Below are 288,358 nucleotides of genomic sequence, written 5' to 3'. Positions count from 1 at the left end.
ATTTCCACTGAGATAGTAATCTCACAACAATGCAAAGCTTCTAAAGTAGATACTATGGATGGGTTCAGGCTCCCTGCTCTTGCTAGAGTGATTTCCTCTGGCAGTCTCTATTATAAGCTTGAGAGCACATTAGCACTAGGTTTAGCCACCTGACTAAAAATGCTATCTTTCAGTTGCATAGTATGTAACAGATTGGTTCTTGGATGCAGCCTATGCAACCGTGCCTTGAAGCCAGACTGATCTCACCCTATGTTTACAGCTGGATTTGAGTCCAGAGGCACCTGAGAGACCAACACGATTTTCACACTAATCAAAGCTCCCTTTTTCAGATATGGTCTCTCAGGTGCCACTTAAATCCTGCTGTTGTACTGCAGGCCAACACGGCTACTTACCTGACACTGTGTGAAGCTGCCCTGAAAGATAACTTGGGATGTATGCCTTACTCCACACACTCTTAAGTGCCTTTCTCTTAATAAACCTCTCCCCTTCAGGCTGTAATCCTCTGCATCCCCTCCCCAGGTTGCCATCTCCGGGTTAGGAAATTCCTGGATATTTGGGGATGGAGCCTGGAGAGGGTAGGGAGGGGAGAGCCCACCTTTTAAGGCAGCCATTTCCTCCAAAGGAACTGATCTCTAGGGCCTGCAGATCACTTGTAATTCTGGGAGATCTCCAGCCACTACTTGGAAGTTGGCAACGATAATACCCGCAATTGTCCCCAGGCTTCTCCGTCGGCGAGGAGAACTGCAAGTCTAGCCTCGTGAAAACCGCCCCTACGCACATTAGAGCGGAAGCCCAATTTCAAGATCAGACCGGAAGCGCCTAAGAGCCGGGGGAGCCGCTTGGGATCTCACTGAGACGCGCGTTTCTGCGTAGCGAGCGTAGATACAGGCGCGGGCACGTGGCGGGGGGGGGGGGGGTCGCCTATCGCTTCCGAGGACTCGGCGCTTCCGGTCCTAGCCCAACTCCCAATACGCTCTCGCCATAGAGGCCCGGCGCGCTAGAGCGGCGCCGCGTTTCTCCTGCCCCGGAAGAGGGGATTATCGTGTAGCCCCGCCCTCCTGAGGGCGAGGGCGGAAGAGCTGGCCTTGTGCGTGCCCGCGAGGCGAGCCGCCTTCTTGACGTCCGCTCCGAACTTCGAAGGGGCGATGGCGGCTGCGGAGGACTCCGAGCTGCGAGAGCGCGCAGCAGTGGAGCGGGACGCGGCTGCGGCGACAACGACTACGGCGATGGGCGTCGGAGGCCCCGGGCCGGCTCTCAGCGGGCAGTCGTACTGGCTGGACGTGTGGCTCATGCTCCTCATCGACTTGGTGCTCTTCGTCTTCGTCTATCTCTTGCCCTGACGGTGAGCACCCCGGGGGGCCTGCACGACTCTGAAAAAGGGGTCTTAAAAGCCTGGCAGTGAAAATCAAATAGAATACAACGGGCGAGAAAACTGTCGCTGGGACCGGCCCAAACTGCTCTAAGTAAGGCCTATCAAATTGTGTAGATTTGCATGTATATACCCTATTACATTGTTTCTTCAGATGTCTGAAATGGATTATGCTGACTCACACACTGTCTTGAATCTCGCTGAGAAAGGCGGACTATAAATAATGTAAATAATATAAATCATTTCTGAGGGGCTGATGGAATAGTGAGGTGAGTAGGAGAGCTGATGGAATTTCTCTCCCCAGATAATTTCAGGTGCGTAGCCATGTTCTGCAGTAGAAGAGCAAGATTTGAATCCAGAATGGAACATTGATTATCACGTTTTATTGCCCTTTGAGAGGAAGACAATATCTGTTTCGTTTTAACAACTTTTTAAATTAATTGTTCTGTTATATAGTTCGTTCTCTGTGTGTTTATTTATAGTTCACTTTTTTAAACAAGCTTTTAATTCACTTTTTTATTATGTGAGTGATTGAAAAGTATTGGGTGTGTGTGATGGCCAGTTAGTTAAGAAGGGTGAGTTGTTGTTTTACAACAGAATCTCTAACTTACATTCTAGGGAAAACATTTTTTTTTTGCTTGCAATTTTTTGCAATTCACAACCACGTTGTGTTGGAAACATCATTCACAATCTTTACTTCCCTGGAAAGCATTGTGAATGATGTTTCCAACACAAAGTGGTTGTGATTTGGGTTGACTAATAAGAAAAAGACATAATGTTATGGAAACACTCATTCTGGGTGTTTTGTATAGAAATAATGTTTGCTAGCACTGGGCGCAGAGAAAAGTAGATACAAACTGCATAACTGGAAGATAAAATCTAGTTTGCGCAGAGGAGACATAAACAGTAGAAAATAATACCTGCCCATTTGCATCTCTGTGAAGACAGAAAAGGGCATAGTTTAATTACTTCATATAAAGGAATTATTTCAATCAGTTAAAAGAGGCAGCTTAAGGATGATGCCAAACCATAAGCATACAACAGCACATCTACATCTGAAATGAAACAAAAATTTAGGGAAGGCTGAAGCAGGGTTCCTCAATCAAGAATCCCAAATGAACCAAAATACGTATTCTCTGTGTATTATCTGTTTTGAAACAGATCCCTTGTGTGTTTAAGTGATCACACTTCAGCTAAGCCATCATTCAGAGGTGTTTTAAGAGTCTCTTTCAAAAATTCATTAACAGTTTCTTAGCAGTCAGTACTGAGCCAGTCTAGGTACTGAGCCAATCCAAACCTGTGTATCTTTGACTAAATTGCTGTTTTCTGCGCCTACCATATTCTTGGAGTAGAATAACATTGTTTTGCAAATATACGGAATGCGCTTTTATGTTTGTGGATGTATTTGCCATAAAATTGCAAAGTCTTTTGATGTAAGTTCTCCTGATGCTTTTAGCTACACGCTTGAGCTGTAATTGCAGCCAGTAATGACAGCTGATTTAGTGTTTGGTTATTTGAGAACACACAAGGAACAAATAGGCTTGGGGACAAAGTTTAATACTTTTTAAAATTTGAACTTTTGATCCAAGCAACCAGTTTCAAATTTTAAAGCACAGTTGGAAAGCTAATAAATTCCCCTACAAGTAACTCATACTAATTGTGCCTTTATCTATCACTGTTTTTGTAGTATAAGTCATAAATCAAATAGAAAGTTATTTTTTTCCGCATTTATATAAGGTTTACATTATATGGTGTTTTACCAAATCCTGATAGTCTCCTAAAGTATATTAGACAATTGAAGCTTATTCTTTTGCCTTTCCAATGAGCCTGAGCAAGAAATTTGGTGTAGAGGTGTAGTGGTTAAGAGCAGCAGGACTCTAATCTGGAGAACCAGGTTTGATTCCCTACTCCTCTGCTTCAAGCCAGCTGGGTGACGTCTCTCAGCCCCACTCATCTCACAGGGTGATTGTTGTGAGGATTATAACAGCACACTGAGTTGTTGGTACCCAGTTGTCCTGAAGGGCAGTGTATAAAGCAAATGTTGTTGTTGTTCTTTTGATATGCTATGGTTAGGTACATGAGAATGGCTCCTCGTTATGTGCTTTTTATCAAATGTAACTAAATAATAGGTAACTTTGTGTTACTGAAAGAAAAGTTCAGCCAGTGTTCAATATGCATATGTTTCTATTTTCAGTTCTTACACAACTCCAAAATCTAATTTTTTCACACTATTTATCATGTTTTATCATCACAGAGATCCTCTTCTGAGCTCTAAAGGTCACCTGCAAAGTCCACTTCTGTTTTTTTTCCCTTCTGGTTGCTACATGCCTGTAATTTACACATAACAGTAAATCTATAGGACAGACATGAGCAGTTTGGCAGTTGACAGGAATACACACATTTGCATAACATCTCAAAAATTGTAATTGGTATGTATGGTTTACGTGTCCATTTGATGACAAGATTGCCGTTCAACCCTAATCTTTTGGGCTCTGTACATTTAGCTGACTTTGCAAACTGCATCTGCAAATTCCCACCTGGAAGTGGACCCTAAGGATGTGCATGAATAAGCAAGTAATCTTTGCATGGTGGAACCTGGTTGGCACATAAAAAGTTCATAGCATAATTCATTTACAGAAATAGTGCAAGTATTTGAAATATACATTTGACAGGTGAATTGCTGTACCTTCTCAAACAGCTTTGTAGATACATCCCATGTCTTCCATGGTTGGTTGAATGTTTTCCTGGTGGTTCTTGACTTTTCTCAGTAATTTTAAGGGCGTTACCTTAACCTGCAAAAGCTCTCAATGTTAAGGCCAGTGAAGGCATGTAGTCCAGTCATGGCAATGAACACATACTGTCCAAAAGAACTTTAGAGTTTGCTTATATTAATAAATGTGTACTCTTTGTCCCACATTTCACAAACATGGGTCTTGGTGTTTCACTTGGAAATCCATTTAGCATACTAATTTGAACATTTGTGTCTCTGGTTCTTCTGGAACAACAATAGATTTTCTCTCACCTTTGCTGCATGTAAATTGTGCTGCAGCCTCCTCCTGTCCAGTGCTTCATGAGTAGACCTCAGCTGACATATTTCTTCCCAAGAGGATTTTGAAACAGGCCTCATGAATTGTATAAAGTATTTTCTCTTCCAGCCTCTTCATGTACTTAGCATTCTCCAGTGTTGCTCCAAGAACCTGATGAGCTCTGATTTGTTAGATGAGCTACACAGACATCTTTTTAACTGTGGATTTTGTGAGCTGATGCAATATTCTTGCAGGCAAACACTTGTTCCTTGCTTGCATCTTTCAGTATTTTTTACTGAAGGTATGCAAGTTTCAAGGTATGCACCAAAAACACCTGTCTTTTCACTCTGGTTATGTTTGTGAAGTATAACACAGAATATGGATTCTGCTAGCCGTTCAAGTGTCTTTTCATTGCCCTTCATCTTCTGTACTAAATTCATTCCATCAGTGATGCAAATAGATTGGACTGGTATGGTTTCCTCTGAATATACATTTTTCTCTAACAGTCTGGCAAGCACAGCCTTATTAGTCTTCTGGTCTAATCACTATTTGCAAGTGCCCAAGGCAGAGGTCTAGAGGATGAGCTAAGACATTTCTGCCATCAGACAGCAGTGCTGACAGTGCTTTGTTCTCGTGGCCTTCTTACATGCCCAGGGTAATGCCAATCGCCACCATGGGGTCACGTAGCAATTTTCCACAGGCCAGTTTGGCTAGGGATCCTGGAGGTGTTTTGCCATCTTCTGGGCATGGAGCAGGGGTCGCTGGGGCAGTTGTGTGTGTGTGTTGTGAATTTCCTGCATTGTGCAGGAGGTTGGACTAGATGACCCTTGAGGTCCCTTCCAACCCTATGATTCTGTGATTTCTCATATGCATCTACTTAGGCAACGAGGATAGTACGCTTGAAGAGGTTTCAGACTGCTTTCATTTCAACTTTCTTGGTTTTACCATAACTGCATTTTGTCCTTTTATTGATATTGGAAAACGTTCTCAGGTTCTACTTGATAGCCTATCATGAACATTGGTAGTGGTACATCTTACTTGCTAATACATCTTCTTGAATTCCAAATATGCTCCTCTCCAATTTCATGAGATGTGAGACCCCTGGCAGTATCAGTGGGGGGTTACTACACCAGTGAGCAAGCCAGCCAAACCTGCCCGATCATGGCTTATTGGATTCAACCATTTGTTTATCATTAGGTCAACTAAAGCTTGGACATTTGCCTCTTTTTTATCATAGTCAGATGGAAATCTGAGTATCATCTTTCTGCTGCATTTAACCAATCCTGCCTCTTCTTCAGAAACATGCTCTGGTATTCTGGTGTCATATAGTACTTACTGACAGCTCCTGGTGTTTAAGCATCTTAGTTCATTGTTTCTTCTGTTGTCTAGTCTACAGGAATTTGCCCCAATGGGCTTCTCAATCCTAGTTGCACTGAAAATCCACCTTGCATGAAATATTCATGTATGTCTGGATGATCAACTGGAAGAGTGATCATCTGGACATAATAGTATGGAAGATGGGAGGCGTATTGCAGTCTGTCATAGGCAAAGAACCATGGAATTGTTGCCTATTTGCATGTCAAATGAAATACCCAATCACTTAAGTCCAGAAGAATTCTGCTGTGTCCAAGTAGGATACCCAGAATGCTGACAGACTTCCATTTTCATCCCTAAGGTCATTATGGTAGTCTTCAAAGAGCTCCATAATCCTTGAACATGATGGATTAGCAAGGATTTCCTGTGCATACATCTTGTCAAAGATTGCTTATGCTGTTCACCATTTCATCTAGATACACAATGTCTTCTCCATTAATGTCCTTCACCCATGACTTGAAACCCTGCCATACTCGCTGCATAAGTGATTCAGTAACAAGTTTGTTATGTCTGACTGTGGTTATACCTGTGACTATTATCCTGGCCACTGAACCTGACTGAATGCACAAATCCTGAGCCCAACATTTTGAAACCGCTTAAGGAAGATGGCAAAAAAGTGCACATCGTGAGAAATAAGCTATTCTAATCATGATGGTATGCTTATTTTTCCTTGATGCTTCCATATGATTGCTACAGCTTTTGCATACAGTGCCTGATCAGACTTACACACAATTAGAGGTGGGCATGAACCGAACTATGAACCAAAGTTCATGATGAACTGGGCCAGTTCGTGGGAGCGCATTTCTGATGAACCGTGACCAACTTTTAGAGTAGTTTATTTGATTCGTGGTTTGTCACTTAGAATGTGCCCTTTGACAGTCAGAGATGCCAAACTCACAGGGAGTCTTCAACAGGCTCTCCTCCAGCCACCCTCCAAGTTTGGCGAAGATTCGAATTCAGATGTCCAAGTTATACAACCCCAAAGTGGCAGACCCCCAGGAAAGTTCCATTGCCAATTGACTTGCATTGGCTCCATTGAAGTACATTGCCGCACCAAAAAGTCGCCATGAAAACGTGGGATGGAGTTACAGAATCTTCCTCTGAAGAGGAAGTTACAGAATCTTCCTTTTCATCCCATGTTTTCATGGCAACTTCTTGGTGCTGCAATGTATTTCAATGAAAGTCAATTGGCAATGGAACTTTCCTGGGGGCAGCCGCTTTGGGGGTGTACAACTCGGACATCCAAAATATAATCTTCACCATTCTTGGACGGTGGATGGAGGAGAGCCTGCTGAAGACTCCCTGTGAGTTTGGTATCTCTGACTGTCAAGGGGACCATTGTACAGCCCCCTGAAGTGACAAACCATGAACCAAACAATCCGGTTTGCAAACTGGGGCAAGTTTGTGAAAGTTCGTGGTTCGTGAAACGCGACGAACCACAAACTATGGTTCTTGGCATTTTCCGATGTCATGCCCATCTCTATACACAATCTTTAACAATTGTTGAGTCTCCATGTTTTTAGGCTGGTTTAGAACCTTACAAACAGTTGACATTTCAGTTGCAGAAACGTTTATTGTTTTGCTAGAGTTGTGTAATTGATTCTTCTTTCAGGTGTCAGCCCATTCATATCAAACAGGTGGTGGCTTGCTTTGGCAACTAGGAAAATACAAGCAAAAGTTTCATCTAAAGGGTGCCATATTTTAAGAATTATTCGACTTGATTATTTTAGCAGTAACGTTCATGATTTATGTCTCTTAATTCTCTGTGGAGGCAGCAGCTATGGAAGAGCAGATTTCCAAGTTTAACTGTGATGCTGTGTATTCAGGGAACATGTAGTTAGAACTGTTACATTTTGTTTATTTAGGAACTGTTGAGAAACTCCGTCTTTGTGTGTTTACTTTTATTTACTTTGTGTGTTTACTTTTATCTTCGGATTAGCTAAGCACCACATTTGCATTGTTGCCCTTAATTCCAGTAAAGCTGGTTGCACTGGAGCTGTGAATGCCTTTGAATGGCTTGCAGAGAGTCAGAGCTAGACCTGCTTATATGATGCTAACAAGACTCCTTGTTTGGCTCACCGAAACTCAAGATGGATTACACAGTGCAAGTCAGGGCTAGCAATAGCATGAGGCGTGTAATAAGCAATGCAGTGGGACTAGGGTTACTGACGTTTTACACAAACCAGAGACATATGTCAAACAGTGCATAAAATAGTACTACAGAAGTGGAAGACAATGCAATAACAGCAGGACAATATATACTACTAACAGATAATAGTGTGTGTAAAGTGCCGTCAAGTATGGAATACATACCATACACAATGGCATTGTCTACAGTCGAGAGTCTTGTTTCTTTTATAAAAGTGCCTTTGTGAACCATTCCATTATAATATAGTCCTGTTCTCTGTTCTATAGTTTCCAGAATATCAGAAGCATTTAATTACTTCATGCACTACTTAGGACTGCTAAGGACTCTTCTGAAACTTCAAGATGTGGATTTGTTAGGAAGCACTTAGAAGCTGGCTGTAGATTACCAGCTGCTTGCTGAAGCAAGCGGCGAGGTTTGATGGTTTTAATTCTGCGGAGTGACCATCTCACAGCCATCCCAGTCAGTGGCTCCAAGCTCTTGTTCAGTGCCTCCGAGTCAAAACAACATGACTAGCAGTAAGAGACTCATGTCTTCCTACCCATTGGGCTTCTATTCTCCTTCCTCCCCCCCCCCCCTTACAAAGAAGCAACAAAGAGGATTTTCAGTTTAAGGGTTGTGTACTGGGAAGAGCAGTATCATAGCTCCTTCTTGAGGCAAAGAGCTGACACACACACACACACACACACACGGTTTAGGGCACTCCACTTCCTGCCTGTGAAGATAGTTGTGGAGATTCTAAGTAGCCAACTTCCAGAAAGAGTAGTCATAATTTGTAAACCAGCCATGAGGAACTGCCTGTGCTGGATGTGGGACAGTCCATTTGGAACGTTAAAATGGTGTGTCTTTTCCCACTTGGCTTTGGAGATGCACAGGAACCCACTTGTTAGCACTTCTCCAAGACAAGACTAAACAGCAGATAGCTTACTGTCTCCCACATTACCCAAACATACTATGAACAGGGGCCATGAATGAGAACCCCCTTCCCTCCCAAGTCCTCAATGACTTTGCAACCTTAAGTACTATACAGCTTTATAGTTATAGCTAAACAATCCCAGGGCTAATGTAATGTATTGCTCCATAGGAACTTTGTCTCAGATAATAGCTATCTCCGGGCTACTGCAACTGGGTGCTGTCTTTGGAGTCAGCTGATGTCCTCTGGGGCACAGAACATCTGGTCTTGACAAAGTCCCAGAAGGTAATACTGCTGTTCAAATTACACTGGTTTTATATGATGCACTGACAGGTCTAATTCTGTCTTCTAGGACAAATGGGTTACTACCATCAGCGGCACTTTGATCCAGAACAGAACTGACCAGCACTGGAACTTTTATGTACAGACCAAGGGGTGATGCCTTCCACTATATCTGAAGTGTTGGTGCCTGGGTTCTACTCCTTGGATGTAATTTCCTGAAGAGAGTTGGAGAGATGGGATTTCATCTTTGGTTTTCAAACTAAAAGAATGGAAGATATGCCTTATTTTGAATGTTACGCTTATTATAAAGATAATTGAAAGTTTTAAGCTGTTTTGAAGTAATTTCCTTTCAGTAGTTTTGTTTTATAAAGCATTACAAAAATGGATTAGAAGACTTACGTTTCAGAGCAGTTCCAGGACCTGCTCTTCAGTCGAAATAAAAATAATTCTCGATATGAGAAAAGGCCAGCCCCGTGATCTGGTCTTCTGGAAGGCAAATCATTACCAGTGCTAACTGGTCTTCTAAGTTCCCATCTAAAAAGGTGAATAAGGATTCAAATCGGAGCGAGTTTGAAAAAGCAGAAAATGGCCGTTCGGAGAGGGAAGCGACAAGGAAGCGAGACAGAGGGAGACTGCTGGGGCCCTGAGCGCGCCCTCCCCCTGCTCCCATCGCCCGACCCGGGCCCGTTGGCGTCAGGGGTCCTCCTCTCGGCTCCAACGGGTGACTCAGCTGCTCTCTCCGCTTCTCTTTCAGCCGCTTTGCCCGGTGTGGCTGACCCCTCCCCGGAATCCGACTCTGTCGCTGTGACTGTAGCTTTAGAGCCGCTGCCTGTGGCTCCCACGGCAGGCGGCGCCTTCTCGGTGTCCGTGGCTTTCCCTGGCTCGGTAACTCGGGAAAGTTGTTTTCATTTCGCTTGCGAGCTCCTGAAGCATGTCCTGTACCAGAGGCAGCAACTACCGTTGCCTTACGAACAGCTCGTCTGCTTCTCGCGGAGGCAACTTCCGAGGCCCCCGCACCAGGGTGAAAATGTGATCAGAAATGTCTACTCTAGAGATCTAGAAAACAGTAAGAAATGCCAGCAAGCATTAGGCGACCTGGAAAGAGTGTTTCAGCACTTAGAAACCATGTTCAGCTTGACATTGGTTCCACGGGTTCTTATTCTGCTTGGGGGTACTGCTGTCAACCCTAAAGAACTCTACGAGATCAACCTGCAGGGCATCTCTCTAGGTGGCACCGAGGAGAGCCTGCAGACAGCAGCCTGTGTTCGCAAGCTATTCCATTCACTCTTCTTGGCAGACATCTTCAGTGATCTTCAAGCTGTCCCCACCGTGGGTGTCATTGTTATGGTCCAAGGGCACCGCAACTGTGGTATTGACTGGTTCAGACCCAAACTGAACTACAGAGTGCCAGCTCGAGGAAGGAAGCTGACTGTCAACTTATTCTGCAGTGACTGTGACAATGCAAAATTCTCTTCTTATTCAGAAGTTAACTCTGGCTTGAATGATTATATATGGTTTCAAGCTCCAGTGACAGTGAAGGGTTTCCGTTACTTTTCTTAACAAAAGTTTTGAAAGGTACATACTTAACCTATTATTGATTTTGTGCCAAGTCTTTGATCATTTGCAACTACAAGTTCCTCTCTTGAATTTCTGTTCCAGAAATGCTTTAAAAATTACACTGAGCTGTACTCTCTAGAGCAGCCTCTCCAAACGATGGACCTTGGAAACAGTTCCACTGTGATTACGAGCGCCTTTGGAGAACTGATTCAGAGGGCAGAACAGTGTTGTGGGACCCATTAACTTATTTTTCTCTGCTGTTTAGTTATTAAACAATACTTGAAATTAATGCATAAGATAGATGAAGGACCAACCTCCTATAGGCTATGTTACATTGTGACACTGAGCTGCTTTATATTCAGTGTTTGTATTAAGATAGAGGGTAGGAAGCTCCTGTAGGATGAGCATTAACGAAGACGAACATCTAGTCCAAAATAGATAAACTGTTCATGATTTGAGCAAAGCCACTATCAGGGGCTGTATTGCTTTAAGGTCCTGTGAAAATTATTGTCTGTCAGTTTGGGAAGATGTGGCTTTCTTGTGGGCACAATGGTCAGACTGCTGTTCTATCAAATGGTTCTATGGCAGGGGAAGTATAAAGGAAGCTAGATGTGGGACAGCTTGATAGGGTAGATAACTTCCTGCCCTGAAAGCAAGATTCTCAGTCACGAGGCTAAAATGGAGGAATGTAGAGCTGCAGATTGGATTGTTTTACTACCATGTTTGACATTGAAGTAGAGGCCTAGCAGTGCCTGTTATATAAAGGTTTATACGCACACATTACATGTATGGCATCTGACTACTATTGGGACCGCAAGTGTACACTCTGACAGAACAGCTGCCAAAAAAATGGTTGTTAAAGATTTCCAGTTTCAGAGCTTTATAAGTTGTCTGAGATGTGGTACTTTCTGTTGAATTAACTTTCTGGGAGAGGTTGAACAAATATGCCGATTCAAAGAAAATAAAAATATTGCAGATATTCAGGTATTTGTACACATGCTCTGTTCCAAAATATGGGAGAGAAGCTGAAAATTTCTAGAAGCATGCCTATAAAAGTAGAGCTCAGTCCTTAAAAGGTGCTTCAAGCTCCTGCTGCAATCAGTTCTCTCTTTTTAAAAACCCACAACATTGTGTAAAGTATTGCTCTTTTATACTTTGTGGAGGTGCTACAATCAAATGTAAAAATAATCTATCTGTTACATGTCTGCAAAATGAAGTAAATAAGAACAAGAATGATCTTTAAATAAAAGATGGGATATGATTCACAAAAAAAATAAAAAAGGTGAATAAGTGTACTTATTGCATGTAATGTTTAAAGGCATGAAGAGAGCTGAGTTGATCCTTGTTGTTCTGCATTCACTGTTTACCTGGAGCACTTTTCTCCCAACCCTGCTCTGAGCTGTTGAAGCAAATGAAACATAATAAAATGAAGACAAAGGAAGGTTCATAATCTTCTACGTGCACGAGGCAGACATGAGCAAGGCTTGGTTAGCTTCTGAGGATGGACTGTTATAAAATTACGTGGAGAACATTAAATACTCATTCTTATGTACAGGCTAAAGAGCAAACATCTCTGGCGCCAAGGGTAACTTAGGCAGCACTGAAATACTGCCAGAATGCCGTTTTTGCCTTGGCCTTGCTGGTATAAATGCATTTGCTTTTTCCTTCTGTGCTACCTGCAGGAGCTTACCTTCAGCAGGGAAGCAGCATCCTGAGCAGAACTAGTAGGCAGGAATATTAGGCGGAATTAAACTGCACACAGGAAGTAGTGGTGGAGAGCGCCCTCAAGTCATAGCTGACTTATGGCAACCCCAGCGGGGTTTTCATGGCAAGAGACTACCAGAGGTGGTTTGCCATTGCCAGCCTGGTATTTGTTGGGAGGTCTCCCATTCAATTACTAACCAAGGCCCACCCTGCTTAGCTTCTGAGATCTGACTCACCTGGACTATCCCGGTCAAGGCGCATACAGGAAGAAAGGGTTCAAAGACATTCCTCAGTACCACTTTATTGACCAAATTAACAAATTAAAATCCAGACCACAGATATGTATGCACTTAAGCCTTGAGTCTTTGGTAAAGGCCAGTTCATGTTTTCAGATTCTCTAACTTGTAGAAAAATGAAGTCTAGTTTGTAGAATTAGTCTGTGTTCTGAGAACATGTTGTGCAAAAAAAAAAAAACCCACTGGACAGCCAGTTTGGTGTAGCTGTTAAGAGTGCGGGACTCTAATCTGGAGTGCCGGGTTTGATTCCCCATAGGTAAACAATCCCTCAGGCATGAAGCTATTCCAGTCCTTTGATTTACATAGAAAGAACAGCCCTTCCTGTTGAGATAAGTTCTGGAAGCCAGGATTCCAGTAGGGCCGTCAACAGCTATGATGTATAGCCACTTAATTTCTAAAAAGAATTTTACTGTCTTTTCAAACTACAGCATCCTATGCTGCATGGCACTAAGGAAGTTTTGTAAGTAACTTGTGCAAATCAGAGGATCAGCTTTTAAAAAATTGCGCTAGCAGCAGCCTATGGCCTCCAAATGGTTCCTTCCATTTGTGTTTCAGAGAATTTAGTAAGATTTAATAGTTCTATTTGCACAAAACTGACAGGGCCAATTGACCTGATAATTGTACATGAGACTTGAGCTATAGAATAGGAAGGACAAGTTTTAACATCCTGTGTCTAGTTTTAGGCAGGTAGCTCTGGTGTTCTGCAGTAGAACAGTGAGATTTGAGTCCAGTGGCACCTTAAAGACCAAGATTTTCAGGATATAAATTCTTGAAAACTTACACCCTTAAAATCTTGTTGGTCTTTTAAGGTACCACTGGACTCAAATCCTGTTGATCATCTTGTGTCAAAGCCATTGTAATTACAAAACTTATGTGCACTAGCAGTGCTAGTTTAGGCTAGGGTCCATAAAACTTCAACTAATGCATGGCTTAAGGTTATTATTTCTCTTCCATATGCTCACTTTCCAAAAGAAGGTTGTAACTGGGTCTACAGTAGGACTTTTATTCAAAGAAAAAGTTTTGCAGTGTGTATGACTGAAGTGGTTCTTTGGATTCTAGCTTGTCTTTGCCATAGCCAAACACACCAGGATTTCACAATTAAAATGGACAAGCAAAGGATTTGCAAAGATTCACAGGGACATATTTTCACTCCACCCCCCAAAAAACTTGCCCCAGTATCTCCCTCCCCCCACTTTCTACCCACCCACCAATCAACCTTTTACCTACCCCATCTTCTGCTACATTTTTATTTACCTGAATCTGGAGCTTCCAGATCCTAGTGTGAAACTAACCACTACATCACACTGTATGTACTGGGGTGGCTGAGCCTGGATGATCATAAAAGTAACGGTGGCAAATTGCCTGGTGGTTGCTTTTAGGCTTGGCCCCAATGAATCCCATCATAGGTCAAAATGGCCCTGGAAATGACCCTGGTCTTTGTCTTTTACTGGCAGAAACCAAAGTTATGCAATACTATGGTTGTCTAGCAACCCCCACTATGGCCACTGCAAAGGGCATCTGTTTCTTCTATCACTGGAGGGCTTACCCTCCTGTTTTTCTTTCAAAAGTTTCAGGCTGGGTTTGGGGGGGGGGGCTTTAAGTATCCACAGATTTGGCCATGTTAAGAATTAGATACATTGATGAGAATGCAATTCAATTATCACTCTCCCCACTACGTTATGCAGAGTCAGACTATTGGTCTACCACAGGTAGCTGTCTAACATTAGTTACATTGCCTCCAGATTAGCCATTTAATATACCAGGGAAAATCAGAGTTTGATGGTCCATCTGGTATGCAGGAGCATTGACCTGCCTGCACAGGTGTGGTGAAGCCACCAAAGAGGAACATGGCCTTACTCATACTTCTGACCCTACCATGGCCAGGCTTCACCCTGTGAAAACAGGAATGGTTTATCTTTCTTTTCTGTTACTATTCCTTTGACCCAGTGGTCTTGAACAGCTGCTGAAAGCTTATGTTTAGGCAATTAATAAAAGCTACCCACACAATATTAACATTTATGTAGATGCTTTAGGATGTTTCTGTATTTCTACAACAGCAGCCAAAAATCTAGCAACTTTATATGTAACCTATCTGTCATGGCACTATCTGAACAGAAGCACAGCAATGCCCGCCTTTCCTCTGCTGGCTCATGCAAGGTACAGCTGGCAAGAAGGGCCATGGTGGCACCTCCTTCCTTTCCAGATGGCTCCGCGGTACTTTGCCAAGTCTCTCACTCTGCCCAACAAGTAGGATTGCATTGCACCTTGCAGAAGCTACTGCACCATTAACAAGCAGTTTCTAGAAGAATCTTCCACACCAAGGCCTTGTAGCAGAACAGCCGCTTGATATGTTTTTATTAGCCCATGAGCAATTAGCAGCAGGCAAACCATCAGGCAGCATTTCCTGCCTCTGAAAGTATTTTATTTAGTCACCATATTTTTTTCAACAGCCCTCACTTTAATATTGAAACACTTATATTTATGCTCTTCAGTTGTTACAAGCACATTTTCTCTTGTCTTTTATTTTCTAAAGGGCAACATTTCTTCCTCTCTCGGGGATAATCCATTCTAACTCTCACTTCAGTTGCCCTTTTCTCACCACGTTTGGCTCTCTTGTATCTTTTTCAAGATAGTAACCAAAATGTGCAGTACCTTAGATGGCATTCTTAGGAGGCTGACTGGTGTCCAAGAAAGTAGTTGTGCTCCATAATAGCATGAGGAATTTTGTTTGTTTTTTGAGAGGGGAACACTCAACTCGCACTGTTCTTAAGAGCGTATGGCCTTGATAATCCAAAGTAGTATCTTAAAGCACTACTAGCAAAAACAATTTGTATTCAACAGCCCAAGGTTTCTCAGAACACTTTTCATCTATCCTTTCCCTCTCTTTCTCCATAGCAGTAGAGAAGACATTGATAGCTACAGCAAAAGGAGACTGAGAAGTACCATGATCATAATGTGCAAACCCACTCAGTTTGCTTTTAGCTGTCCTTAAAAGTTCATACCAGCTTTTTTTCATAAACATTCAGCAACTTACACAAAACCATAATAATTCAAAGATTTGTTAACATTGTGTTTCATGGCATGTTTCAACACGGCCAGTTGCTAAAGAATTCATCAGCTGCTCTTGTCATTGGATGATAGCCAATTAGCATTACTGGTGAAAAAGGACACGCACACATACCTCTAAAAAAAAAAAAGGCTAGGCTGGGACTTAAAGGATCTGCATACACATCTTCAATGCAGGATAGAAGCTATAATGGGGAGAGAAACTGGGTAAGACTTAGTAAAAAAAAAAAAAAAGCGACTGGGCCCAACCCCAACTTTTTGCTATTAAAAGGTCTCAATTTTTAACTTTAGTGCTCTACAGAACCATGACCAGGAATACCAAGCTTTCCTTGAAAAGACCAGGAGTTAAGCAAATCATACTAGGATATGCATAAGGAAACCATACTGTATGGGTTAACTGTTTTTATCCAATAACAAGCAGAAAAATGTAACTTCGGATTCAGATTTTCTAGATAAAATATCCTTTACACAATGTGATATGCATTTAACCTTTAAAAAGTTATACAAATCTATAATTTTAATTCAACAATTATAAAAATAGGCACCCTGGAGAAGTAAAAAAAAAGTTTCTGCTAGTAAATATTCATCTATATAAGGACAGATATAAAAGCTAACCGTCAGTATTTGACTAAATGTTGTCAGGAAGCCACAAATCTGTACAAAACGTTAAACGTTGAGCCCCTTTAAACAACATTAACATTTCAGAATGCATGATGCTACTGCACTACTATTAAGTAGAACACGTTTACCAATTGTGCTTGTTAGCACTTTAGATACACATTTACAAATTAAACATTTGCTATGCACATTTTTAAAATGTAGTAATGCTCTTACATTAGGTCATTCACATGTTAGTTTAAATACTGCAAATTCAAATACACAATTTTAGTAAGAGCTTTAAACGGTACATGATAAATTCCAGTATTTACTATTTGATCTCTAGATAATCAAGGCTTTGTATTATCTATTTTACATTACCTGTGTATCAGAAACTAGAAAAAGTTGAAATAAAAAAACAAGCATTAGAAACTGTCAATAACTGTACACAGTTGCTTTTAGGTTAAGTTCCTTTTGTCCTATTTTGAAAGTGAGAATCACTTTCATTTGCATCCATACACACATTTTACATGTACATGCTTTAATAAAGCAACACTACTTGCAGAAGCACTCTGAAGCACTACTGCTAGGGAGGCTGACTACAAGATTTAAAGTAACTTGAGATATTTGGTCTGCTGCATATTATTAAGTAACATCTTAGGTTACATTTATGATTAAGACACTGTCAATGTAAACATAATGGGCCTTATTCAGACATTACTGGGTTTCCATAAGTACACTGGGTAAAGTGTGGAAAGGTTAGTAAGATCCACATTCAAACAAATGTGGTATCTTCCAATGCAGACATTACCCTATCCCCAGGGTGAAGGAAATTGGGGGAGGCTGCACCCGAGACCGAGGCCTGGTCTGTCTCAAGCCAAGCAGAATCCTGGAGACCAAGTAATGTCTTAAGTGCAAAGTCTTTCTAACTAACCTTGGTAACTATGCTATGTTGCTCAGCATTTGGTTAAAAGCACAAACTTGCAATCTGTATGGATCAGGCTACAGAGCAAGCATTTGATAGTGTTTTAATTATCAGGTATCAATATACTTAAAAATTAAAAAGGCATTTACATTATAATCAACTGTCTTTTCTGCAGAACAACCATCTTCGTAGGTCTTCATTTTAGTCGAACTGCTTATCAAAATTTAAAAGACTTAATCTTCCACAGAAGTAATTTTTATCCTACTGAATCTAAATAGGAAGGTTGGAGTTAAAGCTTCTTCAAATGAATTAATACAAGACTGGCTGGCTTATCTCTCGACAGGAGCTCGTGCGGAGTACATTTTAAATAAGAAATAAAGTATTTTCTTTACATGCAGCAAATTATAAGCATTATTTTCCAGAGCAGGTTTTAATATAAAAATATATCATTTATATACTTTTCGATATGAAAATCTTTCCAGTAGTGCAAAGATAGCCTCTACTGCATGTAATTGCTATGCACAACTTGCAATATTTAAAATATGCTGTGTGAAATACAAACTATTGCTATTTGAAATTGTAGCCACTATTTCATATACTGAAGCAAATTCTAAGTCTCTCATTAAGGCATCATTTCAAATGCTAAAAAAAAATGCTGAATAGATGTGTTAAAAATTTTCAGGGATAATGAAAGTGGCTGGCTGGCTGACTCACAGAAGTCAGGTAAATAACTTATAGTGATTTATGAGTACTAGGATACATATTTCCATAATATGGACCATTCTGTGCATAGATCCAATATCAACGTATGTCTCCAGCATTTTTCCAATTTAGTTATACAGAAATTCTAATGTGAGCCCACAACAACATTAAAAGCCTCCATCTTCTACCAGTGCAACAATACAAAATAGTATTCTTTTAGAACGGCTGTAACTTAACTAAAAGTACCTGAACGTAAGTGCAAGTCAGAACTCCCAAATGCACTTTCACTTTTTCACAATCTTACATGATGTTCTAGGTAAGATTCCTATGCAGGTTCAGTAACAATCTACAGTGCCTTTCAAAGCATTTCTCAGATTGCTCTCACATTCTTAGCAAAAGCCCACCCATGAGAACTGTGCAAAAACATGTTTGCAGCCCCCCCTCTCCCTGGAAATGACCAGCTGACAGTTAAGCAGCTACACAAAGCTATGCTGGCCAGGAGAAAAGCCTCACAAAATCAGGTTCAGCATGCTGTCAGTTCATTGCCCATAGGGCAGATTCCTGCATGCTTGGTTGAGGTAATGCAGTCATTTGAAATTACCTCCCAAGGTTTTTTTGGGGGAAAGTGCCCCCATGCAAAAGTCATGTCATATAAAACATACATATTTTAAGAAAATGCATTCTAATGTGGTAAGTTTACATAATGAGCAAAACTATAAGTACAACAATTCCAAGTGAAATCTAGGGTGGTCCAAGCCCCTGTGATGGGTTTATCAACAATTACTGCATGCTTCCTTTGGCTCTAAATTTGCAAGTTTTCACAAAATCAACACAGAATTCTTACAATCAGCCATGGATTTTCCCCATTATTCCCAAACTGGAAGGTAGGTCCACACTAGAAATAATTAATATTAAACCATTCTGCAAATAAATTTCCTGACTCTATAAATAAAATGATAGTTGAAGATTAAAAGAAGCATGATTTGTTACATTAGTTACAGAAAGTGCTCAAGTAGATTAGAAATTAATCCATACAAACAATTGCGAACAGAACCTAAAACTGGTATTGCAAATCAACGGCTTGGATCCAGACTAGACAAAGTATTTCTGCCCCCCCAAAACAATATTCCGACTTCCCCTCCAACAGCAGCCCAAAATCCTTTTTTGGAGGAATGGGGATCCCCAGGAACAGAATTTTGAAAAGCATTCGGGCTCCTGGCCTGAGGAAGATGGCAGAAAATCCTTGCACCACAGATACCTTAGTTTGGATCCAAACCAGTTCTAAATTAAAAAGAGTTAAAGGATCAGTTTTTAATTACTTGCAAAAGCAGACTATTCCTAGTTATTAAATAAACACCCATTTAAATAGGATTGCTCTGAAATTCAAATTTCAAAGTGTAACAGGCTAAGCAGCTGGTTCCATATTTGTTTACAATAGGTGCAAATCTTGTTAAACAAAGCAGCCGCAAATCCATAAACATAGGACCAGAAGTCTTTGCATCTTTTTTGACCATGCATGTGCAAACACACAGAAAATAGCAGTAACTTCTTAATGAAGTATAGGTGAGGTAAGAAAAACCTTAACATTGCATCATGTTAGGAGTGCCAAGGATTTATGCTCATTTATTAAAGCCTCTATCGATTGCAATGCACATTTTCAGTGCTAGGTTTGTGTCTCTGCTCAGTTGTGGGATAATTTGAATCAGAAGTGTTATGGTATGAAGTACTTAGCGGAATTCCAGTTGATGGTAGAGATGTTTCTTTGTTCAACACATCAGTTTCTGAAAAATACAGTTTGGGTCTCTGGTGGTATTTCATCCTGTATGTGTCAGTCATACAATTATCAACTGAAAAATAAGTAGTAAGAGATATAACATTATTTGCATTTGCATCCAGGGAGCTATCACTTAGTCCTGTGTGGCACACGCCCTTATTTGTTGGATTATTGGATACAGTCCACAAATCATTGACTGATAAGCTTGATGGAAAGTTGGTCTTGGAGGACTCATTCCCTTGAAATATTGCTCTAACTCTTTCTTCATCTGTAAATGGATCTACTTCACATGTAGCTTTTGAAGTAACGTTTACAGCATGCCTTTCAATGCTAGAAGGATTAGTGCACAGTACTTCTGTTGGTTTTAAATCTACAGTAGATTCATGTTCTAATCCATGCAAACTAGTCAAAGCATATTTCTTTGGAGGTAAAGGAGGAGGAAGGTTTTGGTAAATTGCTTCTGGTGTGGTATCAGCCTTACCATCATACAAATGCATTTTATGTTCAGCAGGTGGCATTGATTCAGTATAGGAAGGTTTCGATATATTCTGTTGCAAGAAAAATGCAAGTGCAGGTCTGGATCTACTTGTCTTTGTAGGAGGTAAATGGGAAGATAGACTGCTGCTCTGACCCTTTTCAGATACAGCTAAGTTGCCATCATTGTAAGAGCAAGCTGAACTGTCAGATGTACGTACATTAGTTTCATCAAGCATATCTTGATTAAGCCACTGTGAACTTTGTTCACTCAATGCACAGTTCTTCAGCTCTCTCTCAGTGTAGTCTTTTAAAGTGGTCCGTAGTGTTAATGAGGGGGGAAACTTACTACAATCAGGTACATCAATCCTAGAGGGAAAAAAATACCAAAACACTCCATTAGTCTAGAAAAACACAAATTTGTGATAAACAGTTTCATATAATCCAGCAGTCCTGGTTGAGTTGTGTATTTTTATTTATTTAATTATATTTATAATCCGCTGTCCCCCACAATGGGCTCAGAGCGGAACACAACATAAAACATGGCAGCATAAAACAAGATAAAATACCTACAATACAGATAAATCAAGTCCTCCAACATTCTGTCAGATTCTTAATGTGTCCAAGAACATAAAAGGATGGGCTGTGCAGAGGCACAGAGGGTATCATTCAAAAGCAAGTAAGACTGAATCTAAATGTATGAGGGGCAGCAGGAAAAAGAAGTAAATTTAGCATCCACACTAGTGTAGTCCCACATGTACCACCTTTTCTCACATAAATATGTTAAGTCAGACCCCTCCTCACGCTGAGAAGGCGGGTTTATAGATGAAATATCAGAAACCCCCTTCCTCATATTCCATAAGCACAAGACACTGCCTGGTCCAAGGCAGAACAGATGCCAACCGGACAGGAGCCTGGAAAATTACCAGTAGGTGAGTCAGAGTGAATGGCTGACCAACAGCCCCCTCCTTGCCCCAAAGAGATGCATATCTTAGAACAATGAGGCTCCCAGGAAGCTCTTGACTCATCCTGTCAACAGCCAATCTTACTTTCCCTCACTTATCCACCCCAATCAAGTAACACTCAAGCTATTCAACAAACCTGGAAGCTTTTTCCACTTGGCGCTAAAAAAGTCATCAAGCACCTTTCACACCTATAGTCCACTTTAGGAAACCTCTCCAACTCCATTGTCCACCTCTGGAAACAGCCATCAAGCCATTATTTTGGGGACAAAGACATCAGCTTGCCCCAGGAAGCATTTCACTCTATAACTGGGCTCCCCGGCCATGTACTGTGTCTGTGTTCTAGATCCATCCACATGCCCCCAAATCCGTTTGGGAATCTCCTCTTATCCATGTAACACCTCCAAGGACCCCTCTTCTCTTTGAGACTGGTAACTACTGCCCTCCCTGAAACGATTTTCTCCCATTTTCCTCCCTGATTTTCTTGTTAGCCCAGTGTGTGTGCTGCGTGTGATTTCTGTACATTTGCTCTTGTAATAAAGAAAAACCTTTCCAGCTGAACATCTGCATGCTTTATTTTGAGAGTTCTCCAAGGGAATAATCTCCATAAACATAGCTTGCCCTCCTAATGCTAATCTCCCCAACTAATTAAGGAGACCGCCTATTTGAGTAACAAGTAGGTGCTATTCAGACCTATGGGGAGTGGGGGAGACAACAGAATACTAGATTAGATCCTACCATTTTGTTCAATCAGCATCAACTTATTCTTACAGTACAAGGACTCTTCCATTGACTCAAGATTTGTTGCATTAATGCAAGTGTCTTGGGCCACAAGAATGTGTGAACGGTGATCAAACTGAAAGGCAGGATCCAACAAGCTCAGAATGGTTGTCCCAGTTAATAACCTGGGCATTGCATTCTGAGCCAATTGCAGTTTCAAGGTATTTCCAAAACTAGTTTTCATGCAGATCATATGTATTGTAATCTGGAAATTACAACATCCAGAAATATGGAACAAGATTCCCTTTAAATTTTATAGTCTAAATAAAATAGTTTCAGGGGCAACATTCACTGTTTAGCTTTAAACCCATTAGATCCGTCATTACCTCCCAGACCTGCACAGCCACTTGGTCAAGTCCAAGGCGAATCTCTGATATACTGGCAGCACTGCTGGGAGTTGGCTTGGTCCAAGAATGTCCCATCAGGAACAATTCTAGTCTTTCCGCCTTTCCCTTTTATTTGCTGGCACACCAGTACCTTCAGAATACCCACTTTGCATTTGGGGGGCCATAAAGGTTGCCCCTCTCTGCTGTAGACTCTGTCACTGCATAGTTAAAAGTCTTACCTTTTCAGTGGTGGACAGTGCATCTGCAAATGGGATGCTGACTGGGGGTTATGCGTTCTGTAATTAAACTGAGTATTAACCTGGTCTTTCTTCAAGGCTGCAAAACAGTGTTTACATTTAATTAAGCAATTACAACACATCAACTCAGATTATTTACACAGGCACAGTCTGAACCTTGTTAATTATTTATATGCAAGGGAGTGTCAGCAATACCAGCGATCTTTAAAAGAAATTGGCATAATCTTCCATTATTTGTTTTATATATGTTAAAATGCCCTTCTTAATATCCTGTGACCAAACAATATTCAAGGTGTTTTTAATGGTTTTTTTTTAAGACAAGAGCATGAGCCAGCCAAAGTGAAGCACATTAAGGGAGAAATTTAAGCTTGTGCTTGGACTTGATGTGGCCCATTTTTCCACTATTTTAAAATTGTCATTTTCTATAGCAAAATATCACACTTATAAATTTACAACACAAGGTGTATAAAGCAAGCATCAGGAAACAGGAGCCATACTGATGGTCTGGTCCTAAGATTTTCTGTATCTACAAAGAAGAGTTTGCAATGCAACATACTGACAAAGAAGTTAGCAGTAAGTCATACTGTTATATTGGCACTAAAGGCAGATATACCTAGGATGACATAATTAAGGATTAACATAATTAAGTTAGACTGCAAGACATGTTTTCAAAACACTTTCTTCTTAGGTATTTGTGAAAAATATTCAATAGCAAATTACATATAAGTGGGAGATTGTACAAATGGATGTGTTCCTCGTACAAAGTATGCTAAGAGGTTTTGGAGTCAAGTTACTTTGCTAGATTTCTGTATACTGCCGTACATTTACTGAACAGGAGGGGGCAGCAAAAGGTTCTGATATGAAATTTCTCCAAGGTATCATTAGGGCAAGCACTGAATAAAGGCTGTTCACTGACACCAGGAGGCTTGTGCCTTCAGAATTCCAGCTAATTTAAAAATAGATGTGTTATTTTTCTCTTCTGCTGACATGAAGATCTATGCATGGTTAAAACCAGAGACTGTCCAGTAAGAATTTTGTCTCCAGATTATGAGTCATAATTAAATATGGCAAATAATTATCTTGCACTGCAAAGGTTTTACCATTACTAAACAGAATTCAATGCTTTAACAGTAAAACAATGAATTTTGGTTTCTGTTATACTTAGAATATGTGCACAATAATACAGGAACTCTCAAAGTTTTTCTGTATTGGCCAAAATAGCTGCTTTGCTATCCAAAGTGGTGACCTGTCTTCTTTTCAGAAGACATAGACTTATAGTACTACAGACATAGAAGTATTCATTTCGCAAAATAGCTTTATAGAATATTTTCTCTGTACAAAATGAGTGTCACAGACTCTCTCTAGCTGCATAAGTACAAAAATTCCAATCCACCCTCATTCCCATCATATTCATACACCCAGACAATTCACAATCTGGGGAAGAGGAATAAAACAAGTTGCCTTACTTCTGCTCCTCTCCAATGTTACTTATTGTGGTTTTATACTGCATTGTGCAGAGATTCCTATATCTAATTATAGGCTTTTTTGGTAGTGTCTCACCAATGAAGGCTACTTCTTTCCTCTGCAAATATGTACTTCAAAGTTAAACTGCTTTGAGTACTGCCTATCTATTCCCATTCAGAGAGTTACCATCCTACTACATCAATCAAAGATGACTTGCCTACTCTGCAAGTTCCTTTATGCCAGTGATCCAACAAGTTTTTAGTGTGTTCATTGACTCAATCAGTCAGAGTCTATGAACACACTAAAAGCAAGCTAAATCCCCTATATTCATCACTTACAAAACTGTATGTCACTTGGAAACATGTTATAGTTAATTATGCCATCTGGTGTTCTAATTAAAGACTTCAAGAATACCATTCTAAAATTTAAGAAGTGCTAAAGGTAAAGGTAGTCCCCTGTGCAAGCACCAAGTCATTACTGACCCATGGGGGGACATCGCATCACAACGTTTTCTTGGCAGACTTTTTACGGGGTGGTTTGCCATTGCCTTCCCCAGTCATCTACACTTTACCCCCAGGAAACTTGGTAGTCATTTTACCGACCTTGGAAGGATGGAAGGCCAAGTCAACCTTGAGCCTGGCTACCTGAACCTGGCTTCTGCCAGGATCGAACTCTGGTCACGAGCAGAGCTTGGGCTGCAGTACTGCAGCTTACCACTATGCGCCACGGGGCTCTGTGCTAGTGGAAGTGCTAGACATGTGGTTATGTCCTAGCTAAGCATTATTTGTGCAGCAATGGATGTCTCAAGAGACCAGTTAGATCTCTGAGGTGGAGGGGGGGGAATAAAAGTGGTAATATAAACGAGAATGAAAGCAACTTTCTGAAGTATCATATACTTTATCAATTGTCAAGTATTTTATTTAGTCAATTTTATTTTATTTATTTCAGTGTCTTTTAGGCAAAGATGAAATTCTTACCATCCAAAAAGTTTTTGTTCTGCTGAGAGGTAGATTGCAAGACATACGCAGGGTATCTGGCAGATAGATTCTGGTCACTATGAAACAAGGAGTAGTAGTAAAAGATTTGGAAAAGATACCCAGTAAGCACGAACAGAATTCAGCAAACTCAAAAGAATCTTTCACTTAATGATTTACTTGCTTCAACCATATGGAAAGCCTCATTATTCAAAGCCACTGTACTTCAGGACCACCCCTAAACACACAGTACTTGCAAAGTTGTCACAGTTTGGTTTACCTTTAACAAGAATACATAAAGCCAACAATGAACCACCAAAAATATGTCTGGAAAAATTAAAAAATGGATTGGAATAGGCAAGCAAAAAAAGGTTTTTAAATTAGAGTCCTTCCCACCCTCTCACAAATACATCTTTCTTAATCCTTCTAAGCCTCGATTGGTCTTATTTTGCTTTGAGAATTCTCACACACTGAAGAGCAGTAGAAACTGCAGAATTAAAGTCAAAGCTTCCCCTCCCACATGCATCTGTGTGCTGTAACCTTTCCTAGAAACACTGTAAACTGTAACTTTCACAGCCAAATGTGTTTATCCAGTTTCCAGTATTGCACTGTTAGGATTCTTGCTGTCACAAGTGCTATTTCAATAAGCTATGTAGATTTAAGTTATCTGGTGAATTAACCTTGTAGAGTGATCACAAGAGCACATGAAATTCTCTCTTTGGTTATCTCTTCCAAAACTTTATTGCTGAGTCTCACTTTTGCAGCAGGTCTTTGAAGATGTTAGGGTGGCTTAGTGTGAAATGGATATACGCGTTTTATTCTGAAAATGGGAGCACTGTGTACTCCCTTACAAAGTCCAAACTCATATACCTTGCCCTAATTAAGGGCTTATTCTTTTGCATTGCTTTCTCAAATTCTAAATTCTGGATTATGGGCACACACAGGGATGAATGGAGCCTGAGTTGTTCTCCACATTAGTTTAATACTTAACATGAGGCTGCTCGTATGGCATTCCTTCCAGAATCTTGATGCTGCTGCTTTCTTTTCTAGACCTGCCTGGAAAGTGGCATACCTATGCTTTTTTGCTTCAACGCCCAAGCAATTTGTGACTCATCAATCCAGAACCAGCAAGTCATCATGTTCAGTTTTTACATTCAATCTATTTACACTTACTGCAATTACCTGCAAGGAACTGTTTCCTTCATAGTTGTGGTGTCTACAGGGCTGGTTCCTTCAATGACAGGTGAATCCAGACTGGCAGAAGCATTGCTGATATGATCACTGCTTTCATAACCAGACTCAGTCCTTTGTATCTGCCATCCATCAGCGTGAATTTTTCTCTCGGTAAAGCCTTTGCCTTTTTCTATATTTCCTTTGCCTTCTGAATCCAAGGAATTCCGGCTGCCTGTCTGTTTTGTATCATCTTCATAAATTGTCATTAAACCTTTTTGATTTAGATTTTCTTTTGGCCAGTTGTTTGAACTTGGCTCCTTTTCATGTTTAGATTTGCTGCTTGCATTTAGTTTGGGCTTTGAACTATGCTCCTTTTTCTCAGTATCATTAAAGATACTGTCTACGTTGAGTGTTTCACGCATGGGTTTCCAGCCTCTGCTTCGACTTTTGCAGCTACTGATACTTCCTTTGTCCTTGGAGTCTTGGCTACTGTCTGTATCATAACCAGCAGTGCTATCAGCCTTCACACGGCTCATTTTCTCTCCATCAGGAAAGCCATCAGTTTTATTTGTTCCCAGTGCCCGCATGCCAGGCCTTATTTGGTTGTGTATCTTGTCATGTCTGTAAGGCCCTCTCCCTTGGCTATTATATATGCGTTCATTAGAATGTGACCTAAATTCACTTCCAGAAGGTGGTGAACCTGCCTTAAAATTACAGCTGATTTCTCCAGGCAGCTCTAAAAACATAGACAAAGACAATCCTGGTAAGGTAGGAATTGAGGAGCTTCCTAGTCAAATATTTAAGACTAAAAATAACATTAAAAGATTTGCACAATATTATGATTTCTGATTGCAGAAGTGAAACAAGCAGTCAGGGAATAGACTCAACTTAATCTCATGCATGGACAGAATAATCCTCCCCGCAAAACGCCCATTCTGTGCTGGCCCACCCAAGGCTAAGGAATGGCATGAATGATTCTGAAAGTCACATGGTTAAGCACTTTGGAAATACAAAACAAAGAGTGATCACACTCACAAGAAGGAAAGTTTAGGGATTTCAAATATTTTCTCAGGTCTTAAACTGACATATCATCTTCATTTATATATGAAAGATCTGAAAGCTTAACTCCAACCAAGCAATCTTGACAAATAAATAAAAACTAAAACCAGTAAGACCGATGGAACTTTTAATTTAATGACCATCAATTATCATCAGGGACTGAAAATCGTATCCTAATATTTTGCCATTAGTCTTTTTGTAGTCTAACCAGAAAACAGGGTGTTTGGAAAGATAAAGAGAAATTTTGAACTACAAGTTCTGGTGAAATCAAAACATAATAAAAAATTCTATATTAATTCTGAGGAAGGGTTAAACAAACAGAAGGCTTAGAGTACAATCCTAAGGACAATGTTTTGAGCCCACTGAATTCAAGGGACTTAAAAGGGTGTAACTCTGCCTAAGATTGTTCTGTTACTCCTGTAATTTCTGGTTTCAGAAAAAAAACTGCACTGCAAACTTTTGGAAAGACCAAACAATACGTTTATTAGTCTTTGCTACTTAGATGGATTTGGCTATAACATGAAAAAACAAAACCTTACATTAGATTAAAATCAGAATTAAATCTTACATTTTTCTAAGGAAATTGCACACCATTATTGCCTTCTGGAGAATTTGTGGACAATGCTGTGACTGACAGAGAACTTTTTGTTGTAAAACTGAATTTTACTTTAGTGTGTTAAGCTTACTACATTAATAACAGAACTATTACAACAAAATTGTTGAACCTCACACGTACATCTTTGTTCCCTATAGTGTTAATAAATTCTTGTGAATATGTGAATTGCTGTACAGCTCAATTCTATGTTAGTTTATTTGGAAGTAATTTCTATGGAGTTCAGGGGGACCCACTCACTAGGGTTGAGTTTTGCAGCTTTAATTATTCCTATTACATCAAAACAATTCTTTTTATATCAACATTTCAAAGCAAGCATTAAAAAAAACTTTTAAACCACAAAAAAACTTTCATAAGGTGAAGGAGACTAATCATATGTTGCTTTGCTTTCTCAAATAAATAAATACCAAGTTACCTCTCTGCTTCCCAGACTCTCTTTTGGATCCTCTGTCTGTGTCTTTTCTTAGTGAGGATGAGAAATTTTTCATCTCAGCTGCTTTTTGAGCACACTCTCTGGAAATATCCTTTGCCTTTTCCTTATGTTCATTATGCGCCAACTTGCCTGCAAACACAGATATCAGTATTCACTGCAGCCTCAACTACAAATGCCATTCATTCATTAAAATTTAATTTATTATAAGGCAGGGCCACCTATCCTAGAAACCCTAGACCAACATGGTGGCGATTTCAGCATTCAACTAGCAGAAAGCAGAGACACAGAAGTTTGCCTGCTATGCGTGTCTAGCATGAGTTATAAAAATGCTGCATTGAAGGTCCAATTCCCCAGACTTCAGCAGGAAAGCTTCAAGTGTCAAACAGCTAAACCAAGATTATCTGACACATATTGTGGATGCTAATTAGCTAGAACCTTCAATAATGAAAGTATTAAGTATTACACAAATTATATAATCATTTGCAACTCTATGCTCGATAATAGAATCTGCTATATATGTTATACACACACACCTACCTGGCCTACTGATCATACTTGCTTGGATATGGTTTCTACTGAATGCTGAGCTTTCTGGCTGATATTTTTTGCTGATCTTCTGAGTAATGGGTTCTCCAAACCCATTCTCTTTCATGTGATCTGATTTAGGAAAAACTGATTTTTCAGATCCTATAAAAAGGAGTATCAAACATATGAGACACACCTTACCCAATTCTAGAATTAAAATTAACTTCTGCTTACCAGTAATACTCAAGTAAGAGTAAAATATTGACAAAATAAAGAATAAACTTGCTGATACAACAGTGCTATACAAGGTTTTAAGCTATAGAAAACCAAAAGATTAGAATCTGTAGCATAAACATTTTAATATCAATGCCATTTGCCATATAACCTAAAATTCTAGTCATCAAGACCCTTTTCCAGCAGGAAATAGTCTGCTAATCTTATGCCACCCTGAACACTTCTATTATATTGCCCCACCTGAAACATTAGCCTCCAGGCAGTTTTCTATCCCTCCTCCTCCAGCTTTCTCCATCCTCTTCAGCTTAACATAGAATATATGTTCTTTTCACTACAGGATTGCTGATCCTATGATGAGTTCACTACTTCCTGGTTGTTCATACTATTGGTGTGGGGAGAACAGTCTGAAGAATTACTGGTTCCCATTTTCTAGCACAGATTTGGCAAAACACTAGTAGGCTATGTACTGATTGAAAACATTGCTTATTACTAAATGACTAGTTTATAAACCTTTTTGAATTACCAAGTTCTTCTCCATTTCCTGCTTTGTAGTGTGACCAGTGTATTATCTGCCTGGGTGCATCTTCCGCTGATACAGGTGTACCATCTGGGTTTGCATAAAATAGCAGCAATGGTTGAAAATGACACCGAATACATTTGGACACCACATCCTTCCATTTTGTTCCAACCTAAATTTTTTTTTGTACCAAATAGTTGTTAATTTCATTGTAAAACAGTACATTATAAACACAATGATTGATACACATTTTATGAATCTGAATATACTATTAATATAAACAATACAGTCAAAAATGAGAGAAGTAAAGATAATTTATATAGTGTATTTGTACTTTGATTTTACGGTTAAGTGAAGTAGCAAATTTCTTCTGCATTATATAAAGGTAGCAAACACCCTTTTCATCTAACAACTACCTTGACAGAAAGTATCTGCATTTATAAAGCTTCAAATTAATTTGTTTCAAAGTTTGAAGTTTTAAAAAAAGGAATCTTTACCAAGCAGCCTAGCCACACGTACCTCTTTCACATTAGCATCATCAAACAGCACCCATTTGCAACTCTTGGTATGAAAAGCAAAGGCACAGTAATGTTTGCTTGAGTAGCAAATCATCCCCACAAGGTAAAGCTCACTATTTTTGGCATGTTCATCAGTAACTCTATAGAACAACTAGAAAAAAAATGATTGTTAAGTATAGCAAAGGATAAAAAGCTTAAGTTCCATATAAACAAGTCTGAAGATCTGAGTTTCTGCAACTGGAGAAATTAACCATGAGCAACACAACTGCAAGTTAGAACTTACTTCTGTGCTTAAATTCAATGGCAAGCTTTCCATGGAAGCAAACTAAAGCAGGACTACTCTGAAGTACATTTTATTCAGCTGGGTTTACTCCCAGAAAAGTGTTCTTAGGATTGCAGCCCATGTATTTTAAGAGTAACTTTGAGTACAGTATTTTTATGACAACACATTTGAAGTGCCTTTTCAATTACCACAAAATGCATGATAAGGATTATGTATTGAAGGAATCAGCAGAGTACCACTACAGTGCTTTATGACAAATGGATCTCTATCCAGTAGCTGAAGAACTAACTAACAACAACCAATCAGTAGAGCTTTTTACCAGGCATACAAAGTTCTTAAATAGACATGGGCACAAATCGAAATACAAAGCAAATTTCATCACGGAACAGGGCGTTTCGTGTGTCACGAAACAGCATTTTGTGGGGCCGCGGTTATCACGAAATTTACAACTTTCTGGCCTGTTTTGTTAGCTTTGTGAACGATTCGTAATTGCAGAAAGGCTGGCGCCGATCCATTGATTCCCTAGGCAACAATGGGCCCAGACCTTTCATTGCCACTGGAAACCCCAATCATAGCCCACTTACCCTTGATTGGCAGCTCTCCTAGCCATCTGGAGAGCTTCCATTCTGCCCTATACAGCCACAAGATGGGGGTCAATCCCCTAGACAACCAAGAAGGTGGACCTTCTGTAGCCACGGGCACACCAATCTTACCCCTCCAAACCCTGTTAGGCATGTCTGTTAGCCAACCACAGACCTCCTGTTCTGATCTATGTCAGTGTTTTGCTGAGTGGGAGAGTGTGTGGAAGGATTTGGGATTGTGCTTTTGGCTGCTGCTGCTTTGAAGAGACTGAAAGAAGCCTCTTATTTCCAGCTCTTGGCCTTGCTGTGGGGTCTTTGGGTGAGGATGCCTTTTTTCCTCCACCCCACTCCACCCCTCACTGTCTTCCCACCCCAGCTCCACCACGGCCAGTCCTTTGTCCTCCTCTGATCCAGTGGTACCTGTTTCAGTCATGCACTCTGGCAGCACTTCTCTTCCCACCCTTCCTGATCAATGTATTGCAAACTGGGAGGGTGGGTAGGGGAGAGTCTGCTGAAGTCTCCCTGCGAGTTTGGCATCTCCGGGTATGAAGGGGGCTGCTGAAACGCCCCGGGTTCTAACAAATCTAACAAACTAACAAATCATTTTGGCGAACATGTCAATTTTGTGAAGTTTCATGATTCGCGTTTCATGGATTGCGACAAAACATGAAACTCTCGTTTCTGGCTTTTCCCATTTCGTGCCCATGTCTATTCTTAAAGTTTTAGAAATTCTTTTAAAATTGTGAAAGTACAGATGAATGCTTTTATTAAACATTACCCCTGGAAGATATAGTTGCGTTGTCAGATTCCGGATTACATCTTCTGTTAAATCAGAGTGTTCTGAATCCCACACTAAACCAATTGTGACAATTTCAGGACAGTTCATTAGAACACGACGTATTTTTATTTTTTGGCCACAGTTACTCTATAAAGAGAAGACAAAATGGTATATATTTTGAAGATTTTTTAAATTACAAATTTATTCAACATAGGAAGCTAGAAAACACAAAAGTCTCCAGTTCACCATTTATTTTAGCTTCTTCCCATTTAGGACAGAAATAAATGCTAAACTATCATTAATTATTCCCTAATGCAGTGGTTTTTCCTGCTGCTACTCTGTACAGTTGATTTCTGGAGAGAGAGAGAGAGATTTATATTACTGTTATTTAGCACTCTGATTTGACAGTCACTTTGATGTCCCTGCATCCCAGCCAGGCATTGACAGAATGAGTAGGGACAGTCATTGAAGAAAAGGGTAATTTTTGATTCAACAAATTAAAAGGTGATCCAAATTAAAGCTGACAAATATGTACATCAATGTTTTGTAAGACTAAATCAAATTTCATTTAATCAGTATACATCATCATATGGCTTATTATTAAATACTATGTCAATACTTAGTGGAACAAAATTCATGCAAAAGTGACCAATTCTTTACTTGCCTGTTTGCATATACTCGGAATATATATAGTTGTGTCTTCTGTACACAGCTATACGTATTCTGCACACAAAACCAATCAAGTTACAATAGGGATCCCTAATGTACTGAGTCTGCAGACATTTCTGGAATTTTGAGATAGTGGGCATCACCACAAAATGATTACAAACATGAAGGGGCTAATCACAAAGTGACTGCAAAAGGGGCAGGGCAAATTAAAAAAAAAACAGTAGGAGGTTCCAAGTCAAGCAACTGCTTCTGAATGGGTACAGAGTATAAATGCTTCCTGGGTTCTAGCACCTCCTGCACTGAAGACACAGAGGAAAAACTGCTCTGCGCTTTGCTTTGGGAAAGAGATGTTGTTCAGTTTCAGTTTCCAAAGGAAAGAGGAAGGTTTGTTCCCTGAATAGCCAAGCCCAGAGACGGAAGTCTGTGCCTGTGACCAGCTGCAACACTAACACCAGGATTAGGTAAGCACTTCACTGATTAGTCAACTGGTCAGGATGGAGCACTTCAAAACTGCCTAGGTTTTTTTTAATGTTCCATTCAAGACTCCCTTGGGTACCATGTTGGAATCAACAGGTTACACTAAGGCTGAAGCTACTCAGAGATGGGAGAGAGAAAAACGATGTTCCTCATTTACTCTTCCAAAAGGCAAACCCCTCTCTCTCCAAGTGCCTTCTGCTGGTTCTGCACTGAGTGCACTAATCTAAGGCAGCTATATATTTAAAAGATTTAAAAATAGATTGTATTAAGTCATACATATCTGTAAAGTTAAGTCAATTCAAAACAAACTACCCAGATCCCTTTTCACAACTACCCAGATCCTCTTTTCCCAACAAATAAGTGCTATGCATCCCAGTCAGAGGAAATTTCAAGACTTGCCCTAACAGAAAGATTCTCTCTCAGTTTACTCACAGGGCAGTTTCTGAAGTCATCAGTAGTATTTGCTGCCTGAAGCAATTCTGCAAACATTTCAGGCTTAAGTCGCTCATGTCTTTCTAACATCCTGTCAACTTCATTGCTGTAAGAAAAATAAGCAATTTTTTAAAATAGCAAACACTACTACTATTGCAATAGGGTTTAAATCTATTTTGACCATGTGCTTTCTATTATTTCTAAAATTTTAAATATGACAAGAAACACTAAACCAACACTGAAGCATTTGTCAAATTTAGGTATCTCTAGAGCCCTAAAATGGTATGTTAATATGATAGTGTTCCCAGCTCCAGCTTGGAATATTCCTGGAGATTTGGGGGGCAGATCCTGGGGCAGCGAGGGACCATCCGAAACAGCCATTTTTCCAGGGGAACAGATGTCTGAGACCTGGAAATCCATTGTAATTTGGGGTCATCTCCAGCCACCATCTGGAAGTTGGCTGCCCTACAATTATTATAAAATAAAGAAAACTGGGTTTTGCAAACAGTAATGTGATAGTCAATTAAATCTAGATTGAACGTTTGTATTATGTGAGATCTGGAAGTAATCTAGTGTTTACCCTCTGGAGCCAAGTGAGGGACTACAGTATCTACCCAGTACATTTTTATCCCCCCCTTTCTCCAAGGAGCCCAGCATACACGGCCCTTCCTTTCTCTTGTTATCTGCACAACCACCATGTGAAGTTTCAGGGGAGTAGCCATGTTGTCTGCAGTAGAACAGCAAGATTAGAGCCCAGCAGCATCTTTCAGTACCCTGAAAATATGTATGCATTTATTTTCAATTTTTAAAATTATTTTTTGTTTACTGTCTTTCATCTGAGCATTTCAGGACCCAGGGTAGGCCCTTTTCTGAAGAATTTTAAAATAAACCAATTCCTGGATAAATTCCAGTCATGTGCACCACTAATAAATGATGAATGAATGTATTTCATAATACAGACATTACTGTAACTTTAGTTTAAATTAATATATTATACAGTCAATAGATTATCTACTTGTAAGACAGCTATTTTGTTTCTAGAAGAGGCTACTATGGGCAGATCACCTAAATAGTTGAGATTCTGATGGCTGATGGAATGCCATTTACAAGTTTATTTCAATAAATGCTCAATGCTATACAAATACTGATTTATTTGCTTGTTATCCATAAGGCATTATATTCAGAAGCAAGATGAAAATCTGGATTGTTCTCAGCTAAAATGTGGCGACTAAAATAAGCTCTGTTCTTTCTTCCTTCATCTGTCACAGCAACCTGCAGATTAATGCATACTGTTTGGATACATAAATAAGTTTCTTCCACTATGGATCATGGTAAGGTAAATCTATCTGTTCCTTCTTTTCTAAGTAGTAGAAATATTCCTACTTATTTATTATTTTCATTTATAGTCTGCCTTTCTCACTAGGACCCAAGGCAGATTACAAATGTGATAAAAAAAAATCAGGCAATCAATCAGTAAGAAGATTCCAAAATATAACATCTTAAAATAACAGCAAAGATTTCTAGTAAAGCAAAATAATGCAGATGGACTGAAACTGTAGAACAGGAGAAAGAGAAGAAAAAACAGAAATTATGCAAAGTCCCCTGTATAAAGCAATGAGACAATCAATGCAGGAAAGACTATCACTGATAAAAGTCGCTTCCTGAGTTGAACCACCCATTTTGTTCTTACCGATTTAAGACAGATCAGTATTTGCAATCATCAAGATTCTCTTGAGTTCGCGTCACCATGGTGGTCACTCAACCACCAATCCAGTGACTCATGTACCTGGAGAGTACTGGCAAGTTGATCTTCAGTTTGATTTTTATGCTGAAGCCTTACAATATAGAACACAGTCTTGCCTACAGCACCATTTCTCTGCCATGCACAGGATCACTGTGTCCATTGGCTTTGCTAGTTCCTGCAAATGCAACAGGTTTTGTGACTTGCAAGAGGGCAAGTGATCCACAGGTGGTACTCCATGGAGCTTTATACCCTTCTAAAAGGCAAACCTCAATTTCATATGAGTAAACTACTGCCTTGGATATAGTTGGCTGTTTGCCTCAATTCCAAGTCTTTGATCTATAAACGCTGTCTGATAGACATCCCTCAGGTCTTACTCCAGGAATTAGTTCTCAAACAACTGCCAAGGGACAGGTAAACATATACCAATTTGGACCTACCAAGGATCTTGGCAGAGAGCTTTCAAAAAGCCTTGCCTCCAAGCTTCACAAATAATGCACAGTCATTTTTAAGGAGAGCCCCACTGCATCTAACCAAAGTCCCAGATGAAATACTGTCCTATTCCCACAGTGGCAAACTAGATCAATTTGGAAGCTCACAGGAGGGAAAATGCATCTTTGACGCTGTCTTCCAGAACTGGCATTCAGCAGCATATTAACTATGAACATGGAAGTCCCAACTGGCCATTTTTTATAAGCCAAAAACTTCTAAACATCGAAGCCAAAATTCTTCCTTGTTATTACACTGGATGCTAAGCTTCCAAATGGACTGCATCCAAAATGGAAGCTACCATAGAGACTATTATCAATGCCAAATTACATAGCTCCTCCAGCAAGCCTTGCTCCAGGCCCAAGTTGGGTAGCCTATACATTGACAACTCTGGCAAAGATATGAGGTGACCATAAAAAAAGGTACTGGAGTGGTGTAACAGCACTACTTCTCTACAAGCTCCTTCTGTCTACCATTGAGACTCATCATCTAGTTACACAGATAACCGCAAAAACACCACTGGGGCATAAAACTTAGGAACAGATAAACTAACCCCTCATGTGCTTAGAATTGGCATGTTAAATCAGTTTTTGGAGTAAGAGGGGTAAGATAATTCTGTATTACAACTTGTTTGTATGCAAGGAAGGTAATTTTGAATGAGGGAAAGACTGTGGGGGGAAAAGACAGGAATTCCTCATTTGTCACCTACAAAAACAAACTGTTAAGAAAAACTTTGACTAATAATTCCTCAAAGTTGAGGGGGGAGACGGGTTGACATTGCTGCTGTTTAGCTCCCTTTTCATCAGATCAAGAAAATTCTCTGGCCTCCTTGACCAGGAAGCCTCAGCCTTAGCTACTTCTGTTTCTTTCCTCTGACTATTACTACTGTAACATCGGAGGGAAGATACATGTAAAGAAAAAGCTTTCATTCGCCAGCCAATAGCTGTGCAGAACTGAAAGCTGCTGGAAGTGCCTACCCCATAAGAAGCGTACAGAATAGAAGGCGGACTCCCAGCCGTGACAAAAGCCACTTGGCTGGGGACCGGGATTTGCCTCCTCGAAGAGGGGGAGGCAGTGGAGGTTTCCCCAGGCATCTGGGGAATGCTGGAGAGGCAGACACAGAGGCCTTATAAGGCCACTCTGCCCCTCCCCCCTAGCACTCCACTCAAGCCCATGGAAAAAATTGATATAAAGGGGTACTTATAGCACAACTATCTTCTGCCCTTCTTTTGGATACAAAGACAAGTTCTCTGGAGAGTTCAATGCACAAAGTAACACAAATGGCCACTAGCTCAGTTGTTGTCTGAATGGCAAGTGCTAACTGCTCATGATGAGAGCAATCAATGGTAGACACTGATAACCTGATCTTCTGGGGAAGCACACTGCTTTCAAAGCACAGCATTCTTCATCCTGGAAGAACATCTATTGAACTGATTGTTAAGGAGTTGCTTCGTTTTTTTTCTTGCCCATTTGCCAGAAATTGCCCATTTGCCTCCCCTATGTCACTTCAATCAGTCAGGACTAGAATAGTGTGAGAAAAAGGTAGAAGTTGAGCCAGTCGCTATCATTTTTTAGGACAAAGGGGTGGGTGGGAAGGAATGGGGAAAGAAATAGTATTGTTAATATGCAACACTATTGGAGATAATTCCACTGTTAGCTATGAAATAATTCTTTCTCCAGTTACCACTTCCCTTGAATTCTTGTCCAACCAGAAAGCTTGCAACTTAGTGACAGATCAAACAAATGATAAAAGTCAGTACAACATAGGAAAAATATGAATGAGCATTTAAATGAACATAATTTATTCTTTTCATCGGGTACTCCAAGAATGACACTTCAGTAGAGAGGATATCCTGACAGAGCCACAACATACAGAAGAGCCTGTTCCTCAGTTTTGAGTTTTCCATTGGTAAGCAACAAAATAATAAACTTATATAAAAAGAGTCTCTTACCACAAGGCTGTTGTTGAAATATAACGAACAAATTCTGTGAAAGGTAAAGGATCTGAAGATGCTCCACAACTGCGACACACACACTATACAAAAGCAATAAAGTGCAAGTTTTAACCTTTAGTTTTAGAAGCATGGAAATAAAGTAATAGAGGTTTTTTAAAAGCCTAACCTGTTCATATAGAGTCATAGCAAACTTCTGATGAGTAATGCAGGATTTAGAAGTGCACATATCTGTTTCACTGCTTGGCACAATGTGATAGTGAATCCTCTCAAGTATATTTTCCTAAACAAAACAATGATATAACACACACAGTTTGCTATCACTCAACTGGAGGTAAGAATCAGTAAGTAATTCAGCTCACACAAGTTTACATGTTATATTGGACAACACGCCTCCCCCCCACCCCCGGCAAACCTGTGAAAAGCCACATTGGTCCACAGATAAACAAAATAACCCCAAAATAAACAAACAGAAGTATTACACGACTTTTGTTTTTGGACATTTTATAGGTGCTCCTTTTGACAAACTATTTAAAAAAACAAAATAGCGACAGAATTTTAAGAGTTCAGAATATGACTTTCCAATACTTATCTATCCTTCTTCATAACTTCATAATAGCCTTGTGAAGTAGGTTAAAATATTTCACTGCCATAATCTGAACGTGGCTATTTCCAACACAAACATTGGCACTGAACACAAAATAAGCCAAACTTCTTAAATAAAATGTTTACTAGGATTAAGTGAACTTACAAAACATTCTGCTGCATCATCCATGAGCCCAAGCTGAAAACGCTGTTCATCTTTAAAGCTTTCAGCCAAGGCATGTCTCATATTATTTGATGGCAATGCTTTCTCTCGACTGTGCTGGAATTGTGAAAATATTGTCTGGAAATAAAAAATATACAAATATTTACTAACATGTTCACTGTTCAGTAGGAGGGAGTGAAAAGAATGTAGAGATGCTCACAAAGACTAGCATGGCAGTTTGGGGAGGACATGAAATCAGCTCCACCCACATCTGTGGATTGAACTTGCCTGCAGACAGCTAAATTTGTAGAAATTTAAAGGCATTTCCGGTAATGCAAAGCAAGATGTATGGTGCACTACAATCTATACAAGTTTTGACAGCATCAGGTTGATTGTATACTTCAGTAGATTTATATTTTAAGAATATGCAGTTCATTTTGGAGTTAGTCATGTTAGTCTGTAGTAGCAAAATAGAAGAGAGTTTTAAGAATTTTAGAAATAGATAGAAAAGAATTTTAAGACTAGCCAACTTTACTGTAGCATAAGCTTTCGAGAACCACAGTTCTTGCATCTGACAAAGAGAACTGTGGTTCTCGAAAGCTTATGCTACAGTAAAGTTGGTTAGTCTTAAAGGTGCTACTGGACTCTTTTCTATTTTGCAGTTCATTTTGAATCTCTACTCAGTTTGCTCATTTTTGTTATGCAGCATGACATGGGTTTTAAAAACAGGATTAAGTTGTAAGTTGTTCACAGCTTACATACATGCATATATACTCAGTTACAGAAACACACAAATCATAATAGTACCGATGCACTGTGGTTTTCCAGAACAAGCACTACACTACTATACCCAGAAAAAGCAGAAACATTCTATCAAGAAATGGAGAGAGGAGCAGATTGAATTTGGATTTATCTGCAAGGCTATGTACAAGTTTTAATTCCTGAACTATAGGGAACTTTTACATATCAGCCTAAACATACCAACCTCAAATAATTCAACTATTTCCCCAATGACAATCTGGATTCCAATTCTGTTAAAGTTGTTACAAATCTTGAATTAAAAAGCAAAAAAGGCAACGAATTGTATTTTATAAAGCAAAGATTTGCACAGAATCCAAGGTGCACATGTATAAGACTTCTGTCAAATTAAGATTTCTTATAAATGTATTTATTGCTGCATTTGCACTTTTTGTCATAAAAAGGTTCTTCAAAAAACCCAAGACATTTTCATCTATCTGTGGCATAAATTTAAGACAAAATTAATTCTCCGCCAATAGATTCATACAACTAAATTATATTATATACTTGATATAGTTTGAAGTGAAGAACTGTATGTCTACCTTTAAAGCACAAAATATGCAAGCATCTCCTTGACAAACATGTCCAGTGAGACCTCTCAAGCTTCTTCGGAATATATCAAGCTGCCACAAAACCTGCAAGGATAAAAGGTTCAAATTTTTACCAAAAGCTTTTTCCATTTTAACAACTTGACACTGGCATACAATGAAAACACTGAGTACGAGAAGATTTTCAAGTTTGGCAATGGACTAGAGAACAGATGTTTCACTTAAATGAAATTTGGAAAGTTTCATAAAACATAGTTTATGAGCAAAGTCGCCATAAATTTGGTGGATTCTGACCATGTTTTCCATTGAAAGAATATACTGCTGTCAGAGAAAGATGGGTAGATTTGCTGATTTCCTGTCATTTCTAGATCAGCATAACTTTAGAGTATACAGCAAAGGTGGCAGGAGTGCACTCTCATGCTGCCCAGGCCTTCCTGCTTCCCAGCTGGCTGGCGCAGCAAAGACAGGGGCAGCGTATCCTCCCGCCACCCAGCTGGGTATCCCTCCCATCCCAGTGAGATAAGTGGGGTAGAGGGTGGGGAGTAAGTGGGGTGGGGGGGCTGGGGTAAAGCTTCCCCACTCACTTCGGTATGCTCTGAACCTTTACTGAGTATACTAAAGCGATTTAAAGACCCGAACCGCGAAGCGGCTTGCTGCTTCAGGATTCGGGTTATTCCAGATCAGTTTCCCACTTCGGGTAAACCCGAAGTGGGAAACCCGAATTTTTCCCCGGTGCACACACATAATCAGCTGTTTGTTGCAATTAGCTGGAAACAATTAGTTACATTTATTAAAGCAGCTGTATAGTTTCTTTCCAATTGGGCAGTCTTCAATTTTGCCTCTCTATGCAGGGAGAGAATAGGGATCATACAAACCTGAGGACAACTTTGCCCATTATAATGAAAAAAACCTGGAATTAGCTATTGACAACTGTACAACCCTTCATAAATTTTTTGGAAAAATGTTATGCCACCTCTCCAGGGAACTTGTCTGAGGCAGCTTACAAAATAAGTAATTCAACTTGTAAATTAAAACCTGTATTAGAAACTCAGCCAGTGCAACAAATAAATGATTAAGCTACACTTAAAAGGATTTTCAAAGAACAGAATTTTGGACATTCTGTATCATAAAATGCCATATCCACTAGGTGAGTCATTAGTAAGTTTAACATCTAATTTTAACATACTGTGCTTTACCATTTGTAGCAAAAGTATGAAATAAAACACATGTATAGGTATCATTTAAAACTGCTACCCATCCCAACAAAGCTGTTAGAAATATTTTAGGCATTGTTTTTTAACATCTACATGAAACCACTGGGTGATGTCATCCAGAAATTTGGGCTGGGTAGTCACCAATATGCAGATGACACTCCGCTTTAACTTGTGCTTCCAGCTGATCCCCGGGAACCTGTATAAACTCTGAATTGGTGCCTGGAGGAAGTTTGAAGCTTAATCTTGACAAGACAAACGTACTGGTAAGCAGAAGTTCTGGCCCAGGATTTAAGGTGTCACCTGTTTTTTATGGTTGCACTCCCCATGAAGGAATAGGTTCATAGTTTGTGGGTGTTCTTGGACCTGAAAATATTACTGGATAAGCAAGTCGCAGCTGTGGTCAGGGATGATTTTTACCACCTTCAAATGGTCAGCCAGCTGCAGCCTTTCTTGGGCAGTAAAGATCTGGCCACTGTGGTACATACTCTGGTTATATCTAGATCAGATTACTGCAATACACTCTATGTGGGGCTGCCCTTGAAGTGCTCAGAAACGTCAATTGGTGCAGAATGCTGCAGTCAGAATATTGATATAAAGGAACATATCACTCCAGTCTTAGCTCATATAACAACAACAGTGCTTATATACCGCTCTTCTAGACAGATTAGTGTGTCACCCAGAGCGATGAACAAGTTAGTGTTATTATCCCCACAATACAGCTGGGGAGCTGGGGCTGAGAGGCTTACCCAAGGCCACCTGAGCTAATGGCAGTAGTGGGATTTGAACCAGTAGAATGCCGACTCACAGTAGAACCACTTAACCACTGTGCTACAGCAGCTCTCTACACTGTTCCCCAATCTATTTTCAGGCACAATTTAAAATGTTGTTGCTGACATTTAAAGCCCTAAATATCTGAAGGACCATTTACTCCCTTATGAACCTACCTGACCACTGCAGTCATCTTCAGAGGCCCTACTCCAGGTCCCTCCACTTCCAGAGATTAGGTGGGTGGCAACCCAGGAGATAGCCTTCTCAGTAGTGGCACCAAAACTCTGGAAATTTTTCCCCAGGGAGATTTGTCTGTCCCGTTCTATTGATGTATTCTGCCAGGGGTAAAAACTTCCTTGTTTCTCTTGGCATTCCTTCAGTGATCGCAAATTTTTAAATTTTTATCTTTTGTTATTTAATTTCTGGCTTTAAATTGTTTTAATTATGTGTCCATGCATTGGTTTAAATGGCTTTTAAGATAAGATTTTATTTTGTATATTTTTTTTTTTGAAAAATTTTTTATTGGGTTAGAATCCATTATTTTTTACATTACATTCAATTTTCCCCAAATTTTTCACTTCTAACCCCCTCCCTTTCCCCCCCTTTTGTTGACTTCCAACAGCTTTCCCACCCTTTGTCCCTTTTCCCTTACTTCTGTTAAATTCCTCTATCTAAAACAAATATACATTCTCTATTATACTAAGCAGTACATCCTTAACTACTTTTTTTTGTTATATACCCAAACTGTAAATCTTTGTTTCCATCTTGGATAAACAATTTATCCCGTTTCCAGTTTTAAATATTTCTATATATCATAAACCATAAAAATCTTACATTTAAATCAAACAATTTGACTTATTCTCTATATATTACTCATTGTATCTTTTTATGGTAATTCTATATAACTCATCACATAGTCAATCAATTTAACTCTTCTGTACATTCAGTTTGGTGCATTATACAAATCTTATCAAAGAAAGAAAATATCGTTGGTTACTCAATACTTATATTTAAACCTTATCATTAATTAATTTCCATCAATATTCTGTCTATTAACCTATATATATCTATATATATATCAATCTGTTAATCTAACTGCTTATAAATTCACATTTATCTCTTCCCCCCCCGGTAAAGTCACCCCCCCTCTACATTCTATTATACTTCAGTAGTTCTCAAACTGCCACAGTTTCCCTCCAACCTCCCATTTCTTCTCCAGATATTGTTTCAGCTTCTCCCAATCTGTGTTAAACTGCCCTGAGTCCAGATTTCTCAGTTTTCTTGTCATCTTGTCCATTTCTGCCATGTACAGCAATTTGTAAATCCAATCTTCAATAGTTGGCACTTCTTGTACTTTCCATTTTTGCGCATACAAAAGTCTGGCTGCTGCTGTCATATAAAATATCAACGTCCTATGATGGGCTGGAATTCCCTCCATTCCCAAGTTTAGTAGCAGGAGTTCTGGGTTCTTATTTATTTGAAATTGTAAAATTTCACTCATTTCTCTTATTATTTCCCCCCAGTACTGCCTAGCTACATCACACGACCACCACATGTGATAGAGGGAGCCCTCATGCTTCCTACATTTCCAGCATTTATTAGAAGTGTTCAAGTTCCCTAGCGCAATCTTCTTTGGTGTCATGTACCAACGATAGATCATTTTGTAAATATTCTCTTTAATATTTGTACATGTCGTTGTCTTCATTGTAGTCTTCCACAAGTATTCCCATGCCTCCATTGTTATCTCTTTATTAAAATTTATAGCCCATTTCACCATTTGTGTTTTAACTGTCTCATCCTCAGTATACCATTTCAACAGTACTTGGTATACCTTGGATATTCTTTTCTTGTCCTCTTTAAAAAGGGTCTGCTCTAGTTCCGAATTCTCTATTCGTATACCTCCCTTTACAGAGTCCGAGTTATACAAATCTCTGATCTGTCTATACTGGAACCAATCGTAGTTCGGTGATAGTTCCTCTTGCGTCTTTATTCTAAGTTTAGATGCTTCTATTTTAGTTATTTCTTTGTATATCAGACATTGTCGTTCATTGTCAACAGCTCTCGGGTCTATCACCTCATATGGAACCACCCACCAAGGAGTTCCTTCTTGTAGGTAAATTCTGTACTTCTTCCAGATTGTGTATAGACTTCTCCGTACAAAATGGTGCAGGAACATCGAGTTGACCTTTACTTTGTCATGCCATAGGTATGCATGCCATCCAAATATTTTTTTATATCCCTCTAGGGCTAATAGTTTCTTGTTCTTTAATATCATCCACTCTTTCAGCCAAACTAGGCAGATTGCATCGTGATAAAGTCTCAGATTGGGCAGTTGCATTCCGCCTCTTTCTTTTGCATCTTGTAAAACTTTCATTTTCACTCGAGGCTTCTTGCCTGCCCATACAAAATCTGATATTTTCCTCTGCCATTTTTCAAATTGTTTAGAGTCTCTGATGATTGGTATTGTCTGTAGCAAAAACATCACTCTTGGTAACACATTCATCTTAACCGCTGCAATCCTACCCAACCATGACAGATTGAGCCTATTCCATTTAATCAAGTCTCTCTCAATCTGAATCCACAATTTTTCGTAATTATTCTTGAACAAATCTATATTCTTTGCAGTCAGTTCAATTCCCAAATATTTCACCTTACTTGTTACTTCACAATCCGTTGTTTCCATTAACAATTGTTGTTTCTGCTTAGTCATATTTTTGCATAGTATCTTTGACTTCTTTTTGTTAATGAAGAAACCTGCCAAATCTCCAAACTCCTTGATCTTATCTATCACTTTTGGCATGTTCTCCAGTGGGTCCTCTACAATTAACATTATGTCATCCGCAAATGCTCTGACCTTATATGAATAGTCCTTTATTTTTATTCCTCGAATTTCCTCGTCTTGTCGTATTTGTATCATCAGAATCTCCAATACTAAAATGAACAACAGTGGAGACAACGGGCAACCTTGTCTTGTTCCCTTGCTTATAGTCAATTTCTTGGTCAATTCATCATTTACCACAATTGCTGCAGTCTGGTCTCTATAAATTTCCTTAATTGCTTTGATGAATCTTTCTCCTAATTGTAGCTTTTCCATAGTGGCAAACATAAAGTCCCAGTTTAAGTTGTCAAATGCCTTTTCAGCGTCAACAAAGAAGAAACCAACCTCTTTATCACAACGCTTATCATAATATTCAATAGCATCAATCACTGTCCTTAAATTGTCTCTTATTTGTCTGTCTGGCAGAAAGCCTGCTTGCTCCTCCTCTATAACTTCCGAAAGCCACCCCTTCAGTCTCCGCCAGTATCTTCGCAAAGATTTTATAGTCATTGTTGAGTAACGATATAGGTCTGTAATTTTTCACACTAGTCAAGTCTTGGCCCTCTTTTGGGATCAATGATATGTTCGCTTCAGACCAAGTGTCTGGAATCCTTTGATCCCTTAAAACTCCATTGATCACCTCCTTTAGGAATGGTGCCAGCTCATTGGCCATAGTCTTATAAAATTTAGCTGTAAGTCCGTCTGGCCCTGGCGCCTTTCCTAGATTTGCAGATTGTATTGCCTTACTTATTTCCTCGTCCGTTACTTCACTATTCAGTTTATTTCTCCAAGCGTCCGAGATTTCTGGAAGTATCATTTTCTCCAAATATGACGCTATTGAGTCTTTATTTACTTCTTTCTTATTATACAGTTTAGCGTAGAATTTATAAAAGGCTCTACTAATGGTATTCTGTTCCAAATACATTTTGTCATCTTCACAAATTTTATTTATTGTTTTCTTTTCCCTTCTTTTCTTCAGTTGCCATGCCAGGTACTTCCCAGGTTTATTTGCACCCTCAAACACTTTCTGATTCAGCCTTTTAAGATTCCACTCCAATTCCTTATTACTCATTGCTGTTAGCTGTTCTTGCAATATTTTAATTTCCTGGTATAATTTCTTTTTCCCTGGTCTCTTTTTTAACTGTATTTCCTTAGTTTTTATTTTCTCCTCAATCTCGTGTCTCTTCTCCTCTTTCTTCTTTCTTGCTCTACCATTTAAGTCCATTAGTATGCCCCTTATAACCGCCTTGTAAGCATCCCAAACTTTATCAGTTGGTACTTCTTTGTTCACGTTATATTGAATGAAAAACTTTGTCTCTCTTCTCAATATTTCCATATTCTCTTTTTCCTGTAACAAATCCTCATTTATTCTCCATGCTTTCCTTTTCCTCCTTTTCCCCAGTTTCCACATAATTGGGTTGTGGTCTGAGCCTACCATCGGCATTATTTCTACATCTTTAGTCCATAATACCAAATCTTTTGAGGCCCAGATCATGTCAATTCTTGATAACGTGGAATGCCTTGCAGAATAAAAAGTAAACTGCCTACTTTTAGGATGTTCTCTCCTCCATACATCTTCAAGAGTCTCTTGTTGAATCAACTCAAAAAAGAGCTTTGGTAATAGTCCTCTTTTCTTTTGTGTCATAGTAGTCTTTTTATCCAGTTCCAAGTCTGTCACTCCATTGAAGTCTCCAGCAAGAATTATTTGGTCATATGAAAGATCATCTAAATGCTTCCTCAAATCCTCAAAGAAGCTCTCTTTTGCACCGTTAGGTGCATAGATTCCGACTACCAACACTCTCTTTAAATTCCAAGTACATTCCACTGCTACAAATCTGGCTTCCACGTCTTTCATTATAAATTTTGGTTGTAGCTCCTCTTTTACATACAACACCACTCCTCTTTTTTTTTTACTTGAGGCCGCTACAAAGTCCTTGCCCAATTTTCCCAGTTTTAGATATTTTACATCCTGTTTTCGAATATGAGTCTCTTGCAAACAAACGATATCACATTTTTGTTTTAATAGCCAGTGAAAAATATTTTTTCTCTTATTCGGTGAATTTAGTCCATTTACATTCCAAGATAATACTTTACACTCCATATTCATAATCTTGTTGGTAAGTCTTTTTCATTGTCCCTTATAAATCGCTCCATCTCCCGCTCAGATCTGATACACTTTTTAGCGCCTCCAAATTCGAAGGACAAACCCTCTGGAAGCTCCCATCTGTACCTAATTTTCATGTCCTTCAGCATCTGGATTAGCCCTTTATATTTTTTCCGATCTAGTAACACTGATCTGGGTAGTTCCTTCATTATGATAATTGTCTTGCCATCGATCTCCAATGGATCTTGAAACTGTTTAGTCACAATCTTCTCTTTCATGTTTCTTGTTGTAAATTGTACAATCACGTCTCTTGGTAGTTTCCTCTGGGTTGCAATTCTCGAATTCACACGATATGCCACATCTAGGATAGCCACAACATCCTCCTCCTCCTTCCCCAGGTATTCAGCTAACACCTCCGTCATCTGTTCTTGCGCTGTCTTTCCTTCCACTTCCGGCAGGCCGCGAAATCTGAGCTGCTTCTCCATATGTCTGCTTTCCGCAACCGCCATCCTTCCCCTCATCAGCCTCATCTCTGTTTGTTGCGTATCTGCTAGGTTCTCCATCGCTCCTTCTACTGTTTTAACTCTCTGCTGCGTCCCTTGTAATTCACTTTGTATTGTTTCCATACCTTTCTTCACTTCTGACAGCTCCGATTTTACTTCTGACAGCTCCGATTTTACCGTCTGTTTAACCTCTTTAATCAGCTCCAATTTCATGTCTTTAAATTCTTTAATCACCTCCAAAAGTTTTTTATCCAGGTTTTCTATTGCCGATTGCCACTCTTTCTTCGACATCGTGGGGCTTGCTTTAGCTCGCTCCCACGAGTCCGCTCTCTTCCTTAACTCCGTGGCGTTAAATTTAGTACCTTTTTTATTTCAAATGTCCCGGTCTTCTTGCATAAATTAATTTTAAAGGGTCCAAAATGTCGGGCGTCTTTTCTCTATGGTCTCTCTATGATTTTGTAATCCAATATGGCCTACTTCCTTTTCCGCTGAGGCCGCGGCCCTTCCCCTCTCAAAGATGGCGATTCCCTTCTTCCTGCCCTCCAGCCAGGGCCGCTTCTCTCCAGCCTCTCTATTGTTGTTACGCACTTCCTGTCTCCCGTCTTCCCACAGCAGATCTCGCGATGGTGTCTTTTTCTCACAGCTCCAAAGCCACAGGTATTCAAAACAATAGTCCAATTTCTTTAATAACTTCTTTAAACTTAGTCTCTTTTCTAATACAACTCCTGCCGAAGCTTCCCCTCCTTTTCACTAGTCTGTTGCAGTTTAAAAGTCTACTTTTTTTTCCTCTCTGTTTTTATCAATCTGTCCCGTATCGGAAGATAGTGATCTTTACCTTCCCTTCACTTTTCTCGGGTTGTAATCGCTGTTTCGATTTCAAATTCTCCTTTCCACTTCTTCCCCCAATCGAAGCTTGGGTATGTAGGTCTTATGCCAGCCGAATTGGCCCCAAAACTGCCGCAGAGGTTGTAGCCGACCCGTCTCAGGGTGGGACCTCAAGGATCGGGAGGGGACCCGTTGTGTAGAGCCCCCCCTCGTCCGAGATCAACGCGCCCTAGGGTCTCGAGCGTTCTTTGCCTGCTCTCCGCCTGAGAGCAGTCGGCCGCGGGCTATTTTCACCCCGCCGGCCGCTTAAAACGGCAGTCCGGTCAGCTCCGCAAATGGAGCTGCGTTAGACCTCCATAAATCCCAAACCGGAAGTCCTTTATTTTGTATATTTTAATTCATTAACCCTCCCCTCAAGTCTGAGGCCTGTCAAGGCTTCCACAAGTAGGCTCTGGAGGGCATGTTGGCCCCACCCAGCACTGACAGTGGACACTCACATATTATTTCACAAGTAGGAGCTGTGAGAGAAAAAGAGTCATATTTGGCCGGGGGGGGGGGGGGTTGGGTTGATAATTTGTTCTTTTCTCCTTTTCCATTGAGAAAGGCCTCTAAATTGCTTTATGTCTTATATTGGTTTCCAGTTATGTATAGGTTAAACCTCTTCCTCTTGTTTTTGTATGGATATGGTAACATCAATATATTTATGTAATAAAGACTAAAAGTAGTAATGCTTAGTACTGTTCCACTGGATTTAACAACTGAACATAAATACTTCTTAAAGTGGATACATACGATTAAAACAACTGTTAGGTCTTTCAATATGGCTTCCAGGGCCTTTTAGTTTATTTTATTAGAAAAGCAATGTATGTGCTGCAGTGTTAACCACATTTATTCTTTAAAAGGTTTTGTGAGTAGAAGTTTTTTTCCAAAAATATTTTCAGACTAAACACAAAGGGGGGGGGGGCAGTTCTTCACTGATATTGGGAAAATATTATGGTATTTAACAGAATTATAGAATCATAGAATGAAATGGTTGGAAGGGAACTCTAGGGTCATCTAGTCTAACTTCCTGCACAAAGCAAGAAATCCACACACACACACACACACACACACACACACACACACACACACACACACACACACACACACCAGTGACTCTTGCTCCAGGCACAGAAGATGGCAAAACACCGTCAGGATCCCTTAACCAAACTGGCCTGGGGGAAATTGCTACCTGACCCCAAGGTGGCGAGCAGCATTACCCTGGGCTTGTAAGAAGGGGCCACGAGAACTAAGCACTGATGTAACCCTTCCTGCCCTCTTTCTCATGATCTGCCTAGGTTCACAGAATCAGCATTGCTGAAAAACATTAATAGGTAATAAGCTACTTATTCCTGATGTAATAGCATTAAAGTAGTTTTCAACATATATTTCTCATAGTTTTCGGCTTATAAATAAAATATGAAAAATTTTCATCTCCCTTTCTTACCTGTACAGCACTGTTAAGAAAACAACTATTTTGTCCTGGTTCATTTAACAAGCCTTTTGTAGGAGCCAAAGACATCACACTTCCCGGTTGATACACTTTTCCAAGATTCCCTCCAGGTTTTCTCAAGAACTTTACCCACGCCATTATTTAGAAACAAGTATATGGTTATAAAAATTAAGGATTCTGAGCAGAACGAGGCAAATACAAGAGTCTGACAATTGCCTTAAAATTAGGGCATTCTATTTAGACAGTGTTGCAGCTCTTCATATAGCACTATGTCAATACTGCGTCTCCTGTTTGAGAATAGTTTTTCTAATCTTCAATATAAAAATACAACCTCACAGTTCAAGTGAATTAAATTAAAATATACTTTGGGAACCAGAATTCTTGTTGACAGTCTTCAAAGCATTTCACCTTTTCTTCTATTTAGTGCAAATCATTCTTTAGAAGAATATTTTAAATAAGATAGCAGATATATTGAAAAAATAGACATTCTTGGCGAATATTACAGTCACTCTTTCATGCCAATGTTTTCTTTTTCAGTTTTGAAAATAAACCGCATTTCTTTGTGTAGCTTGCAAAAGTAAATTCCACCATGTAAGCTTCTTTTGAAGTCTGTAAAAAAAGGAAACCAACAAAATTAATGAGAATTCCAAAGTGATACTGGTGTTAACTGTACAACTTAAATTCAAAAGTAAATATAGAACACAGGTGAGTATACACACAGCTTTCACCCTAACTGCTTGGGGAGTGGCCTGAAGATTCTTATCTCTAGAGATTATTTTAATTTGCTAATGCCATTTTATGATTTGACCATTTGGAATTACTGATCCCAGGTCCCTTTTTACAAATACAATATGACTATTACCAATATACAATATCCCTGCTACCAACATTTGGTCACTGAACCCCAATAAATTAACAACCATTAACTGAATTAAAAACATGTCTAAAGAATTTTCAAAAAAACTGCAAACAACAGCCTTCAGTAGCAGGTCCTACGACTCGCAGGAATGCCCAATAGTTTCAGTGATCATCGTTACCAAGCAAGCCAATCCTACTCTAAGTGGCTCAGAAGCATTAAAGGGAGAATTTATCCCTGACCATGTCCAGCCAAAAGGAAAGACGCCGTTCAGGTAGCATCGCACCCCTACATTATCTAGCGGGGAGATGGAATTCATCATCTGATTATAAACTATGGGGTGATTAGCAGGTTCGGGTTCAATTTAGTACAAGTAATGCTTTTAAAGTTATAAACAAATGACTAGCTGTATGTTGACTGTTGCCCATTAAGCCTCACAATTCTATTTTTTAACAAAAATTGTAATACGTCCAGGAGACAAAACAGAAACATAAGAAATTGCAGAATGGCCTCCAAAGACCAAACACTTCTTTGCTGTTGATTTATATTTATAGTCCACCTTTCTTACTGCAACTCAAGGAGAAATGTACAGAGAAGCCAATGTAATAAATAAATAGGATGGACATCTGAAGCAATATAATATGACTAGGATTTACAGTAATCTGAAACAAACCAAATAATATTATATATGCTGAACAATGCAGAAAATTGTTACACAAGTATAAAAATCTATTCAGTGGGAGTAGGATAATGCATACAGAAAACAGATAATACAGACAATACACACTGATAGAGAGCCTCTCTACCCAAGACTCTTACATGGGGACACTCAAGTGACTTACTTTCTGTGTGGTCTTATATTCGAGTGTCCTCTGTCTCCCTAGTGGTGTGTATGTATTCACAATGGGAGAACAAGTGTCAGATCTGATGATGAACTGACTATTTCCTACAACTTGATTATATTACAATAGATATTATACATTAAGCTTACCCTGTTATGTGTTCTGAACAACTTCATATTTTTGTACTTATGATCAGATTAAGACAAGACTACTGATTTACTCTGTGTGTGGTTGTTGTTATCTCAGAAACATCTTATTTCATTTGACTAAATGCCACAGAAATTAAAGTATTAATTTTAGTGTTTGTAGGCATTTCCTGGGTGGTCTAGAAATAAAAACATTGCATGTATTTAGTGAACCAATAATTACAGAAATGTTTATAAGTATGTGCAAGCTTAATGTCTTACAAGACCTTAACAATTTCACTGTGTGAGCTCTGACAATAAACTAGCAGTATTAAAATACACATACTAACTTTTAAAACATTTTAGACAGACAGATGAACAAAGTGATGTCATAATAAATACAATTCTCAAACATCAACAAGAATTAACCAAAAATCAGCACAGAAACACCAAAAGACAGCCAGAAAAAACAAACCAACAATTCAGGAATACTAAACTATAACAATAAAGATTCAAAACCAGTAGCACCTCAATGTCTAACAAGATTTCCAAGGTATAAGCTTTCAACTTGCAAGTTCCTGTGGTCAGATACTAGTAGAAATAGAGATCCCTGAGCCCTTGTATTCCAGTTAGGTGGGAAGAGTAGTGTAAAGTTGGGAGCACAATGCAAAATGTACATTGAAAAATGTAATCAGTTTGATTAAGTAGGGGAGGAAATGCAGAAAATTAGCATTGTAGCGAGATAAGAATCTTATGTCCCTATTCAGCCCTGGGGAGATCCATTGTTCTGAACTTATAAATGAACTCGTGTTCAGCAATCTCACATTGTAATCTCCATGTGAAGCTTCTGTTTGACGACTGCCATTCTTAGATCAGAAATTGAATGTCCAGGAAGATTAAGATGTTCTCCCAATGGTTTTTGACTGCTGTAATTTTTAATGTCAGATTTATGTTCATTTATCTTTTTGCTTAGATACTGAGCTGTTTTTCAGATGTAGAGTGGAAGAGGTGACTCTTGATGGCATATGTAACATAGGAAGATGAACAAGTGAATGAACCGGAGATAGTATGGCTGACATTGTCAGGTCTGGTGACTGTTGTTTGGAAGAATAGAGGGACAGAGTTGGCATCTGGCAGGCTCTGGTCCAAGAGTCCATGCCCATGTTACCAAGTGCATGCATTATTTTGAGTGAAAAGTTGTTTAAGGTCAGGGGACTATCTGTGGTCAAGAAAAGTCTCGTCTCCCAGAGCCTGAGAGAGGAGTATCATTATCCAGCATAGACTGCAGGTCATTCATGAGGCATTGAACCAGTTTGAGATGAGAGCTGTATGTGACCACTTGAGGTGTTCTATTACTGTTTCATTTAGGCCTATCTTGTAGCAGGTTATCCCTTGGAATCATTCTGGCTTTGTTGATCTGTTTCCTTTTTACATCAGGAAAGATATAGCAACTTGTTTTCTCCTTTCCACCTACCCACCAAAGTATCTGCCTCTCCCCTTCAGCTATACTTATTTACTTCATTTATATCCTGCCTTTCTGCACAAGTAGGATCAAAATCATCTTACATCACTCTTCTACTCCAGATTATCTCACAACACTATGACAGTGTGTGACTGACTCAGGGTCATTCAGTGAACACAACTGATTCAAACTAGATCCCAATATGAAACTAACTACTACACCACAATGGCTTTCGTGGGGTGGCTACTGTTGAATGGCAGCAGGTAGCCAGACCTGAGTGAATTATGCAAATCAAGTGGCATTAAGTAATCTGGTGGCTGCTGGAGGGCCCGGACCTTGTAAGTCCTCCCTCAAAGGCAAACAGCCCTGCCACCTCCCCCTCTTTGCCTTTCAGTGAAAGAAACCAAGGATTGAAGGCTGGCAATGCTAGGCTTGTGTTTGCCTACCAATAGTCACAACAGCCACTGAGAGAGCATGTCTTAAAGCTAAAACCAATGTTTTATTTTTTTATTTCATTTTTTTCTGCAAACCTGAGGTTTTTCTCAGGTTTATAGAAACATTTGTCTTGTCTGTTCATGCCCTAGTTCTGGATTAAGTATCCACAGATGGAGTCATATTGAGAATGAGATATTGATATACTGATGTCCTAGTTCTGGATTAAGCATCCACAGATGGAGTCATATTGAGAATGAGATATTGATATAAGGGAGAAGTATAGTTTTAGATCTATTCTGAATGGGTACTCAGTTCAGCAGAAATGCAAATAAATTGGAACTATGCTACAAAGCAGGAAATGCAATCATACACCATCATATGAAGTGGGTTGATTAAAGACACTCTCAATGTTCTAGTTACACTTTTTTTTTTACAGTGCTTTGATAATGAGAATTTTTATATTTTTATAGACGACATAAGATCTTAATTCAAATAGGGCATGAGACAATCCAAAAAACTTATGGCCAATTGACAAATTAAATATTGGACTTATAAGTGATAAATAATAGTGATGCATTTTAAAGTGTTAACTTAATTAGGACTACAAAAGTTACCCAAACATCAACAGATCTGACACAAACAAATCACATGGTGGTGCTGATGATGATCGTTCATGTTCCCAGCAAGTGGCTAATAGAAGAAGCTTTGCCTCTGACTCTAAAGGCAAGCAGTTCACACTCTTCCACTTGCTAATAAATCTCACCATCATGAAATAAAGACTAACTACATCCTACACAGTGGCTCCATAGGTTATTTGAACATCGTCAGCTAAAATACTTCCCACTGTCTAGTCAACTGACCTGAATGCCAATGCTAATTTAAACAAACAATTTAAGAAAATATAGTGTTGGGACTTCAATGAATCATTAGTTGCCAGTAGGTATAGTTTGGTAAAATGTTTGTCATGGAAATAACCGTAGTACGTTGCTACTAAACCTCCATATTGTTGGCCTCTCTCCTTCTCCTCCATCTTAACTTTTTGTCCAGTTTATTTCTGCCACTCACATGGAACCCAGAACATGAAATTTTGGGTCTGACAGCCACAGTAGAGAGGGGGCAGGATCAAACATGCACTAATCCTTATCTCACTGTAGCTCACTGGAAAGACAAAGACACAGAAATGTAGATGCATCCCAGCCATGGGTAGCGAAACCAGTGATGATGATTCCCTGGTAATTAATTTAGATACTTTGGACACAAGGTACTTCTACTGCATTAACATTACTTTTAATGAAAGACTCCACTTTACATCAGCATCTCTAGCTAATAAGATTTTCTTGTCATATGATGTGAGACTGGGCAACTGAATTCTACTCCTGGTATTCCCTATTTGACCAAGACTACCTCCTCACCCCAGGACTCTCTCTTTTCAGGAGGTGGGATGATGTTTAAAGGGCCCTGCCACTGCAAGCAGTGGCAGGGCCCTTTAAACTCAGCCCCGAAGCTTTCCGAAAGCTTTGATTCGGGATTTCCAAATTGGGGCCAGCATCCAGAATCTTTCCAATCAGCTCCACTTTGGGTATTTTTACCTGAAGTGAATACTGAAGCGCACAGCCCTAATCCTAAATAGAAAAGAGTCCAGTAGCACCTTTAAGACTAACCAACTTTACTGTAGCATAAGCTTTCGAGAATCACAGTTCTCTTTGTCAGATACATGGAGGGTAAGAAGAAACTGGTCAGATATATAGGTGGAGAGGGGAGTAGATGTAATCAGTAGCTTCTGATAATGGGATCAGTGTTCTCCCACTGGTTTCTGGATGTTGCCATTTTTAATGTCAGATTTGTGTCCCAATGGCGTCAACTACACTACCTCTGGCTCTTACAAGCTGCTCATCCTCCAACGTGATATATGCCCTCATGTGCCAACAATGTCCATCTGCTCTGTATATTGGACAAACCAGCCAACCCCTACGCAAAAGAATAAATGGACACAAATATGACATTAGAAATGGCAACATCCAGAAACCAGTGGGAGAACACTTCAATCTATCAGGACATTCCATCAAGGACTTAAAGGTCACTGTAGTTCAACAGAAACCTTTCAAAAACAGAATCCAACAGAAAGCTGCTAAATTGGAATTCATATGTAAATTTGACTCAGTCAGGCTTGGATTGAATAGGGACTACCAATGGTTATCTCATTATCAGAAGTAACTGATTTCATTATCAGAAGCAAACTAATCCCATTATCAGAAACTACTGATTACACCTACTCCCCTCTCCCCCTATATACCTGACCAGTTTCTTCTTACCCTCCATGCATCTGACAAAGAGAACTGTGATCTCGAAAGCTTATGCTACAGTAAAGTTGGTTAGTCTTAAAGGTGCTACTGGACTCTTTTCTATTTTGCTACTATAGACTAACACGGCTAACTCCTCTGGATCTCATCCTAACCTATCTCACAGGATTGCTGTGAGGATAAAATGGAGCAGAGAAGAATGATGTAAGCCTCTCTGGGTTCCCATTAGGGAGAAAGGCATAATAAATAAATAGATCAGTGCTTGACTCTTTGGTCCTGGCAAACATTTTGCTGGCTGGTTCCAAATTGTCCTGTTTTGTATAGCTGTGAAGGTTCCTCCAAATTACTGGCTGCCCAGACATTTGGGATCCTTACCTGAGGAATCTCAACTCAGCATTTACGTGATAGATAACAGGATTTGTACTCTAGTCTCCATTTTGTCCAAGCAATTCGGCCCCTACCTCTCAAATCTTGAGTGACAAACATTGCACGTTGTGTTTGGAAGACTCATATTTCATTGTGGGCATTCAAGTACAGCATTGTGTGCTATTTTTGCATGCCTGACATTGTGACTACTTACATGTATATCTCAGGTCTCAGTGCTCTTTTCAAACTTAGTTAGGAGCATCATTTGTGGTGGAGAGTGCCATCAAGTCATAGTCAACGATCATTACTTTGTCAGAAATGATCCTACAGTTATTTGAGATATTCTTAAAGCCAGGGAAAAACCTAAGCCTTCATGTCCTTTAACATAGGAATAAGAGGTGACAGGAAGCTTTTCTCCTTATGATTTCCCTATGAGGTAAAGCTAAAGTTGGCAGCCTTTTAATTTTGAAAAAAAGACAATTGAGAGATAACTCAATAAAAATTTAGAAATTGTGCAGGGGGAAATGGAGAATTTTTTTCCCTCTCCTCAAATAATGTCGGTTTAGTATTACACAATGAAACTAACTGTCAATAAAATCAGGCCCAGCAAAACTTAAGTACTACTTCATACAAAAGCCACAAGATATATTGATGGCCAGGGCTTTTTTTCCTGGGAAAAGAGGTGGTGGAACTCAGTGGGTTGCCCTCAGAGAAAATGGTCACATGGCTGCTGGCCCCGCCCCCTGATCTCCAGACAGAGGGGAGTTTAGATTGCCCTACACACCGCTGGAGCGGTGCCGAGGGCAATCTAAACTCCCCTCTGTCTGGAGATCAGGGGGCAGGGCCACTGACCATGTGACCATTTTCAAGAGGTTCCGGAAATCCGTTCCACCGCATTCCCGCTGAAAAAAAGCCCTGTTGATGGCCATTAGTGTAAATGAAGATTAGATATGTACGTGAAGGCTATATCTATCAGCAAATATTAGCTATGTCAGCCTAAACATTCAGAGGCCATCTACCTCTGAGTAATAACAACCACCACCACTACCTTGTGCTTTATATACTGCTCTTCAGGACACTCAGAGCAGTTAACAAGTCATTGTTTGTCTGCGATCAACTGGGTGAGTACTATTGCTTTCATGCTGTTTGTGGGCTTTCCCAAATCATCTGCCAACCATTTTATAAAACAGGATGCCCGACTAAATCAGTCCTTGTACCGTCACACAGGGTACTTTTTATGTTCTTTATTAATGGTAACAAGACATCTTTACTATTTGTTAATTAGACCGAGTTACTAGTATCTTCTCCACTATATCTACCACCTGCACAGCTACTTCTCTGCAATGATAAAGAACTGGATTATGAACATCCGCCCCGGAAGAGCAATCAAGCAAAACTTAAGTCTAGTCACCATCTTGCCCTGCAACTTCCATTTCAAAATTAAAACATAACTAAATTCAACCTGTATATTTACTACCATCATGTATTTTTGAATTTGAAGTAATGTTACTTGTCTCCCTTAACATCTCCAATATAGTCTAAAACAATAAACCTTAGAATTAATTCTGATCCCAAAGTATTTCATTACTTTAAAGACAAGGTGCTTAATCAAGCTCTGATTTTTGAATTCATTAAGAACATGTTAGAATGTTACTTATCCAAGTTTCTTTAAACCAAATAAAGTTTTTGTATTTATACAACATATAGCGCGAGAAATAGTTCAAATTCCCTGTACAAATTGCAAATACATTAGGCTCCTGCAGTATTTTCCTGTCTCTAATAATATTTTAATCTTTAAATCAAGCTAAATGTTTGAAAATATTAACTATTCTTTTTAAAAAATAAAGCCACACTTATTTTTAAACATGCTCAAATTAACTGTTCACAATAAAGCACTACATTCAGTAAAAGAGCAGTAGGCTGGATCCAACGAGTTTCCTTCTACCTTCTACCGGCGAAAGAGAGAGAACAGGATCCACTTCACCTACCAAAAGTGCTGCAACGGGGATCATGGGACCTGAACAAACAAAAGCCATGTGGGAAAAGGACTATAGTAAGGATAGGAATTGAGTAAGATTGCACAAAGAAGCCCAGTGGATCTAACTGACAAGTATCCATAAGACCCATGGTTTTCCACTCCTGAACAGAAACTTGTATATGCAGTGTGGGTAATAAACATCACGAACAAGCAAGCAACAGAAAATCATGAACAGAGCACGCAGAGAAAGAGACCATGACTCAGTAGAAGGATATTTCACAATTAAGTCAACAATAACCCAATCTGTGCTTTCAAGAAGAGAATGATGTGTTAATTGTACATGTGATCGATATGGATGCACAATTCGGATTTGGCAATGCAGTAAAAATGCGATACCAGAGTCAAGAAATGTGAAAATATCCATGAAAACAAACATTTTAGACATCCCTAGTACCTATGAATAGTTTCACTCCTCACACTGTCAAGTAGTTTACAGACTACCAGAAAGACTGACTGAATCCAATGATTGTACTTTTGAAATGCTTCCAAGTTTTAAAAAGCAAACGAAGCATTACTGACAAATAATTTGTTCCTGCTTCATTCAGTACAAAGCATCAACTATTTTTTCTCAACACAATGGCTCTGGTATATTTATTACTTTCACAGGTGTTTTCATAAGTGACACTAAGAATGTTATTTGTCAGGCTGCATTGATCAGTACAGATATATCTTTAAAGGGCTTTCTTCCACTTTATCACATTAACATAGAAGAATGACACAATTATGAATACACTCAAATGGAATATTCCATTGAATTCAATGGGACTTACTTCTGGTTAAACATGTTAGGTTCAGGCTGCATGGCTACCCTCCTAGGCATATTTATTAGAAAACAGTGAACCCAGCAGGGCTTGCTTCCAAACACATGAGTTTAGTATGGTACAGTGAAAAGCATATGCAGTATCATTTCCAAACATTCCCTCAGGCCTTCATTTAAACTAGACAAAGCACTTTCTAATGTATATATACCAATTTCTCCCTGTTCCAAAAAATAAAGCATCACGTTAAACTTAAGTATGGAACATGTCAGTAGAGCGCAGAGTTTCACAAATATGAAGAGAAAAACACAGAAGAACAGATCTTGTAACAGAAAGGAGTAAGCATACTGTTTATTCCTTTATCTATTAACTTGTGTAACATTTTGGAACATGATGAAGTAAAAAGTCCTTTAAAATTCATCCTCTTACCCATATTAATGTGAGCAAAAGCAGATTAAAATAAACTGGTCAATCAAGAAAACAAACAGAACTTTTCCAACAGGAAAGTAACCTTTCAGTTAACAATAATAGGAACAAAAGACACAAGAAACCGGACAGCCTGTTCTTTATGTAAAGTGTCGAATACTTAACCTTATGCCCTGAACAACTCCTTTTTACTTAAAAGTTAAGCACTTCCATCCAAGATGACAGTTCACAGACACATACACAAATAAAACATATTTCTTAAGCCAATCCAGAACTGAATTTTCCTAAAGCTTCTTAGACATATAAGAATAAGGAAGGTTGCTCACTGTTAACCCTTTGTTCCCAAAGTATTAGCAGTTCTTATACTACTTAAGCTTTTTTTAAAAAAAAAAAACTCTAAATCTTACATCATCTAACAGTTCAAGAAATCCATTCTTCTCCACATATGCACACACCTGCAAACACTTCCTGTTCTCTAAGAAAGTTCAGAACCAGTCTTGTACACCTCCCCTGAACACAAGCATGATAACCAGTTTAAAAATTAACTTTATAGATTAGCACTTATGAAACTCTCAGAATATAAAAATGAACTTTTGTTAGTTTAACATTACAAGAACATAAATATGAATAATAATGAAAAGTGGCCTATCCCAAATACTACATTTTTTTAAAAAACATTTAAAAATGCTCTTCATTGGGATGCTTTTTGTTCAGGAACAGAACTATAAATATATCTGAAGAGGCAGTGCTAGTTCCCATGCTCTGCACACTAAAGACCTTATTTACGCACAAGAACGACACAAGATTTGGGTCCAGTAGCACCATAAAGACCAACTAGATTTCCAGGTATGCACTTTCGAAAGTCAAAACTCCCTTCATCAGACACATGGAGCGGGAAAAGGTGACAGCTGGCTATTTCTCACAACTCCGGGAATCTTGAATCCCTCAAGTTTTGTACAACCTGCACATAAAAGACCACCGCAATGGCAAGATGAGTAGACAAGGCTCTTCAAGCCTGATCCTTCAAAGGCATTCTTTTCTGCTCTCTTCCCTATTAAATATCTTTACAGTGCACTCCTATCGTGAATAGCTTCAGGTGGGTAGCCCTGTTGGTTTGCAGCAGAAAGGCAAGATTTGGGTCCAGTAGCACCCTACAGACCAACTAAATTCCCCTAAGGAGCTTTGACTTGCGAAAGTTCATGCCCTGGAAATCTACTTGATCTTTGAGGTGGTACAGGACCCGAATCTTGGTATCTATCCTATGGTGAGTTACTCCAGTCTAAGCCCATCGAAGTCAGCGGACTTAGAGTAACTCTCCCCAGGATTGCCCTGTTAATATCTCCTGATCCAGCCACTTTTCCAGTAACCACGGCTGGAGACATACACCCACACAACATAAAGAATAGCGTGCCTTGCGGTGCCTGCAACATGGGCCACAAGCACCACTCGACACGAAGGCTCCAGATTAGTCAGGGATAAGCGGCGGGGGGGGGGGGTGTCTCTAGCCAATCCGTTGCAAGAGCCAATAAACCGACAAAGAAGGGGCGATTGGCGGCGGAGGAGGCGTGAAGAAGTAAACAAGGCTCAGCAACTACGAGAAAGAGCGCAAGCCCCGAAACGGGGGAGGAGGGGGGAAAGCGGGGCTTCTCCGCATGCCTCCCTGCCGTTCCCCATCCCGCCCTCAGAGGGACAAGCGGGGCCGCGCCTCGGAGAGGGGGGCGCGTCAAGAAGCGGCTTTTTGCTCGCCTTGACCGCCGCCAGGCTGCGCCAGACGAAGCCGCCGGCCGCGAGAAGCAGCCAGTGCCTGCGGGACGCTCTCCCTCGCCGCCATCCCTACCAGCCACTCCGCCTCAGGCACCTGCCGCCCCAAGGAGGAAAACTTTCCGCGCCCGGAGACTCCTCGAGGAAGGGCGGCGAGGGAGTGCGCCCGCGAGTCAAAAGAGTCCCTCATCTTTCTCCAGCCGACAGGCTTTGCGAAGCGCCCGGCGCTGTATGCTTCCCTCCTCCCCTCTCATTCGGCCGCCTCGCTTCGCACCTCCCTGACGCTCACCTCCGCCACGCCAGCCGCTTCTCCCCATCCCGACCGCGACTCCGTCTGTCAGTCACCCGGGCAAGGCTGCGCCTCAGGCGGGCTCGCTTCTTCCTTCCTTCCTCCTCCCCCGCCCCCTGCGCTAGCCCCGCCCCCTCCCCCGTCGAGTAACTTTTCTTCCTCGCGCCCTCGCTTGTCCGGGGGAAGCAGGAAGACAACAAAGCAGCGCTCGCGCTCCTGCCGCTGGGTCGGTGCGCGCAGCCGCGAACCTCAGGGGGAGGGGCTTGTTAATCGGCAGACTTCGGGCAATTTCGGCTCATACCCGATGACTTCAAACGCCACGGAGGACGGCTTCTGTTTGTATGAGGAGGGAGGGAACATGCTGGCAGCGATTGGAAGTGTGGGGCTGTGACGTTGACGCTAGAGGAAGCAATCACAAAGCGATCTTTAGGTTTCGGCGTCTTGGCCTGGCTTTGGATGTGTGGGAGATGTTCACCGGTGATTGCATGCAATCAGTTCTACTTCAAATACGCTGTTAGTTACTCCAGTCTAAACCCAATAGAATCAATGGACATAGACTGGAGTAACTCTGTTTAGGATTACGCTAGCAACTATATTAGAATTAAGGGGTTCTAAACTCGAGTGACTGCTTAGGTTTGCGCTGGCAACTGTATTGGATTTGGAATTCAGTGGGCTTAGACTGGAGTAGCTCCTTTGGATTGTGCTGGCAATGTATTGGAATTCGAATTCATTAGGTTTAGACTGGAGTAGGATTAGACTCTGTGTGTCTCTGACACTACCAGATGCTAAGTGGGGGTTGCTGAGGAGGGACACAGGAGGCCCTGAGCAAGGCTTAACAAAAAAGTTTTCCACTAGAAGATGTGGTGAGTCATAGAGCTAGCTTCATCGGAGAGATTGCGTTGGAGATGAAGTGAGCGGTGACTTGGGAATGGATGCGCGTTCCCCAGCCATCCCATTGCCTTCCAATCTCTTAAGAAATTCTCAAGCCTATCTCTAGAAGAGATGCTGCATGGAAAGAAATTGCAGGAGGTACCAAAGACAAATACCATAGAAACAGGAATATGATCAGAGATAGAATGTATGAAAGAGGTACACAGAACCACCATAGGTCCCTCAGCAGTGTTTTAGACTGTGGACCATCTTGCTGAAGTGACTGGAAGTAAAAGTAAGAATTACGGGTTCTGCACTGGATTAGTTTAATCGTTCTTTATGGCGAGGACCCAGAGGGGTTGCTGTTGGAGATCAACAGTGGGACTTGTTTTGTGGGATTCCTCAGGGTTTAGTCCTTTTTTTAAAGGTAAATTTTTATTTAAGGGAAAAAATTACAATGTCAAGTCACCTTTTTTGTTTTGAAATACCTCATCCTCAACAACAAAAAATTAAAATATTACATGTGCATCTTTAAAGCATGTTAATATAACAGATAACAAGCTAGCACTCTTACTCATTTCCACTATCCTAGTTAATGTGACGCATAGTTGTATAAGTCAAAAGTCATATTTAAATCCTTCCTCTAAAATTCAAATAAGGATTTCTAGCTGTCATAAAATATTATTAATGTGACTATCTCCTACTTGAACTAGTTTTGATAATTTTTATAGTTTTGCAATACCTCAGAATTATAGAATCCAAAATTTCACAATTAGTTGTTTGCTAGTTTTTCAATTATTTTCTGTTGGTAAGTATCATGTTAATGTAATCATGTTAATGATTATCCTTATACAGATGTTTGGAATATATGCATTAACTAGTCTCAATACTACTGCCTTGGTATCTAAAGTAACCCACGTAATTTTGATTTGTTTATACATAAACACACCCCATGCATACTTTTTTCTCTGTCTTCAAAAATGTCAAATAATATAAATCTCTACTGTAGTTCAGAATATAGTTTTTTCAGAGTATAAGTTTTAGAAAATGTCATTCTCCTTAATAAGAAACCTTTCTGAACCAAACAGTGTGCTTTTTATCACCATAGCTACTTAAGTCCTCTTCTTGAAGTGATTTGATTTGATGCAGAAGGTTATTAATTATCTACTTTTCATCAGAAGCAACGGTTCAGTATTATTTCATTATTTTACTCAACTTGTGTTTTCTTCCTAAGAATATAAACATTTTGTACAGTACTATATCTTGCTTGCTGTTTGCTCTTTGTTATGGTAAATAATAAATAAATTCACTGTGCAATATGCAATGTTTGGTGTCCTGATTCAGCTGGATTAGGCAGAATGACATCTGTACCAAGAAGTGAACTCTCCAGGGTAACACATTCTGGGCTCTTTCCCCCTTATTCAGTATTTTAGACTTCATAGCCAACATCCTAAGAGAAATAACTGGACCATGTCAGCAAATTTGTAAGGATGAATGCCAGGAATGAAAAGATCAGTTATTTAAGATCTAATAAAACAAGTTTTGTTTTAGCAACGCACTATAAAAATGCTGTGCCCAGCTGTTGCGTTGCTTTTTGAGTATTTCACTTGGCATAATAAAGGTTATTAATAACTTAATAAACAATTATCTCGACATTGTAAGAGCTGTATGATAGTACTATGTTGAGTTACAAATGACTATTGAGGAAATAAGCCATGTGCTTGCAAGATATATGCGGATCCCACCCTTTCTCTTGTTTGTATTAATTCAGGCATGCATGCATAGCTCTTGTCTAAGTCCATGATTATTAGTGGCTTAGCATAAAGAAAGCCTTCTCTTTTCATTATGCCATGTTAGCTGACTTAAATGTGAGTTGCCTTTGGTATATTTATGTTCAAGATTTCCAGAGAATGTATAAAAGGCAATAAGCTATATGTGACTTAAAGCTGATGTCAGAGTGAGTTGAAATAAAGGGGACCAATGTGTCTGTGGCTGCTCTGACTGCTTAGAAATGCATGGAAAGGAGGAAAAAACCAAGAACATTTGAAGTATGTACAAGATGCCTGCAGCTGAACAAGATGATACAGGGTGGGAACTGTTCTGAAGAAATGTACAGAATAAGCTAGGAGGCAAAATTCAGTGCAAAATGATAGCAAGGACTAGAGAAGAATAAATCAAGAAGAGGTGCAAAGCAGAAATGATTAAGCAGGCAGGGAATTGAGCGTGTTTTCAAGAACTCTTTATCAAACTCAGCAGAGAATTAGGATCTTACTCAAAAATACATCTGTTGTAAGAGATTCTCTTTGCTGCTTCCTGTTACTTAAGGCTTTAGAGAAGTCATTTGTAGGCTTGGTAACTTCCAGGGACTATTCTAAGACATCTACAACCTATGAAGAGCAATCCTATATGTGTGTACTCAGGCACAAGTCCCATTCAGTTCCATGGGACTTAACAGCCTTCAGCAGAGTAATAAGGACATGCTCCCATCAGGCCTCAGGAGTATGGATTCATCACGTTGGCTCAGGCTCTCAAGTCTGTGCAGGGCTCAATTCTGGCCTGCTCTGGGGAAAAATGTGTTGGCTTGGTAATCAGCCACACCTGCAAGCCTCTGCCATTCTCAGGAAAAGTGGTCTTGGGAAGCCTGGTGGGTTGCAGCTTTAATCAGTACGCCTTAATTTTCTCATGCTAGCACTGATAATTAAGTATCTGAGCCTTGATTGGCTCCTGGTTCATGGGTTGATGCAGCTCGCCTGAAAAATTTCTGTCTGCTGGACTGTGGAACCTCTCTAGTCAGTACCTTTCCGCATGTGTGAGAGGCTTTTGCTTCTGTGCCTATACCTACAAGATGCCAAGGACTGCCTGGCATGGAAATGGCCTCCTTTCTTAAAGCCTGTGGGTAAGAACTGCCAACCAAGAAGCTATGTCAGAGAAGCAAGTTAGCCAATTTATAGTATTTTCGCTAGTTAGTGTGTAGCCAGCAATAGCCAGTTTTTATTATTTTCTACTTTCCTATTGCCTGTTAGAGTGGTTCCTACTTAGCAAACACTCTCTGTAACCTGAATCTAATAAACTTACATATATTTTACCAGCCTATGTCAGGAGTTGCTTGCTGTATATGTGCACACCCTCAGAGCAAACCCAGAGACTGAAAAGCCTCAAACAAAAGGAACAGAGCCCTTGAGAAGCACCTGGAGGTCTTTGAGTGGCTGTGATTCAGCGCACAAGGATGGAAACAGGTGGGAGGGTCTCTGGTTCTGACACCCCCTTCTAAGCTCATTGACTTCAAAACACTTAGATGTTTGTAACTCTGTTTTAGATTGCACTGTTAGTCCTTACTAAATTTATTTAGGATTGCCACTAGAAATAGGCACGAAATGGAGAAAAAACGACCCCTGAGTTTTGTGGTTCGTCATGTTCCATGAACCACAAACTTTCATGAAATTGTCCCATTTCATGAAATGATTCATTAGGTTCATGATTCATCAGATCCTGGGCACGTACAATGGCCTGATGCCAAACTCGCAGGGAGACTTCAGCAGGCTCTCCTCCAGCCACCCTCCAAGTTTGGTGAAGATTGCAATACATTGACTGGGAGACCGCCTCCCTTCTGTCCCCCTGGGTGCCACGGGCTCAGGGGGTGGCCTCTGTCAAGCTAGGCCCCAGAGCCAGGCAATGCCTGGAGACTGGGGTGGGGTGAAAGAAAAAAGGAACCCTCACTCAACAACCCAGCACGGACAAGAGCAGAAAATAAGAGGCTTTTTAGTCTCTTTTGAAGCAGCAGCAAATCCAGCCCAAAGCTCCCAATTCCACTCTCACACTCCAAATCCCAGCAACAGCTCCTCCCTCGCCCTCGCCCAAAAATCATAAATCCGATATCAGGTAAATATCTTTATTCCAAATCCTTTTCCACCTGCAGCACCCCCAATGTTGTTTACCTCCTTACATGTGATTGCAATCAGTTCTATGTTGGCTGCACCACACGTCCAGTACGATCTCGTATCCAGGAACATATCTCTAGATGTAGAAATCCAAATTTGGATCTTCCCCTTTACGAACATCTCAGAGCCCGACACCCCATAGACAGACCCTTCCAATTTACTGTTTTGGAAGTTGTTCCGAGATTACGTTTTCGAAATCGCTTTCTCCTCCAGGCTGAGACTAGGTGGATTTTTAGACTTCACTCTATGATTCCACATGGCCTCAATAACCACCTGGATCTCTCCTCCTTCCTATGAAATTCCAGTCCCGGATCTTTCCCGGTTGGCTAGCATCCCTCTTAAATGGAATATTTTCTCTTTATTAAGATCAAGGATGTTTTAACTGAGTATTATTGAGCAGATAGTTATAAATGTCAGGGCATATGTTAGTGCCTGTCCTTTGATCTTTTTAATCAATGGTACAGATTTGTATTGTACCTTTAAATTAATTGCGTTCATGTTGCTATTGACCCACCTCTATGTATTTAAGCGCTTGAATTGTTCCATCCCCCTCACTCCGGAAATTATGGATATGTTCCTGGGAGAATAAACTTGTGATTTGTAATGTGAGTACTACCTTAATGATCGGGGGACGGTTATGCATGCATTGTTGGATATTACTGTTTTATGTTACTCTTTAGATATTGTGGCCTGACGAAAGATTTACTCAAGTCTGAAACGAGAAAAAGAGAACGATCTGGCCGGCTCACGCTCGTTGCCTCAGTTGCTTTATTTCCGCTCACCTCACAGCGGCTTCCACAAGCGCCGTATTGGGACGGCTTGCCTTTCAGCAGCTCTTACGAGTGCCTGCCTGGGCTCCCGCCCGCCCCGCGGCGGGTTTGCAAGTGCCTATAATTTCTCGTTATATAATTGGGAACTATATTGGCTACAGCTGACTAATGGTCATACCAGCAGCAATATTTTGGCGTCCGCTGGACTTTGAAATTGCTGATATATAATGATTATACTTGCATGTAACTTTGTATCATATGTTACCCTTGCTGAAACTTTGTAATTTCGTCTTCAATTAATTCCGCCTTGGACGTGCTTCCTTTTGTTGTGTTGTGTTGTTGGAATTCCTGTGAAGCGTACTACCCTTCTTTCAGTTAATTATCAAGGTTATATGGGCTAAGATTGGGGTTTCCACAGAAACAAAAGGTCTGCAGACATTCTGGGCCTTTGTTGCCTGGGGAATCAATGGATTGGCGCCAGCCTGTCTGGCATCACGAAGCATTCACGAATCGAATGAATTGGCCCCCGAAGTCATGGATTTTGTGACAAATGCGTTTTCGCAATACACAAATCGACCCAATTCGTCACGAAATTTGACTTGTATTTCAATTAGTGCCCATGTCTAATTACCACCTAAACCTCTGTCTTTCCTCTTTCGTTATTTTTCAATTTGGATTAGGTGCAATAAGCACATCTTCAAGTACTAGTGTGGTCTGTCCTTGGCTTATAGTGGTATCAAAATATTCATATAGACTGATATTTTTTATTTGCTAAAATTTTAAAAAATCTGAGGCTCCATACAAAGTCCTGTTCTGAGTTTTGCTGAAACTATAAACTTATGTCGAGTGAAACAAAACAACACAATATACAGAAAACAATTTTGATTTATTTTCATAATCACAAATCACTAACAGAAAAGTTAATGAACATAATTGGGGCATCAGAAAATTGCATCTATAGGTGGAAAACCTACAGTAACACTCTGGACTGTATATCTGGAAAGCTGCATGTAATATTAACATACTACAATTACAGTACAATCCTAAGCAGAGTTACTCCAGTCTAAGCTCATTGAAATCAATGTTATAGTGCAACCTAAACAGTTACACCCTTCTAAATCCATTGAAGTCAATAGGCTTGTCATAGCCTAATGTATGCTATAAACCAGCCTCTTTATCCACCTGTTGAGAAAATATTATCCTTTAGGAAGGCTTATCACTGTCCTGCTTTTCATACTCTTTAGAGAAGATACATTTTAGAAAAACAGCATATCCTCAAGATCTTATTACATCCATGTTCAGGGCCTTTGTTAACATATGCAAAGGCACATTAAGATATGTAAGATTCTCCACAAATGTGTGCGTGATGCAGGAAAATATGCATACAACATTACCCTGATAAAGAGAATCTTTTAAACCTATAGAACATTCCTTGCAATATATCTTCTACGTGTTGTAAATGTGCTTTCATCTTCACAAATTTCTTGTCTTTTTTCTTTAAGGAGGCTTATTAAGTATTATCATGAATACTGCCGTGTCTCTGACAGTCCAATTCTATGCATGCAAACTCCAGAAATAGTCTCAATGAGGTAGGTATGCACAGGAACGCAGCCTCAGTTTTCTTTAGTACTACAGTCTTCTTCATACATATTTGGGAGTAACTTCCAGGTAAATATGACTAGGATCAGGCTGCACACCGTAGCTTATATCCTGTCATTCCACTCAGCAAAGTTTGAACCCTCCCTCCAACGTAAGGAGTATTCCTTCAGACTTAAGCTACTCCAACATAAGAAGAGCCACATCAAGTTGGTTGGAGGAACTTTGCTAAAAGCAGAGCTTTTTTTCTGGGAAAAGATGTGGTGGAACTCAGTAGGTTGCCCTCAGAGAAAATGGTCACATGGCTGGTGTCCCCGCCCCCTGATCTCCAGACAGAGGGGAGTTTAGATTGCCCTCCATGCCGCAACCTAAACTCTCCTCTGCCTGGAGATCAGGGGGCGGGGGGCACCAGCCATGTGACCATTTTCAAGAGGTTCTGGAACTCCGTTCCCCCACGTTCCCCTTGAAAAAAAGCCCTGGCTAAAAGGAGTGATAGGATGCAGACCATTAATTGTTCTAATAATATTAGTAAACATAACAATATGAAGACAGGCCCTCTTTAATATTGTTTGTTACAAAATAATTTTGATTATAAACCATAACAATCCTAAAACCAAATCATGAATGGATGAGATAAATCATTAAAATGAGTAACAGCCAGAGTTTTCCCCACCTAGAACTACAATCCCATGCAAATTCCTTTGAGCTTGATGAGATTTTATTTTGAGTAAACATTTACAGGACTGGGCAATACTGCTATGATGACTGCAGTGAATAAAGTTTTCTATTGAAAATGTTGACTTTGTATTTTTATTATGCATGACACGGAGTCACTCACTGGTAGCAATTACAGAATGAAGAGCAAAATTAAGATGGCACAAGATAAAAGTGGGATTTAGGAGGATGACTGTGGAACAAAACAGAAAGAAACAATGGTTGTATTTCTGACCAAGAAAAGAACTATGGTCAAAGTCCATGCCAGATGTTGAAGAGTCAGGAAATCAGCCCCTAATAGCCAAAGGATTAGATCAAGTGCAGAAATGGAAAGAGTCGCTAACATGTAACCTTGAACAGAAGTCAACACAGGAATCCAATGGGAGAAAAGTTCAAGGCAGGCAGGCTTAAAAGAGTAGGGCAGACCTTGGGTACCTAACTTTAAGGAGGCAGAAGTAAGGTAAAAATATGACTAAAGGAAACACAGGAGGCATATATGGCAATCAGAGCTAGTGGCATTTGCATGGAGAAGGAACCAAAGAGTACACTGGAAATCAGTGATGTAGGTCCACTCATCCCCTTCCAGTCAAGAGTAGTTGATCATGAGTGAATAGATAAGTTCTTCGAAATAAAGCCGAGTTAAATGGCATAACTGACAACTGCTCAGGATGGCTAACCTCTGCACCAAGTGTTTCCCCCAGATCCGCTTTTGATGGCACTGGTGTCACTTCACGTTCTTTAAGTCTGCAAGACCTAATCCCTTCTGTCTGGTTATAATTCTCTCCCCACCCCCAAAACCAAGTTGGCTAAGGGCTACAGAAAGCGAGAACCTACCATATTGATGTATTGTCGAAGGCTTTCACGGCCGGAGAACGATGGTTGTTGTGGGTTTTCCGGGCTGTATTGCCGTGGTGTCTGTGACACTGAGAGATCTCTGTCTTTTGGTGCTACACCTCTGAAGATGCCAGCCACAGCTGCTGGCGAAACGTCAGGAACTACAATGCCAAGACCACGGCAATACAGCCCGGAAAACCCACAACAACCAACCTACCATATTCCTTAGAAATAATCAGGATTTGGTGCCTGATGCTCCTTGATAAGAAACCAAGGTGAATTTTGAGAAAGCCTCTAATGCCATGTCCATACCAGCATGGAGATTCGAACAAGGCCATTTTTAACAATATAAAAGAAAGGACTAGGTCTAGCTTTATGATGCTAGACCTAGTCCTTTCTTCCACCAATTTTACATTCTTTCTCTTTCACAGTTTTTCTATCACATTCTCTGTATCATACATCATAATAATTGCCTAAGAGCCAACTTTATGACCACCTTGCATCTGATGAAGTGAGCTCTAGCGATTAAAAGCTTGTGCCAAAAATACATAGGTTAGTCTCGAAGGTGTCGTCACACTTTGTTGTTACCGTTCTACTTATGTCAGCTGTGTCGTATCAGGGCCTTGCTGACTCATATGTTGACACAACATACTACAACGTCTGTTGAAGATACGTTAGTCCCAACATAGCAAAACTTGTTTTGGAGATGTGGGTCATAGCAGCTTTTGCTTAATCACTGCCACATTATGTATGATGTAATGTTTTACAACATTTTTAAAGTGCTTGCCAGCATGGGAGTCACTGGCGGAAGATGTGGTGGATCTCAGCCTTATGCAGATCTGCTCACCAATGGATACAACTCTGTATGCAGCACTGTTCTTAGGACATGTGACTTTCAGTATTTGCAAAGGCCTTCACTGTGTGAATCAGTCAGGATTAATGAGATTTGTGTGCTAAAACACCTTTTCAGAATTGGTTCTATGGGCACAGAAAAGTAATTCCACCTGCTAGCATTCAGAATTTGTATAATAAAATATAACCACTTCAATTAAATTGCAAACATTCTAAACCATATAAGAAAACACAGCATGCAAAGGTTTTATGGTTTCCAGCTCAATATAAAACTTTAAAAAATTCAGTTACAGGATGCCCATGTAAAGAATGCTGCAGTCTGAACAGGAAATAAGCATGTCTCTTTGCCTTTTTGAGTCATATTATCTTGCTTTCTTGCAGTAGTTGGATCCAATTTTTGTACCATACACCACATTTTCTTTCAGTTCTGTGTTGCCAGGCAAAAAATCATTTTTTTTCTTCTTGGGGGAGACTGTCTTGGGAGAGTTTCTCAAACAAAATGCTTTGTTCTATTTGTTTTCACTTGTTATATTCTTGTTTATAGGTGGCCCTCTCTCTGTACAGAATAACTCCCGCCCCCCCAAAAATTGGTTTTTAAATCAAAAACTGCATAGGACATCACTCTTCTTTCACTAGAATTAACAATCAAAGCTTTAATTACTTTCACATTTCAGACAGAGCTAGGATAGAGAGTCTGCCTAAACCAGAATTAAATGTACAGTAATGCTAGCATAATTTTTATCATCTCCTCTGTTCTTAATATTAAAACACAATAATGAAAAATCAAGTCAAAACTTGATTAATAAACAAAATCAATGAGGACAATAAACAAATTAGTTAGGAGAAGTTAGACAGCACGTAAGCAAAAGAATCAAAACTAACTTTTAGAGTAATGGCCAGATTATTTTATTTATGATAAATGTGTAAAGAAATTAAACTTCAGAAAAGTTACAACATCAGATATTATTAGAGAAGGTGTTGGAAATAGCATATGTTCTAAAAAATCAGAATGCCACTATGCAGATATAGAATGTACACTCCACTTTCCTTTCACAGATCTTCTGTTTCTGGAACTCCATTGGCCTCTGTAGGTTGGATAGTTATCATTATGGGAATATTCTCAGAGGTCCATCCTTTTGGAGTCCTATTAAAGGACCGCCTGGTAGAAAGAGGATTGGCAAGTACCATGAATCGCGGATCATTTAACAACAGGAAGTTGTAATCTGGTACTCTGAACTTCACCAGCTTTGATGCTCTCTCAAAGCCTCCAAAAGGTGTGGCAACTCTATAGACATTGGGAGAGCAAGAATAAATGAAAAGTAAATCAAAACAAATACTCCCACCAACAATTGGAGAGGAAAGTTTCTACATTTTTTCCTGGAATTGAAACACTTATTAATAATCTCTGTAGCACTTTTATCTCTATCTCATTGTTCCTCACAATAACCTTGTGACATGGATCATTTATACTTCTCATTTTACTGCTGTGCAGAAACCGAAGGAGAGAAAATAGCTTTGCCAAGGTCACGCACGTTCCCCATTAATACTGAAGCAAAACTGGATCAAACTGGATCACAAGGGAATAACCTCGAATCACTTCACACCTAGACCTGTAAGGGATTTAATGCCTAGCTATTTACTAATATTAATGGTTGAATGGAAATCAGGAGGCACCTTTAAAAGAACCAATAATAATAATTTAACTGATCTGGTTTACATTACTGAAACAGCTAAAACTCATTGGTGTATTTGGATGGGGTAGAAATACTATCCTATCAGCAACTGCATTTCAAGGTCCTTTGTACTAGAAATCCTGCATTTCAAGGTCCTTTGTACTAGAAATCCAGCTAGAATCCCGTGGGATTCATTAATGTTAACATTATTTGAAAGTTAACTATTACTTGGTCCTTTAGACACTAGATCTGGGAAATAAATTAAGCTGCTCAGGGTGCATGCACATTATAAAATGTTTATAATTATAAAAACTTCAGTGTTTGCTGCTTTTTCTTTTTGCTGAACTTTCAGTGTAATCCTAAATGAATGGGATTAGAAGTGTGTAGTTCTGTGTCAGATTTAGTGTTGTACACGCTGTGGAAAGACCATTCTTCATACTGAAGCTGCAATTCTAAGCCTGTTTACTAGACAGTAAACCCCAAAATGCTTAATTTGATTTTCTTCTGAGTAGGTGCAGTTACACTACACAGCTGTAACCCTACACACACTTTCTCTAGAGTAAGCCCTAATGATCTCAGTGGGGCTTGTCTTCGAAGTAATGTACGTAGGATCAGCCAACACATACATGAAATGCCATGCTCTGGATAGTGTACATATTTGCTGTAAAATGGAATTTGAGGATTCAGATTTGGATGGCTGGAAAATGTAGCTCAATGGTACACTTTACATGCTGAATGTCCTAACTTCAATCCTGATAGCCAGTGTGGTACAGTGGACAGCGTGTTAGGCTAGGATATAGAAGACCCAGGTTTGAATCCCTCCTGTGTCATGGAAGCTTGTTGGCACTTTCATCCTAACCTACCTTGGAGGGTTGTTGTGGGGATAAACTGGTGAAGAGGAGAATAATATAAGGCACCTTGAGGAGAAAGGCAGGGTATAAATGAAGCAACTAAATAAGTAAATAAATAAATTCCTGGCACCTCTAGTTAAAAGGATCTGTTAGCCAGGCTGAAAAAGCTCTGAGAGCTGCTGTGGGTCAGACAATACTGATCTAGATGGATCAGTTACTTGTTTTCCTGGACAACCACTTCATATACAAATTTTATTTTATAATATATTGTTACAGTTTTCCCATGACATTGCTAAAAATACACATATCTGCTGTCTGGCTTTAGCAACTTTCTAATAGGCATGGCTGAACTAGTTTCTGGTATTAAAGGCAGATCTGGCAGGTTACTGGAAAGAGAATACACTGCTTTTCTAACAGAGTTACACCTTCTAATTGAAATATGGTGCAATTAGATCAAATGTTAACAACACATGTCTGGACGCTGGGTAGAAATACACAGGGACCAAGAATAAAGAGTACAGTAATTAGCTAGTAAAGCTAGCTTGTGTGTGGCAAGAGTAAAATTTCCTGAAGCAATCATGTGGATGATGTCAGGGAGTTGTAATGCCCTATATTTCATGAAACCTAAACATATAATTTGACGTCTGACTCATTGTGTGCAAACAAAACCCAATGATAAAAAAAAATATATCCCTGATGCTCCTTGAATGTAGTAGGGAAGTACAGGTTATATTATGCAGTGGAAAATAAGCCCCACCTTGATTTCTTTTGCCAGGTTTGTGATTTGTGAAAGCAGCTGACTTTCCACATGCAGGGTGGTTACATGGTTAAGAATTTGGGTTGCCAGCCTCCAGGTGGCAGCTGGAGATATCCCAGAATTACAGCTGATTTCCAGCCGACTGACATCAGTTCCCTTGGAGAAAATGGCTGTTTTGGAGGGTGAACTCTATGGCATTATACTCTGCTGAGCTCCCTCCCCCTCCCTAAACCCCACCCTCTCCAGGCTCCACCCCCAAAATCTCTAGGAATTTCCTAACCTGGATCTTGCAACCCTATCAAGAATGGGTAAGCAGCACAGACAATTGGTTGTTGGGGGTTTTCCGGGCTGTATTGCCGTGGTCTTGGCGTGCCAAGACCACGGCAATACAGCCCGGAAAACCCCCAACAACCATCGTTCTCCGGCCGTGAAAGCCTTCGACAATACATAGCACAGACAATTGTAGGCTGGATTGCGACCAGTGTAGTTCCATTTCTTCATGAAATACAGACACCCCAGGTTTTGGCAATCTTTGTAAAATGATAAAGCAACTAAAGTGCTGGTTCCAAACAAGACCCTAGCATATTTAGGAGGTGCTATTCAACCTGCTTATTTACACAATATAACATAAAAAGCACTGAGCCCTGTCATCCATTACATTTGCATCCTAGAGAGAGAATGCCCTCTACAACAGCTCGCTTTGTGGTTCTCCATCTATCCCAGCAGTCACCCTCTTATTTACTGCAATGAACACTGGCTATCCAGAACTATTATGGGGGGATAAGCTTTGACTTGTAAGGAAGGAAAAGATTCTTTAGGAGTGGGTCTGGAGCACTGAAAGAAGAAAGAAGCAGAAGAAGAGAACCTACTTATGAACCAGGACAGAAGTTTCCAGTAGGGATGGGAGATTCCCCCACCCCTAACTCTCTCTTGGAGCTGCAGAAGAAGAAAAATTAAAATATCATTGTCAGGCCAATGGCATGATATCACTTCTGAGGAAATCCCAGAAGTGACATCAATCAAATCTAGAAATCACTACAGAGGTTCTAGTGATTCCTAGAGAGGCATGACATCATTTCCTGGTTTTCCCAGAAGCGACATCATGCCACTGCTGATGGCTGCCTTACCTGGAAACTCTATTGAGGAGGTGTGTGTATATAAAAATCAATTGTTTGAGTTTATAAAACCAATTTTTTATGAATTAATTTTATTTACAGTCCTATAAGTATTTTCGACCTCCAAATTAGGGTTTAGGCCTAGCAACACTGTAGTAACTACAACTATTCGCCTACATACTAAATTTTTAATTTTGAAGATTGATGATTTTAAAGTAAACAAAGGTTTGACTTGATAGAGTGCCAAGATTAAAATAACAAGCAAACAGATTAAACTCAGTCAACTTTGTTACTACTTGTTCTATTTAAAAGGTCTGTTCAGAGCACAAAGTTCCAACAGGCCGGGATAAAAAAAAGTCCTATTACTTTATCAGGAGTTTATTGTGTGAAAATAGGCTGCTTAGGTTTTTCATGGCATGGAGGTAAATAACATTGCATAGTAAATAACATCCCATTCAGCCTCTGTTAAAGGAACTGGACATTTTTCTTGAGTCAGCTGAGAACCCTACATAAGGGGTTTAGGTTGCTAAGAAGTTGAGGCTGTTATAGAAGAAGAATAACTGTGAGCACAAGGTTGTGGTACAGATGCAGTACTTGGAAAGTTGCAGAAGATGTTTTGCAATTAGCAGGATTGGGCTTTTAGTATGTTGATCAGTAATATAGAACACCATCCAGATTGTCTGGATTCCTTTAGTGCTTTGAAAATAATCCATTTCAAAAAGGGAGCCTTGCTTCTCCAAGAAGGCAGGGAAGCAAAACCAGTCAAGCCTGCTTAATTTTACATTCAGGCATGCTGCACTGCCTCACTTCTCACCCAGTGTTCTATTTTGAACATTTTTCCTGTTCAAAAAAAAAGTGTGGAGGAAAATATTTTACAGTTATTTCTATAATAAAAACAATGAGTAAAATAGTTTTAAGGTGTCTTAATGTAATAAGAATATTTCTAGATTATTCAAAAATAAAACAAAAACATGGGTTTTTATATCCTATGCAGATATATTCCTCTTGCTTCTTAAAGAGATTCGCCTTCAGGGAGGGGCAGGAGGGAGGAAGGAAGGATATTGCTGTCTCTGGAGACTTTATGATAAAATTCTATGGGAGTTCTAGAAATCAGCGGAGATTACATAAAACCTAGAGCTACCCATTGTCACTTGTGTGTTGTACCCAGAAATGACATATGACTGCAGATGCCTCCTGCCACCACTCAGAGTGGCAGCAGGCAACCGAGGCATTCAGCAGGAGGCCTCCCGCTGTAGCAGTAGTCCTGGAGCCTAGCTACAGGTTGTTTCTTGTTCACATTAGTTCTATTTTGCAATTATTTGGATCTGGTGATTTGTTTATTGGTTCATAAATGGGTTTTAAATAGGTGTTTGTTAGGCTTCTGATTGTAATGAGGATATGTTATAAATAATTATTTATAGTTTTAAACTGCATATGGAAGCATTAATAGCACTGCTGTAAGGCAGGATATAAAGTTTTACACAGATAGATATCATCATGTATTTATTTTAGTTGGAGAAGATCTGTTACAAAGATACATGCTCTGCACACAGAAGGTTCCAGGTTCAACCTCCGGTTGATCAGGCAGTAGGCAAAGTGCGACACCTCTGTTTGAGATCCTAGAAAGCTGTTTCCAGAGTATAACCAGAGTATATTCCAGACAGAGTATAGACCAGTTGTCTGAGTCAATACAAAGCAGCTACATTTGCTCAAAATTACATCTATTGTTGATATTAACTTTTTTTAAAAAATAGAGATGCGGGGCAGGGGTCCTACTGTTTTGGATACCTTTACCTATATGCTCCCCAATGTTGTCTATAGTGGACAGAGAAGTCTCCTTTGGTTTCCCTTGTTCATACAACTTTAGTCTACAGAAGGGCATTTTTTTTAAAGATGGTGACAACGCTCTTATAAAACAAATCTACCTAGCTACTCGGTTGATTTTTTTTTGCCAACAATTGAATATTTCTCTTATTTTAGTACAGTTCTGAGGACTATTTAAATAGCAAATCGACCTGTCAGGCCTTGTTTTAGCAACAGGTTAGTGTTTCATATTTTTACTCTATTTTATGAGTGTTTTCTTTTACTGTATCGAATGCCCCAAGTCCTATGCTGGCAGAAAATGTCACTCTTAAGTTTTTGAAAGGAAAATATTCAAATGGTAATAAACAACATTTTCATTCTAGGCCTTTATATTCTTGTAGCTGTCTTGCGAATCCTTTCCAGTTTGTTTTGAATTTTGTCATGGCCGAACATGAGCACTACTCCAATATGGCAGCGCCTGATAACTGAGAGGAAGTTGCAGCTGCATTAATTTTTTATCTGACTCCGCTCTATACAAGTCTGTGATAAAACACAAAGCATTGTTGGTTTAAAGCTTTATGAAATTCAAAATGTAGGAGTCAGCCTTCACACCTCAGTGAACAACAGCAGTGACTGTACCTCTGACGGGTTATATCTAGAGTTTCAATTCCTAGAAATATTTCTTTCTGTGATAACTCAGTGGAAATGAAAAGACTTGTCTTCCTCAAAGAGTATGACATTATGATATCACTATGTTATCTTCAAGATTACATCATTTTTGTTTTCCTCAAATTATAATCAAATTAATTAGCCATGTTTTACTAACTATGACTAGAAGGTATAGTCCTAAAAGTAGGAATGTAACGATTGTATAATACATGAAGAAGGGGGTGGACTGGGCGCCAAACTACAAGTGACAGCAGCCACATGTCCATCCCTTAGCTGCTGACACCATTTTAAAAGCATTTGTAATTCTTTTACAGTGGTCACAAAGCCCTGATCTGCAGTTGTGAGCACATGGCACAGCAACCCCAGGATGGAGCTCTTCTCCCCCCAACCCTTTTCAGGTGCCAAAACAGTCCCCATTGCGATTTTGGTACTTGAAATGGTGCAGGTTAGAATAGAAACAAGAGCTCCTGGGGCTGCTACGCAGCATCAGCTCCCCGGATTGGAGCCTCATGGCAATTTAAAAAGAACTACAAATTCTTCTAAAATGGTGTCAGTGACCACAGGATGAAACCATGCGTTTCAAAGTGTGTTATCTCTATCTTTATATTAAACATGCTTGGTCTTTGAACAAACTGTAATCTTTCCTGCAAGTATTTCCAAATGCAGGAAGTATCAGCAGTAGATTGCATTGATGGACCAGTTGTGGTAACCTGCCCACCAGATGAGTCTGTGGTAGGTCTCTAGCTGTCAACCATGGTTCCCTGTATATTCACTAGTTCATAAATTCAAGTCATTTGCTTCCTCTTATTTTGCTGTTCCATCCTGACATTCTCTGTTGGTGTGCGCTGCCTGCTTCCTGTTTTCTGTAGCGATGGGCCGCTGCCTTTCTTAGTTTCTCAAAGGATGTTTTGTGTTATGTCAGTCACTTGGAATTAAATACAAGCCATTTTTTTAAAAAGTGTCTCACTTACTAAATGAAATTACTGTATCTAGTATGAATAAGTATGAGCCACGGCCTGGATATTTTATAAAATGTTCCCAAAATAGTTCCAGTCAATGTCAACATGTCTACAGATTCTGCTAAAAGCCACAGTATACAGTTTAATGAGTAAACATTTCTTTCTCAGTTTATCTTCCTAGTGCTAGGATACACTGTTCTTTGTATGTGGTACTTAGATTTTGTTTTTGTTAGAATTTAACCTTCTTTTTGCTGGTTCAGGACTGGGGTCTAAAGGTTTTTTAAAAATTACAAATGAGTACCCAAAATTCACCTGCATGCTGATCAGTTATCTTCTAAGATGTGTGAGGAATGTGTGGCAGTTGAGGGTACCTCAGACTATGATGAGATTAGGTCCTAAATCACATGGTGTTTAGCTTTTATATTAAACATTTATAAACCAGCAAAATGGCTATGATGTTTATATACTATGAAGGATATATGTTAAATTCTTTGCTATCTTGCCTGATGTGATACACACCAGTGTAAGCAGAGGCAGATATACAGCTACTTCCATGATTGTGCATGTGTCTGTGATGGTTGGAAATTTTTTATCTGAAGACTAGGGATGCCAACTCTGGGCTGTGAAAATCCAGGAGGTTTGGGGGGGTTGTACTTCATTTATAAAGCAGCAAGCCTGTTTAAAAGCAGTCTCATTGCATTCCATTTAAATGTACCTTTTCAGCACCAGGATCTGACAATAAGAATTTACAAGTTTGCAGGAAAAGTCAACTACTCTTCACATTGATTGCTAGCACTGAGATATCACCAATCCCCAGAATTGTTCATAAAATTATTTTTAAAAATAAGATGAAGGATAACAAAACTAAAAAGGCCAACTGCTTACCTGAAGCATGGAAAAAGAAGTAGATTTATTGGGCCATGTACTCTAGGCTTCCCGGTTGCCTGCTGGTGGCGAGAAATATCCCAGGGGTTTGCCTCATTGTCTGCTGATCGAGTGGCAAACCCCTTGGCAATCACCTACCACTAGCAGGCAACCCAGGAAAGCATGCACCAGGCACACTCCCAGAGGAGCACTATGAAGCCACTTTCCAAAGTGACATCATCATGCCAGCTATGGGTGTGCTCCCATGCTTTGCTGGAGCCAATTTTGGCCCCAAATGTGCCAGAATTGGCCCCACCAAAGCATGGGAGAACATCTGTGGTCTGCATGATGACATCATTTCCCAGAAGTGACATCACTGTGCCTCACTGAGAGTGCACGTGCATAAGAAGACTACTTCAGAGTCCTAGGTCCCCCCCCATTCCCCCCCCCCCCGGTAGGGTATAGGGAGCTGGGAACTTCAATTTACACAATTTAAAAACTGGAAAACCAGGAAGACATGACTGTCTGTTCTCTGTTTAGGTGGTATCTATTTTCACCCACAGTATGAATCAGAGTACATACAGCAACTTCTGTAGCTAATTAAGACTGTAGAGGTTGAAAAAAGTGCAGCTATGATTGTGAAAATCATTGCTGGATATTCTGTGTATAGCTTAATTCACACCAACATTTCCTATGCATTGTGTTGTAGCCATGTGTAGTGGAATCCATCCTAGGTGATCAGCCCATGCTGTCCATTCTAAGGGCCCAAATGAGAACGAAAGAGAGAAATCCATGAGTAGACACTCACAGCCTTGTAAAAAAATGCTAATAGAAGCCCTATTCAGATTGTGTGCAAGAAGGAGGAACTCATACAGTTTCACAGTGAAACCTGACCCCATCTGCTTTTGGCATGCTTCAAAAGGAAAAAAAGACAACTGCCTGCATACCTCCCCCACCCCGCCCCCCGCCATAGGACTAATAGCAGCATGGAGAAGGCTGTTTTTTTAAATAGGAGAAACAGCATAGAATGGACAGACTAAACCTTCTCTTCCCTCCCCCTATGGGGGCAACTGGAATTAAGGCTGTTTACACCTGGAGTTTAAAGGAACTCATCTACACAGTCGGCACACGTAATGCTTGCATGCTATTATTTCCACACTCTTTTAAAACTCCTCCCCAATGTATGCTTTCTCTCTCTCTCACTCACTCACTCACACTCACACACACTCACAAAATTACCTGTTAAAGCTTTTATAGTCGATCAGCTGAGGCTTTGCCCCTGGCTTAAACAGTTTAGGGTATAAAGCCTCCAAGAGTTCAGGATCATTGCTGATAGCTTCAATCCAAGGTGATTGATAGTACTTTGGCACAGCTGTAGTGTTGAACCTCTCAGGTGGAATTGTCTGCAGTGGTCCAGAATATCCTTTGGGAGGAGAATTAGAACACCATGTGTGGAATTTATAGTACCATTTTTCTAATTCTTGCAAATGCAACAAATGGGAAGATCTGTATGAGTCCAGATGCTTATTCAAAACTTCCTCTTGCTTCCTCTTACCCTTTCCCTCTGTTGTTTGTCTTGACATTTAATTTGCAAACCAGAGTCATGTTTTCATGCATGTATAATGTTTCCCATCAGTACTGGTAGGGTTGTTGTGAGGCATGGCCTGGCACCTGGCAAGAGATGGGGGAGGTGGGGATTTTTGTATTGCCAGGTGAGGGACTGGCATCCCCAACACAATGACATCAGTTTCAGCATGACCTAGAAATGATGTCATCCCATGGGGGTGACACTCCAGCATTTGCTCAAAACTCTATTGTTTAACCATAGGCATGGGCTAACACTAGAGACTCACATGACATGATGACTCTTTCAGATTGCTTTGAAAGCAATGTAATCATGCCAGCTCCGATCCTAAAAACGTTACTTGGGAGTAAGCCCCATAGACTCAAGTTGGACTTACATCTGAGTAAACATGCATAGGATTGAACTGTAAGGCTATATATATTATATACATTCTATCCTCATCTCCTAGGTAATAAATAAAATATTCTAAGTTGATTGGTAATAAGATTTTATGAGATTCAGTGATTTGAGATTACACCAAGTCTTGTAATTCTGATGTAATCCTTTTCTTGAAAAAAGATGTTTATCATTTCATAATTTCAGCAGACAAACATTTGATGATGACTGAGACAATTGGTGATGACTGAGAATGTCCTAAGAGAGAAAAAATGTTGAAGGTAGAGTTGAACAGCACTTCAAGAAAAAACAGAGGAGTTAGGAATTGGCCTGCTGAACTTCTAAAGAATTTAGTGTGTAAGTAGGAAGGAGGAAATTTTCCAACAGTTTGTGGTGGGAACCATTCATCATGGGGCCTCTTCATAGGGTTGCCAACTTCCAGGTGGTAGCTGGGGATCTCCTGGAATTGCAACTGATCTCCAGGCCACAGAGATCAGTTTCCTTGGAGAAAATAGATGCAGAGGAGTTAGCCGTGTTAGTCTGTGGTAGCAAAATCAAAAAGAGTCCAGTAGCACCTTTAAGACTAACCAATTTTGTTGTAGCTTAAGCTTTTGAGAATCAAGTTCTCTTCGTCAGATGCATGGTACAGAAAAATCTCCAAGAATTTTCCCAGCTGGAGCTGGTAACCCTAGGTCTCATTATGTTTTTACTTAGTTAGAAAGCTATATAAAATGTGTGTGTATATATATAATACATATGCTGTATGTACATATATATGTGTGTGTGTGTGTGTGTGTATGTATATATGTGTATATATATATATATGTACATACAGCATATGTATTATATATACACACACACATATATACACACACACATATATATATGTGTGTGTGTATATATGCAAAGCAACCAACTTTCAGTAATCACCAATCATGGTGCATATAAACATATTTAATTAGAGCAGCCAAGCTGCTGTGGAACTGCATTTGCAAACACACAATATTCCATGCAGATCCAGCACAGAAGAGATTCTACTTATTTATGCGATTAATGTACAACTCTGATTGACTGTCTGTTGTGACATCATAAATCACAGCCATAGAACAAATTTTTAAAGTTGGAAAAAAACTTGAGATTTTTTTAAGCACCAAGGAAACTTTTAATTGGATAAAGTTGCAAAGAGGTTGGGATTTTTTTCAAAGTCAGACAGCTTCCTGAAGTTGTTTTTTTCTTTACTGATCATATTCTAAAAATATTTGTGTGGGTGTGTTGGTACCTTCCTTTTAAGCACTTGTTGGTTAGTTAAAGGAAACTTAGTTAACATATTTAAGGATGTAAGTTTCCAGCAGGTATCTTAATGAACTTGGTACCATGATTTAAACTTGTGCATATAATTAACTGCATCAGTAGGTACAAAATATTGTGTTGGTGCTCAAAAAAGAAGGAAAAGGCTTCACTATAAATTTTTCCACAAAAATCCATTACATTTTGCTTTTTAAAGAGCAAAAGGAAAAGGCTTGTTTGTTACTCACTGTCTCTGAATAAAGTAAATAAGTTTCATTCTAGCTGCTTTAAACACTTTCTAAAATACTGAGTACGGCTTTTCTGTTTGACGAAATGAGATTCTCTGGATGCGGATTTAAATTTCTATGTTTGCATTGTACAATCTCAGTGTCTTGAAAGCTGTATCGTCATGGCTACAGGTTCCTATTGGCAGTTTTTTCCCATTGCACACAAGGCCTGCAGCATTTTGTAAAATATGTACATTTTGCATTTCTGGTTTTTATGTGCTCCATGGCTCCCAGTTCTTTTACCCCTGCAATGTAATACTTGTCCTCTGGTAACATTTTATTTTTTTCATATCTTTTACTGTGCAGTACTACAGCTAAGCATTAGTCCTACCCTTTTTAAAAAAATGAGTGAACAGTAGCTTAGCAAGTCTCTCACAGCAAGACAAACCTGTCTGTCCATTACATGGTTAATACACAACATTGTGCTACTGATCAATCAAATCCAATATGATACCTCAATATAAATAAAATTGGTGTGTGTGTGTGTGATGTGTTTATTTGTTTAGAAAGGCATTTAGCCATCTTTGGAAATGTCTGATTTTTTTGTCACCAGTCATCACAGATGTCATGGAGGCTGTGGCTCATCTTTGCTTCTGCTTTAGTGAGAATCTAGACAGTTGGTCTGATTTGTGCAGAATTTGTTTAAAGATTAGTTCTTATGTTGCTTGAATGACTTTGCCAATTCAGGTCTTTCGCCTGCTTTCCCTCTTCACAATGGCTTACCTGGGGCAATGTTCTCAGGGTTTGGAGGGCCCCGTGGATCTGGAGTATTAGGAGGTGTGATTGGTGCATGCTGCTGGCCAGCTTCCATGCTACTAGCATCTAGTTGAACATACTGCAAGACCTCATTGAGCTGCATTTGAATGAAAAGAAATGGCATAGCTATCAGGCTCACAATAGAGACGCCAAGTGACTACTGAAAACAACATCCAGATGACCTGGCTTTCCCTAACTGGGATACACACACACTAGCTCTCTGTTTAAACTGGCTTGCATTCTGACCACTTCCACCTTTCCCACTCTGCTATCTGAGAATCACACACTCATCAGGCTCACAACTCCCTTATGAACTGGTGAAGTATTATTCTTGCTTCAAAGACATGGCATTACATGCCACAAAGATTAACTTGCTTTCAAAAGCTAGAACAGAAAGTATTTGGCAAGCTGGGAATGATAGGTGTTTTGTGCTCTGGGCAAGCGAGTTATCTACGAGAATATCACATTTCCTGAAGCAAAAATTGTCAGATGCACTTTCTGTAAAATACTGCATGTATTTAAACACATCAATGGCCCTTATTTCATTGTGTATAATAGGGTTGCCAGCCTCTGGTTGGACTGGAGGATCCTCCACCCTCAGCTCCAAGTGGCAGCAGGAAAAAAATAAAATTAAAAAATGGTCATCAGGCTGATGGCATGATGCCACTTCCATGGAAATGTATGAGTGACATCACACCTCTTTAGGGATCACTGGAAACTCAATGCTATTTCTAGCAGTTCCTAGAGAACTGGTGTCACTTTCAGGGAAACCCAGAAATGATGTCAGTCTTCTCTAGGAATCACCAAAAATTCTACGGTTTTACAAAGAGTTCAAGACCTCTCAGTCTCCTGCTTATCTTAATGGAAAAGAAAGAATTACCTGCTGAAATTCCTTCTTCCATATTATTACTACCACTGTATGCATTTTATCAATGATTTGATCTCTTCTAGAGTTGCCAGTGTTTTCGCAAATGTTGGGAGATTTGGACGGTGGTGCCTGGGAGAGTGGAGATTGGGGAGGATATGACACTACTTCTGGGTGAAACTCTAGGAATTTCCTCTAATATCTAAGATCGCAAAGACATGGTGAGATTCCTAGTGTTGTTTTTATTTATTTGTTATTTATTTATTTGTTTGAGATAACATAAACAAAAATCTAATATAGAGTTGAAGAAATTTTGAAACAGAACTTAAGCAATTCTAAGATTGACATTAAACAACTTGGAACTACCTAGTAGGACCATACTTAAAGCAACAGACAGTACATATTAGCACATTTAAAGCAACACTTAGGATGTAAGGCAACAGATAGGGGCCGTAGACTTCACTACTATGTACTGTCGCTTTAGTGAAGCATCTCTATGAGACCACCTCCCTCCAGTACAGCTCTCCTATCTGAGTCAAAAAAGCCCTCTTGATCTTGAATAATTCAGTTTTGCATCATTTGCAGAAAGCCAGGAGATTGGGGGCGCTCCTGTTCTCCTCAGGCAGGCCATTTCATAAAGTGGGAGCCACCATAAAGAATGCACGTGTAAGGGATTCAGTTTCGTTTTCTCGGCCATGTCGGACGCTCCTCTCCACAGGTCCGAGAGGAAGCGCCCGAGCAGCCTGACCGGGTGGCTGATCTGCGAAGATTAGCCCCCAGGACTCCCAGTGAGGGAGGCAGGGTCCGGGACGCGGCGGGAAGAGCCCCCTGAAATCGATGCGGGGGGGTAAATTGCCCGTTTGTCCCTATGGAGGCCGGCAGACGTGCGTGGCACCTCGAGTGCTGCCAGGCCATGGAAAACGGCAAAGAGCAGAACTAGGCAGAAGCCTGTAAGTAAGCGAATCCCTTCTGTTATTACAAGCGCATGCGAAGGAGTGGTGGGATCTGAAGCTAAGAAGGCTCGTTCTTCCCCCTCGCTGAGTTTCAGAATTTGGTCGGCGGTACCCCCCCCCTAAAATGGCAGCGAAAAAGCAGAGTCCCGCTTTGGGCAAGTCAATCTCGGCTGCCCTGCAGGGGAAAGGAGAGTCACTCGAGGACTTGGTGAAGAGGTCGGTTATCGAAGCCATAAAGCCCTTTGTTGACAAGCTGAATGAAACAGATCAAAGGGTGGGCTTAATTGAGAGCGAAGTGAAAACCATTAAGGAAGCAGCGGGGGGGCAGAGAAGTCTGCTCAGGAAAATGTGTCACTTGTGAGGGCAACGAATAAAGAGTTAAAGCTGGTGGAGAACCAGCTGATCGGGCTACAAGTGGAACGAACACAGACAATTTTGCGCCTCCAGAATGTGAAAGAGGACGGAAATGAGGATTTATGGGGTCTGGCCTCGGAACTATTGGCGACACCCACGAGGGCAACTAAAGAAGAGGTAAAAAGCGCCATTTTGGAAGTCCGTCGGGCTTCTTCAAAATATGCAACGAAGCGTCAGCTGCCTCGCGAGATCATCATCGATTTTTCATCTAAGAGGATCCAAGACACTATCCTATACAACTCATACAATGCGGATCTGGACTTTCTGGGTAATAAAGTTAAGATACTGAAGGACGTCCCATTTTTAGTTTGGAAAAGAAGATTTAAGTATAAAAAGTTCGCAGCTCTTCTGAGGGAACGTGGAATAAAGTATAAATGGCTATTTCCGGAAGGTATCTGGTTTAGTTACAAAGATCAAGCTTACAAGATAATATCAGAAGATCAACTAAGGGATTTTGAGGACAAAAATCAAGAATTTCAGCAAGACACCAAGCAAGAAGAAAAGGATTTGAAGTCTGAAGGGGGGAGGAGGGAACGAGCACTGCGGTTGCAGTTGCTCAGAGAGAACTGGTCCGAGGCCCGGGGGGGGGGGGGGGGAGGAAGACTTAATTTGGATTGTAATCTGTATTTTGCAAGGTCAACCACTCCATCAATATCTCACAAAGTTTTAATTTTTTAATAATGGCAGTATGAAGGGAAAGCATTATTTGTAGTGTAGTGTTGTTATATGTTGCTGTTTTTTTTTCTTTCCTTCCCCTGCCCCCCTTCTTTCCCTCTGTATTGTTAGTTAATGTAGGTAATAATAAAAAAAGAATGCACGTGTAAGGGCTGCTGTTGATTTTGCTCATGTGCAGGATGGCATCTGCAGGAGATCCTGTTCAGATGAGCAAAGCTGCCAGGGAGGAACATAGGGAGAGAGGCAGTTCTGTAGGTTTGCTGGACCAAGGCTGTAAAGAGCTTTGTATGTGATAGCTAATACTTAAATTGAGCCTGGTAACTGATAGGCAGCCAATGGAGTGACAATAGAATGGGAATAATATTCATACTTCTGCTCTCCTGACAACAACTGCAACATTCTGCATCAGCTGGAGTCTCCTAATTGATTTAGATGGGATAACTATGTATAGTGCATTACAATAGTAAAGTCCTGATGTTACCATAGCATGGAGCCAGGTGGCCAGATTGGCTGTGTCAAAGTAGGAAGACTCTACCAATCTAGAGTGAGGTTGTAGAAAGCATTTGCAGCTGCCTTAACTTGCTTTTCTAGCAGTAGCACTAGATTCAGTATAACCCCTAGGCTCTTAACAGAGTCTGCAAGGGTCAGACGAATTCCATCGAAAGTAGAGAGTATGATGTCCTTCAAGATCTCTGCCTTCCCAATCAGCATCACTTCCATCTCATCTGGGTTCAATTTTGATTTGTTTGTTTTTAATTTGACCACAGCTGTCAGGTAGCAACCCAAGATTTCTACTGCATCCTATGGTGATTTGGATAAAAAGGTATAGAATTGGGTGTAATCTACATATTGATAGCATCCCACTCCATAGCTCTGAATGAGTTCTCCTAAAGGCTTTACATAGAGGTTAACTAACATAGGAGAAGATTGTGCCCTGTGGAACCCCACAAGATAATTCCCATTCTTGAAATAGCTGATCTCCAATGGCAACCCTTTGAATCCATTCCATGAGAAATGATTTTAAACTAGTCCAAGGCATATCCTTTGATGCCCACTTCTGTCTCCCAATGCCTCAACAGAATGGCATGGTCTACTGTGACAAAGGCTGCAGATAGATCCAGGATCCATGAGGAGCAATAATAATGCATGACAGACGGAGATCATCCGCTAAAGCTGTTTCTGACCCATGACCTGGTCTGAATTCAGACTGAAAAGGGTCCAGAGAACTAGTTATCCAAAAAAGTTGGTCACTACTGCTGTCTCAATCACTTTGCCCAGAAAGGCCAGATTAGAGACTGGGCTCCCACGCCACAGTTTCTCAAGAATGGGGGATTTGTGCCAAGGTCAATGATTGCCACAGGTGGGCAAATAAGCCTAGTCCTCTCTTGAAAAGGACATGGTTTATTTGACTTGCACGGTCCATAAAAGGATTCCCCAAACACCACCTCAGTTTGTAATCATGATAATAGCCCTAGTATAGGCCTCTTCATGAAGATTAACAACCATCCAGCTCTACCCATCCTTTCTCCTTGGTCATTAGTTCAGGGCAGCATCCCAAGCCTTAATCATTGTTTCTGCAACACAGAATTAGAACTCTCTAACAAATCTGAATCTTATTTTAGCGATAATATGGAAATGAAAATTTTTAAGCAGGCTGTCTTTGAGTACAATTTCTCTCAGAAAGGGAGATCTCTTTAAATGACAGTGGAGATTCAAACAACTATTTTTTAACTCATACCTGAGGAAGTCTTACTATGTTAGACTCAGCATCCATGCTGCGGGCAACTTGGAGGCAAAATGATGAATGTGAAGTAAAAACATACAGAAATTATGCTCACAATACTAAACTAGTTTTCTAAAACAGGTTCCATGTAAAGTAAGCAGCAAAGCCAAACCTGAGTCTCTGTAATACAGTGGTGTTTTTACTGGCATTTGTTTGGACCGGCCTGAATAACTTGGTACTTTGCCACTCAAGAATGATGATCTTTCCAATATAACCTGGCAATGAAAACTACAAACTAAACCACATCAATGCATTTCAAGTAACAGTGTTAAATCTGACCCATCTTCTTGAGACCTGGATATCTCAAAGCCTTTTATAGATGCTAAAAAACTGCTTCTGCAAGCCCATTAAATTTATGATTCAGCTTTCCTACTCTTGTTCTTCTCAATACACATAATCTGAGTTAAAGAATGGCTTTTCCTTACATTTTTTCCTCTCCATCATGTCCACAACTTTTATCTCCTCTGTACTCTAACTTCTTCATCTAGTACTATTTATAGCAGCTCTCTTAACATTATATATGTGTGTGTTTACATTGTTCACAGCCTTGAGGGCCTTAAATGGAAGGAAAGATGGGATAGAAATCTTTTAAATAAAATGTTTCTTATTCATGGAAACTTACACATTCTTGTAAGAATGGGTAAATGCTAAGAAAATATTTTGGAATATTGCAGTTGACTGAGATTTGTGGAGTGCTTATAAACATGGTTGTAAATAATCTTGATGGGACAGGCAGTGTCAAAAAAAGGAAATTAAACCCAAGTCTCACCTGTTACTTCTCATTTGTGCCATATCCTATTAGTCTTTATTTCTGGAATGCCCTGCTTCAATATATTATAACATCTTCAGCAGTCTGTTTTTTAAAATAGCATTCAAGACTTTTCAGAAGTAAGTCTATTTCAGCAAAATCAACAAGAATCCTGTGGCATTTAAAGACTAGCACATTTATTGGCATAAAAGCTTTGCAGGACGGTGCCCCATTCATCAAAGGCATGAAGTATTATCCTAAGACCAAAGTAGATCAGAGGGTAAGAGACTGGTGAACAGATCAAAGAGATGCCCCAGTTTGATCAGGTCATGATGCAAAAAGGTTTGACCCTTTCTCCTCACATACACCATTTCTGCAGTCTCAGGCCTCTCACAACAAGGTTTCATGAGTCAGTCTAAGCCCAGCAATGATGAAGAGTCCTCCGACAAATAACTACCCGCAGCTAGTGCTCAGCCAACCAGTTTCAGCTGACCTGGAGAGTCTCTCTACACGATATTTCTTATACAAGGATGCTCAAGTGAAGGGAGATGCAATGTTAGCCGGGAGGCATAGTTTAAGCCAAAGGCTTTGTCAATTTCCTCTTTCCACAGGAGGGTAGTTTGAAAAGACAGGGTTTGTTAATTTCATCTAATTAACAAACCCTCTGAGGAGCATCTCAGCCTGTAGTCTTTTAAATCTATCCTCCTGTAAAGAGGGGAAATTGACAGAGCATTCTGTTCTGTCTTTTTAAACTACATGACCCGGCTAACATTGTGTCTCCCTTCACTTGAGCATCCTTGTGTAAGAAGTATTGTGTAGAGAGACTCAGAGCCAGGAGGAAAACAAGAGATCAGGCTATCAACTAATCAGGAATCACAGCCCGCAGCTGAGGCACAGCCAATGCTGGGTAGGCAAGAAGTCAGAGGCCATGCCTAGTCCACCCAGCTCCCCCACACCCTTGCAGCACTGACACTGTCAGAGACACATAGAGTGGCAGTACAAAATAACAACAACAACAACATTCGATTTATATACCGCCCTTCAGGACAACTTAATGCCCACTCAGAGTGGTTTACAAAGTATGTCATTCTTATCCCCACGACATACACCCTGTGAGGTGGGTGGGGCTGAGAGAGCTCCAGGGAACTGTGACTAGCCCAAAGTCACCCAGCTGGCGTCAAGTGGAGGAGTGGGGAATCAAACCTAGCTCTCCAGATTAGAGTCCTGCACTGTTAACCACTATACCAAGCTGGCTCTCCACTACACCAAACAACTAGCAATGCCAGACCTCTTCAAAAATTGGATCGTTCTAACATGTTTGATCAACTGTCATGCGTTCAGATCACTGCAGCTTTTCCTGGGCACAGCAAAAAGTACATTCTGGCAGCTGAGGCAGCTGCCTGTTCTTTTAAAAAAATCTTCTTTTAAGTCTTTTGAATACTAGAGTGTCTGTTACCCTATAGTATGGCTGTAAACAAGTCTTTCTGCATAGTTCTTTTATTGTACATATGTACACAACTATGTAAATGTGCATTTGTTTCTTAATTGTGGCACACAGTTCACACATTTTTCCTCACAGTTTTGCTTTTGTCGTGGTCATACTACATTTAGCAGTACTCAAAGCATAATATTTTGTACCTTTGTACCACTTCCCAATATCCATGTCCACTGACGGCTTTAGTTTCTAGCTAATAAGTTGACCCTCCCTGAGATACAAAGAAAAGATGCCACCTTTGCCCTTTGCTTATGAGGCTTCTAGGACTCACTGGTGGGATCAAACTCACCACATTATTCCTAAATCTTTTCAAGGCTAGAGATACCCTTAGACTAGAGCTGCATAACTTGTGACCTGCCAAGCTAAATTCAGCCCAATACCAGGTATGGTAGCCCACATTTGGGTGTGCAAAATGTGATGGGGTAGTTATTATCAAACACCTGGTACAACTTGCAGTACCAATTTGGTCCGGCATAGATGGTCATAAGGCCTGCCCTAGGCCAGTCATACCCTGTTATAAAAGATTTATAATTTAAAAGACTCACATTTCTTGGCTTGCTAGATAAAAAGTGCAAGTTTTCATATGTGTACTTGTCAGATCTTCTTTGACGCATCTTAAATAGCCGTGCTCCTCTGTTACTGAGCAGTGATAATTCTTCCAGCATAATGTCTCTGGGGATGCTGACCTTTTTTCCAAGGTCTATTCCAGGTGATTCTACAAAATAGTACAAGCATACAGTTCTAAGAATATTGTCATAAAAGGAGGGGGGCCTGATTCAGCACAGTTAAGCATTTCTTACTCATTTCAGCATAAAGCATGCACTTCAATATTTCCTACCAGCAGCACTGGCTCATTTTTTTAAAAAAATTGCAGATCCTTTGGCAAGGTCAGCAGACCTTTCCAGTCCCATTTTTGCTCCTAGAAGTGCGAAATTAGAAATACAATGCCCTTGAGAATGCACAGTAGTTTCCCTTACCACTGCATAACCATTGCCAGCTTCAACAAAACTGCTAAGATTAGGGAAAGAAGATTACAGGGAAAAGATGATGTTGGCAGCCCCCTTCCAAGGCCCACTCTTCTCCTGAGAAAATATTGTCCAAGGAAACACAGGTGAACAACCTCCAAATAGAATAATGCATCTTTTTTTTGCCCATGAGATCACTTCTTACTGCTAATATTAAGAGAAACACAAAACAATCCAAAAAGAACTAAAGGAACAAGTAAGAGAGGGTATTAAATATGGGACATAAGACTTAATTCATTCAGCTGTATTTATTTATTTATTTATTTATTTATTTATTTATTTATTTTATTTTGCCCTTCCTACAAGTGGGCTCAGGGCAGGTCACACAACTAGAGATGGACACGAACCAGAAAAAAACAAACCGTGTGGTTCGTCACATTTCACAAAATGAAATGGTTGAGGCCAGCTCTAGATCCATCTAATTAGCCTCCCTGCTAGTTTCCTGCCAGTGTGTGTGTGTGTGTGTGTGTGTGTGTGTGTGAGAGAGAGAGCATATGGTCCATCTGCTCCCGTGTCTCAGTCATAGAGTACATGTACTGAAACTCTTCATTGGGCTTTGCATATAACATTCAAAGAAGAGTTTTTACCGTTAAAATGCAATGGCTTGGATCTGTGGTAAATCTCTTCTAAAGGAAGACATTTTTCTCAGTGGAAGGGGCTTCTTCTTCCCTCTCCCAATGCTTGCCCAAAATGCTGCTCCTGAGAAACAGCAGAGCACTGCCAGAATAGGGAGCTGTAAACTGCATAAGAAGATAAGGTTGCCAGCTGTGTCTTACAAAATCCCTGGAGATATAGGGTTGGTGGTTGGAGAGGCAGGGATCTGGGAAACAGAGGGAACTGAGCAGGTATGAGATGCCATAGAGTCTACCCTCCAAAACTACCATTTTCTCCAGTATCTGTAGTTTGGAGATCACTTGTAATTTCAGAAGAACTCCAGGCCTTGCCCAGAGGTTGGCAATCATAAAGGATGAACCAGTAAATCACCTCCCATTCTGTTAGCAGAAATTAGCCACAGGTTCCAATCCAAAACATCTCTGCATTTCAGAATTTGTGAAAACAATTTTGTTTCCTTATGAGTCAAACTGACAGCAAAATCATCACATCAAAATTCAGTGACACCACTAGGGCCTGGAAAAATTGTTCAAGTCACAGACCACATTTGACCTATAGACTGCTAGTTAACCATTGTGTTCTTGAATCAGGCCTATAAAACTTGCGGCCTTCAATGTGAAAGCGCTTCTTCAGTCATGGAAGGTGGCCCTCCAAATGTTTAGTATATTTCCTGATTTTGCTGCCTCCCTGAGATTGCAAAAAAAAAGATTGATAATACAAAGCTGGAAATGCAACCACCGGTTAAAGGAAAGGGACTGACTGTTTCTACTTTCCAAGCAGAGACCCATTGCCACTTGGTTGAGGCAAGACTGATTCTCTAGGTAGTGTCTCAGCTATAGACTCAAAGTCTCTCTACCATTTCATTCTTACGGGAGGAAATATTTTTTCCATACAAGCATTCCTTATTTTTTGGGAAAAAAATCTGTATTTCTTAAATGATTTGTCTGATGGTTCCCAAAACATTTTAATCTGACCAGACAGTATTTTCCACAGGAATGTGGGAGAAAATCAAATGAGTATTCCAGAAAATAAGTTTTGCTTTTGGTCTGGCACTCCTCTTTTGAGTTCATCGCAATGAACAAGAGCGCAGGAAATATGTTTTGAATTAAATATGTTTGAAACACAAAAAGCATAGCAGCCTTTGAGTTATTTCTGAATCAAAGAAACTTCCCTGTTTGGTCACCTGGAGAAACTTTCTTCTAGGGGCCTAGGCAAGTGCTCTTTACAAGAGAGCAGATCACTTGTTAGGTGGGATGAGAGGAGGGCCTCTGCAAGTGTAGTTGCAGCCACTCTTTCAATTAACAACAACAACAACAACAATAACAACATTCGATTTATATACCGCCCTTCAGGATGACATAACACCCACTCAGAGCAGTTTACAAAGTATGCCATTATTATCCCCACAACAAAACACCCTGTGAGATGGTGGGGCTGAGAGAGGTCCTAGAAGCTGTGACTGACCCAAGGTCACCCAGCTGGCTTCAAGTGGAGGAGTGGGGAATCCAACCCGGTTCTCCAGATTAGAGTCCTGCACTCTTAACCACTACACCAAACTGGCTCTCAATATTGGCTTCAATGTGGCTATGTCAAAGAGGTCTCCAACTTACAACTGGTGTGATGTACTGGCTGAATTGTCAGACTGGAACTGGGGAAATCTGGGATCATTTTTCACACTCCACCATAAACTTCATTGGCTGACTTAATGGGCAGTCACACACTGCCAGGCTATCTTCCCTCATAGGGTAGTTGTGAGAATGAAAAGAGGGATGACCATGTACTCCATCCTGAGTTGCTTCAAGAAAGGATGGCATAAAAATGGAAGAGAATAAAAATGAATGAATACATGATCCTTCAAATAGTTTATTCAGTTTCAGCACTCCCATGAATAAAAATATTTATTCAAATAGATTTATTTTGTAGTGAGTGCTAGGATTGTTTTGTTTTGTTTTTGGAGGGTAAAAGGAGGAGGGGTTTCCAGAAAACTTAGTCCATTTGTCCAGGGACAGGGATTCATCTACTCTTGACTGGCAGCTGCTTCCGACTGAGGGCCAAACTACAAGCAACGAATGACACAGGTTGGACACTTGTCAGCTTCCTTCAAGTTTTTATGGGAAATGGCTGAAGCAATATGTGCTGAAGAAATGGGAGGTGGGAAGAGAACTGTGGCAGTTCGAGAATTACTGAAATATGACGAAATGTAGAGGGGGGTGACTTTACCGGAGGGTAGAGAGAGAAATGAAAATGTCTAAGCAGCTATTTTGTTAGATTGTTATATATAGAAAAACATATAGAATATGGATAGAAAATAACTAACTATAAGGACCGACTAATTAATATTGTTTCTGGTATAAACGTGTAACATGTTAAACTGAATAAGTCTACCTGAAGAAATATATGGATTAAATTGATTGATAACTTTTGACGATAGTTATATAAAGTAATATACGGAATATAAGTCAAATTGGTTGACTTATATAAATGTATGGGTTATACGGTATAAGGCTTATAGAAATATCTGAAACCAGGAAACTACGAAATTATGTTAAAAAGAGACAAATTGTTTGTCTAATGTGGAAGAAGGGACTTAAAGATAAGATAAGGTATAGAGTATTAAAAATAGTTAAAGAATTATTGCTTAGATTAAAGGGAAAGTACATGTTTGTTAGATAGATGAATTTAAAATGAGTAAGAGAAAAGGGACAAAGGGTTGGAAAACTGTTGGAAGTCAAAAGAAAAGGGGGGAAAGGGAGGGGTTAGAAATTGGGAAATGGGAATCGATTGTAATATGTAATTATATGATTCTAATTCCAATAAAAATTTTATTAAAAAAAAAAGTTTTGATGGGAAATGTAGGCAGCTTGGAGGAATGTTGAACAAGTGACGGTTGAAAAGTCCATCAGACAGCAGTCGGAGAGCCAAGCTGCAAGACCAGGATGCCTACATTTCCCATCAAAACTTGAGGGAACCGGACAAGTGTCCACCCAGTGCCATTTGTCACTTGTAGCTTGGCCCTCAGAAGAAGGCTTCTAAGACCTTGCAGCCTCATCAGCTGAGTGGCACTGAAGAGAGAATGTGTGAAGTCACAGCAAAAACAGGGATAATAATACTAATATTTGATTTATATACCACCCTTCAGGACAACTTAACACCCACTCAGAGCGGTTTACAAAGTATGTTGTTATTATCCCCACAACAACCACCCTGACAGGTGGATAGGCTGAGAGACCTCTGAAACTGACCCAAGGTCACCCAGCTAGCTTCAAGTGGCGGAGTCAGGAATCAAACCCAGTTCTCCAAATTAAAATCCTTTCGCTCTTAACCACTACACCAAACTGGCACAATAACAGTTCATGCAAGAGGACAAAACTCCTGAGGGAACATGAAAGATTTTCTGTAATCTTTTTAGGCTTGTTGCTGTAGCTGATGAGGAAGAAACTGATCACCCACTCAAGGCAGTCTAGGCAGGGATCAGCAAATGGAGATGGATGTGGGTGGCAGCTACACCTACCAGGCCACAGGTTCAAGTAACATCCAGATGGAAGGCAGGGCTGGAGGACTGCCATCTGAATATAGAGTACCCCTCTGACACCACTGCTCTTATAGCGGATCCAGAAAAATATTTTCTTCAGCTTTCCTTTTTGAAATACGTGTTTCTAACAGAAAATGTGTAAATTAAACTTTTAAATATATTGAAATCCATTTAAGAATATAAGAAGAGCCCTGCTGGATCAGACCAGTGGTCCATCTAGTGTAGCATCCTGTTTCACACAGTGGCCAACCAGTTGCCCTGAAGGGACAACAAACAGGGAACGGAGGCCAAAGCCTTCCCCTAATGTTGCCTCTCAGCACTGGTATTCAGAAGTTTGGTGGTAATGGAGAGTGCCCTCAAGTCAGAGTTGACTTATGGCAACCCCTGTTGGAGTTTTCATGGCAAGAGACGAGCAGAGGTGGTTTGCCATTGCCTGCCTCTTCCACGTTGGCCTTTGTTGGAAGTCTCCCATCCAATTACTAACCAAGGCTGACCCTGCTTAGCTTCTGAGATCTGACAAGATCAGGCTCACCTGGTCTATCCAAGTCAGGCCGTTCAGAGGTTTACTGCTGCTGAATGTGGGCAACATGTTGATTTGTGTACTTATGCATAATTTTCTCATCCAGTATTATTGTCAAGACCTGCCTTGACAATTATGATCCACTTATGTCAATTCAGACCAGAAATATTTTAATATTTTAAAAAGGCCCTTTGACTCATGTTTGACTCTGCTGCTTAAAGCTTTTATCTTAATAAATCAGGATGCTATTTGTTCAGACAGTCTTCTCATAATACATGTTGCATGCTAACAAAGACTAAATGTTTGGGCTTGATCAATCCCTCAAACACATGCTTTGTACATCCTTTCTGTGGCAAAACTTTAATTGGTCCTCTCATATTTCAAGTGAGGATCCAAGCCACTTGGTGTATCTAAGCAGCTACCCCGAAATGTCAAGTGTAAGATTCACTGTGGTCCTCTGTCATATTAAAACACAGTTGTACTGTCTGCTCTAATTAATCTGTGTATAGAGCTTGCCTGATGTTAGCCAAGTGCAAAGGGGGATGAGTAGGAAAAAAATGCTGCCAACAAGACAACAATCATATAGGTAATCTAAAATATAATTGAATACTACTACTAATTTCAGTAAGCTATGGATTATGTTTCCCAAGCAGAAATTGAACAAATTAATCAGTTTATCGATTGAGTTGATCTGTGCTCTTTTCTAATCTTTGATCTTTCTCTATGCCAGTTTAAAAGGAAAGGTAATTGACTATGAAATATTATTTTCAATGTTCAACAGCCACCTATCATGCTAATATTTCTGCTTTGTTTAAGCTTATGATTCAGACTTATACATATTAGTAAAGGCATTCTTAAACTGGAAAAGTTCTCTTCTCCTCAAAAATCTCTTGACACACTTCAATCAATTTGTGCACAAAGATATTATTTGAAAATCAGAGCAATTCTACAGTGGTTTAATTTTATATATCTTGTTTATGGTCCTCAAAATGTGGAGCCTGCCATTCTTATTCTAATAATTGTTTTTTTTTCTCAAAATGAAAACTATATACATTCGGTTGGATCCAAAGTTTCCAGGTTTGCCAGCTCCAGGTTGGGAAATTCCTGGAGATTTGGGGGGGGGGGGGGTGGAGCCTGGAGACAGTGGCAATTGGGGAAGGGAGGGACCTCAGCAGGGTATAATGCCATAGAGCCCACCCTCCAAGCCGCCATTTTTTCCAGGGGATGTATGTGGCCTGGAGGTTAGCTGTAATTCCGAGAGCTCTCCAGCCACCTCCTGAAGTTTGGCAACTCTAAAAGTTTCTGTTCTACTAAACGGTGAGTCCCTTTTCAACCAACAATGCAAGACGACTTCCTTCAGCAGAAGTGGGTTCTGCTGGAAGAAGGCTGTTTGCATCAGGGGAAAGCTGCACCATCAGCAGAATGGAAACTTTGGTTCCAATCCAATATTTACTGCAAAGTTTTTATAGAGCTTAGATCCAAAATAATTTTGGCTTCTCTCCCCTCATCTAAATTCCTACAGATTTCAAAACCATTTGGAACATGTGTCCTATATTATGGATCTCATTATTCATACCACTGGAAATGAAGAATACCACAGAGTTTCTTCAGAAGTAAGTTCCACCAAGCTCAATGACACTGACCCTTTCCATGTAACATTTTGGCCAGAATGATGAATGTCTGTGTGTGGGAGGGAGCAGCATCACAACACCACATTCTGGCAATAGTTTGTGCCTGTTCACTTGAAGGTATATAAAGACTAGGGTTGCCAGCCCCCAATGGCCCAGTGCCCCTGCTGTTGCTCAGTTGGCTGGCAGGGGAAGAAAGGAGGGGACTTACTAGCTCACAGCAGACTCTTCCAGGTGACACCATGATGTTGCTGGCAATGCAATGATGTAACTTCCTTTAAACTTGGAAATGACATCATCACATTGCCAGGTAAAGTCTTGATATTTAGGCAAAGAACATATAGTTTTTGCCCAAATATAGAGTGGTTCTGGTGTGAACAGGTAAGAATCCTCCCGGCCACCTGCTTTCTCCCTTGCCCTCAACAGTTAGCAACCTGGCAACCCTGGTAAATACTCTATTTGTATATTAAGTGTCCTCTTTGAGGTCTGAAGAAGGGAGCTCTGACTCTTAAAACCTTACAATCTGAAAATGTTGTTGGTCTATGAGGTGTCACTGGATTCAAGGTTCCTTCCTTATTATGTGGATAAAGGTTTCTTATCATATGGAGAAAGACCTATGTACATATACATGGACCCATTAATACCTACAAGTGAATGTACAAATTGAAAACTGAGCTTGCTTCTCTGATGCTACTTTTCGTTATGTTTATTTAGTCTCCCCAGAATTATGAAAAGGGCTACTTATTTTCTAGAAAGCATGCTTAGTTTTGTAGGTCTAAATATTATCAGTGAGTCTGAGATTAACAATTCTTGGAGGATGGGTAGATGCAAAGAAGCATTTGGAGCTCCAAATGCTCATGCTTACCAATATAGATCTATAAATCTCTTAAGTAAGTATAACATTAATTGCTAGTGGAAAAAAATCTTATAAATAGCATGACCACATTTATGGCATTGTTACTATAATGAAGTCACCCTCAAATATAACAGCAACCATCCCTCCCTAGATGTCAGCAATACAGCAGTGCCTGGATGGGACCCTAATAATCTTGGGTATCTACTATAATGTTTGCATTAACTAATATTACTCATATAAGAACAGAGTAGAAGGTTTATAAGCAGAGACTACAAGGAAAGGGTATCCCATTTCTCCCACCTTTGTTTCTTCACCTCTCCTCCCACCCCTTTTCTTACACAGTCTTTCCTTCTCCTACCCCCTTCTTTCATACAGTGTCTCACTTTCTCCTTACTTCTAAATCATCCTTCCCCCTTCCTGCTTGGTCATCAGGCCAGTAACTTACTAGGTAGCCCACCTGCCAATAGCACTTCTGCTGCAGCTTACTCCTTCCTTTGCTGACCTGTTTGCCTGTATGTCTTACATAGTGAGGGGAGCAATAGTTCCAATTTCTCCTCCTCCATTTGCAGAGAAGTAGTGGGTCTGGCTTTGAAGGTGGGATGGTGGTAATTCCCATTCCACCCCCCACTTGAAGTGCTGTCACAATGGCGTGAGCCACTGCAGTGAGCCACTCTTTTTCCTCCCACCAGCCAGAAGAGAAGTGGCAGGGCTGGCTTTGGTGGCCTCTCCCCTTTGGTGAGTCTTCCAGAATCTCAGTTTGAAACTCTGACCACTGCACTGACTTTCATATGGTGGCTGCTGAACAGCAAAAAGCAGCTGGGCTCTGGTGAGTCATGCTGCTGATGGGCCTGGCCCCAGTGAGTCCTTCCACAAAAGCCAAAACAGCTCCAGAATGGGCCCCTGTCCCCTTGATGTGGTTCTCTAACAACAGCCACTGAGGGCATCTAATTCTTAAAGCTACAGAAGCTCCTTCTATCATTTTTAAATTTCAGATTTTCCTGCAAATCTGGGGCTTTCCTCACATTTGTAGAAAGATCTGCCTTGACTGTCCAGGGCACAGATCACTAGATTTAAGTATCCACAGATGGTCCCCACTAAGAATTAGATATATCGATATTCTCCTCACTGATAGATTAATTTTGCAATAGATTTCTGTAGATCTGATACAATTTCCATTGTATCAGATCTCCATTTAGTGTAGTCTCACCGAACAGAAATATCTACCTATTTACAAGGGGAAATGAGCACAAATAAATACATTGGAAAAATAATTATATAGTGGGGGAGTCAGGTTGGGAAGGAAATTGAACCTAACTTTCCACAAAGCCTGTGGAAGAAGTCAGTGACTGGCAGCTTTGGTCCCTGTGAGATGATGATGGGGTGGCCAGAGAATGCGGCCTTTGACAGGAAGAAGCCAGCTAGCAGATGCTTGACGTGTAGTTTTGGCAGGCCTTTAGCCTCATTATAATAATATATTATGTCTGGCTCCTGGGTACAATACTAGGATTTAGATATAGCTAAGTTGAAAGGCATTGGCCAGGGTGAATTTGACATAGGTGAGATTCTTTAATATAAAGAATCCACGTTTTGATTAAACGGCAAGATGAAAATTTTCCTGATGACAGAACAACAGAACAAGATTTTCCTAATATTTTTTTTAAATGCTGTTTTGATTAAACAAATAGAGTACGGAGTGGTTTATGAAGATATATTTGTATCTTAATGAAGTTCGATCTGTTCTGCCTCTCATTTCAAAATCATATGTTTGAGAAAGTAAATCAGTAGTGAAGAACAACACATGCTTTTAAAAAAATACACAGCAGAGGACTGGAATATGTTTTCTTTTGTTATATTTGTTATATGCTGTACACTGAAATACTTGTATAGGGCAATAATGGGCTATAATGACCCTTAATGACCATAATGTTTAATACAATTAACACAATAGAACTACGGCAGCAATCATTAGCACATTATGGGGTAAGTCCCATTGAACTACAATGGGATTTACTTGAGTATACATGCTTCAGTTGTATTGCACATATGCATAACCAGATACTGTCACAATAAGCCAATTGATATCTCAAATTTTTTAAATCATAGTTCTGACCATAATTTACTCAACTGAAAAATAGTATGCTCAATGGTAGGGAAGTGCTATAAGTACTACATTTGTGAATGATAAGGCGACAAAAATGTACCTATCTGCCTTCAGTTTGCAAACATGAGAAGACACCTGAATTTGATTAGAATGTGCAAATTCATGGCATCTGGCAGAATAGAAACTGACAATGAGCACTTGGTTCATTCTGAATCATTATCAGTTTGGAATTCTGTTCCCAGTCCATATGTGGCACTAGTCAGGGTTTGAAAATACAAAGGACTGCTATGCCATGACTATATTCCACTTGGGTTTTTAAAAAGTTGGCATGGAGTGGAACTATTATCTCTCAAAGGGATCATCTTAACTTGAAACAGATCTAGGATAAGAAATCAACAGTGAATCACAAGCAGCCTTTAGCAAACTTTTACACAGCAGGAAAAAGAAAAGGCGCTACCTGAAAACGAGTCAACACTTCACAGAAAGAGAGAAATGGGCATTGGCTAGATTGGCTAAACAGGCAGATAGTTGGATTGTTCCCAGTTTCCCATGTTTTCTTGCAGGGTCCGTGGTACAATAGTAAGTAAATTATCATGGGATTCCTAATTTCAAAATATACCATTCTTTCAGGAAACAGATGACACAGACAGAGCACCTCCTTTTCATACAGAAATTCCCATTTCCAGTCCTCTGCAATCTCCTGTTAAAGACAGCAGGTGCTGGAAAGCATCTTTCTCTACCCTATTACCCTGGAAACTCAGGGCCAATCAGAACAGACAATACTCTTGGTCTAAATGGATCAATTGTCTGACAGGGTAAAAGACAACTTCATATGTACCCATTTATTAGACTTTGCACTTATATTGTAGTAATTACAGAGAGGTATCCATGTCAGCCTGCTGCAACAAAAATAAACAGGAGTCTTATGACACCTTAAAAACCAATACAATTTTGTCCTAAAACAAACTTTTATGGGGCTAGAATATCTGAATATCTGAAGAAGCAAGCACTTGTCCTTGAAAGCTTGTTCTGGAATAACATTTTTTTAGTCTATGGTGCCTGCAAGATTTCTGTTTATTTTCAAACAATCCTTCTCTCTAAACACCAGTGTTTTCAGAAATTTCAGAGTATACACCTTAAAATGGGAGGAGCTGTCTCTTTTGAAGCAGATGGATGGGAAGGTAAGGGTCTGACTCTCTACAGAGAATCTCACTCCCTTATCAAGTAATAATTAAAAGGATTCTTTAGGAAAATCACCACAGCTAAACCAGTAGAACTGATGAAAAAATTAACGTTTTTATACGGCTGCATTTCCAGAAGAATAAATCCAAACGCTAAGGGACTGGATAGTGGCGCCTGTTAGAATTATGGGTATCTATATACATATATATCTATATACATGTATGTGAATGTGTATACAATTCTCAATATTTAGGGGTTTCAGAAGTTAGTGTAAAGTTTTATAATTTAGGGGAAGAGAAGATGGAAGGCCTAACTTGTTTTCTGGACTCTAGAGACAATAAATATCCTCAGCAGTCCTGTCTTCAATGAAGGCTCAGTTTATAGTTCTTTGTGAAAGAAGTTATTGATGTTGTAACCTGTATAGTAAGCTAAATTTCACCTGCTTCCTGTGGAAATTTTGATAAGCCAAACAATTTTTTTTTCAGGATTCTGTTCCAAAAATGGCAAAAAAGTTGAAAATTCTTAAAAGAGATTAGTTGGGAATTACATCTTGAATCATTACTACAGCCAGCTTTGAATGGGCTGAGGTGAAGAATGAGAGGCAGTTAACATATTATATGAACATATTATAGATATGAATTTTAAAAGCTACTTCTACAGTGGTATAGACATTTTCTGTTTATGAACAGTTCTGTAGTAAGGAATGTAGACATATTAAGCCCCCTCCCCAATAATATTCTGAAAGTCAATCCCAGGCAGAATGTACATCAGCTGTTAGATTACTTCATTCCTCCACAGCAGTTGTTCATCTGAAAATAGCTTTCAAATGAAAAGAGGCAACTACAAAAGGATTAGTTACCATAGGCAGCATGATAGCCCATGAGATTATTTATGGCAGCACACCCAGAAGGAAAGCTTCAAGAGCATTAATGCGGTAAGATTAAAAAGAAAGGTTAGAGAGTGATGCTGGACATACAGTCATAACAGGGATTTAACTATATACCATTTCTCTGGATTTCCTTCATGATGGCAAATGCTTGCTGCTTCCTCTCCTTGACCAAGTCCGAGTGCGACAGCATTGTGGTTTTCTGAGGTGATTTTTTTACTAGAGAGGAAGAAAAAGTCACATTTTAACATTGTTGAGTGCTGCCTTGCATTTTAATTTGAGTAATTGGTTCAGAGTAGCATTTAATTCTTATTTGCAAGTGCTGTATCTTTACCTTTAGATACTAGCCATAATTTCTTGCCTGGAGATGATGGGCAGTATGGTCCATTAAGACTGCATATGAAGCCCAGGGGAGCAAAAGATTGCATTAAACAAACTCTGTGATAAGGTGGGCTGGGCCTTCTTATTCCTGCTCACCTTTGCTTGTTTTGGTAGACTCCTTGTGCTACCAAATTATATTTTAAAAAGAGAAATTACTTATCTGTGGTTGAGTTCAAAATAATTTTTTCTTAAACCTTCCTTTGCAGTCTTTAAAACACAAAACCTGTTGAGCGATGCCTGTAAAAAGCTGCTAAAAATGGAATAAAGCCTTTGGATTATCATTTGTTAATAAGCACTGAGCTAAATCAACAGAGAACCATCTTGTTTGAAACATCTGCAATATGTTGCTATGGTAAGTTGTTCATTGGTTGTTGTGAGCTTAAAAGTTGCAAGCTCATAGGACAGTCAATGTAATTATTAAGGAAACAATACACTTACCTTATTGTTTTCTGGAGAACAATGATCCTGATGCTCTGGGTGAAGTGTGTGGAGATCGTTATGAACAGGAATGACCTGCCCGGACCTGGATGGTTACTATGCTTGTTCTTGGGTCTGCATGATGCCTAGTACCAAGACAAACTGGGGACTGACCCTCTCCAAAAAGATTGGCATCTAGCTGACATAAAGTAGCTATTAATAGGAGCAAACACTCCAGTCACTCATATCTTCCTGGCGAAAGAAGAGAACATAAAACATTCAGCTGCACGAACCACAAAAGACTGTCTCTGTTTGTTGCAATGCTTCTTCCTTCTTCTGCAGTTCAGCTCATCATCACCTTTGAGAACACCATGTTATCATCTCCATATCCATGTTAAACTAGGAGAAAGCAATTTTAAAATATGAATGGCAAAAGACTATATTAGGATTTGAATGTACTAATCTTTTATTGAAAGATAAAACCATGCTTCTATAGCGGTGGGTAGCTAAAGTCAGTATCAGTATTAGTATTTAAAATTCTTCGAGACATCTATGCTGAAAAAAATAATTCTACAGGGAGAGGGGATGACAGCCTAGGTGGGAAAAAAGCCTAACATCCCCAGTCATTTGTCTGGCAATATGGGAGAAAAGCAGGGTAACAATATTTAAATAAATAGTGTTATTTTTCAGATTACTATCATGGAGCTAAATACAAACTACTGGAATGCCAGTCATAACATTCCACCATGTTTTAGCCCCTGCTAAACAAATATATACTTCTGAACAAATTGTTGTACAGTGGCTTTAGCACTCAAGAAGTCGTTTGAGAGGGGTGGGCATTGGAGGTCCTTTTTACTTGACAATATCCTGGATAATATATTTGATACTTGATACTTCTTAATGAGTTGCTCCCGAAAAATAAAGGTAAATAGATAGTCAAAGATATAAAGCAGCCAGGGCCCACCTCTTATGTAACTAAAATAGTTTTAGAGAAGTTTCCCAAATCAGCCAGTTAGTTCCACTGTCACAAAGTAATATCTTGATGTTCGATAGCTTGATGATCTTCCTGAAGATCACACATCAGCTATGTAACTGGTCCTGTTACTCCACATTTTTCTAGAGTAACTGGCCAGGCCCTCTTACCACTGAAAAAGCAGAGATCTCAAAACAAGCCCCCTTTTTGTTCAATCATGAAATTGGTCCATTACCTTTACATTCAAATAGACCAGAATGCAGTGATATCTAAGCTAGAGATGGTCACGAAATGAGAAAAACCTGAAATGAGCGTTTCGTGTTTCGTCGCAGTCCACAAATCACGAATCACTTTCATGAAATTGTCTCATTTCATGAAATGATTTGTTAGTTTTGTGATTCGTCAGAACCCAGGGCACTTCAATGGCCCCTTCATACCCAGAGATGCCAAATTCGCAGGGAAACTTCAGCAGGCTCTCCTCTACCCACTCTCACCCAACAAACCAGCAAGAACTAAATGCTCTAAATAAAAATATAAGCAAAGAAAATTAAAGGGGAAAAAAGGTAGGCCTCAGTCAAGCTAGGCCCCAGAGCCAGGCAATGCCCTGAGACTGGGGTTGGGTGGAGGAAAGAAGGCACCCTCATCCAATGACCTTCCCAGCAAGGCCAAAAGCTGAAAATAAGAATGAGGCTTTTCAGTCTCTTTTAAAACAGCAGCAAATCCAGCCAAAAGTTCCCAATTCCACTCTCTCACTCCAAATCCCAGCAACAGGTCCTCCCTCTCCCTCTGTCTACTGGAACTGAAAAGCACGAGGCAGAGAGCTGTGTCTTATATAAGAAATGCTCACATAAAGCAGAACAGGAGGTCTCTGGTTGGCAGTCAGATCTGCCTAACATGGTTTGGAGGGATGAAATTGGTGTTCCTGTGACTACAGAAGGCCTATCTCCTCAGTTGCCTAGGGGATTAACCCTCCTGCTCCTTGCTGTATAGGGCAGAATGGAAGCTCTCCAGTTGGCAGGGAGAGCTACCTATCAAGGTTATGTGGGCTAAGATTGGGGTTTCCAATGGCAACAAAAGGTCTGCAGACATTCTGGGACTATGTTTCCTAGGGAATTAATGGATTGGTGCCAGCCTGTCTGGTATCATGAATCATTCACGAATCGAACAAATCGGCTCAAAAAGTCGTGAATTTCATGAAAACTGTGGCCCCACAAAACGCATTTCGCAAAACACAAAATGGCCCAATTCATCACAAAATTTGATTCGTATTTTGATTTGTGCCCATGTCTAATCTAAGCTACTGGTAGTTGTAATACAAGGAGGGCATTTATTTATTATTATTTAATATTTATTTTGGCATCCTACATAACTTCAGTGAACTTAAATTGTAGTAACTGACCAGAATTGCACTGACTGCTTCCTTCTTTGCATTTTGTAGATTCATTTTAAAATACAATCGTTGTGTTGAATTTGATTGGCAATGACACACCTAGGGACAGTCTTGGTAGCTGAACTACAATTATAGAACTTCCTTCCACATCTGATCCTGAGACTTTTGGGTGGTAGGGCTTGTTTTCCAGTAATGCATGTTAAAAAGGTATTTATTGTTTATTTTAGTTCACTTAGGCATGACTCATATGATATCCATTAGTAAACCATGATATATTGCTATTTAAATGAGTCTTGAAAGACCTACATGTTGGCTTGTATGAAATCTGCTTCTACACCCTTCTCCTTTCACAAGTGGCAAGATAATTAGTTACTTCAGTATTCATGGTAAACCATAAATTGCCCTTATCTCTGACCCAGCTGACTTCGATTTGTGCTTTGGACACCACAGCACCATTATAATAAAGGACTAAGTATAATGTCTAATTGCTGGAGCAGTAGTTTACTGTGCAATCTGTCAGCAGGGGTGATATGATCACTGTAGTGAGTGAACCACTGACAATAGCCTGGCTGCCACATTTTTAACCAATTGAAGTTTCTGGATGTAAGACCAGTTTCAAAGACAGCTCCACACAAAGCACATTTCAGTAATCCAATCCGGATGTAAGAGCATGGATCACTGCGGCCAGATTACATGCCACAGCTGGCATATCAGCCAAAGCTGATAAAAGGCATTATGTGCCATGGAAGACAACTGAGCCTCCAACAGTAGACCAGGATCTAGCAGCGCTCACAAGTTATGAACCTGTTCCTATGGGGAAACTCCAGGGCAAGCTGAAAACAGAGAAAGACTAATGTCTTCGTGTTCTGCTTGTAAACTGAAGCATCTGACCAGCCAGAGTTTCAAACAGTGTGATAGAGTTTTGGTCTGAGCCATTTGCCCCCCTAGAAAGGTCATGCACCATCTCCCCATGAACATTTAAAAACTCAGCTGCCATACTGACTTTTTATATAAAATCCCTTTTCATGAGTCTTCCTTCAACTGTCTGCAGTTTCCTTTGCCTGATTTTTACCAGAACACAGAGTTCCACAGCTGACCCATCAGCCTGCCAGCCACACAGGAAAGCCAGACCGCATAGGGAGATTCGCAACCCTAGAGGGGAGGTGTATTTTTTACCTCAGGACACATTCAATAATTGGGACGTCATTGAATGTGTCCTCCTGAGTACTGCATGTGTCCTGCCTGCTGTTTAAAATGTTGGGCTGATGACCAATCAAGGCTGCATATGCAAATGACCTCAGGGCAGAGTAGCTGAGTTGGCAGTTGGGGCGGGGGGAGGAGCAGCCTCCCAGCCACACAGGGAAGCTGTATCCCTATGGGAAAACACATTTGACCCCTTTTTACCCCCTTAGGGGGTGAATTTCTTAAAATCCCTTCTTAGTGAGCCCCTACATCACAAAAGGAATGTCCTGCCCAAATTTCACATTTCTAGGTCCAGAGTAGTAGCCATGTAAATCTATCTAATCCCCTTTTAAAGCCATCTGCATTAGCAGCCTTCCATTTTTCCTAGCATTATTGACTTTTCCAGAAAATTTTGTCTTCTCATGATGTGACCAAAGTACGATAGCCTTAGTTTTGTCATTTTTGCTTCTAGAGAGGGGAGGTCTTTCCTTCATAGGATCACCATAGGTCAGAGGCAACTTGATGGCACATAACACACACACACACACACACACACAGAGTGGCCATCACAACATTCACTGGCACTGAATTCCACAATTTAATTACTCTCTGAGTGAGGAAGTACTTCCTTCCATTTGTTCCATTACCTGTCATCTTCATTGGATGTCCCTAGCAGCTAGCATTTTCTCTGTTAGAAACAAGCAGCTGTGGGAGAGGGTGGAGTGGAGCATTGGTATGAGTATATAACATCTCGTTATAAGTAACATGTGTGTTTTATCTGATGGTACACATTTTATGCACTTCTAGCTTCATATTTTCCGTTAGATGCTGGCATTCTCCCATCTTCTTTCCAGAAAGCCAAAGTATAACCTGATGTCAGCCCAAACCAGCACCACCATCTGTTTTAATCTGACTGGCATTCTACACAGAAGATGCCTTACATCAAAGCATGCACATAGTTTTATTTTGCTTGACCCAAGAGAGAACTTTTGTTTTGGGATTTTGCTTTGGACCTATGTGGCTACCTAAAACCACAGAAAGAAGGATAAGAAGGAAAAGGTTGCTTAACTCTTCTATCCTGAAAATGTATTCCTGCTAGTGTTTCAGATCTGTGCTTAACGCACAAACTCTGTGGATACACTCAGGGGTACATACACAGCCAGTCAAGAATTTCTGAAGAAAAGCAACTGACAGGGGAAGGGTTAAGGACTCTCCTTTGTCTTTTCCGATATGCTTTGCAAATTGTCTGGGAAAAGACTGTTGCCATCAAGTATAAAACTGTTGTTACTGTTCTACCTTTCCCTCCAGCCACTGTTTTCTTAAAGGGAAGCTATCCACTAGACAGAAGGAAGTACATGAAGGGAGACCATGCCATCTGCTCTGCACTATGCAATCTGCCATCTGTTCTGTACCTATCCCCTTCCTGTGCATTAGTCTGTTGATTGCAGGTAGCTTGGTTGTGTATAATGTTTTTTGACATGGTAAGCCACTTCAAGTCTGCATTAGACATGAGCACGAACAGAAAAAAAAAGAACATGGTGTTCGTTGTTCATTGCCATCCATGAACAACGAACAACAAACATTAATGAACACGATCCTGTTCACGAACATGTTCGTTGTTCGTGGGTGCCAGTAGGCTATCCTCCAGCCATCAAGATCCCTACCGCATCACTTCCAGAAACCTGACCTGAGCAGGCAGCAGGAAATGTATCAATAATAAATAATAGCTTGGCCCCAGATCCTGGCAGCAGCCCTGGAACTTGAAGGGGTAGATCCCTACCACACCACTCCCAGAAACCCTACCTGAGCAGGCAGCAGGAAATGTACCAATAATAAATAATAGCTTGGCCCCAGAGCCTGGCAGCAGCCCTGGAACCTGAAGGGGTAGATCCCTATCCCACCACACACAAAGAAAATTCAAGCTCCAATGCACTCACCCTGTCTCTCTAACAGCAGCTGTCTCTCCCTGAAAGCCAGAGCTGGGAACCCCCCTCCCCCCTGGTCTTTTCCTTTTGTAACAAATTTGGACCTCCAGTCCACTCTTGGAAGGAAGACCTGCCTATCAAGCTAAATTGGGCTTAGATTGAGGTTTCCAGGGCAACAGCAGGAGTTTAGACAGAGTTCAGACAATCCCTGCCTAAGTTGCCAAGGGAATTGATTGTAGGTGCTGGCTTGACAAACAGCAAGGAACAGCAACAAACGAGGTTTGCAATGACCACCTGTTCGTTTAGAATGGGGCCTCATGAACAGGTTGTTTTCGAACAGCAGATTGGGCTGTTTGTGGTTTTAGTTCATATTGCTGTTCGTGCCCATCTCTAGTCTGCATTGAGAAAAATGGATTAAAATCCTAAGTAAATAGTCCCCTTTTTAGAATGCTTTGCAAAGGAGAAAGGACCATGGAAGCTTCATTATGTGGATCTACAGTGATTGTTGCTCCAAAAAGGATACGAAAATTGGGTTTAATGAAGGGAGATGTATTTGAACAAACAGCAGACATTTGTCTTTCTGAAATGCAGAACTCCTAAATGAGCTGTGGTTCATTTCCCAAACTTTTCCATGTCTGGTCCTGTTGCTCATGGGCTTGGTTGGTTGGTCTCATCACAGCTTCCTTTGGTTTGTACAACTGACCGCAAAGGAAAGGCAAGCTACAAGATGGAAAAAAACCTGAAGCACATAATCCATTTTCATCCCTTTATGTAATTTCTAGATTTCTTTTTCAGACATGTCATATAAATATCTTTAGCTTTCACAACAGCAAAAGTACACATTTCTTCAAGTAAGATTTTAAGCTTATTCTCAAGTTCTTTCACAATTCATAAGATAACTTATTTTTCTTTTTTTAACATGTGCCCCCCCACACACACTTCTATTTTCCTGATAAAAAACACGGTAGTATTAGTGTATGTGTGTGTTACGTGGCATCAGTCACTTCCAACTTATGGTGACTCATGAATTTATGACCTCGAAAATGTCTTATCATTAACAACCTTGGTCAGGTCTTACAAAATGAAGGCCATGGCTTCCTTTATTTAGTCAATCTGTCTTATTTTGGGTCTTCCTCTTTTCCTACCGACTTCAACTTTTCTAAGAATTATTGTCTTCTCCAGTGAGTCTTGTCTTCTCAGGATGGGACCAAAGCACAATAGCCTCAGTTTAGTCATTTTGGCTTCTAGGAAGAACTCAGGCTCGATTTGATCTAGAACATGCTTATTTGTCTTTTTGGTAGCCCATGGTATCAGTAAAACTCTCCTCCTACTACATTTCAAATGAAATAATTTTCTTCCTGTCAGCTTTCTTCATTGTCCAATTTTTACATCCATACATAGTAATGGGGGATATCATGGTACGAATTATCTTGATCTTGGTCTCCAGAAACACTTCCTTACATTTAAGGATTTTTTCTAGTTTCTTCACAGCTGCCCTTCCAAGTATCAATCTCCTTCTGATATTTTGGTTGCAGTTTTCTTTTTTGTTTATGATTAAGGAATAGAAAATCCTTAATGATTTCAGTTTCTTCATTTTCAGCCTTATCGTGTAATTCCTCAGTAGTCATTACTTTTAACTTTTCAATGTTCAGCTGTAGCCCTGCTATATCACTTTCTCCTTTAACTGTCATCAGTAATCATTTCATATCTTTACTATTTTCTGTCAGCAATGTACTTCTTCTGTGCATTACTAACCTGGGTTAGCTGAAGTATCACTGCCATTGTCTATGAAAGGTTGTCCACCAGTGTCACCTTCCACTACTGCTGCTGCCCAGTAGCTTCCCTTCAAAAACTCCTCTGCCCTCATCATCACTGCAACTGTCAGTTCTCTTCTGTGACCATTGATTCCTAAAGGGGGTGGATGCATATTAGTCTGGTGTCTCAGCTTTAACCATTCCACCTTGAGCTGTGCAAGCTAAGCTGAGGTTTAACACATTACCTAAATACATTGGGACAAAAAATTCCCTGCAGTTAAAAAAATAAGCACAGTAGCAAGAAAAGTTACAACCCAGCCTATTTCCTATTGTGCTAGTTTTCTACTTGAAGGGAGGGTTTTTTCGATAAGTAACATTTAAAAAGTCAAAAAGAGTCCAGTAGCACCTTTAAGACTAACCAATTTTATTGCAGCATAAGCTTTCGAGAATCAAGTTCTCTTCGTCAGATGATGATACCCTTCACCTGCAGGTGAAGTAGTACAGCCTATTACAACTCCTCATTCAGCTGTCATGCATAGACCCAGCTAAATATTGGGTAGCACTGAGTTCGTGCTAATAAATGTTTTGATTAACTTTTATTGGACTTATGAAAACTATAGCAGAAACCACACTGTTGAAAGCACCTTGTTCTCACTGAAGTTTGGCAAAGTTCCCAGTGAAAGAAATATAGGTTTCTGCAGGCCTTTCCCAAATAATATTCACTCTAAAGTCTATAGATAAAAGTCCTCTTAGGATGATCCTAGAATTCCTTTCCTTCATTGAGTTGTGCAAGCTAAGCTGAGGTTTAGTGCACTACCTAAATACATGATTAAGATTTGATAATGTGATGGAATTTATTTATTTATTTATGGCCTGCCTTTCTCACTGAGATCCAATGCAGATTACACAGCACAAGTGAAATATAATACCATCAACAGGTAGGACATTCACAGAGCAAGTACAATAATGAACACAGTTAGGACATTCAGTGAAACAGATACAACAGATTACAGTAGCAGAACATTTGAAAATAAGCATAAAGTCGAGCATGGAGATGAAATCTTTCAGAAACCGCTCGTAACTAATTTACATGGTATATGAAGCAATGTGGAAACTCCCTAGTGGTACATATCTGCATCAGCATACAATATCCATTGCCATAGCATATAGTCCCTCCCTATCCCTGCCAAAGCATCCCTCTGAGCTCTTTCTTATGACACAGCCCTATAATCTGGGTAGAAAGTCCTTCTGAATAATTTACTTTTGCATAGTTTGTGGAAAGCCAGGAGAGTGAGAACTTTTCTGATCTTCTTAGACAGGCTGTTCCATAAAGTGGGAGCCACTACAGAGAAAGCACATGTGCGGGCAGTTGTTTATTCTGCTCAACTGCGGGGTGTTATCTGCACATAAAACCATAGTATGTCATACATGGAGGGAGGGAAGGAGATATGTGCAAACCCTCAATCACACAAAGCTGCATACACTGCGTGGATTGTGCCCTAGTATGTTTTGTTGGCACCTTAAGAAAACAATACTAAGCAGGTCTGGCTCAGAATCCTACTCAAGTTCTTTCAATAGGACTTATTCCCAGCAGAGTGTTCTTAGGACGGCAGTGTAAAAGCAGCTGATTATAAGCCTGGGCTGGTTATGCAGTCAGACAGGTCCTGGGCTGGCTCTCAGAGGACTGATCCAATGGGAGATCAATGCATACATGTTCTAATCTTCAAGGTAAGAAGCTTTGTTAAAAGCTTCATTGATGGATCTTGAAGTTTAAGGTATTGGTTACAAAAGCATTCACAGTTTTTTTTTTCCAACTGCTATTTGGTCTCTAATCTCTTATATCATTTTCTTTAACAATTATCTTGCCTGTTAGAATACTTGCTAGTTTTCCTGGCACCAATTTAGCATGACCTAGATATATTAAGTTTGCTCTTCACAATGTTAAGATTTTTTTTCTTTAAAGGGACAAGTAGATATACCAGAACCACTTTTGTTTGTACCAGAATGAATCGACAAAAATGCATTTTTAACATTTCTTATTGTTATTGGGCATTGACAAATGTTAGAAATTAAAAGGAACCTTATGGGTTAACAAATCCAGATGTTGAATTTGTGATACAGTAGACAAATCTTGGACTTGAACTTAGGCCTGGGTCCAAATTCCATTTGAGCTGTATATTCATTGGAGTGCCTTGGGTAAAATCACTGTCAAACATTCTTTGTTAGCTTTTTTAAAAATCAAGGTTTCAATGATCTACCTAAGTATTATTGTGAACATAATTATTATGGATGTTTAATCCTTACTGATGATATGACAAAGTTTACAAAGCACATAAAGTAGCAGACTAATCAAAATCTGCCATATTTATTCAGACTCATTTTATAAAATCTCCAGATTTCACAACTTTTCTTTACAATCTTATATACTAATAGCCAATTAGTCCTCCTGATCTGAGAATAATTAAATCTGAAAATTGGATCCATCATGTACAGATCTTCCTACACACCTGAAAAATGACCCAAGTTTGCAGAAAAATCTGAAATCTAAAAAAATACCCATTGGGGGGTTAAAAAAAACCCCAAATGACAAAAAGATCATCTGTAGCTTTAACCACATGCTCTCGGTGGCAGTTTATCCAGTATGTCATGCTTGATTTCTGTCAATAAAAGAGGAGGGAGGGGGCAGGAGGCAGGACCCTTTCTGAGGCTGTTCTGGCCTTTGAGAGAGGACTTATTGGGTCCAACCACTGGATGACCTGACACCATAAGACTTGGATGACTCTACTAGGCCTGGCTGCTTGCTACTGCTCAAAAGCATCCCCCCTCCAAAAGCCTATGTATTTTAGTGGCTAGAGTTTCAGAACAGGATGTGAGAGACCCAAATTCGAATCACCACTCTACTGTGGAAGCTCATTGGGTGACTTTGAGGCAGTCATACACTCTCAGCCTTACCTACCCTTCAAGGTTGTTGTGAGGATAATATGGTGGCAAGGAGAATGATATAAGCTGCTTTGGGTCCCCATTGTGGAGAATAGCAGCAAAGAAAGTAAATCAATAAATATAGATGAAGACTGGGGAGAAGAAAAAGGAAATCTGTTTAGTGGGTTCGAAGAAGACATCGGAAAGGTGAGCCTATGAAGGCTGCTAGGAGGAGGGAAAGAGGAAATAATCTAGGGGAAGGGGACACAAGGAAAAGTGAAATACTCCCTTGTAAGTCCTTACAGATTCCTGACCATGCAACTGGGCCTGGCTCAGCTGGTTCCATATAACTGGGTCATAAGGAAAGGGGGAAAGGTGAAGACTGACAAGCTACAAGTGACGCCTTACACAGGTTGGACACTTGTCAGCTTACCTCAAGTTTTGATGGGAAATGTAGGTGTCCTGGTTTTACAGCTTGGCTCTCCATTACAGCTGCAAGACCAGGATGCCTACATTTCCCATCAAAACTTGAGGGAAGCTGACAAGTGTCCAATCTGTGTAAGGCGTCACTTGTAGCTTGGCTGTGAAGGGCAGATAAAGGTTAGGAGAGAAAGAAGCAGGAAAAGGGGGGAGAGGCTAGGAAAAGAGCAGGGACTGGAAAGAGGACATGGTGGGACAGGGGAAAATCAGATGCCCCCTGGAAGCTCTTGCTTTGAATATTCACACTTCTCATGGCATTTCTTTTGAAAAGCCTTTCCTTTTCATATTAGTTTTTCCATCCCCTCATTCCCCAAGGGGAGCATAAGTTCAAAGCAAAGTTTCTCAGATTCAACATGTGCTGCCAAGTTTTCGTACTTCTCTTCGGTGAGAACAGCCAAATAACTCAGGCTGGCAATTAAACTATGTGCATGTAGATTCTGTTCTGAGGTGCAGTTGAGATAAAAAGGCACAGGAAGGGATCGTGTGAGTGAGGCGGGCTATTAAGAACACTATTAACTGGTGATTGCTTTCTGACCTTGAAGAAAATGAATTGGACCTATGAAAAATTTATTAGCACCATTGGAATACAAAGTTGATTTATGTAAGATGGTTCTTTTTGGATAGACATTCTTATGGAAACATTTGTCTCCTCTCAGTACTATCCTGCTCCATTGAGCAGTTCTGACCTAGTTTCAATATGTGTTATCCTTGCTGATCGTGTTCATGTGGGGTGATCAAGCATTTCCTCTAATACTCATTATAAATGCCTGTTATGTTTTCTATTCTACATGAAAAATGATCAGACATTAACAAAATATGTGAAAGACAGACTCAGAGATGATTGCATCTTAACATGTAAAAATGGCCCAACCTGTTTTAATGATCCTGAGATTGGAACCAGCCTGTGGTTGGTCACACCACAACAAATTTTAGGTCCCAGAGGAGACAATGCTCACTGGTTCCTATGGCACCTCATAATAATATCCTTCAACTTAATGATTCTTTCTAAAAAGTAATATTTAAAATTTCCATCACAGAGTCCTGGAGGACAAACACATCCCAGAATAGTGGCTGTCAAAGAAAAGATATCTGGGAATGTACACAACCCAAAGAAATGGCAGGGATATTTTGCCAGAAAAGTGGAAGTTGGGTTCTTTAGCTATTTTCCTAAGAGAAGGGCAGGAAAGAAAATAACTTTGTGTAAGAATTCTGTGTCAATAAACAGAAAACCCTTGCTTTCTTCTCCCTCCACCCACTTGTCTCTCCTTAGAAAGAAAACAGTGGCACTTTGACTTATTTCAAGAAAGGGAAGTCTGGCTGGCAGCCAGCAGCAGTCCTGCTGTGAAAACATTCGTATATGGTTGACACTAATATTTTTGTTGTAAGTATCCACAGTTCAAGCTAGCCAGAACTGCAGTACAGGTTGAAGTACAGGATAAAGTTAACACAGCAATGTTTTACGGAGAGGAAATTAGTCAATGGTCCAAGCAAATTCTGAAAAATGTTTTAGAAAAATTGAAACTGTTCAAAAGCAGTAAGTAGTTCCACACTACATGATAAGAAAGCATGAAATGCGACAAAGCTATTGAGTTCTACTTTAGATCCAAGTGCAAAACAATTCTCTCACGCCAGAGACACTGATGCAAGACTAAATATGGAAAACAGACAATCATTAACTAACTTCATAGTTACTACTTAGAAGTTCACAGTGTGCTCACTTTAACACCATAGCAAGGGGGTTGTGTGAAATCTGGGAAATAAATAGTTTGTAAGCTACCATAACTATCTCTTTATTCAGTCAGAACTATTACACTGTGCAAACATTCAGTTATACATATACAGAATACATGTAGACAGGAGCAGGATTGTACCTGTTCAAAAAATCATGGGCACAAAGCCCTACATGTGAATGCTTTGGATCAAGACTAAATTTTCCATTAATGGAAGACACAGATTGCAGTGGAACAGAACTTCCTGCCTTCTCCACCCAGTGCAGATCCTCAGGCTGTTAGGAAAAGCATGAGAAGCAAAGCAGGGATCGGCAGAGGCGGGAATCAATAGAAATAGTTCCACATTCTATTAGTGAAAAATTTAGTCTGGATCCAGCTCAATGTATGCACGAACAAGGGTTCCATTTCCCTCTTCATCCATTAAAAATGTATGCATGATTGACTATCAGGGCCAGAATTAAATGGACACACCGTTAGTGGCTGGCTGTTTCCCTTGATTTCTTCCAACATAAGAGGTGGGTAGTATAACTTAATCTTTGATTTAAAAAAATGGGCGCTAGGTTTTGGTTTTTTATTAGTGAATATCTTTACTGATTAAATATGATCCAGATGCTTCTACTTCATTAAACTCTTCTTCTCACTCTTTGAAATCTCTTTATTACATAACAGCAGAAGGGTAGTTTGAAGCTGAAGTACATACACTGTAGAACTCTACTCCCTTTAAATCCACAAAGAGATTTTGCACTTGTTTATATCTTCATTTTCCCAGCAAGGAGGCTGTTCCGTAAAACATATACAGTACCAACAAGAAGCACAATGGCTTCTTGTCTTAGAACTGCCTCACGGTTATGGGTTTGTTGTTTTTGTGTATTAAGAACAACGTGACTATTAATCCTCCTGGTCCCCCACCTTTCCTTTGTAAATAATTGACTCTGTGCAACCATGCTCAAACGTGAAAATATTTTAAAGAAAACAAATGACTGTGGAGGTTGATTCAAGCTGGGAAGAGTCAAAGATGAGGAATGGGGTGGCTGGATTTATGTGGGAGTATGGAGCCCTGAAATGCCCGTGTAGTCACTGGACTGCAATGTTGTGGGGGAAGGTCACTTGCTAAATCAAGTGTTTTGAGGCTTACATTCTTGTCAGCGCATATGTACAATTCTACTCAATGGCTTTGTTGTGTCATTGACAAAGAAAGAGGAAAGGTGTCACCTATAGCACTGTCTTGTGTGTCTTATTACACACAAACTATTGTGCCTGACCTGCTGCATTTCTTGAAATGCATTTCGACTTAAAATACCTACTTTTTCATAAACTGGGCTGTTCATAGCTTAGTCCTTAGTAAAGATTTGGGACTGTTTCATATGACTCATTTTTGAGCCTAGATTCCATCTATGTGTTAAATGAACAGTCATACCAAAGACATTGAAGAGTAAGGACTCAGCCAAATGGAAACTGCAACTGCGGTAAAGTTAAACAGCAGTTTTCCATTGTGGAGACTCTTCAATCATTTTCTCCATGTGCGTTGCTTCTTAAAGACTTTCCCTGCAGGCCAATGAATGAATGAATACCAGCGTTTCTCTTTCATCTCATTAAAATTACCCCAAGTAGAAGAAGATTGCAGTTTATACCACTGAAAAGGTATCTAAGCAAAGCTGTTGTTCTAAGGAAGCCTCCAAGAGAAGAACAAAGTGATATGGACAAAAGGGACATTCTTTGTATTCGAAGCTGGGTTTTTTTGCTATTAGGAAGTCAACTCCCTCTGGAGGCAGGTGATCTTGTGTCCCCAGCTGCTGTCCCTTACCTGGCTGGAGCACATGGTGAGATATAACAAACAAATACCACAAATTAATATTCCCTATGAGATCAATAGGACTTTAACGTATATTAGTCAGTCAGAATTAAGTTAATTTTTACGTTCCAATCCAAAGGCCAATAATGTAAACCTTCCAATGAAGGCAGACACCATTCTCTCTCCCTATTCAGTGTAAGCTTTTTATTTTAGATATATGACAAATGCCAAACTACAACATCCAATATGGTAGACGAAATGCTACAATTTATAGTAAAAGCCGTTTCCCTGAGAAGTAAAAGTAGCATATCTGCTTAGCTTGCTCGCTACATGCAGTATGTCTAGATAAACCTGTATATTCATTTCCATCCAATTTTGTCTGAGTTGTGACAGGTAACGTGGATGCAAGATACCTGAGAATGTAGATCAGCTCTTTGCTTAGAATTTTTTGGACAGAGAGGTCAACACTGATAAAATTCTTTCAGTAATTCTCAGATTCCTCTGGACAGAGCATTTCTCTGTTGGACTCCAATATAATTGCGAACAAAATATATCCAGGTAAGAGCTGCAGAGAAATAAAGTGCCAGAGATCTTGTCATCTCTTCCATTCTTTCTAAGTGTGGAAAAATAAATCCCAGAGGCAGCTATTTGAGAGAGCTGTTAGTTCCCACCACTGAACCGTTTGGTGCCTGCCCCACCCCACCACAGCTGACTCTAGTTCCATTTCTGAGCAGTGGGAACATTTCTGTCGTAGGGAACATAAGTCTCCCCCTGTGTTGGGTTCTGTTTAATTTCTTTTTGGTTTTCTTTACTTTTAAAAAGACCTGTTTATATTAAAATTTAAACCTGCTATTGACCTTATTCTTCTTAGATGATTAACAGAAAACAACCCTTCTAAATGACTTTCCACTTTACAACAATCCAGGCATACCACAAATATCTTCCATGCTGAACGGCAATTTCCAACAATTGTGGAATCCAACCTGCTTTAAGTTCAAGGAGATGCATATTTAGCTATCATTGTAAGCAGAAGTATCCCTCATAACAGCCTGACACACTACAGAATACTATTGCTCCCAATGGCTTTTGGACCTCAGATCATTAGTTAACTCCTGGTCCTAGTGCAGCGATATAGATCTGATGTCGCACAAAGGACTTCTAGAGGTTCAGTTTCAGCATCAGAGTCACAGCACTGCAACTATACTATGCTGAGGGTTACCAGACCTGGGAAATTCCTGGAGATTTGCGGGGTGGAGCCTGGAGAGGGTGGGGTTTAGGAAGGGGAGGGTCCTCTCAGAAATAAATAGATACATTAATGTAATATCAAGTTTTATTTTCAGTTAGGAGATTCAGGAGAGTAGCAGCAAATCATAAAGGGGTGAGCTTAGAAATGCTCTGTTGAACACTGGTCTATGGGAAGGCAGGCACTGTGCCTTTACTGAGAGGTGTTTCAAGGCAATGGGGCATGAAGTATCTAGGTCAACACTACTTTACTGACTGACAGAAAGTGCTTGGTGTGGGTGTCAAATGATGATATTGGTGGGTCTACTGGATGCTCTTGGTCAGATAGGAATGGAGCCCCTGCTGACTCATATATTCTCTGCTATTATACAATGCCTTCCTCCCCATAAGTGACTAGTCGGTAGAGAAAATCTCTTGCTACAAGTTGTACTCCTTGGTAAGCTGATGGTTATATATAGATACACAGAGGAACTATAGTGAGTATATTACAGTTCTTGCATTTGAAATTGCTTAAGGATATTGCTGCTAGCTGCATGTGGAATACTGACTAGTCAATACTGATGCTAGAACAGGCATAGCTGCAGCCAATGTTAGCTTTTATAACAGCTTCCTTGATTATACTGATAGTGATCTAAGCAAGGTTAAAATATGCATAAATAATCCTTCATTTTTTATTGGTGTCAGTTGTTTTATTGATTTTGAACTTTGTTGTTTTTATGAATGTGACTATATTGCATGTTATCGTTTTCAAATTAATGTTTATACATATTTATTCATATTTACAGATATTTTAAAGGAAGATGCTCTTTTGAGATTGGTTGGGCAGCCAGGAGGAGCAATTTGGTAAGAAACTCTACCTACCTACCAGCTGAGCTTTGCTTTTGGTTTGCTTTGGGGGCAATATTTCTTTTTTGCTTCATCTTCATCATAGACTTCCATTTGTTTAACAGCCAGTCCTTTCCTCTTGGAACTGTAGTTCAGGTAAGATGGGGCTAGGGCTCTCTAACAAAGAATTCTCAGTATCCTCACTAGTGCATGTAGAAAAACGGGTTTTACTTTGGAGGTCTGAATTGTATCAAAACCTTCAACTTCAGTTTTTAATACTTGGCAGAGAACAGGAAAGAATGGGAGAGTCAAGTCAATTGCTCTCAAGCTTCACCCAACCAGGCTTTATATATGCTAATAGCCTCTCCAGCCAGAGACAATGAGCCCTATCAGGGAAGAGAGATGTAGGAGGCTTAAAGGAGATAACAAGGGGAGATAACAAAAGGAGATAATAAAAGCCCCTGGCCCAGGGGGAAAGGACTGATTCCTTGGCTGATTCTACCTAGGCAGAAGGAGCTATCTCACCTGGGAACCTGAGGAAGGCCAGTATATTGTGGTGACTAGAGTGTTGGACTAGTACCTGGGAGCCCCGAGTTTGAATCCCTGCTCTGCCATGGAAGCTCACTGGGTGAACTTTGGCCGGTTACACCCACTCAGCCTAACATACCTCACAGAATTGCTGTGAGGATAAAATGGAGGAGAGAAGAATGATGTCAGGTGCTTTGAGTCCCCAATGGAGAGAAAGGTGAGGTGTAAATTAAGCAAGCAAGCAAGCAAACAAACAAACATGGAGGGGACAAAGGGCTGCTGGCCTGAACAAAGACTCCAAGGTAATGGAAAGTTTTTAGAACACTGAAATTTTTAAAATTAAAAAGCCTTAGAATAAGATCAGCTAGGGCATGTACAGAGTGAGATGCAGAGAAAAATGTGTGTTTATTCCTTTCTTTTGAGATACTTGGGTCAGTCTGTTGCTGTGCTAAGAGTATGCATAGGAACATTTTCATTTGAATAAATCTTTATAATTTTTAATTCCTCTAGCTGCTCTGTATACCACCTAGACCTCCACCATTCAAACACACTATTTAAAATGGGTGCCAAAAGAAGAGAGTGATCTTCTGGCAAATTGCTAATCCCCCAGTGGTGTGCAAAGGCAGTATGCAGTCCCCATGGTAACATGACTCTGAGTACCAGGAGACTCAGGCATGAGGCTGGGCCTTAGAATGACAACACAAAGAATGGGAATTGGAAATCCTGATCCTCTCAGGAGCTAATTCCTGCAAAGGCCAGGTGGTGGTAGGGTTGCCAGCCTCCAGGTAGTGGCTGGAGATCTCCCGGAATTGCAACTGGTCTCCAGGCCACAGAGATCAGTTCACCTGGAGAAAATGGCTACTTTGGGGGGCAGACTGTACAGAATTATGCCATGCCAAGGTCCTTTCCCTCCCCAAACCCCACTTCCTCCAGGTTTCTCCAGGTTTCACCCCCTCAGATCTCCAGGAATTTCCCAACTTGGAGCTGGCAACCCTAGGTGGTGGCAGTGGTGTACCAAAAAAGGAGAGAAACTCCCTCTGAGGGTCAGGAAAGCCAGGAGAGTGGCCTACTGCCAGGCAGATGGCTGCTGGTGCCCAGATACCTTAGAGGGCAAGACTGAGCAGAGCCCATGTGCAATATCAAATAGAATGACACCCTTCTAAATTAATTGATGTTAAGGGGCTTAAAAGGGTATGACTTTGCCAAAGTTTGTTCTGTAAAACTACAGGTCCCAGGATTCTTTCAAGGAAGCCATGACACTTAAACTGGTAATAAAACTTACAGAAGCTTATGATGTAAACAGAGTCTATAAGTCTGTCTCCTTCCATTGAGAAAGATTTCTCATTGCTCCAAAGGAGGGCTGTTTGCTCCAGGAAAAAAGACTAGAGAAGAAAGCATGCTTAATGGGAGTCAAATTCAAGACTCATACATAGGCAGAGGTGCCAATGCAAAAACCGCTTGGAATCTCAAGTGTAAGAGTCAAGCAAAATCACATTAACCTTCCAACACAAAGGTTTCTCTGCATTTTTATAGCCTCAAAACTGTGATGATTCAGACTAATCACAAAGAGGCTTTTTGTCATGCAAAAGGTAAGGGACACTTATGAGTGTATGACTTATTATGACATCAATTTTGCAGCTATACTAACTCTGCAATTAGAAATGAAAAGAAAATATTGAGATGGTATCAGCATCATTATCATAACTGGAAATGAAAGATAATCCAGGTGGCATACATTCATGGCACGAAAATAGGACACATTCTTACCTTACATTAGTTGTGAAGTTCCTTTAGTTTTGCTAACTTCCTTTCTGTCAGCCATGCCTCTGAATTGGTCCCCCCCATTCTTTTACACATTCTCTTTCTAGTGGTAGGCCTTTGTGGATATTGTCCTAAGGTGGCACCGCCAGAGATATGCACGGATTGCCTCTGCATTCTGATATAAATGATCAAATTGCAAAATCGATTCCATGAATAGATAGAATAGACAAGTATCTAGCCATCCTGTTCTCTAGTTCATTTCCTCGGATACCCGTGATATCTTGGCCCATTATAAAATCTGTGATAGACTAGACTGCAATTATCCAGGGCACGCTGAAATATGGTCCTGAGTCAAGGCATGGAATCGCTATAAACATTAATTATACCCATCTAAAAAGTTGGCACAGAGCTCATATTTGGGCTGTTTCTAAATCTGTATCTTTCTTGAGTCTCTGCAAGGAATATAAATGAAGAAAGTAAATAATTACAAATACATTTACTGTGCTGCTGCAAAAACTGCTTGAAGTAGGCTGTGAATTGACCTCCAGGTCTGACAATTTGATTATAATGGTTCTGGGAGAGTTTTACATGGCTCTCTCTCTACCGTTTCTCTCTGACACTGCTGACTGTTTCCCATTTAATCTCATGATCTCCGTACGCTTCCACTTCCATAGTGTCTGGAGTCACTATGTGGTTTAAAGAAAACACATGAAAACATCCTCTGCATTAAAAAAACACCTTAGAGTTATGAGCAATTTGTTTCTATGACCATGGTGTACACTATGTTGTCTGGCATGCAAGTTTCTTTTGCTTTTAAGAAATACTCATTAGAAATGGGTGTGCTTTGCATTCTTTTCCCACTCCCACACCTTCTGCCACTCCTTGCAAAAGGCATGTACTATTTTAGTATATTTACTACATAGCGATTTAGATTTCCATCTTGAAAGTTCAGGGTGGGTCATAATATGTTTAAAAACAAAAAAGGAAACTCCCACCCCTCAAATAGCTTCATAAGAATATGTTCACAAAACATGATTACACTCTCTACTAAAAACCCACGTGTTGGTTGGAAATGATCTGTTTTCAAGTCTGTTCCTTTCTCCAAAAAAATTATGATTTTAATGACATTTGTCATGCAACCATTAAGTGAACAAAGATAGTCAGTCTTTTCTTAAATAAGTAGAATCTTTTCATTATTTCTTCCCCTGGCTTTTGAAAAAAAAAAATCATTTTCAAATCAGTCACAGTTTTCAGTTTTGGAGCATCCATATTCTAGGCTCACATGAGGCCCCTTTGTACCATTCCCCTTGTTCCAGCTTCAATTCTGGACCTCAAAATCGTCAGTTGAGGACTGCCCACTGTAGTCTAATTTGCATAATAGAGGATCTCTCATATTTTCATCCCACCCATAGTTCCAGTAGCTCAGAATAGCACACATGGTTCCTCCTCTGTTTTATCCTCACTGCAACTCTGTGAGGTAGATTAGGTTGAAAGTGAGTGACTAACCCAAGGTCATCTAGTGCGTTTAGGGTTACCAGCCTCCAGGTAGTAGCTGGAGATCCCCCGGAATCACAACTGGTCTCCAGGCCACAGAGATCAGTTCACCTGGAGAAAATGGCTACTTTGGGGGGTGGACTCCATGGAATTATGCCATGCCAAGGTCCTTTCTCTCCCCAAACCCCTCTTTCTCCAGGTTTCTCCCGGTTTCACGCCCAAGATCTCCAGGAATTTCCCAACTTGGAGCTGGCAACCCTAAGCGCGTTTCATGGCAGAATGGAGATTGGAGCCCAGGTATGCTCCGTCTAATACCTGATTCTTTATGGAAGTCAATGTACCAGACATTCCCCCAGGGAAGAATAGTGAACGTATCAGTGAAGGCCCTTGTTTCTTTGGGACTCCATATGTAAGGAACAAAAATGACCAGTCATCCACTTCCTAGCTCTCAAATACAGCTTAGAAATTGATTTTAATAGCTATAACTTTGTAACAAAGGTAAGTGTATTTTTACCCCTCCTCCCCAATATACAAAAGGTAGAGTACTTTTTAGAAAGATCTTCTTAATTTCAAGTGATTAATGGATCAGTCTTATACAGTCACTCCAGTTTATGACCACAGACTTGAATTGGCTTAGACTGAAGTAACTCTGCATAGAATCGCCCTGCTAGCCAGCAGGCAGGTTTCAAACCTAGGGAAGGGCCTGCAGACTCAAATCAAAGGGAAAGCACTCTGTAGCTGTATGCTGTCTGGCGCCGGCCTTTTGTCCACCCCCAGCACCAGCCCTGCAGCAGCAGACACCCCCTTTAGGCCCTGAAGCACAGCCTCTGGCAGTACCTCAGTTGCAGGAGCCCCTACAGGCCTCTCTCACCCTTAGGCCAGTTGCAGCCGACGCCCAGGCACCACTCTGGGGAACAGCCTGCAGCCACTCAGCAGACTCACCTGTCTCCTGCAGTTGCCCAGATGGCTCCACTTCATCCAGGCTCACAGGAGGTTGCCATCAGCATAAGCCAGGCAGGCACAGGCCCCAAGATGCCAAGGGAGCCACTAAGGAGGGTCCAACTCCAGAAGCAGCAGGGGCGAGCCAGGCAGAGAGCAGACCAAATGCCCCACACAAGGCGGGGATGGAGTGGGTGGGGCCAGGAGACTGCAGAGTCTACCCAGCCCTCCTATCAGATATGCTGGGTTCAGGGCCAGTCAGGGAGGCTGGGTGGCAATTGGGGGCAGAGCCAGGGAGGTGAGGCAAGGGGAGGCCTTTAAATTCAGGTCCCTGTGAAGCCCGAGGAGGATTTTGCAGGGAGAGACAGCTGGAGTGTGCTGCTACTCCCAGGGCAGGAGAAGGAACAAGGTGGTGCAACCCCCTTCCCTGCCCATCTGAGGCTGGAGTTCACCTGCCCGGAGAGCTGGTAGGATGGCAGGCCATCAGGAGAGGGCGCCAGTGAGGGAGGAGCCTCACTTATGCAAAATAGAACAAATAAAGAGCTCATAATGGCAGATGATGATGTGAGTGGGCAAAGGGGGGAATCCTGTGTGATGGGTGCCCCCTCACCCCCTGAGGCACCATTGAGCCCAAGTGTGACAGTGCCAACAGATTTAAGTACTCAAAGAAATGCTGGCCAGCATAGTGACCCACTGAACTGTGCCCCAGCAGGACACAGAGGGGAAAGGGGCAGACCCTCGGCTTTGGCTGGGAATGCCTCTCAGAACCTGCAGAAAGTTATGCCAGCAAAAATTATAGCATAGCTCCCAGGCGTCCATACAGCGGAAAAGGAAAAGTGCCCCCTGACAGGTGTATCACCGCCACCCACAAGCCCTGTTGTCCGGGGTCTGAGCCCCAGCCCCCAGACTTGACAAGAGGGAACAGCAGGGGACAAAAGGGTGGCAGCAACTCCACCCCCCAAGCCGGCAACCAGGGCCAGAACCTACCTACTCCATGGGGAAGGGGCAAAAGGCCAGTACCTCAGAGGGGTGGAGGGGGCAAGGAGAAACCAGTCAGCCCCACCCTCCAGGGGGAAGAGAGGGGGCTAAGCAGGCCGGAGGGAAAGGGACACAGCAGGGAGAAGGTGGGTCCAGCAGCAGCAGCAGCAACCCAAGCAGAGCCCTTACCTGGCAGGGAGAGGACGCCGCCGCTGCAGCCCAGAGCCACACCATGGCTAGAAGACAGCAGCCTGGCTCAGGAGTTGCTAGAAGCCAAGCCTCTCCAGGGGGGGCTGCCACAGGCATTCTGGGGGAGGAGATGGGTAACCCCGCCCAGCATTGCTGAGCAGGCAGCGCAGAAGCTGGCTAAGGCAGCTCCTCGTGAGCAGGGCCAGGCAAGCCCAATAGCACAGAGGCTGGCTGGGGCAGCTCCTCGTGAGCAAGGCCAGGCAAGCTCAATAGCACAAGGGCTGGCTGGGGCAGCTCCTCGTGAGCAGGGCCAGGCAAGCTCAGTAGCTCAGAGGCTGGCTGGGGCAGCTCCTCGGGAGCAAGGCCAGGCAAGCCCAATAGCACAGAGGCTGGCCGGGGCAGCTCCTCGTGAGCAAGGCCAGGCAAGCTCAATAGCACAAGGGCTGGCTGGGGCAGCTCCTTGTGAGCAAGGCCAAGGAGCCCTCAGCTGGGGATGGCTCGCACTCAACCCCACCCTGCCAGCATGGCAAAAGGGCCCAGGAGGGATTAGTGGTTGGAGGGAAACACCTGGAGGAATGCACAGCTGGGCCCAGTCAGGAGAGGGAACAAGCCTGGAAGGAGGGCGGGGTGGAGAAAGGAAACCCTATAAAGGGTGGCTGGGAAGAGCTCTGCGGTGGTGGGTGTGAGTGAGGAGTGATGATGTGGAGTGAGAGCAGTAGGATGCAAGGGTGGAGGCTTGGAGGAGAGTTCTGGAAGGAGGAGATGGAGGACACAGAGGGTAAGCAGGCCAGGTTGAGCAGGCCAGCGAGTGGACTGAGAGGGAGTCTGGGTGAGGTATACCGCCCCTCCTTCCACAGAGCAGGGTCCTGCAGAGTCCCTGGCCCCCCTGTGACGTCAGGAGCAGACCGCCCAGTGCCACGCCCAGCGGCAGCTGCGGCAAGCCCTGACACCTGTTAGCACAGGATGCCAACTACAGCCACAGCCAATTACTCCTCTCACCCGTGGTAGCCAACCTGCACCCAATTATAGCCCCCAACACTACATAAACCCTAGCTAGAATGCGGACAGTGTTAGCAGTCAGGCTTGCCCCAACAATATTAGAAGGCTTATGAATATAGTTATTATGCCATAAGCCCCTTCTCTGACTGTGTTTCAAGCACTAAAATTACTGCCCAAGAAAGCAGAAATATGGAAGACAGATCTCGGCTGGGAGATGGAACGTGCAAACATGGGGAATGACAGGCAAGGCCAGCTCACACCCTCCCATGTCTCGGAGATGAGCTAAGGATCCTGATACAATAGAGCCATCCTGGAGTTCCTGAATTAATCACTGCAACACACACTATTGATCCCCCTTTAACCACTTTCCTATTCTTAGATGATTCTGAGATCTGATAGTCTCACCCATCCATACTTTGCAGATCGTCAATCATTGTTGATAATGTTAGTTCCTCCGGGGAAGACCTAATCAAACCTTCCTTGTTCATTGTCATACCCTGGAGATGTTTGTCAGTTCATTGTCCCACTTCAGAAATAGCTTTGCAATCCTTTGTCTCACCCTGAGAACAACCGTTAATTCTTTGTTTTGGGGGCAGAAGATGCAATCTTGTCCTCAGATACATTCCACAGTATAATTGGATTGCCTTTCCACCATGGCTGTGTGTATGCTCTTGGATCCAGCATCCACTCTCATGCTCTTCCACCTTGACACACTCGTTGCTCAATGCTCTCTCTCCCAGATGCCTTCGTCTTGAGGGTAAATATCACCCAATCCCTCAAACTCTATCCAACTTTCACCACTGCTTTCTAGTTAGCTCTGAGTGTGTGCTGTGTGTGTGTTTTTGCGTGCTGATGATATTTATTACTCTCAATAAAAATCCCCTTTTTAGTTGAAACCTCTGTCTGCTCACTGAAAGAGTTCTCTAGCTGGGACAATCCTCGTATACATGGGTGGAGATCCTGAAGTTACCCCCTCTTGATGCCTCTCCTTGCATGCTAATTCCCCCAATTTGCAAGGAGGCCTCTTTGGGTAGCAGCAGCACAGGACTCTATCCCCAGGTGTACACTTAGAGCACACAGCATGTCACTTTGGTGGTGGGAGAAGCACAGAGAGGGCGCTTAGCCCCACTGAGGGAGTGCTTAGCACTAACACCCAAGGGGGAAAGCAAAGTTTATGCTGGGTGGCTAGCATGTCTCATTTCAGAACCCTACAGGTACTCCATCTCGGGAGACAGGAACTGAAGGGCGAGCTGCCTGGGAGTCTGCACTCCCTTCCCCAGTCCCTCTCTCATGAGCCTGGGAGCCAGCTTAGGGTTGCTAGGCATGGCCTGGCAACCAGCAAGGGAATTACTGGGTGGGTTGAGACTTCAATGGCAATGTAACGGCAGGACTGCAGGACTGCCCAAACACTAGATACAGTGATACAGTGACGTCATTTCCTGATGCATGGGGATGGGGGGTGATGTCCGTGTTTTGGGACACTCCCCTTCAGCAGTCCCAGCCAGTCTGCTCAGTCACCAGTTTCAGCCGGACTTCTAGAGCATTCTGCTTCAGGCAGCTTTCCCACCAGTAAGGCCACCTCACTCAGCTGCATGCTGTGCTAGGGGCATCTCAGCCTGCCTTTCGCATGGCCCCTCGAGCAGCTTGCAAAGGCACAGGAGCCATTCCAGATGGAGGGAGTCGGGGACCCCAGTTGGCAGACCTCATCACAATGTTCTGTTCCTGATGACTGACTACACTTACTGTTCTCCCCTTCCCACATGCAGGCCCCCATAGGCTACTGTGTGCAATTTGCACAGGGAACAGGCTGGTGGGTGATCCTAGGGGATGTGCTCTAGCATGGGGGGTCCTTGGGACCCACATCCCCCCCTAGCACTGTAGGCATCTGATAAGCCACACAGCTTGATGGGGGGGGAGATGAACAAGAGACCCAGGGTGGATGTGGCACCAGAGTGTGGCTGCTATAGGTGCTGCATGGGGGGGGGGGTATCCCTGCCAAAATGATGGATCTGCAGCTGGAACAGCTCTCTCCATATGGAGACTGAACCAGGAGACCTGGCTGTGGTTTCCCAGTGTCTTTCCACTGAGCCATGCGTGCCTTTGCAATGTTATTTGAAAGTAACACTTCCAGCTGGCCAAATACACAATAGATCCTGAGGCTGTGAATCAGTTTCTAAGGGCTTCTCTGTTCCTTACCATTTGGCCTTAGGCACCTGTTTGACCTAGCTTTGTCATTGCTTTTTTCCCTTGTGTTTAGATTGCAATAACTGTGCAATCGAATAACTTTAAAATTATTGTTGGGAGGTTTAATCAGCTGATGTTTATATTGTTAACTGTCTTCCAGCCATGTCTATTATAGCCTAGTAGAACTCTTGGGACTATGAATCAGGATTCATAGCCATAATTTCAGGGAAGAATTTTGTTGAAAGCATTTTACTAGTATAACGTAGCAGTTAGAGTGTCTTACTAGGATCTGGAAGATCCAGGTTTGAATGCCTACTTGGCCGTGAAGCTCACTCAATGTATTTGGCCTCATCACTCGTTTTCTGCCTAACCTACCTTATAGGGTTGTTGTGAGGATAAAATGTGGAAGGGAGGATCATGTACACTACCCTGGGCTCCTTTGAGAAAGGGCAGGATAAAAATGGATCAAATTTATCAAAGGAAAAGCCAGCCCACTTTTTACACTCTCACCAGATTCTGATTTGGGGGCTGAGATGGGCCTCTGTAGAGGAAAAGGAGAGTGACAAATATCAATGGTTTGTCAGCCCATCCAGCACCGAACAGGTTCAAGACCACCAGCTCCAGCTGCTGTAGCACAGTGGTTAAGTGATTTGGCTGCAAATCAGCACGCTACTGCTTCAAATCCCACTACTGCCATGAGCTTAGTAGGTGGCCTTGAGTAAGCCTCAGCCCCAGCTCCCCAGCTGTATTGTGGGGATAATAGTGCCCTGGGTGGGGCACTAATCTGTCTAGAAGAGTGGTATATAAGTGCAGTTATAAGGCATTTTGCAGGTGTGTAGGAAGATCTGTCTTTTCTGTTCATGGTTCCAGTCTCTATATTTAAGTATTCTCAGATCAGAGCCAGTTGACTATTAGTATTAGTGCTTTCCCCCCTTCAAATGTGCAGAAATTGTTTTAATTATTGATTTTTTTTCCCCAGGTGCAAAACCAAGATATTTTGGAGAATTTGGAATGTTTTTTGGACACTCTTGAGAGAGCCAGAGTGAAGTTAGAATGTCACACTAGCATCTGGGAGACCCGAGTTCAAATCCCGTCTCTGCTATGGAAAGTTGGTGAGTCATCTTGAGCCAGTCTCATACTTTCAGCCTAATCTACCTCATAGGGTTGTTGTTTGGATAACATGGAGAAGAGGAGAATGATATAAGCCGCTTTAGGTCCCCATCAGGGAAGAAAGGCATGGTATAAGTGTAATAAATAAATACATGCATTGAATGGCTATGATGTGGATGGATACAGTATTCTGTATCTCTAGAAACCCCACCTAAATACACTTGAACACATTTCACACATTGCCAATTTTTTCAACAGAATAATGAGAAATGGCGTCTTGATCTTTTTAACAAATAAAATGAAACCTGCCCTTGTAACAAACTTAAGAATTGGATGTATTTTTCAGTCTTGTGATGCCTATGATAAGAAATACTAGGTGAGAAATTGTCTCAGTTGTATACATTGAATAATGGTTTAAAATGTTTAAATTGTAATGTTACCATGGAGAAATACGAAACATCGTAAATCTTTAAATTTTTACTGCTCTATCCGTCACATCAAAAATTCTATAGAAAGATTTATTCGTACGCACATACAGTCAGACTAAACCAGGCCACTCCAGCTGTATAATAAGTGTGTGTGAAATTACCTTGCATTGAGTTGAATCAATGAGAGTCCTTTCTTCTAGGCCTGCGTTGTTTGTACCAAGAGGTGACAGCACTCCAGGGCAGGACTCTCCTGTTCTTCTGGCTGAGATCTTTAAACTGGAGATAATGGAGAATGAAAGTGGCATCTTACAGCGTGAAGATTATTCTCCATTGCCGGACCACCCATAAAATGACTGTCTAGTTGCATTTAACACCAGCCTAATGGCATTGTGGCCCACCTGGACATTGTTTTAAAATTTATTTTTAACTCATCTTCACATCAATATAAGCAAAAGTGATGTAGATTCCCTCCACCCTCAAGATAGACGGCATTTGAGCTCATTTATCAAATTATTCTAAGAAGACCATTTGATTTTTTTCAGCACAAGGCAGAATTGTTCATAACAAGATATAAATTCCAATGTGGTCTGTGGTGAGTGCCGTCAAGTCATAGTTGACTTATGGTGACCCCTAGTGTGGTTTTCATAGCAAGAGACTAACAGAGGTGGTTTGCCATTGCCTGCGTCTGCAACCCTGCTCTTCATGGGAGGTCTCCCATGCAATTACTAACCATGGCCAAACCTGCTTAGCTTTTGAGATCTGACAAGATCAGGCTTACCGGGCTACTCAGGTCCACGTATAAATTCCAATAACAGGAGTTAAAAGTCTGATAGCAAACACAATAATAAGAAAAGGCCTGAAACTATACATTGTGTGTCTTCATGGGGCACAGAAACCAACATACTGATAAGGGCACTCTGTGAAATTCCAGTTTTCCAAAAAACCTCCCCGTACCTATTAGTTTAAACTGCTTTGCTCCCACACTGCCAAAAGTATAAGCCAGGTGGGAAGCATGGCGGAGGAGTGCTGACATAGCACCATGTGTGAACCTCATCCTGGAGAGCAGAGGGGTGTGTGGAGCTGGCTCCAAAAAGTATGCCTATTAGAAGGGCTGACTACATGTTGACTTTACCAGTTCAAAGTGAGTAAATATGAAAACTGACACATAGGTACTTGAATTTGGTTGGAATGCAATCACACAGGACTAGTTAAATAGAATGAATATATACTGTATCATGTTGAATCCCAAAATAAAAGCCATGAAATACGTTTAGGCTGGTCCTAATAAAAGATGGCTTTCATTTTGGGATTTTACCCTGCCTGCAGCCTCTATAATCATAGTGTCTTGTATTACTTACTAGGTATTACTGCCCTCTATAGGACAGAACTTGATTTGTTCCAATGTTTGACTTTCAGACAGTCCTGAACCTAGCTTCTGATTTGTTATATTCGAAGCAGCATTCTACACATATAACAAACACAGAATTTGGCTTGTTATGTATAAATATGGAATAAAATATTTAGTTTGTTGTCCATGCTATAAAACCATTGTTTTGCATTTTTTTTCAGTTTTCAAAAGCTATTTATTTATATTGGATACGTTAAAATGAGTTCTATCCATCTACAATCCACAATATCCACAATAGGAAGTTAACATACTTCTCATCATCTCGATTGTGCCTAGAGGCTTTGGCTTTCACATTTCAAAGTTTGTCTCCACCATCCTGAGGACTACAAAAATGTTTCTCTGCAGAATGACAGCCGGGTGTTATATTTTCCTTATTGCAACTAAGCCACACTTTGTGATTCAAAGTGAAATCACAGCCATACAGAAAACCACCTGCCTTGTAAATGCTACAGTAAATCTAGATTCTAAACTAAGTGGTCATTTTTAAATGAGCCTGTTGACATCCTACATCTCTAATGGAAGCATTATGTAGCCTATTTATATGACTAACTCTTACATTTATATGATTATGCTTACATATATGGCTTCTGTATTTTATCTGTCCCTTGATATAAAGTGTATTAGAAATGCTGCAGGGATGACTGTCATTCAAATATGATGTTTTTTGAGCAAGCTCTAATGATTTCAGATTAAAACAAAGCTGCCCATTAATATCAGGAAATGGCTGATTAAATCTAAGACGGCTTAACCTCTTATTAACTACATTGAACTGTGGTACTAATTTTAAAGCAATTTTTACAATCCTATGTAGTTACTGATAGTAGAGAAAGTCACCGACCAGGATATTGGCTAAATTATGGCTCTTTATCCCCCTAAAGAAAATCAGAGCACTTCTGAAAATCCAGTTCAGTGACTCGAAGCACTGCAGGCATTTTATGATCGACACAATAAATAAAACTGTGCAATCAGTAAGTATTTTTTTACACATAACTATTGTTAAGTACAATATTAAAGAAAATCTTTTAAATGTCTGTGGCAATTTTAAAGTAAGGGGGAAATGTAATTCATTTTGTATAATGTAGGAGTGGGCTTGTTTCAATCAATCAGCTGGTAGCTGCATACTATATAGAGACTTTTTGAAGTTCAAGAACTATTCCATACACTTCTATAGTGAATGTGTATAAATTAAGACAGGCTACTGTAGCAGCAATAGTGCTATGGTACAGGATATTTTGTCCTTTTTATGTGACAACACTAGGCTGTAGCTCAGTGCTAGGATACCTACATTGTCTGTAGAAGATCCCAGGTTTAATCCCTGGCTTATCTGTCAAAAGGATCTCAGGTAATAGGTGTTGAGAAAGCTTATTTTCCCCTGGAGACTCTGGAGAGTCATTGCAGGTTGCGGCAGACAATACTGCTCTAGATGAACCAATGGCGTGATCTGTGGGGTGGACAACTGAGGCAATTTGCCACCTCAAAGCCAGAGGCCTCCTACCACTTGACATTCTCATTTCATGCATCAAAATGGAGAAAGCGATTTTTGCTCTTCTCGTTTTGGTCTTTAGTTCCTAGTTTGGTAACATGCTGTTAACATCCTTTTGCTTTAGTAACCTGTCTCTGTGGTAAACTTTCTCTGCCTAGCTGATGCTATGCTTACCACGAGAATGAGCAGGAAAAGCCAGCCACACATGAATGTACATTTTCTGTTTCACAGAGATCATTTCCTCTGGAGAAAACGGCAGCTTTGAAGGGTGGGCTATATGGCATTACCCTGTTGAGTTCCCACCCCTCCCCAAACCCCATCTCCAGGCACCCCCCCCCCAAATCTCCAGGAATTTCCAGACCTGGAGCTGGCAACCCTACTGGGTAGCCCTGAATCTTGTATAAAGCAGATTCATACGCTATGTTCAGTCTGCTACTAACAATATATACAATGTTAAAAGACACCAGTGTCATCCTAAAGATTGTTCCCTTTGTAAGAATTTAAAGTTACTGCAAGGCCCTACTCATAGTCTATTTGAAATGGGGGATTGAATCAGAAGTAGAATTTCCAGTTGCTCATCACCATGGTACATTCCTGGTGGCATGCGATGCCACTTCCCAAAGTGCCATCATCATGCTGGCCAGAGGTATGCTCCTGCACTTCACTGGGGCCAGTTTAGGCCCCAAACGGGCTGAATCAGCACTGCTTGAAGCACGGGAGCACACCCATGGACATTGTGCCTTTCTAGGAGCGAAGAGTCAACTCCTGGTAAGTCCCGGGTAGCCCCTCCCACTGGGAGGGTATAGGGACCTGGGAACCCTAATAAGAAGTGAGAAGAAACAAGGCCTTTTCCATTGTGATCCTGAAATGATAGATTGCGCTTCTTGCAGGAACATGTAAGTACAGGCCTGCCTTCTGATTTTTAGGAAAAGATCTTTCTATTCTAGAGTAGAGATGGGCCCGATCTGAATTACGATTTCAAACCCCCCCCCCCCGATTTTGGTGTTTGCACCATCGTGACTCAGCTAATCGGTTCTGTCCACGGCAACTGATCCAGCAGTCGGGAGTTTGCTTGTTCGGGACTTGATCAGATGGGTCAGTTTCTGTTCGGAATTTCAGACACTCTGGCGCCAGTAATTTATTCCCGGGCCAACGGTGTCAGGGGAATGAGCTGTGTTTGCCCTCCTTTCCGTCACCCTCGAAACACGAATGGAAGCCCAGCTTTCCTTGATTAGCAGGCTTCCTTCCAACCACGGAGCAGCAACCCAAGGGAGGGAGGGAGAAGGGGGTGTTCTGAAGCCATGGGCACAAAGGAAAGGCAAAAGGCAGCGCGGGAGGCTGGGAGGCTGCCTGCGTTGTTCGCCTTTCCCCAGGAAAAGGGGCATGTGGGCAAGCCAGCCGCCCCTTGTCCTGGGGAAAGGCAAAAGGCAGCGCGGGAGGCTGGGAGGCCGCCTGCGCCATTTGCCTTTCCCCAGGACAAGGGGCGCGCGGGCAAGCCGGCCGCCCCTTGTCTTGCGGGGCAGGTGAATGGCGCAGGCAGCCTCCGAGCCACTTGCGCTGCCGCCAGCTCTGCAGCACACTGGGACAGCTGGCTTGCTGCGTGGGTGGGGGCAACTCAGGAGAGTGTGTGTGTGCGCGCGCAAGAGCCTGACTACAGTTGTCCTGGGCGCTGGCCTCCCCGATTCCCAATTCCGGACTGGAAACGAGACTTGATCGGTTAGAATCGGTGACCTGCGTTCGGCGGCAGCCCAGATCCACGAACGGCTTAATCGGAATTTTTTTTTTGGATCATGCCCATGTCTATTTCTATTTCTAGTCTATTTCTATTACAATGATTTTGTTTAATTTTTACTGTTTTAAAATCATAATTGAAAATTTGAATATTAGTGACTCTAGTTTTCTGCCTTACAAGCACTTATCATTGTCCAATAAAATAAATATTAGAGCTTTCGTCACCTTGAGGCATACTTAAGTCAGAACACTGAATTTTAGCTGGATCATGTCCCATTAACTTTGACCTAAAGCCATGTAGTTCAGATTAATTACTGTATGGATTGTAGTCTTCAAGCATTCAATAAAATGTTACCTCCAAATAAAGAGGCTACCTTCTTATTTGCCAAATGTCTTTGAAGTCCACGCACACATAGCACTAGGAGTAACATCACCACGTTATAAGAATTATATTCTTCTTTGTATTCTTCTCTATAATTTTTTCTTCATTTGTATTCAGTTTGGAATTGGGAGGAAATTAGTTATTTTTATAGGCATTCATTTCATATTTATTCTCCTATAGTGCTCAGGCCAGAAATCACCTCAAGTTCCGTAAGCTAGGGGCTGAAATACATGATATGCCCCTAGCTTATCAGGTCATCAGTGCCTGACTGGACTAGCAGTTAGACACATATCAGGGAACTCATCTTAAACAGTGATCGTTCACTTGGCACTCTGAGGGAGTGTTGTGAAGGGGAGGAAGTTGCTTCTGGTTTCCCTCCCACCTGATTTCAGCCACCAGAAATAGTGGCAGGGGAGCTTTTGTACCTTTTCTATGGCTCCACATGTACTTCCTGGAGAACATGGAGCCACAGAAAAGAGCAAAAAGCATCCCTGTTGCCGTTTCCAATGGTGAAAATGGGGCAGGAAGAAAACTGGAAGCTCCTTCTGCCCCCCCCCCAGTGCTCCGTTACAGCACTCAGTGAACAAGAACTGTATAAGATGAGTTCCCCTGATGTACTGTGAGTCTGTTTGTGTACCATGACTCAACACATGTCAGACACATCGTATAGTTGAACCCCAAGTGATGAAGTTTCTGTAATACATTTAGCACTCCAGAATTTCCACAGCATTGTATTTGTAATGTGTCACACTATTTTCAGAATGATTTGCTTGGGCTGTGGCAGTGACTCATTATTTTCTTACTGTCTGAACTGAATTTGTGTTGACTATATCATATGGTAACATACCAGAACAACAACAAAAAATACGCAGTAAATGATAAAATTTACCACACGTGCCCAAAAGGTTCCAGCTGTTTAAATTTATGATGTAGCCCTGTTTAATTTTACTCCACTCTCCTCTTCTACAAAAGAACTCAGACCACTTTATATGTGAGAAGATCCCATTTAGGCAGCTGAGACCTTGCTTAATTTTACCAATAGAACAGCAGTGCTTTTCTTCAGAATTGCATCACGTGCTTCCAGACACTTTGTCAACAACCTCCCTATGATTACTGTGGGGATACAACAACTTGTGCAATTAATTTTCCTGCTCTCCTTCTCACTGCTTGGAATGCTCTGAATTTTGCATTTAACTTGAACAGTCAAATTTATTACATTTGAAGGTGTTGGTCAGGCATGAGATGATTACTCAGTCTATTCCGTTTGTGCTGAATGGCCACGAAGCCTATCCAACTGGTTTACGTCATATTTTTTTCAAAACTGAACATGTACTACAACACTGCCCATTCAAACAGATCACCAGCCATTAACTGAGGACTACTTCGTTGAATGCTGAAGTGTAGGATTTTAAAAAGTATTTATTTATGAATTATGGTTGACTCCACCAAGTAAGTCACCATGTTCTCTGAATTTTTTTGCCTGCTGAGCCACCAGAAGGTTTTTTGCAGTAGAAGAGCAAGATTTGGATCCATGAGCACTTTAAAGACCAACTAGATTTCCAGGGTATGAGCTTTCAAGTGTCAAAGGCACCACATTCCACTGGAGTAGAAATCTATTAACCTTACCCAAAAAAACAGCTTGCACAGATAACTTTCTTACCAAAGAAAGTTATCTGACAAAGGCAGCTTTGACTCTTGAAAGCTCATGCCCAGGAAATCTAGTAGGTCTTTAAGGTGCTACAGGTAACTGCTATTACAGAAATGCAAATCAATGTTCTCATGATATACTGCAACAATCTCAGAATTCATTTTTTAAAAAATGTACATCTCTAGCCATTCCATTGCAGAGCTATAAGATGAAAAAAGATCATGAAAATAGGTTGTTAGCATCAGGGCTTTTTTTTCAGCTGGAACGCAGTGGAATGGAGTTCCGGAACCTCTTGAAAATGGTCACATGGCTGGTGGCCCCGCCCCCTTATCTCCAGACAGAGGGTAGTTTAGATTGCCAGCATGGAGGACAATCTAAACTCCCCTCTGTCTGGAGATCAGGGGGCGGGGCCACCAGCCATGTGACCATTTTCGCCAAGGGCAACCCACTGAGTTCCACCACCTCTTTTCCCAGAAAAAAAGCCCTGGTTAGCATATTGGTTCACAATAGTGCAATAATAAAGACTGATTTTTTTTAAAAAAAGTTAAGTCTTCTGGGAAAATGGTGGCCATGGCTTAAGGAAAAGTTGAATGTGGGGTATTGGACTGTTAGGAAGGGATGAACTGAAGTCGCCTGTCAAACAGCTAACACATTGATGCACAGTCAAACTGATAGTTGAAAAATCTGCTTCCTGTTTGTAAACAAGATGTGATCCAAATGGGTGGATATTTAAGCATTCCTACTTGCTAGGGTTGTCAGGTCTTTTGCTATGGTGGGAGGCTTCCTACTGGCAACCCCCAACTAACACTGGTACTCAGTATGCCAGCAGGTGGAGAATGAAGGAAAAATTGTTTCCAAGGAAACCTTGGAAATGATGTCATGCCACTCTAGGCATCACCAGAATCTCCATGATAAAACCATACAGTTTCTGCCGATTTCTAGAGCAGTATGATGTCACTTTTGGGTTTTCCTTGAATGTGACATAATGCTATCATGCCAATGGTATCCTCCATGCCTCCTAGCAAGTGCCAGCTGGCAACCCTATTACTCACTGAAACTCCTTGTGACTGTCAAAAGGCCTTCCTTCCATTTTCTGAAATGGCAAGTGATGCGATGCAGGGGGCTGCAGATCTCCAGTTCCCCTCTTGCTTAAGCTGGAGTGTCCTCTGCTTGCACTACAGTGTTTTAGATGGAAATTGTAGTGCTTACATTGCTCACAAATAAAGCAATAATTCAGGTATTTATTTCAAAAGAGACATTTATAAGGGGTGGGGCAATTCTCCCAAGATCAAAACTGACTTGATAATGTCTTTTATCCAGAGAACTATGGGCAAAATGGATCTCATCAAAACAATCTTTGCTTATTCTCTCCTTCCCACTCCAGTCCCACGATGCAGGATGTAGCGAAGTATAGTCAGAAGGGGAAACTGTCAGAAATTGAATTTGTGCCCAATTTTCATCAATTCTGTTCCAGAGTGTTCCAGAGTGGTTTTTCAAGAAGTGAAGGGGACTGCAGTGGGAAAGTGGAATTAGCAAAGACCTGTTCTACAAACTCTGCTCTGATCATGGATCTTTGTTAGGGTTACCAGTAGAGGTGGGCACGATCGGAAAAAAAAACCCGATCAAGTTGATTAACGATCCATGCCGCTCATTTCCCGTTTCCGATCCGTGGATCGTGGAGGCAAAAGCGGAGGGGCGCCCCGCTGTTTCCAGCGATACAGGAACGGTGGCTGATGCCGGCAGCATCTGTTTTTGTGTTTGGCTGTCTGTGTTTGGCCGTCAGAGCTGCCAATCAGGGTTTGCAGGGATGAGATTGGAGTGCCCATGGCTCCAGAACACCCCCTTCCCCTTCCCTCCCTTGAGTGTCTTCTCCCAGCTGGTGACTGCTTTGCTGCTCCGTGGTTGGAAGGAAGCCCTGCTGATCAAGGCAAGCTGGGCTTCCATTAGGGTTTCCAAGGCGACAGGAGGGCAAACACAGCTCAGGCATTCCCCTGGCTCTGTTGCCAGGGGAATAGATTGCTGGCGCCTGAGTGTCTGGCTTCCTGATCCGAGCATGATTGCCCTGATCAAGCCCCGATCCACCCCCCCTCCCAACCGCTGGATCGTTGGCCGTGCCCGAGCACAATCTGCCGGGTCCAGATTGTGCAATCGCCATTATCATGGGTTTTTTTCAATCGTAATGTGGATCGTGCCCATCTCTAGTTACCAGTCCCCCAGTGGGAGTGGGAGATCCCCTGCTCCCAGCCTCTGCCGCCCATCACCACTCACTTGGCCAGCAGGGAGGGAGGTGTGGGAATGCACCTCCTGGGTGAGCTCCCAAGGCAGCGCACAGACGACACTTCCTGGGAGTTACATCATTGTGCCGCCCTGAGACCATTCCCAGTTGGGGCCCAAATTGGCCCTCTGCAAAGCATGCATGTACTCCTGCTCCTGCAGCACAATGACGTCACCCAGAAGTGACATCATCCCGTGGGAGCGCAAGCATGAAGAACAACGAGAAGGTGAATGCCAAGTCCCCCCTCTCACAAGGACCGTAAGGGGATCTGGCAACCCTTAGGATCTTCAGAATCTAGAAACATTGTCTGTTTTCTTTTGTTTACTAGTACTATCCATTTCCTTTCATTTATATGTTGACATGAGTTCTAATATTCAGTAGTGCAGAATATAATGTGACTTAGTTCTGAGTAGACCTCCTTAAGCTTGCTATCTAATTTTACTATGATTCAGGTTATGTCTTGGCAAGCGTGAATTGCAAAGGAAAAAAAATAGGCCTTCTATCTGATTTTTAAAATCATTTTATTAGGTAATACAATTGTATATCTCTACCATGCATTATAACAAGGTGTTCTTCCCTGTCAATAGCTGGTGAAACTGAAAATACAATAGTGTAATTAAAGTATAAATGTTAACCTGTTATGCATAGGCAGTGGCCATAGATATTCACTTGCACCAAAGCTAGTCAAATCAAACAAAAATAAGTATCTTCTAATATAAATACAGAAACTAAACCTCCATTAATACGTAATGAAACAGCAGTCCTAAACACACTCACGAAGAACTACAGTTCATTCCATTCACAGGAATTCAGTGGCATCACAGAAACTGAGTAAACATGCTTCAAATTGCTGCTGTTGTGTTTGTGTATCTCAGGGATTTAAGAATCAGTTAGAGGAGTCAGTGCAATCCAAACAGAGCTACACTCTTCCACTGAAGTTAATTAGCTTATCATTAGCATTGCACCAAGTAACAGCTACCTAAACATTGCTGGAATATTTGTTGCATTCAGTGGTATGTCCATTCACACAAGGGCAAGGGGGGAAAAGTACTTTTGCCCAGAATTCATACCAAGCTCACATGTATCTAGCTCAATAAAAAATGTGTTCCAAGAATCAAGACTGGGAAAAAGAAAGTGTACAGTGCAAGCAAAGCAAAAAGGGTGCATAGAGATAATACCTAGGCATGCTGCAGTGTGCATTGCAACCTTTGCCATTCCTATTGATGACTATCAGTGAATGCAGAATGGAAGCTTAGATTAATTTCAAGAAAGCTGTGTTTCTAGTTTTTCCATACAGCAGTGCAATAAATATACATTCCCTTTCAACTGTTTAAACAATCCTTGCCCAAATTCACATTTTGCTTTTCTTTTATCAACATTTTAGTTCTTTGCTGAGACCTTTGACTTTACTGTGACAGTCATAATGTACATCAGCCTGCCCATATAGAGGCCTTTAGAGTGAGTGAACAATTGCTTCTATAGGGTAGGGTTGCCAGGTCCCCTTATCCTCCCAGTGGGAGGGGTGGGGAGCCGGCACTCACCTTTGGACATCACTTCCAGGAGTGACATCATCGTGCAGGCCCCAGGAGTGCTCCTGCGCTTCGCACCAGGGCTGATTCTTAAGGAATTGGCCCATTTGGGACCCAAATCATCTCGGTGCAAACACAGGAACGTTTCTGGAACTGAGAGATGGCATCACACCTGGGAGTGACATTGTCATGGGGAATACTGTAGATAGCGCATCAGAACAAATAAATACTACCAGTGCAGGTCTTGAATCTGTAATCATTGTCTCCCAACTATTGGGATGAGTTTTCCTTTGTTTTGCTCTGATCTTCTGCAACTTTGGTTTCACTTCAGCCAGTTTCATCTAAAAAGTAGGTTTCTCCACTGAAGTTTCCTAAACAATGCTATACGCCAATAAAAGAAGCAGAACTTGCTTTATCTGAGCAAAGCCAGTTGCAAGACATTGCAAGTTAATTAAAACAAAGCTTACAAACTGATGCTAAATCATAAGGACCTTCTCCACACTGAAATTAGTGCCACAGAGTCCACCTTCCAAAGCAGACATTTTCTCCAGTGAAACTGGTTACTGTCATCTGGAATTTTAATTCCAGGAAATATCCAGATCCCAACTGGAAGATAGCAACTCCAGCCAGCAGGAAAAAATAATAATAGTAAGCCATTTATTATAATGTAAATAATTACTAGTCAGTCTTCTGACCAATGCAGAGAGGGTTTTTAAATGTTCCATGCACCATGCTGCCAGACATCTTAACTTCCTCTGATTTCAATGAGGGGATAACACAGTTGGCTTTCTCTGACCTGTGGCCACTATTTTGTTTTGGTTTTACTTTAACACACTACAGTTAAGCATGAAAAATAGTTTGTGTCAGGCAAACCTGTGCCAGAATTAAAATAGACATGACACTGTTTCAGCTTGATCTGCTATCACTTCCTATATAAGTGTCTGCTGGCTCAGGTATCTAGAACTTCGTAACATAGCATAGCCTGTTATATATAACATATTTGAGCACATTTCCCAATGATTAATTTTGAAAGACCTTGCACCCACAGAGGGAATACACCCACTGGATTCAGTGGACCTAAGAGGTCCAAATACTCATGCCAGAGAGTAGCCCCAGTGGGCCCATACAAGCTATGAAAGTGGAGGCTAAGTATTTGGTGTAATATTGCAGAAATGTCCAATCACATGATAATTAGACAATCTGATTATTTCATGATATTCCTCTGCTGTGTCTTGTTTTGTGGTGTGTTATGGTTGTCATAAATGACAACATTCAGGGTAGTTCGTCGAAACAAACGGGAACAGAGGGTATGTCTGAAATGTCCCCAAAATACAGTACCATGTGCTTTTTAGAGGGGAATTGTGCAGGAGTCCTTATAATCTATGTTTGAGACTGGATATTATGTCATGTTTTTATGCAGCATTGGATATCACACAAATATTTATAAAGAATGCAAACATGATAGTTCTCTCAATACTGAGAAATGGAAAACAAGTATTTTCTACTTGAACAGGTTCTGAGTGTCTAGAAGCCAATTAATCATGATCATTGCATCACAAATAATCAGGTCAGAAACTTGACCTGATTATATGGGCCCTGACTCTTTGGCACACCAGTCAGAAATACATTTACCTGGAACCAAGTTCTCATACAGTATTATCTCCAAATAAGTATGCTTAAGATTCCAGCCTAAAGCACAAAGACATTCATGGTAATTGAAGGGTATCCATATCCCTTCAGTGTTTTTTTAAGTCATGGACATTAGAACTGGATCATTTGGAGTTAAATTTAGTTGATCACGAGTGATCAAGTGGAGCACAAGTGGAACACAAGTGAACAGGTTGGAATACATGTGAGGGCGAAGCTACAAGTGACGAATGACACTTTAACGGCAAGTGTATTTCTCCCTGTTCACTTGCGCTCCACTCAATCCACTTGCTGTTCAAGTGTCATTTGTCACTTGTAGCTTGGCCCTGAGTCTGTTCACTTACCTTCAAGTGTCATTCGTCACTTGTAGCTTGGCCCTCATGTTGTTTTTAAATTGTTAGGCCTATTGAAGTATGTCAGCTTTGGTGGATTCATAAAACAAATACCTGGCTATTATAGATTTTTATGATGTTCTCTTCATTTAAACTGGAGTGAGACCACTATATACTTACCATAAATCGGCCGTTTTCACACTGTCTATAAATCATGCGAAACTCACGGAAGGCTGCTGGCTTTCTCCTGCAATTTTTGACGCCATCTGTTTACAAAACGCCACAAACAGTGATTTACAGCGTTTTGTAATCAGATGGTGTTAAAAATTGTGTGAGGAAGCCGGCAGCCTTCCGTGAGTCTCCCGCGATTTACAGACAGTGTGAAAACGCCCATCTAATTCTGTACAAAAGCTGACCCTACATTCTTGCTGTTCTTTATTTCTTATGTTTACCTCTTAATCAAAACCTTCTGAAATATTCCATGACAATTACTCATTTGCTAGTGACACTAAAGAATGTCATTCACTGCATGACTAGCAACATCAACATTTCACAAGCAAATGCTGTTGCTCAAGCCCCCCAAAGGCTTGTATATCACATAAATGTTGCAACATTCACCTCTTTAAATGAAACCTAAACCATTGCTTTCCACTTACTCTATCCATCATATCACTCAGTCATCTTGAGGTCACCCTCGTTCCTGCTAGGAATGATTTCTTCATACTCCAGACATCCCCAATGCCTCCAAACATATCATTTTGTGAGATGATCCTACCATATTTACAAGTCACCAAAGAAACCACATTCAGCTCAATACTGTCTCATTGTCTTCAGCTCAATACTGTCTCCAAATGTTTACTTAATTGCAGGGCTTTCTTTCTGGGAAAAGAGGTGGTGGAACTCAGTGGGTTGCTAGCACAGGGGGCAACTCTTGGCAGGAGGTGGTGCCCCTGGTACTACATGCGCATGCACAAAGTCTGTGCACACTCCCAGGACCTCACAATGACATCACTTTGGGTCAGCTGGAACAAGGGGGGAGTATTTTAAAGTTTGAATCACCCTCTGTGAAAATGGCCACATGGCTGGTGGCCCCGCCCCCTGATCTCCAGACAGAGGGGAGTTTAGATTGCTCTCTGTGCCGCTCCAGCGGTGCAGAGGGCAATCTAAACTCCCCTCTATCCGGAGATCAGGGGGTGGGGCCAGTAGCCATGTGGCCATTTTCAAGAGGTTCCAGAAATCCGTTCCACCACGTTCCAGCTGAAAAAAAGCCCTGCTTAATTGACTAAAGACCAAACTACATAAGATGCTGGAGTTCCGTGTCTGGATATCTATGCCACAACAATCTGGCTGCCAATAAGTGGGACCAGTCAAGAAACGGCTACCATAGGAGCTAGGTCCAATAATAAAATAGAAAGCCCCATAACATGTTTGGCAGTTCCAAGCCAAGCATGATGGAGGAAGCTGTTTCCAGTTGGGTGATTCCTGCAGACAGAAAGGTGATGCCTCCTGGACTTTTCTGAAACATCTCCTACTTCAGAGAAGTAGAAGAATGCCACGACTGGCTCTTTTATTTTGGAGAAGGAAGAACTGGGCACCAGGAAACAAGCTGTGCTGTGGTACTCATTGGCACTGTGTTTGGGATCACTATTTTAAAGAAGCCTAAAGAACAAATATATCTGGGAAACAGTGCAAGGGGAAGAAACATAGCCCAGATCAAGGTTGAGCCCCCAAGGATTCCTTTTTAGGGCTAAATTACATCTCTCAAGTTCCAGCATATAGTTTGGCTTTAAGTGCTACATCCTATTGGATTTGATGAAAAACAGAAAACTTTGATTTGCTTTTCTTGATAATTGGAATTTTAAATTGTAACTCTAATCAAAGTGAGAATGTTATCACACAGTCCCTGTCCCAAATGTTACAGAAACAAAAAGCCATCCTCAACGTGCCTGAGAAGAGCCACTACCACTCACTTTCATGAGGCTGGGGGAAGCGGAATACGTTAGGCCTCAATAGGTAGAATGGCTCAAGCAGAAGCTACAGCAGGTTTTTCATTTTTGTTTTTTAAAACATAAGATGGCCTCCACAGGGCACCTTCATTTGTTCTATCTGATTTGCTAGACTTGAGAAAAGAACTATCTTATCATTTTATTCACCTCTTTGAAACTGTAGTCAAATAATATTCTAGGAAGGCGGCTAGTCTCTCAGCACAGCTGCCATCAGGTCTGAACTGGTAAATAGGATGAGGAAATCTTTTAGCTAAATTATAGGCTTGCAATATCCTGGAGCAGGAACAGAGAAGAAAATTGCTTCAAGGATCTATTTGGACTCTCAAACCACTAACTGAGAAATATGACTCTACACCATGTATGCTAACATATCGTTTTGATCTGACAGTCTGCTATAACACATTAATGATGGTATCTGTCCTTTAATTATAGCAGGGTTTGATAAATATCAGACATATAAAATGATTCTGCAAATACAGAAAAAAATCTATGAAGATAAAATGCATAGCAATGAGACAGTAACAAGCAAAAGTGGGGTCATCATTGATGAAAATTGACTCCCATCTTTGTGGGGCTGGGGATAGGATGTTAAAATTGTGCTTCATTTTATGAATAAGTTTAGGAAGGACAAACTACATTTTTGTCACCCTCAGCTAAACAGAAACCTGTTTATTTTACTGGAAAAATAAAAATACTTCAACTAAAATTTTATTTTGTGATGATATTGACGCCAGAGGAGACTAGCGAGTTCCAAAACAATAAAGAACATCCAGCATAAAGCTGAACTTTTAATCAGCTATGATTTGTTGGGGTTAGAAAATTAAAAGGAACTCCCCCCCCCCCCCCCCGCGCCCTAGAATTACATTCTTGGTAAGGGCTCATTAGGAAATATACAAATGTTCAAGTCCTTCCATTGTTGCAGTCTTTGCAACTGAATCTTCTGTTTATAGAAGCAACCGCTCTGTGATTGTTACATAAATTTAACAGAGGATGACCTAAAAAATAAAAACTGAAGGCTCGATGAAAACAGAACCTATTGTACTATGGAAAACTTAGAGACATGGACAATGTGCTCAATTCCAGGAAACCTGATCTCTTTAGCCAAGACACTGTTAGGCCAACAAAAACCTATCCACAGACCACTTTCCATATTCAGTTCATCTTACATCTATTTGACTTGCATAACTACAAGGAAGAAAACTAAGATGGTCTTTTTTGTTTTTCATGTTTGGCGCCTCCATCCCTTTGGATACGGATTATAGTTGGAATCAGCTATTGACAAACCGTAATCAGACCTGGAATCCATGGACACCATGTCAGGATCAGTTTGGGCTCGTTGGTCATAATAGGCATACTGCAGGCGAGAGCCACAATGCAAAGTGGAGCTCGGGGCAGACATTGTGCTCTTTGCAGGGGATATGACTGCCGAATGGCTTCTTCCAAATGAAGCCAATTTAGTATGGGCACTTGGGGCAGGAGGGTGATAAGCAACTTTTTGTTTCCAGTCATCCGGAGGTGCTGGCAGTGTTTTCCTGCGAGCAGCTGAAACCACATTTGCAGCAATCGATTCTTGGATGGTTTGAGGGCCAAAGGCATCATCCACAAGGCCAAGAGGGGATTTAGCAGCTGCTTCCCAAGGAGTCAGCCTCTTCCCAGGCTTCTCAACTGCTGGAGGTGGTCTGCCAAAATAATCAGGAGCAGGCTGAAATGTTACAGGAGAAACAGGAGACATGGATTGCAAAGTGGTTGAAGGTGGCCATCCGGGGAGCGATAGGGACCGTTCTCCATCTCTTTCCTAAAAATGACAAAACTTTTAGTATTATTACATTTGCCGAATAGCAATGAAAGAGAATTCTGCCTAACAACAGGTGGCTGTTTTGCTAGCAACCTATATTGTCATAATTATAAAATAAAATGTAGTTTCTTAATTTTAGAAAAATAACCACTCATGAGAACTAATATATGCCAAAAAATCTTTAACTATAGTGAAAAATAACTCAAATATTATCACCCCGTGCAGTGGTGATTTCAACCATCTCTTATCACTTTTTTTTTTTTGACAAAACAGGATTTTTTCCCCCGGTGAAAATTTAACAAATTATAGTTATGAAGCTTGATCAGATTCTAAAAACACATGAAACCCAATAGTCTGTAAATGTCAGCTCAGATTTATGGAAGTCACATCTGGAGGTCTAGGTTCATGGCTGAATTAAGTTCAGACAGGAGATAAAGCAATATCAAGTCTCATGCAATGGATCCATGAATTCAAGAGTAAACATGCAGGACATGGCTTTGATGGAAGAAGGGAACAGGATGAAGAAGAAAATGCAGGACACGCAGAAACAAAGGATTTCAAACTATCATGTAAAGCTAGTTTGATGTGAAATAGAGAGCAGTTGCTAGGGGCAAAAACTATTGGCCAGTCTACTGAGAGACTCTTCCTGCTTCTTGTTCAGGGAATGCTAGAAAACCTTGAGACAAAGAGCCAGACTATGAGTCTGTCTACATGAGACGCCTTGGCACATGTTTGTCAAGTGTAGGGAGATGCAATGTCAGCCCGGAAGTGTAGTTTAAAAAGACAGAGCCGGTTAAGATCTCTTCTCAGAGGGTTTGTTAATTTCATCATCTCCTCCAAGGCTCTGTCAATTTCACCTCTCAAGTCTAAAACTGTGTTTGATCACTACCAGAGGGCAGCAAGGAATGGAATTGGGCTAAAGCTGCCTTCCAGAGCTGGGCTTGGATCTGGTGAAGTTATAATGGGCTGAAGTGTCCCTTCTGGCATTTCATAGCCCCTTCACACAGCTCCAGCATATAGCAAAGGCTTTGCCCTGCCGCCCGTTCTGTCTTTTAAAACTACCCTTCCCGGCTAACATTGCATCTCCTGGCACATGGTCTTCATGTGTCAGATGTCTCGTGTAGAGAGACATGACACTTTTTAATGAGTTGAGTTTGGGTTCCTCGGACCTGATTCACTTTTCCTGCAGTCACACAGCAGCTGCCAGGGAAACAGTTGCTTTTTAGAGCCTGCAGGGGTCTGATTTAGATCAGGACAGCAGTGTGGGTTGAAGAATGGCTCCTATCCTACCCACTCCCCTTGCCTTTTTTCTGAGCCACAGTTATTTGCATAACTTTGGAGCTACAGGTGAAGAATTCTGAGCACATGAAAAAGCACATGAAAAAGACCACCTGAACTGCAAACACTCCAGAACTCAGTCCTTGCTCCTTAAGAACATAAGTATTGCCTTAGTATATCCACCTGCTCCACTCCAATAGGGGCATTAAAAAAAAACCCTTGCTCCTTCACACTGTATTACCAAACAGAAATGGCGTCAGGAGCCTCTGCTTGCACAGTTGTGGAAACTTATGTGTAGCCATCACTACATGTAGGTTTCCCCAAAAGGGCAAATAGCGGCTCCCCATTGTGGAGAAGAAGATTTTTCACATCTCTTCTCCATAGTCCTAGTCTACATCAGGCCTCCACAGGCCTGGGAACTGATTTCCCAGCACAGCACACAGGGCGAAACTACAAGTGATGAATGACACTTGAACGGCAAGTGTATTTCTCCCTGTTTACTTGCACTCCACTCAATCCACTTGCTGTTCAAGTGTCATTCGTCACTTGTAGCTTGGCCCTTAGATGCATGCCTGATCCAGAGTTCTTGTGGCAGCCATATGTCTATCACATGGACTTTGTGTGTGAATAGTGGCTGATTCCGCACACGTTGGATAATGAACTTTCAATGCACATTATCAATCGTTTGAGGTGGATTTTTTGTTCCGCACATGAAAAAATCAATTCCAAATGATCTATAAAGAGGATTGGAAGTGCATTATCCAACATTTGTGGAATCACTCAGTGTGTGAACTGAACCTTCGTTTTCATTCTAGCACTCTAGCCACTTTAAGGGGACCTTTGAATTGCTCAGGAAGAATGATAAAATTTTCCTCAGCCTTTTCAAATCTTATTTATCAATGGGAGTGGAGATTCCCTGGAAAAGAGAAAGGAGGAAAACCAGGCTCCTGCCAGCCCCTTGCAAAGCTGGGGCCACCAGCTGATGTCAGCAGTGGCACCTGTCAAAGGATGTTTGGCTTGCAGTAGCAACACCTCCCACCCTTGGGCAGGGTGAGAGCCACCCTTGCTTGGGGCTACGGTGGTCCTGGGAGGGGGGAGGTTATCTGCCCAATGGGACTTTTACTGGTGGCCTCACTAGCCAAGCCACCCCTAGCTTCCACTGATCTTGCCTTTTCCAAGGCCATTTTTGCCTCCCATTCCACCCCTGGGGCAGGCCTTGGCCTCTATGCACTGTTTGTTGGTCCTCCAAAGCAACTGGTTGGCTCTTGCAAAAGAGCCAGTTTGGTATAGTGGTTAAGAGTGGCAGCACTCTAATCTGGAGAACCAGGTTTGATTCCCCACTTCTCTGCTTGAAGCCAGCTGGGTGACCTTGGGTCAGTCACAGTTTCTAGGAGCTCTCTGAACCCCACCCACCTCACAGGGTGATTGTTATTGTGGGGATAATAATAGCATACTTTGTAAACCACTCTGAATGGGCATTAAGTTGCCCTGAATGGTGGTATATAAATCAAATGTTGCTGTTACTAGATTGACCTCTCCTCAAGTTCTTACGATGTTTGAAAACAAATGCCCATAACATTTCCTTATTTCAGTCTGTTCTTGTGAGTTAAGAGTGAGTAGCATTTACAAAAACCAACGAAGAAATCAAACTCTATTATAAAAACAGAGACTACTTAGAGACTACTTAGGGGGCGGGGGGGGGGCGCAAAGATTATGTTCACCTGTAAGACAAACAATTTGCAAAGACAGCTTTATCTGCATGCAGTCAGTATAAAACCTTGGTTTCAATATGCCCTGTCATTTTGTACTCATCATGAACTTTGATTGTCGTAATAAATAGTTACGTAATAGGTCGGTGTATTTCATTTTCGTATCTCCTTTTATAATTATTTTCAGCTAATAGCCTATTTTCTGTAGCAAAAAGCATTTACCACTGCCACCTTCTGGAGATGGATGGTAATATCACATGTGGATGACGACAAGATACTGAAGACGTTTGGTAACAGGTGGAGCGTAGGTGCCTGCCAGGGCTTCATCATTTGAACAATCAGTGGTTTCAATCAATGCTTTTCATTTTTCTCCTCAGCTCCTCTTGCAAACCAGCTTAATCTTTTGGATCCTTTTAATATAAAATCCTGAACATTACTGGTTACAATGTACTAATAATATTATCATTAATTTATAATATTTGGATTCAGAAATGCATAAGATCACCAACAGTATGTAATTATTCTGGATTATGTTAAATTACAATAGGAAACTAATGAAATATATTGCTGGATCCAGAATCCACAGATTATTTTTATTGGAATGTGAATTTGGATGCATATTTGAATTTGTATTCCAATTTTTTTTTAAACACGTTCCTCTAGACTGGGGCAGGAATAAGCAAGAACATGTTGCAAATGGGTACAAAAATCACCAAAAAAGGAAGGGTCATAATTGGTAGTTAACGAAAAAAACAAACAACTGATTGTACGATGTACCCTGATTTGGCTCAACACCAATTATGAGGCCTCAAACTGACATCATTTAGAGACCAAATACACACACACACACCACCACCACCACCTACAACTACAACCACAACATGAGAAAGAATTAGATGCAGAATCACAGCTTTCTTGTGGCCGCTCCACACTTAGCATCCGTATATAGCTCTAACATCCAGGAATCAGCAACCCTTCCATTTTCACTTCCATTCTGCCACAAATGCAATGTACAAATGGTATCCTGAGAGCCCGTTTGCCAGATTTAAGATCCAGCATGGTTAATTTGCCCATAGATGTGTGAAAGGTAAAAATCTGTGGTGTCAAACTACCTTTCCAAAGTTGAATATTCTCACCTTGACATGTACTCAATCTCTTTAAAATTAACAAAACATAAAAGAACCAAGACACGCAGCAAAGCCATATCCTGCACCCATCTATTCCAAGTCTCAGAAAACACTATTAATTACCTCAGAAACTCAACCCAGTCTCGTTATCTTGTGCTTATTCTGATTTTGTATGTGCCACCAGCTGTCTAGGGTGGGGCAATGGTGGGGCAGCGGGGGTGATCTTAATCTGAGGACTCTGGCAGCAGGACCAAGGTGCCTCATTCCCACATTACTGGGGCCGCTTGCAGGCAGGCCTGATCTTACTGCTAGGATCTGCACAGACAAAAACTATATGGGACAGGGGTTATAGTAACGAGACAGATCCAGAGGAGTTAGCCGTGTTAGTCTGTAGTAGCAAAAGAGAAAAGAGTCCAGTAGCACCTTTAAGACTAACCAACTTTACTGTAGCATAAGATTTTGAGAACCACAGCTCTCTTTGTCAGATGTATGCATCTGACGAAGAGAACTGTGATTCTTGAAAGCTTATGCTACACTAAAGGTGGTTAGTCTTAAAGGTGCTACTGGACTCTTTTCTATAGTAAGGAGAGAAACTGGAAAAGCTTAAGTGAAAAAGTTTGTGGGATCCAACACTATCTAATTCAGACATTAGTCACCTAAGGTCAATTAAAGCTAGAAATAAATGGCTACAGCCACTCCACAGAGGACTTCTTACCACACAGATATCTGATTCATTGTAGAGTCTGGCTGTACACCAAAGTAACCACTAATACCACAGTCTTTGTTACTTTGACAGTAGTGGCTATCCAGAATCTATACAGAGGTGTTCTGATTGAAGAAGCTGACAAGACAAGCCATGCAGCTAGGGCCACCATGAAGGAAGCATTTAGTTCTTGAACATGTAGCAAGTGGTTGTTCATTTCTGCTTTGACAATGCAATCCCATGCAGAGTTGAAAACAGTGGACTGCATTATGTCTTTCTAGTTTGGAGATTATACACATGTGAGCTTGTAAGCAGGGGCCTGTGCATCTGATTCATGTACAGTGCATCGAAAACTCCAAGCACTTCTATAAATACTAAATGATGACTATGATGACCGGGAGCCTGACTGGCGGCCTGGCTTGGCCAGCTGCTTGCTCACTTTGGAAGTTTGTGCTTGCCTACACCTGTGACAATCACAGAGGATATGAATTATGCAGCTCAGTACTCACTATGGACCTCATGCTTTAAAACTAGGATTGCTAACTTTTAAACTGGTCCCTTTATGTGCCCCTTTAATATTGGTTTGATCCAAAACAATTAGCTGGTGATGTTCTTTAATTTCATGCTATGGGAAGCATCAAATGTCCATTTCTGCTCACTGAACTTATGTTAAAGGGACAGGACAATTTTTTTTCCTGGCCAGCTGGCAGCCTCAATTAAAACTGTACTGATGTCTCACGAGTGCCGCATGGCAGGGTCATGAAGAAGAATTTGGCCTCTACATTAACCAATAGACTATGCAAGACTAAGGACTCTTAAACTGTGCATAGGCAAAACAAAAGAAAGACTTCCCTACCCCTGGCCCTCTGTTTAAAATGATGGCTTTACATGATAATTTTACACAAACCAGTTTTGATCCCTGAACTGTACTTTTAAATCAATTATTACAACTAACCTACTTTGAGCAAAAAAATAATAATTCCAAGTTATATATCGAACCAATTAGTCTTGATGAAGAATTCAGGTGTTTGTGGACCTCTCCAGAGGGATCCTCCCCCAGAGGAAAGAGTGCCAACACAGAAGCCCTGGTGTTACAAGCAAGAAAAAACTGCCATATTGCCCACATGCAATTTGAGGTAGCTGAGCTTGCCTTGCCTTGAATGTGCAGGAAGACTGCAGAAGCAGAAAACAGCCAGTTAGGACCAGTAAGATAAGCAAGGAGGGAAAATTCCACCCAGAGTTGAGAAACAGACAAAGAATAGAGGCTTTGCCTCAGAAAAACAAGGTATAAAAGATTCCCCTGCCATTTTGGGATGGGATCAGAGCTTCCGCAGTACCAATACTCTATAGCCTATTTATTCCTGGAATAATTCTTTTCTCTTCAATGTTCTCCAGTCTGGTGTTGTTGTTTGGGCAAACCGCACAGGTCAAATGAACTTGCTATTTTGGCAACACCGGCATCAAATCTCAACTCAGCTCTGAGCATTAGTTACCTCTCAGTCCTTTGTGCCCTACCTGTAGGATGGGAATCATAGTGAACTATCTCAAAGAGTTGTGGAAATGACGAAGGATTTTAAAGCACTTTGAGTAATCATGCTCTGTAAAAGATTTAAAAAATTGCAGGCTTATTTACTAGGCACCCTAAAGTAACGTTATCAACACGAGCATCTGCCTATTCCATGTTCATTCCTCCTCCTTCCTTTGTTCCACTATATCCTCACAAGAAACCCATGAAGTAGGTTTGGCTGAAAGAGGGTGGCTGGCTTTGGTTCTCCCAATGAAAGGGGGGGGGGTTCTCACTTCCTGCATGCACAGTGCTCTATTTGGATCATGACTCACACATGAGGCGCAGGGGCTTCTGCCCCCCCCCCCAACTTCCTGACTTGAAATGGTCTGGAGAGGGGATTTTTGAGCCACCGGGCAAACCCACAACTGCATGTGCAGGTTTCCTTAGCGGGCCAAATAGTGCCTAGTCACAACATGCTGAGCTGCAAAGGAAAACTGAACTGCAAGCAGAGAAGAATTTCTTTGTGGACTTGTTGCCTTGTGACTTGTTGTCAAAGCAAATAACTTCTCTGCCAAAAGAAAGCAAATATATAAGTAGAAATACTCCTAGCAGTTAATCCACCTATCCAGTGAATCAAAGTAAGACTTGGGGAAGCTATTGGGTTGGATCCAGATTCAGCTTCCTGATCCTGCAAGGCCCTTTTGTCAGCAGAAAAGAACGGTCCTTCTGCCGCTGCAGCCCTCTTGTCCTGAAGTTCCCCCAGGAACAGCATGAGGGCCAAATCCAGACTCTGCAGCAGGAAAAGGGAATCGGTGAAAATCACCCCTTCCATTAATAGAAAAGTTAGTCTGGAGTCTGGACCCAACCTATTGTCAGCATCTAAAATTCACTGTAGCCACATGCTTTCAAATGGTTTTCTTGATCCGTGGAAGCAAAGTCCTCTTCTGGAAAATTGTAATAAAAATACTTCTTCAGCAGGCAAGTCTCTTGTGATTTGGGGCTGGAGTACAAGATGTTTACTGAGCTATCACTGTATCTTTCTCATGTGCAGAGCACAGTAGCATCACACATGACATCAGGGTAGGAACTAGCATTGTCGGGGTGTGTGTGTGTAATATTTCTTTTTCAGAAAGTCACTGTTTTATATAGCCATTATTCAGCTCATCAGAACCAACTCTTATTCTCTTCTGCTCCTTCAAAATGACAATTTGTCTCTAATTTCTCTTCAGAGGTTTCAGTTTCACCTCTTTGCACCTTTTGTAACTTCAGCCTCCGCTGAGGTGGGTTTTGATGATGATGATGATGATGATGATGATGATGATGATGATGATGATGATGATGATGATGGCAGCACACCTTAGGATGCTGTACCAGGAGGGCAGAAAAGGCGTTGCCTACCTCTGAAATCTGACAAACCTCCCTTTCTTTCCCTCTGCTCTTTGAATTTCTCTTTTCATCAAAAAGGAACTGATTTGAAACAGACTCCAAATTGCTAAAAAATAAACAGATTGTTGGATTTCAGGGAGAAATCCCTCTTAACACTAGTTTGAACCCATAAAGCTTGTTATCAAGTCACCTGTTTTCTGGAATTTAGAAGCAGCATAGATGGAGTGTGTAATGCTGTCTTGGGGTGCATGGCAGAATTCTGCTATACAAAGGAATAGCACAATCCTAAATGGAGTTTAAATCCACAGAAATCAAAGAGCTTAGAAAGGTGTGACTGTGATTGGGATTGTTCTATAAAAGCTAGCAATTTGATTGGTAGATTTCTGAAAGAGAAAACCATAAGAGAAAAACAATTAATTAAATCTTTGGGATCTCTAAAGTGAGACAGGAGAACATGCAGGATGTGCCTTTAAGAACAACAGCATTTAACTTTAAAAACAGGCTATATAGAGGGCTATATGTCTCTCAGTCATAATTCAACAGAATCTTGAAACGCATGATGAAAAAAAAATGATCTTCCAGAGTTGTTCCTGGAACCAGTACCATTGTCTCATCATTGGCATTCTCACCTTTTCAGAACATGCAGGGAGAATCTTCTCTGAGAAACTGGAACAGCTGAACATCTCTGTAATCCAGGCAGCTTGTTCAGGCAAGGTTCTGGATATTGCATGTAAGCAGTTCTCTCTCATGCGCAGGTTTTCAGTGCTTGCAAAGGACATGATTTCTTGTATACAGTGTTGATACATTTTTGAAGTTCTGAAACCTTCCTAGCTTTTTAAATCCAATATATAATTTTCTTTGCAATCTTTCCCTGATAATACCACAAGGAGATGGTCAATCTACACCTCGTTCTTGGGATCCATCCACAACTGGAACTCTGCTTTCTGTTTGTTTTTATATCATTATGTATAAAAGAGTTTATAATTAGCCAGTGGGCTTCAGCTTTCTCAGAGCAAGACTCAACCCACAACACGTAATCAAGTTTAAATCAATTTCTGCATAGATCCGTCTTCTCCTTTTCTCTCTAGCAGGATAAGATGGAAAACAGGCTTCCTGATCCTTTAACAAATGGAATTTCAGTGTGCAGGAGTGAGCAAAGCTGCAGCCCTTAAAATCACTTGAGTTGTACAACTATTGAGACAAAGGGTCCCCTGTCATCCCTCGTGTCTTGCAATTACCTTTCTCTCATTTTGCAAACGAGAGCAAAATAGATGATGGAGGTGCAGTTGGTGCAAGTCAGCTAAAGTCAGACCCTGACCCACCATTCAAAGACTAGCAATCTAGATAAAACTCTTACACTGCCCCTATGCTTAGACATTATCCAGCCGATCTTGCTTTATAATTCAAGCCTTTGAAATGGCTGCTGACTTTGTATAAACATATCAATACATTTATTAATCATAGTTGTTTTGCTGATTTCTCCTATAAACTATCTCCCACACCCCCATTGTTATGAGTGGAAGAAGCTCTCTTCTTTGATGATGATGATAAACCGATGCAACAAAATGCAGTAGTTGCTAGCCTGTGTGCTCCTAGCTGCAGTACTACTGATAATCTGACCACCAGATTGTTCAGAACAATAGATATAAAAATACCCCTGAGCATGAGATGAGGTATTTGAATGATGAGAAGCCTGGCGAAGGTTTGCATTGCCGAGGCCAGGTACAACAGCAAGCTCTGTACTGGTACTTTGTCTTGCTATGGAATCAGAATTCCCAACCTTGTTGAATTATGGGCATTTTTTAAAACTTTGAGGACAGGTAGTGAATGTCATGACAAAATGGCTGCCCTGCAGGCTGGCTTCAGTCTCAAAACATTGGAAGTTTTCAAGTTTAGAAATGCAGATAAATTCTCTCACTTGAAAGGAATGGGAAAGGGTTTATTTACAGAAATGCTTCCCACTCCATATGTTATGTGCTGTCAAGTCACTTCCACCTTAAGGCAACCCTATGAATTAATGACCCCCAAAACGTCATGTCAATAACAGCCTTGTTCAGGTTTTTCAAACTGAAGTCCATAACAACAACATTAGATTTCTACACTGTCCTTCAGGAAAACTTAACATTCACTCAGAGCACTTTACAAAGTGTGAGGTGGGTACGGCTAAGAGAGCCCGAAGAGAGCTGTGACTGACCCAAGGTCACCCAGCTGGCTTCAAGCAGAGGAGTGGGGAATCAAACCTGGCTCTTTAGAGTCCTGCTGCTCTTTATCACTACAAATGTGTATTCATATTATTCAGCAAGTGCCATGTGAACTCCTGTGTTTGCTTGCATAAAGTGTGGAGGAGAGAAGTTGTTTGGATCACCTTTTATCAAAAGGGGATGAGGGCATAAACAGGGCTCCTTGTACTCTGTGGCTATGTAGTGGGAGGCATCACCACTGAAGTACCAAGTATGGTATGAGATGTGGAAACTGGCATCTAGAAGGTAGGTTCTGTATTTAAGAAAATAGCAATTTATTTACTTTATTTATACCACACCTTTCTCCTCAATGGGGACCCAAGGGGGCTTACATGGTTCTCCTCTCTTCCATTTTATCCTCACAACTGTCCTGTAAAGTAGGTTAGGCTGACAGTATGTGACTGGCCCAAGGTCACGCAGCCAGTTCCCATGGCAAAGTAGGCATTCACACACTTGGGTCTCCCAGATCCTTTGACACTCTAACCACTACATCACACTGGCTCTACGTGGCCACCATGCTGGGTCTTTCTAGCCACATGATAATGTTCAAAATCTTGATAATGCTTATGTAGGGCGGTTATAAGGGAATGTGCCCTACACAGCTTTTCCAGATATGCTCCCATCCCTCCTCATTCTACTAGTTCTGTTAACTCATTTTTGTCCTGTTCTTTCCTCCAAAAATCTAAATGATTTGAAAACCTGAATGCTAAGGTATATTTTGAGATGTGCCTTCTTCTAGGCATTGAGCTGGGCGCGGGGTGGGGGGGAGGTCACTGGGAGACTGGGAACGTAGCTGTGAATTTCCTGGACTGTGCTGAGGCTGGACTAGATGCCTTTTGGAGGAACAGCTCTATTACTGTATGACTACACAGAATTAAGCACAGAATTATTTTCACATCTGCTAATATATTTATTTGGCCTTCCGAGTCGTCTGATAAGCATTCCGGTTAATGCTTTTGGGAGTTGTGGTTTGGTGTGAGAGAAACGGCTCGGTTTAAATTGGATTGACAGTCTCCATCCACTGAGGTCACCCGGCAGCTGGTCGTGGCTTTCAGTCATTCCTGCCCTGGGCCATATTTGAACAAGAGGTGAGAGGCTCTGTATTCTGTTACCAATTCCCTTTGCAACCCATTCCCTGTGGAGTTAAAAATGAAAAGCATTCAAAACTCTCTTCTCAAGACTGGAAGAGGGACAGGGTTTCCCTGACGTGTCACGGCAATGAGTAGGTGCCACAGCACAGTTCTTTAAGAAGCAATAGAATAGCAGAACATACAAATCCTCTTTCTAAAGAAGACAGCTTGGAAAGTTATTTTAAAAAGGGCCTTTCTTTTAAGGTCTGATGCCCTGTTGTCTAGTTTTGTTTGTGCAGCACCCAAACATGTTGATTCAGAAGAAATTTCTGGCTCATGCAAAGATTTTAAAAGTAAATCCAACACATTCACTTTTTCTGAGAATTGGTGAACTGCACATTAAAAATAGTTGTACAAACCAGGCCAAACTAATTTATTTTCCTTCACATTACCAAGAGTTTGTCAGATCCAAACCTATCTACCCATTTCCTAATCCAGTTCAGCTAGATATGCTGGGATCCACTGTCCTTACCCAAAGCTGAAGAATTCTCAAGGAGCAGACCCTAAGAAACATCACAGGATGATGTCGGCAACTCTGCGATGCCAGAAACATGGCCAATTCTAGTCAACCTTCAGTGACCAGACCGGGAAGAAATGACACACCTGAGATGTTATCAAAATGATACGGCATCAGCACTGAGACATCATTCTCTGCTCAGAATTTAAGATATTTTACAAACAGAAGGTAAGCTGAAGAGAAAAGAATTGCACTTATGAAAGAATAGTCCCTAGGCAGTGCAATCCTAAGGACACCTTCCAGAGAGTAAGCTGAGCTCCATTAAGAACACCTGAGTAGTATTCTGAATAGACCTGCTTAGGATTGCTCTCTTAATCTTTCCCTAAAGGTGCTGCCTGGAACGCTTGGTCTCCTGGTGAATGCTTAGGAAGAAGAGGCGGCATCACTGGGAATTCTTTCTTCTCTTCCCCCCCCCCCCACCTCCAGTTGTAATTCCAAAGACCAATATAAAAGGTCAGGTGGGGGCCCACTCTCCATGTGATTTTTGAGCACACTTTTTGCTAGATCAGCCACCTATGATATCAGTCCTAAATACTGTGCTTATGCCTTTTAAAGTTTGATTGCTTTCAATAGATTCTAGGATCAAGAACTTGGATTTAACAGGGCTGCTGATCGATACATTTCAGGCTCTCTGTGACACAGGAAGGGAAAGAAACTTAAGCTGTATTTTTGTTTCAGATAAAATACATAAAACCAAAGACAAGAGTAAAAGAACAAGTAAAGAAGAAAGAGACAATTTTAATAAGAGAAAAATTACAGCAGGTTGTAATTGGAAAAAAACAGAAAGGTCTCAAGAGGATTAAAATATTGATACCATATATCCTTAGGTAAGTTGTGTTGCAAAAGAAATCTCTATATACATTTCTATGCATAATTGGATGGTTTCTTACAATGTGTACCTTTGATTCCGAATATGGACTAATTTAGTCAACGAAACCTCTTCTATAACCAGCTAACACTCTGATCCTTGAGGAAAACCTTTTTGGATTTAACAGGTCTGCTTATAAGCAAGCATGTCCAGGATGCCCTTCGATGAGAGTCATTCTATTTACACACACACAACAACATATGAAGCTGCCTTAGACTTAGTCAGCCCATTGGTCTATCAAGATCAGTATTGTCTATTCTAACTGGCAGTGACTCTCCAGGGTCTCAGGTAGTGGTCACATCACATGATCCTTTAAACTGAAAATGCCAGGGATTGATCTAGGGACTTCTGCATGCCAAACAGATGATCCACCACTGAACCACATCTCCTGTCCCTTCCATGGGCTTGGGTAAGGTCTCTGTATTAGGGAACACTTATTTTATAGAAGTACAGTGGCTCAGAACTAAGCTACATGAGACTAATTACATGAGGACACTCAAGTGAAGGGAGACGCAATGTTAGCCAAGAAGCATAGTTTGAATTTCACCTCTCTCTACAGAGCTGGCAAAGATCGCTTTTCAGAGGGTTTGTTAATCATTGACAGAGCCTTTGGGGAGGCAAAGAGGAAATGAACAAACTCTCTTGAGTAGCAAGCTTTGGCAGCTCTGTAGAGAGGTGATATTAACAAACCCTCTGAGGAGAGATCTTTGCCAGCTCTGTAGAGAGAGGTGAAATTCAAACTACACTTCCCAGCTAACATTGGATCTCCCTTCACTTGAGCATCCTCGTGTAATTTGTCTTGTGTAGTTTAGCTTTCAGTTATCTCAAATGTTTCTCAAGTGCATGCCACTGTGAGGTGCATTTCACATTTTTTATTTCTGAGACGGACCTGCCTTTTCATACCTTACAATCAGGGCTTTTTTTTCTGGGAAAAGAGGTGGTGGAACTCAGTGGGTTGCCCTTGGCGAAAACGGTCACATGGCTGGTGGCCCCGCCCCCTGATCTCGAGACAGAGGGGAGTTTAGATTGCCCTCCACGCCATGGCGCGGACGGCAATCTAAACTCCCCTCTGTCTCAAGATCAGGGGGCGGGGCCACCAGCCATGTGACCATTTTCAAGAGGTTCTGGAACTCCGTTCCACCGCGTTCCAGCTGAAAAAAAGCCCTGCTTACAATTATACCTCACATAGTCTTAAATGTTCTTGAAGAGATCAGACAAGGCTATTCTCAACTGCTTGTGTGTCTATAGCATCTGTATATAGACAAATGGTCTTTTAACAAATGAAGCCATGGCATCCTCACAAAAACTGTGATCATGATAGCACTTTTTTTTGGCTGTCATAACATTTGAAATTGATGGCAAAAAGCTGCAAATGTATTTGTATACGGATCAGGCCATACATTGCACTTTCACTGTGAATATATTCCTGAGATCACATTGAATGGAAGTAATTTTTACTTCCTAAACTGGCCTGTTGAGATGTGGCAGTGTTTTCACTAACATATAATATGCTTCTGAATATTGAGCACTAGAGTACGATTCAAATAAGAGTGTTTTTTTTTTTAATTTAAGGGCTCATCCCAACATGACTTGAGTAGCTTAAGTGCTCCAGCATGTGTCCTTCTTGCATTACTCTAGGCCTGGAAACTCAAGTGGTAACTGTTTATGCGATCTGGATCATAAGTATACCACTACCATCACAGTTCAGCTACCATTCCAAAGAAATTCAAAATGATGGATCTTCACATTAGGCTGCTTTATCACTATTCAGGCTCTCTTGGACATTCTCTGTACCTGAGCAACTAGACCAAAGAGGACGACCCAAAGCATGGCATTAAGGTCACAGTTGGCTCTAGAGCCACCAAGACCTAGTTTGCAGGGCTAATGTTGTTGCTTTATACCAAGACCTAGAAGCATCTAAGAGATATGGGTGGTATTTCAAATATCCAAAATAATCTACACAAAGTTTGGAGCTCTAGATAAACAGTCCAATTTGTCTACATTATTTTCAAACCAGACTGGAGAGAATTTGTCTGTCTCTAGCTATAGATTTATACTAGCTGTGACTCTACTACCTTGCTGTTTATCTGCATTCCCTTCAAGAATTCTCCTAATCTTAAATTAATTCATGTCATCTATTCATTGGGCTGCTTTAGCTGCAGTAATCTCATACTGTGAACGCATATTAAAGTCAACATTCTAGATTTCCTGTAAAAGAACGGGGAAAGTCTGCTCAACCATTTTAACCAACCAAATTATGTGAACCATAGCTTTGATAAAAGGATGAACTAATCTGCATTCAATTATTTGGTGTATGTTTAGACACCATGGTTTAAAAGTACAGCATAGACAATAGAGAGATACTGGGCATGACAAATATCATTCTTTTGAATCACAACCTTAATAAAACGGGCAGAATCTTAGCTCTGGAAACTCAACAGAACATGGTATGGTAACAGTGTCTTGATCCTCCTGGTCCACAGCGTATTAATTAAAAGCAAAGTTAAACAGCAGGAACAGAGTAAAAAGAAATACCAGTGGAAGAAGCAGGATTGGAAAGCCCACAGTGAAAACGAGAATGTGCCCGAGTGATCAGCAGAAAGATGAGGTCAGGAATCATGGCATGTCATTAGACAGTTATTTATAAGGCACATACATATCTGGTTGCAAAACTGGTTTCAAGGACATGTCCCTTCAGTTTTTAGTCATTATGTTTTCACGAGAACATATTGCACCATATCCACACCTGTAGAATCCAGCTTATTCTCTGGCTCTTCAACAGTTCTACTCGTCTTTCTCCCATGATTCTGCATTTTCTACTAGCATTTAGGAGGTCAGCAGCATTTCCTAAAAACTGGAAATTTCTGACCTTTCCTGCCTAAGCCGCTCAAAAACCTTCCTTCTTCCAAACACGGTAACACTTATCCCCAACTGGCACCTATCATGGGGAAGGGGAAGTAAAAGAGGTCATTTGTGATCGTGGCTCACAGCTGAGGTGCCAATTTACCTTCTAAGGACCTAGTTCTGCAATGGAATCCCAAGAGTACAGAACTAGAGGCTGACCGTCAGTGCTAATTTGGATACATTATTTTTGTGTGGTTAATAAGGACTTGGGATTGCACAAAATACAACCATGCGACCGTAGTGATTATATGAGAGGTCAATCTGAAGCCTTGAGATTCCAGGTAGGGTTGCTTATTATGACTTCACCATGTCCAAATTGCAGATATAGAAATGGAAAGCCTTCCCAAACTGCCAATTTGGACCCAGTACTTTATGCATATTTTGAACACAATATTCTCAGAAGACTGTGATATTAGAAGGCACTTTTAAAAAGCTAATATCATTCACTGTGATGTTGATTGTACTCGACCCCTTTGGCCATCAGAAAGCTGTCATCTCCCCTTTCCTCCCCCTAGACCCCTGTGAAAGCTAAATTCTAACTGTTGAAATATAGGAACAGTCTTCAATGTGTGTGTGTGTACTGAAGCACTAACACCTAGTATCCTGCTTACTTAATTTTGAGTGGCACATGTCCATTTTAAGACACTGTGTTTGCACATGTATTAAAGATGATTGCATGCCTAAATAAGTGTCATCTCAAATTTATATTCTTTTTGACTCATTTAAATTTTTAAGCTTTTTTTTTGGACCCAGATATCATGTGATATATCTGAATATTATTAAGTAAGCTGAGGATCACTTTGGGTGCCAGATCACCACTGCAAACAATTCATTGCAAGCAAAGTGGACACTGAACTGTAGCTCTAAGTTTTACTCTTCAATGGTTGATGGTTTCCACACCTGTGCTGTAACACCGACTTTCTTGGCTGAAAACTTTGGCTTTGGAGTGGTAAACGAAGAAGATACAGCTGGTTCTTGCTTCAGAAAAGTAGGGTAGCCTGTTGATCCACAGGACTCAATTACAGGGCTAGAGGCATTTGCCTGGAAGAAAGGCTGTGAACTGTAGGCAGGTACAGAGTACACTGAAGATGCTCTGACATTAGCTGGTGAACCGGCATTAAGTGATCTTGAAGGTAATGCTTGTTTGGAAGCAGGCACTGAGTCAAACTTTGCCGGTTGCTTATTATCAGAAGGAGGCTGAAAAGTAAATAAGGATGCATTCAGCTGGTATGGTTGGTGCTTCATAACTTCCAAAGAACTAAGTGCTTTCTTTGGTTTCTTCTTGGTAGTCTTGGCAACGCCGGGTGATTTTGACTGTGGTTTGGTAGCAGCAGGAGGATAAGATGGGGATTGGATGGGGTTATAAGCCACAGGCGGCGGAGCTCGAACATTAGATGAATATTTCCAGGAAGCTGGTAAAGATGGAGTTGGTGATGATGCCCGGGCCATATTGGCCTGCACAGTTTCTGAGTCCACCACATATTTTTCCATCCGTGATTGTCTTTTGGCAAATAGCTGTGCTCCTTTTCCACTCAAAGCTGGGGGCATCTCAAAAGCTGGCCCCACTCCTCCTGCAAGTACAGTGTTTCCAAGGGGTGTGGTGGGTGTCATTTTTGGTGTATGGTTTTGGTGTGATGCAGCGGTTTGAGGCCCTTTAAAAGGACCAGCTAAGTTAAGAGTACTTGGGGGCTGTGGAGGCGAATAGGCAGGTTTTGTTGTTTTGACAGGAGCTGGAGTTGCTACTTCAGGTGATCTTGGAGCTGGAAAAACAGGCAGCTGGGCAACAGCAACAGCAACAGCTGGAGGTGACCAGACTGGTGAAATGGGTGTTGTGTCAGTAGGAGAAACCTTTAGTGAAGGTTTGGGAGCAACTGGAGGAGGCACCTTTTGCTTGGCTGCCTGGATTTGCATGAAATTGCAGGCCTCTGCTCCCAAACTGAGGTAGTCTTCTTCAGGACCAGATTCAAAGCCAGTGGCTGTACCTTTTTTGCCTTCTGAATTCTGTACAAGAGACAAAAGGGCAGGATTAGGACTCACCTTGGGAGCGTCTTTGAAAGTAAACATAGGCTTGGCAGTATTCCTTTTCTTTGCCTCTTGCAATATTCCAGTTCTTTTGGCAGGCACTGCAATCCTTTCATCCCTGGATGCAATCTGCTCTGTGGATTCTGTTGGAGACCATAAAGCCGGCTGAGCTGTGTTGGCAACTGGAGTCAAAGCAGTTCTATATAAGGCTTCAGGTGGTGGGCTGACTGAAGTATAAGGAGGTGGTGCAGGAAGGTCTGAGAGAGGGCTCGTCATGCTTCTGGTGGGTGAAAATGGTGCTGCTGCTGCTCTGTTCTGTATATTCAGGAAAGGCTTGGCTGTTCGGTTTAAGCTTGCAGATTTAAGGGCTTCAGAAGACTGACATAACATGTTTGCCTCAGGGGCTCCCCCAAGGCCATTTTGTTGTATTGTTGTTCCATGACTGCGGCTCACTTCTATGTAGCTCTTGCTCACATGGCTCTGGATTCTAGAAGCTTCTGCCTGTTTTACCTGGTATGAGGAGGAGCTAATTTTGGGAGCGTTCTCTGTTGTGGTAGCCTCTCGGTGTTGCTCAGTGCTATACACGCCCTGCATCTTCATTGCCTCTTGCTCAGCTGTTACCTGATCCACCCTTTGCCGTCTTTTGGCAAACATGAGTGCCCCTTTGCCTTTGCTCTCTGGAAGCATCTGCATCTCGTCCACACCTTTTGGTTTCTTCTCAACCTCAAGTAGACCTGCGTCCCAGTCAAATGTCACAATCCGGTCTTCTTTGTCAAGGTCAGAAAATAAATCTTCATCTATTTCTGACTCACTCGTGCCAAGTAAGGTCACTTCAAAAGTGTTATCTCTCTCACTTTCTTCTTCGCCCTCAAATTCTTCACCGTCGTCCTCGTACCGCTCTAGCTCTCCAGTGCCGTAGCTGACCAAAGTGTATTTCCTGGCCCTTTGGCGACGCTTCTTGAACATCAACACCCCCTTGGAGTTGGGATTGGGAGCTGCTGTCAGCAACAGGGCAATGCTTTTACATTTAGACTTGGCTTCTTTCACCTGCTTTTCTGACAGGCTCTCACTTCGTCTGAGCCCTGTGGAAAAAGATTAAAGAGCATATATCAGTACACAAAGCCCTGTGTAACATGAGAGTGATTTTAACCAGAGCTGCACAACAGCTATTTGGGATTCAAGAGAGCAATACTAAATCTTTCTCCGGGGCTGGAATACTCCCTTATGCAAAGATGCATGGGCAGGGCATTAAAATTAATCTTTTCCCACAGTTCCAACCATGATAGAAATTCCATAACAGTCATTCCTCCCTGACTGACATTCTTTGAACAAAATTTTTCTTACAGATTTGCTAGCTCAACTTACATGAACTTTTGATGTTGCATATCTGTTACTGTCTGTGTACAAATATAAGCCCATATAAGACAAGAGGTAAATCAGCTATGTTGCCTAGATGTATACATAATATAGATGTTTATTTAGACATATATGCTCCAAGAAGAGTTCTGAAATTTTATCTATTCATCTGCACAAGAGCACATCCTGATAGGATAATTGGCTTCCTTAAGTCATATGAATAAACTGTTCATTGAAACACTAGCTGAAAAGGCATTCACAAAGATAGTTTTTTAGACAGTTTTTATCTGGAGGTCTTTTTCCAAATGCATTGTGAAATACAGTAATTTCATATAAGAAATACAAGATTAGCTTTTAGTCTCAATTGTGTAACTAACTCCTGTAATGAAGAGTGTATTTCAGGGGTGAATATTTCACCCCTGAAATACACAGTTTCAGTTTGACAGGGGAGATACACAAACTTGTAGAATTTATTTTTAAAGACAATATCTTTTATTTAATGTTTTCGGCCTGGCAGAAGATCAATTATATATGCTGCGCATTTGGGAAAGAGCAGGATATATATTTAAATGACTATCCTAGGCAGTGTTACTATATTCCCAGTCATTCCCATGAGTTTATATTAAAAGAACTCTGCACAGGATTGTGGTTGTTTCCGCACATCCTAACATCGCACAACATTCATGGAACGAGGGCGTCTTCAGGACGCAATTTCTGACATCATCACGCCATGAAAATGGGATCATGGCACGATGACATCATAAAGTGCGCCATGAAGACGCCTGCAATCTGTGAGTGTTGCGCAACATTATGACATGCAGAAAAAACCTGTAGTTTGAAGCTCATTAATATGTACCATGGACTGCCGCAGCTGCTGCCACTGCTACTACTACATGCTGCTCCCATTTATATCTTTTTTTATAACAAGTGAGATATGATTCTATTGAGACAAATAGATCAGGGTCAAAGGGAGCAAGCAGACCCAGTTATAGTACAACGCTAAACAGAATTTACACACATGTGAGTCCATTTATGTCAATGAACTTAGAAGGGTTTGTTGTAGTCTATGAGCTTAGAAGGTGTAACTTTGCTTAGGATCGTGCTGTTAAGGTATTATTGGTAGTGTGGAAAATAACTGCTGGAAACTACTGAATATCTTGTAAATGAACTGCCGAAATGGGTCTTTGAATTATGCCAGGAAAAAATAATGTAGGACAGCATGCAAAAACTGCACAGTCCCTTCCACATGCCCAAAGGAGGCTTTGGGCTTGTATTTCTCAAACAGCAACTTCCCATGATGCCTAATAAACTATTGTTGTAACCGAGTGGACTTTCAAAAACGTGGCATGCATTGTTCAAAGCAAAAAAAAGTCCACAAAGTGGCTATCTGGATCTTGACCAACAGTGTCCTCTCTTACCTTATAGCATGCTGAGTAATTTTGCTGCTGCATTTCAAGAAATCACAGGAATTCGTACAATGACAAGCACCCTTTTTAGTTACTAAGATTTTGGCATATATTCAGCGCTCCACTCTTGTGTTGCTCTTTTCGCACAAAACAATGAACTAGAAGAGCATGCTCTTCATGATAATCTCAATACATGCCAATGGAGACGATTGTACATAGCATGCTCTTCCAAGTAGACAATCCAGGAGGGCCCAAATCATCACTACTGCCAAGGGCAAGAGGCAGAGGAGGAAGGAAATACGTATGATGTGATGTCATCATCACATAGAAGCCGTGCCCCAAGAAACACTCTGAGACTGACTAACTAATGTTACATGAAGTATCTTGATTGGCTTTTTCAGCTCTTCAGTTCAGTTAAATTTGTTGCTTTTACTCAAATGAGTTGCCTCTAGCAAGGTTCAAACATAGTCTGACTTTGAATGTAACTTTGTTGTTAGCACGGTCAATTTTTAAGATACTATGGAAAGAATAATTGGGATTTCAAAGTGGTTTTTTTATTTTCTATTTAATCAAGATTTTAAAAGCTGGGATCAAAAAGAGCAATACTTTTGAATTAAATCAGGCCACTCTTAAAGAAAATACATCTTTGGGGAAGAACAAAATCATTGTGTAATCTAAAATTAAGTATCAAGTGAAGGATAAACAGTTATATTTTTTCAACCAAGAAAATTCAGGCTGCCAAATACTCTTATTTTAACAGAAAATAGGAACTTGACTTCCAACTTGTACCACCTCTTAAAGAATCCTCACAAGGACTACCTTACACAATATGAGCTTGATCCAGCCAATTCTCTTCCTGACTACAGGCCACGTCCCATGTAGCTTTTGTCCATGCAGGTCCCACAGTCTTTAACCTAAACTATTTTGTTTTTACTAGCAGAAAAGCTTGGTGGTATCCTACCCCAATATTTTCATATATGTACATTCATGTCTGCAAGCAAGAATACATTAATTCTTTAATATAAGAATGCTAGTAATTAATATCTGGAAATTGAGCAAATTTGGACAAATGCATGTATTGGGCAAATAATAATTTCACACTATAAAACACATGCATCTTCAGATACTTCTGAACACATAACATGATAAGTAGTCCTTAGTCTGAATGTTAAAGTTATATATGCTTTTTTGCAGTCCTGTTTACTTTCAGCGTGGGAGATGCTACCTATTTTGCTTTTGAAGCATCGCAGGGTGTCTGTTGTAACATAACCATGTGATATCCCCCCCCCCTCAACCCAAAAAGGAACAAGCAGATCTACTCAGAAGCAAGTCCTATGTCATTCAATGGAGCTTACTTCCCGGAAAGTATTTTTAGGATTGTACAGTAAAAGACTGGTCTAATCCAGGGAATACCAGTGCATTCTGAAAGGGTTACAGCCTTCTAAATTTACTGAACTCTGTTTAGGACTGCACTGTATGATTTGAATGGTCAAATCAATTTCAGATACTCACCAGGAGCCAAAGAATCCTACAATTAGTTCCACATGCACCTAGAGTCTTTGGACACATTTCTCAAATGGTAGTCCCCATGCCATATGGCAAACTGCTTCTGAAACCAAAGAGAGTTTCTAAAGCATTTTGTGATATGGTGTGATTGTGGCAGCCTGCTGTTCAAGGAAAGAAAAAATCCCTCTGGGCGTATACTAGTGCATGGACATTCCTAAACCTAAAGAGTCCCTTTGGATAATGACCTATGCTTATATTTTTAGAAATGGATGCATTTCTTTTAAAGAGAAGTCAAAGGTTAAGAGAAGTTAAAGATTATGTAAATGCATTGGATGCATTTGCATTATGGCATTTAATATATATAAAAAAGATGAAAACACAAATGATGCAGCTCCCCCCCTTCCCCCACTTTCTAAACAGACTGTGTAATTTGACAGGCATAACCCCACAGTTGCCGCTAGCTTCAATGCCAAAATGCAAAGTATGCATACTGTTCTTTTATTCTCCATTTAATATGACATAAATATGCGGATTACACACAGACACTTTAAGCGTAAGTAACAGCTTAATCCACATGCCGTTACAAATGGTTATCATTCTAAAAATATGCTTATAGAGGAATTAGCAACGGGTTAGCATGCTTATCCTGGCCGTCTGCGTAAGATAGCTCAGTGTGACAGTATAGCCGTTGCCATTTTGCAATGAAATCCCTTGACAGAATTCTTGAAATAGTCAGGAATGAATGAACAAGTGCCAGCGCTAGAAACAAATCGATAAACAAGTGCTTTGAGAACCCAACATTAGAGTTTGCCTTTTTAGTGCTGCTGTTATTTTTTCATCTACTTTATTTCAGATGAAAGACCTTCATTAGATTTTGCCCTGACCTCTAGGTATGGAAGGTGGAAGGAATAGTAAGTTCACTTTACAGTCTGGGGAAGCCTTACAACACTAAAAGGATCGTATAACTAGCCAAAAATACACATGCTGGTGTCTGTCAAACAGACTTTCTGCAAGCATCATCAAGCCTCAGTACTATGCCTTTTTTTCATTCTTCCTAGCTTTTAATAGAAGTAGCATCATTTGTATTTTTAAAGAAGCCTGCCAATGAAAGTGAGCAATGATTTGCTCAACAAAGCTGTCTCTCCTGGTATTAGCTTTTTTAAAAAAAACAACTTTTAAGTCTTTGCTCAGAAACCTAGTAGAGCATGAGAAATTGTATGAGAATTTTTTTTCCTTTGGTGAGAAGTGGAAAACAAGTAGCCACAGTTTCACAAAACAATAATACAAAGCGTTTCTTATCATGCGTTTAGCTCCTATAGCAAATAAATCTGGGAGAAAAAAAATAATATCAAAAACATAGACTTGTACTAAACAGTTTTACAGGAGCATAGAGAAGTAAGAAAACCTTAGGGAAATCCTAAGGTTTATGTATTAACATTCATGCAATTGCACTTTGAAATATATATTAGGAAATTTAAACCCCAAGCAATGCAGTGTACTTACTGGCGTGCCTTGCCCTGTGTTTGTGAGGTCTGTTATGTTCCCTTTCAGAGTGCTGGTCGTCTTCTCCCTGCTCTGTGCCTTCAGATGAGATTCCAAAGGAGACCACAGAAGGAGGTGCTTCTGACTGCCCTCCTTCCACTTGAGAATCTACACACCCCTTTTCTGCCAGAGACCTGGATGCCTCCTTCTCCCTATCGGAACAGTCTAGGATGACTTCCACTTTTGTGAAAGATGGTTCCTTTGTCTCAGCTTCTGGGACTGCTTGGACCTCTTTGTAAGGAGCAATATGGAATGTTCGGCTTGAGTACTGGGCGGATTGGTCTCTTTCAGCAGCGGGAGCCGAAGTCACCCAGCTGCTCCCACCTTGTAGGTTGGATCCTGCTTCTGAACACTTGTACTTTTCAGCCCCCAGAATATTCAGACCAGAAACACTGCTGCCTTTGTGTCTGTCATGCGAGAGGGACAACTGCAACTCCACTGTAGGAACTGGCCTTTCTCCAGTCTCTCCAGAGAAAGCCGGCACACTGATCAATTGGGCTTTCGGGGCTTCTATCACTTTGGGAGGAATTTTATGACTATGTGCTGTTTCTCTTTCTTGTTTTGTGATGGAAGAGTCCACCACAGCAGTTTGCTGCTCAGTTTGGAACATTTCTTTGGTTGCCCCTGTGATCTGCAATTCCATGGGGGGCCTCTGCATGGCTGTTCTGATCTGCAGAGTGGTGCTTTCCTTATATTCGCTATTTTTAATATTATGGTTGTCTCCATTTCCTGGTTCAGGACTCAGGGTCTCATTTGCCCCACTAGAAGACCTGCAGACATAAACACACACAAAGCAAAACAAAAAAGAATAATAACGTACTATATGAATATACCTTCAAATATATTGTATATATAGCCAGTGCAACATAGCAGATAACATTGCTTAACTGAAGGTGGAAGGATGAGATCCAGATTCTCAGCAGTGAAGCTGATTTGGTAATTTTTGGTTACCAACTCTGGGTTGGGAAATTCCTGAAGATTTAGGGGTGGAGGCTGAGAAGGGCAGGGTTGGGGGAGGGGGTATAATGCCATACAGTCCACCTTCACAGCAGCCATTTTCTCCATGGGAACTGATTTCTGAAAATCAGTTGTAGATCAGGAAGATCTCTAGGTCCCACTTCTAGGTCAGCAAACCTATGTGTTTCTTGCCTCACAGGTTGTTTTAATAATAAAATGTGAGGGCTTGCTGCTCTGAGTTGCTCAGAGGAATAAACAAGAGTCAAAGAGTCCTAGAGTTGGGTGAGGCCATACAGTCCATGTAGTCCAATTTCCTGCTCAATGAAAGACATCTAAGGGTAGAGAATTCCTCTCAGATAAGACATCCACTCTCTACTTAAAGACATTTAGTGATGGGCAGCCCCAACCCCAGCTAAACAGCTCCATTGTTGAACTGCCCTGACAATTTGAAAATAGACAGGGTCTACACAGTAGATATTTTCAGTGAAGATTTAGAACACTGTTGTTAGTATACATTTTTAATGTTTCTCTAAGCATTGTGGATATTGTATATTCTGAGGTCTTAGAGGACAATTTCAACTATAACAATCATTTTAATTATTATGTTGAACAAAATGCCCTCAAAAGAAAGTAATTTCTAAGTTCTGACGCTTGGCTTCTATAAATATTCCCAGTCCCAACCTGCCTTCTTGCAACCATTGAAAATGCTACTAGAGAGTTTCGTCACAGTGCAAATTTTAGACAGAGGACTCTGAGGAGTTCATAAGGCAACATCATATGTTCATATACCAAATCACTCCTTTTTGGCTCAGGACGGGTTTAGCTAGTTCGGTATTCTCTATTCTAACTGGAAGCAGCTTTCAAGATCTCTGGCAGACAAAACCTTTCCCAACTCATAGCAAATTTACCACCATATAATGTGTGATATGACCCTAGAATATCCAAGATAAAAGGACGCAAGTCCCTGATTGCGGCAGGCTATGTTACCTCAGTGTTGTGTGTCCCTGTGATACTATGAATTTTCTGCCTGGCTGTAACGAAGTAAGATTTCAATGCGCTCAGCAAAAGCATTAATAAATTATGAAATATCTGGCAACATCTGACAATTTAAAAATCAAAAACAGGCTGCTGATTTGAGGGATTCTGAAACTAGTAAATCACACAACACAAGAGTTTGGAAACTTCATATATGCTAAAAAGGGATAACTAAATCAGACAGCACATCAAAGATGTCTCACTATCACTCACTTCTGTACTGGTTGCTGGAAACAGGATATGGACTCAAGTATGGCTGAAGTTTACAAAAGGTCAAACATCTTAATTTATGAAGTCCTCCCAACGTAGCTGGTTTCCATCTTGTTGTGTTATTTGGACAATCATTTTTGGTGCTAGGGAGATATAAACTATGAAGCCATAAACATATCCTTGTAGGAAGGAAGCCTGGGGGCAAGCCAAATAAATGTTAGCCTTTATTGGTAGCTTAAGTATGTATTTGTGGGAGAGAGACTGAAAAAAAGAGAGGGAGGGAGGGAAAGAGAAATCCCCTTTTTAAAGAACTCACTGCCTATAGATATACTCGGAGCCTTTCTGCACAATCTTTTTTCCCATTTCAAGCAATAAATGTAGAATTGCTTGTCATTTGTTTTAAACTGTCTTATAATTTCCCTTAAAGTAGCACTTCTGATGCAACGAATGAGGCTTGCAACGACCACCTGTTGATTTTGAGAGTCAAAGATTTTGAGAGTCAAAGCTCCCTTCTTCAGACCTCGGACTCTTGAAAGCTTACAGTCTGAAAATCCTGTTGGTCTTTAAGGTGCCACTGGATCCAAATCCTGCTCTTCTACTGTAGACCAACATGGATACCCACCTAAAATTATCTTCATCTGAATAAGGGAGCTTATACTATAGTACATAGATAAAACATTTTAAACAATGAAATGCAAAAAGCTAGAGCTGCCCAATCAACTGTAGTACAGAAATAGTCATGGGAATGTAACATGGATCTACCAAATGTGCCAAAGCTGATCCATGGATCTACATGGATGTGCCAAAGCTGAGTTTCCTTTACCTCTTGATAAGCATCTGGAGAGTGTCAGTCAAGCCTTCCATCAGAGTGATCACTTCAGAATAAGCCAAGTCAGCACAAGGATTGCCATTGATAGATATAACTTCATCTCCCTCACACAGTCCAGCCTTGGATGCTTTGCTTTTGTTGCGTATCTGAAATAAATATAATATAGAACCAAGCCTTTTCAAAATAACGCATTTAATTCCAAATTCAGAGAACAGAACTGGCAAAACTGTAAACGAATGGGCTGGTTTGGATGATAACTTTTCCTTCTCAATACTGTTACCTCTTTTTTCATTTTGGATTGTCTCATCACAGGGTTTTCACCGGTGACGGGAAAGAGAGCTGACAGGAAGAAAATTGATTCATTTGAAATGTGGTGCTGGAGAAGAGTTTTGTGGATACCATGGATGGCCAAAAAGACTAATAAGTGGGTACTAGTTCAAATCATGCGTGAATTCTCCCTAGAAGCTAAAATGACAAAATTGAGGCTACCGTACTTTGGTCACATAATGAGAAGACAATAGTCTCTAGAAAAGCCAATAATGCTAGGAAAAGTGGAAGGCAGTAGGAAAAGAAGAAGCCTTAAAACGAAATGGCTTGACTCAATAAAAGAAGCCACGCCCTCCAGTTTTCAGGATCTGAACAAGTCTGTTAATGATAGGATGGTTTGGAGGTCTTTCATTCATAGGGTCACCATAGGTCAGAGGCAACCTGACGGCACGTAACACACACACACATTTTTCCTCGGGACACAGTAGGACACCTCCTGCTCTACCAACGTCTGATATTTCTGGTTATCTTTGATTGGAAAAATGTTTGAAGACAATGTTCCACTGGGCCTGTAAAATGGAGATGTTCCACCAGGCCTATGGTGATGGTCGCGGTGCAGGCAAACATTCCTGCCAGCCTTCTTGCTGTGGTTCTGTTATGACTCAACTACTGCTGGTGAGATCTCAGTGGGTCTCCCTGTGTCTAACCCCACAGTGATTGAAAGCCAGTTTGGTATAGTGGTTAAGAGTGGCAGGACTCTAATCTGGAGAACGGGGTTTGATTCCCCAGTCCTCTGCTTGAAGCCAGCCGGGTGACTTTTAGTCAGTCACAGCTCTTCCAGAGCTCTCTCAGCGCGACCCACCTCATAGGGTGATTGTTGTGGGGATAATAATAACATACTTTGTAAACTGTTCTGAGTGGGCATTAAGTTGTCCTGAAGGGTGGTATATAAATCAGATGTTATTGTTATTTGTTGGATTTGTATGCCAAATGCCATGTCTTGGTGTATTTTTTGTACTTTCCTGTATATTTATATTGGATTTTATGGTGTATTATTGTGCCGCTTTATATATGGTTATGTACTCCTGTATTTATGAGCCTGCTTGTGGGGAGAGAGGGCTAAAAATCTAATAAATCAAAACCAAATCAATCACATCATACACCAACAATCCAATACATGTAGCCCTAAGCTGTTGTTGATTATTTGAGTAGTTGCTGAACATTAGATTTTCAAAACTTACAAATTCTTAACAAACTACACCTGTACATGGATGCCTAGAGGTATCCCATTGGAGTAAGACGACGAAAGGCACAAATGTGATTACCTATCACATATCAAGAAAAAGTAAGGGATACTATAACTGAACTGATTTTCCTTCAGTAAACAAGTAGATTTACCTTTTTATTTTCTATGAATTTTGATAGACCAACATATGTTTATGAAGATTATTCCGATATTATTTAGTTTTCTGCTTTCTTGAGTTTTCCCTGTGTACTTAAGAGAAGATTGTACTTCCAATCAAAATACACTAACTGTGCTTCCCTAGGAGGTTTATTCCTGAAATTATGAAAGTCTGAATGCACTCAAACAGTTTCTATTTTTGCATATTTATCATCTAGCTGTGAAATGAGAGGGACAGAACAGGTGGATGAAATGGTGGGCAGTAGGATATGAGTCATTTCACACAACAATTTGAGCCTGTGGAAGCTTCTTTTCCTTGAACTGCTATGATTTGAGTCAGTCAATTATTAATTTAGTAATTATTAATTTAGTCCCTCTGTTTATACCCCCTCCTTTGTCCTCAAAGGGGGACCCATTACATCATTCTCCTCACCTTCATTTTATCCTCACAACAGCCCTGTGAGGTAGATTAGGCAGAGAGAGTGTGCAAGCTTCCATGCAGAATGGGGATTTGAACCTGGGTCTCCCAGATCCTAGCCCCAAACTCTAAGCACTACACATATATTGCTGCTCATTGCAGATTTCATGAACTGTCACAACTTTTTGAAAATTTGCGCTTCTTGTGCTAGAGTGCAAATATCCAGTCTCAGCAGGCAGCTTTCACATTATCTGCCCATGACTGCATAGTGAAACAAATCAGTAATACAAAAGAAGTTATGGTGGACTAAATAATAACACATAAATGATGCTTAGATTAGTTAATATCAGCTGACAAATTACATGTACTTTGCTAGTTATGTATTTCAAACATCATCACTCTCCATTCTTGAGGTGAGAAATAATGAATTATTCCCAAATGTGAGTCCTTCCCAGACTCATCAGCCCTCATGCTGCCTGAGTCATGCTTAGCTGCATTAAAAATAAATTTTAAACATGAACTCTTGACTCACAGAGAACTCAGCTGCTACTCCTGACATAAGGGGTTCAACTAGAGCTGGAGGGGGTAGACAGAACATTTTCCTTTCAGATCAAATTGGGCCAGGTTGTCCAGCCAAACAGAGAGAATTATTTTTTTAATAAAACAGATTTGGCCAAAAGTATTTTGAATTCATGGAACACAAGCTCTGCTAGAACCCAACCAATTGTAATGGCTTGAACTATGCTGCACATCCGTTTATAATTCTTACTGATCTGCAACTATTTCAAGCAAACCAGATTCATAAACAGATCAATGAAAGACTGGAAAAAGTCACCCTCATATTTATTATATATGAAGTGTGATATTTCACGGACATGTGAAGTGCAGCCCTCTCATTTTTAGACCATGAACACCCATGTTGTGAATTAAAACAAGTTTCCAGTCCTTAGATTAGCTCAGGTTGCTTGAGCAGTCAAGAAAGGTCTGCGATATCTGTAACTCAAGTCATGTAAAGCATTATAGGCCATAAATAGAATCTTACATTGTTGGAACTGACAGCTAATCCTTGCAAGTGCCAGCAAGATGAATTGCTAGTGTTTTATGTGTTCCAGGATCAACATAAGATCTTTGCATTCTTGTATAATGTATATAGCTCTAAAATATCTGGAGAAATATTGAGAAATGAGTAGATGATGATGATTATTATAAGAACATGATTGTATTAGCTGATATACCAAGAAGATTGAAAACGGGGTGGCACTCTAGATTACAGGACACGCCACACTATTTATATGCATACATATAAAAGCAATCAGCCTGATATAATTTTAGAGGAGTCTTGCAACTGCATTTGTGTACTACAAATTACAGTTTTCTTAAATTAATAGCAAGAGCTGTAAAGAACATCAAAAATTAAAAGGTGCTTATAGTTTTTGTACATTTTGTTAGAGATTGACGCTTTGGAATGTGGTTTTCTCACTTCCTACAGAAAGTAAGTAAAATTGGAGTAAAGCCTAATTGTTCCAGTCTCTGATCAACCAGCTTCTTCCATTTACTCCGGAAGGGATCTTCTCTTAATCTAGAAAGGAGTTTAGCTCTGTAGTTAAAAAGGATCTTCTTGATTCGAAGTCTAAATGCATCCAGCCAAGCTAGTGATTCTAATGAAGAGATTGCAAATTCTTGGCAGATAGCTATACTGGATACACACTTTGGTAACCTGGTTATTTTTCTCAGGAATTTCAATAAAAAGGAATCAATAGTCTCAGATATACCTTCGACCCACACTCCGGCACCATAAAGTATCATTTGATTAATTTTACCCCAAAAGGTCTTTATAGCTGCTTTATAGCTTCTTTCACACCTCCTTCTGTGTGAAAGAAATGTGTCAAGGCATTTAAATATGGTGTTATCTTGTAGGAAATGGATTGGAACTGATTTTTCCAAGATAGGTCTTGGGAGAATGTAATTCTGAAATATCTAAATGTTGTTACTTGTTCAGTGTTGGTAGCTGCCATCCTCCAGTCCTTTTTCTTTGGGCGGCATCCTCTTGCAAAAACAACTACTTTGGATTTCTCAGCATTCATAGTGTTAAGCCTTTATCAGCACAGTAGGAGCTAAAGCTAACCAACATGAGTTTCAATCCTATCGATGTGCGAGATAGTAGAGCTGTATCATCAGCATAAATTAGGAATGAGAGAACTTGATTGTTGAGGATGGGTGCATGATGGGTAGGTCCTGAAACTGCTTTAACGATATCATTGATATAAAGATTCAATAGATAGGTGGATAAAAGAGAACCTTGTTGGACACCTTTAGAGGATGGGATGGGATCTGTAGTCTGGCCTTCAGGGCTACATCTGATTTTCACTTCTGCATCGTGATACAATCTCATCAATAGCCACAGCAAGAACCTGCTGATCGTAGTTTCCTTTATGTTCTGCCATAGTCTAGTTCTAGATATGCTATCGAATGCAGAGCATAAGTCCATGAAAGCTACTTATAAATGATTATTTACTGTAGTGGTATACTTTTCAATCAAATGGGACAAACCTAGGCAGTGATCAACTGCAGAACATCCTTGGTGGAACCCATCTTGTTCTTCACTCAAAATTTCTTACTCCTCCAATCATCACTAAGAATCCATAACAAGAATGTATAGAATCATAGAATCATAGAGTTGGAAGGGGCCATACAGACCATCTAGTCCAACCCCCTGCCCAGTGCAGGATCAGCCTAAAGCATCTCTGGCAAGTATTCATCCAGCCTCTTCTTGAAAACTGCCAATGAAGGGGAGCTCACCACCTCCCTAGGCAGCTGATTCCACCTTTGAAAAAGTTTTTCCTAATATCCAGCCAGTACCTTTGTGCATGTAGTTTTAGCCCATTGCTTCGCGTCCTACCCTCTGCTGCCAACTGGAACAGCTCTTTGCCCTCCTCCAAATGACAGCCTTTCGAATATTTAAAGAGAGCAATCATGTCCCCCCTCAACCTCCTCTTCTCCAAACTAAACATTCCCAAGGCCCTCAGCCTTTCCTCGTAGGGCTCAATCTCCAGACCCCTGATCATTCTTGTCGCTCTCCTCTGCACCCGCTCGATTTTATCCACATCCTTTTTGAAGTGAGGCCTCCAGAACTGCACACAATACTCCAGGTGTGGCCTGACCAAGGCAGTATAGAGAGGGGCTATGACCTCCTGCGATTTCGATGCTATGGCCCCTTTGATACAACCCAGGATTGAATTAGCCTTTTTTGCCACCACATCACACTGACTACTCATATTCAGTTTACAGTCCACTCTTACCCCAAGATCCCTTTCACATATACTACTGCCCAGAAGTGTATCCCCCATCCAGTATTTGTGCTTCCCATTTTTGTGGCCCAGATGTAATACTGTGCACTTGTCTTTGTTGAATTGCATCCTATTCACAGCTGCCCACTTCTCCAGGTCTTGTTGAATTTTAATTCTATCTTCTTGGGTGTTTGCTACCGCTCCCAATTTGGTATCATCAGCAAATTTAATGAGCAGCCCTTCCACTCCTTCATCCAGATCATTGATAAAAATGTTGAAAAGTACCGGGCCCAAAACCGAGCCCTGCAGCACCCCACTGGACACCTCCCTCCAATCTGATGAAACGCCGTTGACCACCACTCTTTGAGTGCGGTCCTCCAACCAGTTCCCTATCCCCCAACTGTCCTATAGTCTACTCCGCAGTCTTCCAGTTTGCCCATCAGAATGTCATGGGGGACCTTATCAAAAGCTTTACTGAAATCCAGATAAATCACGTCAACAGAGTTCCCCCGATCCAGTAAGCTGGTCACTTGATCAAAGAAGGAAACCAGGTTGGTCTGGCAAGATCTGTTAGGAACAAAACCATGCTGACTTCCCCGGATCACTGAGTGGTCCTTCAGATGCTTACCGATTGATCCCTTTAAAATCTGTTCTAATATCTTCCCAGCAACAGAAGTCAGACTGACCGGCCTGTAGTTTCCCGGGTCATCCTTCCTCCCTTTCTTAAAGATTGGGATAACATTCGCTCTTCTCCAATCTTGTGGCACATCCCCAGTCCTCCAGGAGGCCTTGAAGATGATGGACAGGGGTTCTGCAAGTTCTCTGGAAAGTTCTTTCAGCACTCTTGGGTGCACCCCATCCGGCCCAGGGGATTTGTATTCATCCAGTGCAGCCAGATGCCTCTCCACTATCTCTCTGTCAATGTCAATTAGCCACTCAGGTGTCCTGCCACATTTTCTACTATCTCTAGATGTGCCTGAGTTCTTCAAGGAGAAAACAGAGGCAAAAAAGTCATTAAGCCTATCTGCTTTTTCTCTGTCCTGCATCAGAGTTTCTCCATCTACTCCCAACAGCGGTTCAATTGCCTCTTTTACCTTGCGTTTGCTTCTCACATATCTGTAGAAGTTTTTCTTATTGTAGCGAGCCCTCCTGGCCAGACCCAGCTCGTACTGAGCTTTGGCCTCTCTGATGGCTGATCTGCAGTACCTAGTAACCCTCATATACCTCTTTAGAGGTCTGTCCTCTCTATTTCCTGAACATTTCCTTTTTCTCCCTTAGCTTATTCTGGAGCTCTCTGTGCATCCACATCAGTTTCTTGGAGCCCTTACCATGTTTCCGTCTTGCTGGGATAGTGAGGGCTTCAGCTTGCAAAAGCTCATGTTTGAGGATGGCCCACCCTTCACTCGCTCCTTTCCCAGCACAATCCCCCACGGAATGACTCTCATCAAGCCTCTGAATTCATCGAAGTTGGCCCTACGAAAATCTAACCTACGAGTCTGGCTATGAACTTCCTTGGCTCCCCACAGCAACTGGAATTCAAGAAGGACATGGTCACTTCCCCCTAAGGTCCCCACCACCTTCATCTCATCTACCAATTCTTCCCTGTTGGTTAATATCAAGTCTAGTATGGCTGGACCCCTTGTAGCTTCCTCCACCTTTTGAAAAAGGAAGTTATTGGCCAGGCAGGCCAAGAAATTGCGTGATTCATGACGCTTTGCTGAGCCTGACTCCAACAATGTCCTTCCTCCCCTTATTTCTACCCATATACTTTCCACCGGGCTGTCCGCCCCATTCTCCATAACTTCTTGACAATCAAGCCCTCTCCTCACATACAACGCCACTCCACCTCCTCTTCTACACTTCCGGTTTTTCTTGAACAACTCATACCCATCCACTAGCACATTCCAGTCATGGGAATCATCCCACCAAGTCTCGGTAATTCCTACTATATCATAGCCCTCTGTTTGCAATAGAAGCTCAAGCTCTTCTTTCTTATTGCTCATACTTTGGGCATTGGTATATAGACACTTGTAGCCTTGTACCTTTCTTTGTTTGACCTTTCCTACCCAGGTGGGTCCCCACTGTGTTCACTTCATCATTGAAGTCGCCATGTCGATCGTCCCCTGCCCCTTGCGGCATCAGTTTAAAGCTCTCCTGATGAAGTTCTCCAGGTTCGTTCCAAACGTTTTCTTCCCTGCCCTTGAGAGGTGAAGCCCATCATGTGCTAGAAGGCCTTCTCTAAGAAAACCTATCCCATGGTCCCAGAACCCAAAGCGCTCCTGCCGGCACCACCATCTCAGCCAGCGATTCACCTCAAGTATGGCCCGCTCCCTGCGTGCTCCTCTTCCTGTGACTGGAAGGATAGAAGAGAATACCACCTGAGCCCCCAATGTCTTCAACTGCCTTCCAAGGGCTTCATAATCCTCTTTAATTCTTGCAACAGTATTTGAAGCTGTGTCGTTCGTTCCCACATGAATCAGCACAAATGGGTACTTATCAGCAGGCTTGATGAGTTTTGGCAGCCGGTCGGTAATATCCTGAATTCTGGCTCCCGGCAAGCAACACATCTCTCGGAATAGGGGATCTGGCCCAGAGACATGGTGTTCCATACCCCTGAGCAAGGAGTAAATAAACATAATAAAATTATACAATAAAAGAAAACTTGATTCTGGGTTTGTATTATGGCATTTATATATATTCAACTGCCATAGTCTGGAAATGTACATTTTATTTGCATACGAGATTATGTTAAATGCAAATACGTTTATTTAAGCTCTGCTCTGTTTACTATCTATATATGAAAGAAAGGAAATCAAACTGTGGAAACTATTCTGGTGTATCTTGGCCTTTTCATAGTTCAGTTGATATGAGAGTTTCTCCATATTAGACGTTCTCTGGTTTTGTCTAGCCAGTACCCCAAAGATGGAGCTATTATTGATTTCAAAACCTAGCATCCCTGTGTTTGCCTGCTAATAAAAGAACTATCAAATGCTATCCAATCTAGGACAAACAATTCTACCATTTTCCCACTTTGGGACCACCCATAATGAAAAAGTCCACCTTGTCTGGATTGCTTCAAGTTATTCATCATCTTCCAGCTTATTATCAGTTCCAGGCAGTCATTCAACATCTGTTTTCAATAAAAAGAAGTAGAGCCGACTATACTCAGCATGCTGATAACAAGCAGTTCCCAAACTCTGGATGGTGTTTCCCAATGTTGTCATGTAGATGTTGACAAGTATGGGTGACAAAGAAGATCCCTGCAAACGAACACATGTGAACTCTCACAGCAACAGCCTATTTATATCCTGCTCTGGCAACTTCTCGTAAAGTAGGAGTAAAACCATTGTAAATCAGTAGCCTTTTCTTCCAACTCATGCAGTCAATGCAGAATGATATAGATGACGGTACTGAAAGCAGCAATGAGATCCAGGGTGAACAACAAGAAGTCACATTTCCCTTGTCTCTCTCACGGCCACTGTGTTCAACCAGGGTAATGAATGCAGCCCTGAAACCCCGCTGGAAAACAGATGGAAACAGGACCAGATAATGTATTGGATCCTATGACTCCTTTCAACAAAGATTTTTCTTCATCTGAAAAAGTCATTCTGTATTGGTCACAGACATTTTCCCTCGAAGGAAGACTTATCAAAAGAGAGTCACAGGATCCAACCCAATATTATCATCCACCTTTACCTGGAATTTTGTGAGCAAAGCTTATTCGACCACTTTGATAAAAAATAGGAAATGAAGAAATAGGTCTCTAGTTCCCCAACTGATGGGTATCAAATGGGGGCTTTCCCAAAGCCATTGTCTCACTACTGCCTCGTTCAGAGCTACTATATCTCACACAGTGTCTTGAAGACAACTCATTACAGTAATCATTGGAATAACTGTGGACCATTAATCTTAATTGTTTACAATTCTAGGCACTCATTTAGACAATACAGAAACATGCCTCTCTCCCAAGTTCCTTTTTCCTCTTTGCAGAATTGCTAAACATGTACAAATACGGGCTGGTATGCTCTGCATATCTTTTCCTTGCAGGGATATATAAACATTCATGCACTGATGGAAAGACTCAAGTATTAAGTATTTGGAATGTGCCTCTAACTGCTGCAAATGAATTCTGTTTCTCTGTTGTTACTTGAAACATCTAGGACTTTTCAATTACAATTTTTACAGTATATTAATGTTACAGTGTATTAATATACAGCATATTAATATTTGGTAGCACTCTATAGCATAGTGAGTGATATGCATTCCAAAACAATAATGAAATATATTTTATTTGTGAAAATAAAGGGATGCCAGAATCGTTTAGGAAGGAAGCAACTCTCTAGTATGGGTCTATCTGAAATCATGTCCACAGGATATAACAGAACCATGTCTATAGGATGTCTATAGGATGTACCAGAACTCCTCACAATCACCCCTGTTGCATATTAAAGAAACAATTGCCTTTAAGGTAAAGTCTCCTCAGTTTTGCAATAGCAGAAATCCAGTTCTAGCTTTCGGTGGTTGCCACTGCAGCCCTGAACCGCCTTATGCTGAGTATGTCTAGACAACAGCTGCTGTACTGATGCACAGTGAATTGTTCTGATGAAAGATAAATCCCGGCCCTATAGCACGCCATCTGCTGGTTGGGAATACGCAGGCTTAACCAAAGGTCTATGTTTCCTGAACTTCCTATGATTCGTTTACATCACTTTTAAATTGCCTTGGCTGAGATTGTAAGCTTTCTGTTTTAAAGACAGCTAATTGTCCACAACTATATAAAGAACTTCTATTTACTTTAAGGGTGCCAACAGACCTAGAGAAAATTGACTTGCCCCTTTAATAAATGCTTAATATGTTGAAATGGACCATTGAAGCTTTTTGTAGCGTGGAGGTAAATAACATCACTTAATAAATAAAATCCCATTAAACTTGTATTAAATGGAATTTTTTCTTTACCATAATCCACTTTGACATATACTTTCAGATCTAATTTTAAAATGCACAATGATTACTATGAAAGAAATCAAAGTTGGGGGAGAAACCCAATAAAATTATGTATTAAAACAGATCTATATCACAGCCATTTCCAAATAATTCAACTAAATGATTTCCATCAGGCACTGAAATTATTATGTAAAACCAATAAAACAACATTAAATAACACTGAAAATAACTAAATAAAACTGATAAAGCACAGAACTAATGCCACCGTACCACAAAAACAAAATCTGAGGATTTGCAGATAGTAAAGAAGTGGGTAAACCAGCAAGGAGGTCTCCTACTATATTACTTTGCAAAAGTATCTCTTTAAAGGATGGAATGGACAGATGATATTCCCAGTTGAATTTGAGTGGTATGTGGTCTCAGTTATTTACATATTTTATATAATTAAAATACTTGCATCCTACTTTTATTTATTCATTTACTTCATTTATACTATGCCTTTCTTCTCAAAGGGGCCCAAAGCAGCTTACATCATTCATCTTTCCTCCATTTTATCCTTACAACAAACCTGTAAGGTAGGTTGAGTAGCCCAAGGTTACCCAGCAAGCTTCCATTGAAGAGCATAGATTCAACCCTGGGTCTCTTAGATCCTAGTCTGATACTCTAACCACTACATAACACTGTCTCTTTTCACTACCCAGTGGTCACAATACTGGATACAAATATAAAATGGCAAAATTCAGCTTAAAAATTAACAATAAAGTCAAAACCAATAATTAAACTGAAAGCCCGGGTATTAGAGTCCAAGGATAAATTAATAAAACCCAAATATATCCACCAAGAAAAAACAACTAACCTCAGTCTAACAATCTAACATCCCACCCACAATTAATTTTAAGCAAACATCTTACAAAAGAAAGAACATTTACAGTCTTCCAAAACCCACCTTCATATGATACATTGTCAGACCCTGAAACATGCTGATACATTGTCAGACCCTGAAACATGCAGCATGTCGAGAGGTGTGGTTTGTGCCCCCTGTCCCAGGTCTGGATGTCTCATTCCACAGAGCCCCCTTAGGCATCAGACTGGAAAGCGGAAGGGGTTTATCCATCACCCTAAACCTCCTCCCTTCTCCAGCCTTTCTCCTTTCAAGTTTTAGAAAAAAAGGTCTGGTGCCTCCTAATAGGCCTGTTCCTCCCATGTAAAAGGCCCTGCCCCAGGTTACATATGCCTGAGAGACACCCATGAACCCACTTAGAGGGAGAGTCTCTGCAGATGAAGCATGGGCCAATTTCTAGGCACCTTGAGGAACTCCATGGGTCCTGCTGCTCCCTGTCCTATGTGCCATTTGCCTCTATGGCCACTGGGTCAGTTTCTGGCCTGCTGATCAAGCTCCTGGGAGTTAAAGGGCCTGGCAAGTGGCTTGCTGCCTTATGCCACATCTTGTCCCTGGCTGGAGAAGCAGCCGCTGCTGCCAAGTCTCCACCCCCTCCTCTGGGTGTGGGTTGAGTGCTTACTGGGCCATAAAGGAGCACTCTTCCCTTTCTAGCATTCAGGGAGGCATCTTGGCAGCAGCTGCTGGCCCATGGCAGTTGCCAGTTGGAGAGACCATTGCAGCAGGTTCCCAACACAGCATCAGAAAATATCCCAGGGTAATGTGTACTGCTGCTGTTATTCAACTAGACTTGTAGGCAAACATGCTCACAAAAGGTCCTAGGCTCATGTCAGAGTTGGAATCATAGGTGGCAGGTAGGCAGAATCTGGGAGTAACCAGAACTGGGGTTACTGGGTTTTCCAAGGATCAAAAGGCAGAAGCTGGGAAGCTGAGACAATGCTGAGGGCCAAGCTACAGGTAGACATGGGCATGAACAGGAAAAAAATTGCGAACACCCTGTTAGTTGTTTGTTGCTATCCACGAACAACGAACAACGAACAGAAGTGAACATGTCCCCTTAATGAACATGTTCGGTGTTCATGTTTGTGGCCCTTTAAAGATCCCTTTAAACTATCAGCTGGCAGGTGGCAGGGGGATTCCCCCTTGCCGCCTGTCAGCTGATAGTTTAAAGGGTCCTTTTCTGCCCCGTGCAAGGGGCAGGGCCCTTTAAACACCCCACAACTTGATCATCTGATCAAGTGGAGCGCAAGTGGAGCACAAGTGAACAAGGAGGAATACACGTGAGTCTGTTCACTTGCCGTTCAAGTGTCATTCGTCAATTGTAGCTTGGCCCTATGTCATAAACCACAAGGGTCAGAATCTGGGAATACATAAAGAATGATCAGCATTCCAAGACTAGAAGTAAAATTGTTGACCAGTCATGATGCCCAGCCTTCTTTGGCGATATCAATGATCCGTGGCTGTTGGTGGAGTCTTTGTGGAGCTCAAAACTTATAATTACTAGAACTATCTCAGTCTTGTAGGTTCAGTGGCTTGCAATGTGATAGAGCTCCCAAACCCCAGATCGCCAGTAAGAATCCCCGTAGCTACTGACCATGTGTATCTCAAACAGCAAAACCCATGTGTTAGATCCAAAGTTGCTCTTTTGCATGCATAAGGCAATGAAAAGATTACTTAGAAACTGAACTAAATGCAAGTACATCCTTCTGCTTGCATGACTCCTTGAACAAGTGGAAGCATAAGAAATGCTATACATAACTGTAGGACTACATGAACTCTTAAGTGACCATTTGTAGAAAAGCACTAGTGGTTATTTTCCTAATGTCCACATTTCTTTGAATCTAACCTAGTCTTTCTAAAAAGTATACTATTCATTTCTTAATCAAAAGCCATGAAATGCTCAAGAAAGTGGACTTTGGATGGATTTTGTGATTAACACTACATTTCCAGCCAGCACAAGGCAACAGAATAGCAATCTGTCAGCAGCTATATTAACTGATGGTTACAAACAATCACCTGTTAGTACTGGATAGCTGTTTGAAAGATGTGTTGCTTTAAATCCCGCATACAGCTCCATAAGGGAGTTCAAAAATGCCAAACTATCTGTGTCAGCAATATTCAGGCAATTAAATTATGAATTAAAATCTTGTATTTGCTTTATTTGCATGTGGCCAGAAGTGAGTTTATAGTCAGGAGCACCCTCCCAATGTCACAATTGCCCTGCATGTCTGTGACCTTAATCAAAAAATTAAGGTATAACGCAAGTGTTAATAAAGAACACTTCTGTGTATGCTTGCTTATTACATAAAAACAATGAATCTGCAGAATTTTGCAACAATGATCTCCCATGCATATGTTCTGTTATGATTCGAGTGCTCTCTCCTGGTACCAATAGGCTTCCCCTGACACAGGAGACATTCCCACCAGTAGAAGAGCCTCTTGCATCAGTCAGCTCCTTACCCTGGATGAAAGTGCTGCTATTAGCAGAATGAATCTGCACAATCCAATCCAATATTAACAAACTTACCGGTAATTAATTAGCAGTCATAGTACAATAGATTATATGTAGGAAAAGACAGCTTTGAGTAATGACAATAATATTTCATGCAGTGGCACAAATCTTTTTCTTTATTGAACCTGAACAAGGTTTAAGTCCAGTAGCACCTTGGAGACCAACTAGATTTCCAGGATATGAGCTTTCAAGAGTCAAAGCTCCTGTCATCAGATATGAGGAATAGAAATAGGTAGGAGTCCTTATAACTCAGGCAGAGGGTTGGCGGGATATTGCAAATTAGAGTGTCAGGAAGCTAGCTATAATACATATTGTAATTAGCTTGATAGAACAGGGGTGTAAAGTGCAGTAAATTAGCACATGTAATACAAGAAAAATCCTGTGTCTCAATTCAGTCCAGGGGGAGGGGGGCTGTCAAAGTTGCAAATAAACTCAGTTTCAGAAATCTCATGTGGTAATTTCCCTTTGAAGGTCATTTCTACAAGTTCTAATGTTGCACCACACTCACGGAATGAGGGCGTCTTCCTGGTGTGATTTCTGACGTCGTGCCACGATCCTGTTTTCATGGTGAGATGACATCAGAAATCGCACCAGGAAGACACCCTCATTCCGTGAGTGTGGCGCGATGTTAGGACATGAGGAAACAATTGAAGTTTCTCTGTCTGAGAACTGCAACTTTTAGGTCAGCAGTGAAATGTCATGGAAGATTAAAATGGTTTTTGAATGTTGTGATTTTTATGTCAGATTTACATCCGTTTATTATTTTGTGTAGTGACTGACATGTTTATCCAATGTAGAGAGTAGAAGGGAATTGCTGTGCTGCTGACGCTTGATGGCATACATAACAGTGGAAGATGAACAAGTGAATGAACCTGTTATGGTATATCTGGTGCTGTTAGATCTGGTAATGGTTTCATTAGAGTAAATAAGAGGACAGAATTGGCATCTTGGTTTATTACAAGCCCTGGTTCCAGAATCCATGTCAGTGTTGGGAGGTGAGTGAGAAGTTATTTAAGGTTGGAGGGCTGTCTATGGGCAAGAAAAGGCTTGCCTCCCAATGCCAGTGAGAGAGCAGTATCATTGTCCAGCATCGGTTGCAGGTTGCAACACATTAATAATGTGTTGAACTGGTTTGAGCTGAGAACTGTGTGTGACCACCAGTGGTGTTCTGTTGTTTCGTTTGGGCTTATATTGTAGCAGGGTATCTCTTGGTATCATTCTGTCTTTGTTGATCCACTTTCTTACTACATCCTGTGAGTACTGTAATTTCAGACATCTTTGTTGTAGGTCATGCAGGTGATAATCTCTGTCAGAGGGATTGAAGCAGATGCAGCTGTAGCATAGAGCTTGGCTGTAGACAATGGATTGTTTGGTGTGTTTAGGGGAGGCATGTAGATATGTTTGGCAATCAGTAGGTTTCCAGTGTGGAGAACACTGGCACAGTGTGGAGCCTTGGACTGCAACCTGGGACGAATAATGAGACAAAGGAGTTCTAGCGCTCTTCCTACCTCAGAATTTTCCCAGTAATTTAGTCAATAATTAAAATAATTATCAGAATGTGACTTGAGTGAAGACTGGTTTCAAATATAGAGCAGAAGGAAACCACTTTAAAGGTCCATCTTGGTTTTGTTATGCTCTAAAAATGAACATTTAAGAGACCGAACATTCTACTATGTATATCATTTTTGGTGACTGTAGCCAAACAGCCTGTGGAAGGAAGTGCTGTCTTGAGTATAGATGGGCACGAACAGCAATACAAACTAAAAAAACCCCACAAACAGCCCAATCTGCTGCTCACGAAAAAGCTGTTCATGAGGTCCCATTCTAAACCAACAGGTGGTCATTGAAAGCCTCATTCGTTGCTGTTCGTCAAGCCAGACAGTCTGGCACCTGCAATCCATTACCTTGGCAACTTAGACAGGGATTATCTGAACTCTGTCTGAACTCCTGCTGTTGCCCTGGAAACCCTAATTTAAACCCAATTTAGCTTGATAGGCAGGTCTTCCTTTCAAGTGTGGAGCTCCAAATTTGTTACAACAAGGGAGCAAAGACCAGGGGGGAGGGGGGCTCCTAGCTCTGGCTTTCAGGGAGAGACAGCTGCTGTTAGAGAGACAGGGTGAGTGCATTGGAGCTTGAATTTTCTTTGTGTGTGGTAGGATAGGGATCTACCTCTTCAGGTTCCAGTGCTGCTGCCAGGCTCTGAGGCCAAGCTATTATTTATTATTGGTACCTTTCCTGATGCCTGCTCAGATAGAATTTCTGGGAGTGGTGCAGTAGGGATATACTTCTTCAAGTACCAGGGCTGCTGCCAGACTCTGGGGCCAAGCTATTATTTATTATTGGTACATTTCCTGCTGCCTGCTCAGGTAGGGTTTCTGGGAGTGGTGCGGTAGGGATCTTGATGGCTGGAGGAGAGCCTGCTGGCCCCCATGAACAACGAACAACAAACATGTTCATGAACAGGATCATGTTAGTCAATGTTCATTGTTCGTTGTTCGTGGATGGCAACGAACAACGAACACCATGTTCGGGTTTTTTTTCTGTTCATGCCCATGTCTAGTCTTGAGTATCAAAAGCAGAATCTAGATGAGCTATCATTATCATCTTGCTCATGGCTGCATTCACTTTGGTGGCAGATGTCCAAGATGAGCAAATGAAGGATGAATGAGGTAATGATCTTCAAAATGTTAATCTGGTAGGCTGACGACACAGCACATTTTCCAACTGTGAGCCCTGTGCATCACATCAGAGCTCCATGTCCTATCAAAGTATATTATAAAAGTCTCCATTTCAATTTTTTTCTGGGTGTAATGTTTGCCTTTATTTTGCCCATTCTCAAATATCTTGGTTTATGAAATCAGAGGCTATATCACTTGCACTTCTAGCACTTCTGTGCTTTGGCTTGAAGATTGTGTGACTAGAATAAGGGGTTGTATATAGAAATAATGGGAAGGAGCTCAACATAGGATATAATCTTTCTTTTTCCTGGTTCTGTTATATGTTTCCTGTCTTGTTTTTCACAGTTCATGAAGTTCAGCTTGAAATTAACTCAGTATTCTCCTTACTGACTGACACTGACTGTTTTCACATTGCCCGTAGCCTCTGGAAAATCGTGCAAAACTCATGGCATGAAGCATCTTCCTAGCGCGATTTCCCATCATGATCCTGCTTAATGGTGCAATTTCTGTCATCATCATGTCATTAAATGGGAAATCGCGCTAGGGAAAGGCTTCGTGCCATGAGTTTTGTGTGATTTTCCAGGGGGTTACGGGTGTGTGTGAAAATGGCCACTTTCTTGCTGGAGGAGTAGAACTACCGAACAGTTACTTTTTCTCAAAAACTCTGCAAAACTTATATTAAAGCAGCAACATCCAACTTAAACTCTCTGTAAAAAACCAGTAAGAGTGTGCTGAAGCAAAATATTTAGGTGGGGAGAAAGCAATGAAAGGCTCAGGGAAATAGTAATTTTTGGCAAGGTGCTTAAAGGTCAACAGATTTAACACCAGCATGTTTCAACGGGAAGGGAGTTTCAAAGTCTCAGCACAAGAAAGAAAGCATTGTCCCTGGTGTTCTACCATCTTGCTTCGGAAAGTCGGGTCATACACACAACAGCCTGATCCATCATTACAACGAATGAAGTCTGGTGCCATTTTCTGCCTGCTTTTCACCACAGATCCTAATGTTGTGAGTAAAGATGTGAGAGCCTGTGTAATGTAGTGGTGAGTGTCTCTGGGAGACTCAGATTGAAATCCCATGGAAGCTTACTGGGTGACCTCGGCCTTGTTATTCTCTCTCAGCCTAATCTGCCTCACAGGGTTGTCACGAGGATAAATTGAAGTATGCCACTCCGAGTTCCTTGTAGAAGAGGTACGATGAGCCAAATAAATAAGAGAATATCACTTAAGAATTTTAAGAATAGAACCAGAGTGGGTTTACTGATTCCAGCAACTTTCTTTATAATGGGATAGAATTGAATTGCTGTCACTTTACTGCCTATGGCCGAGGAAGAGGAGCGGGAAGGGGTCACGCGGCAAAATAACAGCACACACACACATTGGCTGGGTAAAAATGGCCACAACTTTATTAACATAACAACGGCAACAGGAGTATTGGCGCGGCATGTGGATCGGATCCACCGGACTGCATCGGCTGACCCGCCTGCCAGCCGATGACCCCCCGCCCCCCTCAGGCGCCCGCTGAGGGGGGGGACCAGAGGAGTGGCATTGTGAAGGGGGGAGGTCACCTGGTGTACACCCTTGGTGATCCCCCTGCCACCTGGGAGGGAGAATGCCCCGGCAGCCCCCGAGCTGGGCGTGCCTTCATACTCCCTCCCAAGATTCCTTATGGGAATCCCCTGCCTGGGGAGCCTGCTCCCGAGGGCCCGGCTCCCCACCAAATGGGATCCGATCCAATGCCCAACCGCCCGAAGTTGTGACGGATAACCATAAAAGAAACAGGGAGAGGAGGGTGGGTGCTCGCTCGCCGCCGCCGAAGTGGGCGGGGGCGGGTCCGGCAGCCGGCTAAATACCCGGCCGCCGGACCTTGGAGGGAACCGCCGCCGAGGCCGCGTGGCTGGCCCCGCCCACCGCCGGCTCGACTCCGGGCCGCCGCGATTGGCTGGCCCGGAGTTTGAACCGATTGGTTGCTGGCTCGCCCGGAGCATGCCGGGCGAGCCAGCGAGCAAGTGGCCGACGCGGTTCCCGCTCCTCCGCCCACCGGCGGCAACAGGAGGCGCAGGTAAGTCTGGGCCCCCCATTTATGGTTGCCAGATCCCCCTGTCCTCCCAGCAGGAGTTGGGAAACCTAGCACATACCTTTCCTCATGTGTTCGCATAGTGCATGTGCGCTCCCGGTCCCTGTGATGATGTCACTTCCAGAAAGTGATGCCATCGTTCGGGCCGCAGCTACCAGCTACCCTGGGAGTGCTCCTGCGCTCTGCAGGGGGTGAATCGGGCCCAATTTGGCCCAAATCAGGCCAGATTAGACCCAGATCAGGCAGGATTTGGGCTGATTCGGCCTGAATCAGGTTGCTGCGGAGCACTTGAGTGCTGCTACACTCCACAGTGGGCTGATCCAGACTGAATCTGGCCTAATTCAGGCCTAAATCGGGCCTGATAGGGCTGCTGCAGAACATGGGAGAACTACTGCACTCCACAGTGGCCTTATCTGGCCCGATTTGGGCCTGATCCAGCCTGATTTGACCCCCTGCGGAGCGCGGGCCTGAATCAGACTGCTGACTGTGGGCCTGAATCAGGCTGCTGTGGAGTGCAGGAGCACATCTGCGCTCCTCAGCAGCCCGATTTGGGCCACATCGGGCCTGTGGGAGCACAGAGCACTGCCCAGGGAGGATGCCCCCGGGGAGGCATGTTTCTCTCCCACCAGCCAGTTAACTGGAGGTGGGGGGTGGAGGGTGGGAGCAGGGCATCCCCCACCCTCAGCAGGGGACTGGGAACCCTACATTACATACCTATTGCAAAGTCTATGATCTGAAATCCCATGATACCTGCTTCTACCTAATGATCCCCAAGTAAGGATCTACTAATCAGGAGTTTGTCACCAGCAAAATATATATAGCCAGTCCTAAATTCCTCTCCAGAAAGTATTGCTTCTTCTCTCTATGAACCATCCATTTAAATGTTGATCGGTAATAATATTAACAATCATGTTTGACCACCATCTCTGCAAAAGCAAGTTTCACAGCAGCTACGACTAATTGCTTTTGTTGCCTGCATCTGTTTCTCTCAGTTGGTTTGTTTTATTGCTTTCCTGTACAAGATGACATAAATAAACTGAGGAGGTATGCAAGTCCCTGCCCAACCAGAATATTGGAAGCACCATGAAGAGAAACGAGGGTTATTTTATCAGACTTGTTTCCAGCCATCATGCAGTTATCAGTCAGTGATGTCATTGGGCAATAATGAAATGCACACTCAAGAAGATTTTTTTAGTTGTCTAATTACTTGAGCACTGTCCCAGTCAAGTGAGGACCACAAAACAAAGCGAATAGTTTCTCCTCAGCTCTGAAAGTAAGGCAACAAGCAGTACAATACTAAACAAGGTTACACCCTTCTAAATCCATTTAAATCAATTGGTTGTGGTGATAATTCTGTTCAGGATTGCACTGTATAGCACCACTTAAAAATCAGGTTACTCTCAAATTGTGTTTTTAAACTCTATTGAAATTCTCCTGTGTTGTCAAAAGATTTTCTTTTCTATATATAGTCATTTTTTTAAAAAAATTGTTTTGAATATAACTTCATAAAACATAATGAAATGTCTCTGGTTCTCCATATGATAGCTTCTTAGTGTCCCTCATGGTGGACTTTTGATCTGCCAAATGCTAGATCTAAGTGCATTAACAGTGCAAGCCTATGCCAAGTTGCTCCAGTCTAAGCTCATAAATCTAAACTGAAGTAACTCAGCACAGAATTGCACTATAAGAGTTCATTTTCCATGTTCCAGTTTCATTGACAGAAGGCCTAGGAGAACAATAAGCCCAGGGGAAGCTTCTAGAATATTATGCCTCTTTTCTCATTTTCTGACAGGCCTGCTCACACAATCAGTGGCACAGGATGACTGCACATATGAGTTCATGTAGATCCATTCCATGGGCAGAACTCAGCTCTTGATGAACTTCCACTCTTCTTCATCTGAAGAAGGGAGCTTTGACTCTCAAAAGCTTATACCCTAGAAATCTGGTCAGTCAATCTGGTCGGCCTCTAAGGTGCCACTGGACTCAAATCCTGCTGCTCCACTCTTGAAGACAGACACCTGGAGTGGTCTGTCAGAAGCTGAATCCTGGTGGAAGCTGTGAACCACTTAATTCCTTATCTATCACTTCACCTGCAAGCTCATTTCTTTATGTTTTGCTTTTCTCACTGAAACTCAAGGCAGATTACATAGTGTACGATTAGTACAATCAGTAGCAAGGACAAGAGCAGGCATTTCCATACGCTGTCAAGAACATTTCCATAAACAATGTCATAAGGTAAATGAATACAAGTTTACAAAGACAAGCATTAGCAAGGATCCAATATGGGGTTGAAGATTTGCTGAAACACAACATAATCAATTCTAGGAATTACATAAACAACATGAAGCACAGGTAGTATATAGAAGTACATATTTAAAGCAACAGATAATATGTAAGGCAGCATAATGGTGAAGTCTATGGTTCCTAACTCATTAGGGTAACACCTGGGACCCCTTTCCTACAATACTGTCCTCCTAGCTGAGAAAAAAGCCTTTTTGAATAATTCAGTTTTGCATCGTTTGTGGAAAGCCAGGACCGTGGGGGCTTTCTTGACCTCCTCAGGGTAGGGGCCACCACAGAGAAAGCCCATGTATGGGCTGCTATTCATTTCACCCATGTACAGGCTGGCACCTGCAAGAGACCCTGTTCAGATGAGCGAAGCTGCTGTGGAGGGTCATAAGGGCCATTTTCACACGTCTTACCGGCTCTGGCACGTCGCACAAAGCTCTCGCAAGGAGAGCATCTTCCTGGCGTGATTTCCCGGTTCTTGCGCGAAATCGCAGGAAGACGCTGTCCTTGTGGGAGCTTTGTGCGATGTACCAGAGCTGGTAAGACATGTGAAAACAGCCAAGGAGGAAGGCGATCCTGTAGTTATGCTGGACCAAGGCCATGAAGAGCTTTGTATGTAATAAGCAATACCTTGAACTGAGCACAGTAACTGATAGGTAGCCAACGGAGTGGCTGTAGGATGGGTGTGAAGTTGTTTGAGCTTTCTTTGGCTCCAGTCTTCCAGCAGTCCCTATAAAAGCTAGTGTGATGTAGTGGTTAGTGTCAGATTAGGATCTGGAAGAGTCAGGTTTGAATCACCGCTATGCTATAGAAGATTGCTGGGTGACTTTGGGCCAGTCACCCAGTCTCAACCTGGTTGTTATAAGGATAAAATGGTGAAGGAACAATTGTTGTAAACCACTTTGTGTCCCTATTGTAGAGGCTCATAGAAGAACTGGAATATAAAAGAATAAGAAAATTAGTAAGTTAACTAACAAATAAACAAAGGAGGCTACTGGCTGCTTGGTCAACATATCCAGTTGACCCCTTGGCTGAACCTCCAATTTTTCCTATGCTTCTTTTGATTGACTTTGCCTTGTTCTAACTTGTCTCTCCTTGAATCAGACCCTGTTTCTTTTCCTTTTGCCCTTCCCTGTTCTCCTGTTACACTACCTACACCTCTGCCTCTGACAGTTATATACATTGGCCAGAAGGTGGGAACTAGAAAATGCAGAATTTTCATACAAATGATTTCCCCCATAACTATGACAGTACAATCTGTATGATGAATATGATTCCTCTCTCACACACACTCAGTCTGTATTCAGTAGTGGCTATGCAACAGCTGTTTAAGCTTGTTTAGCAAATGTTCTCTGAGGTAGCATTTGGTTATAGCAATAGGGCTGTTTGATAATGCCAACAACATGCATCACCACCCACTCCCTAATAATGCTATGCAGCCTGATCCTAAACATGTTTGGATTTGGGCACAAATGTTGCAATCACATCCATTAAAATCAGTTAACATTTCCTGATTGACTTCTAGGAAATGGGGATGATAGCCTTAAGTCTCCAAGGGTATAATTTAAACAGCATGCTGCATTTTATTATTCTTATTAAAAAGGCCAGCAATGGGCCGGTTTGTAGATTTCATACAGTTGCCAGACAATTAAAGGAATACACTGGATGCATTTTCTAAAACGTCAGCCTGAAATATAACAGGTTCCATATTGCCTGGCACCTCAAAGTCAAAGAGAATGCTATTTTTAGAGATATGCTCCATTCAAGCAGCTATATAAGGTTGTGCTGGAGAGACCGGTGTTTTTGTGTAATATATCAAAGTGGCAGTAATTCCAAGAAGGAAAATGATCTGTTTCTCAGAATATAAATATATATTAAAGAAATAGTCATTGGTGTCAGTAGGAAACCAATACAAACAAGATCTGATTTGGCCAGTATTTTAATCTTCCCTCAAATATACTCACTCCTTTCTTTCTCCCCATCCTTTTCCCATTTCATACCAAGCCATGTCTTCTTTGGTACAATAGTTATGGTATCATCTAATTAAACATGGGAGAAAACCAAATGAGCACTTTTACATAAGCATACAGCCACTCAGGGCTTTTTTTCTGGGAAAAGAGGTTGTGGATCTCTATTATCACATGTGCGTGCGCAAAGTGTGCACGCGCCACCAGAAACACATTATGATGTTTGGTCCAGTGGCCTCAGAGTAGACGCTGCCCCTTTAACAAAGGGCTGCAGTCTTACAGCTCATCCCAGGCCTGGCTGGACTTTCTGACCTTGTGTGTTTCCAGTGTTCCCTTCACCTGTGTTCCTTTGGTGTTACTTGCCTGCCTGTTTATCAGGCTGGTAGGCTGTAACGGCGTGCCTGACAAAACGTTCTGGGTTGCCTGACCGGGCTGGGCTCCGCAATGTTCCCTCTAAGCAGTGCAGTGTTGTGAGCTAGAAATCTACTTTGTGAGCAGCAAATTGCAATTCCAAAACCAGAATCCATTTGATTAAAAGACTTTTGAATTAGATTGTCTGAGGCATTGGTATTGAGTGTCATCAATATTTTGATGACACCCACTTATGCATGTGGTCCTCAAAAGATTATGCCTCAATACAGTTGGTTAGTCTTAAAGGTGCTACTGGACTCTTTACTATTTTGCAACTACAGACTAACATGGGAAAGAATGAAGGAAGCAAGGAGAGAAAGAGGGAGGGAGGGAGGGAAAGGCCGAGGAAGAGGCCAGGGAAGCAGACAGCCCGGTTGAAGCTCCACCTGGGGAGACGGCCCATGGGTCTTTGGGCGCCAGCGGCAGGACCACCAGTCACATGATCTTTTTTCAGAGGTGCCAGATCTCACATCCTGGGAGATCCCGCTGAAAAAAAGCCCTGCAGCCACTTATATCCTGCATTACCCATAATACAAAGATAGGCAGCCAGTCGTTTTCATTTATCCAAGTCTGCTCTTACTACTATACCATCACTTAGTTTTATGGACAGTTTAACTCAATAGGCCCTTTCCAAAACTTGTTTCACCATTATAACTGCCTAGTAGACTGTTCTTATAACATGGTCATAGATCCAGAGGAGTTAGCCGTGTTAGTCTGTAGTAGCAAAATCAAAAAGAGTCCAGTAGCACCTTTAAGACTAACCAATTTTATTGTAGCATAAGCTTTCTGGATCTTATAACATGGTTTCCTATAATGTCTCAAGAAAGATGTGAAAAATATCTCCCAATATTTTCATAACCTGTTGCTTTTCTAAAGGTGTATGGTACGTGTAACCCTGCTTTCCCTCACCAACTCTAGCTGAGGGAAGAAATTATGCAATCTAGATTGGTTAATAAAAGGAGTTTTGAGAAAAGGCAATGACTCCTCCTCAAGTACAAAAAATGTTTTTTCTCACAAATTCTACTGGGGATCCAAAGAAATTCCACTAGGGATTACATATACACACAGCTGCAATTTGTGTTGTTATAACACCTAACATGGCTTTCTAAGGGCCAAAATACACAATACAGTTGGTTCACAGGTGCCTGACCAGGCTTGCAATCACATGTTCGATTGGGGAAACTCACCATGAAAGTGTTCCTTTGCCCCATTCAGCTTCTGAACACTAGGAGGGATGGGGGGCTTCAGGCTTCCCTGATGCAGTTTTTGCCACTGGAAACAGCCAAGGGGACACAGGACCCCCCTCCCCCCTCACAGCTCTCCTGAGCCTAATAGAGCCAAGGAATGCTTCCAAGGTGAGTTCCTGTGACTGCATGTGTGAATACAAGTTAGGTCAGACACCTGTGATCCATTTTGTGTGTATTGTATATTTTTGCCAGGGACTGCGTGGGTACAAATCCCAGGAGCAGGAAACAGCTCTAGCAGCAGGAAACAGCTCTAGAGCAGGAAACAGCTCTAGCAGCAGTTGCTGAAGAACACAATGTGCAAAACACAAAGTTAGCATGGCAAGCTTTCAGAAGGCCAATACCGCCTTCACTCACCAGGCTTAGATGAGATATCAGGACTAAATTAAGGACACCCACACCATTCCTTCCAGAGAAGTTAAATCAGGAGCTGCTTTAGGAATGCTGAGGATAGAAGAGGAGAGATGCTCAGCCCAGTGGCAATATTTCAGAACTGCCCTCCCCAAGGATTCAAAATTCACAATGATCTAGCTTCAAAGTCATGACATGGAAAACAGTTCAGTGTACAGAAAGTTTGGATTCTTGTCTTATATAATTAGAAGACAACATCTCCACTTTATCCTCACAACAACCATATGAGGTAGGTTAGGCTCAGAAGGTTTGTGTGGCCCAAAGTCATCCTGTAAGCTTCCATGCCAGAATAGAGATTTGAACCTGGCTCTCCCAGATTCTAGCCCATCACCACACCACACCGGTGCTCAAATTTTTATAATCCTATGCAGAAATCAGTCATAATATTTGACATATCAAGGAATGGATATGCTTGCACTTATTTTCTACGCTTTGCATATATACCAAAGTTACATTTCCAATGTATCACAGCAATCTTCATAACTAGAGACATTTAGTGAACAGATTGGCAGCTCCCATCATTCAGAAGATAAAGGTTTCGTCTGTAAAAGAATAAGGGTTGGATCCAGAGTAAAATTTCCAGTGGCAGAACGAACTTTCCCTGCCTCCCCATGCCACTGCAGCCCACCAATCTCCATGAAATGCTGCACAATCCCCATTGTCAGGATTGTCATGGAGGAAGGAGGTCTGCAGTAGGAAGGGTGAAAGAGTAGAAACTGGTGATCTGGCCTGAATCTAACACTAACGGTGCAACCCTAGGCAGAATCATATCCTTCTAAGCCCCACAATATCCAAGAATGATCGCCACTCTGCCAGGCATAGCATTAGTGCTAGAATAATGGTCTCTCTAGACATTTTTTAAAAATGTTGGCTATGTTCCTCTGTGGTCATGCAGGAGGAAGTATTGCTTTGCTTGTAATTTTGCTCTTTATCAGTGCAGTTTTCAAATGCACAAGAGCCTACTGGAATAAGAGACCTGGCAACCCCATTCATCTGCCGTTTCAAAACTCAGTTCCTGACATTATTCAGTACATGTATGCCTCAGTTTGTTTGGGGTTAGCTAGGGGTTGGTCCCTACTTCCTGCTCCAGATTAACCTCAGCTATCTTCAACATGGGGCACATGGGGAAGAGGCTGAGAGAGACCTCTAATGACCACACAGTTATACTCTAGCAGGAGGAAAGGATAGGCTCTTCAGCATCCGTAACCACTCCCATCCCACATCCAGTCACTGCTGGTATGATAGAAGGTTAGGACTAGGCTTTCCAGATTAAAATCCACTGCCATACCATATATTGCAATTCACTGTTGTTCAGCAGACATTACCCCTACATAAAACGAGATTGACCTTCCTGATATGGTTATGGTGTGATCTCAGGAAATTATAACTAGCAAGCAGTTTACAGAGCTGTACAAATGATAGAAATAACAATCGACAGCTGGCATTCTCAGGATTTACTATCAGGTTTATTGCATGCCTATAGAGGAAAGGACATTCCGTGTGTGAGAGATAATAACACTGAAGAAAGTAAAACTGACAGTGAACTCATTGACCCACTGATCATTCATACTTTTTAAGACCATTCTCTTTGGTGGAGTAATTACAACTTAATATTCTAATTCAGGATATGAATAAACTGGGCTTTAACCATGTCTGACCAAATAAGTGATTGCCTGAGACAGAAAGCTGCTTTCTTTTCCAGAGAGAAATTATGGAGTATAAAATATTAAATGTCTTGTTTTTAGCCATGTATTTGAAAGCTAAAGCCCATATTTTTGTGCAGCTAGAGAAGATGTGAGGGGTTTGCAGTTAAAAGTTCACTGGACTGGGAGCTCAAGGACAAGGGCCTGAAATGTTTACATTCCAATAGTTTAAGGCAAGGGAACCTGAGCAGTGTGCCATGCAACAAGACAAGGCAGAACCTGAGGGCAGATAGGGGGAAATTCCTCTCTGACCCCTGACAGGCCGGCCCAGGGATTTCAACCTATCCCTGTTCATTTGGAACTCAAGTAATGCAAAAAGGGGAAGGGCATGGATGAGAAAGGGAACAAAGAATTCTTTTGATAAGCAGGATCTTTTGGTATACACTTGCAATAAAAAAGATTGGAAAGCTACAGTTTTAACCTTGTGGTGTCCTGTTGCCCACAAATCCACTGTTGAATGTGCGGTATCTAATTCCCTCATTAGAAACTCTCTGACCCACAGCAGAAGCCAGAGTATTCCTTTGGAAGAGAAGGGATGAATAGAACAAAATGAGATGTGACAAACAATCTCAATTTGTTTTTAAAAAATTGCAGCCAGAAATAAAAGCCTAAAAAATCGAGAAGCTATACCCTCATGTGGCTTTCCCCCTTTGTGTGACAATAGGCTTGGACTGGAAGAAAATAGAGTTCCAAGAGCAGCCAAGAGCATAGCCTACGACAATCTAAATATGAAAAGAGATATCAGCACAGTAGAAAAACAATGCAAGTGTGGCATATAGGATGCTTCTGAAAAGAATGATCATTTACATGAACTGTGCTGGTCTCTGAAATACTTTTCCATGCCACGGGAACTGTGGTAGCATGGCCTGATCCTTTCCCTGAGTGATTCCAATGGGTTTCAAGAATTCTGATGCCACAGTATTGCCTCGTCTCCTTAGGCATGAACAACAGTGCCACATACGGGCAACAACATCACGCTAGCCAGTACAGACCACTTGCACTGCAGCTGTCATCACCACCTCCTAACTTAATACTGTAAAGTTATGATTAAGAGTTTGGGGAAAGATTTCTATGGACAAAAACTGAACAGAACACCCTTGCCTAGTTTACCCAGACAGAGGATTCCAAACTTCAATGCTTTGGCAAAGTCCATAGGACTGAACTATTGCAGGATTTTTAAAGATGAGGAGGTGTCTCGTGTTAAAGTTTTCCCTTCAGGGACTAGGGAACAGAGCTGATTAAATTAAAATTCACTCCAGTCTACTACCTTTAACCCAAACAGCACTGAAGTCAGCGCTGGACAAAATCTATAAAATAAGCCAATACTGCCATCTTGTGGAAAGGCACTAGATTTTTTTTTTTAAAAAAAAAGCAGCTACATTTCTGCAGAACTAGATTTTACCATGCTTGCTCCGCCTTGCCTATCTGTTTGGTATTAGCTTGTTGGAGCTGGTGAGTGTGTTATACAACAGTGTCATTTGTAAACGGAAGAACAGCCTTGTAAAGAATTACTCCAATATAAGCCCAATGATTTCTTCATAGTATCGCATTGAAAATCACATAAAGGAGAATCGAAATACGGCTGGGCTTATCGGTTCAGACCAAACAATCATCTAGCCTAGCATCCTGTTTCCTGCAATGGCCAGTCAGATGCTTTTGAGAACCCCACAAGTAAGGCAGAAATGAAGGCAGCAGCAACCCCTTGCCAGTGTTCAATTGGTATTCAGAGGTATGTAGTCGGCTTCATATAATCATCACCAACACAATCGGCTTCATATAACCATCATGATTAACTGCCTTTGATCAGTCTGTTCCCCCAGGAATTTATCTAGTTGTCTTTGAAAGCCCTCTCAGCTCTCTGTCCCAACCACAAGTTGGGGCCATGAATAATGAATAAATAAAAGGGCTTTATTTCAGAATTTTTCTTTGGGCCAGCGTCAGTACCTGAAATTACTATGAATTCATTACATGTTATACGAAGAGCTGTTTTTGTTTGTCTGAGCTGTGCTGCTGATCAGTTTAACTGAGTGGTCGTCATGGCTTCGTGTGAAGAGGAAGGGAGAAGAGTCCGCCCTGTCTGTCTTCACACCATGTTTTCTTTGTTCAACTCATCTCTCAGTTTCTTCCTGTCCCTGTTTTTTGACCCACTTTCTACAGCCAACCTGTTTTTTGACCATACTTCTTAGAACTCCTGTGACACTGACACCTCCCCAACATTAGCCATTTCTGAACTTAAGCATGAAACTGAATTTTCTTCAAAGCATTAATGTGACTATATCCCTTTTGATATCGCTGCTTTCTTGGCAGCTGGATATTCAGGAAACTAGGAAGTTCCTAGCAGCTCACCCAATCAGCGTGGGAGGCTCTACTGCCACAAGGGAAATACAATCGACACATCAATTTATAAATAAAGTATTACATTTGATAAGTCATCTGGTAACACCAGTACTTTCATCAGGCTCTTTCTGGTTGAACATACAGAGTTTAAATTGGCAGGAAGATTATGCTAAGTTATTGAAAGCAGCTGCAGATATTTGTACAAGAAACTGGATTTAATTGAAGGATCAGATTTAGGAATAATTTATAAATATGTAGACTATCACTTTACTGTTTGCACTTCAGATTGACAGGGAGCCATTTCATGTCGTTCTATAAACATGCTATTCTGAAGCAGGCTGACCTTTAGGTGTTCTTGGACACTTACTTAGGGTATTATTTTATAAAGGAACGTTTTTGCTATTGCAATGAATGGAACAAATATTACACTAATGTTACCAACTTGGCATTCTTACCAAGGGAAGAGACCATTTTATTCAGAAAATGTTTTTAATTTTTTAAAAATTATTTAAGTTATTTTAATCCAACTTTCTGCCATCAGGGTTTCAAAGTAGCGTATATGACCATTTTAAAACATCATCTACAAAAATATCAGTTCAAAAATAGACAATAGCCCAGCAGCCAATTAACAGTGCAATCTCCTAGGCACTGTAATGTGCATACAGTAGAGCAACTGCACTGCAACTACTGGACCCAGCCACATGATCTGATCCTGAGTCAAAGGGCCAGCTAGATAACTCAGCCTTGCACAGCTTGCAGAGTTGTAATGGAGCAGATTCTCCCCCCACCCCCAACACCATCAGTCAGGCCATTCCTCAATACAGGTGCAGCTGCTGAGAAAACCAAAACACAGACAAAAGCTGCTTTGATAAACCTATATGCAGGGATGAGCATCATTGCTGCATACATGCATATAGGACTGCAAGTGCAAGAGCTGTATGGGTGAGAACCAGGTCCTTGGTCTGACCCTGGAAACTAACAGTGAGCCAATCTTAGAATAGACACCATATGGGTACAGTTAATGACTAGTGCAAGACAACGAGTGCCCACAGTCTGCTCCAATAGAAGTTTCTGGATTGTCTTCAAGGGTAGTCCCATGTAGAGCATCTTACAGTAGTCTAGCCTCAAGGTTACTGTTGCATAGATAAGCATCGTCAGATTAGCTGAGTCTAAGGAAATCAGAATATACGCAAAATGAAGCTGAAAGAACGTAGTCTTTGCCACTGCCTCTGCCTGTTTTTCTAACAGAAGAGCTGGGCGTAACAGAAGCCCTAAACTCCTAACAAAAGCTAAATGAAATAGCTGAATCCCATCTAGAGTAGAGATGCTTCAAAGTTCGATAGGCAAGCTCAATTGTTATAAGTGCCTACGGGCTGTGTCTTAGATCTGCTTGCCTCACCATGGTCAGCCTTGAGCAGTTGGTGTGTAGAAGCTGACTGGGTGACTTGAACCAGTCTCATTCTCTATCACAGCTTAATCTACTTATAGGATTGTTATTGTGAATATAAATGAGAGGAGGGGAGAAAAATGGGGTAAGAGGCTTGGGGTTCTCATTGGACTAAAAGAAAAAGAAAGAAAAAGAAAGAAAGAAAGAAAGAAAGAAAGAAAGAAAGAAAGAAAGAAAGAAAGAAAAAAAGAAAGAAAAAAAGAAAGAAAAAAAGAAAGAAAGAAATGATCCCACAAGCCTCTTTCCTTCACTGTAAAGTTCTCTTACGCAAGTATGGATTCTGTGGCATGAACCCTTATATCGGCCTGAGAGCAATGGCCAATGCTGTCGGCTTTGTTGTTCCATGATACTATAATTGCCCTGTTTTTTCTGGGTAAATTCTATTGAGGATGACGGACAGTGAGACGTCTTTAGGTTCTCAGCCAATGCAACCATCCTGGCCTGAAAGGAGCATTTTAAAGGAAGTTTCATTGCCTATACACATCCAGCTTTTGGCTGCGTGCCTACCCATGTTTTCAGTTAATGCTCATTTTCCTAGTGATATGAATATCTCTTTCCTTAGAACTGGACTGAAGCCACTGACATAGGTCACTGGAGAGCTCCCAGGGATTTTGTTTTTAAATCATGTTCTCTGGCAAGACTCTACAAGCCCTTTGATCAGTGTTCCTTGAAAGAGACTTAATAGAGCTTGCTATCTCAGTACTATACAGAAATATGAAAGGTACTTTTATATGCCAGATGATGGACTCCCCATCCATCGACCTATCTAACACAAGACAGAGCGCTCAGCCATTTTTGCTATGGTTAAAAAAGTCGTTCCTCTGTAAAGAAAGAATGGAAAGAGGAAACCGTGTACCATGGTCATTTGTGAATTATTCTTCCTGAGTAATTTTCCAGCTCTAACCAGTAATGCTCATCGCCAATTAATAAAGAATATTCTTGGGTTTTACATATTTGCAAAATATAAAGGTACTGTGACGTCATCCTCATGGTCACCTCAAAAATTTTCCCTCTCATCCCTCCTCTTCTGTATTTGACCAGTTCGGATCATGCATCTGATGAAGAGAACTTGATTCTCGAAAGCTTATGCTACAATAAAATTGGTTAGTCTTAAAGGTGCTACTGGACTCTTTTACCATTTTAAAGTGATTCTAAAATGCTGTGAGAATCCAACCCTGATCACACAGAGCTTTTGTCACCCCCCATCACCCCACACCTATTCAAGTTCCAAAACAGCTGTAGGATTAGCTCCAGCCAGAAAATTAAATATATCCTACATAAAATCTATACAAAGGGATATGATTCAGCCCAAGTTGAGCACTGGTTTTAACCAGAGAGCCAAGCACATTATTAAATGAAGTCCCATTGATTTCAGCAGGAAAGGAAGTCCTTAATTTTCCCTGGATCATTGTTCAATGTTTTTAGAAATCTCAAAGTAGTCATATCAATCCACTCAGTACCACTCTTTACAAAATTTTGATGTTTGCTATTTGTGCACATCAATAGACACTTTTGTGTTGAGTCCACTAAGTCACATATCACATTAGAGCCCCCCCCCCAAAAATCATAGGCATTGCCCTTCTATAACAGATTGGCCTGAGTCAATTCAACAACAGCTTACCAAAGTTAGAAGAGAAAAAAGGGGAGGGGGAAACAGATGAACAAAGTAAGGAATAAGAATTAGGTCTGGTAGTAATCCAAGAAGCCAAGTTAAAAGCCCAGAGGTCTAACTTTTAAATGTGTAATTTTATAGCAGTATCCTGAAGTATCACTGTGATATCCCATATGTTTAAAAATACTCTTGGCCAATGATGACTCTATAGCTAAGCTCTGCAAAACACTTCCATGTGTGAAGAGATAACAAACAATGGGTTTTTCCCTTCATGGAGCCCTCCTGTCCATACTGCCAGACTCCGGAAATTCAAAGGTTCTCGTGTGCTCATCCCAAATTAATGCTGAAGAACAGAGGAGAGCAGCCAGGTAAGGTCTTGCCCATCTAGGCATCATGAGCACAGGAAAAAGATCACTCCAAGCAAACCAGATCTGATTCTAATTCCCAATAAGTAAAGGATACCATTAAGAAGCCTTGATCATCTCTATTTATTTAGATCCAGAGGAGTTAGCTGTGTTAGTCTGTAGTAGCAAAATAGTAAAGAGTCCAGTAGCTCCTTAAAGACTAGCCAACTTTATTGTAGCATACGCTTTCGAAAATCACAGTTCTCTTCATCAGATGCATCTGACAAAGAGAACTGTGATGCTCGAAAGCTTATGCTACAATAAAGTTCGTTAGTCTTTAAGGTGCTACTGGACTCTTTTATTTATTTAGTGCATTTTTATTCTACTCTTTGGGGTGGGTGTCTACAGTTCTCCTACCTTCAAAACAGCCTGGTCAGTGGATTAGTTTAACAGATGAACTGGCCCAATTTCACCTAGTAAGTTTCATGGGGGCATTGGAGCCCAGTTCCCCAGTACCATTCCAGCACTCTAGCTGCTATGCTATTCCTGCTCACCACACTTCTTTACAGAAGTAATGTAGTTAGTTACTTTGGTATATACCTTGTGGAAAGGGAACCCGCTGAAGAACTTGTATAGAAAGTCTAAGACTTGAACACAGCATTTTAAGCCACACTCTGCATAATACAGAACAGTATTTCTAAGGAGCACCATATGACATTCATTTATTATGGTGAAGGTATAAATCATCTTTAAAAGGACCTCAGTGAACAGTATTTCCAGGGACCTACTAACTGGCTTTATGTACCGGCCTTTGGCTCTTCCTCAGCCAACTATTCATCTTGGTCTCTCCTTATAAGCTTCAGAAAGTTGTTTAATTTCAGTCACACTTCTTGAATAATTGCTTTAGTATTGTTTGAAGACACATTGAGATAGTTTTCTCAGTTGCTTGATGGATTGGAGCAAAGGCAAGACTGTATCAGATTAATAGTCATAAGGAAGTCACTATTTTAATGAGGCCCACCTGCAGTCTTCTTGTTCATGCTCTTGAAATTCAGCAATCAGATGGTAAACATGTCTTCATATGGTTACCAGGCAGGGAATGGGTGCAGAGAATCCCAAACTTCTTGAATCATCTTCCAAATGACATATTGGGTTTTTTTCCACAGGCTGTAGCTGATAGTGCATTGACTTATTTGTGTTCTTCTACACATATTTTTTCATTACTAGAAGTTTTCTACTAAACTTCCTTGGTTTGGGGAAGACTGCAGATTTCCCAATTTTTTTTTTAAACCTGCCAGCCAGCTGGCATTTTCTGTAGCGATTATTCAGTTTGGGTTTTTCTGTCCAACCCCTTCCCCTCCTTGCCATCCCCGTTGTCCATGATTGGCCAGTTCTGATCTATTTCTCTCCTTTCTGTCAAAGTTGTAGTTCCTGAATAAACTCTCTTCATTCACTCCTTAATCAGACTCAAGATCATTCCTAAAATATACCAGAGCCTCCATGGTAGAAGAGGTTTGTGGATTTATCTCTGATTAAAGGAATAAGACTCACCAGAGGCTCCTCTCATGAGCTGCAAGAGAGAGAGAGAGAGAGAGAGAGAGAGAAAGAAGGGACAAAATGGCCACCTATAGTATTCAGCAAGTTGCAGTGATAGAAAGGCTGAACAAAAGAAACTATACAATCTGGAAAGCCCGCAGGCAGACCCATCTCATGGAACAAGGAGTTTGGGAGGCAATTAAAGATCCAAGACCAGCAAATAAGGAACCTGAAAAGTAAAGAAAATGGGATGAACACAGCAACAAAGCCAAAGGAATCCTGTTTAAAGGTTTGGAGGACCGGGATATTTTGCGGGTGATTCATATTGATAAAGCTAAAAATACCTGGGAAGAAGTTCAAAGACTTTATGTAGATACTTCGCTTAAGAGTAGAATGTTTTTACAAAGGAAGTTGTTCAGTATTAGAATGGGAGAGCATCAGAGCTTGTGTGAGCACCTGGATGATTTTCTGACTTTAGTCTAGCAGCTTTGCTCAGCTGGAAAAGATCTCCTTGATGAAGATCTGATAGTACTGTTGCTGATTAGCCTGCAACCAGAGTATGAAAGTTTCATAAATCAAGTAGAAGATAAGAAAGATTTGACTCTGAGTCTAGCCATAAGCTGCTGGAGGAGTATAATAGACATAACGAATTCCAGAATTCAGACAGAGGTTCTGGACTGAGGGACTGTGAAAGTTCTATGGGTGCTGTAAAGCTAAGCAAGAAAGCTGAAGCATTTTGTCATGAATGTGGGAAAGGCAGTCACTTCAAAAAGAACTGTGCTCTCTCCAAACAAAGGGATTCCTCCCAGAGAGGAAAGGAAGGAGCATGGAGGAATTTACAACATGACACACCAAAACCTGCAGGGAAATGCTTTATGCTAGCAGAAAGAGAACCTAAAGAGCAATTTTGGTATATTGACTCTGCATGTTTAGCTCACATGACAGGGAATAAAGCTTTCTTCGAAATGGTAAACAAAGAAAAAAGGGAGTTGTTGCATGTAGCAGATGGTAGATCTGTAGAAATTGCAGGCATAGGGTATGAAACCTTAAGATGCAAACTTCCAAACAACAGACCTGGGAAATCTTTCTAACAAAGTGCTTCAATGTGCTAAATTTGGAAACTAGCCTGCTTTCTGTAAGTGTGCTTACAGAGAAAAACATGAAAATATATTTTGGGAAACAATGTCTCATTAAGGAGGACAAAGTAATAATAGCTGTAGCTAAGAAGAGGAATGGTCTGTATGCCCTGGAAACGTGCCAGCAAGTAGCTGACTTTGCAAATGCAAAGGAGACCTGTAAACATAAGAATTGTTCATTAATCTGGCACAGGCAGTTTGTGCATCGAGATGTAAATGCAATCAGCCAACTTCAAAGCAATAATCTGACAAAAGGCATGCAATTTACAAAGTGTGTTTTTGAAGAAAAATGTATATGCTGCATTAAAAGCAAAATAATCAGGGAAAGAAGCTGAGGAAAATGAGGCAAGGCAGCCATTAGATTTAATATACAGAGATCTATGCAGTCCAATGAGAATAGTGACATCCAATGAGAACAGCGACACCAGTGGCAACAAATATATTCTCACCTTCATTGATGCATTTTCCAAGTATACTGTAACATACAAGATCAGGGAGAACAATCAAGTGCTAGAAAAATTTAAAACTTATGTAGCAATGGTCAGTAACAGATTCCAGAGAAGACCATTGGCATTCCGCACTGACAATGGACGTGAATATGTAGAACATGAAATGAAAAATTACATGACTGAGCAGGGGATTCAGCATCAAGTCACAGTGCCATACACGCCAGAGCAGAACGGAGCAGCAGAGAGCAAGAATCGCTCTCTCACTGAAATGAGTAGGTGCATGCTCCTTGAAACAGGTCAACCTGAGAAATTCTGGGGAGAAGCAATTACCACTGCTACCTACCTGCAAAATACACTGCCCACCAAAGGTGCAAGAAATACCCCATATGAACCATTGTATGGGTACAAACGAAAATGTGAATCACCTGAAGGTTTTTGGATCAAAAGCCTACAGTTACATTCCTAAAGAAAAAAGGTCTAAGATGGATCTCTGAGCAGAAGAAGGAATTGTTGTGGCGTATGCATAAGGATGTAGAGGATACCAAATCCTCAACCCAAAGACTGAAACAATAAAAATCTGCCACAATGTCTGTTAATGAAAGGAAGATAGCAGACATTGGTGAAAGCATACTAACAGGAGAAAATGAAGAACAGCAACAAAGAACAGTACAACTACCCATCATGGACTGCACACATGACACAGCAGCGGAACCTGCAGAGCCAGAAGAGGCCCTATAGTCAGAAGGGGCCGCAGAGCCAGAAGGGGCTGAAGAGCCAAGAATCAAGCAATCAGAGAGAGTAAACAAAAACATACCACTGTCTGGCAAAGTTGTGCTTGAACCCTCCACATGGGAAGACATAACAAAAATGCTGCTAGAGAAGTGGAAAAGGGCTGCACAGGAAGAGATTAAATCTCTCATCAAAAATCAGACATGGACCCTTGAAGAACTCTCTCCAGGGAAGAGAACAGTTGGGTGCAAGTGGATTTTCAAGACCAATCATGATGCAGAAGGCAAAGTGCAAAGATACAAGGTGAGATTGGTTGCTAAAGACTACACTCAAAAATACGGTGAAGTCTACGATGAGACCTTTGCACCAGTTGTGAGGCATACTTCAATAATGGTGCTCCTGAATATAGCTGCAGCACAAAAGATGCATGTGCAGCATCTAGATATAAAAACAGCTTTTCTGCACGGTGAAATAAAAGAGGAAGTTTACATGAAAGAGCCACCAGGATTCAAACAATCCCAGGACAGGTGTCTCGTGTGTAAACTGCAAAAGAGGGGCTCAAATAAACTTCTAGGTGTTGGAATGAAAAACTACACCAAATGCTGACCAAAGAAGGTTTTAAGCAAGGCAAAGCTGAACAATTCCTTTACTCAAGGTACCAAGACGACAGATGTACTTACATTCTGGTTTATGTTGACAATCTGATTTTGTATTATGAAGAAGAGAAGGACTACGATGAAATAGTCCAACATCTGAGTCAAGCGGTTGAAATGAGAGTTAGGAGTTATCATCTACTACCTGGGAGCCCAAGTAGAAAGGGAAGAAGATGGGAGCTATCTTCACGGCCAAAAACAGAAAGTCCTAGAGTTTCTGGAATATATACAACTGAAAAATTGTAAGCCAGCAGATATTCATATGGAAGTAAATTACCTAAAGCAACAAGGTAATGATGAATTCCTGCCCAATAATAAATAATACAGGGAAGCAATTGGAAAATTTCTGTACAGAAGTACACTAACGCGTTCAGATATAGCAGCAGCAGTTGGCATGTTGTGCAGGAAGGTTGAATCACCAAGCAAAAGAGATTAGATTGCAGTCAAGAGACTGGCCAAATACCTGAATGGGACTATTCAACTGAAACTAAAGTTGCCAACAAGTGATAATCCCAGATTGGTGGGATATATGGATGCAGACTGGGCAGGAGATACCAAGGACAGAAAGTCTACCAGTGGACATTTATTCTTTTATGGCAATGGAGCAGTGAGCTGGAGTAGCAGAAAACAAGAAACTCTGGCTCTGTCCTTGACTGAAGCTGAATATGTATTAGCAGCAGAGACATGCAGACAACTGAAGTGGATGCTGCAACTGATGAATGACTTTGGGACAGAAGAACCCAAACCGATAAAACTCTTCGAGGACAATCAAGGGTGAGTAAAACTTGCACAAACAGAAAAGATGAACAACTCTAGAACCAAACATATTGATGTGAAACAACACCTAGTGACAAATATGCAAGAGGATGGGTTTATTGAGTTGGAATATTTCCGCACAGAAGAGATGATTGCTGATATACTCACTAAGCCATTCCCTAAATTTAAGTTTTTAAGTCTAAGCAGGAAGTTAAACCTTGCAGACTCTGTACACTAGACCTTGAGAAGGGGTGTTGGAAATACGTCTTGTGTACAGAGAAGTCAGAAGACACAGAATACCTGCAAGGGGCAGCAGGTCCAACAGTTAGATAGATGGCAGAGTGGGATCCTTCTTTCCTCCTCTCTTCGGTCCTTCTTGCATGTCTCCAGATTGGTATTCTTGGGCTGCTTCCTGCTTCTTCCCAGAAGTCCCTCCTCCCTGTTTACTGAGGTTGTTAGTATCTATTCTGTTTCTCTCCTCTCTGTCAAAGGTGTAGTTCCTGAATAAACTCTCTTCATTCACTCCTTAATCAGACTCAAGATCATTCCTAAGATATACCAGAACCTACAGAATGGGTGCAGGGAATTCCAAACTTCTTGAATCATCTTCCAAATGGCATATTGAAGTTTTCTGCACAGGCTACTTTCCACAGGCTGTAGCTGATAGTGCATTGACTTATCTGTGTTCTTCTACACGTGGTTTTTTTTTTAGTTATTAGAAGTGACTTCAGCATTTCTACTAAACTTCCTTGATGGGGGGGGGGGAGTGACTGCAGATTCCCCCCCCCCTTTTTTTAACTTGCCAGTCAGATGGCATTTTCTGCAGAGATTATTCAGTTTGGGTTTTTCTGTCCCAGCCTCTCCTTCCCCTCCTTGCCATCCCTATTGCCCATGACTGGCCAGTTCTGATTTCCCAGCCACACCTTCTGTTCTCCTTTCCCCCTTCCATTTCCCCCCCCCATTGTTCTCCCTTGGATTTTTAATTAATTATTTTTAAAAATTAAACACGGCACTGTTGCATTGCTGCATCACTGAAGTGAACTCAACCTTCTCTTGCAGTAGATACCACTGCCATGAACTGGAGATTGACATTTGATTAATGAGTCAATATAGCATCTGAAATTGTCTCTGATGACCAACTAAAACTACTTTAATGTAAAAATGCATTTCCAAACCACAAACATAATGCAATCCTATGACCCTTACTTAGAAGTGAATCTTATCACAATGGAAATTACTTCTGAATAAAGTTGCATAGTATCAGTGGAACATAAACAGTGTTTAGCTGTCTTGAGAGAAACCATCAATACAGACACACCATTTGTCATTAAACATGCCTGAATCTAATTATTTACAATTTGCTGATAGCTATTCTAATGTTTAATGGGATTTTTTCCCTATCTTTAAGTCTGTGATTTTTTATAATTAATTATATAATTAAACGCAAGTAGCTTTTATGAATCAATACCAAATATAATCGGAGAAGTCCCCAAGATATTTTGAAATGAAAGCTCTTTTCATGGTACAAGAACCTTTTCTGTTAACAAAAATGATTAGATTTATAACTATTATTTCACCGTGACAGCATGTCCAGGTCAAACAATGTTTCACTTGGCAACTGCACAATAGCAGGCTTTCTTAAATTAATATTAATAGTCTTGTCTGAAATCAACAGATTCTGTGTTTCATTGTTCTTGGCAGCAGGGGGCAGTGAATTCATCGAGAAGAAAAGAAATTTACGAGCCAGGAAACTATCCTGTTATGGTGGAATTAAAGCAACTGAAGGCTCAGTTGGAATTTTACATTTGACAGGCAAAAGATTACTTTAAAGCTTTGTGTTATTTAAGGGACCAAAAATAACTCTTGAAAACTGCCTGCCTCGTTCTCTGATGTAAGGCTACGTGAACTATGATCGGTTCAAATTCCACTTAGGAAGCTGGGATATGAGACTGGAAAGCAGAAGCCAATTCATAAACGCTTACTTTCACTCAGTAAAAACAGGATTGCTTTCGGAAAGGTCCATCATGAGCTATTCGAATTTCTAATCTGACAGTTAAGGATATATAGAAAATTTTGACAATGATTATGGTCACTGTATGAAACATGAAGGAGGTTCTGGACACAGAGAACTGTGGCAACATCGTGAATAACTAATTTATGGAACAGTCCAGAATATGGTGGTGACTGCAAACCTACGTAGCTTTTTAAACAAACAGACCAATTTGTAGATGGACAACACCCAGGGCAGGCACGTGTGTGTGTGTGGTGTCCCCATTGCTGCAACAGCAGCCAATACAGCAGCAATGGAGCTTCCACGGGGCAAGTTTCCCTGCAGTTCCTTTGCCCCAGTCCCCCAGCAGTGGCCATCCACCTCTTCCCACACCTCCAGAGTTTTTGCATGTTTTTTTAAACCAGAAATTGAATTTTGCTATATTGATATAACATAACCATATAAGTAAGAGGTTTTCTGAATTTTCAGTTGTTGTTTTTTTAGAAGTAAGTCAATAGCACTTTTTGTTGGAGAGATATGCCTGTTGCCTTACCATGAAAGGTACTAGAGACTTAGTTTTTTAAAAAACTAAAAGCTAATGATTCAGAGGGCCTGTTATACATACTGTTATAATATTGATATAATGGTATTCAGTTGATGACTGTAAAAACAAAAACTTAAAAAGCTCTCCAGTGGCAGGGAAATGAAATGGGTGCCACAGGGACAGGGGAAAGAAAATGGCTGCCGTATGAGTTGGACTGGGAAAATTTTCCTGTTCACATGGCAGCCATTCATACTTTGCTACAGTCTTTCTAAAAACTTTGAAGCAACACTAGTTTGTGAAAGATTTGAGAAAAGCCAGGGAAACTCTGAGAGGTGCAAAAATGCACCACAGTGCTGTAAAGAAACAGGTAAAAAACCTGTTTATCAACAACATCAAGTTTCAGACTGCTGTACTATCTTAATCATCCCACCTGGATATTTCAAGCCTACTACATATTTGAAGGTCAGTTCTCTTCCTATCATTCGGTGCTTGCAATTTTCAAATTAGATTGATACGAATTATGAATGCAGATTTATCACAAGTCTGAGAATCAGCACAAGCGGAGAATGAAATCAGAAAGGTTAACTGAGATGGTTTGGATATATGGCGCTGCCTCTTTTGTCAGTAGAGCTTCATTGATAGATGAGGAAGAAGGGAGAGATTTCACTCCATTCCCCCTCCTCAGAACAGCCTACCAATCTACATAGCTATTACTCCACATAGTTCACACAACCCCAGGAATTAACTTTCCCTGCAGTTTCTCTGGCTGTTGGAGGACAATCCATGACCCTTACACTGGATCCAACCCAATGTACCAACTGTCACAAGAAAACACTGTGAACAGTGTTTGCAGCCATACAGATAAATATAGTACTTTCAAGCATTTTGAAACACAAGCCTGCTCCAGTTACCACATACCATAATAAAATACCGGGTTTTTTTATAGGATGATAAATCAGTTCAAGGCCTTGCTTTAAACCAAGCTGGCCTGCAACTTTCCTTGTAATTTAAGCCTAGTGTAATCAGTGTTCCCGCTAATGTGCGCTTGTGTACAATTGCACATGAATTTTCACCACTCAGCACACAGCCAAGAAGCGCAGCACACAGCAGGCCCACCTGAAGGGCCTGGTGCAGCTCCGGCCCTGGTGCCAAGGAATTCCCTCTTGTCCATGCCCACTGAGCAGCCTCTCAGTCCTGGCACTGGGAGCCAGAGAAGGAGGCAGTGGTGGGCGGATGGCTGAGCTGCCCCTCCTCCGGGCCCGCCCAACAGCCTCTCTGGCACCAGGAGCTGGAGGAGGCAGAGGTGACCGCAGCCGTAGCGGCCACAGCAGTAGGTGGATTGGTGGGTGGGCGCCTACACGGTCTCTCCATCCCGGCGCCAGCTGCTGGAGGAGGCCGCGGTGGTGGCAAGCAGGCGCCCACACAATCTCCCCGTCCTGGTGTCAGGTGCTGGAGGAGGCCACGGTGGTGGTGAGTGAATGCCCGCACAATCTCCCCATCCCAGCGCTGGGTGCTGGAGGAGGCTGTGGCGGTGGCAAGTGGGCACCTGAGCAATCTCCCCATCCCAGCACCAATTTGCTCAACTCTTGCAGTGTGTCACTGCCAGAACTGAACACAAGACTCTCGGAGAGTTCCGGCTAGCATGGAGCAGAGGAGAGCAATTTAAAAGTTAGCACACAAATTAACAGAAATTCTGTACGAAGAAAAATGAATTTGACGATCATTATAAATTTTATCTCAGCTGAACTTTTAAGGACCTAGCTAGCTCACTCCAAATCCTTCAGCTGATTGAAGCAATAACTATTGCCTGAAAGCAGAGTCCTGAGTATGCAATGGTCAGACAAACTTCATCAAAAGTGGGGAGTATAATGTCCTTCAAGGTCTCTGCCTTCCCAGTTAGCATCATTTTTGCCTTTTCTGGATTCAATTTCAATTTGTTTGCCTTCAGCCATTCGACCAAAGCTGTCAGACAATGGCCCAAGATTTCTACCACATCGTGTGGTGATTTGGATAGCAAAATATATGTTTGAGTGTCATCTGCATATTGATGGCATCCAATTCCATAGCTATGAATGAGTTCTCCCAAAGGCTTTACATAGAGGCTGAATAACATGGGGGATAATATTGCACCCTGTGGAACCCACAAGATAATTTCCATTCTGCTGATAGCTGGTCTCTGACATTGACTTAAGTTCGTTCCATGAGAAACAATTTAAACTAGTCTTGATACCTACCTCCACATGCCTCAGTAGGATGGCATGGTCTACTATGTCAAATGTGCAGATAGATCCAGGAAGAGCAATAATGAAGCATGGCCTTTATATTCAGGCTTATATGCTAAAAAAAACACAAGCGTGCAAAGAAAAGGGAAGGTTAGGCCTCAACATCCCAGATCAGGAGATATATTTTTCAGGAGCTTTTTAAAGACTTCCAAGAAAGGGAAAATGCTGATATGAGAAGGCAATGAAACCTTCAGAAAGGACACCTAGGGAAAGAACAAGGCGTGAGACGGAAGTAACCTCAGGGTTGTTTGTATATTTGTTGACTGAAATACATTAAAAGGGGGGGCACTCACAACTTTAATGCACGTTATTGTTTCAGCTCATGAAGTAGATTTTTTGCTCACAGCACTGCACAGCTTAGAGGGAACATTGAATTTGTAATGTAATTATTGAGGGACTACATACCCCAACAGTCCTGACTCTGACCTAAGTAACAGTTGCCCTTTTTTTTCCTGAGGGGAAGAGGGAGAGGATGGAGAAAAAGAGAGGGAAAGGAAAGAGTGGAGGGTTGAGGGGGAAACTTCAGTGAGACAAAGGCCTGCGAGAATTACAAGAACACCAGCAGGGCTTGTGGAACCTGAAGCAGAGGATTTAAACTTCTGTTAGACTGAAACTCCAGACAAAGACTTGTTATATTCACTGTGATAATAGAAGTGCCTGCCCTGAAGAGCTTCCATACTCGCCTCAAAGGCAAAGGTTATTTGCGCAGCCATGCTACCAATTTGTATTGCTATTACAATATAAAGCCTTTCTGGAATGATTATGGCCAACAATTACCCTCCTCCTTTCTGATATCTTTTTCAAAATTTCAAAGGTAACAGTTATATCCCCCCTACCCCCTACCATGAGTATGCGAAGTACAGCAATGCTAATGCTTCTGTAATGTTGGAACAGTATTCAGGAAGGATACATTCTAATATGTCATTGGCCTTCGGTGCCAAACTTACAACGTTGATTCATGTTCAATTCATTGTCCACGATAACCCCACAAGACTTCTCAGACTCAGAAATGCTACTGCCTGGCCAGCTAACCTTCATATAATATCTCTACACTTGGCTTTCACCCTTTTTTCATTTGAGTGGTGCTCACTGTGAATTTTGGCCGAGATTAGAAAAGAATGCAGCCCCCCACCCCTACCTCAGTCCTATACTGAAAGGAGACTTAGACACAGGATAGATCATACTTGCTTGCTCAGATACGTTCGAGTGAATAACTAGACAGGACCCCCAGTGCCATGCCCAATTAATATTTTTTGGCAGAGCATCTCTCCCTGTGAGCCTCTATCTCCTTTCTCACACTTGATATGAAATCATACAACTGGCTTCCAAGCCTACATTTGGAAGAAGAAACAGATGATGTGCTCAGGGCTTGGAAGGTGGCTTGATTAGAATGAATAATCTTTAGCAAGCTGTCTTGTTCCCCTAAAGGAAATATGCCAGTGTGATTCAAGTTAGAGGAATGGAAAGATACTCTGGTTTTAATCAAATGACTATGATCATGCAAAAGGACAATGCATTTATACATTTACACATGTTTCTGGTATCTTTTAATATATGAATGTGCTCACTTCTCAGCCAAAATAGGCATGACAAAGATCGTAGATCTAAGTCAGGATATTAAAGGTAACGTGTGAAGTGAACACAGCCTCAATTCAGATCAAGGGCTCATGGTGAGCAGGCAGGGAATTTAATATTCAAGCCCCATTCAATTTGCTAATCCAAACAGGGCTCCCCACACGGTTATTTGATTTTGAGTGGGGAAAGGTAGGTTTTTAAAGGTGTGAACCCCTCTGAGGGGAGGAGGAGCATGTTAAAGTTTTGCCGGCCCTTTCAGATAAACTGCACTAGAGAATCGATCTTTATTAGCTCCTGTGACTTCACAGGGAATATATACATAAGTGGCTATAGTTTGCCAACTATGAAAGAGACCCTGACATCTCTCTGACTTCGTCTGGCCCATTGTCTATTTGGGGGCTCGAGTAGGTGTCTGCCATGGTAGCCAGCTCCAGGTTGGGAAATTCCTGGCGATCTAGGGTAGAGCCTGGGCAGGGTGGAATTTGAGGAGGGGAGGGACCTCAGCAGGGTATAGTGCCATAGAGTACACCCTCCAAAGCAGCTATTTTCTCCAAGGGATTTGATCTCTGTAGTCACTTGTAATGTTGGGAGATGTCAGAAGGATGTCAACCCTAGCATCTACTCCATTGCTCTCCTGTCTCCTCCCTCTTCCCTGTTTTGGGCCCCCTTGGAATTTGGCAGCTGATGCTGAAGCTTGCTGCCTACCAGCTTTTTACTTTCTCTTGTTGTCCTGTCCTCTTTGTATAGGCTTGCCATCTTCTGGGATTTTACTCCACGTCAACTAGCCCCAGCCTTTGTTTGCCCTTCCCAGTCAGGGCCTCTTAGCTGGCCCATCACTGGTAAGTGATGTCATGACAATGATGACAGAATAATTCCCACTGGACATGTTGGCTTGCTTACCTGCTGCTTGGCCTACTGCTGCTCTCTCGGCCATCAGATGATCGGAATGCTACACCTTACAGCTGTGCATGGCCTGGCTGTCATAGTCCATTCAGGGCCCTTTTTTTATTCTTGCTGCTTCACACTTCTGGCCCCTCTCTTCCTCCAGATCTCAAATGGCCATGGCTGCTCCCAGAGCACCACCACAGGACACATTTTCTTCCTTCAAAATACTAATAACTGCACCCAGTTAAATCAATTAGTGAAATCAAGCAGAGTTGAAGGTTGAATCCCTTTCTTCCTCCCTGCATGCCCCCAATACAGATCAGGGCTGCACGTGCATGCAGTTTGCACACTGACTGAGATCTGTAATCTTTCATCATGTTTTGGCCTATATTTGATGGCAAATTGTATTTTCTGAGAATAAGCTATTACCCATTAAAATTGGTTGTATAGATAGGAAGCATAACTAGCTGTAATAGGAAAATGCAGAGCTAGCATTTAATACAAACTTTGGAAGACTCAGAAGGAAACACCCAATGGCTTTGGATCTAAAATGTGCAAGCTGAGATTGACACATGTTTATGAAATGAATTCTCATAAACTCTCATAAGCCCTGTTCAGGAAAACAGCATGTGATACAGAAGAGGAAGGACAAGAGAGGAATGGCAGGGAAAATAATATAGTATTATTAAAGTTTAAAAGCCACAGATAGCCCTGGGTTCATTGATTACAAACAAACCTTGGGTGAGTTTTCCCCCTCAACCAAATGAACTGGCATTTGTGTTCTCACTATTTTGTCTAATTATGCTTACAAGTAGCACTGGAAAGGAGAGGCAAAGAAGAGCCTACATTGAACACTAATGCAAATTCTCTTTTGCTTGTTAGGATTCTGTGAAATGGGAGATTTTTTCAGTCATTTAAAATTATAAATGGATCAGAAAATGGAAGAGTTAGAAGTTAAACTTTCTAATTTCAGGACTGCATTCATTGCCATTGGCATAAGCAGGTAGATAATTTGGATTGTGACCAAGGCCGTTTCCATACTACTCACCTTCTTCCAGAATGGGGCACAACATCATGAAAAAAACGCAGAAGATATCTTCCGCGGGTTTTTTTGTGACATTGCGCCCCATTCTGGAAGAAGGTGAGTAGTGTGGAAATGGCCCAGATCAATGATGAGAGGAAGGAACAGGGCTCTGAACCTGCTTACATTCATTTTCAGGCCAAAGTAGATCTGGCTGCAGGAGATCTCCAATTGGATTTAACCCAAAAGAACAGAAAACACCTACTGGATGAGAAGTCTACAAAACATTCCAAATATCTTACCTATGGATCACAGCAAGATGTTGTCAACTGTACATATTCAGATTGTTAACCATGTGCTTTTTATTATTATTTTGAGTTCTCTAATTATTTTTGTGTTCTCTGAGTGAGAGATTTCTCCACACGTTGGAACAATCATTATATTTTATTCTTCACTTAATCCGTCTTCTCCAAAACAGATTCCGAGAAACGAGGTTCCACCACTTACTATCAAGTAGGAATAGCTGAGCTTTCTGTATGGAAAGGACACTTCAGTAGACTAGAAAGTCACACTTTGACAAATGATTGCTCTAATGTTATCCTACCTTTTAAAATACATGTTCAGTGAACTCAGATGCACAATTTCAGCATCTACTTTCTATGTGAAAATGTTAAGTCCCAACCCAGTTAAGTAAGTCGCAACCAAGTACCACTGAAAACAGAGGGACTTGAGTTAGCTGAGATGAGGTTGTTCTACTGCTTTTCAATGGGACCCTAAAATGACCCAAAGTAAAGGCATTTTAATGACTATACAATACATGTGTAAAGATGCTAGGAACCATGGGATGCAATGACAAGGGGGAAAAGGTTAGAGGAACTGACACTGACTCTTGGTCAGTTGGACATGGGAACAATAATGATGTGATTGAAAGAGCAGAGAGGCCACCCCAGAAGAGAGAGACATGCAATCAGACACTCATGGTGGAACCTGGGGACAATATCATGTCTAGTAGACATGACTAGAGATGGGCACGATCTGCATTACGATCGAAAAAAACCCACGATAATCATGATCGCGCGATCGTGAATTGGCAGATTGTGCTTGTCCATGGCCAACGATGCAGTGGTTGGGAGGGGCCCGGATCGGGGCTTGATCAGGGCGATCGTGCTCGGATCGGGAAGCCAGACACTCAGGCGCCAGCAATCTATTCCCCTGGCAACGGAGCCAGGGGAATGCCTGAGCTGTGTTTGCCCTCCTTCTGTCGCCCTGGAAACCTGAATGGAAGCCCAGCTTTCCTTGATCAGCAGGGCTTCCTTCCAACCACGGAGCAGCAAAGCAGTCACCAGTTGGGAGAAGCCACCCATGGGAGGGAGAGGGAAGGGGGTGTTCTGTAGCCATAGGCATTCCAATCTCATCCCTGCAAACCCTGATAGGCAGCTCTGATGGCCAAACACAGATGAGCAGGCAGACCCCCCGCCCCCTGAGGGGAGGTGGCTCATCGCCGTCTCCCCATGCCCACCGGGCCCGGCAGCCGCCGCCACCACGCACCTTCCCACATCGCTGGGAATAGCAGCATGGCCTGCTTTGGCTTCCATGATCCACGATCAACAATCCACGGATCGGACATGGGAGATGATCGGTGTGGATCATTAATTCGGGATCGTCGCTGGCACCGATCCACGATCAGCTGGATCGGTTTTTTTTTTTATCATGCCCACCTCTAGACATGACTAACTTTAGGTGAACTGGAATCAAAATATCCAAGTCCTGGGAGTGTACAGGATGGAACAGAGTACTTTAGCATTCAGTGCACAGGAAACTTTTAGAAGAATTTGCATAAGGCATGAAATACAGAAATGGTGGCAGGATGAATATAGGTGATTATAAACATGGGATTTTTCCAAGCGGAATAGCTAAAATTTTGTTGCTTACATAAAATATATTATGATGTATATAAATTACTCTATAATTTCACACAGTGATACTCAACAACTTGCAGAGAGCCACATTTGCCACTACCATTGACTAAAAGAGCCACATGACTATTATATGTTTTGTGCACCAGTGCACCAAACGCACACATCACCGATATTAAATATATAACTATAATAATTGAAACTACCAGATTACTTCTGAGCATGTAGTGTTGTTTCTCCCCACCACTGCTGAACCTTAGCCAGCCCTCAAGGCTTCTCTCTTTGCCTTCTTACTGTCTCAGCATGAGAAACAGCTGCTCAGATAAGCCTGCGAGATGGCCAAGGTTCCCAGAAGAAAGAAAGCTGGTTATGGAGAAAGGAGAGTAAAACCGTCACCACTCCACTGAGGACAGCTTGTTCTTTTCCCAAGTGGCTGCTGTGGTGATGGTGGTCGTTTAACTCTCTCTGGCCATCTTGCTGTCCTCTTAGCAGTCATTCAGGTGCTGGGATGACAGTAGAGAGGCTGCAGAGAAGAGGGGGGATGTTTGGCCCATCTCTGGCATGAGGTTCACAACTCAGGGAATTCTTCCTTCAGTCCTTCACCTGCCAACCAAAAGACCTATAGAGTAATGGCCTTGCTTGCTTTCCTTTAACACAGGTTAGGCGCCACATTGGGAAATGGTGCTCAGAAGCGCTATAGGTGGCATGTCAAAGAGCCACAAGTAGCTTCCAAGCCAGGGAGAGAGAATCACTGATTTAACACATACAGTTGTAACAATCCCATTGTAACATAACCAGGGAAATATACAACAGCATTTGTGATTTGAAGACAATATGAACTACTGAGAAAAGGGGAAAAAACCTATCTAAGAAATAAAATAACTGCAGTTTGACACTAGGGATATAGTTTTTACGAAATATTACAGCATGTTGAATAGAGCATCAGGGAAGTAGATTATTGCAGATAATTAAAGGGCATTCGTTTGTTTGGTACCAGCTCTCAGGAAATTACAAATTAGCTTTGTTTCTGTCCAGAAGTAGTTGTTTTAGCTTGCATTGCATATGCACTGTATGCTCGGTCACAGGACACATTGACCTACTGCTGTGCATAGATTCTGTGTCCATCCTTTACCTTAACAGGAAATGACAGGCAACCCAAACCTAAGCCCTTGGGAAATGTGTTCAAAAAGACGTAACTCCCCATCCACCCACCCCCAAAGCATCGCAATGGCACTGGAGTCCATACCTACACTGTCATAACACAACACTCATGGAGCAACATGCTGACAGTGCCACCATGTCAGCCATATATGGAAGCAGACAACCGCAGCACACTGATGCCAGTGTGCCTTCCTGACCAACAGAACACAACAATGGAAAGAGCAAAGGAAATATAGTACCACCCATTCTTTGTGTGCCATGAACAGTAGGAGCCCTGATATAAAGACTCTCCAAGGAACTCCACAGAAGTGGTTTGAATCCGCTCCTACAATCACATTACCTTTTTGTCAGGTGTGCATACAGGGAAAGAACCATGATTACTCTGACCATACTCTTCACAACTCTTTTTTAAAAGAAAATTTTTTAATGATCAGCAAACACAACATTCAGCACGAGTATCCTAGTTTTTTCAGCATGGTGAGCTATATCATGCAGGGGGAGGGGCACTCTAAAGACAAGTGTACTTCTGCAGCTGGTCTTCTTTACATTCTTATCCCTGAGGGTAGCCACCTATGGTTCAGGCAAGGAGCCTGAAGTGGGAAAGATATGCTTTTCATGACAAAACAAAACAGTAACCCTATACTCCTTTTTCACTTCCCTTTCATTTCATAGGCCACACAGGTCTAACAACACCTGAAAATGATTTAGCAAATTCCTTCGATATTACAGCCAAGTTTCAAGTTAAATTTAGGATTCGAGCTGTGCCTCCTTTATACAATAAAAGAGGCCCAATCTGTCAGCTAGATATACTAGATTGCGATGATGTGGTGGCTGGCATTAAAAAAAATGTCACCAGAAACATGCCCGCATATGGTTATGTGAAATTGTTCCGTTTGTGGCAGTAGATTTCTACAAAATATATCCTAACTTTGCAGATGCTCCTATCATATTCAAAACAATACCCACATAACTGATGACAATATATAGGCAGTATCGAAAAGGGCATGTAAAATCTTGCAGCCCATTTGGACAACATGTAATTATATGCTTGAGAAGATGAATCACTTTGCAAAATTGCGACCATGGTTACTGTTGTACACTCAGGCCAGAAATACAGAACACAAGTATGGATTATGAGTTGCAGATGCTGCACCTTAACACTACACTCATTCTCGAACTGGTATTTGACCATAAAACCAAAAAGGACCTTTATATCCTATTGAATTACTGCACCCTAGAGAGAAGTGTCCCCATGGGGGGATGTCACATCATGACGTTTTCTTGGCAGACTTTTTGTTATAGGGTGGTTTGCCATTGCCTCCCCCACCACACACAGATATTTATATTATTATAAAATATATAAATATATATTTATATTTATATTTATATTTATATTTATATTTATATTTATATTTATATTTATATTTATATTTATATTTATATTTATATTTATATATTAGTGTGTATCTACATTCACACACATGTTCATTTCTTTATTGTAGATGAATATTTAACAAATCCTCAATTTCTGTCTCACATACACTTATTTTTGTAGTAAAGGGTTTTTTTTCTGCCTCAGATTCCAGTTATAATTGTATTTTGGGGAGTGTTTTCCCAGACCCTAGTTGTAAAATACAACATTCAATTTTACAAGAACCTCCTGCTCACATTTACCTAATGTGTTTTGTTGCACATGTTTTGATAAGACCATTTGCTACATCATTTGACATATCATGTCTAATAGTTTTTGCTTTTTTTCAAATTTTTGTAATCCTAGTCCTCTGAATTGCTTATTAGAAGTTTCATCCTGTTGATTGCATTGATTTACGCTGGGTAATCTATCTTGAGTGTCTATGAGAAAGGATGATTACAGAGGCAGCAGAGTGCCACACGGAACAATGGCAGACACCTAGATTTGGATCTCCAACCTCTGTTGCCCCAGATGGGGCAAAATAAAGTGATTAAGGAGGCCAATCTCTTAAAAAGTCATGGGCAAGACCACCTCAAGATGAGGCAAGCCCCAAATGAATTAATCTCCCTTGGGAGGCAATTCCATAATTTTGGTGCCACTACTGAGAAGGCCCTTTCTTAGGTTGCCACCCAACTAGCTTCAGATGATGCGGACCCCTGAAGATGATCATAGTGATCAGGTTTATATGGGAGTAGGCAGTCCTTATTTTGGTCCCAAGCCACAAAAAGCTGTAAAGGTCCATATCATCATCACATTGAATTGTGCTTGGAAGCAAATTGAGACCCAACGTTGATGTCATAAGACTAGAATGAAATGGTCCACACGACATTCTTCTAGGGTTGCCAGGGACCTGGAGTCCTTCAGCAGGAGCTCCCCAGGTCCCTGGAGTCTCCCAGTGGGAGGTTGGGAGCCGGCACTCACCTCGGTGCATGCGTGCACCTGGCTCACATGATGATGTCATGTCTGGGAGTGACATCATCACGCTGAGTCAAAGGGTGCCCCTGAGTCAAAGGGGGCCATTGTCCCAGCCGGTGCGGGCTGCTCTTGCCGCAACTGCAGCCTGCTCTCATTCGGCGCACAGGGGCCACAGTGGCAAGACTGGGAAGTGGTGGCAAGACCAGGCCACACTCACCACCGTGCCACCCGGTCTTACCGTCACAGCCCCTGCGTGCTGAACGAGAGCAGGTCGTGGCGGTGACAGTGGGTGATGGCAGCGAGAGTGGGTGGCAGCAGTGGTGAAAGTGGCCTGCTCTTGCCACCACCACCCACTCTTGTGGTGCTGGAGCACGCCCCCTACCCCCAGGGAGCACGCCCCCCACCAGCCAGGTAAGTGGGCACAGGGGGAAAGGGTGGGATTGGTGGATCCCCCACCCCGGGCGGGGAAATGGCAACCCTACGTTCTTCAGACAACATTCTGGCCAAAGCATTCTGTAGCTTTTAGTCAGTCTTAAAGGCCCACCCCATGTAGAGCTCATTGCAGCAATCTAATCTAGATTTCACCACAGCAGACATCACAGTGGCAAGATACTTTTTGCCCAGGAAAAGCCACAGTTGGCTCACTGGTCAAGCTAATGAAAGGCACTCTAGGCCACCACCACCACCTACTTATCATCAGGACGTCTGGGCATATTTACTGTCAGAGGAGATATTATGCTATACAGACCCCAGTTCCCCTACCATACTGTTCAGCCTAGATCATTTAATCTAATTGTTCTCACCCCTTTTATTAAGTTTATAACTTCTAGTTTATTGAGGAAAGATTATCTAAGTGAATGTGTACAGCATTAGTCACTTATTTGTCTCTTGCATCGTAAGGAGTTTTTTTGGTAATGCATTTTAGTGCTGTTATCTGGGGATTTTAAGCAACAAAATAGCATTCAGCATTACTCACATAAAGGAGAATGCCAGAAACAACAACTGTAATAGATTAGCCAACTCAAGCCTGTTGGAAGATCAATTATGCACAACTTCGGGCATTTTACACTTATTTTATTTTCATGTTAAAAATGCACATTCTTGCAAGGAAACCACAGCATCGAACCTGTGTTTATTTTTGGCAGATTAAAACACTGAAAATAATTTATTCCTTTATCAGTTTAATGTTAAGTGTTAACAGAACCATTTTCTCAGGAGAGGGAGAGCTTACAAATGTAAGACTTTAAGGGGGGGAAATCCAGCCAGTTGTCCAAGTCTTCAGTTTGATTAATTCCCCATCAGTGGGAGTCTAGAATGTATAATGCACATAGTGCATGTATTGGGTCAGATTTTCAGGTTTATAAAGATAGATAAAAGGAATAGAGAGAAGCTTATACCAAAATCATCAAACAGGAGTCATTAAACGCCTTTGTGATTAAAAATGACAAAAGGAAGCCTGAAGGGGAGAAAGGGTAAGGATACAAACTGTTCTAGGCTCCAGTTTCTAAAACAAAATTTAAAACAAGTAATGCCTGAGGGAGAGGAAAGAAGATTCAAGTCACACTTTATATCATAGGACCTAATTTCACTCACAGGATTAACATTACTAGGGCTGCATTTAATCACTTCCATCATTTTTTTAAGCCAGCAGTTTTCCTAAATTGGTAAGAAATCCAGAATGTCCTCCTTTAAGATAGTTTGTTATGGTTGCTAGATACGTTTCTGTTGCTAATGACAGTAAGTTTTGACTGGTTATGTTGTGCTGGTTGGTTGTTCTTTTCTAAAACCTTCAAGTTCAGACAGGCCACATTTCTTAGTTTGGGATACATGATAAAACTAGATCTCTGTATGATAATAAATGTTAATATGTATGATGATATATTCTAATAGAGAGATGTTCAACTTTAAGAAGTCTGTAACCTGTCTGGTAGTATTTGTTTTAGTGTAACAGCGAGATGTGGTTAATGTTTGCTCCAGCATGGTCTAGTAGAGTACATGGCACATTACAATTTAAGATAGTTAGGTTCAAGTTCCACTAGCGACTCAAGAAACTTGTAGAAGTCACTATCTTCATACTTCAGAGCCCAGTCCACAATAACTGACCACGATCACTTGGGAAGTTCTGGACATGATGGGTCCTATATGCACATGGCCATCTAATCATAAAAAGCTGCTGCTCAGATGGTACACATTTTGCACACCACTGTAAACTTCTGAATATTTTTTTAAAAAGTAGTATTTTTTAAAAAAAATTAATATCAGCATTGACAGTGGCTGCACACAATTAATTGACCATTTGCACAGTGACAGAGCTGATCATTGGAGTCGTTCTCTACTGCCTACCAGGCATCCAACAATTAAATGAACTGGCCTGTAACTTCTGAATATAAAATGGAAATGTGATGACCAAATTATTGAAAGGATGAACCATTACCAAAAAGTACTGATCACAGTTAACAAGTTAGGTCATGTTATGTTGCCTTTATAACCTGTCATTTAAAGTTACCTTTGCATTTCTTACTGTTAGATGGCATCCATTTATTATTTATAGTCTGCCTTTCTCAAAGACAGAAGTGAGGCTCATTGGGAAGGCAGAGACCTTGAAGGACCTTGTACTCCCTACTCTGAGCTTTGGATAATATATACAAAAATCTTCTGGAAACAATTTAACAGGAATGACTTTGTCCGTTATAGAATGCTCCTTTTCCACTTACGAATAGAGATGGGCATGAATCGGGAAAATTCTGAACCATGTCGTTCATGGTTTGTAGCATTTCACAAACCACGAACTTTCACGAACCACGAACTTTCACCAACTTACCCCAGTTTACAAACCAGTTCATTTGGTTCGTGCAAACATCACTTCCAGGTCAGCAAAAGGTCTGCAGACAGCCCATCCCCCCCGTTGCCTAGGAAACTGATTGATCACTGCTGTCAGCAGTAATGAACCAAAATACAAACCAAATGAACTGGGCTAAAATTCATCATGGTTTGTGAGAAAAGAACTCCCACAAACTGCCGGTTTGCAAACCATGAACTGGCCCAGTTCGTGACAAACTTTGGTTCATATTTCAGTTCATGCCCACCTCTACTTATGAAGCCTCAAGAGTAGAGATTCACTGCTACAGTGACAACCTCCAAGAGTACATTTCCATTAAACCAAGACAAGAAAAGGTTAAAAATTAGGACCCATAACTTAATTTGCCTTAAAGGTTCAGCATCTATATATTACCCTAATCCTTAAGTTTCACTTGGTTAAAGTGCCTAAGAAATTTAACTCTTTCAGATACCTTATAAAATTGGCATATAGTTCCATGAGACAAGTGTGAATACCAGACAAAGATAGGTAGCTGTGTTAGTCTGTCTAGTCTTATAAATGTGACTGGACTCTTGCTCTTTTCTACTAGACAAAGTAACACACTACTGAGTAAAAGAATAAAACCAATATAGTGTTTGTAGTCTTATCTTTCGTTAAAGTGCTGTTATCTAAATAGAAAAATGCTTCTCGTGATCGAGATATCTTACTGATAAATTCTTGCTACAAAAATAATAATTGTTAATCATGTACAATCAAGCTAGTTATTAAAAGGGGAAACATAGTTTCACAGTTTTGCTTGAGATGCAAGGTTATAAATTATTTAATTTATTTATTTATTTAATAATGTATTTATTGATTGATTTGATTTGATTTATACCCCACCCTCCCCACAAATGGGCTCAGGGCGGCTAACACCCTTCATAAAACACAGTGAATCAATTAAAACCATAACATCCATAATAATCTTTAAAAGTCATTAAAATAGTCCAGATGCAGGCTATTTAAATAAATATTTGGGACGGAGTCCATATATGGGCATAGCAGATGGCTGAGGGCAGCCCCAGAAAAAGTGGTGGTCTTTGATGGAAGAAGGGGGTCACATGCTGGCACTCAGATTATAAATTATGCTTTCATTACTTGAAACAGCAGCCTGTGTTTAACATTGGTACCAAAATAACATGGCCGTACTGTATTGGATATAAAAAAAAATACTGGTCTACTTCTTTTTCAAGAAATTAAAAGCATCATTTCGCTGTTAGCTGTTTTCCATTAATGTAAGGGAAAGATATGGGTGCCCATGGGAAGAAAAGCAGCCAGGGGTATGAATTTTTTAGCAGAAAAACCACCATCAGTGAGGAAAAGTGAAGAAGCCTTTCACCCTGAAATACAAATTATAAATAATATTTGCAAACCATGGACAATCCACCTGCAAACTCAGTCCTTGAAGTTTGCTTTAGATACACAAACAACAGCATGTCATGCAAGACCTGACATAGGAATGAGACCTAACTCTTGCCAACAGAAGGAACACAGACAGACCTGCACTCCTTCACAACACTCAGAAAATAAATTTTTGGGGTCACAGTACCTGCAATTGTGTTGCAATTGTGGTAGGTAGAGAGGGGAAATTGTTCTTCCACCAGCATGGATGGAAATGGCAGCGAGGACAAAGGGCGATTTCTCCCTTTCTCCCCTTTGCCTCTCATCCAACCCATGTGGCTGTTAATGCATGTGTATCCTGTGACCCCAGAAATCCACTTTACAGAGATTTGAAGGAACTGCTTGGTAAAGGGAAATGCAGCAGTTTTTATATTGAGATGAGTTAAGATCCAACCCAAAGGATGCTATGCATGGCATTGATGATTAGGGGTACCTGGAGGTTTGTGGAATGGTGCCTACTAGGGAAAGCAGAGATTCGAGAGGGAGCTCAGAGGGGATGTGATGCCATGGAGTCTAAATTCCAAAACAGTCCTTTCTTCCAGGGGAACTGATCTCTGTAGTCTGGAGATCAGGTGTAATTCTGGGAGAACTCCAGGTCCCACCTGAAGGTTATTGTGACAGACAGGAGTAATTCCAGCCCCACCTCTCATGGGAGGCAGCCAATGAGAGCTGGTAGAAGTCTTGCTCAGTGATAGCTGAAAGTCCATTGGAAAGGGATTTACAGAGACGTTTGGGAAGCTGCTGAGGAGAAGCAGCAAAAATATAGCTGGCTGTTAACTCTGGTTCTGTGTAATCATTCCCTGTTTAACCACAATATATCTCTATGTTTTAAAATCATTCACTCTAGCATTCTATGTTGTAAATAAAATGTATTCTTGTTTCTGTTTTAACCCTGGCTGGCTTGAAGTTGTTGGCTGAGGGGAAATAAAACACACACAAAACTCAAACACTCTCGACTTATCATATGGGCCAAGTTTAAATAAATGCTGGCAGCGTATTAGGGAAAGTTAACTTTGAGTTCCCTTTTCCCAATAGCTCTGGGCAGTAGCCGGGCGAGGGGAAGTAAGTATAGGGAATGGGCTGCCTGTCTTGTGTGTGGATTTGGTTCAGGACTCCCTGCCTGATAAATAGAGTTTAGACATGTTGTGTCATGTTGTGTGACTGCTCTTAACTGCCTATAAAACCCCAAACCTGTGAAGGGAGGCTTATAGTGGGTGGCAGTGTGTAAAGCGATCACAGTTGTTAACCCAATTGGTAGCAGATAGAGCTCCACTGAACCTGAGAGAGTTAGGCTACTTGCTGTACCAAAACCAAGGCAGAGCATTAGGCTGCTCTTAGCTCTTTTTTTCCATCTATGAAGCTGAGCAATAGGTATCTGCAAGCAGAAAAGTACTGTGGGAGTGCAGTTCTGTGCAGAAAACTGTTAGAGAATGAAGCGGCTGTCCCCTGCTCCTCCTCCACTCAAACTGGAGTATCCTAGACATTTCCCCCCATTTCTTTTAACCACAACAAAAAACAACAGGCTAGGTCACATACCTGCCAGTCTGGCCTCAGTCTAGAGGAACATGAAATTATATTTTAAACTTTTTAATCAATAGAATGCATGAAGACACTGAAAAGGTAAGTCAAAATTGGGCAAGACTTCATCTTTGTAACTTCCTTTCCAGCCATCACCAGACAGTTGTAGCCCTGATATACTCTAAAAGGTTATCTTTAAAATCACTTTGCTTCTCTGTTTAGAATGTTGCCATTATTTTTATCATCATGTTGCTAACTATATTGCTATTTCACATCTCGATGAAGCATGAAAAAACAAAATAATTTCCTAAATAGGACAAGAAACTTCCACTTGTAAATGCAACACTATCTGACCAAATATGCCTTGTACATTTACAAATATATAGGGCATTCTTTTCCTCTGGACTTTGCCAACTCACATAGATATGAACACTGAGTTAATTTGTAAAACTGAGCTAATTTTCAACTCTGTGTGTGCGTGTGTGTGTGTATGTAAGAGAGAGAGAGAGAGAGAGAGAGAGAGAGAGAGACCCTTTAAATCTAACCCTTTAGATTTTTAAGACTGCAAGACTCAAATTGAATGCCCTTTCATTATAAAAGAAAACCAGAAATGTTACTGGTATAAAGGTGGTAATAGGAGTTTGAAGAGATTATGGCAATGTATTCTACATGAAGACAACCCCAAAGCTTTAATAAGTGAAGCAGGTAGTCACATCCCTACTTACAGACTTACAGTGCAATTCTAAGCAGGCCCCATCAGAGGTCCAGAGAAGCCTAGACCACTTCAAATTCTTGAAGCAGTGTTGCCAGCTCCCCTGCCTTGACCACTGGGAGATGGCGACTTACCAGATGGTGGAGGGACTTCACTGGAAACATCATTGCATCACCAGTGACATCGTTGCATTTCTAGTGACACACTGACGTCAGTCCCCATGCACCCTAAAGTGACATCAGCATGTCAGGAGGATGCTGACAATGTCCCCCCCCCTGCCGCCGCCGCCATTTTGTATCCTGCTTGCCAGAAAAGCCGGAGTGATAAGTCCCGGTTGGTGGCAGGAGATTCTCTGCCATGACCAACAGAATGGTAAGCCTATTTTGGAGCCATAATAAAAATTAAAAACACACAATGTGCATAAAATCAAGCTGTGAAACTTATCAAATGCCCAAAAAATTAACAAATGCCAAAATCTGTGCCCCCTTTGAGTTTGAGGCCAGGCCAAATGACACTACTGTCCCACATTGGCAGTGTCCCTAAAAAGTGGGGCACCCGTTCCTAAACCCATTGACTTCAGTGGACTTAGAAAGGTGTCACTCTGCTTGTGATGGCACTATTTGCTGCTGTATACATGCTACATTAATGCAACCAGTTACACTGGTGTTCTACATGGAATGTAGGGGTTCTTGCCTTGAAAGTTCTTCATGACTCAGGACACTAACTGAAGGACAGTCTCCCTCTCTTGTGTGCCAGTTGCCCTCCTTGCACCAATTTCTCCTTGTGTTGTCCTCCCTTGTACACAGTGTCTTCCACCCACCCTAGGCTTTTTATCCTGCCTTGTGGAATGGATTTCCAGAAGTGCCAACACTCTTTGTCTAGTAAGGATTCTAAGACCATTCTTTTTCAGTGTGCTATTTTTGGAAGCTTTGTGAATTTTAAAAATTATTGTAATTTACACTGTTTTAACAGAGTTAATGGGCCTCTGTGGCCATGTTTGTAAGCTGCATTGGTCTAAACTGGAAATGTAGGATGAAAAATTTTCCAATAATTCCCTGTGTCAATTTGTGTGGTAGAAAACTTAGTTGCATACTGCAACAATTGACTATCAAATATGGGTAGGGTTGCCAACCCTGGGTTGGGAAATTCCTGGAGATCTTGAGGGTAGAGCCTGTGGAGTGTGGGGTTTGGTGAGGGGAGGGACTTCAGCAGGATATAACTTCCAAAGCAGCCATTTTCTCCAAGGGAACTGACCTCTGTAATCTAGAGATCAGTTGTAATTCCAGGAGATCTCCAGGCCCCACTTGGAGGTTGGCAACCCTAAGTGTTGGCCTATGTACTTGAGTGGCATGGGAACTATAATCCTGTGGGAAGAAGCCTTGGTGCAACCCCTTCCCATGCCAGAATTGGTCCAAGTACTAGGGTTACCAGGCTGAGCTGGGAGGCTGGGGACATGGGGGGTAGCAATTGTCCAATGGTATGACATCACTTCTGGAAGCATGGAAGTAACATCTTGCCTCTCTTGGAATTAGTCGAAACTCTGTAGTTTTCAGCAATTCCTAGTGAGGGTTACCATAGAGTTTCAGCCAATTCCTAGAGAGGCATGACATCACTTATAGGTTTTCTCAGAAGTGGTATCATGCCATCAGCGATGGCTATTATTTTATTTTTTCTGTAAATATGTCCAGGCCATGTGTGTCATGATGCGGCAGTGAATGGGACAGCTATCTCCCAGCTGGATAAATATAAAAGATGTAGAAAGCTGAAGAATGGGGCCTCAGGAGGAGCTGTGGGGCAGACGAAAAGGGGCCTCACAGCTGTCCCAGGAGGAAGGCTTGACAAGAAAGACAGCCCAGAGAAGCATCCTGGGAGGTACCAGCACAGGAACCTAACTGAAGCAGTCAGCTGGTGATTGCCACCTCCTGATGTAGTATCATGCATTACTCATATCTAAGAAACAGAAATACTGCAAACACATCCCCATCATAATCAGTGTTACCACTACCTCTTACAAATCTGTTCCACTTAGCCCTCTGTTTTCAGGAACATAACCTGTGTTAAAAGAGGTATTACTATGTGCTTTCCTCCTCAGATCCACACATTCCTCCCACTCCACTCCTTCCCTTGATTTTCTGACCTTCCCCCAACCCACCTATTCCATGTTTTCTTCCCTAACCTTTCTTTTGGCACAGTCATCTTCCTCTTTCCTATCCACGGGCACCATGACACCTACTGATATGGTTCACTTACTTCTTGAGCCTTAGCTTAGGGATAAAATCCACAGGGTCTTGAGCAGAACAGGGGGGAAGAAGGACAAAGTTGTGTCTCACTTTTTATCAGCTGGCCAACTCGCATAAGATGCTCATCCAGGAACATCATTGTTACGTACTGGCAGGTTGGCTATAGACAGTCTCTCTTAAGACTCTGGGCTTATAAACCTTTCCCTGTGGCTACACAGGGAGCATACTTCCCTTTTCTTTGGAAATGGAAGCCAAATGGCATCTCTTCCCCAAAGCAAAGATCTGACCCAGGGTTTCCTATGCCTTCTCAGTGCAGAAGATACTTCAGAAGAATCCCAGAGATCGACCCATTCAGAAGCAACTGCCACCGTCATAGGAGAATGTTTGGGTTGGGATCTCCAGGCGTTGTTGTTGAACTGTCCAACATTTGATGATTGAATCTTCCTCAAGGCAGACATTTTGTGGTGATGTTCACAACTCTTTGTCAGAATTCCAGAATGCCCACAGGCTCAACAAAGTTGGGGACTGTACCTGACTAGAACAACATACTCACTGTCCACAACATATTTAACATTCACACTAAAAGCAATAGGACTTAAAAGCACTTCACTTTGCTTATATTGGGCCAGTACACACTTTTAAAGTGGAGTACTGGAACAAATAGAGGATGATACACTGTAATTTATGAGAATAAACACTACAGGAGATGAAAGAGAGAGGTAGTCCATAGTGATCTAATTGATCATGAGAGGGTGCAGAGGAGAGCGACGAGGATGATCAGGGGTCTGGAGACTGAGCCCTACAAGGAAAGGCTAAGGGCCTTGGGAATGTTTAGTTTGGAGAAGAGGAGGTTGAGGGGGGACATGATTGCTCTCTTTAAATATTTGAAAGGCTGTCATTTGGAGGAGGGCAAGGAGCGGTTCCAGTTGGCAGCAGAGGGTAGAACCCAAAGCAATGGGCTTAAATTACATGCACAAAGGATATTAGGAAAAACTTTTTCACCGTCAGAGTAGTTCAAAAGTGGAATCAGCTGCCTAGGGAAGTGGTGAGCTCCCCCTCACTGGCAGTTTTCAAGAAGAGGCTGGATGAATACTTGTCAGAGATGCTTTAGGCTGATCCTGCACTGGGCAGGGGGTTGGACTGGATGGTCTGTATGGCCCCTTCCAACTCTATGATTCTATGATTCTATGATTCTATTCTATGATACTTCATTTGTTTCTCTGTCACTTTTTTAAAAAGTACCATTAAACAACATGTAAGCATGTTGGGTTTTTTATCTGTTGTACAGCTGGAAGGGTATGAATTCTCAAATAATAGTTCATAAAGTAATACTTCTGAATTTAAATACAAAACCCAATTTACTATACAAAACTACTGTGATTCAGGACCCAAATCCTAGTGCTTATAGGAACAAAAAGATACACATTTTTAGCATGGATGTCATCCAAGAGGCAATTTAGAGTTCTTCATTGCTAGGAGTTAGCAGATTTATCTCCAAATAGTTGCTTTCTGAATAAGAAACAGTAATAATATCCAGACATAAATATACTGGGCCAAACTCTGTGTTCTTTGACCCAATTCTTCCTCAGCAGAGTTGTTCCTTTTGTAAATTCAACAGGAACTATGCAATTGGTTTTAACAGGCACAAGATTATACCCTAAGGGAGTGAAAGTTCCAAAGGCTGCTGAACTAATTCTATTCTCTTACAAATAATTTGATGCTGAATGTGTTACAGGACTGGACTGAAGGCAAAAAAGAGGTTGTGCCTGAACGTACACATACACACTCTGTAACTGGCTTCTTTCTACCTTATGGAATACACAGGTTTGGTATGAGGTCCCTACCTTGTGTTCTGTGTAAAGTCACACATGACTTGAACTTTCTCCTAAATTCCCAAGCATGTGGCTCCCAATTCAGATCACAACTGAGGCATGTATGGAAAAGGGCCTACTACTTTCTTCGTGTGCACTACAGTCACAGTCTGAAACAACCACATGAATCGGAACACGGAGAACCCACAGCTCATGTCTGACAGCGGGTGGGGAACCCAGATCCAGTCTATGTACTATAAAATGTGCAAAAAGGTAAGTAACCCAACTTTCAGGGAGATTATAAATTGTATTGTACCAGAGGATTGGAGCCCTGCTCTGGCAGAAAGAGCCATCTCCTAGAAAAAGGCTGTTTTCACATGCCTAAAACCTCCGGAAAATCATGCAAAACTCACAGCACGATGGCGTCTTCATAGTGCGATTTCCCATTTAATGGCACAATTTCTGACGTCATCGTGCCATTAAATGGAAAATCGCGCTATGAAGCCACCGTCGTGCTGCGAGTTTTGCACGATTTTCTGGAGGCGTTTACAGGCGTGTGAAAATGGCCAAAGACTCTATTTCACCAGAGGAAGACCCTCTTCCACAAAGTAATGCCAATGCAGAGCTAAGCAGAGTGGTAGGACACAAAAGTATTCTGTTCACAGAAACACTTCTGGATGAACACTTGTCAGGGATGGTTTAGTCTGTTCCTGCATTAGGCAGGGGACTGGACTAGATGATCTGTAAGACCCCTTCCAGCTCTGTGATTCTATAATACTGATCTATATTAACATTAGCATGCATTTATAAAAAATTGTGACAAGAAAAGTTGCACCATGGTGCTTTTCCCCATTGATCTCCTGTGATGATTTTTCTTATGAATTTGCCTCAAGAGGCTTCGAGCCATATTTAACGGCCATCTGAAGTAGTTTATTTTTTGTTGAATTCTCAGATCATATTTAAACGTAAATCCTATTACAGAAGAGGTGTAAGCATGTTAAAATCATTCAAGAAACAGTAAGCTGACTATTCTTTCCCTCCTGAATGTATGGTTTCATACTTTATATAGTCATTCAGCCCCGGAGACTTTTTGACTTTGACTTTTCATAACATGCAAAGTACAGTATGGGATACATTTTATTTTGTGAACCTTAGATGAAATGCAGAAATTATCATGGCCTGTTCTGCAAATGCAGAAGAATGAAGTAGAAATAGTAGAATAGACTATACCACTAGAGACAGAAAGTGGCTAAAAACGCCTTAATGCTCCTTTATGTTAAAAAAATAGAAAGATAAAACAGGGATAGGGGCTGAACTAGATCCTTTCTCTTCAGCATGCCAGTGTTATACTTGCAGAAAGTTTTGTTATTGGAGGGTACATTAAAAATGGTATCCTCTTTGTTCAGCTAGAAGTGGTACATCAAGCTTCTATCACCTCATTGGGCAGCTTGTGTACACAAGGCCTAAGGAAGTAAAAGCGTACCTTCAGTTCCAAACCAGACAAAGTTCTGAAGGTTCTATAAATGAGCCTAAGCATTCTTTCCCATTTAAATTGATGGTATATGGGACACTAATTAAAACAGGGATCATCAATGTAGGGGGAGAATGAGGATATGTTTTCTCTCCCCCATCCCCCAGAGCCATTTTCCTAACCAAAAATAGTCCTGTGGAACTGGTACTTACCCCGATGGATGGATTTTTATCAGATAGCAGTTTCCCATTTCAGTTTGGGAAAACAGCACAGTGTGTTACACTAAACAGGGGGGGGGGTCCTCCTTCTGAGATGGGGGAATTAGCAATAAATAATCCTGATTAACTACACAGAACTTTCAGCATTGCATTGCATCTATTTTGGCCCAATCCTGGATGATGGAGTTTGGTTATTTATAGCTAGGCACTCCTAATCTGTTTAATAGTCAATTATATCAGTAATATTTTTCTATTCCTTGGCTCAATCATCAACCAAAACGGAGACTGGGACCAAGAAATCAGTAGACTGAGACTTGAAAGAGCAGCCATGAAGGAACTAGAAAAGATCCTTAAGCATAAGGATGTCTCTCTGTGAACCAAGGTCAAGATAATCCAAACTATGGTATTCCCATTTCTATGTATAGATGTGAAAATTGGACAGTGAAGAAAGATGACAGGAATAAAATTGATTCATTTGAAATGTGGTGCTGGGGCCCACTGAGCTGTCCCATCAGGGAACCAGCCATGCAGTGGCTAACTAGATCATAATCTAGGAGGGCTTTGGTGAGCAAGTCCTAATTGTGGCACCAAGTAAAGCCACTCCCAACCTTTCACAAGGGCTGCCACATGCACGGGAGGCCACAATTAGCCAAGGGTGATTAGTAAGGTATAAAGCTGCCTTTAAAAGGAAAGTGAGGCAGCCAATGAGCTCTCTTTCCTAGGCATTGCCCCCTTGTTCCTACGGCTGCCAGAGGCTTGAAAGTGGGGGATGGGGGATTGTGGGAGGGCATGATAAGAGGATTAACTTTATGTGTCTACACAGTGCACATGCCCAGAACACTTCTACATCGCGCTGGAAATAAAGTCATTCCTGGTGCAACGCAGAAGTGCTCCAGAGTGTGCAGGAGCATGTTGCAGCATTTTTAAGCCCGTTCCCATACCTTTTCTCCCTGTCAGCCAGGTGAGTGGTGGAAGGGCAGAGTCTGGGAACACGCAATCCCCCACTGCCACCAGGGGACTTGTAATCCCACTTGTCCCCACCTCTGTTTAACAGTGCAGTGGGTGGGATGGGGTGTGATTTGGGTTTGTGCCAGTATGTGGCTTTGCTTCCTCTGCAAAACTGGAAGCGACATCATAGTGTTGGGGCAGTGCTCTAAGGTTCACCACAAATGCTACAGTTAAACCTTTCCCATTGTGCTGCCAGTCAGTCACCATGTGGCAGATTTCATGCCAGAAGTGCTACTGTTTGTTTAGTATCATGCCAAATGGCTTGTCCCCACTCCCTCCAATGTCTTATGGCTACCCATTCCAGACAGTGCAGGAGAAGAGGTGGCAGAAAGAGGGAAGAACCAACTATTCTGTAAATCACCTGTCTTTTCACTCTGAGCCCAACTGGTCAATGTGGTGGGCAGAGTGAAGCCAGAGACTCTTCTTTCCACATAGCAAAAGGGGATGTTGAGGAAGGGTATGGAAGGAAAAACCCAGTGTGAGTCACAATGTAATTTCAGAATTAGAAACTTTTCTTTCATAACTCACGCGGTTGTACATATGTATGAGATTGGGTCACGTGTAGAATTGGGGGTGAAGGGTCAGTGAATTAATTACCTTCTCTGCCAAAGCTGTCATGCTCCAGTTCAGAGTGGTACTTGTGTGGGAAACTGCCGTGCAATCCATCTGCCCATGTCCTTCCCATTGCAAAAAACTACTGAAGCAATATAGAACTGAAACAGCATATACTACTAAAGTAATATAGAATTGGGCCCTACAACAGGAGAAGATTTATTTCAGTCCTTAATTCAGGAATTGGTTTCCTGTCGGAAATCGCCTGTGTAAAACCAAATGTGAGAATAAAGAAAAACCCCTCCCCAGTTCAGTTAACTAAATTCTGAAAATACTCACCAGAGAAAATGTGAAGTACACAGAAAGAGAATGTCCAGTTATGTCCCATATATCTTTTATTTACATTGGAGCTCTTCCTGCAGAGTAATTTTTTTCTGACACAATACTTCTTTCCAGATGACTACTCCCAACATTTTGGCAGTTATACTCCCAGGTTTAGAGCTGTTGCCCCTCTAAACCTTAAACAGTTCAAAGAAAGAACACTGTAGCTAAAGATCTGGCAAACCATTAAGCAGATAGTGATGATCATAATAAACACAATATCCCACCCAGCTGCCTATGAATCAATAGCTGGGACAATGATCGTACCCAGGTCCCGTTGAACAGAAAAGACACACAAAAAAGTACAAAATATGTGCAACTGATGTATAAAAGCTGCTTTAGGACCCAGTGGACTAGGTTTGGTCTGGATTATGCCACCCAATGTCACTTTTGGCCATTAGCTAGATGAGACTACTAGGCAAAAAACAGGCAAAATGGAGATCACAGATCTCTGCTGTCTGTAAAAGGTAAATTCTTTGTTTAGTCCTAGGTTTGCCAGGTCCCATCAACCTCCCACAGGGGATTGGGGCCTGCCACTTATCTGTTTGGGTGGGGTGTGTGCACGCACGTGAAGTGCGCGCACCCCCGCAAATGTGATGATGTCACTTCCGGGAAGTGATGTCATCACGCAGCCCGTGGGTGTGCACCCACACTCTGCAGGGCCCAAAATGCGCCCATTTTGGCCCAGATTGGGCTCATTTGGGGCCCGTTTTGGCACGGATAGGGCCTGTTTTGAGCGGCTGCGGAGTGCAGGAATGCTCCTGTGCTCCACAATGGCCCAAAAGAAGCCCAATCCAGGCAAAAATTGGCATGTTTCAGGCCACTGTGGAGTGCAGGAGCACTCCCACACTCCACAGTGGCTCAAAATGGGCCCGATTTGTGCTAAAACAGGCCCAAAACAAGACCAATCTGGGCCAAAACGGATGCGTTTTGGGCCCCTGTGGACGGGAGGAGCGCTCCCGTGCTCTGCAGTGGCCCCAATCTGGGCAAAAGCAGGCCCAATCCAGGTGCAGCAGCGCACGGGAGCGTGCAGCACCACAGGGGAGCACCCACAGGCCGCTGTTCTTGCCCAAACAGCCTCGGGCCATCTGAGGTCAACTCAGGGAAGCACACACCTCTGGCCAGCTTGTGGGCCACTCGCACGGCCTTGGAGGGACCTCCCCCCCGGTCTCGCCGCTCTGCGCGCGACGCTGGCCCCACCGCGACAGACCCGCCAGGCACCGCCCGCCCAGATGGCGGGGGAGATCACAAGAACCATGAACCAGAGCGGTTCATGGTTCGCAAACCAGTGGTTCGTGGAAGCTCGTTTCAACAAACATCCACAAACTTGCACTGGTTCATGGTTCGTGTTTAACCCCCATTGCCCCTTTCCCTGCCCTTGCAAAACAGCAAGGAAAGGGGCATTTAAACCCCCAGATCAGAAGCTTGTCGGGGATTTCCCTGACAAGCAGCTGATCATTCAAGCAGCCAGCCCAGGAGTTCCAAGGCCAGCCAAGCCCCAACCGCTGTTTAAATGACAATTTCCCCGCTGCTTAGAGCGGTGGGGAAATGGCCATTTAAAGAGTGGGTGAGGCTTGGCTGGCTGGCAACTCCCAATCAGGCCAAGGAAAAGGGGATAGATCTTATAGGGAGAGAAGATTTCCCCTACCCAGTCAAACAGGAAAGTTGCTCTGGAGAATGAAAAGATGTGTGGTTGGAAACTGCCTGTGGAGACCTTCAGATTTAGTTAAGAACTGAATGAAAGCACTGATGTGTCAAGGGAAGGGGATCAAGGTACTAGAAAATGGGTACCAGCATTCCTAACTCCAAAAGTGACAAAGAATACTAAAAGAAAGTATACTGAGGCACTGAGGAAAACCAAGGGAAGAAAAGCCTCAAAAACAAAAGTGTTTTATGTATCTGCAGAAAGCATAAGAAGAGAATACTGTTCATGCTCTGATTTTACCTCATAAATTTTCAACCCTTGATTTCACCTGACTTTTCCCTTCTAAAATAAACTAGTTAGTGCTTTTTGAATTTAAAAAATGCCTCAGGTACTATTTCTGCTGTTTAAGGACATAATAGATATTAAAAATGTTATTCTGGAAAAAAAAGTAAAGTCTCCCTGCTTTTTAGTGTGTGTGCCTGGGGGAGGGGGGGGGGAGTTGGGTGTCATCACCATGTCAACAACAGCCAGCTATTTCTTTCTTTTCCTAAACAACCCAATGCTGCTGAGACCATCCTGAGCTTGGCAGCTATACTCAAACGACTACAGGTGAACTGGTTGAAACTGAATCCCGAAAAGACAGAGGTGATGCTTGTTGGTAAGTGTCACAGCTGGCTGAGGCCCAGGGAAGCTCTCTATAGGCTGCCACTACTCTGGTACAAGTTTCCTTGGAAGGGCCCAGAGCACCCAACTAACCCCTTCTGTTTACTTTTTCCCAATAGGATTGATTTATTATGTGACCGAATGAGGTATGAGGACCCAGGCAGAATAATAAAGAACTTTATTTAAAAGGTTTATTAGCAACTGGTGTTCAAAACTTTGTAAAGTAAAGGATGGTGAACAAACAAAACTATAACATCCTAATGCCCTAACGCATCTAACTAGACTGTTCTTAACTGGCGACTGGCTTCCAACTCTCTCACCCCTTTCTGGATGAAGTATCCCTCCATCTACAGCAGCCTCTCCTCAGCTCTGCTCCATAGGAGTGAACACTCTCCCACTGTGGTGAGGCCTTTTATCCCTTCTCTGAGGCACCATCTCCCTGTATTCCTATTGGTACAATTTTTCCCTCAGAATGCTCTCTTACCCAATCACAGGGGCCAAAGGAAACCTGGGAAAGGTAGGCTCTGCAGTCACTTTAGTGCAGGCTTCCCCAGAGCCACGAGGCCTCACTAGTCCCTGGCTCATAACAGTAAGGCTGAGATCTTGGAGAATATTCTGTTCTCTATGTTTGATGGAATACAGCTAATCCTTGCTGTCTTGGTTAGGAGTTGGGGAAGGGAGGTTTCTTCAACCAGTACTATTTCTGGAGAAACAAAGGAGTTCAGATGCAAAAAATACGTTCCTCTGTCATCTGGCCCACAGGTTGGCTCCTTACCTTGATCTAGCTGATCTGACCATATAGATTCATACTACAGTAACCTTAAGACTAGACTAATGTAACATACAGTACTTTGGACTGCAGTTGAAGACAATTCGGACATTTCTAAGTGTGTAATATGCTGCAGCTTGATTATTATCAGAAACTGGGCAGAATCTCTGAGAGTCTTGGAACGAGGCCAACATATCATTGATTCCAAAAGAAAATCAAGATTTGAGTAACATCAAGAATTATGACCTATTTCGTTGTTAAATAATGATTACAAAATTTTTGCAAAAATTTTGGCGGAGAGATTAAAGGACTGGTTAGTTGAGATTGCTGCAGAAGAGCAAGCAGGGTTCCTTCCAAACAGGCAAATCAGAGACAATTTGAGAACTGTAGTAAATGCTATAGAATACTATGACAAACATTGTGAAAGGGAAGTTGGTTTCTTCTTTGTGGATGCAGAAAAAGCGTTTGACAATTTGAACTGGAATTTTATGTTTGCCCCAATGGAAAGGTTGCAAATGGGAAAAGATTTTATTCAAGCAGTAAAAGCAATATATAGAGACCAATGTGCGGCAATTGTAGTAAATGATGAGCTAACAAAAAAATTGGAAATAAGAAAACGTACAAGACAGGGGTGCCCATTATCTCCATTGTTGTTCATCTTGATTTTGGAATTGTTATTGATTCAAATAAGAGAAGATGAGGCTATAAGAGGCATAAGGATTAAAGAATTTACCTACAAGGTTAGAGCTTTTGCAGATGATGTGATGGTCATAGTGGAAGATTCAATACAAAATATGCCAAAGTTGCTTGATAAGATAAAAGAGTTCAGAGATCTGGCTGGATTTTATGTTAATAAGAAGAAATCAAAGATACTATGTAAGAATATGACTAAACAAAAGCAGCAAGAATTAATGGAAATTACCGATTGTGAAGTAACACATAAAGTTAAATATCTTGGAATTGGGTTAACTGCGAAGAATATTGATTTATTTAAGAATAATTATGAAAAGCTATGGCAACAGATTGATAGAGATATGATTAAATGGAATAAACTAAATCTATCATGGCTGGGAAGAATAGCGGCAGTTAAAATGAATGTGTTACCACGGATCATGTTTCTATTACAAACAATTCCAATTATTAGAGACACTAAACAATTTGAAAAATGGCAGAAGAAGATCTCTGACTTTGTGTGGGCAGGTAAGAAACCACGAGTAAAAATGAAAGTTTTGTGTGACGCTAAAGAAAGAGGTGGACTGCAGTTGCCAAATATTAGACTATACCACGAAGCAATATGTTTGGTTAAAAGAGTGGATGTCACTGAAAGATTGTAAGCTCTTAACATTGGAAGGTTATAAGAAGCTGTTCGGATGGCATGCCTACTTGTGGCAGGATAAAATAAAAGCTGATTCTATGTTTTTGCATCATTATATCAGAAGGAGCCTCTTTACGATCTGGAAAAAATATACAAAATATTTGGGTGAAGGCATCCCCTCTTGGGTGGTACCGTTTGAAGTGATTGATCCGAGAGCTATCTACAATGAAGAACAATGTTTACCATATAAAGAGATATTGATTATGGAACAGAAAATGATAAGAATTAAATCGGAGGAAGAGTTATCTTCTTGTTACGGATGGTTCCAATATAGACAGATCAGAGACCTTTATAATTCAGATTGTTCAAAAGAAGGAATTAAATGGGAAAACTCAGAGTTGGAAGAGACTATACTACAAGAAAGCAAAAAGAAGATATCTAAGATTTATAAAATACTTTTGAAGTGGTATACAGAGGATGAGACGGTCAAAGTACAGATGGTGAAGTGGGAAATTAATTGTCATAAAGAAATAACAATGGAATCATGGGAATATTTATGGAAAACTACACTGAAGATTTCAACTTGTACCAGTATTAAAGAGAATGTTTATAAAATGATCTATAGATGGTATTTAACGCCAAAGAAGATTGCACTTGGAAATGCTAACATGTCAGATAAATGCTGGAAATGTAAAAAGCGTGAAGGATCATTGTATCATATGTGGTGGACATGTGAAATAGCCAGACAGTTCTGGGGAGATGTTATAGAAGTAATAAATGAGATATTGCAGATTCAAATAAAGAAGAACCCAGAACTATTGCTATTGAACTTAAGTATGGAAGATGTTCCTACTCAATACCGAACATTACTATTTTATATGACGATGGCAGCAAGACTTTTATATGCGCAAAAATGGAAGGTGCAAGAAATACCAACTATTGAAGATTGGATGCATAAATTGCTGTACATGGTGGAAATGGATAAAATGACAAGGAAGCTGAGAGATCAGAATCCAGTGGAATTTTTTACGGACTGGGGAAGATTGAAAACATATTTAGAAAAGAAGTGGGATGTAAAGGGGGAATTATGGCAATTTGAAAATTATTAGAATGGATTTGTTATTAGAAGAGATAGAGTCTACCATATGAAGTGAAGTATTAGCTAATTGTTAGCCCAAATGTAAGTGGATTTAGAGTTAATAGATATTGTTAGAATTACTAAAGTAGATATTTTATCCGACAGTTAGTTTAAATTTAAATATATGTGGAGCTAATATAAAGTAATAGATAATAGATTTTAAGTTTATAACAATATTTTTGAAGTTAATAGATAGGGCTTAGTTGAATAAAAGAGTAAGTAAACATGAGATAATGAGTTACAGAAAAAGGGGACAGATTGGGAATAGATTAGGCTATAGGGTTGGAAAGCTGTTGGAAGTCTTGGAAAAGGGGGTGAGGGAAAGGGTGGGGGAAAGGATAATGAGATGCTATTTGAAAGTTGTATATTAATATTCTCACCTAATAAAATTTTCTAAAAAAAAAAGAAAGAAAAGAAACTGGGCAGAATAATTTTATTACACTTACTTTGCATCCATTTCAGGTTGCCAATTAGTTTCCAGGTTCAATTCAAGGAGCTATTTTTTTCCTTTAAAAAGCCCTTCATGAATCATGATACCCATTTTTACAAGACCACTTCTCTTATGCTCTTTTGCATCAGCTATGCTCACCTGAAATGGGCTTACAGGAGGGTCCTTCCAGATTTCAGATGTGCCATCCCTTTTTGGTTATGGCTCCTGCATGGTAGAACAACTAACTACAGGAAGTCTGGGGAAACTAGGGTTACTAGGTGCCCGCCAGTGGCGGGCAAACTCCCAGGGATTTGCCCCCTTATCCACCAATCGCTCAGAGGGGGCAAACTCCCGGAGCATGCCCGCCACTGGCATGCACCTCAGGAGCGCGCGTCATGCGTGCACTCCCACTCCTTGCACTGGCCGTAGCAGCATCCCTGCACTCTGATTTGGCCCTAAACCGGCCAAATCGGAGCAGGGGGGGGGAGCTCCTGCGGCCAGCGCAACGACGTCACTTCCAGAAGTGATGTCATCATGCCACCGCCGGAGCGCATGCACGCTGATGCATGCACGCGAGGGTATGTTCCAGGCCCCTATCCTCCCGCTGTTCCAGGCCCCTATCCTTCCCCTAGGCAACCCTAGGGGAAACCCATACTCCTGTTCCTCAAGCTTTGCAAAACAGAATTTTTAGGACTTTGCTTTTAATATTATTTTATAGATATTTATTACTGATTGAATTTAAATATTTTCATTGTGTCTTTTTGAGAAAGGCAGCCTATAGTGTACAAAATAAAAATGTTGTTTGTATTGTTATTCATCATGGTTACAACAGCAATATTACTAACACTGTTCAAGCAGGTATACGTACCTTTTTTTCAAAAAGAGCAAAGGGATTTTCACATAAGCACTCCAAGATACAAAAGCCTTGTCATCAGGGAGAAATTACTTGTTTATTAAGCTGTATGAGCTCAAAATGGCCAGGCAATGCCTTTTCTGCTTCAGCTTCAATAGCTTTAGCCTGTTATATGTGAACACTCAATATGTGTTGCTGTATTGAGTCCCCTTAAACACATCAGTGGAAAATCACTGGGTTATATTGAATGGATCGAAGATTTATCAGACCCATCTCCCTCTCTCCCACCCCCCAACACTTATAGAGGAGATGCTGCATGGGAACTGTAGAGAGACAGGTGTTATTACTCAAACACAAGTCTCAATATGAATATATCTACAGTTCTAGAGGGAGAAATATCACACACTCTGCTTTTAATATTCTTCAATTCACAGAACTTTCATATTTTCTGGGGCCATGTGCTTTTGCATGAGCCAGTTTATAATCAGCCCTGCAGGAATGGAAATCAAAACCAGAGTACGGCACTAGGTTTATTTGTTTGCATGTTTCAGTAAGATTCTAAAGAAGCCCTGGTGTGAAAAGAGCAGGAACACTGCACATAACTCTGTGCAGCTGGATGATCTGTACATGTGCTTATTTTCTCTGTTTTTTTCCTCTGCCTGTGTACAAAATGCTGCCTTGATCAGCAGACTTGTAAAACATAAGTGCAGGATTTCCTTTGCAGAAAACATAAATTTTTCCCAGTAAAATTAAGACCAATGTCTGGGATTTGAACACAGTCTAGGTTTTCCCTGTTTTATGGAATGTTCATCATAGTGCCTTAAAACAGTTTTGAGATTTTCCTCCTTAAATAAAGAGCTGCCTTCCAGTAACCTGGAGCCTGTTTTATTAAAAATCCTATCTGAACTCTGTGTAGCTCTGCTCCTCAAATGACTCATACTATAACAATTCCCAGTTTGTAGCCAGTTCTCCAGAGAGGCAGAAGAAAAACGAAGCTGCTTCCTTTTAAGGGAATCAGATCTGTTTGCAGTGATAAACTTCTTTCCAGTCCTATTTGAAGACATTCTCCATAGCCCAAGAACTGATAGTTATAGAAACACTACCTCCTTTTATTTGGAATACACAGACACATTTAGAGTAAAGGCTTTGTTTAACATGTAACTCTAGAGTTTACATATGGGTATGACTATTTTGAAAAAAAATGGGACACAACTGTGCAGTTTGTTCCATTTGTATTACTTAATAGTGACAAGGATTAATTTCCCAGTTTGTTTATACTCCAAGTAATTATTCTACATGAGAGGACATTAGGAGTCATACCTCTATAATAATTATAATCATTGTGTTATTCTGTTTTTGCTATTAATTTTATAAGAAAATAATACCAAACTTTAAAAAAGGGACCCAAATGACACAAAGATATGCAAAACCTGGTTGGCTTGGGATAAAAGGCAAATTAAATATTTCCTTCATGGTCATTTGTAATACACAAACCAGCCCAGCTCCCAGTAGATATAGAAAGCTGGATCCAAGGGTTCCTTTTTACTAAGCCTGGCATCAGCATGGGATGTCAGAAGGCTTTCTCCAGTAAAGAAAGACTCCCCACTTAGCAGGAAAGTATTCTTGAATCCAGCCGATTATTATTTTTACAGAGAATGGAACATATTAGCACGACACAGAAAATTAAAAATTGAATGAAGAGGACTTGAATTAGTTGCTGCCAGTTAGAAAAATTAGAGTTGTGATATTTGATAAAGAAGTGAATGAGTTGTAATGACAGGACAGTTGTAGACAGGAACAATTCAGTTCAAGTACAGGGGCAAACTTTTTTTATAGAGAAATACATGTAAAAAAGTTTTGATAACTTTTTTTAAAAATGAAAAACATCTTTGGAAGACTGAGAATTTATCCTTTTTCTTTATATTTATTTACATTTATATTCAGAGTTATGCCTGCAGCTGCTGGTGGGGGTTGAGTTTGAGCAGCATAATGGCAAGTTAAAAAAGGCCCTTCCCATTTTCCCACTCAGAATCACAGCCTGCTGTGGCTGCTTCTGATTTCTTTCCAGTCAAGGATTCTTTGCACACCTTGCAATGATAATGAGATAATGGTTATCTCATTATCAGAAGTAACTGCCTTTCAGGCATTCTATTCAGGTTCAGCTACAGAGGGGCGGGGTCACACCCAGCCTGGATTGTGCTCTCCACCTCTTTCATGATTTTTGCAACAGATTTGCATCTACTCCCCCCTCCCCTCCCCACCTATATATCTCTGGCCAGTTTCTTCATACCCTCCATGCCTCTGATGAAGAGAACGGTGTGGATCTCGAAAGCTTATGCTACAGTAAAGTTGGTTAGTCTTAAAGGTGCTACTGGACTCTGCTATTTTGCTATTACAGACTAACATGGCTAACTCCTCTAGATCTATTGCACACCTTTGTGCATTCTGTATACAATGATCCACACAATAAAATATTGATAGCAATAACCAATAATTAATACATAAAAATAAAGGCTTGCAGGTGAGCCAGCTTGCTGTAATGGTTAAGAGCTTGGGACTCTAATCTGGAGAACCCGGTTTGATTCCCCACTCCTCCACTTGAAGCCAGTTGAGTGACCTTGGGTCAGTCACAGCTTCTCGGAGCTCTCTCAGCCCCACCCACCTCACAAGGTGTTTTGTTGTGGGGATAATAATAACATACTTTGTAGACCGCTCTGAGTGGGCGTTAAGTTGTCCTGAAGGGTGGTATATAAATTGAATGTTTTTATTGTTGTTATTATATAATAATACTAGCCACACAGGATCAGACCAATGATCCAGTATCCTGTTTCCTACAGGGGCCAATCAACTACTATAGGCAAACTCAGAAACAAGGTCCACAGACAACAGCTCTTGCCTGCTGACTGCCCCCCAGCATTTGACAATAAGAGACATATTACCTCTGAACTGAGAGACCCCATTAGATTATCCTGGCCAATAGTAGACTGATCCTTACAAATCTCATAAATGTCTTTTAAAGCCATTTTAGCCATTACATTTCACATTGTAATGCGTTCTACAAGTCAATTACATGTTTTGTGAAGTAGTACTTCCTGAATCAAATCTCAGTTTCCTGAGTTTTATTTATTTATGTCATTTATAGGCCACCGTTCTCACTGAGACTCAAGGCAGATTTCATAGAGTGAGATTAGCACAGTCATTATCAAGGACATTTCAATAAACAATGCCATAGGATAAATCAATGCAAATTTATAAAGACATAACATTAGCAAAAATCCAATACAAACTTGAAGAAATGCTGAAACAGAGCATAAGCAATTCTTGGACTGACATTAGACAACATAGAACTACCCAGTAGGGTCATACATAAAGCAACAGTACATAGGAGCACATACTAAAAGCAAAAGATAGTATGTAGCGAGACAGAGTCTCTCTACACAAAACATCTTACACAGGATGTTCAAGTGACTTACTTTCTGTGTGGTCTTATACTGAAGTGTACTCTGTCTCCTAGGGGTGCGTGTGTATCCACAATGGGAGGACAAGTGTAAGATCCCCATGTAAGATCTCTTGTGTAGAGAGACAGTGAGGTCTATGGTCCCTAACTCGTTAGTGAAGCATCTCTTTGAGAATGGCTGTTTCCACACACGTTGGATAATGTACTTTCAATGCTCTTTAGTGATCATTTGGAACTGGGTTTTCGTCTGTGAAACACAAAATCCACTTCTACAGGATAACTAAAGTGCATTGAAAGTGCATTATCCAACATGTGTGGAAACAGTCTCCCTACAATACAGCCCTCCTATCTGTATAAAAAACCCTTTTGAATAATTCAGTTTTGCATCATTTACAGAAAGCCAGGAGAGTGGGGGCTCTCCTGACTAGACATGGGCACGAACCAAAAAAATTTAACGAACCAGTGGTTCATGGCTCGGTGCCGACGACGAACCCAAACCAGCGATCTGCAACGAACATTTCCCGCTGACGAACTGGTTCAAGGTTCATGGTTCGTGGGCGTCAGAATGGCCCCCATTGCACTTAGAGAGCCCATATTCCCAGGGAGTGTTTAGCAGGTTCTCCTCCAGCCAGCACCCGTTTGGTCAAGATTGCAATAGGGATCTTGGAGTTATACCTTCTCCAATCCGAGGCCCCCAGGAAACTCCCATTTGATACAGTTAGAGCCACCAGTTGATGTTGGCCCAGTGTACAAGGGGTTGGCCGTCAGAACTGCCTATCAGGGTTTGCAGGGATGAGATTGGAGTGCCCATGGCTACAGAACACTCCCCTTCCCCCTCCCCCCCCGGGTGTCTTCTCCCATGTAACCAATTGTAACCAATTTGCAGCTCCATGGTTGGAAGGAAGACCTGCCGATCAAGGTAAGCTGGGCTTCAATTTGGGTTTCCAGGGTGACAGAAGGAGTGTAGACAGAGTTCAGGCATTCCCCCAGCTCCGTTTCCAAGGAAATTGATTGATGGTGCCTGACTGTCGGGCTTCACGAACTGTGGGCAAACACAACGAACCGGGCTTCCAACGAACGCTGGTTCATTGGCCATGGACCCTCATGAACCGCCGGTTCACGAACAGACAATCAGGCGGTTCGTGGGTTATTTTGGTTCGTAATGCGGTTCGTGCCCATGTCTACTCCTGAGTTCCTCAGGCAGGTCATTCATAGAACAGAGGCCTAGTTCTAGTATTATGGGAAAGGGAGAAAAATTCATCTCTATCTACTTTCTCTACTCCATGCACAATTTTGTTCAATTTTACCATGTCATCTTCAATTAGTTTTCTAACCTAAAAAGCCTATTATTATTCATGGGACATCTGGGTCCCCAACTGCCCATGGTCCTGGCCTGACACCTAATGGAGGGGAAAGAATAGGGAGAGCAGGCTTTCTTTGCCACTTGTGCTTCCACCATCCAGGGCAGTCAAGGTGGCTTGGTAGGGGCCACATGCACTCACCCTTTCTGAGGGTCAGGCACGCTGGCAGCAGCAGCTGTTGGGGCTACCAAGTCACCAAGCTCCAAGCCCAACAATTAGCTTCTGGGTACTGAGCCAAGAATTGCTCTCATTGGAGACAGCTGCCTTCAGGGCAGGAAGATGCTTCATTGCCTTTCTGTATGTTGAGTTTTTGGGCTGCTGCACCCTCAGGGCCAAAGTCATGCACCCATCTCCTCCAATGCATTGGCAGCTGTCTCAGTGGAGGCTATGCCTGCCCCATCTGGGCTTGGGCAAGCTAACTCCTAAATACAAAAGCTTATTTAAAAGGGATAGGATGGAATAGCCATCTGAATAGCTTCCCTTCTGCCTGCAGAAATGAGCAAACAGTATGCTTGCCTTTTCCCAGCAGCATAAACTGTCTTGAGCCATAGCTCACTCCCAGGGCCGGCACGCCCATTGAGGCCAGGTAGGCGGTGGCCTCAGGCACGGTGTGCCGGACGGAGCACCGGAGGAGGTGCGGGGGACAGGAGCATGCACCACAGAGCAGCAGCCTCCTATCCCTCCTGCCCCGTGCCACTGCCACCGCTGCCAGCACAAGCCACCAGCTGGGCGCAGCCACCACAGGCAGGCATCTGCGGTGATGCAGGTAACTGAGCGGGAGAGCTTGGAGGCCACCCGCGCACCGTCACAGCCGTCTGCTGCAGCGATCGGGCTGGCGGTGGCACACGTGCTCCCGTGATGACGTCACACATGACGTCATCACACAGGCCGGTGCACCCGGCTGGCTGCGGGCATCATCACACAGGCTGGGGGGGCGCCCAGCCGGCCGCGAGCGCCGAAAACCCTTGCGCTGCCCCTGCCCACTCCATCAAAGGTTTCTGCAACTTGCTCTGTAAGAGCCAAATGATATGTTACCTTTTTAATGCATTTATCATAGAGACAACTCATGTTCCCCACAGTCACACAGAACTGTGGGGAATGGCTTCTTTTTAAAAAGGAGAGGCCAAATGGGCTCAGGATGCCACCATGGGGAGAGGGAGTGGTCACAGGGTGAGGAGGCTGGAAGCAGGCAATTCCAGGCCTCAACTGGGAGACCATAGTTAACAGAATAGCATGAAAGCTAACTACAAGCAATCAAGGAACTGTCAAGAATATTTATATAAATGTATGTCTTTTTAGTGAATTGCAAGAAGGAATAAATATATATGATTTAAATAAATATGTCTGGTTTTATTCAATAATTTCAAAAAACAATTCACAATTACGTCAGTCTCATTTACAATAGAAAATAGACAGGTACAAAACGGCAGTGTTAAATAGCAGAGAAACACAAGCCTCTTAAGTAACCTTCCTGTAACAGGATCACTAACCCTAGATCTGAGTCACCCAGTGAACTTCTATAGCAGAGTCATGATTTGAATCTAGGTCTCCCAGATCTTATTCTGAAACTCTTAACTACTACACTGCACTGGCTTATGTTGTGCGAGTAGGGTTGCCAGGCCCCCTCGATCTCCCAGCCGGAGATTGGGGCCTGGCTCTTACCTGGCGGGGGGGGGGGGGGGTGCGCATGTGCGGAGCGCGTGCGCGCGCTCCTGCAAGCACGAGGACGTCACTTAGTGAAGTCACCATGCAGCCTGTTTGTGCACGGATCGGGCCCGTTGCGGGCCCCTGTGGAACGCAGGAGCGTTCCTGCGCTCTGCAGGGGCTCACAAAGGGCCCAATCCACGCCAAAACGGGCCCAATCCGGATTGGGTCTGTTTTGGCATGGATCAGGCCCGATTAAGGCCCCTGTGGAGCATGGGAGCATTCCTGCGCTCCGCAGGGGCCCACAATGGGCCCGATCCACGCCAAAACGGGACCGATCTGCGCACGTTTTGGCGTGGATCGGGCCCGTTTTGGTGTGGATTGGGTCCGTTGTGGGCCCTTGTGGAGTGCAGGGACACTCCCGCGCTCCACAGGGCCTTGATCCAGGCCAAAACAGGCCTGATCCTGGCTGCTGCTGTGCGCAGGGGCGCGCAGCTCCGCAGGGGGGCGCGCATTGAAGGGGCCGCTGGCCAGGTAGGTGGGGGTGGGGGTGGGAGGGTGGGGGCGGGGGATCCCCCGCCCCCACTGGGGGTCTGGCAGCCCTATGTGGGAGGGGGTTGCTGTTGACCAGTAGCAAGCAGCCAAGCATGGGTGAATCGTGCCAGTCCTGTGGTATCAAGTAGCCCAGTGGTAGTTTCTGGGCCTGGCTCCAAAGAGTCCTCCCTCAAAGGCCCAAATAGCCCTGGATAAGCCCCGCCTCCTGCCTTTTCCTAACACAAACCAAGCTTGGAATACTGACCTGTTATTTGGTTGCCTAGCAACAGCCACTAAGGGCATCTGGTTAAAGCTACAGGAGATCCTTTAATCATTTGGGGTTTTTAAAAACCCCAATGTTGTTTCTTTAAATTATAGATTTTTCTGTAAACCTGGGCATTTTTCATTTCTTAGTGGGCTGGATTACAAGGAATTGTTGTAAAGAGCTAGCAATAGAACCATCTCCCCTCTCCCACCTGAGTACTAAACCCTTATTATCATTCTTAGCTCTCTAGTTCAATCTGGCTAAGCTCACCGTAAAAAGTATTATCTTTATATGCACATTTCTATGTTCCACATCAATGAAGATGTGCAAATATTTATCAAGACGAAACTAAGATATTGGTTCATTTGCTACATTGAAAAAAAAGGGAGGGAAATGAGACCTTCACAAGGAGGTTTATTGATGGACATTAAGGAAATGGCAGCTATAAAAACAGAACAGTATAGTCTTTCCCTTTAGATCTGAACTCCACAGGGTACACCACCTCCCAGATGGAGGTCATATGCATGAGAGGGATTGAACAGGAAATGGAATTTGCTCCCTCTGCTCCCTGTCACATACACAGTTGCATTTTCTCCCCAGAAATCCTTAATGAAAAGAAAAATAATCCAGACATAAAGCCTGATACTGATAGAATATATTTTTCTTGGAAATCGTATCAGAACTAAAGCCTGGAGTAGCTGGCTCATGTTGATATTTCTTATACAACTGTTGAGCTTCTTTGGATTGCAGCAAAGTAAAAAAAAAGATAAAAGAACAAAAATAAATATGAAAGAAGAATACATCAGCCGAGGTAGTAGATTTAGGGAGCAGTCATCATAATTGGGTCTACTCAGAAATAAGTTACATTTTATACAGTGGGGCTTTCATACTGAAAAGTTTGCAGCCTAAATCTCTCCATTGATGCATGGGTAAAGTGGAGATTTCTGGGAGTTAGGTTTGGATACAGATGGAAGTCCCTCATTAAAATTCATGCTCCCTAGTTGGCCTTTGGCAAGTTACTTTAACAAGTCCTTTGGCGCCTACCTGCACTACATACTTCATTTAGTCCCCAGGTTTCACAGCTCCTAGGGCTATGCTATCCCTCCTTCATCCTGGGATACCCACTCAACACAGTACATTGAACTGCAGAAAGTACAGCTGTTATGTCTAGACTTGAAAACTTCTTGTGAGGATAAGGTTCCTTTAAAAGATGGATGGGAAAGAACAACCAAACAGAGATTAAGGGAGGAGTGTGTTTATCAGGCAGAACAACTGCAGGAGAGCAAGCAGAAAGGCTCTCTGCAAATGGAGTCCTCTAGTTAATAATTATAGAATCATAGAATCATAAGGTTGGAAGGGATCTCTAGGGTCATCTAGTCCAACCCCCTGCACAATACAGGAAATTCACAACTATCCCCCCCCCTGACAGCCCCAGTGACCTCTGCTCCATGCTCAGAAGGTGGCAAAATGTTAATAAAGTATTTGTTAATTATGTAGTAAGGATTAGAGATGGGCACGATCTGGATTATGATTAAAAAAAACCCCACGATAATGACAATCTCCCAATCGTGACCTGGTGGATCGTTGTCTTCCATGGCAAATGATCCAGCAGTCAGGACTCCGGGGCGATCGTGATAGGACTGGGAAGCTAGACATTCAGGCACCAACAATCTGTTCCCCTGGCAACGGAGGCAGGGGAATGCCTGAGCTCTGTTTGAAACTTGATAATATTTCCCCTAGCAAGGAAAAGCTCTTCTCAGTGTTAACTCTTTCAAAAATCCCTTGCTTTGAGAGCAGCTATCAAGCTGTTTTGCGCTCCTCTCCTGAGTTCGTTCAGTGCTGAAAGAGTTAACTGAAAAGAGATATCTCTCTCCTCCTGGCTTCTCAGCCCAGTGCCTGCTTTTTGCAAGAAGTTGGTATGTGATTTGATGTTTCATTTGTGTTTTTCCTATTTAAAAAACCATAGGATCCGCGAGGATCCGTGTGGATCCTGGTTTTACTTTCTTCCTGTTTAAAATATGCTTTTGGAAGACTGGCTGCTTGCTTTTAAAATTGGGTGGGATGGAGGATTCTATCCCTGCTTTTTTAAAAAAAGCTGTCTGAAACTTGTTGACGGGGTGTCTCTCTCTCTCTCTCTCTCTCTCTATTTGGAGGCAGGGACGGGTTAAAAACTCTTTCCCCCTCTGCTCTAAGTGCGTGCGTGTGTGGGTGTGTGTGAAAAAATGCCGAGTTAAAAACTTTCCCCCCCTCTGCTCTAAGTGCGTGCGTGCGTGTGTGAGAGAGAAAACGTCGCTCCCTGAGGGGAGGCGGCTCATCGCAGGGTTAAAAACTTTCCCCCCCTGCTCTAAGTGCATGCATGTGTGTGTGTGAGAAAACGTCCCCTCACTGAGGGGAGGCGGCTTGTCACTGGGTTAAAAACTTTTTCCCCCATCTGCTCTAAGTGTGTTGGGGGGGCACCCCTCCGATCCCAGATCCCAGATCGGAAACGGGACTTGATCGGAGTAAATCGGTGATCTGAACTCGTCACCAGCGTGGATCCACAAACAGCTTGATCGGTATTTTTTTTTGGATCGTGCCCATGTCTAGTAAGGATTCCTGCAGAATTTACCAGCCAGAAAATGCCTCACTGACATATTCATTCTCCTCCAGTTTGGAACGTTTAAACTTTATTGTATTTATTTCCTGATATTTTCCTATCACAGACCTTAGAATTTCCAAGAAGTCTGAGCAGACCCAGTCCCGCTTAGCTCCAGCAAGGCAACTGCATTAGGCACCCTCCTCCCATACTCTGGGAACCACTACTGAAGCAAGCCCTGGGGAAAGTTTTTAGATTCTCAGTATAATTCAAACCATAACAAGAAGTCACAAAACAAATTAATACACAGTCTGGATCTCTTCTGAACAAAATCTTGAATGTAAGAACAGTACCAGTAGAAAATGCATAACATGCACATTTCAAGCCACATAGTGGTATTCTAAAGATAAAACGTCTTTATTGGTCAAACTCAAAGTTATGGTATGTTTTGGTAAAGCAACTGGCTAACACTGGGGTAATCACAGTATCCAGCAGTCAAGCTTTTGTGTTTGGTGTATCAAATTTCTAAGTAAGAATCTAACACATGGTGTCACTTTTCTTCTTAAAATTACCTCAGTCATGTATTCCTTCTCTGTTGTGGCATTATCTCCATTAATCTAATTCTGAGGCAAGGCCTAGTCCAACACTCTCAGCTGTAAAAACTACAAATACCAGCTCAGCTTTCTCTGGGAAACACACTTTAAAGGACTGGATAGTCTTTAAACAGATGTCAGAAGTAATTGGTACTGTAAATGAAAATAAAGTTAAGATATGTTAAGTTTCCTGTTCCTTTTATTATTTTGACCTGCAGCTCACCTTTCCTTTATGGATCTGCACAGAGTCATTAATAAATTATTGGTGTTTAACAGGGGAATTCTTCTACACAGTTTATATGCCTCTAAAATATAATAATCAATCCCTATAACTTCATCCCTACAAACTTTCAGTTTCTTTAAGAATAGTTGTCTCAGGGATGCTGTTCCTATTGTTTCCTGATATGTAGGGAAATGTTTAATAATGGCCAAAGTTGTAATCCAAGAATACTGGTCAGCCTTCCCAATGCTGGATGTTATCCTCTTGCCATTAACTCAATGGCAAAATCCTCACATCTGAATAAAGTTGATCTCCAAATTGTGACTGACTCTTCCTCTGGTCCTGAGATAAGAAATTGGATTGGGCAAGAAAACTAGAAGTGGTAGATTACAGGTAGCGCACATACATTAATGGCCTCTATATCTGTGCTGTTTCCCTGAGACCTCCTTGAGCAGGTTATCTAAACACAAGCAAGGCACATGAGATACCGAAAGGATTCCCATTCTCTACCTGGAAACCAACACAAGGAACACACAATCAACACTACCCACTATCAACCTTTATAATCAGCTTCAAATGTGAAGTCAACATCCACAAAACCAGCACTGACAATAAGTAAAGCACCAGAGAACAGCAAAAATAAAACATCAAATTTACAAGTCATTAAAAGCCTTGGAAAAATTTTAAAATATAACCTCACACCTAAATCTCAAAAAAGTAAATAAATCTCAAAAAAGTAAAGAAAATACCCTGTTTTCGATAGCTACTCACTTAACCTCACCTCTGAAAATGAGAGTCACACAGAGTAGGGCCTCTTAACCATCAGTTAGGTTCATATGGAAGCTGTCAGTTCTGCAAACACATGGTCCCACTTAGGGAACTGATTCCCCTAGTGGGGGCAGGGGATCCCCTGCTCCTACCTTTGCCCCCCCACCACTTACCTGGCTGGTGGGGGGAAGGTGGGAAACGAGTCTCCTGGGTGCACTCCCAGGGTGGGCATGACGTCGTCACTGAAATCATCACTCTGTCCCAGGAGCGCGCCCACACTTTGCAATGGGCTGATTTAGTGAGCAAGTGCGTGCTCCCCGCCTTGTGTGATGACATCCCTTGGACCACTGGAAGGGTAAGGGGACCTGGAAACCCCAGTCCCAGTCTGTTTAAGATTTAAATATATTGGTACTTTTAATAGTGATTAGAAACAAAGAGCTAATTAAGTTATTTAATTTACTAGTCAGATATTTTCCCTTCTATTTTTAATAGTCAGCAACCTTGCATCCTTTATCATTTTTTATACTTTCTGCTGTATGTACGGATATTTCATTATTTTATCAACTGTAATATCTAAGTATCTGCATAGGCAAGCTCACATAATAGTCATCTAACTTGGATGAGACCAGGGTATATGGATGGCCAGACTACACTTTTCCAGAAAGTTCACCAAAACCCAACCAAGTTGATTAAGGCACTTTGCACCACAGATGATACCTGGGTTAACAGCATCTCTGTGTTACCTTCTTAATGACATTATTACAATATCAGTTCAAAGTTTTAAAAACACCATAAGTTAGTTCTTTTGGTATTTATTGTATTTCTTTTTATTTTCTAAGTAGCTCAGGGAAGCATCAATTATTTATTTTTATTTTGTTGCATTTTATGTTTAGAACTGCTCTGTGAGGTATGGTATGATTTATTTGCTGTGTTGTGATGCACATCTGTGAAAATGCTTTGGTTTTGGACATATGAATTTTTCTACTTTAACTAAGATTTGTCCAGAGAGTATCAAAGTTTGTCAAATCATGCAACTTGATGTTCATTGCACCAAGGAATCCAGTCTCTCCCTTTTTTCATGTGGCCTGATCAAACAACAATCCACAAAGCAACTGTCTTGTCCCAGTTTAAACAGTTCACTAATATGCTAACAGTGCAATCCTAAACAGAGTTACACTCTTCTTAGTCCATTGAAATCATGGCCCAAGAAAGGAATAACTCTTTTTAAGATTGCACTAGAATTTTACTTTCACCCAGTGGTACCAACTGTGTGTTAATTGTGATCAACAATGCTTTTCTTCCAGGCCAGCTATGCAAATCAAACTCTGATGAAAACAGCAAGTGAAGGACAAACAAGAGATCCATGCCATATGACTTTGTTTTCAATGATATTTCAATGCAGTGTTTGTTAGTGTGACTTTTTTAAAAAAAAGAACAAAGATGATAGTTTCCCGCAAACCACAAACTAATTATCACTCTGTATATCCCAATCTCTTGACAGAGTTCAGTGTGTCACTTCACATTAGATAATTTAAGAATTCACTCAAGTTGGTTTTAATAATAGCCACAATGGAAGAGGGTCTGTTCTATTTCCCCCTCAATAGAATTAGGTAGTTCATCCTTTAAGCCACAATTGTTCCCATGAGCCATTCAAAACCACAAGACTCACTCACCAGCCAACCTCTCCACATTCTTTTACTATAGTGTATATGGTTTACAGTTAAACTATGATTATTCCAGTAAAATTTCACTTCACCCCTGATAGTTCTATATTTTCACAACCCTGTTCCGTACTCAAATGCTATAACCATTTGTGGAGCTTTTCCCATACCATCCTCAATACTTCATTTGTAAGTCATCTAAAAATATAAAACAATAAAATAGCCATAAATATATCAAATCAATAAAACATAAACATTGTAACAACAACAGAGCAAAAATAGAAAAAAGTAATTCTTTTAAAAACCAATAGCAGGATTGACTAAAAATCCACTAAACTCCAATAGCAGCATAAGTCTATTAAAAAAATGGTACTATATCAAATAAAAATGGGCCAGCATTATTATATTTATATTTATATTTATATTTATATTTATATTTATATTTATATTTATATTTATATTTATATTTATATCCCGCCCTCCCCGCAAGCGGGCTCAGGGCTGGTTACAATGGAAGATAAAATATACAAGATAAAATCACAACAAATTAACACAGCTTTCTAATAAAACACCTGCTCACCATATAAGACCACTCTATTAAGACAAAGAGAAGTGCAAGAACAAAACTGCAGTTAAGAAAGCATACCTGGACCAAGAGGTATGTTTTACCCAGTGGTGAAAATTCAGCATAAGGAGAATATGTGGAGAAGGCATTCCAGAATGAAGATCCCAAGGTCTGTCTCTTTTGACTACCAAATTCACTGAAGTACCCTGGTTCTAGAATGTTTAAGGCTTTAACGGTAATTGTGAACGCTTTGAACTGGGCTCAGAAGTGAATCAGCAGCCAATGAAGTTCTCTCAGAACTAATGTGATTGTTATGTTGGCTGTGCAAATCATCAGATTATTGGTTGCATTTTGTACTAATTGATTCTTCTAAATTATCTTCAGTAGAACAGTATGTAACCTAAATATGATGATAGCATAGATAACTGTGGCCAAATTAGTCCTTTCAATGCAGTTGCCAGTCTCTCGGTGGGGAATCCCCTGCCCCTATTCCATTTCCTGCTGCCACTCTGAGCAGTAGTATGGATTTTTTTTCCAATGGCCATTAAGCCTATGGTATGAAAACCCTTAGAGGAAGTTTCCCTAGAAGTGACATAAGACATCTCTAGGAATCACAAAAAACCTTCTGTGGTTTTACCATAGAGTTTCCAATGATTCCTAAAGGGGCTTAGTGTCTTTTCCTTGTTTGCCTCAAAAGTGATGTCACAGCATAGGCTCAACTGCCCCTCACTTTATGTTCCGGTCACCCTCAGCCTCCCAATAGATGACTACCTCTCAAGGAAGGACTGCAGCTGACATACCAATTAAATAAGCTTTATCAGTAACTAAAAATATCTGCCTTAATATGAAGTCCTGAATTACCCAGGTCCTAATATCCTAACATGTCCTAACATTACCCATCTGCAAAGTGTATGGGTGGAAGGGACACCCATTTACAACAGACAGAATCTTTAATCCCAGTTTGGATATTTATTTATTTGATTTATAATTCACTCTCCCTGCAAGCAGACTCAAAGCAGATATCTTAAATACTAATAGCCAAGAAGCCCTGATCTGTGTATACGTAAATCTGGAGATTGGAACTGTGAAGGGACAAGACAGATCTTCCTACACACCTGAAAAATGCTCCAGGTTTGCGGAAAAATCTGAAATCTAAAAAAAAAAAAATGGGAGATTTTTTAAAAATCCAAAATGATAAAAGGAACATCTGTAGCTTTGTGCAGATGCCCTCTGTGGCTGTTGCTAGGCAACCAAATAACAGTTTAGTCGGTATTCCAGGCCTGGGTTCTGTCAGGAAAAGGCAAGGGGAGGGGGGCAGGGCCCTTTCCCCTGTTTTTTTGGCCTTTGAGAGGAAGCTCATTAAGGACAGGCCCAGAAGCAACCACCAGGCAATTCACTTGTCATTCACTTGTTATTGTTATTGTTATTGTTAAAGATGTTTAGTGGGTCTGAAGGAGAGAAGAACATAGAAAGGTGAGCATATGGAGGCTGCCAGGAGGAGGGAAAGAAGGGGATACAGGGAAAAGTGAAGTATCTCCTGCAAGTCTTTATAGTTTCCCCATTAGGCAACTGTGCCATAAGGGAGAGGCTGCCAGAGGGGGAGAGACAGGGGACAGGTGAAGACAAGGATGCAGACAAAGGAGGGTGGGAAGGAGAGAAGGAAGCAGGAAAAGGGGGAGAGTCTATAGGGAGCAAGGAAGTGAAAGAGAACATGGTGGGGGAGGGCAAAATGAGATACCCCCTGCAAGAATTTTAGGGTGTCCCACCTGTATTATCAGTTAACAACCACTCTTTAGTCTCATCTGCGTTGATTCTCAATGTATTGATCCTCATCCAGTTTATTACACAGAGATTATTCTAGTATATCATTCCCACAGTAATGATCTTGTGATATTCAAAGTCAACAGAATGTATGGATGGCCACCTTATCAAATAGTGAGAGAAGTAATGACCCCTGAAAGAACTATCCTGGTTTACAGAGTATAGAAATATTGCATTCAAAGTTGTAATCATCGGAAGCACAATTCATTCTCACATATATGAGCCATGAGTTCCCATCAGACCTCTGAGATGGCTAATACTCACAGAGAAAGATGCAGAGATGTAGGTGCAGAGGCCAGGGCAATGAGGAGAAGGGGAGATGGAAAGAAGCTTGCGCCAATCCCTCTACAATTGGTGGGAATGAATCAGATACTGGATGTTTTTTGAGGACCTTATTTAGCTGTGCTTTATATAGAAGATATTGGCTTCATACTCTAGATTGTTTAATGTACTTGTTCTTACATAAGAGTGAGCAAAATTTATCTTCATGTGTACCAACCCTGTATATCCAGAGGAGTTAGCCGTGTTAGTCTGAGGTAGCAAAATAGAAAAGTCCAGTAGCATCTTTAAGACTAACCAACTTTACTGTAGCATAAGCTTTCGAGAACCACAGTTCTCTTCTTTTTTTTTATTTTTATTTTTTTTTATTTTTCATAACTACAAAACACTACACCAGACTATCACAAGGAAAGGGGAGAGGGAAAGGACAAAGGGGGGTGGAAAAAGAAAAAGGGGGGGGAATGAACTACAAACACTAAACACTACACTTCAATGTTTCCCTTCATACTGTCATAATACAAAAATAGCTCCATAGAATAATGATGGAGTGGTTAATCATACAGAAAATAAACATTTCAAATTCTGATTAAACTTTCCTCCCCCTTCTAGGTCCCAGACGCAATTCTCTCTGTGCAACTGCTGTTGCGATGCTCTCCTCCTCCCCCCCCCCTCCGGCTCCTCCTTTTCTTCGTTCTTGGTGCAGCAGAGTTCTGGGTTTTTATTCTCAAAATCCTTTAGTTGATCTTCTGATAATATCTTATAGGCCTGATCTTTATATCTGAACCATATTCCTTCCGGGAATAACCATTTGTACTTTATTCCATGGTCCCTCAGAAGAGCTGCAAACTTTTTATATTTAAAACGCCGTTTCCGGACTAGAAATGGAACGTCCTTCAAAATCTTGACTTTCAAACCCATAAAGTCCAAATCCGCATTGTATGAGTTATATAGGATGGTGTCCCGAATCTTTTTAGTTGAAAAGTCAATAATGATCTCACGAGGCAACTGTCGCTTTGTTGCATATTTTGAAGAAGCCCGACGGACCTCCAAAATGGCGCTTTTAACCTCTTCTTTAGTCGTCCTCGCGGGTGTCGTCAGTAGTTCCGAGACCAAATCCCACAGATCCTCATTTTCCTCCTCTTTCACGTTTTGGAGACGCAAAATTGTCTGCGTTCGTTCCACCTGTAGCCCGATCAGTTGGTTCTCCACCAACTTCAGCTCCTTTTTTGTAGCCTTCACAAGTGACGCACTTTCCAGAGCAGACTTTTCTGCCCCCCCCGCTGCTGCCTTAATGGTTTTCACCTCGCTTTCAATTAAGCCCACCCTTTGATCAGTTTCGTTCAGCTTGTCAACAAAGGGTTTTATGGCTTCCACCACCGCCCTGCGCACCAACTCTTCGAGCGACTCCCCTTTCTGCAAGGTGGCCGAGATTGACTTACCGAGAGCGGGACTTTGCTTCTTTGCTGCCATTTTGGGGGGGGGGGGGGCGCCAACAAAATTCTGGAACTCCACGAAGGGGAAGAGCGAGTCTTCTTCAGATCAACCTCTCCTTCTCAAACGCTTGTAGAACAGAAGGGATTCGCTTGTTTACAGGCTTCCGCCTGATTCTTTTACTTGCCGTTTCTCGTTGCCCGGCGGCACTCGAGGCGCCGCGCACATCTGCCGGCCTCCATAGGGACAAACGGGCAATTCCCCCCCCCGCATTGATTTCGGGGAGTTCTTCCCGCCGCGTCCCGGACCCTGGCTCCCTCCCTGGGAGTCCTGGGGGCTAATCCTTACGGATCAGCCGCCCGGTCAGGGTGCCCGGTCGTTTCCTCCCGGACCAGCCGAGAGGAGCGTCCGGCATGGCTGAGAAAACGAAACCGAATCCGAGAACCACAGTTCTCTTCGGCAGATGCATCTGACGAAGAGAACTGTGGTTCTCGAAAGCTTATGCTACAGTAAAGTTGGCTAGTCTCAAAGGTGCTACTGGGCTCTTTTCAACCCTGTATATGCCTCTGGAGTTATTTTTGCACACAGCTAAGCATGGAGACAGCTAGGGGCATCCCCCTCCCCCCAGCTTCCATTAGTCACAAAATTATTCATGCTTTTCAGATTATTTCCATATGGTTTTAAAACTGGGCCAATGAAATTTGGCAGCTGTACTTCAAAGTGACAGATACATAAACAAAATGTCAGTCACAGAGAAAATAAACATACTGACCAGCATGCTTCATTTCAACTAACCAGGTTTAGACTGTACATTGGTAATCCTGGATCGAAAGGAGAGACCATTGCAAGGTTTTTTTCCAGGCAGTCTTTTCTCATTTGATTGCTGAGATTTAAAATCCTTTTGTATTATGAACTAAATGCCTTCATGATAACCATACATTTCTGCTGGCAGGGAGAAACTTGGAGAAGTTTGTACCAGTTGTTTTCCATTGGGGATAATAATAACACCGAGCTGTTTTCCGTTGCCCCAGAAGATCAGACCAGAACCAATGGGTTGAAATTAAATCAAAAGAGTTTTTGGCGTAATAAAATAGACTAAGGGTTGGAAAACTGTTGGAAGTCAACTAAAAAGGGGGGAGGAAAGGGAGGGGGTTAGAAATAGACTTACAAGGGGGTAATGAATGTACTGAATGATATTATAATCTAATTAAAAAAAAATTTTTTTTTAAGAAAAAGAGTTTTTGGCTAAACATTAGGAAGAACTTCCTGACAGAGCAGTCCATCAGTGGAACAGGCTTCCTTGGGAGGTGGTGGGCTCTCTTTCTTTGGAAATTTTTAAGCAGAGACTAGATGGCCATCTGACAGCAATGCTGATTCTGTGAACGTAGGCAGATAATGAGACAGAGGACAGGAAGTGTTACAGCAGTGCTTAGTTCTTGTGGCCTTTTGTTACATACCCAAGGTAATGCCGGTCGCCACTTTGGGGTCGGAAGCAATTATCCCCAGGCAAGTTTGGCTAGAGATCCTGGAGGTGTTTTGCCATCTCCTGGGCATGGAGCAGGGGTCACTGGGGGTGTAGGGGGTGGGAGGTAGTTGTGAATTCCTTGCATTGTGCAGGGGGTTTAACTAGATGACTCTAGAGATCCCTTCCAACCCTATGATTCTAGTTAGAAGCAGCTGTGTAACATCTTGCTGAGTTTGCATTTTATTCTGCTCACCAGTATTTAAGGTCTGGGCATGTTCAGAGTTGTGAGCCTGAGGGCCAGAGCCTAGAACAGGACAGGGACTGGACCTGCTTGGTGATCAAATGCTTCCCCTTCTTTTCTTGTTTGTGCTACTGTATTTTTTCTCTTTGTATTGTTGGACACTTTCAGTCCCCATTGGGGAGAAAAGCAGGAAACACACACACACAGGTTTGAGTGCAAAAAAATCTCAAGGAACAGGTAATATTCCTTTAGAACGTTCATTACCTAGCCATTCAGACAATGTCCCAGTTCATAAATCCCTAGGGCGGGTGCTCAATTAATACACTGGAAGAATAGCATGAGCCACTCCCATCAGGCATACAGATATGATGGACTGCACTTGAAAGCAGATTTCCTAATTGCAACAATCAGAAAGCTGGGAGGGAGTTAACTCTTGCTTGGAATGGAGAGTGTGAGTGACAAGCTGCTCCCTCCTCTCTGATCGGTCAGTTAGAACCTATGTTTCCTGGCTAACATTGCGTCTCCCGACACTTGACGAACATACACCCAGGCATCTCGTCTAGAGAGACTCTTGGTTTCTGACAGGATTGTTCAGAGAGAGATTTTTGAGTGAGTCCGTCAGAGAAGGTCAGGCAGGTTCCCCTCTGGAGTGAGGAAAGAGGAGACTTTTGCCTTAACTGTAACATCTCTGTTCTGAAGAAGAAGTCTGTTTAACATTCTTAGTATAAGTGTCAACAGAAGCTGAAACCCGCTTGATACAGCTATCATAGAACTGGAAGTGTGTTTTAGCAAGAGTGATTGGGTGGTAGACTAGATTTCCTTTCAAGCCAAAAGAAGAAGGGTTATATCTTCTTAGGAGAAGATTAATTCCTGCTCAGTTTCTAAAGGGGGGGTTGGCTCTGAGGAGGACCTTGGGTCTGTTGTAAAGGGGAAAGTTTTAAACTAACTCCAGAAAACCTGAGCTGACATAGGAAACTCTGTGCAGAGATATTGTTGCCGTAACTAAGTAGTAAGTAAAACACCTCTCACTGTTAAGAACCAATAATGTAAGAAACTAAGATTCAAGGAAACTATTTTGCCTGTTACTCAAAATGTATTCTGTATTACCAACATGTTACCTCAGCACTTTCCTTCTCTGACTACATTCAATTCCTGCCTGTTAAATAAATCTGTTATTTTCTTCTGAATGTTATACAGTCTCCAGTGTGTTTTCCAACAAAAAGGAAGAGGGCTCCTGCTTCTCCCCATTAATGTCCTGGGCTGGGATAAAGAGCCAAAATTATATCTGACTGTCAAGGTGGAACAAGCAGACTTTCAAACCACAAAGATCAACACTCTACCAAAGGCTGCTCAACAAAGGCAGGGAAACTGAATTTTTGGTGGGAAAATCTGCCTCACAGTGGGAGAGTGAAGGGAGGGGTCCATCATAACAGGTAATATATATGTATATGTCAGTCAATCAGTCGGTCAGTCCGTTCGTCCATTAATAATCTGCCTTACCCACTGAGCCCCAAGGTGGATTATATAGTGCAAGGCAATATAATCAACAGCTAGAACATTCAGTGAACAAGTACAACATGGTACTGGTTGTAGAAATCTGTAAACAAGCATAATCTGAAAACAGAGATGAATAATATGTGAAACAATGTGTAAGTAATTAAACATGACATCTTTAATGATGTAGAAACTACCCAATAGAAGCATATCTACACCACTAGACAGCAACCAGTAGAATAGTCTACAGTTGCTGTCCCTTATCAAGGCATCTCTCTGAGCTGTTTCTTATGGCACTGTTATGTCTAAATAAAGAAGCCCTCCTGACCAATTCAGTTTTGCATAGTTTGCGAAAAGCCAGGAGATCTGGAGAATTTCCTGACCTCCTCAGGCAGTCTATTCCATAGGATAGGGACTACCACAGAGAAAGTACAAATAAGGGCTGCTGTTGATTTTTCCCCACTGCAGGGTAATATCTGCAGAAGGCCCTGATCAGACAAGTGAAGCTGCCATGGTAGAGCATAGTGGAGAGAGGCGGTCCCATAGATATGAGAAGCCAAAGCCGTGAGTTGCCTTGTCTGTGAAAGTCAAAACCTTGAATTGAGCCCAGTAATTGATGGGTAGCCATTGGAGGGACTGCAGAATGAGAGTAATATGCATGTTTTCCTTAGCTCCTGAAAGTAAGCGAGCTGTGGTGTTCTGCACCAGCTGGAGTCTCTGAGATGACTTGAGATGACAATTCTCTGTTTTCTTGTTCTTGTTCTTAATGTACTGTTCATTTTGTGAAGTCTTTGGGGAACAGCATAGGCAAACTCTATACACATGGGCACACAGATTACACCTACAGTGCCATCCTAAGCAGAGTTATTCCTTAAGTCTATTGAAGTCAAAAGGCTTATTAGAAGGGAGTACCTCTGCTTAGGATGGGACTGCTAGTCTGCATTGAGCCCATGCAAAAATCTGATTATACAGAGACCTGCTTTTTCTCTTATAACTGCCCCCCCCCATTGCTCATTTCATAAAGGTACGTAGTTGCAACAAGTCTAATTGTAGGTTCAAATCTGTTCCATGGTTTCTCATAACAAAGGCCAACATAGCTTTCAGCTCATCTGGTCAGTCAAGTGGAATTTAGGCTGATGTCATTAATAAACCAGAATTTGTTGAGAGGTGACAGAGCCTCACTCTGTCCCCTGGGTCACATGTTCTTACCCCCTTCCATTTGTACATTGAAGTGCAATTGATAACTTTCTGATTTAGGAAATCTTTGATCTAACAACAATTTGCTGTGACATCTGAATTTAGAGCCTTTGACAAATTAAGTTTTGTTTCTTTGCCAATGGTTGGTATCTTTGATTTAACTACCATTTAATCCTAGCTTGAATTTGAGGCTTGTTCATTGTTGAAATCAACTATGGGTGTTTTGTTGTCACTTTGACATCTAAATTCCAAGCTATCTTTGGGGCAAAATAAGCCACATGATCTGTTACTATTCTCTCCTCTCCATTAAGCCACACCAGACTTATTGAATTGCATAACAAAACAGAAAATTATAGCTTGTTCTTCAAACATACATGCAACAAGGCCTTCGAAAATGGCAAAAGATGCACTAGGTAAATGAGCAATTTCCCATCCCCTTTATTTCTCTCTCTTACACATATTTTTTTGGGGAATTTATGGAAACTTTACTGTTTTCCAAGCACAAGTGACTATCTGTAATATAAACTTCAAAATCTCACACTTTGAGTCCTGATCCTGCAGATTTTAATAAATTATCAGTGTCAAAGATCATGTGCACCTTATGTCGAAATCATCTTCAGATGGGCAGATATTTTAAAGCAGCACTATGAAAAATCACATGTACATGAAACAAAAAATAATCCCATGTGAAGCAAACATTTTAAAGGTAACATTTGTGGGAGTGTGTGCATGTGATCAATTTTCCTGATTCCGTGCTGCATCAGACCCCTACCCTAATGAAAGTGAGGCTCCACCATAAAGCCAAGCCATCTGAAGCATTTATTGCCACTTCAGAAAACTGCCTCCTTCATTCCCCCCACATACACCCCGGCGCTGTTTTGCCCCTTTGTATGTCTTAACTGCCTACAGCCAATCAGTTAGGTCACGCAAGAGAAAATACGATGGTCAGTTTTCAGCTGCCAATGAGACACCTAGCAGCTGAATGAAAGCTGCTAATTGGTACTTCTCTTGCTTCCTCTTCCAATAAGTGTGATTCTTGGGAAGGAATTAAGAAAATCTGGGAGCATATTTAGGTTTGGAGCTGTTTTCTCTACCCTCTGTGAGTTCAGTATGCATGTTTGCAGGAGATTTTGGTGAATTCATTTGAATCGATAAAAAACCCTACATCTATTTGGATGAAATTTAGCAGATGTTGTTCCCTTATGGTGGGCTTCCATCTCTCAAAATTTTACTTGATTCAGAAACAAACCTTACAGTAACATCAATGTGAAATGACTGGAAAAACTCATCAGTTTAAATGAATTTGGCCCAAAATGAACCACATTGTTGAAACAAACCAATGAAGTGAATCAAGCCACCAAAACAGAGCAAAGCTTCTTAAGAATAAATCAATGCTCATTAGTACCTATGGGTGGGATGCAAAAGGACAGCCTAGATCCAAGGATTTAAATAAAGTGTACATTTTAGACTTTACAAAAGAATAAGAAAGAAAGAAATCATCTTTGCAAACATATGTTCACTGCCACACACTTCGCAGAGGACCACAGAAGCAATCTAAAAAGTTTCCACCAAAAACAAAAGGTACTATTGCATGAGGGCAAAGAGAGAGAGTACACACCATCAAAGGGCATTTGTGTTTTCATAGACAAGAAACACTGCAAAAAATAGTCTATCTGGTAGACATTCACTAGCCAACACATGTTTTTTTTAAATTTTTTAAATTTTATTATTATAACATATGTACATAATCATACATTGAACCGTATACATCTATTTTTACCCCTTCCCTCCCACCCCCCCACCCCCATTATATCTTCATATCTTTAACCATGTGCACAGAATTCTTCATACGGGCTTGAATGCTTGGGTTGGCTTCCCCCCTTTCCACCCAGTGCCTATAACACAACCATTTACTTATAATCTTTTGACGCTTATCCTCCCATGTCTCATCAGCAGTTATCTGTACAAATATTGTACACGTTCAAAGACATAATTGTTCCATTTTTCCATTGTCCATTTATGCTTTTCCTTCCATCCCAATGCTATTACAGCCATTCCGGCTAAAATCATAATTTTATATAGGTCTTGCTTATTTCCATCTACTCTTTTATTTCCCAATATTCCGGAGATAAGCAGATCCCTATTAACCTCTATATTAACTTGAAATAAACCAGACATTACCCTTATAATCTTTTGCCAATATTCCTTGACCACATTACAATCCCACCACATATGCGCATATATACCAACTTCTTGACCACAATGCCAGCATTTAGGGCTCATTCCTTTAACTATATACGATATCTGAGCCGGTGTTCTATACCATTTCCATATACATTTCCTGGCCAATTCTTTATCTTTATCCATTTTAATTTTATTTATACATTTCATTATTTCTTGAATTGTTTCCTGATGAGATAAGCCTTCTCGCTCCCATTTATTCTGTATTACCCTTATCATCCTTTCCTTATCTCTTGTCATTAATTTATATAACGCCCCTGCTAGCCCTTTCTCTTTTATTTGTCTTTTACTTAGTATATCATCAATTTCTGTTTTTACCCCAATTATCTCCTCTACTTTTTCAGATTTAATTAACGCATATAATCCTTGCACCTCCAACCAGTATTATTTCCCTATTTTCTCCAGCAAGTTATTTTTTGGAACTAAAGTCCCACCTTCAATGAACAAATCTTTTAATCTATTAAATCTAAATTCTTCTAATTTCTTCCACCCACCAGTGTCTGTATATTCCTTATTTATATATTTACTAGCCAACACATGTCATCAGCCATTGAAGTTACAGAGTATTAATTTTTCACTCAGCTTTTGAGGTGTAATTTGTTGAACACTATGATATCACTGAACAGCATTCAAGGAGGGCAGCTGAGGCTATGCATGACCACAAAGCGAAACAGTCAGAATGTTGGCCATGCTTCTTCTGGATGTTTCAGGAAGAAAGGGTTAATATGAGGTAGATCAAGATGTGTAGCCGTGGTGGTCTGTCTGTAGGAGCAGAAAAGAGCATGAGTCTAGTAGCACCTATAAGACTAACAAAATTTGTGGTAGAGTATGAGCTTTCATGAGTCACAGCTCACTTCTTCAGATTCAGCTAGAATGTGAGTCCATCTGTCCTTATATCTTGTAGAGTGGAGTGATATCAGATCCCGAATGACAATAGCCAGTGAATGACAACAGCAGGCGTGATTGGATAGGGTGGAGTATGCAGAGGGGTAGTGGGTGTGGAGAAATCAGCATCGGTAATGAGATAGGAAGCCTTCAGTCCAGGTGGATTAATATAAATTATGCAAATATCAAGACCAAAATATGCTTTGGATGACTCACTAATATCACTTGAGATTAAAGATTAATATAGGTAGGATGGAATTTGAAAACATTACTTGCCTCAAAGGATCTTACCAACCTCAAATCAACATTTCTATAATGTATTTGGCTGTAGTTGCTCAACCAATGAAAAATTATTCAGCTTAATCTGGCCAGCATTAAATAATGATTACATATGATCTTGTGAAGGAAGGTTAATTAATATAGCTTTCTATCCATTGATTAGAACTTATTTTTCATTTGTTGTTGTTTATGTACCTTTGTATGCATAGTGAGAATGAATTTGTTCATCACTGAGGAAGTTCCCATACAAAATGGCACAGGTTTCAAACAAGTACCTTACAATGTGATCAAAGGGCCTTTTATATGAAAAGGCATGATTAGAGCAGCTTGTCCCTAAAATAATATTAGACATTTTCACTCAAAGTGATGTTGATCTCAATTCTGTATCTGAACCCATAAATAGAAGACATGGTGAGGGGTCATGTTAAGAATATCTAAAGTGCTTTTTTAAAATAAAAGGATTGGGGCTGTAGTCTGTAGTGCTTATCATGTTCTTACTGCATTGTCTTCTATTTTTATAAATACATTTTCTGCGTTTGTTTATAATATCTCATGTCTAATACTTTTTTGCATTGTTTCTTTTCTTTTCTTTTTTTGAATCCTAGTCCCTTTCCCCTGTTTCTTGAAGGTCTCATGCTATTTGATTCCATTGGTTTCCATTGTATAATTCATCTTGAGCCTCCGTGAGAAAGGCAGGCTATAAATGAACTAAGTATATAAATAAATATATCTACATAATACATATTAATACATAAAATATTTTACATACCAAGACACATGTCTATACAAAACGGCATAGGTTTTAGCTTATGCACCTTATGCGGTTAAACCAAAGGTACTTGAGCATTTCTTTGGGTGCCTTAAAGTCCATATGTTGCTCCTTAAATTCATGTTTCTTGCATTCACATACATTCTATTGCAATGGAAACTATGTATCTCACCAGATAGAGCAATGCCTATAACAGCTTTCCCTATAACTGCCTTGTTGCTCTCAAGCTAAATTCCTTTATTACTTATTTGGCAATGAAAGTGGCTGAAGCATTCCTTCCAGGCTATATTACCCAACTGTACCACTCTGGGAAACTGCCTATAAAACTGCTTGCAGCTACTACTTTTTCCTAGCATGATGCCCAACTTAAAAATGTGTCATTTGTAATTAACTGCCATTTGAGGTGCAATTTATTTGTAGGAAGCCAATGCCTCATATTCCTCTAAACAAAAAGTTCTATCCAAGCCATATTGGCGTATGCGGCCCTTTTAAATGAAAGTAATATTTAAATATTTTAAAATATGTTATTCATTCACATGGTACTTACATACTAGATATAACATGAACCCATATTGGAGTGGGACTTGGGCCAATGGCTGTTTTCAGAGTCAGGTTCTTCTGAGTCAATGTGACAATCCCAGAGTTGGATTTGGGGCACAATCTTGGTTTCATTAAAGTCAGAGGGAGTTAAAATACTTTAACAAATAAAAAATTAAATGCCCCTGCAAGCAAGATATTACAGTGAAGAAGCTATTTAGAGCACACGTTACAGTGATGTCAATGGCAGTTACACTATGGCCTTCAACAATGCTAAGGATTTCATCCAAGTATGAAGAACTGTTGAATTGTATGTAGGCATCAGGGCTCACTTCGAGGGGGAATGCGCAGGAACACAGTTCCGGCAGTTCCCCAAAGAGGTCACATGTCAGGTGGCCCCGCCCACCTGACTCGGCCATTGAGGCCCGTTTCATCCTGGATTGGGGCCAAAATGGCCCGGATTGGGCCTCTGATGGGTGGTGGATCACTCTCCTGCTCAGCAGCGGCCTGATCCTGACCATTTTGGGCCCCTTTTCGGCCATTTTCAGCCCCTTTTTGCCATTTTGGGCCCAATTTTGGCCCTGAATGGCCAGGATTGGGTCCAAAACAGCCAGGATAGGGGATGTCAGGGGGTGTGGCATATGCAAATCAGTTGTGCTAATGACACATTTCCAGTGATATCAAGGGACATGGGTTATGCTAATGAGTTATGCTAATGAGTTCCTCCAGCTCTTTTTCTACGAAATGACCCCTGGTAGGCATATAACCCAATACTAAATGCCTATAACCGTAGAATCAGCAAAAGTTCAAATCAATATGTGTATTAGTCCCTTTGTGCCCTCTTAAGATTGTCAAATTACTGCAATGAAAATAGAAAGCGTAACTGGTAGGATTTCTCTCTCAAGAACTAGACTCTAACAAGCAACCCTAGGACACATTGGCTAAGTTTTTATTACATATATACACATTTTTAAATGATTAAATGCAGTTTATTTTATTTCTTCACACTTGCATGAAAGTCCCCTTGGATACAAATATGTTTCTATTGGCTATCACTACCATTACATTAGCATTATTGCTTATTTGGTACAATGCCAATACATGGGTAAATTCACTCAGCAAAACTATTCCTCATAGTTTTGCTGAGTGAATTTATCCCGTGTATTGGAGAAGAATAACTTGATAATTCAATTTTAGAGATGATCCAAAGAATGAATGCATTAACTCTCTAATGAAATTTTTTTAAAGCTGGTCTTCATGAATTATTGCTATTTATGAAATGATGGTTTGGGGATTTTATTTATAGAGATTATATTTCAGCGGAAAAACTGGTTTCAAATAAAGAACAAATAAAGACGATAATGCATAAAACTTGGACCTGGGAATTTGGAGAACACGTCTTCCCACAGAAAAAGGCCTTTTAAGTTTTGAAGGGCTGATGCTCTGCCAAACAGCTATTTGCCAAAGTGAGCTTCCTCTCTGTCCCTCCCTCCCTCTCTGCTGCTGCTGTGGGAGGGTGGCACCAATTTTTTTTCTTTTTTATATCAGGTCTTTTTTTGATACTGAAATTTTTTGGTATTGAAATTTCCAACTGAAAATTACATCCCTCAAAAATTACAAAAACAGTATCAAATCTACAAAAAAATTAAGCATAGAGAAAATCATGGCCTTTTAAAAAAACAATCTAAAATTAAAACTTTTTAAAAAGTGCACACTATAATAATGCCTCAAAGAGCAGCTGTTTGCCAGGTAAAGGGGCTACAGATGCTAGGATGGCAATACAAAAGCACGCAATTGGGCATTCACAAAAGCCATTTTTGCTTATTTCCCCAGTAGCTCACTGAGCTCAAATGTGAAAAAAGGAGGAAGCACTTTGAATACCACAAGGCAAAATATTTCCTCCCCCACCCCTCTTGTGCCTGTAGCAGGGACCCAACCTAGGTGAAAGAGGAAAGAAGATACAAATGTACTGTGCTGGGGAGAATGAGCCCACAACTTTGTGGATTACAGGTTCCTTAGATCTTGGCTGGGAGCAAATAGTTTAGCTGACAGCACAATTGCTGTCATCACCTCCAGTTGCACCTCCAGCGCAACTGCTGTCAGCACATTCCCAACCTGCCTGTTGAGATAACCAAGGATGGGGGTTTGTAGTAGACATGGGCATGAACAGAAAAAAAACACAAACATGGCGTTCGTTGTTCATTGCCATCCACAAAAACGAACAAAGAACACTGACGAACATGATCCTGTCACGAACATGTTCGTTGTTCATTGTTCGTGGGGGCCAGCAGGCTCTCCTCCAGCCATCAAGATCCCTACTGCACCACTCCAGAAACCCTACCTGAGCAGGCGGCAGGAAAGGTACCAATAATAAATAATAGCTTGGCCTCAGAGCCTGGCAGAAGCCCTGGAACATGAAGGGGTAGATCCCTATCCCACCACACACAAAGAAAATTCAAGCACCAATGCACTCACCCTGTCCCTCTAACAGCAGCTGTCTCTCCCTGAAAGCCAGAACTGGGAGCCCCCCCTTCCCCCTGGTCTTTTCCTCTTGTAACAAATTTGGAGCTCCAGTCCACACTTGGAAGGAAGACCTGCCTATCAAGCTAAATTAGGCTTAGATTGGGGTTTCCAGGGCAACAGCAGGAGTTCAGACAGACAATCCCTGCCTGAGTTGCCATGGGAATTGATTGCAGGTGCCAGACTGTCTAGCTTGACGAACAGCAACGAACGAGGCTTGCAACGACCACCTGTTCGTTTAGAATGGGTTTTTTTAGTTCGTATTGCTGTTCGTGCCCATCTCTAGTTGGTAGTAGGGTGGATGCAGCAGAAACCATTGTTCCTACCTGTCACCATCCTCCTGGTCAAGGCATCAGCCCTGAGATTGGCTGCCATGCTCTGTACCCCTTCCCCCAGCTCCTTAAGGAGACTTCCCTTTTATGGTCATGCCAGGATCCCACCCCTGCACAACCTGTACTATGTTCCCCAGTCAATGCCAGTTGTGATGGTTGTGCTTAATTAACAGTAAAATCAGACATATACAGTATTATCCTCTTTGCTATAATGAAGGCAACCCCCCTGGGCTTATCAGCCAATTGTAGCTCTTGGTAAAATTCCTTCCCGGCCCTGTTAACCTGTGGACTTGATCCCTGCAGACATAGCAAAGGATGGATACAACAACAGAATTAAATGCGAAAACATAAGGTGTGACCGTGGATTTCTGGTGGGAGATACTTCTCAAATGCCTCACGCACAAGCTGCTTCCTCCTTTTCAACATGAGTCACAGACCAGATTGAAACCTGAACCTCTCAGGTCTGATGACCCTCCTCCTCCCTCTCAGCCAGCCATTAGGGGCTGGGCTGTCAGAAGCTACATGAGGGTCATTTGGCTGATAAGACAGCCAGCCCAGGGCACAAATTGCCCAACATTATCCTGCTTCCTTTGCCCTCCTCTACTCAGGCACAAGTGATGCTCCGCCTCATGGCTGGGAGCTGGACTATCTGCAGTGTGCATGCATGCACTCTTGTCCCATGTGTGGGACATGCTGCTAGCAACTCTTGAAAGAAAAAGTTATTGAGCTAATTCACAATAGGTTCTTGTTGCGGTGGGAGGGGGGATTTACAGCAGTCAGCAGAGGATCATCTTCCCTGGCTTACCTGCCTGGAGTCCTTGTTTTTGCATCAGGACTTGGAGGATTGAACCAGGACAATGTTTATATGAAAATGGAGTATCTGCACAGGAGTGGTATACTGTATCACGGTTTCTTTTCTTCCTAGGCTATTGGTACAATGTGCTCTCTTTTTGTGCAAAGTGCCCCATTGCAAAATATGAATGTGAGAAACCACTGCCAGGATGGGAGGCCAGAATGATGTAACCCCATGTATAACATTGTATCATCTGAGGTATAGTGTTCTGACTGCATTTTCTCTAATGCTAGGGAGAGCTGATTGAATGGTTGCTGATTTAGTCAGACTCTTGACTTTCTGAGTGAGACTTTGTAGGTGTGGTGGGAGTACATTTTCATTGAGTTCAATGGAGCGGTTTACACTTACGCCAGTGTTTTCATGAACGTAACATTATGTCCGCACCAGGAGTAGGGCATAGGCTGAGTGTGCTTAGGATTCTAAACCATACTCCGCTCCCAGCACAATCCCGGCATTGCCCATCTCTGGTTTTTATGCTGAGTTAATTGATATCCAGATTTTGGATGGGGAGGTGTTGCCATCATAAACAGTTTAGATCTATGAGCAAGTCTCAGAATTTTACCTGTACAATGATAGTAACAATTATCTAGGTAAGGGGATTGTTGATAGACAGATAGACCGTCATAAACAGTTTAGATCTACATGCAGGTCTCAGAATTTTACCTGTACAATGATGGTAACAATTATCTATGTAAGGGGATTGTTGATCAAGAATCTAGGAGAATGATAAAACTCTCTACATGGTACAAGTCCTATAAAATTTATAAATGATTATTATCTCTAAAATGCATTCCAATGTACACAAGAAGTTTAGATATGTATGTGTAGAGAACATCAGGCTGGATCCAAATGATCCCTTGATCTTCTGTTCCAAGGGAGAGAAATCATCATACATTTCACAACCTTTATTAATTTCACTAATGTGCTGCAAACTATCTCATTCCATGGAATGCACAGTTCTCAGGAATGGCTCTCAATTCAACACAGGGAGCTGCAGCAGAAACAGGGAGGTGGGGAAGTTCTCTTCTTGCTGTACTTTGGATACAACCCATTGAAGTAAACTTCATTCAGAGACTGCCAGTAGAAAACAATAGATGTGTCAAAAATTGTAGAGAGAAATTTCACAAAATGCATATTTCTGATTTCAAATATGACTTTTAGGTTCATTAACAAAAACAGCTGCTGATAGTTTTTGGCCTGGCCTAGATGTCATGATGATATCATCACAAATGAAGTAAGTTCAGAAGTTCACATTGTATGTTGAAAGCAGTCTTACCTTATTTCTATTATATAATCCTTGTTTCACAAATTTGAAGATAGCACCAGTTGGGACATACTTGGCACATTTAGCCACACAGGAAATGTTAAACTAAAACACAAGGCATTCCCCTCATATTCTCTCTTTATTCCCTCTTCCCTCATGGCCTCCAACTCACCCAGAGCACTAATTTCAGACTGTCATGAAAAATTAGGTCAAACGCACCTGTGTGGCAATTTAAAAGTGCAGCTCTTAGGGGTAATTTTATTCTGATGGGAATCTTTGTAGCAAAAGCAATGTGGTTCCAACTTGTGCATGTCAATATATTAGGTTAGGTCTAAGTACATGTGGTTACAGAGTTGTTGTTAGACTTATTTCTGAAGATATTTGGCTGTCAATCATGCACGTTTTCAGTTATAATGATTAAACAAAAAGATTTGGAAGGTTTTTTCTTAACTTTGTGTGGCAATTTTTACCTTAGGCTAAGAGAATGGGAAAGGACAGAGGTTCTTGGGAAGTGTAATATGTCTGAGTAATTCATGGTGCTTGATTAGCTCCATAGACTACAAAAAAAGTACAAGTTTGGCAAATATAAGTAAATGAATTCATTAAATTTGTACTGGAATAACTCTGCACAGGATTACAGTGGCTTGGACTCCAAATATATTTCTGTGAGTGCCAGGAAAGGAGCATTTTTTGCTGATCTCCCTCCCATGGGTGACCTGCAATACCCCCCAAAGCTGTTCCTGGGGAGGGGTGATTTGAGGTACTACAAAGGGGTAAGATGGCAAAAATCACTCCTCATGGCACCAGAAATCTAGATAGGATCCAGCCCAATGCAAATACATTAAGGAATACAGTCCATTCACAAAGACATTCACTTTGGTAAATTAATCTGCAATTAACTTGTGAATCTCTCAGGTTGTATTCAGGCAGTTCATTTGTACAGTGGTTAAGCAAATCACCATTTCTCCTCTCTTTGTTACTTGTACATAGGGAAAATCTGTGATGGGAATAGCCAAGACAGGTCTCAATAATTTCAGTCACGGGTCCCCCCCCACCTTTAATATTTTCCAGAGGTGTTTCTCCATAGAAAAAACACAGAAAAACATACTGTTTCCATCTTGATTCTTCTTAATGTGCTTAAAATGCAAACAGTAAAATGAAATTTAGTGAACATATAATCCATAGAATCTTGCTATTATGTTACATCTACTCATTTTTCATTTAGCTTCATGTGAATATTTCTCTTCAATTTTTAACCTGTCAGTGATAGACTTTATCACCTGTTTTTAAGTTATGCTGGTCAAATGACCTTAATAAATAAAATATATAATCCAGCACTCTATGACCAATAGTCATTTCTGAAAACATGAGATTTTAACAATTTAATGACCATGTGTAACGATGGAGATTGAAAGACACTGTCCATCTAAAGAACTTGTTAAATTTATCAGGACTCAATTCTTATTACATAAAGGTTACAAACTTGATATAACTTTTGTCTAAATACACAAAGCCTTGTTTCAGCTTCATTCCCTTGGTGTCTTTATTGGGCAACTCAAAGTAAAAAATACCTAACTTCATGTACCAGAGATTTCCACTGTGTTCTGGTCTACATGATCTTTAATATCTCAGGATAACTGAAGATGTAAACCACACCCCTATTGTGTGTTAACATTAATTACCAGCTCCTGGTTTTGGTGAGTACTGGTTGATACACTTGCAGCTTACTTTAACCAATGGATTGTCTCCTGCATAAACTAAATGCTAAAGTAAATTCTGGACCTGTTATCCCAGGATTAAGTTACTGTAAACATATATATCTAGGATGAAAGACTGCAGAGAAAAACAGACTGGATTGCTTCAAGAACCTTTCCTGCAGCCCCAAAATTCGTTAAAATAGCCTGGATGTCAGTGCATGAAGTCCAGAAGATCTGCTGAGTCACCAGATCTCTTGGGGAATTCCAACAACAGAGTATACTGGAAGTTTGGCAGCCTTCCCTCTCCCTCATAGGCCAACAGATGGAAAGCATGCAAGTATCCTGGGAAAGATTAACAAAATAGGATCCTGCGGCAGTTAGACTTTTTCAGTCTAATTTTCAGTCTAATTTTCACTCTAATTCAGACTAACTACTTTTCTAAACATCCTGCTTTTAATATTTTTTTTTAAAAAATCTCAGTTGTTCTATTTTATCACTAACTGCTCAGACAAAGGTGTGGAAATTAGTATATGATATTACAGTAGGACATAATCATTAACATATGAAATAGGAAAAAAGTCATCAGAATTTGTTACATTCCATTAAAAGCTTAACCAATGCACCTCCTTCATTTTTAGCAGCCAACCAAGAATTTACAACTTAGATACCAACAGGAGCAAACTACCAAGTACCACTCTGAGCTGCTTCCTTCATTTTATTGTGACTTTCAGAGAAGAAACGTCATAGTAGCAGGCCCAGATTAAGAATTAGAGATTAATAATGTCTGAAGAACCATTTTTATCTAGTTTTCAACTAAGAATATCAGTGTCTCATGGTATATCCATGAGTAACCAAAAGGAAGCCTTTGAGTACATTAACTGAGAATGTGCATTAACTTATAGAATTTACTACCCCATGATGTAGCAACTCATACGGCTTTTAAAAATTAGATGAATGCTCAGAAGACAGCTTTAACAGTGGTTGCTAAGCACATTAGCAAAATGAAACGTCCATGTACCAGGTGCTGAAAATAAGCACCAGGGTTGACTGCCATCTTTATACTTTCTATATGAGCTCCTACATGTTTTTGACTGGCTGCTATGGAAAAGAAAACACTGAACCAGATTGATATTAGTTTGATCTAACATGGCAGTTCTTATGCTCTTAATACTATGAGCAAGCATTTATCACTAATCCTTGCATTGTATAAAATCTTATTATAGAAATAGTTATCAATCTCATTACAAAGACCTAAGATATAATGTTTCGGATTTTGATCCCAGGGATCTTAACTGAATGTCTAAAACCACTGTGGCTTATTTTTATAGACTGACAAAACCACCATGCATTTTGCAAAGACTATTTCCCCCTCTAGGATAGGATTTTTTAAAAAAATCAAGGAACTAAGAATGCATTTCATGTATCTGACAAAGTGGGCCTGAGTCCATGAAAGTGTATGCTACAATACATTTAAAGAATCTTTAAAGATTCTCCAATCTTTAAAGAAACTCCAACTTTTCTTGTATTCAAAGTAGTCTTTATTTTCACCAGCCAAAGTTTCACTAGGTGGCAGGATTCCACTGTTGTATGCAAAGCAACAGATACAGCCAAGCCATAGGGGGCTTTTTTGTCTCAAAAACAAATCTGTCAGTATACTGCAATTATTTTTAATGATAACAGAGCATGATGCATTCATTTGATACTTATATCCCTGTGTGCCTGTTTGATAAACAACCAATCACCTTTTTTTGTGTTAAACTAGCAGAGTTTTTTCATAGAAAATGAAAAGCAATATTCCTCTCCCAAAAGAAGTTAGATATTTTAAAACAGCTATAACTTGTAAGAAATATTTTTGCTGTGTTTGAAAAGCAAACTGGTCTAATATATTTGAACAAATCTTTAGTATGATATTTCACTTGGTATGCTTTTCAACTAGTAGAACGTATCATATTCCTAAATATTTTGGAATAATGTCACTCATGTTTCATAGAACTGTGAGACTATTTCCCATTATTTTTCTTTTCTTATGGGAAGCATACTGTACTCTACACATGAATTAACTGAATTCAAGGGGACTTCTTCCAAATAGGACTTGCAAACGAGCATGTGACCCCATAAATTCATATGAAATCATGTTTTGCTGAGTTCTATATGCCTTACTCCAGAGTAAGTGTGGCTATGACTGGGAAACTCCATAGGACTGGCTTCTGAGTCAACATCCATAAGACTGGGTTGCATGTTTAGGTAAACATGTAATGATTTATAGTAATTAAAGTCTGATTTTCTAAAGGAAGAATTACATGGAACTGGTAAACATAATTTGCCCCTGATCCACAGCAAATAATATCTTCATTCTTTATCAATTTCTATATTTTATAAGTGTTATAAAGCTGAAAATTCTATAGAATTCCCTTGACAATACAGCATATTTCTGAGCTACTTGTTAAATATTCGTGTGATCCATTTTGCAAATAACAAATATCTACCAACTATATACAAAGACACAGCCAGCATCTCCTGAAGACGACTGCAGAGTGCATGGGCATAAACAAATTTAAGCAACAGCTTCAAAAAACTACTTTCCAACATTCTCTAAAACAGTCAACATATTTTCTCATGCAGTCGTGCAAAGCAAGGCTTGTTACCTTAAGAACCAAGTCCTTAATATACAGAGGTCTTTCAACACCGTGTAACAAGTTCAACAGGAGCTGAAAGCAGTGAGCATCTCAGAGGATTTATACATTTATGCCCAAGCAAAAGGTAAGAAAGTTTAAGAGATCTACAAGTTCATTGCCATGCATAGTTACTCCAGTCTAAGCCCATCGGTTTCAATGGTCTAGAGTAACAATGCATAGGACTGCACGGCAATTCTCTTAAAATTAAAATCTTTTTGATAAAAAAAATACACGCAAGGCTAAAACTCAAGTTGAAAATGATTATTGGAATAAATGCTTAATTACACATTTTAAAGCAGAAAGTCTAGGGGGGGGGGAGGACAGATTTTCTTCCCTTTTCACAAAACACTGATAAAGACATTTTCTTATTGTCTTACCTTGGCGATCTGTAAAGGCTGCTTTTCTTCCTTGCCACCTTGCAGTCTAAAACCCCAAGGTGCCCCTCCAGTCATAGTGATGCAGATATAATCCCCTGTACCCATTTTTTTCCTGATGAGTTTAGGCAGTGTTCATTTGTAGAAGTAACTTTTTAAAAAAATAGTTCCTAGAAACTGTGGATGTTCAATGAACTTGAAGCTTCCCTGCCAGGCTGTGCTGGAAAGAAAACAGCCCTCGAACTGCTGCCGCCTCTGCTGTGTGCTGCAATCTGGAATACAGTCATTGACTGAGAGTGAGAGAGCCCTCCCGGATCAAGGGAACAGCCCTCTCTTTCGTCAGTTTGCTCTGCTCAGCCCACCTTCATGGTAAAGCAAAATAATGTCAAAGAAATACACAGCAGTGAGGCTCAAAAGGCTATGTTTCAGCCCAAGAGCATTTGCCTTTGACAGCTAAATCAAAACACTGCAGAAATGACTTGTAAATCTCCCAGCAGTGACTTAAGACCAAGAGTTTACTTTTGTAAATGTTACCAGGCTTGCAAAACTTTAATCACTGCACATTTTGTGTCCTTGCAGTCCAGACAGAGAAGGAAAATGGAACGGGTTGGTGTCATTTCCCCCCACCCCCACTGCAGTGTTCAAATGCCCCCATGAGAAGGGATGCACAACATCGGTATTCCTAGGATGATTAACTTATCAAGCAATAGCCTGAACTTTCAAAATGTTTACAAGATGTACATCTGGCTCTCTGACTTCACAAGCAGTATGTATCAAGGATTGCAGGGATTGGTTTCCCTCATTGTGTGATATGACTGCATTTTGATCCCCGACAAACTCAGTGAGCAAACCTCAGCATTAGATTTTCTCACTGCACAGTGGCCAGTCAGTGGGTATGACGATATAGAGGGAAGATTCACATGACAGTGTCATAGTTGACATGCTAATAAAGCAGGTGAGGATAAGGCTCTATAGATGGAGGTTGTCCCAATGAACCAGCAATGCCACTAGACAGGTAGAAGTTTTGGGAGATCTGGGAAAGATTGCAGATAGACTCACATGAACAAAAAGAAAAATAATGTCATAAATGGATTATTATGACCTCACATAATTTGGAGGCATGCTATGCTTCTGTGCAAGTGGATAGATTTCAAACCATCTATAGGGCTGCAAAGAGGAGCTGGGCAAAATCTACATTTCCAATTAATGAAAGAGGACTATGGCATCAGTAGCAGATGGATTTGGCAGCAGGTCAATTGTCCACCCAATATGGGTGGACAAATCTTGGCCTACCATCAAAGGCGCTGCTTGGCAAAACTAGTTTGCCAGCCGTGGGAGATATAAGAACTATTTGAGGGACATGAGTATGCAAGTGAGGCAGGTCAAAAGAGAAGGGAGTAGGCATATCTTACATGGCCTTCCCTCTCTACCCCCAAGTGGCACTCGGGGAACAAATGTCCGCTTGCCATTCTTTGGTATGTAGTGTCCCTCAGGGGGCGATTCTTTCCCTGGTGCTATTTAACATCTATATGCGCCCCCTCGCCCGGTTAGTCCGCAGCTTTGGGCTGGGTTGTCACCAGTGTGCACATGACACTCAGCTCTATCTGCTGATGGATGGCCAGTCTGATCTCACTCTGGGTTCCTTGGCCAAGGTTCTTGAGGCTGTGACAGTATGGGTACATCAGAGTCACCTGAAATTGAATCCCCTGAAGATGGAGGTTCTGTGTCTGGGTTGTGGGGCGATCGAGCTGGGGACCCAGCTCCCAGCCCTTGCCGGGGTACAATTGAAACCTTCACCGACGGTGTGACCTTGGATGCCACACCGAAGAGCCTGGGTGTGACCTTGGATGCCACAGTTTCAATGGAGGCCCAGGTCACAACTGTTGCCAGGTCTGCCTTTTTTCATCTTCGACAGGCCAGGCAACTGGTGCCCTATCTTTCACCCTGGGACCTGGCCACAGTAATCCATGCAACGGTCACCTCCAGGCTAGACTACTGCAACTCACTCTACGCTGGGCTGCCCTTGGGCCTGACCTGGAAGTTACAGCTGGTCCAGAAAGCAGTGGCACGCATCCTTACCGGAACACCAATCCGAGTGCACATTCATCCTGTGCTGTGCCCGCTGCACTGGCTCCCAGTGGAGTTCCGGATCCGATTCAAGGTGTTAACCTTGGTGTTTAAAACCCTTCACGGACTGGGACCTGCATACCTGCGGGACTGCCTCTTCCATTAAGTCCCCTGCAGGGTGTTGCACTCTGCAGACAAGCAAATCCTGGTGGTCCCCAGCCTGAAGGACATCCGTCTGGCCTCAACCAGGGCTCTTTCTGCCCTGGCCCCGGCCTGGTGGAACGCTCTCCCACTGGAGATCCAGGCCCTGCAGGCCCTGTTACAGTTTTGCAGGGCCTGTAAAATGGAGATGTTCCACCAGGCCTTTGGCTGAACGCCAGCGGGTGTCCTCCTTCTTCTATCTAAGACCACCACTTCTTCTGGGGCTGCCCTTGGCCACCTGCTATGCCCGTATACGAACTCCCAATATTTGTTTAAATAGCCTGCTCCTGGACTATTTTAATAACTTTTTTAAAAAATTATTGATTTTATGTTTTTGTGACTTTAAATGTATTTTTTGAATGTTGTTAGCCACCCTGAGCCCATCTGTGGGGAGGGCGGGGTATAAGATAGATAGATAGATAGATAGATAGATAGATAGATAGATAGATAGATAGATAGATAGATAGATAGATAGATAGATAGATAGATAGATAGATAGATAAAATTCCATCACAGAGAGGCAGTATCAGATCATTCTAGCTCTCCTTTCCTCTCAATGCAAATCATGCTCTTGAAAGTCAAAATCAATGCCTCTTGAAAGTTGAAGATCACGACTGTCCATCTCTGCCTTTGCAGCCTCAGAGGGTGCTATGGGTCAAACAAAGACCGCTGCTCTTGCTTCCTTGCTAGACTAGATAGGCCAAGAGAAGTGACACCTATCAGTCATGTAAGTATCCAAGTATCTAAGAAAAATCATTTAAAGAAGGTAACTCAAGTAGATGGTGCCTTTTAATATGTAAAAAGTAGCTTCTGTACCCTAAGTCCCTAGAAAATGTGTTTATTGGATATCTGTTATTCCATTTACTGTATATGGCTCTGTTAAATGGTATTTATTGGGAAATCTCACTTATAACATGCTAGCAACAGTTATTGCTTCATTGTTTGATCCCATAACAGTTCTCTTAAGGGAGAAAGTTTAAAGAGGCAGCTAAAATATATGTATTTATAAAAATCACCATGAAGTAATGTGACAGCAGCCAGAGGGAGCTGACAGGGCTATGCTCCAGCCCTCAGTCCTAGGGAGCCAATGGAGCATGCATGGTATTAGCTCAGTTTCCAAGTGGGAGCTGATAGCTGGGGCTGCTGCAACAAGTACTCCTGGCTGGGGTGGGAGGAGAAGGGAGCGCTGGGTACCACCACCGCATGGTGAGGTGGGCATGCAGGGGGCTGACTGTTGGCTTCCTGGACTGCTCTCCTCAATATGATCCTTGACTTCAATGGCAGCAGGAGAGCAGTGGGAGGGATTCTCTCCCTCTTCTCCCTTATGGAGAATCCCATCAAGCTGCCATTCTTTCTGACTACACTTCCCATGGAAACTTGTGGGAAAACGACACATAAAGAGCACGTGTCATGTGTCTCGTGTAGTTTCCCTCTTAGTTGAGATGTTTACTTCTCTTGAAGCCCAGATGTGCTATTAAAACCATCATCAAGACCAGAAATTTCTGTTTCAGTTCTTCATTTATTCAACATGTGTTCATTGTGGGAATTCCATTTTGTTTCCAGGATTTTTCAATCTAGATGATGTTACTTCCAATGATGTCACTTCTGGGCAATGTCATTGTGCAGGCACAGGAGCACACATGCGCTTCTCAGCAGACTGATTTGGTCCTCAAAATGGCCCAATTTGGCTGGTTTGGGGACCAAATTAGCCTGCTGCGAAGCACAGGAGCACTCTCAGGGCGACGTGATGACATCACTCCCAGGAACTTAGGTCATCGTGCTGTCCTGGGAGCATGCCCAGGAGGCCTGTGCCCATGCCTCCCTCCCCCTGCCAGCCAGATGAGTGGTAGCGGGGCGGCAGACAGTGGGAGCAGGGAATCCCCCCTACCACTAGGGAACTGGTAACCCTACTGTACACATACACAAAACCACAGTCTCTTTTATTTCACATATAGCATGGAAGAGAAAAGAGGTTTTGGGGGGGAAATAAACCTTGAGCCGTATACTACCTCAACTATTGATGTGGCACCTGACATTTTCCTAACATGCACCACTATTTTGAGGGCTATGCTCATTTTAATTGCACTATACCAGTCCTTAGTTTATCCTGACTTTGGTTTTGGCTAAATGTTATTGTATATATTTTTCAGGTTCTGAGGTTTTTCAAAGCATGAAGGTAACATCACATTAAACTTCTATTAAAAGGACAGAACAACAATGTTCAGGACTGTTGACAATGTTAAGAGCAGGAATGGAAGAAGAGTTCGACACTTCTTACTACTCTCTTCTTTCCCATTTGGAATCATATAGACCTTGTTATAAAGGTTTGTTGGCACCCTGTGCTTGAAGACTGGACAATGCCACTGGTATGTGCCAAACTGCTCAAAACCTAGTCTCCTTGAGTGGAAAGTGCCAATGCCACACATTGTACAGCTATATTGTATATGATGTTTGCATCATGCATATTGCAAATTTTTATATTAAAGAATTCTATACCAACACTGCAATTCTAAGCAGAATGATACCCTTCTAAATTAATCAAAGTCAGTGGGGTTAGAAGGATGAAAGTTTCAGACTGCACAGCAAATGCATCAAGAGTGTGACGTGGTATCTTGTGTACTGATAGTCAAATGACCCTGATCTGTGGATTCTTACATCTGGAGACTGGAGCCATGAACATACAAGATAGATCTTCCTACACACTTGAAAAATGCCCCCAGTTTGCAGAAAAATCTGAAATCTAAAAAACCCTAAGAACATTGGAGTTTTTTAAAAAAAACGATTAAAGGAGTTCCTGTAGCTTTAACCAGATGCCCTCAGTGGCTGTTGCGAGGCAACCAAATAACAGGCTTAGTCTCTGCCAGTGAAGGCAGGTGGCATGGCAAGGCCCTCTCCAGGGCTGGCTTGGCCTTTCAGGGGGAACCCATGGGGCCAGGCCCAGAAGCAACCACCAGGTGATTTGATACCACCTAATATGCATGACTCACCCAGGCCTGGCTGCTTGCTACTGTTCAACAGCAAACCCCCTAAAGCCAGCGTAGTGTAGTGGTTAGAGTTTCAGTGTAGGATGTGGGAGACCCAGGTTAGAATTACCACTCTGCTGTGGAAGTTCACTGGGTAACTTTAATCCAGTTATACACTCTGGACCTAACCTACCTCTCTGGGTTGTTGTGAGGATAGGGTTGCTGGGTCCCCTTACCCTCCTGGTGGGGAGGGAGGGACTTGGCACTTACCTGGGGGCAACCTCCTCACTCACGTGTGAAGCAATTGCCTCCAGCAGGCATGATGACATCACTTCCAGAAGTAACATTATCGCACTGGTGATGGGCATGCTCCCACCCTTCACAGGGGTAAATTAGTAAATATAGATGAAAATAGGGGACAGATACAAGGTAACTTGTTTAATGTTTGAAAGAGAGAAGGACATAGGGAAAGAGCATATGGGGGGCTGGCAGGAGGAGGAAAAGAGGAAATAGTGTGGGGAAGGAGATACAGGAGAAAGTGAAGTCCTTGCAGGTCCCCATGCTACTGGCCCATAGGAGAGAGGCTGACTGGGGTGGACAAAGGGAAGGTTAAGAACAAGTGGACAGACAAAGGAAGGTGGGAAGGAGAAAAGGAAGCAGGGAAAGGGGAAAGGCTATAGGGGCAGAGAAGAGAAAGAGATGCCCCCCCCCTGCAAGTCAGTTTAGTGTAGTGGTTAAAAATGGCAGGACTCTAATCTGGAGAACCAGGGTTGATTTCCCACTCCACTTGAAGCCAGCAGGTGACCTTGGGTCAGTCAACAGCTCTCCCAGAGGTTTCTGAGCCCACCCACCAGGGTGATTGTTGAGAGGATAATAACACACTTTGTAAACCGCTCTGAGTAGGTGTTAAGTTGTCCTGGAGAGTGATATATAAATCAAATGTTGTTAGTCCTTGCAGGTCCCCCACTTGTAATTTTTTAAACTGCTGTTTTTTGGGAATCCAACTCAGGAAACCATTTAGGGATAGGAGGAATATAGACACTATTTAATCTCATTTCTCAAGAGAATCACAACTGTTAGATATACTCTCTTTTGACTGTTAAATTTTAGATCCAAGCAGGAATCTTTGAGCCTTGCTGTGAATCTTTTCTGTCTGTCTCTCTAAAATCTTTCACCCCAACTACTGAAACCTGAAATTGCTTCCCTAATTCAGCTTCACCTGCTGAACACCTGTGATACAGCTTTAATCCTTAGTGCAATTACTTAAATAGTTTGCATTCTTGCTTTAAATTGCCACTGGGAAATAACTGTGGAATAAACTCTTAACAGATGTGGTGCTATATTATTATCATGGAAGGTAAATGTCACTTGTTTTTAATGTTATCTCCAGTAAATGAGCATATTGCCTTGACAGTTGTGCAGGGATTTTTTTTAAAGATAAAAGATATTTTTGAGAATATCCAAGAGATTATAAAAGGACGTCTGTGTAGACACAGTCATCCATATAGAGAAGAGTTTTTAAAAGCCTGTCTTAATCTTCAAGGATCTTGTAATACTTTTGCCAACATTATGACAACTTCATGTACCCATGAATTTTATTTATTAGGTTTTTTAAAAAATCCTGCCCTTCCTCTAACGATCTCAGGGCAGCATATATCGCCCCCTCCTACTATTTTATCCTCACGACACCCCTGTGATATAGATTATGCTGAAAAGAATCACCGACCCAAGGCCATCCAGTGGGTTCCGTGGCCGAGCAAGGACATGTTCCACAAGAAGTGAGGTGTAGCTCACGAAAGCTCGTACCCTACCACAAATGTTGTTAGTGTTATAGGTGCTACTGGACTCTTGCTCTTTTCTAGTTCTTAGGGGAGTATCTCCTAATTGCAGAGAAAGAAGAAGTATCAAAAGAGGCCCAAAGTCTAAAAGCTGGTTTATATCCCACTTCTGTATTTGTGTTTCTAATGCTACAGATGGGGACATTTTGCTTGAGGATGTGGACAGGCGGACTTTTGAATCAGGAATCGATATATGGGAGCTCAGAGAGA

The 288,358-nt window shown here is 41.4% G+C and overlaps 4 protein-coding genes across 7 annotated transcripts; 1 reads left to right on the top strand and 3 right to left on the bottom strand.

Moving 5' to 3' along the window:
• Window positions 1–1,045: 1,045 nt before the first annotated feature.
• Window positions 1,046–11,975, top strand: LOC129337100 (MAD2L1-binding protein-like). 2 transcript variants are annotated; one of them, XM_054990599.1, is made up of 2 exons: window positions 1,046–1,342; window positions 9,181–11,975. In XM_054990599.1, exon 2 carries the CDS (start codon window positions 9,696–9,698, stop codon window positions 10,668–10,670), a length of 975 nt encoding a protein of 324 aa, XP_054846574.1. In that variant the 5' UTR covers window positions 1,046–1,342; window positions 9,181–9,695; the 3' UTR covers window positions 10,671–11,975. The 2 variants fall into 2 exon arrangements, with proteins under 2 accessions (XP_054846574.1, XP_054846575.1); XM_054990600.1 differs by having other exon boundaries at window positions 1,338–1,463.
• Window positions 11,976–16,120: 4,145 nt separating this feature from the next.
• USP53 (ubiquitin specific peptidase 53) lies at window positions 16,121–60,989 on the bottom strand. 3 transcript variants are annotated; one of them, XM_054989971.1, is made up of 17 exons: window positions 60,919–60,989; window positions 49,255–49,869; window positions 39,531–39,623; window positions 38,194–38,328; window positions 37,612–37,725; window positions 37,443–37,525; window positions 33,261–33,366; window positions 31,683–31,829; window positions 30,042–30,191; window positions 29,529–29,694; window positions 28,784–28,933; window positions 28,229–28,375; window positions 26,151–26,877; window positions 24,972–25,048; window positions 22,513–22,609; window positions 20,213–20,574; window positions 16,121–19,804 (listed from the first exon to the last, which is right to left on the bottom strand). In XM_054989971.1, the coding sequence occupies exons 2-17, from the start codon at window positions 49,396–49,398 to the stop codon at window positions 19,593–19,595; spliced, it is 2,910 nt and encodes a 969-aa protein (XP_054845946.1). In that variant the 5' UTR covers window positions 49,399–49,869; window positions 60,919–60,989; the 3' UTR covers window positions 16,121–19,592. The 3 variants fall into 3 exon arrangements, with proteins under 3 accessions (XP_054845946.1, XP_054845944.1, XP_054845945.1); XM_054989969.1 differs by having other exon boundaries at window positions 16,121–20,574; XM_054989970.1 differs by lacking the exons at window positions 49,255–49,869; window positions 60,919–60,989 and adding an exon at window positions 41,695–41,750 and having other exon boundaries at window positions 16,121–20,574.
• A 9,978-nt stretch (window positions 60,990–70,967) lies between these two features.
• MYOZ2 (myozenin 2) lies at window positions 70,968–103,697 on the bottom strand. The gene is made up of 6 exons (XM_054990220.1): window positions 103,568–103,697; window positions 102,866–102,967; window positions 90,952–91,121; window positions 83,441–83,570; window positions 80,423–80,606; window positions 70,968–71,777 (listed from the first exon to the last, which is right to left on the bottom strand). The coding sequence occupies exons 2-6, from the start codon at window positions 102,939–102,941 to the stop codon at window positions 71,543–71,545; spliced, it is 795 nt and encodes a 264-aa protein (XP_054846195.1). The 5' UTR covers window positions 102,942–102,967; window positions 103,568–103,697; the 3' UTR covers window positions 70,968–71,542.
• A 42,144-nt stretch (window positions 103,698–145,841) lies between these two features.
• On the bottom strand, window positions 145,842–281,321 carry SYNPO2 (synaptopodin 2). Its single transcript, XM_054989906.1, has 5 exons — window positions 281,083–281,321; window positions 172,831–172,982; window positions 169,767–170,575; window positions 162,874–165,077; window positions 145,842–146,604 (listed from the first exon to the last, which is right to left on the bottom strand). Exons 1-5 carry the CDS (start codon window positions 281,185–281,187, stop codon window positions 146,032–146,034), a joined length of 3,843 nt encoding a protein of 1,280 aa, XP_054845881.1. The 5' UTR covers window positions 281,188–281,321; the 3' UTR covers window positions 145,842–146,031.
• Between the last annotated feature and the right edge of the window lie 7,037 nt (window positions 281,322–288,358).

This window comes from Eublepharis macularius, chromosome 10 (genome assembly GCF_028583425.1).
Source record: "Eublepharis macularius isolate TG4126 chromosome 10, MPM_Emac_v1.0, whole genome shotgun sequence".
Classification (NCBI taxonomy): Eukaryota; Metazoa; Chordata; class Lepidosauria; order Squamata; family Eublepharidae; genus Eublepharis; species Eublepharis macularius.
This window is presented reverse-complemented; position numbering and strand designations above follow the sequence as displayed.

Bases quoted from the DNA above. Each gene is read 5' to 3' on its own strand.
- USP53 (XM_054989969.1), bottom strand. From the start codon at position 49,398: ATGGCGTGGGTAAAGTTCTTGAGAAAACCTGGAGGGAATCTTGGAAAA. The intron at 38,329-39,530 runs GTAGACATACAG...TTTTATTTCCAG, and splicing joins GCATATTTTGTGCTTTAAAG to ACAATATTTTCACAATTCCA. The intron at 22,610-24,971 runs GTAAGAATTTCA...ACTGTTTTGCAG, and splicing joins GAACAAAAACTTTTTGGATG to CCTTGAAGAAAGACCAGGTT.
- LOC129337100 (XM_054990599.1), top strand. From the start codon at position 9,696: ATGGCCGTTCGGAGAGGGAAGCGACAAGGAAGCGAGACAGAGGGAGAC.
- MYOZ2 (XM_054990220.1), bottom strand. From the start codon at position 102,941: ATGCTGTCGCACTCGGACTTGGTCAAGGAGAGGAAGCAGCAAGCATTT. The intron at 80,607-83,440 runs GTAAGCCATTGT...CTCCTCCCAAAG, and splicing joins CCCTGAGAACATTGCCCCAG to GATATTCTGGACCACTGCAG. The intron at 71,778-80,422 runs GTAATTTTGTGA...CAATGTCTATAG, and splicing joins GACTATAAAAGCTTTAACAG to AGTTGCCACACCTTTTGGAG.
- SYNPO2 (XM_054989906.1), bottom strand. From the start codon at position 281,187: ATGGGTACAGGGGATTATATCTGCATCACTATGACTGGAGGGGCACCT. The intron at 172,983-281,082 runs GTAAGACAATAA...TATTTATTTCAG, and splicing joins AGCCTTTACAGATCGCCAAG to ATACGCAACAAAAGCAAAGC. The intron at 146,605-162,873 runs GTGTGGAAACCA...TGTCATTTTTAG, and splicing joins AAGTCGGTGTTACAGCACAG to GAAAGAGATGGAGAACGGTC.